General features: G+C 38.6%; 1 protein-coding gene across 1 annotated transcript; it reads left to right on the top strand.

The window, feature by feature from the left end:
- The first annotated feature begins 84,766 nt into the window (after positions 1-84,766).
- On the top strand, positions 84,767-257,670 carry MAN1A1 (mannosidase alpha class 1A member 1). The gene is made up of 13 exons (XM_059083869.2): positions 84,767-84,863; positions 85,073-85,921; positions 128,689-128,785; positions 131,320-131,435; positions 142,357-142,437; positions 175,752-175,846; positions 223,498-223,621; positions 226,285-226,378; positions 235,483-235,598; positions 244,973-245,192; positions 245,955-246,127; positions 256,567-256,682; positions 257,083-257,670. The coding sequence occupies exons 2-13, from the start codon at positions 85,313-85,315 to the stop codon at positions 257,207-257,209; spliced, it is 1,968 nt and encodes a 655-aa protein (XP_058939852.1). The 5' UTR covers positions 84,767-84,863; positions 85,073-85,312; the 3' UTR covers positions 257,210-257,670.
- The last annotated feature ends 30,688 nt before the right edge of the window (positions 257,671-288,358 follow it).

Genomic DNA, 288,358 nt, shown 5'->3' with positions numbered 1-288,358 from the left:
GTTAGCCCTGAGTATCTAATCATCTCCAACCAGCTCCTGACTTCTTAAATCTAGGGAGAAAAGTTAGGAGAGATCCCAACTTTCTTGAGTGTAAGATCATAGGCTGCCATCCGTATATGGGGTATCTGGTAAATAAGAACATGAATTGCAGTGGCCTGGAGAGGGTTGAAGATCATCCATTGCTAAGTTTTAATTATACAATCTTGGGCAAGTCAGGTAGACTCTCTCAACATCTGATACTTCTATAAAGTGGTCAAAGTAATAGTACCTCCCTCTCTTGTTTGTTGTGAAGGTTAAATGAGATAAAGCAAGTAAAATACTTAATATAGTGCCTGGCACATTAAGTATACTCAGTACATCCTAGAAATTTTTATTTTAATCCTAGCCCACAACACTCCAGTAGTAACCCTTACAGGAGCACTGAAATACCTAGAGGGACACTAAATCGGCAAATAAAGGGGTAACCAGTAAACTTTACCTCCCTGACACTTTTGCCCTGACAGTGGTTAAAAGATTGCAAGGTTAATTTGTGAAATTTTCCTGATTCTGTCCCCTATCCACCTAGGATCTAAAAGTCAGATGGTGGATAGAAGAGAATATATCGGCTGCTTTAGGGTAAAGAAACATTGTCTTGGGATTCCCTGGTGGCGCAGTGGTTGGGAGTCCACCTGCCAATGCAGGGGACACGGGTTTGTGCCCCGGTCCGGGAAGATCCCACATGCCGCAGAGCAGCTGGGCCCGTGAGCCATGGCCGCCGAGCCTGCACGTCCGGAGCCTGTCCTCCGCAATGGGAGAGGCCCGCATACCACCAAAAAAAAAAAAAAAAAGAAAGAAACATTGTCTTTGTAAATATATGATGTGTAAGCCATCTTCTGGGGGGATGGGTCTCTGTAGGTACTTCCCTCTATGTTTGTTACTGTCTATATTCATTTACAAACATTCATTAAGTACCTCCTATATTCCAGTCACTGGGCAAAGCAGCAGGTAAACCAATGAAAAGCCTATGCCAAATGCCAGTGTCTGTTTCCTCTATACATTTATCTCATTTAGTCTTCACCTAGGTCTCTAAAGTACATACTATTGTTATCATAATTTTACAGATTAGGAAACTGAGACACAAAGAGGTTGAGTAATGTTTTGAAGTCTCACAGTTAAATATTAATGACTTAGTCCTTGTTGTCATGGTGCACACAGTCTACAAAATAGAAGGTTTTTTAGTAGAACATTTTTTTTTAAACACCTTTATTGGAGTATAACTGTTTTACAATAGTGTGTTAGTTTTTCCTTTACAACAAAGTGAATCAGTTATACATATACATATGTTCCCATATCTCTTCCCTTTTGCATCACCCTCCCTCCCACCCTCCCTATCCCACCCCTCTAGGTGGTCACAAAGCACAGAGGTGATCTCCCTGTGCTATGCGGCAGCTTCCCACTAGCTATCTAATTTACATTTGATAGTGTATATATGTCCCTGCCACTCTCTAACTTCGTCACAGCTTACCCTTCCCCCTCCCCATATCCTCAAGTCCATGCTCTAGTAAGTCTCTGTTTTATTCCCGTCCTACCACTAATCTCTTCATGACATTTTTTTTTTCTGTAGAGTCCATATATGTGTGTTAGCATACGGTGTTTGTTTTTCTCCTTCTGACTTACTTCACTCTGTATGACAGACTCCAGGTCCATCCACCTCATTATAAATAACTGAGTTTCATTTCTTTTTATAGCTGATTAATATTCCATTGTATATATGTGCCACATCTTCTTTATCCATTCATCTGTTGATGGACACTTAGGTTGCTTCCATGTCCTGGCTATTGTAAATAGAGCTGCAATGAACATTTTGGTACATGACTCTTTTTGAATTATGGTTTTCTCAGGGTATATGCCCAGTAGTGGGATTGCTGGGTCGTATGGTTGTTCTATTTGTAGTTTTTTAAGGAACCTCCATACTGTTCTCCATAGTGGCTGTATCAATTGACATTCCCACCAGCAGTGCAAGAGTGTTCCCTTTTCTTCACACCCTGTCCAGCATTTATTGTTTCTAGAGTTTTCGATGATGGCCAATCTGACCGGTGTGAGATGATATCTCATTGTAGTTTTGATTTGCATTTCTCTAATGATTAATGATGTTGAGCATTCTTTCATGTGTTTGTTGGCAACCTGTATATCTTCTTTGGAGAAAAGTCTATTTAGTTCTTCTGCCCATTTTTGGATTGGGTTGTTTGTTTTTTTGGTATTGAGCTGCATGAGTTGCTTATAAATTTTGGAGATTAATCCTTTGTCAGTTGCTTCATTTGCAACTATTTTCTCCCATTCTGAGGGTTGTCTTTTGGTCTTCTTTATGGTATCCTTTGCTGTGCAAAAGCTTTTAAGTTTCATTAGGTCCCATTTGTTTATTTTTGTTTTTATTTCCATTTCTCTAGGAGATGGGTCAAAAAGGATCTTGCTGTGATTTACGTCATAGAGTGTTCTGCCTATGTTTTCCTCTAAGAGTTTGATAGTGTCTGGCCTTACATTTAGATCTTTAACCCATTTTGAGTTTATTTTTGTGTGTGGTGTTAGGGAATGTTCTAATTTCATACTTTTACAGATAGCTGTCCAGTTTTCCCAGCACCACTTATTGAAGAAGCTGTCTTTTCTCCACTGTATATCCTTCCCTCCTTTATCAAAGATAAGGTGACCATATGTGTGTGGGTTTATCTCTGGGCTTTCTATCCTGTTCCATTGATCTATATTTCTGTTTTTGTGCCAGTACCATACTGTCTTGATTACTGTAGCCTTGTAGTAGAGTCTGAAGTCAGGGAGCCTGATTCCTCCAGCTCCGTTTTTTGTTCTCAAGATTGCTTTGGCTATTCAGGGTCTTTTGTGTTTCCATACAAATTGTGAAACTTTTTGTTCTAGTTCTGTAAAAAATGCCAGTGGTAATTTCATAGGGATTGCATTGAATCTGTAGATTGCTTTGGGTAGTAGAGTCATTTTCACAATGTTGATTCTTCCAATCCAAGAACATGGTATATTTCTCCACCTATTTGTATCATCTTTAATTTCTTTCATCAGTGTCTTATATTTTTCTGCATACAAGTCTTTCATCTCCTTAGGTAGGTTTATTCCTAGATATTTTATTCTTTTTGTTGCAGTGGTAAATGGGAGTGTTTTCTTAATTTCACTCTCAGATTTTTCATCATTAGTGTATAAGAATGCCAGATTTCTGTGCATTAATTTTGTATCCTGCTACTTTACCAAATTCATTGATTAGCTCTAGTAGTTTTCTGGTAGCATCCTTAGGATTCCCTATGTATAGTATCATGTCATCTGCAAACAGTGACAGCTTTACTTCTTCTTTTCCGATTTGGATTCCTTTTATTTCTTTTTCTTCTCTGATTGCTGTGGCTAGAACTTCCAAACTATGTTGAATAAGAGTGGTGAGAGTGGGCAACCTCGTCTTGTTCCTGATCTTAGTGGAAATGGTTTCAGTTTTTCACCATTGAGAACGATGCTAGCTGTGGGTTTGTCGTATATGGCCTTTATTATGTTGAGGAAAGTTCCCTGTATGCCTACTTTCTGTAGGGTTTTTATCATAAATGAGTGTTGAATTTTGTCAAAAGCTTTCTCTGCATCTATTGAGATGATCATATGGTTCTTCTCCTTCAGTTTGTTGATATGGTGTATCACGTTGATTGATTTGCGTATATTGAAGAATCCTTGCATTCCTGGAATAAACCCCACTTGATCATGGTGTATGATCCTATTAATGTGCTGTTGGATTCTGTTTGCTAATATTTTGTTGAGGATTTTTGCATCTATGTTCATCAGTGATATTGGCCTGTAGTTTTCTTTCTTTGTGACGTCTTTGTCTGGTTTTGGTATCAGGGTGATGGTGGCCTCATAGAATGAGTTTGGGAGTGTTCCTCCCTGTGCTATCTTTTGGAAGAGTTTGAGAAGGATAGGTGTTAGCTCTTCTCTAAATGTTTGATAGAATTCGCCTGTGAAGCCATTTGGTCCTGGGCTTTTGTTTGTTGGAAGATTTTTAATCACAGTTTCAATTTCAGTGCTTGTGATTGTTCTGTTCATATTTTCTATTTCTTCCTGGTTCAGTCTCAGAATGTTGTGCACCTCTAAGAATTTGTCCATTTCTTCCAGGTTGTCCATTTTATTGGCATAGAGTTTCTTGTAGTAATCTCTAATAATCTTTTGTATTTCTGCAGTGTCAGTTGTTACTTCTTCTTTTTCATTTCTAATTCTATTGATTTGAGTCTTCTCCCTTTTACTCTTGATGAGTCTGGCTAATGGTTTATCAATTTTATTTATCTTCTCAAAGAACCAGCTTTTAGTTTTATTGATCTTTGCTATTGTTTCCTTCATTTCTTTTTCATTTATTTCTGATCTGATCTTTATGATTTTTTTCCTTCTGCTAAATTTGGGGTTTTTTTGTTGTTCTTTCTCTAATTGCTTTAAGTGCAAAGTTAGGTTGTTTATTCGAGATGTTTCCTGTTTCTTAAGGTATGAGTGTATTGCTATAAACTTCCCTCTTAGAACTGCTTTTGCTGTATCCCATAGGTTTTGGCTCGTCGTGTCTCCATTCTCATTTGTTTCTAAGTATTTTTTGATTTCCTCTTTGATTTCTTCAGTGATCACTTCGTTATTAAGTAGTGTATTGTTTAGCCTCCATGTGTTTGTATTTTTTACAGATCTTTTCCTGTAATTAATATCTAGTCTCATAGCGTAGTGGTCAGAAAAGATACTTGATACGATTTCAGTTTTCTTAAATTTGCCAAGGCTAGATTTGTGACCCAATATATGATCGATCCTGGAGAATGTTCCATGAGCACTTGAGAAAAATGTGTATTCTGTTGTTTTTGGATGGAATGTCCTATAAATATCAATTAAGTCCATCTTGAGTAGTGTATCATTTAAAGCTTGTGTTTCCTTATTTATTTTCATTTTGGATGATCTGTCCATTGGTGAAAGTGGGGTGTTAAAGTCCCCTACTATAATTGTGTTATTGTCGATTTCCCCTTTTAAGGCTGTTAGTATTTGCCTTATGTATTGAGGTGCTCCTATGTTGGGTGCATAAATATTTACAATTGTTATATCATCTTCATGGATCGATCCCTTGATCATTATGTAGTGTCCTTCTTTGTCTCTTGTAATAGTTTTTATTTTAAAGTCTGTTTTGTCTGATATGAGAATTGCTACTCCAGCTTTCTTCTGATTTCCATTTGTGTGGAATATCTTTTTCTATCCCTTTACTTTCAGTCTGTATGTGTCCCTAGGTTTGAAGTGGGTCTCTTGTAGACAGCATATATATGGGTCTTGTTTTTGTATCCATTCAGCCAGTCTGTGTCTTTTGGTGGGAGCATTTAATCTATTTACATTTAAGGTAATTATCAATATGTATGTTCCTATTACCATTTACTTAATTGTTTCAGGTTGTTCTTGTAGGTCTTTTCCTTCTCTTATGTTTCTTGCCTAGAGAAGTTCCTTTAGCATTTGTTGTAGAGCTGGTTTGGTGGTGCTGAACTCTCTCAGCTTTTGCTTGTCTGTAAAGGTTTTAATTTCTCCATCAAATCTGAATGAGATCCTTGCTGGGTAGAGTAATCTTGGTTGTAGGTTTTTTCCTTCATCACTTTAAATATGTTCTGCCACTCCCTTCTGGCTTGTAGAGTTTCTGCTGAAAGATCAGATGTTAACCTTATGGGGATTCCCTTGTGTGTTATTTGTTGTTTTTCCCTTGCTGCTTTTAATATGTTTTCTTTGTATTTAATTTTTGACAGTTTGATTATTATGTGTCTTGGCATGTTTCTCCTTGGGTTTACCCTGTATGGGACTCTCTGTGCTTCCTGGACTTGATTGACTATTTCCTTTCCTATATTAGGGAAGTTTTCAACTATAATCTCTTCAAATATTTTCTCAGTCCCTTTCTTTTTCTCTTCTTCTTCTGGGACCCCTATAATTCGAATGTTGGTGCGTTTAATGTTGTCCCAGAGGTCTCTGAGACTGTCCTCAGTTCTTTTCATTCTTTCTTCTTTCTTCTGCTCTGCAGTAGTTATTTCCACTGTTTTACCTTCCAGGTCACTTATCCACCCTTCTGCCTCAGTTATTCTGCTATTGATCCCATCTAGAGTATTTTTCATTTCATTTATTGTGTTGCTCATCGCTGCTTGCTTCCTCTTTATTTCTTCTAGGTCCTTGTTAACTGTTTCTTGCAATTTGTCTATTCTATTTCCAAGATTTTGAATCATCTTTACTATCATTATTCTGAATTCTTTTTCAGGTAGACTGCCTATTTCCTCTTCATTTGTTAGGTCTGCTGTGTTTTTATCTTCCTCCTTCATCTGCTGTGTGTTTTTCTGTCTTCTCATTTTGCTTATCTTACTGTGTTTGGGGTCTCCTTTTTGTAGGCTGCAGGTTCGTAGTTCCCGTTATTTTTGGTGGCTGTCCCCAGTGGCTAAGGTTGGTTCAGTGGGTTGAATAGGTTTCCTGGTTGGGGGGACTAGTGCCTCTGTTCTGGTGGATGAGGCTGGATCTTGTCTTTCTGGTGGGCAGGTCCACGTCTGGTGGTGTGTTTGGGGATGTTGGTAGCCTTATTATGATTTTAGTCAGCCTCTCTGCTAATGGATGGGGCTGTAGACCTGTCTTGCTCTTTGTTGGGGATAGGGTGTCCAGCACTGTTCGTTGCTGGTCCTTGAGTGAAGCTGGGTCTTGGTGTTGAGATGGAGATCTCTGGGAGATTTTCGCCGTTTCATATTGCGTGGAGCTAGGAGGTCTCTTGTAGACTACTGTCTTGAGGTTGGTTCTCCCACCTCAGAGACACAGCCCTGGTGCCTGGCTGGGGTGTCAAGAGCCTTTAATCCACATGGCTCAAAATAAAAGGGAGAAGAAAATAGAATGGAAAGAAAAGGAAGGAAGGAAAGAAGGAAGAAGGAGGGAGGGAAGGAAGGAAGAAAGGAAGGAAGAAATGAAGGAAGGAAGAAAGCAAGAAAGGAAGGAAGGAAGGTGGAGAGGAAGAAAGGGAGGAAGGAAGAGAGGAAGGGAGGAAGGAAGAAAGAAAGGGAGAAGACAAAATAAAGTAGGATAAAGTATAGTTATTAAAATAAATAATTATTAAGAAGAAAAATTTCTATTAAAAAAACCCAGAAAAACGGGTAGGTCTAACCCTAGGACAAATGGTGAAAGCAAAGCTATACAGACAAAATCTCACACAGCAGCACACACATACACACTCACAAAAAGAAAAAAAAGGGAAAATAATTGTATATCTTGCTCCCAAAGTCCACCTCCTCAACTTGGGATGATTCGTTGTCTATTCAGGTTTTCCACAGATGCAGGGCACTTCAAGTTGATTGTGGAGCTTTAATCCACTGCTTCTGAGGCTGCTGGGAGTGACCTCCCCCTCTCCTCTTTGTTCGCACAGCTCCTGGGGTTCAGCTTTGGACTTGGCCCCGCCTCTGCGTGTAGGTCGTCCGAGGGCATCTGCCCTTCGCTCAGACAGGACGAGGTTAAAGGAGCAGTTGATTCGGGGGCTCCGGCTCACTCAGGCTGGGGGGAAGGAGTGGCACGAGTCCGCGGCGGCAGAGGCCGACGGGACGCTGCACAGGCCCAAGGTGCGCCGCGCGTTCTCCCGGGGAAGTTGTCCCTGAATCCCGGGACCCCGGCAGTGGCAGGCTGCATGGGCTCCCGGGAGGGCCGGTGTGGAGAGTGACCTGTGCTCACACACAGGCCTCTTGGTGGCGGCAGCAGCAACCTTAGCCTCCCACACCCGTCTCTACTGTCCGTGCTGACAGCCGCGGCTCGCACCCGTTTCTGGAGCTCCTTTAACGCGGTGCTCTTAATCCCCTCTCCTCGCGCCCGAGTAAGCAAAGAGGCAAGAAAAAGTCTCTTGTCTCTTCGGCAGCTTCGCGCCCGTTTCTGGGGCTCCTTTAAGCGGTGCGCTTAATCCCCTCTCCTCGCGCCCAGGAAGCAAAGAGGGAGGAAAAGGTCTCTTGCCTCTTCGGCACCTCCGGACTTCAACCGGACTCCCTCCCGGCCAGCCGTGGCGCACTAACCCCTTCAGGCTGTTTTCACTCTGCCAATTCCAGACCTTTCCCTGGGATCCGACTGAAGCCCGAGCCTCAGCTCCCGGCCCCGCCCGCTCCGGCCTGTGAGCGGACAAGCCTCTCGGGCTGGTGAGTGCTGGTCGGCACCGATCCTCTGAGGGAATCTCTCTGCTTTGCCCTCCGCACCCTGTGGCTGAGCTGTCCTCCGCGGCTCCGAAGCTTCCTCCTCCGCCACCCGCAGTCTCCGCCCGCGAAGGGGCTTCTAGTGTGTGGGAACCTTTCCTCCTTCACGGCTCCCTCCCACTGGTGTAGGTCCCGTCCCTATTCTTTGTCTCTGTTTATTCTTTTTTCTTTTGCCCTACCCAGGTATGTGGGGGAGTTTCTTGCCTTTGGGGAGGTCTGAGGTCTTCTGCCAGCGTTCGGTGGGTGTTCTATAGGAGAAGTTCCACGTGTAGATGTATTTCTGATGTCTCTGTGAGGAGGAAGGAGGTCTCCGCGTCTTACTCTTCCGCCATCTTTAAGCCGTCTCCTAGTAGAACATTTTTAATTTTTAAGCTCTCCCCATCTCCAGATCCTTAACCATCACTTCTGCAAAGACCCCTTTGCCAGGAAAGTTAACATCCACGTGTTCCAGGGATTAGGATGTGGACATATATTTGGGGGGTGGGGGGCCACCGTTCAGCCCACTGCAAGCACAGAACTAGGAAACTGTATAACCACGTTCACTTTCCATGTGGCAGGTCCAAATTCTCAGGCCCTAAAGACTGATGCAAAGAAATGTACCTTTCTTTGTTTTTCTGTAACTTTACCCTCTCTGTTCTGAATTCCCCATTTCTCTGAACAGTGGACTCCATATGTCATTCAGAGCAGGGCCTCTGTCCTTGGGATGTTGTCCGTCCATGTGAGCATTAGCTGAGATGTCCTCAGTCTCCTGTGGTCTTTGGTCAGCAGTCTGCACAGGCTACTATCATACAGTTCCCAACAATTTTGTCCTTTTCCCTTCTCTTCAGGCCTGTGACTCGCCTTGCTGCTTCAATATCCTGCAGAGTACGTAGGACTCCATTTCTCTGTCTCAGACCCCTTCTGCCTAGCCTGGCATGGAGTTACAGAAATGACCAGGTAAATTTTCTCAGTAAATGTAATTAAAATGAGATTTTTCTACATGGGTATCAATGGAACGTATTGCCTCACAGTCATTGGGATGAGCCTGGACAATCATCTCAGAATACTGCAGAGACTCTGGTGGAAAAGAACAAAGTAATTTACCACAACTCATAGGACTTTTCTGTTTAACAGGATTTTAGAAGTAGTTATCACATCTTTTAATTATATAAATGAAAAAAAAAACTGAGTCCACAAAGATTTTTAAACTACTTTCCCCGATAGTGCTACAAAATAATGGCATATTTATGGCTTCCCACTTCTGGGCTCAGGACTTTCCTCCCTCTGCCTCATCCTGCCTCACCCACTGTGCCCCCAGGAATAAGGGTGAATCTTCAGTAAAGGCTTGTGCAGTTCCTCCTGCTTGGCAGGTTGTGGACCCTCTCTCTGACCCATGGCTAGATCAAGCTGGTCCTAATCTCATCAGTTCTAAAGCAAAAGTCCTGAAATTAAGCATCAACTGGACATCTCTTAATTCCCCTAAAGAAAGTTCATCAAATGTCAATCATATCCACATGGCAAAGTACACACAGCAGTCTTGACACCCCACCCAGCACTTTGTCTTCTGACTGCTGTGCCCTGAGTTCTTCTCTTAGAGCAGGAGGCCCCTATCTGGGGCACTAGGCCAGGTACTGGGGTGACTTTCCCAAGAAGTGGATGGGACAAGATAGTGAAGGAGGAAGAACCAAGAAGAGGTGATGGCGTCTCAGGGCCTGTGGACAGGGAAAGCAAAGGGCTGAAAGGATTCTACACACGTCTAGAAGTCTGTTCTAAACAGCAGGCTCATTGCAGGGAAACCACACTTTGAGGCTGGACTGCAGAAAATGGAATAGGCAGAAGAAAATGCTGGTCTTCCCCTTTCCCTTTGTTTCTCCTCACAGCCCACCCACTCCTCTTTTCCTAACCTACCTCCCTCTTTCCATATATTGTCCCAGCTGGAAAACCATCTCCTCTTCTCCCTCTGTCTCTCCTTTTTTCTCTCATTTGTTTCTCTCTCATTCCTTTCACTCTTCCTCAAAAGGCCATAATACACATTTTTAATTAAATTTTTGTTTGTTAAATTAAATAGTGCATTTTATTTTCTTTTTTTAAGGAGGAATGAAGCAATTTAAAATTTTTATTTTTTTCTTCCCTTAAAGAAGAAGGGCCCAAAATTTGTTTTAAATTGTTCTTTACACACCATTGCCCAAGGTAATTTTTACCCTATAGGTCAAAGAGTTTCAAAGATAAATAGATTCCACATGAGACCTTTAGAAGTCTTGCTTTCAAAAGTTCTGTCCCCAAGAAGAGTTGGGTTCTTTCTCCTTTGAATTCAGAGAAAAATTAATACAGTTTGAGTCTGTGGGGAAAAGTTAATATCAGTATGATTTGGGGATGCTAGAAGCTCTCAAAGAGATGCATACTACCCCGCCCTTACACATCATACTAGCCAAAGAAGGTGTATGCTGCACATGAAATGATGTCTTCAGGAAGTAAAGGATTTGCCCAGATTGAGGCAACTGCCTATTTCTTTGGTGTCCTCAGTGCCTGAGAGGAAGGACACAGGACTTCTCAAGGGAGGCCTGCACATTGGGTTTGAGAGCAATAACCTTATATGCGTATTTCCTGTGTTATTTTGCACATGTATTTCTCGAAGAAAAGACAAGATTAGGGTGCTCAGGATCTGGGTTCTCAGACAAATACTATAACCTCATCCAAAACTAACATGTCTTTAATAGCTCCCTTTCTTAAGCCCACACTATGTAGTAATTATTGTACACACTTACATAATCCACTTCACTCATTAATGCTCTTCACTACCATATATGTAGGTACGTACCATTTTTTCTACTCTAGATATTAAAAAATGAGGCTTGTGGAGGGCAAACAATGGAACCAAATTAACAAATTGATAAATGTTACAGATGAGATTTTAACTCCCAATCTCATGTTCTTTCTACACACTATATTTCTCATTTAAAATAATTGATCAAGGGGCTTCCCTGGTCGCGCAGTGGTTGAGAGTCCGCCTGCCGATGCAGGGAACATGGGTTTGTGCCCCAGTCCAGGAAGATCTCACGTGCCGCGGAGCGGCTGGGCCCAAGTGCCATGGCTGCTGAGCCTGTGCGTCCAGAGCCTATGCTCCGCAACTGGAGACGCCACAACAGTGAGAGGCCCGCGTACCGCAAAAAAAAAAAAAGAAAAAAAAAAAAAATTGATCAGGGACTGCCCTGGTGATGCAGTGGTTGAGAATCCGCCTGCCAATGCAGGGGACACTGGTTTGATCCCTGGTCTGGGAAGATCCTACATGCCGTGGAGCAACTGAGCCCGTGCACCTAAGCTACTGAGCCTGTGCTCTAGAGCCCGTGAGCCACAACTACTGAAGCCTGCGCACCTAGAGTCTGTGCTCCGCCACAAGAGAAGCCACCACAATAAGAAGCCTGTGCACCACAACAAAGAGTAGCCCTCACTCACCACAACTAGAGAGGGCCTGTGTGCAGCAACGAAGACACAATGCAGCCAAAAATTAATTAATTAATTAATTAATTAAATAAAATAATTGACCTTTCATGTCCCTTCCAGATCTAAAATTAAAGGACTCTGTGATGTCTATAAAAATCACCATTTTCATAAATTTCAAACAGTATTCTATCATTTGTCATATTTCTTTATTAAAGTTGGTTTCAATCTCCCTATCTGTGCCCTTCCCAAGGAAATGTTCGTGCTTGCAGACCCCGCTTTCCACTATGGTTACTTGTTTACATAGCCAGTGGTTTCCTCAGCTAAATCAGTCACCATAATATTATTCACTCAAGTATGCAGGGCTGAGCACGGGGCACCACCCAACCTAGAGACCAGAAATTTGTGTAGTGAATTTGATCTGGGGAGTTCAGGGAGCATAAGGAGTAACCAGCATGGATACAATAAAGGGAGGAGACTGGTCTCTACTGAGGAATAGGTTTGCCAGGTAGGATGTGATCAGATTAGGAAGGGCTCTGAAAGCCATGCAAGCAGTAGTTTCAGGCCAGTGGAAGGCAATAAAAGCCTTTGATTCAAAGTATGGCAATAATAAAAGCAATGCCTTAGAAAGATTCACCTCCCAGTGTGAGGCTGGAAGAACTACAGCTAGAAAGAGAATGGAATCAGATGCACCAGCCAATGACTGATATAAAAATCCAAGCACAAACTAATGAGAGCTCCGACAGGAACGACAGAAACAGGAATGATGTCTCAACGCTGGACTAAGCTACATTTCTTATGTTTCCTTAACACAATTATCTGTTTAAGTTGTTTAGAGAGCTTAAGTGGTGATGTAGTTGCTGGCACGTTTGATAATGAAAACAAACAAATGATGATAGATTACACTTAATATGCCTTTTTCAAGGCCTTGCAGCCCTTTCTCTTTTGTGCACTGAAGCCATTATGTACTTGACACTCTCCCAATATATATCTTTAGGAAAAGCTAACACTTGGGAGAAAACTTGAGTTTTCATTACAAGGTGATGAACAGGTGCAGCTGTGAGGGGGTAGCTGGCATCAAAAGGCCTGGGTTTTGATCCCAGTCCTACCAATTGGAAAGCTGTGTGGCTTTAGGCAAGTTATTTCACCATCCTGAACTTCAGTTTCCTCAGCTGTAAAATGAAGATTACAATACCTATCTACAGGATTGTTGTCGAATTTAAATGAGAAAAAAAAGTACATGAAAGCCCTTCATACATTTTACAGTGCAATGTGAGAGCAGAACTTAATTTTGGTGAGCAATTATACATAAATTGAAACTAAAGCTCTCATCCCTTCAAAATGAAACTTCATTAAAAATCTCTGCAGTTACTTATTTCCTGTATGTATTGGGATGCACCCAGCAGCAGAAAATGAAAGGAAGTGGCCTCAGGCAAGCAGGTGATGTCAGAAATACTTCCATTTGGGAATAGAACTCCAGGCAGCTCTGAGAAACAACATTCATGATGCATCATAGACTGGAAATACATGAAGACTTGGAGGGGTGGGCTGGGTATCAGGACGGTCAGGCATCAGGGGATACAATCCTAGACAGATACGGCACTGGAGTTCAGGCTAGGGAGGACCAGCAAGGGCAAAGCCAGACCCCAATTTCAGAGAAAGAGACAGAAAAAATAAGGCAAGATCATGAGCACAGAGACAAAACAGGAGAGAGGCATGTGATATAATACATATATACTTGGTCTTCATCCTCATTAGAGTTTCCTGAGCAATAAGAATTTCCTGAGCATCTTTTGTCATAATACTTGTTCTCTTGTCCCCAGCTCCTGTAACTGCTTCAGAGCCATAAAGGTGAAATGGGTCTCCTGTTGCTCATAACAAAGCCCCTTTCCATCATGATTGGGTTTATGTTGATGAGGTGACTTTTGGAAAGCACCTGAGGATGGGGCCTTGTTGTTAATGAAACCAACCATGTGACCAGAGGGTTGGAACTTTCAGTCTCCCACCACTGAGGAGGTGAGAGAGGCTGGAGATTGAGCTCAATCACCAATGGCCCACGATTTAATCTATTATGCCTATGTAATGAAGCTTCCATAAAAACTCAAAAAGGACAGGGTTGAGAATGCTTCCTGGTTGGTGAACACATGGAGATTTGAGGAGAGTGATGTTCTCTGAGAGGGTATGAAAGCTTCGTGTCCTTTCCCCATACCTTGCCCTGTGCATCTCTTCCATTTGGCTGTTCCTGAGTTGTCTCCTTTTATGATAAACAGGTAATCCAGTAAGTAAAATGTTTCTCTGGGTTCTATGAGCTGCTCTAACAAATTAATTGAACTGAGGGAGGATATTGTTGGGACCTCCAGTTTACAGCCAGTTGGTCGGAAGCACAGGGGACAGCATGGGCTTACAACTGGCATCTCAAGCTGGGGGGAAGTGAGGGTGGTGGCAGTCAGATTTTATAGGACTGAGCCCTTAACCTATGGAATCTGATGCTGTCTTCTTCAGGTAGATAGTGTCAGAACTGGGTTAAATTTCAGGACACGCAGCTCTTGTTGGAACAATGCTTGGTGGGTTTTGGGGGGAACCTCCCCACCCCACATTGGAAACTGGTCTCATGCCCTTTCAGACATGTTACCAGAGGTAGGTTACAAGAAAAGAATTTGGGGTAAGGAATAAGGCAACAATTTTGTTATGGAACCGGGATTTAAGAGGTGAGCCAGGCGGTCATAAAGCTAATACAATGCTGAGCTGCCTGAGATACTAGACTCAGGTTCTATAAATTTACCCTCTACCGGAGAGGGTGATGTGTGTTTAAACTTCAGTGCAGGAGGTTATATTTATACCTATTAAATTTCATCTTATTTCTTTTGGCCCATTAGTCCAGCTTGTCAGTATCTTTTTGAATCTTGACTCTGTCATCCAAGTAATTAGCTGTTCCTCCCAGCTTCATGTCATCTTCAGATTCAGTGAGTGTATCTTCTATGCTTTGCAGCTGGTTTATTAAAAGTTCAGTGGAACTCTGTGGCATATCCCTAAAAACTTTCTCTAGGAGATAGCCCTCTTCAAAGCCACTTATGGCACTCTCAATGAGCCCTCATTTCTTCACCTTCCTACAAGAGCATCAAAAGAGGTATGATCAGATGTCTTGCTAAAAGCCCAAAACACTGAAAGTCATGCCCTCACTTTTCCACTCTCCATTCTGCTCTCACACGCTTAGCTACCTCTGCACACAGGCTCACCTCTTCCTCCCACCATGTCCCGTCTCCAAGTTACGGTCGCTCCTTCTGCCAAAGTCCATTCCCGTGCCATGAATCCCAGCACCACCAATTCTCCTCTAGGTCTTTAATTCATCATTTTCTTCTCTTTTTTTTCCCCATCTCCTCCTTTCCACCAGCTTCTTCCTTAGCCTAGCATGGTGGTTCCCAAATTTTAGCATGCATCAGAATCTCCTGGAAGGCTTATTAGATCGCAGATTGCTGGGGCCCAAGAATTTGCATTTCTGACAAGTTTCAGTGGTTCTAATATGTGGTCCTTAGACCAGCAGCACCAGCACCACCTGGGAGCTGGTTAGACATGTGCATTCTGAGGCTCCACCCCGGACCAGCTGAATCAGAAATTTTGGGGCTAGGGCCCAGCCACCTGTGTCTTAAACAGCCCTCCAAGTGATTCTCATAAACACTAAAGATTAAGAGCCACTGATCAGCATATTGAGGAAAAACAGGACTTTACAGACAAGGATTTGAGTTTGGATCCCTGCTGTGTCCCTTCCTGTGTACTGAGGTCACATGACTTAGCATCCCTAAACCTCAATATTTTAATCTATAAACTGAGAATGATAATACCTACCTCTATGGATGTAAATGAAGATTAAATGAGATAGTGTAGGTAAACCACTCAGTACAATGCCTAAATATTCAATAAATGGAAGCTATTTTTGCTTAATCTACCAGAAAATGCCTAAATCTCCATCATCATTTTTAAAAAACTCCCTCCCTTTACCCCATGTCCCACTTTACCCTTTATAACCAAGCTCATAAAAACCTGTATTCCTTGTCTCCACTTTCTCATACCTCATCACCCTTTAGAATGTTGTAATCAGCCTCTGGCCCCACCACTCCACTCCACTAGCCTTGCTAAGATCGTCAATGATCAAATTCCAAAAGTAGTGGGCTCTGCAGGTCTCATTTTTCTAGCCTGTGTATTCTTTCCTCATCACATTCTCACCTCCCTTGGTCTCCAGATAGCCCCCCTTTCATGAAGCACCTCCTACCTTCCTGCTGGTTCTGTCTCAGCCTCTTTGACTGGTCCCCTCCCCTCCCACCTGACTTTCTTCTCTCCCCATACCACAGCTTTATCTACCACCTATATGCGTTCTCAGACAAGAGCTCTCTGGAGATTCAGACGTCTCCAAATGATAATTAGATATCCCAACTTGGAAGAACCTCAAAATCACCACACCCAAAGACAAAATTCATCGTGCTCCCACAGATCTGTTCTTCCTTCTTGATTCCTTATGTTACCAAATAGACTGGGAGCTCTCGAGGTCAGAGTCAGAGTCTGATTATCTTAGATCTGACCTGACCACAGAGGCAGGTAAGCACTTAATAATGTATGTATATATTGAATGCATTAATCAACAAAGTGAACTGTGTCATATTGCCTAGTAACTTTTATAAAAAGAAATTAAATGCTCACATAAGAAAAAGAAAATTACTTTCTCAGTCCACACTGTTAATAGGAGACATCACTTCCCCTGCTAGATCTTGACTTCAAATTCACCAGTCTTTAGGGTCTGAAACCCACTTTCTCCCCTCATGAATAATTGGGATAATTACCCATCCTGGACTTTGCATACCTCTCTTCATAAACCCTCCAAAATTACCAAGGGTAGTTTCATAATCACACCAGTAAATAATTTTTTGCTAGAATGCAGTTTACCCAGGGACTTGAATACCTTTAGGGTGGCTAAGTGCTTTCTCACTATCACTTCCCTTATCTGGGGTTTCTGTTCTTTTTTCTATATTTGGTCTGCCCTTTTTCGTTTGAAGATGATTCTTCTTGATAAAAAAGACAGAGGCGAAATCAAAGCTCAGTAGTTCTGTTCTCTCATTTAGCCTTACACCACCCATCCCTACTCCATCTAGCCTTTATCTCTGCCTGATTCTTTAGTTCAAAATACAGATTTAAATGTTCTTTTCTATTATCTGTAGCATTTTATCATGATGAAGTTAGCCTTGCTGATTACATTCTTACATTGTTAACCACTTAGGAATAGTCATCCTTGGTAATGAGTCCCTCTTTCAGTCTTTTGTATCTTGGTCCAGGGAGAGGGGGTGAAGAGTTGGAAGAGCGAGGCTGAAATGGAGCAGGTGTCCCCTGCCCTGGGGAGGTCCTGGAAGTACAAGCAGCACAGGTCATCAGAAGGACACAAAGGTTGAACATCAGATCTTAGTAACCAGAAAAGGCAAGACCTGGACTGGCCAGATGTCTCCTGTCGAACAAGACAGTCACATATTTTAGCTTCTTATCTGATAACATGGACATTTCAAATTTGCTATTTTAATTTTAGATTTGACTTATCTTATTTCCAGTTTGCTATTTAATCAGCATGGTTTGGAACATTTCAACTTTCAGTCTCTCACCAAGTTAAGTATGTAATGATCTGTAAACAAACACTTGAGAAGATACTACTTAAAGGGACTCTGATCCCTCTGTACTTTGCTAAGTGAATGAATTCACTGTCGAATTCACCTTCCAATTTTTGCATAATCAGTCTGCTACGAATGTCAAAAAAATGGGGCTGGGGATGGTGGGGTTTGAAGAGAAGGAAGCATCACTATAGAAAGCTTTGAGGTTTTTAGCCCCAGCATCAACTGGAGGTACACTGTTTATGTGGAGGTTCTCTGCACATCATAACTAGGAGGGAGAGTTAGGAAAGGGGAAAGAAATCAGGAGGTAAAAATGGAGGACCAAGAGAACAACCGACCATGAGTGAGAAGGAAAAGCTATGTAAGTGTGGGCTGAAATAGGTTGAAATCCAAGAGAAACACCAAGAAGAAAATACAAGAATGAACGAGAGACAAAGAGATTAATTTAAACACAAAGATGAGTTTGTTAGGAGATCCAACGCCAGGGGAGATATTAAAAAGCAAACAAGGAAAACAGAACAAGAGTGAATAGGAACGGCTTGGGTGTGATATAGCTACTCATTAGCTATATCACAGCTATAGCACACTCACTTCAGATTCCAGGAATGGGATTGATGTTCTGCAGGTTCTGGTGCACATCCAGAACCAAAAGGCTTGGAGCAAGTCCCTTTGAAACATGCACTTACCTGAGAGCTTCCTGTTTCTTTAGAAAACAAAAAATTTATCCCTCATAAGAACCAGTTCTCACAGGACTGTCAGATTCTTTTCTAAATAACCACTCATGCTTCTTGGCTCCTTTCTAGAAGCCCAGGTTTTAAGATTATGCTTTTTGATAAATCTCCCTCTCCCTAGACGGTAGGGTTCTTTCCTCTGGCTATTGCATATATCATAGCAGTCCCTTCCACTTCAGCAATTAATCTTCCCTTATTCATCAGAACTAGGTGCAGAGTGCCAGTTCCCCTTTTTACTTCCAAGAAATGAAACTGTCAGGAGGACAAGTCAAGTATTCTCAGATGTTTTTCTTCCATTTCATTGTCTCATCATATTTGAAGATGTCATGATGCGGTTTTAGCTACAAACCCCAAAAATGTTTGCACCTAATTCCTCACCTGAGATCAAAGAAGTAGAAACAGATCCAAATTACTTGTAAGCAGACTCTGCAGTCACAGAAATCATCACCATGCAGGCAACACCACAGGATTTCTTGGGTCTCTAAGACTGCCAGGGCATGGGGAGGTGGAAATGGGCAGGTTTCTTAGTGCCAGGGTCACTGGCAGTAAGTCCTGGCCTGAAGCAATGGGGACACTGAAGTCAAAGGGAAGAACAGACTGGAGGTGGTGAGAAACAAGTGTTAAAGAGGGTGTGGAGAAAAGGAAGCCCTCAGGCACTGTTGGTGGGAATGTAAATGGGTGCAGCCACTAGGGAAAGCAGTATGAAGTTTCCTTTAAAATTTAAGAATAGAGCTACCGTACATTCCAGCAGTTCTACTCCTGGGTATTTATCCAAAGAAAATGGAAAACACTAATTCGAAAAGATATATTTATCCTGATGTTCACTGCAGCATTATTTACAATAGCCAAGATATGGAAGCAGTCTAAGTGTCCATCAACAGATGAATGGATAAAGATGTGGTATATATACAATGGATGCTACTCAGCCATAAAGGGAATGAAATCTTGCCATTTTTGGCAACATGGATGGACCGGGGGGGGGGGGTATTACACTAAGTGAAATAAATCAGACAGAGAAAGACAAATATTATATGATCTCACTTACATGTGGAATATTCAAAAAAACCAAAAACAGAAACAGACTCAGATACAGAAAACAAATGGGTGCTTACCAGAAGAGAAGGGGGTGAGAGGATGGACAAAGTAGGTGAAATGGACTAAGAGGTACAAACTTCCAGCTGAAAGATAAATAAGTCATGGGAATGTAATGTACAGCATAGGGACCATAGTCAATAATATTAATATTATAATAACTTTGTATTGTAGGTAATCTATAAAAATGTGAAATCGCTGTGTTGTATACCTGAAATGAATATATAGTAAGTCAATTATATTTTTTTTAAAAAAGTAGGGTGGTAAGATGTACAAAGATCCCAAATGCCTGGAGGGAAGTATGCAAAAGCATCTAACATGATGTGCTTCCCAAATGTGGGAGCCAGCGTTTAGATGCAGAGCCAAGAGTTCATTAAAAAAAAAAAAGGTAGAAAAATACCTGGAGCAAACCAGTATGATTTATTTTGATTTTGGCTTTGCTTCGTCTAATTGTGTTGTTTTTCACATTCATGGGAGCAGAATCTCATCTGTTTGTTCACTACTCTATCCCTGGGACCTCTCACAGCCCCTTGCATATGGTAAGTGGCCAAGAAATTAGTAGTGAATCAATCAAACATCAGTGTTTTCAACTCATTTTTTGTTTTGGGGATTTTTTGGGTTTTTTTTTTTTCAATAGATCAGCATGGGTGTGGTACTCAGTGATTAGGACTGATTCAGAGCCAAGGCCAAAGCAGAGATTATGCTACAATGCTGAGTCAGCCCATTTGGCCAGGGTCTACCCTCTGTCAGAGTTACATCAATTTATAATTTTTCAACAGTTTCAGTACCACTAAGCAATCCCTACTATAGAAATGAGAGAGAGCCCGCATTATGCATGAGTATACGTCTCACACTAAAAACCTAGCATCGCTAAGTCTTCATGGGAATACTAATGTCTTCCATGCCATGGGTTAGGTTAAAAAAAAAAAAAGATGACAACCCCTTTGAAATTATAATAAAATACATTTTGAATAAACTAGACACTTCAAACAATTACTCTTTTGAAAGGTCTTTCCTAAGTAAAATTAATCTGAAACCTTAGATGGCACTGTTAAATGTATTTTCACCTTGGTTAAAATCGTTACTAGTGAGAATCTTTAGGAAGGCATTAATGGGCTTTTTTTGGTTTTGTGCTGCAAAAATGAGTGGATTCAATACTCATCTGAACTGTATAATACATAACTTAACAATTCTCCAATTTCAAGCTAAAATTTCTATCAGGAAAATGATCCTGCTATCATCATTCATGTTGAAGTCTGACCAGTTTGTTCAAAAGATTTCTGCTTCTTATAATATTGCAGAACATGACGTTTTCATCTGAAAATCTCTGGGGCAATAGAATCCTAATATCTGACTCTTTGTAACTTTAAAATGTTGTGAATCTTTGGTCCCGGTTTTGTAAGAACACTGAGGGTTTTCCATGCTGGTTTTCTTGATCTTGACCTCCACCCTTGTCACCCCCTCAGGGGAGCCTAGCAGGCACTGTGTAAAACACCAGAAGATGTGGCAGAGGGTGAGCCTTCAAGAACACATTTTCCACGGAAGGGCTTTTCTGAGTTTCTCTCCTGATTATGGCTTGCTTTAGGGGTGATAATCTGGTGGCTGTGTCCTTGCTGTTGAGAAAGCTGAGCGGGAAGGAAGCCCAAGGAAGGTAGATGGAAAGCAGCATCTTCCTTGGTTCAATCTTTCTCAAGTTGTCCCTGAGACATGGAAGCCACAAAGGCTACAAAAAAATTAATGCATAGATATTGTTGTGAGGTGTTCTACTTCACAGAGTAAATGGAAAGAGGACTTAAAATGGGGCCTAGGTAAGTGAGTGAGAAAGCTCCTCTCTCTGAATCTCTTTTCCTCCAGGTACGCACAAAATGCTAGGATGCTACACTTAGCTCACACGTACTCATGGCCAAGATTGGAACAAAAGAGAAAAGAGAAAAAGCATTTACATTTCTCTACTGACTCTCTTTCCCTTAGCTCTGACCCTGGCCAAAGTCCCTTGGGGCTGTGGCTGGATATGGAATGGGCAGTTAGCTGGCTTCTGGATATGGAACAAGCAGAGGTGAAGTCTGATGCCAAGGTTACCAAGGTGAAGGCTACCCATGGAGGCAAGACATATGCTCAAAGGGGAGCAATCATCCAAATATGGTACAATGCCAACACTAAAACCCACGTATGGGGGCTTTTCCCACAGCACCAGCTGGGTGTCCTACAATTCAACTCAATTCTGACCCTATCTATCTGGAGATAGCATCAGATCCCACAGGTTAAGGGCTCAATCCCACAAGATGCCCGCCCCCCTTCAAAGGGCAGTCTCAAACCCAGATAATCACCTGTGCTTCTGATGGGCCAGCTATAGATCTGAGGTTCCAACGACTCCCTCCTGGGTTTAATCAGTTTGCTAGAAGAGCTCACAGAACTCAGAGTAATATCTTACTTACTAGATTACCAGTGTATTATAAAAGAATATAACTTAGGAGCAGTCGGATGAAAGAAATGCGCAAGGCAAGGTATGTAGGAAGGAGCGTCGAGCTTCCATGCCTTCTGTCTGCATCTCCACGGGGTCACCGACCCCGAAGCTTTCTGAACCTCATCCATTTGTGTTTTTCTGAAGGCCTCATTACATAGGCATGATTAAATCATGGGCCATTGGTGACTGGATTCAATTTCCAGCCCCTCTTCCCTCCCTGGAGGGGGAAGGGTGGGGTTGGAAGGACTGAAAGTTTCTTGGCTCATTCCATAGGCTACCAGCCTCCACCCTTAGGTTACCTAGGGACTTTCCAAAAGTCACATTATTAACACAACAAAAACACCTTGATCATCCTCAGCAGTTAGGAAGTTACAAGGGTTTTAGGAGCTCTGTGTCAGGAACAGGGACAAAGATCAAATATATACTTCTTATTATGAATCACAGTATCGCATACGGACATGCTGGAAAGCAAGAGAAACGCTAAAGCATCAAGGCCACGGCTAGATAGAAAAATGGAATCTGAAGCTAGAAATCTAGAAGAATTCAAACAGGCAAGACCAAGAGAGTGACTTCAGGAGACTGAGCCCCAAAATGGTCCCTGACACAACACTAAAGGGTAAGGCTGTGAAAATCCATGTTTTCTTAGGCAGGAACTTAGGTAGGAGCAGTTAAGATGCTTGTCAAGACATTTTTAAGATCATACCCCCAGTTCTTTTTAAGCTTATATTAAGCATATAGTTAGTGTGTGTGTGTGTGTGTGTGTGTGTGTGTGTGTGTGTGTGTGTGTGTGTGTGTGTGTGTGTGTCTACCTGGCCCCTGAAAAATTCACAAAGGCAACTAACAGTCTCCCCAAGTAGGAAAATCATTCATTCTATCACTTGAGCACAAGGTAAGGCCCAGCACTGGGCTGGAATGCTGTTCTTTACATCTGTAATCCATGCTAGAGACTGTATTTTGTTCAGCAAAGGGAAAAAAAAATGAGCTAAATAAAGGCTTTTTTTTCCTAAAGAGTTATGACATTTGAAGAACTCTGTGGGTTATTGTTAATGCCATGTAAGCAGCTGGGTGGGGGGCAGGGGTGGACAAGAAAAATGCTCTGAGGAGATGGGAATTACACGTGTGGGATACGTCCATATCTGCTTACCTGATCTCAGTCACAGGGAAAGGATAATGGTGGAAATAAAACAGGAAACAGGAAACAAGACCATTTATAATACATGAAAATGGGCAAGAAAGTTGGCATGCATGAGGTGCAGAAAAAGAGTGCATTTGTGCCTAATGCTTCTGATGAATCAGTCAAGAACATTCATCTCTGGAGAAGGATTTCCTCTAATTCTGTCAAGGTTGTGGTCTGCTTGGTTATGTGCCAAGTAATTGTCCAGTCGCAACTTAACAGTGTCAAGAGGCTATTTTAAAGATGAATGTGAACATAAAACATATTTTGTCTTATTCTCCACTTTGAATATGTCTTGGAACAAAACTTATACTTGAAATGAAATGGAGAAATGCGATTTCTGTAATGAGTTACAGGGTTTGTTTTTTTTCTTCGCATCACTGAGAGTAGAACAAAAACATTTAGTGGAGGACAACCCAATGTCATGTAAGTGTTTGTATATATTTGTTCTTACTGTGATACACAAGAGACATATCGAGCCTTCTCCCTGACTAAAAACAGGGCATTATTTAAGCTTTGCCATCACACTCCAGTGCTTTTCAATAGCTAAAAAACTTTTGCATTTCTTACCATAGGAGCTGTTAACTCAGAAAGATTCTCCTACAACACATTCTATCAATAAATTGTATCCATTTTACTTTCTAAAATAGTAACTTTAAAAAAAATATATGCTAAGAAAGAGTGAAAGGGGGAAAAGAGGACTTCCATTTATGAATTGTGCTCTTTTTATTCATACTATTTCCAAGACCAGGCAAATTATTATAATCTTCCTAACAAAGATACACAATTACACCTAAGAATTCCAGTTTCCTTAACCAGTGAAAAGTAGTTTCCATTAGATGCCGAGATGAATCATCTGTATGCACTCATATGTGCACTCTGGCAATTCCTTTTGAATTTCAAGGTTATAAATAATTCCCAAACTCAAGTATTTTAATATGGATTATTTGTACTCCTCTGCTGGTGTCATTCCTTTTGATTTAATCATTTTCCCTTACAGGCTGGCACTAGTACATTCAGTTTGCTGACAGGATCAAACCATCATCCCACCTAAGAATATCAATTATGTTTTAAAAACATACAATTTGATTCATGCAGAAACCACTGGATATGCATCATGGTGTTTTCATAAGAGTCCCTTATTTACTCTAAACAGTGTTATGCCTTTCACTGTGTGGTCATGTAGTAACTGTTTAACCGTCTTGTCTTTTCAAGAAATTTTAAAGAAAAAAGGGAAAGCTTGGCCTCAAGAATACAATTTCTGTTCTTATAAAAATGAGCTTCTCCATGAATAGCTTAAATGAGGCAAAGCTTCAGAGCTGCAGCTGAAAGTGCAGAAAGTACTGTACTGTAGAGACGGCTTTCAACCCTGTATGAATCAGCAAGGGAAAGGACCTTTCTGCTAGCTGGATGTGTGTTTCCCAACTTTTTCTCCTCATGCATATCTAAAAAGGATACTGGACTAAATCCCTAATAGGTTTCCTATTTAAGGCCTGTTAACAAGGGATTCCCACAATAGAATCTGGAAACACACACACACACACTCACAGACACATGCATGAACATCCTGCCCCACTCCTTTGCTCACTCAGGACTATCAGGACTCAGCTCTCTGAGCTGCCTGATTTCTGGAAGCACAAAGAAGCTCAAATGAGCCCATCACCTGCCCCCACCATCAGAAACAAACAAACCAAAAAAAAGCCTGCCTTTTTCTATCCCTATTAAATGGAATCATGGCAGACAGTGTCCACCCATGTGGCTCAAGCCCTTTGATCCTATAGACCAAACCATTTGCATCCTCTTCATACCATGAGTGCACCCACCAGCACAAACACACACAGACACACATGCATGTGCACAAACATGCAGTGACATCAGGGATGGCCACCCTTCCCTCTGTGTGTCCACATACCATATGACAGAGACCGCAACAGGGAAAAAAACATTACTTCACCTCCCCAAACCAATTCCAAAGCCCTCTGTTCAATGGAAATGGCACCGATTTCTGCATGGGGGCTTCCGTGTAGGAGCCGGAAACCCTGTTCTTCTGCAGATATATGCTCCTCTAGAAATAATGTACAACTGTACAGTGCAGAATACAGACAAACAATCAGTACAGTTGAAAACTGCTTTGTGCAGGCTGATTATCCACAAAGTACCATACTCCACCAGGGTCAGCATGGCAGAGGGGGGCTTTCTCCCCCATGCCATTCTTTTAGGATCAGCTGTGTCAACTCTTGTATAAAACTTCTCACTAAAAATAGTCAAAACCAAAATATGATATTGCACATGAGAGAAAACAGAGGAAATGTTTGTTCATGTTCCCATCCTTGGTGGTCTACAGCACCGTCTGCCAATACCTGCTTACCATACTCTGTAGGATGCATTTTGAAACATGGTCAAAGGGTTTTGACCATTTCCCCTCATTTTAACTCTTCAAAATAAACAAATAAAAATCTCTCTGAATACTTCTCCAATATTTTTATAGGTATATCTATGCATTTTTAAAAATTAAGATTATACTACATATGCTGCTCTTAAATTTTTTCACTTAAACATTTTGTTGTGCCATTAAATATTCTTTGATAAGAGTTTTTGTAATTAAATATTCTTGACACAACTTTTTCTGACATTTATTAATTTAACTAAACATTAAACATTTAGGTGTAAATGGGGACTAATTCATCTTTGTTGTGGATCTGATAAAGCCTGCAGAATTCCAGATGCCACCTAGCACCCGGAGACTTATTGTTTTCTGTTTTATAATCCATTTAAGAAATGGATTTGTTTGTTCTCACTGATGGCTTCTAATTCTTGAGAACATATGTATTTGTCTTTATTAAGTCTGGGCAAGATACTAGCTGGCTGGGTGTGAAATATTATTTACCTCATTTGTAAAAAATAAACAATGTTTTACAACTCAATCACATTTGTTGTCAGACATTCCATATAACCCTTATGACTATTAAATTCTAATTTTTAGTCCAAAAGAACATGAGTAGAGCTGAAGAGCTTTAGCATCCCCTCTCTCACTGTAGAGCCTGTTAAACTCTAATCATCTTCTGGAGACATTTGTCAAGACAAAAGTATGATATGGCATTGGTCACACAAGCAGTCATTTTGGTATGAATAAAATATTGTTGACTGACCTGGGCCTTTAACTCTTAGACCAGGAACAATTTTAGTTTAAGCTGTATGTTCCCAAGCTGATAATTCTTACACAAAACCTCCTCTTTAGCACCACCATGAGACTTGGGATCTGTAGAAAGCTTCCTAAAAGATCATATTATAATTTAAACTCCTCTTACATTTATACTTTAATGAAATAAAACTTCTTTAGGATGAGTTGAAAGCACATTCTCCAGCTACAGAGAGAAAGAAAAATATCCCTCCCATACACTATTGACACAATTTTATTGTCGTGAACTAACAGCGGCAATAGACAATTAATTGATTCAGCTGTCTAATGATTATTAGAAAGAATAGGTTAAGACCAATCATTCTGAAGGTAAAAAATCATTATTTTTGGCAGATATTCTCTGGTTCAATTAGTTTATATTCAGTAATTCCATCTAACAAATCATTCATGTGGTTACTTAGGACCTTGGCAGTTTCACTGGGAAGCTCTGTGGCTCAGTTTTGCCAAACCAGATGTTTCTTGAGCAAACTACTAGGAACCCTCTATGATTGTGACAGGCAATTGGCAAGTCCTCCTTTGAAAATATTCCAGGATATAATATACCCACTGTGTTTCATAGTATAGAGCTTTGGGACATGATAATTCATTTGTTTTTGTTAATGGTGCGATGTAGAGGGGCTTTCTATAGAAAATTTTACTCTTCACCCAAAGATCTTCTTTTGAGTCATCCCAGTGGAGAACTGAAATGACTGTCCATTTAGGCATGAGTTTTAGTTAGATTCCAACAACAGCATCACACATGAGACTGGCTGATAATGGAAGAAGATGGGCTCAGGAGAGACTTCTAGAGAGTGTAACCCCTGATATGATCATGAGGACGTGTGGGCTGGAGTTTGGTAGGGCAAAGGGAGGAATGGTATTCCAGGTAGAAGGAGCAGTGTGTGGAAACAGCACTGTAGCGTAGAGCAGCACAATGTAGCGAGGAACTTGCGTGTTGTTAAGAATGGTAGGAATGAGGGTACCAGAGGTCAGGAGGGTGGCGGGAAATGAGGCTAAAGCATGGTCAGGAGACAAGCCATGAAGGGCAGTCTGTGTTAACCCAAAACATCTGATCTTTATTCTGAAGTATACGAGAGCTCATTCAAGGATTTTAAAAGCAGGGACGTGACACGGTCTGATTTGTCTTTTATTTATTTATTATTTATTTTTTTATTTTTTTGTGGTATGCGGGCCTCTCACTGCTGTGGCCTCTCCCGTTGCAGAGCACAGGCTCCGGACGCGCAGGCTCAGCGGCCATGGCTCACGGGCCCAGCCGCTCTGCGGCATGTGGGATCTTCCCGGACCGGGGCACGAACCCGTGTCCCCTGCATCGGCAGGTGGACTCTCAACCACTGCGCCACCAGGGAAGCCCTGATTTGTCTTTTAGAAATGTTACTCTGGCAACTGTGTGGAGAGTAGGAATGGGTAGGACTGGAGGCGGAGAGGAGAGCATTGAAGCAACACCAACAAGAAAGGGCTGTAAGGCAGTGACAATGAGACCCAAGAGTGAGAGAGGGATGTAAAAGGTATTTAGGAAGTAGGATTACCAGAACAAACTGGTGGCAGAGAAAGAAAAAGAGAACAGAATTAAGAATAGTACTCAGGTTTCTGGCTTGGGAAATTAAGTGAATAGCAGTGTCAGTCTCTCAAATAGTGACTGCTGGAGTAAAATTAGCATCTTACACCAAAATAATGAATTTGATTTGAGGTATGTTGAATTTGCAGGTAGGATATTCAGGTAGAGCCATCTTACAGGCAACTGGGTTGCATGAGTATGGAGGTTGGGAGAGAGATCTGGGCTGTGGGTATAGATTTGAGAATCATCAATGCATAAGTGGTAGATAAGGGCCATTGGTTTGAAGGAGGTCACCCAGTATAAGTGAATGGTGATAAAGCAGAGGGCCAGGAATGAAGATCATTGCCCAGTAGAAAAGCATCAGTAACCTTAATAGCAGCAGTTACACCAGAGCACTGGGGGACAGGAGGTTTACAGCAGTGAGTTAAGAAGTGAATGGCAGGTACAGAGGTGGCCAAACCTTTGGACTTTGGTAGAAACAACCAACACAGAAGCGTGGGGAGAAATGTGTTCTTTATAAGGATTTTAGTCATCATTAAGAAAACTGGGAACCTAGAATGAAGACAGTAAAATAACTAATGTGATCATATACTGGATTAAAGAAGTGCTGAATCTGGAACAAAGACAAAAGTTGCCACACATGAAGTATTATACGCATTTGGGGCACTGTACCTTAAATTCCAGCTTAATGTGCTTTCAGGTCAAAGAGTCACTTCTCCTTTCCATCACTATTGCAAAGGATAAAGAAAAGATCTGAAGTATTAAGTCAAAAGAGAGACCAAAGAATTACACTTATTAATTGTTATGACAAGTGCTGGGTTCCCTAGAAAAATGGGAAGAAGTGGTGGGTCCTCCTCCCTCCCACCCTCTCTAAATGACCTGACCTGCTCACCCAGGAAGCAGGGAAATTGGAAATTAAAACAAAATCGTGGAACTTTCTGGCTGCCTCCAGAGGACAGGCTCCATCTTGCTGCCAGTGTGCTCACTGCCTGGAAGCAGGAAGGAGGAAGGAGTAAAGTCGAGTCTGTTGCGTGATCCCTGGGGCTGAGGCTGGCAGTGAAACAGACAGGACAGAGCCTGTTCATCACCTGTTTTTTCAGGCTAACTTTTTATTTTGCTCTTGATCACATTCTTTCTTGTCTATGCATAGTTATACGTAAATCTTAAAAATATTTCAAGCAAAATTGGAATTATACAGGTAATGCATAGTTTTGTATTCTGCATTTTTTTATTGGAGTATATTACAATGCTGTGTTAGCTTCAATCGCACAGCAAAGTGATTCAGTTATACATAGACACTTATTCACTCTTTTTCAGATTCTTTACACATATAGGTCATTACAGAACATGGAGTAGATTTCCCTGTGCTATACAATAGGTCCTTGTTGATTATCTATTTTATATATAGTAGTGTGTGTATGTTATTCCCAAACTCCTAATTTATCCCTCCCCACCACGTTTCCCTTTTGGTAACCATAAGTTTGTTTACGAAATCTGTGAGTCTGTTTCTGTTTTGTAAGTAAGTTCATTTGTATCATTTTTTAAAATTAGATTTCACATATGAGTGATGTATGATATTTGTCTTTCTCTGTCTGACTTACTTCACTTAATGATAATCTCTAGGTCCATCCATGTTGCTGCAAATAGCATTATTTCATTCTTTTTTATGGCTAAGATCCCACTGTATATATGTACCACATCTTCTTTATCCATTCCTCTATCAATAGACATTTAGGTTGCTTCCATGTCTTACTTAGCTCAAGACATGTAAATAGTACTGCAGTGAACACTGGGGTGAGTGTATCTTTTTGAATTATGGTTTTCTCCAGATATATGCCTGGGAGTGGGATTGCTGGATCATATGGTAGTTCTATTTTTAGTTTTTTAAGGAATCTCCATACTGTTCTCCATAGTGGCTGTACCAATTTACGTTCCCACCAACAGTGCAAGAGGGTTCCCTTTTCTCCACATCCTCTCCAGCATTTACTGTTTGTAGACTTTGATGATGGCCATTCTGATCAGTGTGAGGTGATACTTCACTGTAGTTTTGATTTGCATTTCTCTGATAATTAGTGATGTTGAGCAACTGTTTTTACCTTTGAGCTAAAGTAATCCTGGCCATTGTGAGAACCTTGGCCCAAAGGATGTGTTTTCAGCAATAAGATTAGCTGCAGCTCTTCCTCTCAGTGGGATAAGAAAAAAAAGTAGGTAGTGTAAAACAAAAGTGTCCACACCCACCCTCTCCCCAAGGAAGAGGGAAGTAAAATTCCCCTCCTCTGTGGAAACATGTGGAAAGGAAAGGAAAGCTTCTCCACCAACAAAGGACAGCACATTCCGAGCAGAGCAGATTGAGTGTGAAATAAAGAATCTAAAGCTATGTATGTCAGCTGAGAATGTTTGGAACAAGAGAAATGTGCCTTAAGTGTGTCAAAATGGATTTATTTAGAAGAAATAATAGCACTTCTTTGCATAGCCCAAGATGGACAATAGGGCCAACAGATGAGCATTAAAGACAGAATGACCATCTGTCCTTGTGTGCCCAGGGCGGAGGGGTACCCCAGGATGCAGAACTTGCAGTTAAAACCAGAGCATTGCTGGGCAAACAAGAACATTGCTCATCCAGGATGACAGATTTCTGTTCAGTTAAAGAAGGCACCTTTCAGCAGTCAGAACCTTCCAGTGGGAGGTAACAAGTTTGCTGTCTCTGGAGACGCTCAGACTCAGCTCAGCATGAAGCCGCCAATGAAGAGGAGGTAGGAGTCAACGACTTTCAAACGTGAGCCCACCTATGGAATCAAAGACTTCATGCACATACAAGGTGGATATGAAATGAGGAGGAAAATTCCTTGAGCCGCCAAGGCAAAGAGTTTCTTTACTTCCAAACATGCCTCATATTCTCAGTATTCATCGCTTTTTTTCTCACAGTTGACTGCTCACAGCTTAAAGTGAGTACAGAGAACAGTGCTGGTGCCCTTCCCCAGGGCCAGCCTCAGGGCCTCAATTAAAGGAAAATAACCAGTATCAGCTCACAGAAGCCACCCTGAAGGAGGAAGAGCATTTTGGTGTCTTGGCATTTTAAAAATTTTACTGGAATGTAAGCATTATCAAATTATTGGCTTGTTTCTGGCATGTGTAATAATAACCTTTCTCTAAGAAACTTTTTTGTTCATGTGCTTCACACACACACACACACACACACACATTCAGGGGAGAAGAGGCAAATCTAGCTCTAACAAACCTCAGTTCTTTTCCATTCTGTTTTGCCACCCACCCCACTATCCCTAACACACACACACACACACACACACATTTTTCTTCTGCTAGAAATGGCAAGTGCATTGCAAGTCAGATGCTCTCTAAAAATGATTTGATTTTACTTGCCATTGAAGAGTCATGTCAAATTAAATGGTGGTTGGGCTGGGGGAAGGGAAGTTAGTTCACATAAGCCTCTCTCTCAAAGAGAGAAAAATTCTCTTTCTCTCTGCTTTTTCTCTCCAAGAGAGAAATTTCCTTCTTTTCTCAAAGACATTTATTTTAAGACCTGCTTTATTTTGTGAGAGGTGGGCTGGAAAACACCAAAAAGGATATGGTCTGTTATCACAAACTTGTGAGAATACAAAAACATACTTGTAAAGAGTAAGTCCCTAGTTCACGATTAACAGTGCCTTCTGTACATCTTTAAGCCTGTGGACCGAGGGCAGCAATGAGTCACAGCTGCAGGGCCCAGAGCCTCTGTTCCACTTGCAGGAGATTGGACTGGTTCGTGTAATCATAGGAACTTATGGTTGGAATGACTATATGTTCCCATTTTCTTAAGACAGACCTTGTATAATCATGTTTTTCCTGCCTAATTTTTAATAGTATCCCAGTTTAGATGGTAAATTAAACAATCACCTGGTTATGGCACGTTTACTGGGTGTGGTCAGAATAGGAGCTGAAATTGAATAACCAGTGGCACTTGATTGTAAAGTGTTAGGTTTCTAGCATAGGAGATGTTTATGTCTATATGTGTGTATATGACAATATTTTCATTATCAGTAAATCATGAATTAAAGAGATTGAAGACCACTCAAAACATAATAAACTAGAATCCAAAATATTTCTCAATACTAATGCCCTTGTGGGCTTTGTTTTGTTTTCATGTTTGTTTAACAATAGGAGAATGGAGAATAACATTGTCTGGCTAGCAGTTGGTAATTTTTTTTTTAATTGGATATTCTTTTTGGCACTGTTGCTGCTTTGCCCTGTCGACTAGAAAAAGATGTAGATTGGACTTCTCACAGGGACACTCCGAGTTTTCACTATCAGTATGCTTCACTGGGTGACCACAATATTTTAATGGCTAGCTGACAAAAGTCAAGCCTGCAAATAACTTTGACCCAGGTACTTAAGATTTCAGAAGACCAGAGACAAGATCTAGAACATAGCCAGCTGGCCCCAACCAGGGATGTTTTACAGATTTAAAGAGCAAGTGTAGGACTGTGACATTCGCAAACTGGCTCAGAGTTGCCCACCAATCACCACCAACACAGCAACCTGTGATTAGTATTTAGGAAGAAGGAGGTTTTAAAACAAGGATCATATTGTAAAAAAGAAAAGACTAGAAATGTGTCTCCAGAATGGTATGGATGGGTGGGGAGAAAAAGAGAAGGAGAGAGATGGGAAGCACAGCACTAAAATGACGCTGGTCCTTTAGGGGACTAAAACCTGTCCACAAATGAGGGTGGCCCACCAGGAAGTCTCAGTGATAGAGGCGCTAGAAAGCTCTACTAATATTAGAGAGTCAGGCAGACAAACCTCATCCAGTTAACAAAAGCTTAGTTATCGCAGGGGAGGGAAGATTCTAAATAAAGCATTGTGCTGTCACTCAACAAATCCTTATTGAGCATCTGTGATGTGCCAGGCACTGTTCTAGGCGGAGGCATGAGACACCCAGTCAGCAAATGAACAAATAGATTATCAAGATAAATTCAGATAATAAGTACCATGAAGAAAATAAAGCAGAGTGATGTAATGGTACCATTATGGGGGAAGGGAGGCACTATTTCAGCTCGAGTTGTCAGAGAAAGTCTCGCTAAGGAGATGTGACCTGAATGAAAAATGGGAGCCATCCTGTGAGTGAAACAACTAAAGACAAGAAAGCAGCCATTGGGTTTGCCAGCATGGAACTCATTGGTGACCTCAGAAAAAGCAGTTTCAGTGGAGAAGTGGCATCTGCCAAATGGGAGTGGGCTGAGAGGTGGGGGCACAATGAATGTGGATGAGGAAGCAGAGACAGAGGTCCAAGAAAGTGGCCTCCTTCAAATCTAAGCTTCCTAAACATTCAAAGGGTGTGTACACCTGCAGGAGGATTTTTAGGACAAACCAGCCTGGAACATTGCTGAGAGGGAGAGTTGGACATGCAGAAGAGAGAAGGAGGAAATCCTTGCAAAAACAGGAGAGAATCAGATCCAGAACAAATGCAGAGGCTGGTCTTTGACAAAAGAGAGTACTTCCTCTGTATTAAGGAAAAGAGAAGAAAAGAAGGGACTCATGCAGGAGTGGTTTTATATGGGTCTACAAATGGGAAGTTGAAGAAGTTTCCATCTCATTACTTCTATTTTCTTAATGAAGTAAGAAATGAAATCATCAGTGAGAATGAGTGTAAAGAGAAGATGTGAGACGTGCAGTGAGGGGAGAAAATATAAAATAATTATCTTGAAAGTGGTTGAGTTTACTAGGGAAACACTGTAATGTCATGCAGTGCCAAGTGCCTCTTTAAGGGACTTAAATACGATGATGGATTTGTTTAATGTAAAAAAGAGTCAGCCTGGTTACTGATTTTTTTCTCCAGCCATACACAGTTGTTCAGATGTAGGTGCAAAGAGAGTAGATAGTTGGACTCAACCAATGCTAAAGTCAGGTGAGTGTTTGAGGCAGAGGGATAGATAAGGGAGTTGAGAGTCTCTCTCTACAAGGACAGGATTATGATTTGAACCATAAAAATCTAAGCTGGGCAAAAAGAGAAGTGAAGAATAGCTGATGGATAATGAAATTGTGATGGAGCGGGCGTGTCAGGGAGGATGTACTAAAAGGCACTATGTTGTGAGGTAGAGATTTCAGAGGTAGTGAAGGATGCAGGGTATGTTGTGGCAGTGAGGTGATGTGAAAAAGGTAGAAGAAGGAGTTGCGGCAGAGGAGACAAAGGAAAAAGAGCAAGGGTTGGGAATGAGCCACATCACGCACCATGAAAAAGCCTCGGAGAGCTGAAGCAGAACTGGCTTCAAAGGCTGTGAGCCAAGGATCTCGTTACTGAATGAGGCGAGGTCAGTAGAATCTCACCTGGCCGTGCATAATGATTAAGGACACGTGTTCTAGAGTCAGACTGCCAGGGTTTGAATGCCAGCTCCCCCAGTTTCTCAGAGTCTCCTTCAGCGGCAAAATAACAGCAAACGCTTACATGGTATTTACTGAGCCCTTTACATACGTTATACCTCACAGTAAACCCAATGCATTAGGCATCCTTTATCCTTGGTATTCAGTTGAGAACAAGTTTCTTGGCCTCTATAAACCTCACGATGATATGATAATGATAGTTTCTACCTTACGGAGTTACTGTAAGTTTTCAATGAAATACTCTGTGCAAAGTGATTAGCGTACTACCTGGCTCAATAGAAGTGTTCAATAAGTGTTAATGAATCTTGTTAGATGAGAGAAAAAGGGTTAGCCTCAAAGAGCAGGGTTCAAATGAGAAAGAATAATGGTCTGGAAGCAACACTTGGAAGCAAGGAGGACAATGACCCCACTTCTGGCCTTGCAGAAGATGGAACATGAAGCAAACAAATAAAACACTACATCAATTTAAAAAAAAAAACCCTGGTTAAGAGTGTCCAACTGGGGACGTTCCTGGTGGCTCAGTCGTTAAGAATCCTCCTGCCAATGCAGGGGACACGAGTCAGAGCCCTGGTCTGAGAAGATCCCACATGCCACGGAGCAACTAAGCCCATGCGCCACAACTACTGAGCCTGCGCTCTACAGCCCGCGAGGCACAACTACTGAGCCTGCATGCCTAGAGCCCGTGCTCTGCAACAAGAGAAGCCACCACAATGAGAAGCCAGCGCACCGCAACAAAGAGTAGCCCCCGCTCGCCGCAACTAGAGAAAGCCCGTGCACAGCAACAAAGACCCAATGCAGCCAAAAAAAATTTTTTTAATAAAATAAAATAAAAGAGTGTCCAACTGGGTCTCAGGCAAGGAAAGGAACTGGAGAAAAGAAAGAAAAGCCTACAAATAATTGAAGAGTTTGTTACTCAAGAAAGGATTTTTAGAGCATGGAGAAAGTGAGGATAATGGAGAGTGTTGAGTTGGAAAAGAATTGTACAGAGGAGTGTGGCTGAGGCTGTATGTCCAGTGGGGACACATCAGACACACAGGCTGACATAGATCTTAACCTTTGATAAAGCTCTGACTCCACTTAGAGATCATGAGACCAATGCCCATGAAATGACAGCTGTTCAAAAAGGAAAAGCAACTTGGAAAAACAGGAAACAGGTGGCTCATTTTCAAAGAACAGTGTATATGTTGATCTGACCAGGCAAGATTTATCCTCAAACCCAGCAAACATTTTTTTTTCTTTTTTTTGAGCATTAACTACATGCCAAAGCCTGAGCTAGATACATTCACAAATATTATCTCATTTAATTATCACCACCACAAATCAAACTCTATGTATATTGAGACTGCAAAGGTTTAATATATAAACAGAGTGGATTGGTCAGCAGATAAGCTAGAACACTTCAGAATCCTCCACCCTCTTTACCACCAGGAATGTAATGACTGCTTTGAAGGAAACAGGTCAAACACAACTACCTATATTCTTTCCCTCGTTCCTTCCTGTAGTCTACCTCAGTGGATCTCAAAGAATTTCTGTACAAAACTGTACAAAACCACATACACTGTCCTGTGTGGATAATTTGAAGGCTTTTCAAGAGTGATTCTGATTTTGCCTTAAGCACCACCTGTATAACCTAATCCCTAAGGAAGATGTGAGTCCTCTGTTCAAGAATTTATTGAAACGTGGAGAAGCTTGCATTTTTGGATGATAGCCCATGTAAAAGGGAAGGTGGGGAAGATGGAATTGTTTCTAACCCCATTTCCAGTGGTTTAAGAGCTGGTTGCCCTAAAATCTCATTATACACTGGGACGTAAGGCAGTGGTACTTTGGCAACTTTCTAACAGAGTATTACATCAAAATAAAGTGAGGATGTCTCCCCAAACTGGCTTAGAGAAGACAAATCTTAGAAGTACAGCTGAGGAAGGAGGAAAAACAGGAGGCAGTAGGCATGGGAGAGTGAGGAAAATGTCACTCAGTAATTCATGAGGGGTGTGTGTGTGTGTGTGTGTGTGTGTGTGAGGACTTCCAGGAATTCTTGGATAGAGGGAATTTATAAGAGGCTACAGTCCTGCATAAGCAGGTAGAACAAGGTTAGAGGTGGAAATTTTCAAAAGCAAGAGAAATATTGGGGTGGTAGATTTTAGAAGGATTTGTGGGTTTTGTGGTTGTTATTTAAATATATTTTTGTTACTTGTTTATTTCTGACTTTTTAGATTAAAGCATCATTAGGCATAACAAGTTATTCAACTAGTTTTCAAATTTACTTTGAATTATAAAAAATGTTTTTACCATTCCACAGAGGTCATGGAATAATGTTAAAAGAACAAGTATGAATGCATACAACTGCAGCACCAAATAGTGTGTTTTTAGCCCCTAATAACTGCAAGATACCAAAATTACTGGCTGATTTATTCATGATTCCAGGTAATAGAGGAAAACCAAACCCATTGTCTTAGGTTAAGTAAACAAAACATTTGGGTGACTAAATCGGTTTACTTTTCGACCATTACATTTGACAGGGTAGAGCCAACATTAAAATGGTAATGGAAACTTGTTGTTTGTGGTTGATAAACTTAGTAAAGTATTTCAGAAAACAGAAAATAAAATGAGAGTACTTTCTTCCGTCAGATGTTGAAACTATATAGTTGCAAATATTCTTACTTTGCTCTTTGTTAATTGAGAATGTATGCAATAATAATATTTGAAAGACATTAAAGGTTACAATTAAGCCAGGGAAATGCTTATTTCTCTAGAATAATATTTTAGGAAGGGGTGCATTACAATGGATCAACTTTTATATACACTACACCACTGAAAATACTTTAATAAGCAAGATTGTTTTGAGTAGTTACCAGAGAATCTTACATCTTGTCTTTTAATAATATTTATATATTTATATATTTACTTGATGTTATAATATATAAAATATATTATGGCTGTGTCTATGTGGCTAATAGACATAGCTTTAATTTCTAAAGTATATTCTAGTCCTAAAATTCTATACTTACGAAATTCTATTGTCAAAAGCTTTCAGAAGAAAAACTAGAAATCATCATCACAATTGATTCTATCTTCTAGATAATGAAATTGAGTTGCTCTCTCAAATCTCAGTATAACTAGAACTAGAACAGGATCTCAGAGTTTTTTATTTGGCTCTAGCAAAACACCTAATTTTCTTTCCACCTTCATTCATTCTTTTTCCATTTATTGAACACCAACTCTATCAGTTACTGTGTTTTCAGCCACTGAGAAATCAGAGATAAAGGTCCCTGACCTCCAGGAGTTTGAAGAGGAAAATAATTTCAATATAAATGAAAAAGTGCTATGATCTAAGCACAGGTTTTAAAATGAGCTCACAAGACAGACAACAAAACCAGTGGGAAGTTTCTCAGAGGAGCTGATGTCCAGGCTAAGTTTTGAAGGATACGTGGTATGAAAAGGGACAGGAATAATGTGCCAAACAACAATAATAGGATTTGCAAAGACACAGAGGCAGAACATTTGGCCTTTTCACAACCTGAGAGAAGTTTAATATGATTTGAGTGAAGGCTACAAGAAAGAAATAGCAGTTGTCTTAGGAGATGAGTTTGGAGAGTCAGAGAGGAGCCAAATAAAGGATCTTCTTCACTACGCTAATGAGTGGGATTTTTTTTATAAAGGCTTTAAAGAGCTATTAAAGATGTTAAATAGGACTATAACATAATATGTCTTGAATGTTAGAAAATTTTCTGGTTTTTAAGATGAAGAATGGACTTTATGAGCTCGGGCTGAATGTGGAAAGAGTAGTAAGGTGATTGTTTCTATCAGTAGATGATAATGCTCAAAATTCAATGAGTGACATGAGAAGGAGATGAATTTGGAAGATATTACAGAGGTAAAATTGACAAGACTCTGACACTAATTAGATATGGTGTGAAGGGAGAAGTTGAAAAATAGACTATGTCTCAGTTTATCTTGGGTGACTGGATATCTGTTGGTCCATTGAACAGGACACCACACAGAAGAGAACCAGATTCAGTAGAGACTCCAATTTTCTGACCAAATTCGGTTTGAGGTGCTTGTGGCACAGTCAAGGGCAAAAGTCCAGGAGAGAAATCTGGGATGTAATATGGATCTGAGATTCACCATCATGCAGGTCATAGTTGAAGCCAGCAAAATAGAGAAGGTCCTTCATAGAAAGTGTGTAGATTAAGAAGAAAAGAGGTCTGACCATGTAGGCTACTAGTGAGTACCAATGTTTAAAGGAAATATAAAGGAAGAAGGATGCCAAAAAGATAACCCGAAAACCATGAAAGATTAGTGTAAAGTGAAAACAAGATGAAAAGTTTTCATAGACAGAATGAACAAGAATGCAGAACTTTGAGGAGAGATGTAGTAAGCAAAAGACTGAAAAGTGTCAAATTTAGCAATGAGAACCCTGATGATTTGGACAGAGAAATGTTAGTTAATTGTTGGGAGTAGACTGTAGTGAATTCAAGTGTGAAAAAAAGAGATGAGAGGTAAAGATACTGTTGGCTTCTTGGGAGAATTTCAGCTATAAATGAATTAGAAAAATAAGGTAGTAGATAGAGAGTGCTGTAGGGTTGGTAGGGGTGTGGACTTGTGAATGCCTTTGTTTCCTTGGTTTGATATGGAGACTTCAGTGTGTTTGTATCCTAAGGAGGAGGAAATCCTAAGAGTACAAAAATACAAGAAAGACCCATGGTACAAAGAAGAATGCAAAAACGAGTGGAGTCAGTGGAACAATGGAGATTAAATTTCTGACAGTAGGAAAAATAATTCCTCTAAAATGGAGGGAGTAAGCTATGTCCTGGTCTAGACAGAGCTATCTTAGTAGTAGGGGGTGGAGAAAGAAATATGAAAATGAGGAGGCTGTCTCCTGATAGAATCTCTGTGATTAAGGAGATAAGAAAATCATCTGCTAAGAGAGATGGGAAAGTCAGGCCTAGGGAAGAATATTTAAGATATGAAATATCTTAATAAATTATGGATGTGCTTGTCTGCTTACTGGTAAAGAGCTTATTGAGATAAAAATAATAATTTCACAAATAAAAGCATTTGTCAAAAGGAAAGAGTTAAAAACTATATTTGTGAATGTTTACTCCCTGACTTTTGTTTCTTAATTTCATTTGTGTCCTTGTACCCTGCCAATAAGTGGCACCAGTTCTAGAAAGATAGTCTACATGATCAGCAATATGCTTTCTATTAGGCGAATTGCAACAGTATTGTAATAAACATAAAAAATTATTTTCCCAACATATTTACTTCATGGTTACATTTATCATAAATTCCATTATTTTCCAAGATGGTGGAATTCCTTTCTAATACTAGTCGTGGGAGATAGGCCCAAGACTATTTCAATAGGAAAACTTTGTAAATTTACTTTTACATAAAGGGAATACAATGTAACCACAGTGTATAAATCTTTAGCAAAGAGCTATATTATAAAATGTTTTCACTTGTAATTTTTTTCTCTTATCCTGTCATTTTATTTTAATTCTACTTTAGTTGCACTTTGATTTTCTGAAAGGGAAGAGTGAAATTAAATAAATGATACAATGATTTAGACACAGCAGCAGTTTAGCTCAGATTACACATTGATGATATATAACTGCGTTAAATGAAATATGCTACAAGAGTGATATTTTAAGGAAAAAAAATCCGTATTTCATATGTAGTTAATAGTTTAATTCCTATGGAGTCACATTCCTAGACCAAAAGTAATTATCTGAATTCTTCCAGCAAAAACTTTCCGTGGAAGTCTCCCAATAATTCATTGAGAATGTAAATGCAATGAACTGTAAATTAATATCTCCTACAAAGACTGAGCTGGATATTTCTCAAAGTAATAAATTTGCTCAATACACTTTTTAAAATTTGTTTCATTCCTAAAAAGGACACAGGGCTACTGAGAATGACAAAAGATCAGTCGATTATAGTAATACTGGTACAAAATAATACAAAGTTTGCTGTTAGATATATTATCTTGAATTTGGTACTATTCCTCCAAAGGAGGAACTGTACTATGTCAAACTTGAGTTCAAACCACTTTCATTTACAAAGTCAGCCATTAGTCATTGGCAAAAATTGTTAAACATTTAACCCAATGTTTCCTTCTAGTGTTTACAAGAATTGTACTAGATTGGTGAACAGAAAGACTACACTTATAATCTCTTTACTTATAGTGCAGTGCCTGATAATAGAAAATGAATTTGTAATTGTAAATTGGGCAGCCTGTTGATGAACTTTACCTATTAAATTTGAATACACAGTCTAAGCAAAATGGTTAATTTCAACTAAAATTCCCTTTTAATTCCCCAGCTTTTAGTATCTATAAATGGAAAATTCTTTTTTAAATGTCAAAAAAGTAATTTTAAAAGCACAAATGAAAAGGGAGTGGGAATTTGTGTGTTTTCTGTTTTCCACCTTTAAACTTAGGAAGATTAAATAGCATGCTTTTGGAAGGTTATATAACACTGATTGTGAGGTACTTAGCAAATGTGCTATCCTTTATGTTTGTTTATAAAGCTGTCCTAAAGGCCTGCCATTTAAACTTGCAGTCCAGTAGCAATGCCATGAAACATTGGGCAAACATTCAGAAAATAGATGGTCAAACTAACTGATGTAGTATCAGAACATACAACAGAGGGAAAGCTAATGGGCTCAAAGAAAGACAATTACTGTTAAATTTTGGATTAAAATTAATTTTAAGGTTAGGGTTAAACTTTATTGCCTGCTCTAACTAACTGAGCTAATTAGTCATCATATAGTGTTTACCTTTCTTTTTAATTTTCATGTCTAATTGTAGTAAGAAAACAATTTACCATTTTAACCAGTTTGAAGCATACAGTTCAGTAATGTTAAGTGTATTCACATTGCTGTGCAACAGATCTCTAGAACTTTTTCATCTTGCAAAACTCAAACTCTGTACCCATTTAACAACAAGTCCCTATTTCCCCTACCCCGCCCCCAGCTCCTGGCAACCACCATTCTACTCTCTGTTTCTATGAATTTGACTAGATACCTTGTATAAGTGGAATCATACAGTATTTGTCTTTTTGTGACTGGTTTATTTCACTTAGCAAAATGTCCTTAAGGTTCATCCATGATGCAACATGTGACGTGACTTGCTTCTTTTTAAGACTGAATAATATTCGATTGTGTGCATATACCATATTTTCTTTATCCATTTATCGCTTGATGAACATTTGGGCTGCATTCACCTCTTGGCTTATAAATAATACAGAAGTGAACCTGAGTATGCGAATCTTTATAAACCACATAAAACTTGTTTACACAGAACATTGTAGTAATTCTTTAATAACCAGATCTTTTATAGAGAAAGAACCCAATCAAAATTATGAATAACTGCACACACAAACCATTTTCACGATTTAATTGGGCGATAACATCAAAAACAATAAATAAATCTCAGTTATTTGTGAGGTTTTCTTTGTTTATACCTGTTAAGGCCCTTGCCCAGTTGTTGGACTGACTTTAGCAGTCAAGGCAATTAGTCCAGTTCACTTTGTTTCTCTGGCCTTACATCCTGGCAGAGCAGATGGCTGAATGCCATTCTGGGAGAGGTTCAGATAAGGCTTGCATTAAGGGCTGATTATGAACAGCAGGACTGAGAGGCTCCCTGTCACCCCAAGCCTGGGGGCAGATGAAGCCACAGGGAAACACAAAAAGATGAGAAGAGGCTCTCAGGAAATCACTTATACTATTTGTCTTTGGGGTCTGACTTGGGGAGTATGACTTATGTTCTCATTCCTCTCTAAAGAATTTCCTTATCAAAAGACAGTGGATTGGGATTGAAATATATACACTAATATGTATAAAATGGATAACTAATAAGAACCTGCTGTATAAAAAATAAAATTCAGAAAAAAAATACAGATAGCTAGTGGGAAGCAGCTGCATAGCACAGGGAGATCAGCTTGGTGCTTTGTGACCACCTAGAGGGGTAGGATAGGGAAGGTGGGAGGGAGATGCAAGAGGGAGGGGATATGGGGATATATGTATACATATAGCTGATTCACTTTGTTATACAGCAGATACTAACACACCATTGTAAAGCAATTATACTCCAATAAAGATGTTAAACAAAAAAAAAAGACAGTGGAAAGTCCAGGTTAAAAGAGTTTATTTAAAGAAAGAATGAACACCACTCCAAAAGATTTTAATTTTAAAACATGAGATAAAATCAATAAAGGTAAAAGTTCTAAATTAATAGTATTGTTAATTAACTTCCAAAAATTCTTATTCATATGTTTGAATCAAAAGATGACAACGATATATTATAAATAGTTCTAACTATTAAGTACAATGGATTCAGTAAAATGAAATTTCAAAAGGAGTCAAAATATTTGTCCAACAATTTGTAGATTTTTTTCCCCAAATATTCTGCTAAGAAATTCTCTCATTTTCATAAGAAGGAAAAAACATAATAAACTATTATTTTTTAAATGCACAGAAAATCAGTCAAAACAGTATATTGACCTAGCTTTTAAGAATATGGATTAGAAAAATACTTCATGGTTACAGACTGAGGTTCATGTGGTTAGAAACAATGAAATTTCAAGCCTAGACATCAAACAGCACTGCAGTCAGATGAGTCAGGAGCTTTCTGGTGTCAGGTGGACCTTCCTATCACTAACAGGCTGGTTAAAACTGTGTTCTGTACACTGTAATGAAAAGCTGTTTCCTTCTAATGACTCTATGGTGATTTAGCCTAGATTAAATATTTAATGTTACAATCTTAGCACAACTAATACTGATTAATTTCACGTTAACAGTCCCAAAAAAGATCCCCAAAAAGACAGCCGTCCCCAGTCGTCCTACGTCCAGAACTTTGCCCTTCCAGAGCCAGGAAGTCCTGAATGAAGTCCTCTAGGAAGCTGATCTTGTTTCCTGTCTTGAAATTAGTTTGGAATAAAAATTAAATATATATGCCTGCAGGACTGTCAACTAGTACTACTCAAAAATCTACAAGTCATGTATGAAGACTCCTTCTTTTCTGATTTGTGAGTTGTTTAGGGGATTGGGGGAGATTTTTTGAGATTGTTTTCAGGGCAATATTATTCCCTTTTAGCAGATCTAATTAGTTAACAAATGGGGGATTGCATTGTCCTGACTTAATGGGAAAGGGATAGAAATAAACATAAATAAGTAAATAATGCTGGAATGAACAGAGAATGTGAGAATTTAGGCATATTTCCAAATATTTATCTTGGCGATAAGACAAAACCACCTAATATAATTTACATAAAACGTTTTTAATTATGGATGTGTCTTTCCCCCACCCCCACTTGAAATAAAAGCCAAGAATTCCGTCTTCATCTTTCAACAAGCAAAGCTGCCTGAGAATCTGATAGCTTGACTCTCTATCCCAGTGGTTCTCTGGCTTTGCCAACTTTGTGAAAGAATTAATTGGATGTTTATTAAAATGCTGATTCAGGGGTTTTAGCCCTAGAGGGTCTGATACAATAGGAATCTGATTTATCTACATACACCAGGTGATTCTGAGGTGAACGGTCTGAGAAGCAGGACAAGCTACAAAATTTGTGGAGCTCATTGAAAAATGAAAAAGTGGGCCCCTTGTTCAAAAACAATCAGGAATTTCAAGATGGCGACAGCAGAGTGTTAAACCAAAAGTGAGGCCCTTCTAAGTGTGGGCCCCTGTGTGACTACATAGGTTACATGCCCATAATGCCAGCCCTGCTGGGGAGTTTAGAAACGCTGCTCCAGGTGGAGTTGAAGCCAGACAGCTACATGTTTCCAGAGACCACAGAGACGGAAGTAGAACGTACCCCATTGCACCAGAAAACAGGCATTAGCACAGAAGGGACAGCCAAAAATGACTTCTTGCTCTCAGAAATCCTTGAGGAATGATGAGTTAGGACCTTCTTCTAGAATAGAATGATTCCTTTTAAAATCCATTTTTTGGAAAATTCAAGAAAGAGCCAAATGTTAGTAGCCCAGTTGGGGGCCAAACCTGTTTATTTTCATGTTTCTCTCTGATAACTCTTCTATAGTTCTGTCTCATTGATGAGACCACTATGAAGTATAAAGAGAGGCAGAGAAGTTAAAGAACAGCATGGTAGGAGGCTTTTCTCCAGCTGTACACAGGCCTGGCCATGAGCCCCAGCATGGTTGTAAACCCTCTCAGCCAGAAAATGACTGTGGACCAGGATGTCTATTGTCTTCAAGGACTATCTGTCCAGGGGCTTTCTGCCTGGGGGCATTTCCTCCCCACCCAAAACCCAGGCACAGGATAATGGCTCCTCCCTTCATGGTAAGAGGAAAGTCTAGTGAATCACAGGACACAAAGGTCACAGTAGAACATTCAGAAAAGTCTGAGCAAAAATGGTAGTGCCACCTGGCAACTGAACCAAGGAAGCCTCAGATTTGCTTACAGAGGTCAGGAACCCACAGAGAATGTGTGTACTTAGGTTACATAGCTCAACAAAAACCAGCATGAGAGAAACCAAGCCCAGCACAGGGACTGCAACACAGAGTCCAAGAGCTCTGAACAGAAAGTAAGCAGCACTGTCAGTAGAGAATTTATTGAGGCAAGGTGGCAAGTCATCATACGAAACCAATCATGAAGAATAAACCCTTAGAAAAAATGAAATGCTATGTCAATGGTGAAGAGCAGATGAGGATCAGAGGAAAACAAAGAGGGCCCTGACCAGGACTCAGAATTGTTCATCAGTCCTAGGATGAGGAAGATAGATAAATAGATAGATAGATAAAAATCTGCCTTATCTTGAGGAAATAGTAATTAAATAAGACCTTTTTAGTTATACATATTTCAATGAATTCTCAAATAATTTATTTTCTAATACCCTGAGTTTAAAAGAAAGAAAACTTCAAGAATTATAAATAAACATATTAAACCAAAATGGACCCCACAGGCTATAACATGCATGCTCTTAGCTCCTAATGAGAGAATTACGTTTTCCAGGTCACAAATTACATATAATCCCTGCTACACTGTTAGTTAAATCAGGTTGGTCTCGATTGAGCATTTCCAGTTTATTTCATTTTATGAATTGTGTCAAAATAAAACATCCCAACTTGGGTTTCTCAAGACAAGTCTTCAAAACACGGGTATCAAATAGTACATGGTTGAACTAGCCTGTATGTGATGCCAGTTAATGAGACAAAGAGAGAGGAAGTGGCAAATGGAAGGAAGTAGAGAATAAAATATTAGAGTTACATTGGAATGTGAACAGAAAAGGGAATTACAATAGAAAAAAAGTCTCATGTTATTCTACTTGAATATAGGCTTCAAAAACTCTACCTTACTACCATTCATTAGAAGAAAGTATTCCATTAGAAGCAAGTATTGGGGGTTTTCACAAAGCCATGGTCAAGTCAAGTAATTTTTCTGAACTTCTATCTCATCAATAAAATGGGAATCACCTTTTGGAATTGTTAACATTAAATTAAATAATATATGCAATCGGTTCTTTCAGTTTGTAAGGGGAAATAATGCATATTCTGGTTGCTTCAGTCTCAACAACTATAGCTTCAGGCCTCCTGGATAGAGAAGCAGCCAACCCCCTCAAAAGTGAGCACCCCTGCTCCCTTTGCTTGCAATTGTAGTTACCCTTCCAGCTTCTCTCTCTGTTTCTGCCTCTATAGCTGTTTTCTCTCTGATCTGCCACTTTGTCTCTTTTCCTATTAGCCTCCAGTGCCTCATGGCTTCTGCTTCCTCGTTTTTGGTGCACGTGTGTTCCAAACACTTCTACCTACCCTGGCATCCTACATTCACACTAGAGAGAGAGAGAATGAATGGATTAGCAGACACGTCCAGAAAGTGCATTCCTGCTGGACAGAGTTCTCTCACCAGGCCCACTCAAGGTCACTGACTTGCCCATGGATGGTGTCTTCAGATCAATCCTTTGTCCAACCAACTGTTGGACAAATCATGAGGAATCACCTGCAATAATGATCCTCGGAAGGAGCAATAGCTGGACAGGCACTTAGAGCATCCAGCCCTGTCCCTTAGAATGGGTAAGCTCTTAGCTCAGTGAGAACAAGTGTGGGTCCTTAGCTGAGACTGCGGAGCCCTTGCTCTAATGTTGGTCTCTGACCCAGGCATGCTCCGGGTCAGCTCTGCATGCTATGCTATGGGATTTGAAGGACAGTGTTGCTGTCATGCTTGCAACAGAGAGAGTAATCTTTTTTGGCTTGTAATAATGTATCAGGACATCCTGAAAGCCTTTTCATATAGCTTGTTTCACCTTTGCAAAAGGAAAGGAAAATTATACTTTATTTTTAAAGTTTATTTTATCATTATAAATATAACTTGCTCTGTTTTTTAAAAAGTTAGAATATACCCCCAAAAAAGTCAGAAAAAAATTGTCTGTATTGTTTACAAAAAATTGTAAAGCATGAGGAAATGTTTGTGATCAAATTTTGTTTAATTGACTAAAACAAAAAATAAAGTGGCTGATTCTGTTCTTGTTTCCTTTACTTCACATTCAAATCATCAGGAAGGAAATCGAACTGAAAGCCACCCTCCAAATACAGCTGCTACGATTTTGGTGTAACTATTTCTAGTCTTCTCTGCATGTGTTTTTAAAATCAAAGTTGCAATACACCATGCTAGCCATCTTGTACTCTTATAATTTTTTAGAAGTCCCTAGATGACCCTCTCTAATAATCACACCCCCAATTTTGTGTTCATCATTCCTTGCTAGTCTTTATAATTTGTCCCCATGGTAATGTATCAATAAATAAAACACTGCTCCATTGTGCCTCAGTTTTGAACTTTATATAAATGAGATCATATTTCATGTGTTCTTCTGTGTCTTGTGTTTTTCTCTCAACATTTGTTTTTGAGATTCACCCACATTGGTACATATTACTCTAGTTCATTCATTGTCACTGCTCTATACTATTCCATCATACAAATAATCCATGATCCATATTATTCTTTCTACTGTTGATGGGAATTGAGGTGGTCTTTAGTTCTTTGCTACTATGAATAATGCTGCTGTGGATATTCTTGTACACATCCTCTTTTTCACACAAGAAAGTGCTTATCTTAGTGTTAGCATAATCCAGGGTACAGTCTTTGGACTCTGCTACCCTACCTTCACTCCCTCTCCTAGTGATCTCAACCAGTCTCATAACTTCAAATTTCTTCTGTATGTTTCTGACTTCCAGATTTATATTTTGAGCCCAAAACTCTCCTCCAAACTACAAATCCATGTATCCAAGACCTCAACACCTCCTTTGGAAGTATAAAAAAAGTCTTAAAGTGAATATATCTAAAACTAGACCCTCAGTGTTCCCCCTCAAAACCTTTTCTCCTATGTTCTCTACATTTCAGTTAATAGCAGTGTCATCTTTCTAATTGGTTTGCCACAAAATTTGGAGTCATTTTTGATGCCCTTTTCTTTCACATACACCCCCATCCAATCCATCAGCAAATCCTTTGACTCCAACTTTAAGACACCCAGTATCTGACCATTTATCACCACCAATGTGGCTCTCCCCCTGTTTCCAGCCACCATTGTCTCTCATCTGTATTACTGTAATTGCTTCCTAACTTGTCATCCTGTTTCCATGTTGCTCTCCCATAGTCTATTTAGCAACTGAATTTTTACTTTTAAAATATAATTCAGATCATGTCACTCTTCCACTCCTCATTTCTTCCACAGTAGACGCCAAAGTGCTCACAATGACTTATAAAGCCCTAAACAATCTGGACCCCGTCACCTCTGACCACATCTCTTAATGCTTCACTCCACTCCAGCCATGCAGAAAACTTGGTTTGCCTCAAAGGTGCCAGAGATGGTCCAGCTTCAGGGACTGTTGTGGACGGAATTGTGTCCTCCCAAAATTCATATGTTGAAGCCTTAGCCCCTAGTATTTGGGGTAATATATTTGGATATAGAGCCTATAAAGAGGTAATTTAGGCTAGATGAAGTCATAAGTGTGGGGCCCTGTTCTGATAGAATTAATACCCTTATAAGAAAAGACCAGAAAGCTCACTCCCTTTCTCTCTCCAACATGTGAGTATACAGCAAGGTGGAAGCCACCTACAGGACAGGAAGAGACCTTCCGCCAGAAACTGAACTCTGCTAGAACTTTGACCTTGGACTTCCCAGCCTCCAGAACTGTAAGAAAATTAGTTTCTGTTGTTTAAGCCACCCAGTCTATGATATTTTGTTATAGCAATGCAAGGTGACCAAGACTGTGTCTTTGCACTGGCTGTTCCCTCTGTCTGGAATGCTCTTACCCTGAGTATCTGCATGGCTAACTCTTTTCAAACCTTTGCTTAAATATCCCTTCTGCATGAGGTCTGTACAATGCAGCCATCTAAAACTATACCCTATTCTGCACTCTCAATCCCCATTGCCCTGATCTATTTTTTTCCATAACACTTATCAAGTTATGTTTATATTTAATGCCTGTTTTCCTATACTATAATATAAATTCCACTATGACATAAATTTTGTTCTCTACTTTATTCACTGCTATACCCCCAGCACTGGAACAGTACCTGTCACATGTGGGCACTCAATAAAAATCTGTTGACTGAATAAATAGAAGTGTACATTTAGAAGGCAACTGTCCAAGTTGCTGAATATGAGCATGTTCAACCAACTTTACTAGTTAATGTCAAACTCTTTTCCACAGTGTTTTTACCATCAGGACAGGAAGAGAATTCTTATTCTACATCCTTGCCAATACTTGCTATTGTGAAACTTATATAAGTTTCTAATCTAGTGGGTTGGAAAGTATAAACCATTACTGTTTTTACTGACATATTGTTGATTACTAATGAGGTTGACAGATCTTCATATACTAACTAATTGGCTATTTGGATTTCCTCTTCTAGAAAGAGCTTGTTTACCTGACTCTTTTTCAATTAGATTATTTCTTTCCCTTATTGACGGGAAGGAGTTCATTATATATACTAATTACTAGTCCTTTGTCAGTTATATATGTTGTGAAGTCTTCTCATTTATTACTCATCTTTCACTATTTTTCTTTAATGAAAAAGAACTGCTTAATTTTAATGTAGTCACATTTATCAGTGTTTTCCATTCGTTTTGTGTTTTTGTGTTTGGTTTAGAAATTCTTCCCAACCCTGGTTCATAAAGACATTCTCAAATATACTCTTCCAAAAGCTGAAAATGTTGCCTTTCACATTTAAATCTATACTCCAACTGGAATTGAATTTTGTGCTATTTAAGAAATAAGATCTCAGTTTAATTTTTTTCCATAGTGACATCAATTGTTCCCCTACAATCTATTGGAAAAAATCATTTTTTCCCACCTCTCTTCAATAAAACCTCTGTCATATACCAAAAATCCTTATATGTGTGGTCTATTTCTAGGTCCCCTATCCTGTACCATTTGCATATTTGACACTGAACCACTGTATATCTCACTGTATTAATAACTATAGGTTTATACTAAAATCTGGATATTAAGTAGAGCAAATACCTTCGACAGTCTTCTTATTTAAATGTGTATTAACCATTCTCACTTTGGGCACTTCTACATAAAATTTAGGATCGGTTTGTTACATTTATAACAACCTCCCCCATCTCCAAACAGAAACCCTACTCAGAAATGTATTGGACTTTCATTAAAGCCACAGATCAATAGGAGAAGAACTGACATCTTTAAAATATGGTCTTCCAAACCATGAATATGGTATATCTCTTCTTTATTTAGGTCTTCTTTAATAGCTTCAATTTTTGTAATTTTCTCTGTGAAGGTGATGCCCATACAGGATTATATTTATTCCTTTATAGGGGATGTTTTGATGATTTTGCTGATAGAATCATTTTTAAAACTTCATTTTCTAAACATTTTTCTTATTGTAACAAACTTCAATTAATACTTGTATATTGATTTTTAGATCTAAAAATCTTGCTAAATGAGTATATTAACTAATAAGTCTTTAGTATATTATTTGGGATTTTCTTCACAGTTAAATTTTCTGAAAATGATGACAGCTTCTTTTCTACTTTGTAATATGCATGCCTTTTTTCCTTGACTTTTTGTACTGTTTAGGCTCTTCATAATTATGATGGATAGAAGTAAAAACAGGGGGCATCTTTATTCCCAATCTCAAAGGGAGAACTTTTAAGATTACAAGATTCTATTTTCTAATTCATTGATTTCTGGTCTGATCTTTATCACTTTCTTTCTCCCACTACACATGTGTTTCATTTACTCTTAGCTGAGGTCATTGATTTGAGACCTTACTTTTTATCTAGTATAAATGTTTTATACTAGAAATTTCCCTCCAAATACGACATTAGCTGCATCCCACAAATTTTTTATTTGATATTTTTATTTTATTCAGCTCAAGATACTTTCTATTTTCTTTTTTAATTTCTCCTTTGATCCACAGGTTATGTAGAAGGATGTTATTTACTTTCCAAATATTTAGAGATTTCCATGGATATCTTTCTGTTTTTATTTCTAATTTAATTCTATTGTGGTCATGAAACAAGCTTTGTATGACTCTAATTCTTTTAAATTTATTGAGAGTTGTTTTGTGGCTCAGAACATGGTCAGTCTTGGTAAGTATTCTGTATGCACTTGAAAAGAATGTGTGTTCTGTGGTTGATTGGAGTGTTATGTAAATCAGGTCAAATTGATTGACAGTGTTCTAGTCTTTTATATATTTTCTAATTCTCTATTTTGTTCTATCAATTATTGAAAGAGGAGTTAAAATATCTCTGTCTATAATTGTGGATTTGTCTATTTTTTTGTAGTACTATCAGTTTTTTTTTCTTTTTAATGTATTTTGAAGTTTTGTAATCTGGTGCACTAACATTCAAGTTTCTTGTATCCTCTTGGTGAACTGACACTTTACCACTGGGAAATGATCTTCTTTATCCTTCATAATATTTCTTGCTCTGAAATCTACTTTATCTGAAGTAATATAGCCAGTTCAGCTTTCTTTTGATTAATATTACCATGGATTATTTTTCCATCCTTTTCCTTTCAACCCATTTGTGTCTTTACATTTAAAATGGGTTTTTGCATAATTCAAAAAGACACATGCACCCCAATGTTCATTGCAGCACTATTTACAATAGCCAGGTCATGGAAGCAACCTAAATGCCCATCGACAGATGAATGGATAAAGAAGACATGGAAAAAAAAAAGAAAAAAAAAAGAAGACATGGTACATATATACAATGGAATATTACTCAGCCATAAAAAGGAACAAAATTGGGTCATTTGTGGAGACATGGATGGACCTAGAGACTGTCATACAGAGTGAAGTAAGTCAGAAAGAGAAAAACAAATATCATATATTAATGCATATATGTGGAACCTAGAAAAATGGTAGAGATGAACTGGTTTGCAGGGCAGAAATAGAGACACAGATGTAGAGAACAAACATATGGACACCAAGGCAGGAAAGTGGCGGGGGGGGGTGATGAATTGGGAGATTGGGGTTGACATAGATACACTAATATATATAAAATGGATAACTAATAAGAACCTGCTGTATAATAAAATAAAATAAAATGGGTTTCTGTGGGAATTCCCTGGTGGTCCAGTGATTAGGACTCGGCACTTTCACTGCCAGGGGCCTGGGTTCAATCCCTGGTCAGGGATCCCGCAAGCCACATGGCATGGCCAAATAAATAAAAATAAAATAAAATGGGTTTTTGTAAGCCACATATAATTGGGTCTTGCTTTATTATCTGACCATCTGCCTTTAATTGGATATTTAGACCATTTACATTTAATGATTATTAATGTGGTTGGGTTTAAATCTACCATATTGCTGTTTGTTTTCTATTTTTCACATCTGTTGTTTGTTCCTTTCTTCTGTCTTCTTTTGAATTAAGTATGTTTATGATTCCATTTTATCTCCTTTGTTGGCTTATTACCTACAATTTTTTTTTGTTATTTTAGTGGTTGTTTATGGTTTATACTATACATCTTTAATTATCAACTTAACTTCCACTAATATTTTAGCACTTCACATGTAGTATAATAATTTTGTAACAGTATACTTTTATTTTTCCTCTACCTATCTTTGTGCCATTGTTGACATACATTTTGCCTCTATATATGTTAAAAACTCCACAATATATTATTGTTGTTTTTTATTTAAACAATTATCTTTTCAAGATATTTAAATATAAGGAAAATAAAATATTTTGTATGTAGCCACATAGTTACCATTTCCAGTGCTCTTCGTTTTTCTGTATAGATTCAAATTTCCATCTGCTGTAATTTTTCTTTTGCCAGAAGGTCTTCTTTTATAAATGTAAATCTGATAATGTCACTCCTCCACAAAAACTCTCCAGTGGATTCCAATCACACTTAATATAAAATCCAAAATCCTAATCCATGATCTCTTACATTCTATATGATCTGGTCCTAGGCTACCTTTCTGATTTAATGTCTCCTCCCACTCATACCTTAATTCTTCCCCAGCCACACTAGCCTCCTGCCAAGGACATGCTTCCCTCTAAGCTTTTGTACTTGCTCTACCTTTTACCTAGAGAGCTCTTAGCCCAACTTATCACTTGCTCTGCCCTCTCATTTTATGGAAATCTTTCTTCCAATAACACCTCATCGGAAAGGACACACACACACACACTTCATTTCTTACGCTTTATCTTACTTTCTTTTCAGAGCTCTTAATGCTACTTGAAATCATATTACGTTTTTGTCAATTATCACTTGTCTCCATCATTAGAAGACAAGAACTTTGTTCACCAGTATAACTCCAGTGCCTAGAACAGTGGCACCTGGCACATAGAACTGGCTTAGAAAGAAAATTGCTTTTCAAAAACTACCTGAGTTAATTCTGATAACCATTATTATTCTGTATCAACAAATTCTGAAAAACAGAAAGGCTGGATTCTGGAAAGAATTCAAAAATAATACACAAGTTTGGCAATCTTGAATTGGGAGTTTCTTTTCTATTAATCTAAATAAACTAGCTTTTAATTTCAAAACTGTAATTAGGATTCTGCCTCAGGGCAATAGAGGATAAATAACAAAGGACAAGAGAGGCTTTTTTCTTCTTAATTATCCTTCATCCTCCCCAACCCCCCACATTTACTGAGTACACAAAGGCACTAGGAAGGAGGGAAGGGAGAGGAGGATGAAGCACTAAACTTCCTTGGGAGATGGAAACAGCTGCCTCCACACCCCTCCTCCCACCATCCTAACCCAATAGGTTCAAACAGATTTTAGAGTCCAAGACTTTGGAAGTGGCTAAAGACTGTGAAGCTGTTCCAGGGACCCAGCACCAAGGTCCTCTTTCTATGGCCTCTTCACTCATCTTTTCTGTATCCTGCTAGGACAAAAGGATCTTACTTGGAATTATATTATTAGTCCTTAATTTACACTTATTATTTTTGGCTTACACCATACCTAGTCCTCATTTCCTGTGACTTACGGAGGTGAATTTGTGCTATATAAATTCTGTCTAATGCAAACAACTGCATATTTTATGCCTTTTCCCCCACAAAAATATCCGTACTTATAATCAGAGGAGAAACCACTATAAACTGTTATGGTAGTAAATTTGGGGTGGGCCTCCATAAGTAAGAATTATCGCCCAAATTCCTTATACCACACTTTGTTTTCATAATGTATATATTTTAGAATTATTATGCAAAATAAATGCAGGAAATGAAGATACTGCTTCACCTTGGATCCATTCTTTTCTATGCTCCGGGAATCCATGATTACAGTAAGAGTTAGATACTCTGGCTATCCTGGTCTTTATATATAAATTGTCTAAAACCATTTCTATATATATTCTATAGTTTGCTCATAAGATTACTTTAAAAATTTTTTAAAATTTATGTAAAGCATTTTATATATAATAAGCATTAATAAATATTAGTATTGATTAATAAGTGATGGTATTACATTTACATAGACTTATCCAAAATATTGTAAAATGATTCTCAAGACACTCCTTCCAGTTTTCACAAACCTGAATTACAAGGAATTGCTAGTCAAAACTACATACACTGGAGGGCATAGGGTGAAGTAACTTTTTTAGAAACAACAATAATTTTATTATTTTCTCAGTCTATTCTACAGTGAGAGAATGATAGAAATAGCTTTTATTCATCCAACAAATATGATTTGAGCATCTATTATGGGCCAGATGCTGGAAGACAGCAGCAAATGACACAGGTAGGCTCCCTGCTCCCATTGAGCTTGCAAACTATCATGAAAGAGAGGTATTAAGTGCATGACTTACAAATGTGAAGAGTATTAAGAATGCAATCAGGTAACAGACCCTTAAACTAAAGTTGGTCTGGGTCAAGAAAGGCTTTTTTGAGGAAATGAAATGACTTTGCATTTTATCTAGATATATAGGGTTTCATTCTTTAGAGATTCTGAAATACTGGGAACTGAAATTTCAAACTTACATATGTGGTTATAATAATTGTAGTAAAGTCAGGCTTCCCTGGTGGCACAGTGGTTAAGAATCCGCCTGCCAATGCAGGGGACACAAGTTCGAGCCCTGGTCCATGAAGATCCCACATGCAGCAGAGCAACTAAGGCTGTGTGCCACAACTACTGAGCCTGCAGTCTAAAGCCCACAAGCCACAACTACTGAGCCCACGTGCCACAACTACTGAAGCCCGTGTGCCTAGAGCCCCTGGTCTGCAACAAGAGAAGCCACCACAATGAGAACCCTGCGCACCGCAACAAAGAGTAACCCCCGCCTGCTGCAACTATAGAAAGCCCACACGCAGCAACGAAGACCCAACATAGCCAAAAATAAATAAATAAATAAATTTATTTATTTTTAAAAAATAATAGTAATTGTAGTAAAGTCATCTTAAGCAGGTGTTAGATTCTGCAGTTGCCAGCTGATTATTGTGTATAGTTAAAATTACCTTTGGAAATTCCTTAAATTAACCCCAAAATTCAGTATATGTAGTAATATTTATATGCTATTGATAGTGTTGAATTTTAACTGCACCCTGTGCTCTTGGAAAATAGCAAAGGTTAAGAAATACCCCCTCGACCACCACCTTTTTGTGTTCCTGGAAATGAATCACTGTAAAAAAATGACCCTTAGATAAGGATTATAGGCACCGCTGTCAACCTAAATAAAGAAGTAAACTGAGACAAGCTCAAATTACCAGAAATTGAGTTTATTCAGGAATGGCAAAGGAATTGCAATTCGGAAGACACATGCTGTAGCAAGTTATAAGCAAGTCTGTTGAAGGTTTGGGGTGTATTCATGGGCAAGGAGTACAAAGAGGGGGAAGTACAGCTAGAGTCCAAGCAGTAAGTTCATTGGTTTGAGGATGGGAAGAGATTCTATGAGAACGTCATTGGTCAGGAGACAAGTCTCCATCTTCTGTAAATCAGGCATTTAGGGAAAATCAGTCTCTCAGTTCTTAAGTTCCATTCTTCTGAGGACACATGCATGAGATTCTGCATTTCATATTCTCCAGTTCCATTTTACATTTATTTGTTTGTTCATTTATTTATTTACTTTTGGCCATGCTGTGTGGCTTGCAGGATCTTAGTTCCCCAACCAGGGATTGAACCCGGGCCACAGCAGTGAAAGCACCGAGTCCTAACCACTGGACTGCCAGGGAATTCCCTCTCCAGTTCCTTTTCAGATTGAAATCATTTCACACCCGCTAGTTACCTATGATGAGGCCAAACACAGACCCTCCAAGTTCCCATTCTTTGCTTCATAAATGATTGGCTGAACTGCTCATCCCCACTTATCAATGTGAACAAAGTGCTTCTTAACCAAACTTTGATAAGTTTGGTTAAGAAGTTCTCTTCTTCCCCTCCAGGTTCCTGAACTTTGGCTCACCCTCAGCCTGAATCAGCACAAAACCCACCTAAACAGGCTGGTCTCAGAGTAAACATCCTCTGAACTACTATCAGATCATGCTGCTGTCTCATTTCACTTCTCCCCACCTGGTTCCTTCTAGTCTTGTTTACTCCTCTCCATACAATAAAATTTATTTTTTTTCCCTCACTCTTGAGATGCTTGCCCTTCCCCCATCTTGCAATAATCCTTTCAAATTAAGTCTCTCCTTACTAAGTTCGGATTTGTTTTTTATTTGACACTGAACGCTGGATACCAACTCAATATCCTCTCAATAAGTACGATACATCTGGTTTTACTAGCATTTGAAGAGTTTAATATTTTCTCAGTTGTTCAACAAATAAAACATTTATTTGGTGATAGAGCACAAAAACTACGTGCCTTCAAACACTACAATCACAGGATGCAGGCATCATGAGAGCCCTAAGAGCAACCGAGACTGAAGTAACAGCAAACCTGTCTTCCACCCCAAGCTCAGGCCAAAATATGTGCTCACTGATGGAATGGCTGGTGAAAACTCCACCATGCTTTTTTCTTCCTTTTCTTTCCTGTTTTCCTTTTTTTGTTCTGGATATATACATCAGGAGTGAAATGCAAGTGTGATATGTCTTCTCCACACTATAAAGCACTACAAAGAAAATACAATATAATCTCATCTATCAGAAATCCTTAGAGGATGTGCCACTCTGAAATGTTAGAGACTTGCTCACTTAAATCTCTTTATAGAAAGCGTTCTGAATTGCACTGCATATTTTACTGCTTTCTTCAAAAGGTACTCTAAATATAACTTAACCTTTTCTTGGATGATGGACAATCATTGTTATTTTAAAATAAAATTCCACTGTAGTGTAATGCAGTGATGCCTGCATGACCTACTGTGGTGCATAAGACGGTGTATTGCTGAGCTTTCTGAGTTCTTTTCCTTCCTCTTCCTCATCTTCCTCCCCTTTCTCCCCCCCTGCTCCTCCTCCTTCTTCTTTTTCTTCTTCTCTTTCTCCTTCATTTTTCATGGTCACTGTCTCCTTTCTACCGTAAAAGATCCAATATTTTTTCCCCTCTGTTATTGTATCTGCCTTTGTCAGGAACTCTTCTCCTTCCAAATGCTTCTTATTATATGCTTTAGCTTTGGGTGGGGGCGAGGAAGAAGAACGACAGAAATTTCCATACTTCTAGGACCTGTTCCAGAGTATTCCAACTCTGGGGGAGTGCTCCAGGAGCTTTTCTACATAAGAGACCACTCACCTATGAGCAAATTGCATAAGCTTTAGCATTTTGATCTTCTTATTCCCACCTTGGCTATGCAGAGCTCTCTTTATTTCCTGACTTCCAGCCATGTTCCAAATGTTGAAAAAGTAAAATATACAGAAAAGAACATCTTAGAAGAGCATGATGATGATAGTTCGGATAAAAGCTATTTTCTGGAGAATTTGAAGGGACACACTGATAAATCATGGGAAACAATTTGATTGGAAAGACCAGTTCCATCAACTGATACAACTTCCAAATCAGTAGTTTTTTAATAGAAGGATCTGGAAGTGTGATTTAGCAAAAAAGAACACTAGACTTGGGGCAGAGTTCTTCGTTCAGACTAAAGACCTGCCATGCATTAGTTGTGTGCCCTTAAACAAGTGATTTATCTACACTAATTTTTAGTTTCTCAACTATAAATGGAAATAGAAATACTTGCTCCACCTATACAACAATATTGCTCTCAAGATAAAAAAAAAAAAAGTAATATACTTTCAAAGTGGCTTATAAACTGTAAAAGTATTAAAAGTGAGTGGACAGGGAATAAGGGGGAGGGAGCCTCAGGCTGCTACAGGAGGAAAGGTGAACAAGAACATGAGACATTTTCTCAATCAGCAGTTCCAGAAAGGGTCACCTGATCATGAGCTCCAGTAGACCATAAGGCATAACTTTTACCGCCATGCTGTGCCTTCTGTGTGGCTGACAGGGTCTTGGTGCTCCGGCTGGGTGTTAGGCCTGAGCCTACTAGGTGGGAGAGCTGAGTTGAGGACATTGAAACACCAGAGACCTCCCGGCCCCAGGTAATATCAATTGGCAAGACCTGTCCCAGAGATTTCCATCTCAACACTAAGACCCAGCTCCATTCAATGACCAGCAAGCTACAGTGCTGGACACCCTATGCCAAACAACTAGCAAGACAGGAACACAACCTCCCCACCCATTAGCAGAGGGGCAACCTAAAATCATAATAAAGTCACAGACACCCCAAAACACACCACCAGACATGGTCCTGCCCACCAGAAAAACAAGATCCAGCCACATCCAGCAGAACACAGGCACCAGTCCCCTCCACCAGGAAGCCTACACAACACACTGAACCAACCTTACCGACTGGGGGCAGAGGCCAAAAACAATGGGAACTGTGAACCCGCAGCCTGTGAAAAGGAGACCCCAAATGCAGTAAGTTAAACTAAATGAGAAGACAGAGTAATACACAACAGATGAAGGAGAAAGGTAAAAACCCACCAGACCAAACAAATGAAGAGGAGATAGGCAGTCTACCTGAGAAAGAATTCAGACTAATGGTAGTAAAGATGATCCAAAATCTTGAAAATAGAACGGAGAAAATACAAGAAATGTTTAACAAGGACCTAGAAGAACTAAAGAGCAAACAAACAATGATGAACAACACAATAAATGAAATTAAAGATTCTCTAGAAGGAATCAATAGCAGAATAACTGAGGCAGAAGAACAGATAAGTGACCTAGAGATAAAATAGTGGAAATAATTGACACAGAGCAGAATAAAGAAAAAAGAATGAAAAGAATTGAGGACAGTCTAAGAGACGTCTGGGACAACATTAAACACACCAGCATTCGAATTATAGGGGTCCCAAAGAAGAAGGGAAAAAGAAAGGGACGGAGAAAATGTTTGAAGAGATTATAGTTGAAAACTTCCCTAATATAGGAAAGGAAATAGTCAATCAAGTCCAGGAAGCACAGAGAGTCCCATACAGAATAAATCCAAGGAGAAACATGCCAAGACACATTAATCAAACTATCAAAAATTAAATACAAAGAAAAAATATGAAAAGCAGCAGGGAAAAGGAACAAAGAACATGCATACATAAGGGAATAACATAAGGGAATCCCCATAAGGTTAACAGCTGATTTCTCAGCAGAAACTCTGCAAGCCAGAAGGGAGTGGCAGGACATATTTAAAGTGATGAAAGGGAAAAACCTACAACCAAGATTACTCTACCCAGCAAGGATCTCATTCAGATTTGATGGAGAAATTAAAACCTTTACTGACAAGGAAAAGCTAACAGAATTCAGCAGCACCAAACCAGCATTACAACAAGTGCTAAAGGAACTTCTCAAGGCAGGAAACACAGAGAAAGAAAAGACCTACAATAACAAACCCAAAACAATTAAGAAAATGGTAATAGGAACATACATTTAGATTATTACCTTAAATGGATTAAATGCTGCAACCACAATACATAGACTGGCTGATTGGATACAAAAACAAGACCCATATATATGCTGTCTACAAGAGACCCACTTCAGACCTAGGGACACATACAGACTGAAAGTGAGGGGATGGAAAAAGCTGTTCCATGAAAATGGAAATCAGAAGAAAGCTGGAGTAGCAATTCTCATATCAGACAAAATAGCCTTTAAAATAAAGACTATTATAAGAGACAAAGAAGGACAATACATAATGATCAAGGGATTGATCCATGAAGAAGATATAACAATTGTAAATATTTATGCACCCAACATAGAAGCACCTCAATACATAAGGCAAATCCTAACAGCCATAAAAGGGGAAATCGACAGTAACACAATCATAGTAGGGAGATTTAACACCGCACTTTCACCAATGGACAGATCATCCAAAATGAAAATAAATAAGGAAACACAAGTTTTAAATGATACATTAAATAAGATGCACTTAATTGATATTTATAGGACATTCCATCCAAAAACAACAGAATACACTTTTTCTCAAGTGCTCCTGGAACATTCTCCAGGATAGATCATATCTTGGGTCACAAATCAAGCCTTGGTAAATTTAAGAAAATTGAGATCATATCAAGTACCTTTCCGACCACAACGCTGTGAGATTAGATATCATTTACAGGAAAAAATCTGTAAAATATACAAACACATGGAGGCTAAACAATACACTACTTAGTAACCAAGAAATCACTGAAGAAATCAAAAATACCTAGAAACAAATGACAATGAAAACATGACGACCCAAAACCTATGCAATGCAGGAAAAGCAGTTCTAAGAGGGAAGTTTATAGCGTTACAATCCTACCTCAAGAAAAAGAAACATCTCAAATAAACAACCTAACCTCACACCTAAAGCAATTAGAGAAAGAAGAAAAAAAAAAAAACCAAAGTTAGCGAAGGAAAGAAATCATAAAGATCAGATCAGAAATAAATGAAAAAGAAATGAAGGAAACAATAGCAAAGATCAATCAAACTGAAAGCTGGTTCTTTGAGAAGATAAACCAAATTGATAAAGCATTAGCCAGATTCATCAAGGAAAAAAAAAGGGAGAAGACTCAAATCAATAGAATTAGAAATGAAAAAGAAGAAGAAACAACTGACACTGCAGAAATACAAAAGATCATGAGAGATTATTACAAGCAACTCTATGCCAATAATAGGAAAACCTTGTTAAAAAAGAAGAAAAAAAGAGAAAAAGGAGGAAAAATAAAAATTTTTAAAAAGGAAAACCTGGAAGAAATGGACAAATTCTTAGAAAAGCACAACCTTCCGAGACTGAACCAGGAAGAAATAGAAAATATAAACAGACCAATCACAAGCATTGAAATTGAGACTGTGATTAAAAAATCTTCCAACAGACAAAAGCCCAGGACGAGATGGCTTCACTGGCAAATTCTATCAAACATTTAGAGAAGAGCTAACACCTATTCTTCTCAAACTCTTCCAAAATATAGCAGAGGGAGGAACACTCCCAAACTCATTCTACGAGGCCACCATCACCCTGAAAACAAAACCAGACAAATATGTCACAAAGAAAGAAAACTATAGGCCAATATCACCGATGAACATAGATACAAAAATCCTCAACAAAATACTAGCAAACAGAATCCAACTGCACGTTAAAAGACGCATACACCACAATTAAGTGGTGCTTATCCCAGGAATGCAAGGATTCTTCAATATATACAAATCAATCAATGTGATACACCATATTAACAAATTGAAGGAGAAAAACCATATGATCATCTCAATAGATGCAGAAAAAGCTTTTGACAGAATTCAACACGCATTTATGATAAAAACCCTCCAGAAAGTAGGCATAGAGGGAACTTACCTCAACATGATAAAGGGCATATTTGACAAACCCACAGCTGGCATCGATCTCAATGGTGAAAAACTGAAACCATTTCCTCTAAGATCAGGAACAAGAAAAGGTTGCCCACTCTCACCACTATTATTCACCATAGGTTTTGAAGTTTTAGCCACGGCAATCAGAGAAGAAAAAGAAATAAAAGGAATACAAACTGGAAAAGAAGTAAAACTGTCACTGCAGATAACATGATACTATACATAGAGAATCCTAAAGATGCCACCAGAAAAATACTAGAGCTAATCAATGAATTTGGTAAAATAGCAGGATACAAAATTAATGCACAGAAATCTCTTGTCTTCCTATGCACTAATGATGAAAAATCTGAAAGAGAAATTAAGGAAACACTCCCATTTACCATGGCAACAAAAAGAATAAAATACCTAGGAATAAACCTACCTAAGGAAACAAAAGACCTGTATGTAGAAAACTCTAAGACAATGATGAAAAAAATTAAAGATGATAGAAACAGATGGAGAGATATACCATGTTCTTGGATTCGAAGAATCAACATTGTGAAAATGACTATACTACCCCAAACTATCTACAGGTTAGGTTCAATGCAATCCCTATCATACTACCAATGGCATTTTTCACAGAACTAGAACAAAAAGTTTCACAATTTGTATGGAAACACAAAAGACCCCGAATAGCCAAAGCAATCTTGAGAAAGAAAAATAGAGCTGGAGGAATCAGGCTCCCAGACTTCAGACTATACTACAAGGCTACAGTAATCAAGACAGTATCATACTGGCACAAAAACAGAAACAGAGATCAATGGAACAGGATAGAAAGCCCAGAGATAAACCCACGCACATATGGTCACCTTATGTTTGATAAAGGAGGCAAGAGTATAGTATACAAAGGAGGAAATACAACCTCTGCAGTAAGTGGTGCTGGGAAAACTGGACAGCTACATTAAAAGAATGAAATTAGAAAACTCTCTAACACCATACACAAAAGTAAACTCAAAATGGATTAAAGACCTAAGTGTAAGACCAGACACTATAAAGCCCTTGATGGAAAACATAGGCAGAACACTCTATGACATAAATCACAGCAAGATCCTTTTGGACCCACGTCCTAGCAAAATGGAAATTAAAAAAAAAATAAACAAATGGGACCTAATGAAATTTAAAAGCTTTTGCACAGCTAGGGAAACCATAAATAAGATGAAAAGACAACCCTCAGAATGGGAGAAAATATTTGCAAACAAAGTAACCAACAAAGGATTAATCTCCAAAATATACCAGCAGCTCGTGTAGCTCAATATCAAAAAACAAACAACCCAATTAAAAAATGCGTAGAAGACCTAAATAGACATTTCTCCAAAGAAGATATACAGATCACCAATAAACACATGAAAGGATGCTCAACATCACTAATCATTAGAGAAATGCAAATCAAAACTACAATGAGATATCACTTCACACTGGTCAGAATGGCCATCATCAAAAAATCTACAAACAATAAATGCTGGAGAGGGTGTGGAGAAAAGGGAACACTCTTGCACTGTTGGTGGGAATGTAAATTGATACAGCCACTATGGAGAACAGTATGGAGGTTCCTTAAAAACTAACAATATAACTACCATATAACCCAGCAATCCCACTACTGGGCATATACCATGAGAAAACCATAATTCAAAGAGTCATGTACCACAATGTTCATTGCAGCTCTATTTACGATAGCCAGGACATGGAAACAAACTGTGTCCATCGACAGATGAATGGATAAAGAAGATGTGGCACATATATACAATGGAATATTACTCAGCCATAAAAAGAAACAAAATTGAGTTATTTGTAGTGAGGTGGTTGGACCTAGAGACTGTCATACAGAGTGAAGTAAGTCAGAAAGAGAAAAACAAATACAATATGCTAACACATATATATGGAATTTTTTAAAAAATGGTTCTGAAGAACCCAGGTGTAGGACAAGAATAAAGATGTAGATGTAGAGAATGGACTTGAGGACAAGGGGAGGGGGAAGGGTAAGCTGGGACGAAGTGAGAGAGTGGCATGGACATATATACACTACCAAATGTAAAATAGATAGCTAGTGCGAAGCAGCCGCATAGCACAGGGAGGTCAGTTCAGTGCTTTTTGACCACCTAGAGGGGTGGGATAGGGAGATTGGGAGGGAGAAGCTAGAGGGAGGCGATATGGGCATATATGTACACATATAGCTGATTCACTTTATTATACAGCAGAAACTAACACACCATTGTAAAGCATTATACTCCAATAAAGATGTGAAAAAAATTAAAAAATTAAAAATTTTTTAAAAGTGAGTGGACTGTCTAGCTAAACTCCATCTGTCATGAAAGCATCTGTCCACAAGTTTTTTGTGACTCAAGCCTATCATAGCCTGCATGGCTGTTTCCCTAAATTTCCTGATGATACACAGCACCTAGAACAGTGCTTTTCAATTATTGATTGACATGAATCATGTTAAGATGCATTGTTAAATGCACAATCAGATTTGGAAGGCTGCGGTTCAGATGGAGATTTTGCAGTTCTAACAAGCTTTCAGATGATGCAGGTGCAACTGACCTGGGGCCAGTTTGCTAATCTCCTATTTGTTTGTATGAACTGCAACATCCCCAGGTTCCACCGGACCCACAGAATCAGAACCCACATTTAACAAAATGACCAGAAATTAGAATGCATTTTAAAGTCTGAGAGGCACTTTTATAGCTTATAATGATCCTCAAAGTTAGAAATGCAAATTCTCAAACACTACTCCACCCAGACTGCTGAGGTCTCAGACAAAAATGAGGAAGAGATTTTTGGAAAATGAAAGAAAGGTGGTCCTTTTTATAAAGTGGCAGAGAACTTGGCTGAATTATGTTTTAGTGTTTTGTAGAAAGGAGAGCTTTTGAGCAATGAATTTAAATATTAGCAGAGGAGATTTCCAAGCAAAGTATTAAAAAGGTGCAGCTTGGGTCCTCCTTACTGCTTTAGTAAAATGTGAGAGGAGAAAGATGAATCAAATAAATAATTGGTAAGCATAAAGCAACCAGAACTTGAAGATTAGGAACATGCTAAGTCTATCCATATTGCTAAAAATTAAGGGGGAGGGGGGAGGCTTGTTCTAAAGATAGCATAGAGGTATGAACAACTGAACAACTTTTGGTAAAGAGACCATGGGTGTGACTCATGGATTATAATCAACCATCTCAGCAGAAGCTTGGAATAGAGATGCAAGTATATCAGCAGTGATACTGCCAGTTTGGACCAAAGGAAAAAGCGGAACAGAATGAAGGAAGGCTGTCAGACTTCTTGGATTCTACAGGATGCAACCATAGAGTTATTTGGCTGTGAACATGCTTTACCCTTTACAAAAAAGGGAAGAATGACCCCAAAGGTGATTCAGAGATCATCAGGGCCACCAACTCAGTTTGAACAGGCAGGATAGCCTCTGCCTGACATGAGGTTGTGACCCTTGCCTAGGGTCCACCTAGGCAGGGCCACCACCCCAGTGGGTCCAGAAGGCAGGACATCAAACCAAAGAAGATTATTCTCAAGATTTAAGATCTAATGGAATTTGCCTTGTTAGGTTTTGGACTTGCTTGGGATCCATCATCCCTTCTTTCTTTCCTATTTCTCTCTTTTGGACGAATAATGTCTATCTTATGCCTGTCCCATCATTGTATTTTGGAAACACATAACTTGTCTGGTTTCGTAGGTTCACAGCTGGAGAGGAATTTTGCCTTAGGATGAATCATACCTCTAGTCTCACTCATATCTGATTTAAATGCTATTTAGATGAGACTTCAGACTTTAGAGTTGATGCTGGAATGAATTAAGACTTTGGCGGCTGTTGGGATGGAATAAATGTGTGCTGCATGCAATAAGGATGTTAGTTTTGGGATGGCAGGGGCAGAATGCTATGGACTGAATTGTGTCACCCCAAATTCATCTGTCGATGTCAGTGTGACTGTGTTTGAAGATAAGGTAAAGAGGTAATTAAGATTAAATGAGGTTGTAAGAGTGGAGCCCTAATCTGATAGGACTGATGGTTTTATAAGATGAGGAAGAGATGCCCCCCACCTCACACACCTCGAGGCCTATGCACTCAGGAAAAGCCATGTAAGAACACAAAAAAGTCAGCTGTCTAAAAGCCAGGAAGCAGGCTCTCACCAGAAATGGCGTGTAATATGACCACATTTTACATTTAGAAAAAAATGGATTCGAGGAGGAAAAACAAATTCAAGTAGACCAAAGAGGTTGTTATAGCCTGAGTGAGATATGATGGTGGCTTAGACTAGCGTGTTGATATTGATGGTGGTAAAGCTGTAGAGAAGTTGATAGATTCAAGAGATATTTAGGAGGAAAGATCGATAAAATTTAGTGATGGATTAAATGTGGAGTTGGGAGACAGGGATTGTCAAGGATGTACCCCTGGCTATTGGCTTGTTCAACTGGATAAATGACGGTGCCATTCACTGAGATAGGAAATATTAGAAGAGGACCAGGATTATAGAAGAAAGAAATTCCCATTTAAATTCTGTGACTATTAGGATACATATAACATATGCAAGTAATACAAATGAACTCTGACTATCTAAGCACAAGAAAGTGGAGAAGAAATGTTATCAAGAGCTCACTAAACCTACAGTTGCTGGATTACAAGCCCTGGAAACCAGGCAGGAATCAAAGCAGGTCCAGAAGTCCAAGAATCAGGGGCCATAACAAGTACCTTTTGACAAGAATCATCTGACCAGAACACTCCGACACTGCAAGAATTATGCCATTATACTACCAAAGAGGAATCCTCATCCTATCTTTATTTATGTCCTCCATATTCAAGCTTACAATCCAAAGTATCAGTGTCTAATTGGCTAGGTCATATGCCCAAGCCTGTCTTCCAAGGGCAGACAAAGAGAGGAGCTAGGATCTTCAGTATTAGTAGTGGGAGGTAAAGCACTTATCCTTTCCAAGACTGTATTCACTGGGGAATGCCCCAAATAGAAATATGGTTAAATATGAGACAGAAATAAAATGAAAAATGTATGGTCCACACCTTTGGCAGACAAACATTCATTAATATCCTTCTTCCCCAAATTACACTTCCCCCACAATTGTTCTTCCTATTATAATGCATTACTTGTACCACAAAAACACATTCCTTTTCCAAATGAAGACAGTCCCAAATCTCATGAGTTACTCTATGCAGTCACAAGTCTACAAACTCTGGGTAATGTCCCTTCCTCCTCTAGTTTTATTGTGATATGTATTCTGTAGTCTAAAAGATAAATTGTAGAGTTAACCACCACTAATAAGCCATATGTATTACACCCTAGTGTAGAGTGTAGAGAAATAACTCCACCAGACCTGCAGTTTGGGGCTAGAGAAGTAAAAAGTGACCTTAACTGGTTATTCTTCTGTTTCAGCCCCAAGGATTCCATGACCAGTTAATCACTGGCAAAGATCCCTATAATCAGCCCATTTTAGTCCCTGATGCCTTTACAGAAACCAGACAGACCCACCATTCCTCCAGTGGTGAGTGCCTATCTGTTTTCTGCCACCTTAGGGACTCAATGTTCCTACTGAACTCTGGAAACCCATTTCTATTTCAGCTTCTGCCACAGCCTCCAGAGAACAACCACTATACACCACTTTTGTAATATACCAGAGCTTCAATCACAATGGATGTCTCAAAATCCTAGTGAATAGAATGTCTTCAGGGCCTGCTGAAGGAACATATTTATTGGATGAGTGGACAAGACACCTATAATAAATCAAATCCAGTATTCCAAACTCCCAATTCTTTGTATTATTTTCTTTATATTATTCTAAGACATTTCTGACATCTCAGGTTCATTTGTAAGTCTAGGATAGTGTTAACCAGCCCAGCATTTTACCCTCACATGCCATTAGGAATCTCTGGCAAGTGAACTCATCATCAATAAATTCAGTGTAATCTAAAATATATTTCTCCATCTTTGGTTATATACCTTAAATTTCTATCCTTATATATGTTTTCCAAATTACTGCTAATATAAATTGGTGAAGTCCCACAATCTTGTGTGTGTGTGTGTGTGTGTGCCTCACACTGTTTGTTTGTTTGTTTTAAATTAATTTTTATTGGAGTATAGTTGATCTACAATGTTGTGTTAGTTTCTGCTGTACAGCAAAGTGAATCAGTTATACATATATATATATCCACTCTTTTTTAGGTTCTTTCCCCATATAGGTCACTACAGAGTATTGAATTGAGTTCCCTGTGCTATACAGTAGGTCCTTATTAGTTATCTATTTTATATATAGTAGTGTGTATATGTCAGTACCAATCTCCCAATTTATCCCTCCCCCTTCCTTCCCCCTTGGTAACTATAATTTTGCTTTCTACATCTGTGACTCTATTTCTGTTTTGTAAATAAGTTCATTTGTACCATTTTTTTAGATTCCACATATAAACGATATCATATGACCCACAATCTTTTGATGTCTAAGCCTTCTCCTCCCAGATTTCACTTTTATAACTGGTTCCCTGGGGCTTTCTGGGTTTTAACTCTGGATACAAGTCTGCAAATAATTCTAGTTACCACTAGCAGCATAACCTCCTCATTTAAGGGACGAGTAGTCACACATTGATTCCATGAATCCTCTGTATCCTTCTAATAAATCCCTCCACTCTCGCTGAAGGAAGCCAGTATTGCTTTCTGTTACTTGCAATCAAAAGCATCTTAACTAATAAAAGAATTTTGAACCAGGAAGTAGGGTGTTACAGAAAACGATGAAAGCCTTTTTAATACTATAGGAAGATAATCCAGAAGTTCATGGTATACAATGACCAAAAAGTAATAAATTATCATCTTTGGTCACCTGCAGCAAGTACCCAATAGGGGTAAAGATCTGGGGGACGATGTTGCCACCACCAGTGAAGGATTCAACAAATTCAGTGACCATGGGTGGAAGTTAGTGCTTTTGACAGCATTAGAACTCTTAAAGGAAGAGATGACTAAATTCAAATACTTAAGTTTTGGCTCACAGTATGAATTAAAACCTAGGAAATTCCAGTGACTATTCTGGAAGTGACGATTCTAGTTCTGACTAACAAAACCTCTCATCTCTGGCAAAACCTAAGCCAAAATCAGACTTTCACCACTTCCAGCATGAATTCTTTTGGGGTTTGCTACATTTCAATGTCAATCTATCCCACTCCAGTGTCAATCTATCTAGGTTTCACATGAAAATAAGAGTTGATTGTTCACAAGTGGTACCAAAAGAATTTGGATTACAACGTAGAAAAGGACCTCCCCCCAACGCACCTTTGTCCTCAGAAGTAATCCCCACTTTTCTGACTGATCAGGCTTAGAAAATAGATAAGAACTGAGGTCACTCCAGAGGTCCTAGAACCACAAAGGACTGTAAACAGGATGAACTATCTGGCCAGAACATCAAAACCACTGCAGCAGAATACCATTATTGCCATCTAAGCTAGGGTCTATAAGCCTATTGTTTGAGCAGGGCTCACAGACTTGTGAGTTCATGGTTCTCACCAAACTAGTATTTGTTTATGTATTTATTTATTATTATTATTGCTATTATTATATATATATATATTATTTTTGCCACAGCACACGGCATGCAGTATCTTAGTTCCCAGACCAGGGATCAAACCCATGCCCCCTGCAGTGGAAGCACAGAGTCTTAACCACTGGACCTCCAGGGAAGTCCCCAAACTAGTGTCTATTTAGACAAACTTTGCTGTGGGTCCCCCACAGAAAAACCCAAATGAGGCTTTCCTTTCATCTTGTTCTAAGTGCTGAGAGTGTGGCTCTGTGACCAGTGAGAATATTCTCTCTGGTCTCCACCATTCGGAAGGTCGTGTACCAATTTGCATCTGGTGGCCGGTTGAATAGACTGGGATTCTGAGACACAAGGTCACAAGCAGCCTTCTCTTTGTCTGGTTATGCTAGCTCTCAGGGGAGTTTGTCATAAGGGGTCCCAGTCCATAGGGGGCATTTGCCGTCTCAACATTTGTTGCCTTGTTAGTACTGGAAAAGTCTCATCCCACTAGGATCTGCCTGGTATCAAAGATTAGCCGATGTGTAACTGGAGGTGTTTCCCATTCCCATGAGAGACCAGAGTCACCGTTTTCACTTCACAATTCCTACTGCTTCTGACAACAAAGGTCTTTGCTTTCTTAGGCTAACTGAGAGTAAACTTTCTGGATGTTGTAAGGGCTGCATTTTTTGCACCCTCTTTGGGGGCACCTCTTGCATCCTTGGTTAAACTATAAAGAGGCTTATTAGTTTGAGTTGCTATTGAGATTAACATAAGATCCTATTGTCAACGGCTAAACAATGGATCCTTTGATTATGTTTGAAAGAGAAAAAGAAATTTTTTAGGGAGCTCTCATCCTAAACAATTGTCTTGATGATACCTGAAGAAAGACCAAATTGAAAAATGAATATAAAGGACTATAACACTAGCCTAAGAGACTCCCTTAACAAGATGAAATAATAGAAATTAAAATTTAAAAAGTCCACGTCCAATGTAAATCCCCCATTTCCTCTACTAGTTCCCTTAACTCCCCAAATCCTGCACCTTCCTCAGAAAATTTCTTAAGCATCCAACTACTTATTTTAACTTTCCTTCTCCTTGAGACTAGAGCATTCTAGTCTCAAGGCCCAGTGTATATGTTACTCAGGTAAATGCTGGAAGCCAGTTAAGTGAATTTAGCAGAAGCACCCAAGACAGACAATAAAACTTGCTTTGCTGTCTCTTAAAAGCTCCTCCTACTTTCCAGGGCTGTATAATCAGGCTCTGCCAGCTTCAGGCCTTCCTAAGCAATGTCCTTCACAGATATGACCTAGGTGCGGCCCCACAAAGAGTACATGTTGCCTAGACAACAGCAAGTCTTTTGAATTATAAAGCCCTTTTACCTCCACTTTCAGAAGATCCTACCAAATTTAAAGAGGAATTTAAAAGATTAATAGCCATTTACACCCCCATGCACAGGGACCTTGTTTGGCTACTAAGGGGTATTATTCCCACTCATGATTATACTGTAGTTATCAGACAAGCCAGATGGCCCCCTGGAAAAAACCCTCCTCACAGAGGAAACAGATGGCCAAAAATTCTCCCAGGCCCTCCTGCAAATGATCAGGAAATGGCTTAAGTGGAAGCTGATATTCAGGGACAAATAGAAACATTGGTAGAGGTTTACTGCTCTAAGGTGAATTGGTTTAAGGTTAAACTGTGCGCTCAAAAAAAAAGAAGAGCATCCAAACGCCTTTGTTGAACTGTCTGTACAAACTTTTCAAAGGCATACTGCACTAAACCCTAAAGCTCCAGAACATAGAAATCCTCTAATTTCCACCTTGGTAGGAAATTTTCTCCCTGATATAAGATGACAAATTCAAAATAGTGTGGCTAGGTGGGCTAATCAACCTCTAAGTATTATAATAAAAGCAGCTACCCAATTCTTTGAAGGTAGATTGCAAGAGTACAACAGAAAAAAAGGGAGTTAAAGTCAATAATTCTTGATTTGCCACTTGAATCTTTAGAGAAACAAAAGCATAACTCTGAGAGCAACTCCAACTCCACTCATGCTCCTTCCTACTTGCCTTCAGACATTTGCAGATGTAAAAAATTGGGACATTGAAAGTACAATTGTCCCACACAGAAGAGAAAAAAAGAAAAAATATAAATAGTAATTGCCCTAGACTTTTTTTTTTCATGTGGGATCCTCCCGGACCGGGGCACGAACCCGTGTCCCCTGCATCGGCAGGAGGATTCTCAACCACTGCGCCACCAGGGAAGCACCAGCCCTAGACTTCTGATATAGATAAATAGACTCCAAAACTCCTAGGAAAACACATTCTTTCCCTATCCCATGAAGTTACAAATCTTACGAAGTCTTTGAAATAGTAACACCTCAGGAAATAAGTAAAGCACAGGCCCCAGTTTCCAGAGACTGAAAACAAAGAGGGGAGGCCTTTGAAAATACAAACTGCTATAGAAGCTCCCTTGCCCAAAATTGAGTCCACAGCCTCCATAAGATTACTTGTCAAGGGCAAATATAAATCTTAAAAGCCTTCTTCCATAAATGTTAATGAAAAGCTTTAGCCATAGCTGATTCACTTCATTGTACAGCAGAAACTAACACAAAATTGTAAAGCAATTTTACTCCAATAAAAAGAAGAGGTATAATTTGAATTCAATGGTTATTTACAAACTAGTGAGTTTTATATTGTTATACTTGATTCACAGCTAAAATTTTAGAATAACATTTTTAGATCTCTGTGTCTGTATGTTTATGCAGGCCTATGTATGTACATTATAGGTGTGGTGTTTTTTCTACCTCCAGATGATATTGCCAATTAATTTGTAAAACAGCTCTATTTAACTGGCTTAAAATTAAGTGTTTATGAACGAAGTACTTCTAAAACTGAGAAATATAGAAACTAACGCAAATGTGTGTGTGTGTGTGTGTGTGTGTGTGTGTGTGTGTGTTTTAAGTTTCTGTGACCTGGGACAACCTTTAGTAAATAGAAGCTAATTTAAATTTGTTGGTTTAATTAAAATAGACGTGTCTTCATAGTAATCAACATTAAATATAATGCAGACATACAATTTTTATTCTACCCGAGTTTACTAGTCAAATAAGTTCATGTTATTTTTTACAAAATTTATCAGGAAGGAAAATAGCTTAGGATGATGGCTGACTTTGTCCAATGTCTCAAGAAGTTTTTAAATGTAGTCTAAACATCATTGTTGGGAACAATCATTTAGATATATAGAAGTGAGATAAAAGTTTATAGGTGAACTTTTCAGCAATAATTATGTTTCCTAAATATTTTTGGTAACTTAAAGCTTTACTGAGTTAAATGATGGATATTTATTAAATATCTAGATCATTTCCAGATAAGATAAAATACTGAAACATTCATTACTGAATGTTTAACCACTTTTGGCTTCTTATTAAAGAGAAACTAAGATATTTGGATTTGTAAGTAATCATGTTTTGTGCCACATTTAAAAAATATGTACCATGAGAAAGTATATGCTTCTAGGAATTATGAAATGTATTCGTAAATTTGCCAGTTTTAAGAATGCTGATATAACAGTTCGCAATTTCTTACTTCTTAATTTTCACTAGATATTAAGTGTTTTAAGGGTTAAGAATTCTAATGTAATTAAAGCTATTAAAAAATAGTAAGAGAAACAACTGTATGCAAAGCAAGTTAGTTGTGTTTTTTTGGCTAAGAACAGGTATGGGGGGTATGGAGATGCTTTTTTTTTTTTTTTTAATTTTTGGTCCTACCTGACGGCACGTGGGATCTTAGTTCCCTGACCAGAGATCGAACCCATGCCCCCTGCACTGGAAGGCAGAGTCTTAACCACTGGACTGCCGGGGAATTTCCTGGAGATGCATTTTTTTGTTAAGGGAAAAATTAAGTAATTTTGTCCTAAAGTAAAGCTGGTTATTTCAGAATGGGAGAGAGGAGAATAAAGGACAAACTATGGACATAGAAAGTTAGGAAGAGAGAGAGAAAAAAAGAGAGACAGAAAAGAATCTTGTGTGGTCAAGTTGGCTAAAAATTAAACTGTTACTACAAGAGTTTTTAAAATAAGCTTTAATACCAGTAATGTACTTATGCAAAACTAAAAGTTAATTTTTTATATGCTAAAAGGATGTAGTATTATTGAACTATTGGCTTACTCTTGATAAGATATTGTGAAAGTTTTTTTAAACCTTTTTAAGTAGCCTTTCTATAAAGCAAAGATTTTGCATTTTATCAAAGTAATTCACTGCGCATCGTTATCTTTTATATCAAGTCTTTGATTACTTAGGTAAACCAAGTTTTCTTGATATTAAAAGACCTAAGTTTGCTCAGGACTATGTAACCTTCTGTATTTGACTTTGAAATCTTTTATTTTCATTTGGTTAAATGGATAATTATGTATAGTTTCATAGTGATTGGTCATCCTTTTTAGTCAAATGTCCAAAACTTTTGATATATTTTTTTAACATCATTGATGGAGTATAATTGCTTTACAATGGGGTGTTAGTTTTTGCTTTATAACAAAGTGCATCAGCTATACATATACATATACATATATCCCTATATCACCTCCCTCTTGGGTCTCCCTCTCCCCTCCCTATCCCACCTTTTTAAGTGGTCACAAAGCACTGAGCTGATCTCCCTGTGCTATGTGGCTACTTCCCACTAGCTATCTATTTTACATTTGGTAGTGTATATATGTCCATGCCACTCTCTCACTTCGTCCCAGCTTACCCTTCCCCCTCCCTGTGTCCTCAAGTCCATTCTCTATGTCTGTGTCTTTATTCCTGACCCTAGGTTCTTCAGAACCATTTTTTTTTTTTTTTTTAGATTCCATATATATGTGTTAGCATACGGTATTTATTTTTCTCTTTCTGACTTACTTCACTCTGTATGACAGACTCTAGGTCCAACCACCTCACTACAAATAACTCAATATTGTTTCTTTTTATGGCTGAGTAATATTCCATCGTATATATGTGCCTCATCTTTATCCATTCATCTGTCAATGGACAATTAGGTTGCTTCCATGTCCTGGCTATTGTAAATAGAGCTGCAATGAACATTGTGGCACATGACTCTTTTTGAATTATGGTTTTCTCGGGGTATATGCCCACTAGTGGGATTGCTGGGTCATATGGTACAAAACTTTGGATATTTTTGACAAACTTTCCAAAATCAAATTCTAAGTGAGTTTTGTGGGTTTTTTGGTTTGGTTTTTTTTAACCTGGAAGTACCTTGGGATTTTCCAGAGGGATACTGGAACATCTCAAAAGATTTGTTCTCTCTCCTTATGAAAGAGAAATTTAATTTGATTAGTCTTATTTGATATGTTAAATTACATGCGAAACATTGTCAAATAAGAAGATAATACTAAGCCTTCTTTATGTTTTATTTGTATAGGTATATGTCATAAGTGCTCCAGAAATTGTACAAAATACTTCAAAATCCAATATGTCCCAGCATGATGTTATCACTTATAACTCTAATTACTATCTTAAAATATATGTCACAGAAATAACTAAAATTTCCTTGTCAAGAACCTTGTGATGAGATCTCATCAGATCTTTAATCATGGGCATTTTAAAGTCTTCTGCATTTATTATTTTACTCTGATGCTTTTGCAAAAGTGTTTCATCTTCAGAGATATTCATGGAAAGGACTCTGACAAGTACTGATAACTTTCGGATCATACCACTGAATTGGGTAAGAATTTACAAAACTCTAATGGAGAAACTAACAGCTTCATAAAGCTGCTAACAAAAGATCAAGATCAACAAGAAATAATTACATGGGACTGAATGAACTGATAAGGATGATTATAATTTTCATGTTTTTTTGTTTGAAAAGTTGTTGGTTCTTTTATGTTTTAATTTTTCAGATTTAAGAAAATATTTTTCTGTTTTCTCAAGCTACCCCTAACATAAAGCAGTTTGGTAAAGTATACCCTGTGAACAAAGATAAAGCAATTACTTTTTCTCCCTATGTGATCCCTCTAGAATTTGAAAACTCTCAGTGAGCATTCTTATTTTCATGGCAATACAGTTATTTGCATAAGTTCAATAAGAATCTGTTCTCCTTGTAACAGGACACAATTGAAAACATTAGTTATATTACCGAGGCTTTGACCGGAATGTCGTACTTAAGAGAGATGTGCAAAGACTCGAATTTGACCAGACAGCTTTAAGAAACTAAGATTGAGTTTATGGAGTCACTAAACCCACTAGGAAAAGCCACGTGGTGTCTTGCCTACAGGGTTCCTAGCAGCCTTACCAGGTGAGTAAGGAAGGTCACTTCCTGGCAGTTGCAGGAACCTCAGGATCTGGGGGGACTCGAGAAGAGAGGAATGTACCCAAATCTATAGGTATTGCAGGCAAAGTCTAATGGCAAGTTCTTGCCTTGCTTTCCTAGCCTTAAGAGGTTTTTTAGAGTTCAGTCTGAGTATTTTTATGAAAAGTTTCAGCAAAGCAGATTTGAAAGAGCCTGTATGATCATTCACCATTCTTGCTGCACGTATGTAAGCAAGCAGGTCAAGTTTATTAAACTAGACTTAATTTGCAAACAAATTAGTCTTATTGTGGTTATCTTTGATAGAAATGGGGGTGATTATAGGGACAAAAAATATGTTTCAGTAATATATCTTTGTGGATATCAAATTTCAGTGCTATTAATTGTCATTGTGGTTTTGTTTCCTACTTGCAAATGGGACTGAATCCTGAATTCTAGTTTTCTCCAATATCTGGCTACAAGTCTCCAAACTAATATTTCCAATTTTTCTCCCACCCTTCTGACTTGAAATCATTGAGAACTAAAACTGCATTTTTTCCTGATGTCATGCAAGCTAAAATAGGACAACTTGATATAAACTTCAGAAACATCAGCATAACAGCTCATATATGGACAATCTTTGCACCTGCTACTGTGTGGACCACTCAGATCATCAAATATATTCAATCCACAAACTAGGAAAATTTATCATATTACCACTGCTTGCCCTCATCTATCTGAAGATGCTTCAAGCTTGATATCTAGAAATTCTTCCTTATTGGCTGTCTGCAGAACTCAGAAACTAGATGTATGGTCTACTCCAATCATTAATTATTGTTTTTCTTTTGTTTCCATAGAAACGCCTCTTATCAAATACTTGAGAGCTAGCACAATATAGGCCTAATTTTGGGATCCCATTTGCATCACCAGTTCCTGAAATGAGTTTATCTGAACCTACCTATTGTCAGGAACAGGAGACTGGTTCAATGAGATGGAACAATCTACCAACTCAACTTCTGGAGAGTGAAACTTCTTAGGAAAGTTTCAAAGGCAGGACTGAGGGTGAGCAAAATAGGCTACCTCAGAATATGCCACTTTGGCATGTTGATTATTTTTCATTAAAGTTACTTAAGAAACAGCCAGTGCAAGAATAATACTGACACTCTTTGTGCCCTTGAATGCAGAAAATAAGTCTCCCATATGAAGGTATCCTCCCTATACCAGCATGTAGAAGGCATTCTTACCACCAGAGATAGGAAATTCAAGGTGGGAAAGGCCATATAAACAAACTTTATTACTTCTTTATTAATTTGCAACCCAAGCCCAAACCCCTTTATTTTGTCAAATCTTCACAAATAATAGTTTCTTTATCTAGAAGGTATAAAAGCTGCCTGAATTAGTTACTTCTTTGAGTCTCATATTTTTATGAACTCCCATAAATATGAAATTTAATTTGTTTTTCTCCTGTTAATCGTTCTCATGTCAATTTAGATATTCAACCAGCCAAAGAACCTAGAAGGGAAAAGTTTTCCTCTTCTACATAAGGTATGTACAAAGGCATTATTGTGGTAAAAATTCTAAGGTTTTTTCTTTTTGTTGCCCATACCTACTAAATTTTCTATAATATATACATATTATGTTTGTGATAAGCTTATAAAACTATAAAAATGCAAAAGGTAAAAAACAAGAAGAGAAAACATAAGGTTAATGGGTATATATGAATACTATATGAAAGCAGAAAAATATAAAATTTCTCAGGATGTCTGGTTTTTATTATTTATTGAAGGCATGTAAAATATTGTTTTCTATTTTGGTAGAATTAACTGAACATAGAAGAGTCAGATATAGATTCTACTATAAATTTTATAATGTAGTCTAGTAAATACTTCTGATTTCTTTAAAAAATAGAATAGTAGTCAATTGTTCAAAATATTTCAACTTTTTGAAATATTAAGTTAAATATCTTGGAGATAGAAGATAGAAAAAAGAAAAGATGAAAGAAAGAAAGAAATGATATAATAGATATAAAATTTTATCCCTTTAGTCTTATCAAAGATCATTGTGTTAGAATTCTGATGCTAGATTCTCCAAGTGCTTAATAATAATAATAATTATTATTATTATTAATTTATATTAATATATGTTATTGTGTTAATAATTAATATTATTATTAATAGTTGTTATAATACCTTATAGTTGTAGAGCATCCTCTGATATGTATATATATATATATATATATATGGTATCTAATTTGATCATCACAACAACCCTTTCAATTAGGAGTCTCCATTATTTTACAGAAAAAAAATGAAAGCTGAGTGTTTGAAAATCCACAGAAATCAGAGCTAGTTTTAAAAACAGGTCTTCTGATTCCTAACCCAACTCTCTTGCCCCTGCATCATTTTGCTTATATAAGGTGCTTACTCTAAGCAGTTAACTTCTCCTAGAAACATTTTGGTCACTACAGTTCTGTGAGGTACAGTTAATTTAATAGTAATTTTCCACACACAAAAAAATTATGAATAATATTACTTGTCCATGTTTTACTTAATAGGAAAGAGTGGAGAGTGTAGAAGTGATACATAATTTTAAAACATTCCTTTGGTTTGACTACTCAATAAAAATACATATTTCTCAAGTTGAGAATTTGTAGCATTTTCCTCTGTGTTCTTGAAAATCTTTTTTGACTTTATACTCTCTACTTACTACTTTTCAGACTTAAATATTTAATAATACCATTTTGTATGATGTCAACTTCATCTTGTTATTTTTACCATTTTTTACTTAAGATATTCCATTGTTCTTAAGAAAGATTCTTATAAATGAGTTCTGAAAGGAAAACATTCTTTTAGTAATAGCTTTACCCAAATATAGTTCACATACCATAAAAACCACCCATTTAGTGTGTACAATTGTAGTACATTCACAGTCATGCAACTATCATCACAATCAATATCATAACATTTTTATTACACCCCCAAAAGAGACCTTGTATCCTTCAGCAGTGACCCTTCTTTCCCCTAGGACCTCAGACCAAGGCAATCACTAATATACTTTCTGTCCCTATGTATTTACCCATTCTAGACATTTCTATATGTAGTCTTCTGTGACTGGCATCTTTAACTTAGCATAAAGTTTTTAAGGTTTATCCATGTCATAATATGTCAGCACTTCATTCCTTTTTATTGCTGAATCATATTCCATTGTATGGATATTCCACATTTTATCAGTTGATGGACATTTATGTTGTTTCCACCTTTGGCTACTGTGAATAATGCTGCTATGTATTATGAATATTGCTATTATGAAAAGTCATATACAGATTTTTATGTACACAGATATTTTCATTTCTCTTGCATATATACCTAGTACTGGAATTGCTGGGTTATACGGTAACTCTATATTTACCCTTTTAAAAATCTGCTGAAATGTATTCCAAAGCAGCTGCACTATTTTACATTCCCACCAACAGTGTATGTGACTTAAAACTTTTTTTTTAAGGAGAGGGAAATAATGAAACTATACACACAATAAAATGTACTTAATGGCACACTATGTATAGCTTATTAATTAATTGAAAAATATCACAAATCTACATTTCCTAACTTTCTTCTTATGGTAACTTATTCTATCCTATAAACAGCTGTGGAGTAAAAGAAAATAGCTCTACAGTTACTTAAGTAAACTAAATTCTTACTTTTTAGAAACACTAATTAATTTCTTGATAGAGATATATATGGACTTTAATATTAAGAATTTTTTTAATGAATGGCACTTTTAGGCACTTGATAGTTTCATTTCTTGCTGGGTACTGTTCAAGATATGATATATCATAATAGTCGAATGCATTATACCCATTTAATATTTGGGAGAAACCTAATGATCTCAGCAGATGCTCAAAAGCTGTTTATAATCTAAGAGCCAGAGTAAGTATCTCAAACTCAACACATTTTAAGCCTAGTAGTTTGTAGAAACCCTATATGAGACCCAGCTAGTTCCAGAACATTAAGTCTAACAGATATATGGGTCACTGGTTTGGAATTCTTCCCTTCTCATTTCCTATGTTAATTTCAATATGTCCCTCCCATTCCCACAGTCCAGACCAGTATTAATTATACCAGACAATTAGACTACCAGTCACACATTCAGTGGGTATAATTTGTTCAGGTACTATCAGCAACACAGATCTGCTTTTACCTTAGACCCTAAGTGAAACTATATATTGCAGGGGAATGCTTCAAGTGAACTTGATAATACGTTCTGTGGACAAAGAACCACAAGTGAATTCCTATTCATTTACAGAGACCCAGGGCTAAGAAAAAGTTGTGCCCTGAAGGACAGTATGAAAGACCAAACATGTAGTGCAAACAGCACATTTATTCTGCAACAAAATTGGGAAGCCAAGTGCGATCGTGTCATAGTTGTAGAGAGTTTCTCCAAAATAGGAACAAGCACATGTGGTTTCATTTCACTTTATTTCATGAAAAAATTTTCAATTGGGCAGAATAATGTATCATAATTTTTCTCTTTCTGAGTTCGTTTGGTTTTTCTGGAAAAGCATGTGATCTTTATGGGACAGAGAACAGAGAGAAAAAATACTTTTTTTAAAAAAAGGTTATTTTTTAAAAATGAATCTAATGAATTTAAAATTAAGAAAAATTTTGTCTCTTTCTCTGGTCATAGGGAAAAAACTTTTTCCTTTAGTTTCACTCAGTTGAGATAGTATATTCTCTTCAAGTCATAAAATTCAAACATTTTATATACAAGGGCTCGGAAAGGTCATTGCTGGCATTCTCTGCCCAGCCTTTCTGCCCTGAATCCTTCTTTTCCTGATTCTTCAAGTGCCGAGCAGTACTATCATTCTCCTCACATGGAGACTTTGCCATCACTTACCTTTTCTCAAGGCTTTAGGAAGTATAAAGTTGATTGTTTGGTAAACGTTTTGCTCCTATTTATATAAAGAGTGGGGAAACATTGTAGGACGCTCTCCCTACCAAACCTGGGGCTCTTTCCCCCACTTTTTCTCTAGTGGATATTATTTAAATAGAAAACAGAAGTTTAAAAGTGACAACCATGTGAAGAACCACATAATCCAAAATTTCTTTCCTGACACCCTTTTCTGGTTCTTGCTCATAAGAATCCTATAGACACTGTTCTTTCACCACTAGTGAAACTAATGACATTAGTTCCCTTTTTAGGGGAGGAGAGAAATTGAATTTCTTGAATGCTGTGGTGCCAGACACATTAGTTATATCATTTAATCTAAGAACCACAGCAATGTTATAGATGAAGAATGAGAGATACAGAAGATAGGTGACTTATCACCCATGGTCACACAGCCAAGGACATGCATGTCCTCTATAATAAATTACTCTCTCATTCAAACCCTTGCCTAATTACCTCAGGAAAACCTCTCCAGTAACTTATTTACCTGTTTCAGTTCCTTTGTTAATCAAATCAAAACAAAACAGAAACAAAACACCCTAAGGGTAGCACTAGTGATACACTTGAAACCAAAAGAAATGTATACGTGGTGACGGAAAACTATACCTAAGAACTTCCATAAACCTTACTGACCTTGCAAGTTTGTTTAGAATCTTCCTGAAACAATCATTATATCTCTTCTTCTTCCAAATAAATCTGTTTGTTCTCAGGCTCCATCAATCATGATAAATAAAACACCTACTAATTTAATGCTACTTTGATTACTAGCACTACAACACTATTTTTTCCAACATTTTATTCTTCCCTAGGGTCATATATATCTTTGCAGAGCAGACTAGCAACCAAAGCACCGTTTACAACTTTGTTTCTGTGGAGAGAAATGCTCTAAAATTTCTAAAGAGCTAATGCACGAATACTTTGTGGATCACAATGTTTTTGGAGACTGCTAGTATTTACGAAGTGAACGTTCAGAACAAAAACAGATCTTTCAACAGACGCATGCAGGTACAGAGAGGGCTCCTTGATTCAGCCTCTTACTCCCTGCCCACTGCCCCCAAGCACACACAAAGGTGATTGGAATTCTATAAAAATTATCTGCTACTCAAGCTGTTCCAAAGTAAATTGAGGAGGGGAAAAGAAAGAAGCAGAGATATACCTGTAACCCCTCAAATGACAAAGAATATTATTGATGGCTTATTTTACAACTTTGGTTAATTCTCATCTTAATACATTTCATGTAAAATTCAGCATTGCCCATTGAAGTATTGAAATTTCAAGATTAATGTTCACAATGAGCAATTTTTTGCATATTATATTTTGGTTTTTAAAAAATAAAAGCAGAAACCTACTCTGATCTGGAATTTAAAGACAATTAGAAAATCAGCTATAGGAAGATTTTTATCAGAAATCTAACTTGTTGGAGCATTTCAGTATTAATTATTACATATATATGTTAATTCTTTCATTAGATTACTTTTTATTTTTAAAGAATAAAGACTGGGCTTCCCTGGTGGCGCAGTGGTTGAGAGTCCGCCTGCCAACGCAGGGAACGCGGGTTCGTGTCCCGGTCTGGGAAGATCCCACATGCCACGGAGTGGCTGGGTCCGTGAGCCATGGCCGCTGAGCCTGCGCGTTCGGAGCCTGTGCTCCGCAACAGGAAGAGGCCACAACAGTGAGAGGCCCGCGTACCACACACACAAAAAAAACAACACAAAGATTATCAAAAGGATTCTTCCATAAACCTAGTACTTTCTAGAAACTTCCTACTAAGAAATGTTTTTTGCAATTTAATTTTTGAGAACTTATAACTTTATAAAAACACCTATTCACCACAGTTTTCATAAAAATATTGTCACTTTTCCTTCTGTAATCCTGTTTATAATTATCATTATATTTAATTTTAGGCACGTGTATGTAAAAGTTAAATCTACCGTTTGTTAAATGTTATTTTAAAAACAGAGAAATTCAAGCAGTCAAATAAATTGGGGATTTCCTTGTACTTTGGTGGAGGGTGGGGAGATATCTCCAACCAAAAACAGGTTTTAAAAAAATTACTGATTCTAAAGATTGTATCTTGAAACAAAAAATTTACAAATTGTCAAAGAAAGATACAGAGATATAAGCTTTGAAAAAGGAAAAGGTAAGAATTAAGTTTGCAAGCAAACTTGCAAGAAGTACAAGGGGGTTGCTTCAGGACTGGCTGGCCACAGAAGAAAACACAGCAAGTATTTAAACAGAAAAGCTGCACAGAATTACTAAGGTTGCTAAGTTTACATTAGACTATTCATAATGAGAAAACAGCAACTTTATCACAATCACGGTAATCCCAAAGTTCATGCTATGTCTTCAGATAGGCAAGGTAGAGAGTCTAGATTTACAGGACATACTCAAGGCTTTATTATTTGGAGAACAGAACCAGTCCCCTTTATTTTTGCTTTCTATGAGGGTACAAAGCATTGTGTTTCCAACTGTAGAATATGTGCTTATGGAATGGAAATCAGGGCAAAGTCTCCGATTTTGCTTCTACAAAATGCACATTTTTACTTATTGAACATTCTGTACTCCTTCCTTACCATGAATACACATGGTTAGTTTTAACAGTTTTACGTGGTTAAAACCGTTAGTTGGTTTAATTTAGTTGGTATGTCTCTTCAAATACCTTCTCTGTGAATTTTCTTTTACTTGTTTTAGTCCAAATATGAGCATTCCCACGTTTTTCATCCTACCTAACACAGACTGGCACCCTTTAATATGTACCCCATAATCAACCACCCATGCTAGCTTCTTGTTTAACAAGTCATTAAAGGCAGGCTTCACTCATAATAAATCTGTTTTATAAGAAAAACAGATAATAAGAAAGCAATCTTAAAATAAGCTACATAAAGGTAAACAGAAATAAACAGAACAGTCCCTTTAAAAGATTTAAACACAATAGAGATGAGTCAAATTTGAAGTTTTTAGAAAAAAAAATCATCTTTAAGTCCATATGCTAAATTTTGAATGTTTCCACTACAGGATAGAGGTTAAATGCTCAAACTGGTTTGATATCAAAATTAAAGAGTGCCAGAATAGCATTAGGTTTATAACCTTTCATCACCACTCTAACATGCATTTATAAGTAGATTTTATTGCTTTTCTGGAATACTTAGTAATATTAATTTCAACATTTCTAAATATTTTGTGGTTACAAGAAATAATTCCATTCTTAAAACACAGTATTTGAAATAATCATTCCAAAAGAGATGATCATAAAGCGATTGACCTTAATTCCCAGTGATTCAAACTCTTCAGCCTATCTACAAGTTGCAGTTTGAAACAAAAATTACCCTTCCATCATTAAAAACAAAAATCATTGTTTTCTTTTTCAGTCCTCCTAAACTTTGTTACCCTGCTTGCATATGCTGCACTCTTCTGGGCATAGAATTTCACAGCAGTTATAAAAAAAAAAAAAAACCAAGCCATACAGTTGGCTTTATCAAACAATTTCCCATTAACAGAAACTTTGGGTGTATGACTCATTTTACACAAACCAAATAATGATGGTTAAAATGAATACTTAAATGAAACCTGTAATAAGGATTTTTAATTTTATTTTTTATTTTCTTACACAGTCTAACACCTGAAAACAACTACATTATGGGCACCTTCCTGAAAGGTGTCAGCTGTTTTCCTTTTTTTTAAAGACAACAAGCAGAAACAGAGCTCAAATCACGTTTCCAGAGAAAGGTGAGGGATATAGGATAAGGCTGCTACAAACTAGCTTTCACAAGTGGGAAATGGGAAGTCAGTCAACTCTTTCCTCTCTGATAACCCTTTATTTGCAGACCAACAGGGGAATTACGAACACATTTTGTAAAATGATGCTGTCTTGAAGACAATCTCTGGTGGACCAAGTCCTTACTTCCCTGGAAGTGGTCAAATCCAAGACTTAATTTCAACAGTGTTGAAACTTATTACTTGAAGCTATGGCAGCACAAAACTGTCTTCTTCAAATGTAAAATATGACCAACTTGCATGAGATAAATTAATTTTGAAAGTGGGAGTGGGTGGGGGAGCTACACAACTTTTTTTTTTAAGGGGGTTGAGGATGAACACGAAGACTCGTAAGCAACCACAAAACCATTAAGTCTCCAGATGTAAAGGGATGTTCGACCGGACAGCCCAAAAGCTGAGTTCAAAAGCTCTCCAAATCACAGCTCCTCACCGAGGGACTTTTGGGTTAACGGCTACCGAGCACTGGGGGAATCCCTGCCTTGGGTAAAAGGAGGATTACTGGAGAAAAGAGGCGCGTCATAACAATCTGGCAATTCTCTGCAAGACCCTGTCCTTCTTGGCCCTCCTCCGGGCGGGCCCCGCACGGCCAGGCGCAGGTCCGAGGGGACGGCGGGGAGGTCCCGCATCAGCCCAGGCGCCACCCCCAGCAACTCGAGACCAACCGCCCCTGGGACCCGGGCCCGAGGCCGGAGCGGGATAAGCTCCCCAACCCCGGGCCCCTCCCGCCGCCTCCCGCCCTTGGCCTCCGCAGCGGGTCTGGCCACCCTCCCCGCCGCCACTCCCACCCGCCTCGCGCCTCGGGGCCCCGCTACCTCCCAGCCCCCGGCCGGGCCCCTGCGAGGCTGAGCTTCCCGTAAACTCCCCTCCCGGCGCTGCCCCCTCCCCGCCTCGGCCCCGCCCCCGCGGGACCCTGAGCCGCGCGTGATTGGCCCGGCCGCGCCATCACTCTCGGGCCGCGTCACCGCCCTCGTTTCCGACCGCCCCGAGACCGGCAGTGGTGTTAGTGCTCGCAGAGCCGCGGCGGAGGGCGTCGTTCTCCCCCGCTCGCTCCCGCTCGCCCGTAGGTCGGCGCGCTAGCCCAGCTGAGCGGCGACCAGCGCTGCGGGGCGGCCGGGCTGCACGCGCACCCGCCACCTGGGAAGCGGAGACACAGCTAGTCCGAGCTTCGGGATGAGGAGCAGGCGAAGTTGACGAGCCCCCCCACCCACGCTGCGCGTCTGCGGCGCAGAGGTGCGCTGCCCTCTCCAGGAGGTGCCCGCGCACGGCTCTGCTCCAGGTGTGCACGGGACAGCCCGCCCCCGAGACCCGCAAACTTCACCCCAAGTCCAAAGTGTGGGCTCCGAGGGCGGTGCCGGGAGCCGGACTCCGGACTCCGTGCAGGGGGAGCTGTCCTGGCGGCTCTCGCGGCCGTCGGAGGGCGGAGACCGGTGGAAACTTTATCACCATCATTGTAGTTACTCCGTTTTACTGTTGTTCTCCCCGCAGGGGCTGCAGCGAGCGCTCTGTCGCGCCTGTTTGTTTGCCAAAGGAGCCACCCCGGGGAGAAGACTCGGAGGGGAGTTGTCTCCCCAAGGGATACCTGCAGCCCAGGCAGGGGGTTTGGGCGGCCTGGATGCGCAGAACCCAGCCCCGCAGCCGCTGACGCCGGGCGGCGGCGAAGTTTGGCTGCTGAGCGGCGCGGCGCAAGGCCACTGGACAGCGGGCAGCCAGGCGGCAGCGGGAGCGATGCCGGTGGGGGGCCTGTTGCCGCTCTTCAGTAGTCCCGCGGGCAGCGGCCTGGGCGGCGGCCTGGGTGCGGGGCTCGGCGGCGGCAGGAAGGGGTCCGGCCCCGCCGCCTTCCGCCTGACGGAGAAGTTCGTGCTGCTGTTGGTGTTCAGCGCCTTCATCACGCTCTGCTTCGGGGCGATCTTCTTCCTGCCCGACTCTTCCAAGCTGCTCAGCGGGGTCCTGTTCCACTCCAGCCCCGCCCTGCAGCCGCCCGCAGACCGCAAGCCCGGGCCCGGGGCGCGCGCCGAGGACGCGGCAGATGGGCGAGCCCGGCGCGGCGAGGAGGGCGCGCCCGGGGACCCCGCGGCCGCCCTGGAGGACAACTTGGCCAGGATCCGTGAAAACCACGAGCGGGCTCTGAGGGAAGCCAAGGAGACCCTGCAGAAGCTGCCCGAGGAGATCCAAAGAGACATCCTGATGGAGAAGGAGAAGGTGGCCCAGGACCAGCTGAGTAACAGGGTGGGGTTCAAGATGCTGCCCCCAGTGGACTTAGCACCCCTCGTTGGGGCAATTGACCGGGAGCCGGCCGACGCCGCCATCCGCGAGAAAAGGGAGAAGATCAAAGAGGTGAGTGCACCCGGCTAGAAATCCCTGCGGACCCGGGTGTTTTTCTGGCAGAAACGACAAACCTTTGAAACTCTTTAAGACTGTAACATTACAGTATAGGGGGACATGACGGTAACATTACAGTGTGGGGAGACATGGTTTTCCACTTACACCCCGTGCAGTGTCAAAGGCTCTTTCGTTTCCATTTCAGTGTCAAAGTAGATGAGGGCAATTATGATCTGAGGTTGAGGTTGAATCCCGTTGTTCTAAACTTGCACGCTCCGGTGAGCATAAGCCACACGAGGTAGGTATTAAATACATGGGCAGGTGCTGTGCAAACCTCCTCTTTCACTGCCTGATCCATGGTTAATCGTCCCTGAGAGCAGTGACAGTGAAGGTTCCAAACAACCCTCTAATGAGGCTTGGACGTGGCTTTGAAGTGAAGCTTGCATGTAAACGCAAAGCATCAATCACGCATGACAGAAATGTTCTAACAGCAAGCCAGCACACCCCGCGTTGGGTTATGGGCCCCATTCTGCCAGGTGGCATCCTGTGTGTACTTACAGACTATAAAGGTGAAACTCGAGAACTTCCTATCATGGGGGCACACTGTTGTTTACTTTTCAAAAAATGAAAAATGTAAAAAGGCAGCCTACCGCCTCTTGCATTTCGGGTGTAGTCAGAAAGAGTATTCCATGTGATGCAACAGGTTTTCCTCCACAGCAGCACAATGATGACAAACTTAAGGTAGGACAAACATGGACTTTGATAAGTCTTTCATAATTTCTTTCCTGTGTTTTTCAGTTAGAACTTGTAACATGTGGTTAGTTCATGCCTAGGTTAAAGCTGAAGAGGACCTTACAAATCATTTCGGACTGTCATTTTAAAGATGAAAGTTGAAGGGCCCAGAGCCCCAGAACCAGTTAGTGATTGAGTCAGGACTTGAAGCCTGGACTTCCTCTTGTCACCAGGCTCTCTGTGGATATGCCTGCTTAACAGCTACTCTCCTCTGTGCAACTATGCCAGCCTGGGTTTTTACACAATCCAAGAGCTGCAGGAACCATATTAAAAGCATTTCATCTCCAATCTTGATTCCAATTTCTAAAATACATTATGAATGGAAGTAATATATTTGTCATTTTTTAAGGTTTACAGAGTCTCTGTGAAAATAAATTTTGTGTTTTGACATTGGGCAGGTAATCAGTAAAGGAAGCTTCCTGATCCCCCCAATTTTCAGAGAGTAAAAAGAATTTTGAGGTTATGAAGAGGAGGTACTTAGCTTAAGTGGCTCCAGAATGGAGGCAGCTTGCTTGTTGTAGGATTTCTGATTTTAGTGTAAAGACCAGATGAATTTGGTTAAGCTGTAATTGAGCAAGTTAAAGTGGATTTGGGTGCCTTTCAGTTTACCCTAGGCAGAATGCCTTGATTCATCCCTCCTGTGCAAGTAGCTTCCTTCCATAGCCCATCAGCCTTTCTGCTTTGAGACCCTTCCTCAAGCCTAGAACCCTCCTAGACTTGGGGGGGGGGGTTGGATTTTACTCCCTGTGACAACTTCTGTCTAGCAGTTTCCCTTCTCCATGAAATCCTGTCAGTGCTGCAAAACCAGGAAGGTGGAAAAAAGGCTCTGCTTTCACCAACCATCTCCCTCTCCTCTTCATCTCTCAGGCTCCTTGAAAATAGCCAGCCAAAACCCATAGATAATTTAGCCCCAAATTTGTATCTGCTTATGTTTCTCTTAAGTGTGAAGCAATGTAATTGCTTCACGTTTCATGCCTCTAAATTTCTATGCGCTGCCAGTTAGTGCAGATAACAGTTGTCCCAGGAAATTATTTTAAATACTAAAGAGGCATGGATGTGAAAAAGCTATCGGTACTGACCAGTAGTGATTAAAAGTACATTTAGAGCAGAAGCACTAAGACAGCAGCAGTCAATTCAGGACAGCATATTAACAGTATGCATATCTGTCCTTATTAGATCCATGTTATCTATGTCTCTAGATCAGGTCTTAATTAACCACGTAAAGGAAATTTATGTAGTCTTCTATGTCCATGTGGTGCTAACATCTTCGCACCTAGATGTTTTGAAACTGCCCAGTCTTGCATAAAGTGGTTGAACTAAATGGGTTCTTTAAAATTTCATGCTGCCGCCAGAACCCCGGGGGCGGGGAAGCCAGCATAATTAGCTTCAGTATTTAGTCAAAGGCTAACGGGAAGAAATGGATTATGGATTTTCATCAGATTAGTTCAGGCAGATGTGTTCCTTTGTAAACCAAAAAAAAAAAAAAAAGTTACTCATGCTATTCTAAAAGTACACTGTAAATGTTCAGTTTTAGAGAGGAAAGAGTGGTTGCCTGCCGTGAATACGGCTCTGGACTTTACACATTTAGATGCAGTTGGGGTACCACCATGTATGCCTTGTCGTGGACCAACGGATCTTTGCCTTGATCTTGATTTTTATTGTTCCTGTATTTTCTAGTTCTCTTCATATACTTAGATTCTCTATCACACCTGAAAGTACTAACAGTTTTATGGGTAAAATTTAGAAGGTATAAGCAAGTCTAACATGTTGGGAGCTTGGACTATAATATCTGAGCCAAACTTTCATTTTGTATATTTGGTTTAAAGACAGCCAATGCTATTTTTATATTGCCAACACAGCTGTGTTACTGGTACCGTGGTAAATTTTTAACAAATCTGTGCTAAGGGGAAACACTTTCTCATTTCAAATAGGATATTTATTGCCTAGCACCCTTCACAGAAAGGTGCCACGTGCTTCCCAGTACTGATCTCTGATTTGATGTAAAACTTAAAGCCGAAATGAAGACAGCCAGCCCCCCACCCCATGAAAACTTTGTAGATAAATTAACTCTGGGATTTCCCTGAAGTTTACAGTACACACATAGTGCATATTCTCACAAGATTGATCTTTTAAAAATTGTGCTCAAGTGGTCCTTAACTTTAAAAAGCACTGGTAGACAAATGAAGCACAGAAGTTCAAGAGCACCTTGGAAAGTTTAGAAAAGTAGTCCATTTCTCCTTCTACCCCAACTCTTAAAATCAGGAAGCTTTTGCGGGGAGTCACTACAAAGAGCCTGCACTGTCCTTGAGGATTAGAGCCCTAATTATTAGATTATCAAGTGGGATTCCTCCCTTCTCAGACTGGAACTCCTACCAGTCTAAATCGGGTGGGAATGGGGAGGCTGACAGCCAGCTTTGGGCCTATCAGGTAAGGCTTTCGGACCAGTTAGCTGTAGGGTCACAGTTGTCTTCTCTAGGTTTCTCCAAACAGGCTTTAGTTTTGTTTGTTTTGTTTTTTGTGGTACACGGGCCTCACACCGTTGCGGTCTGTCCCGTTGCGGAGCACAGGCTCCGGACGCGCAGGCTCAGCGACCGTGGCTCACGGGCCCAGCCGCTCCGCGGCATGTGGGATCTTCCCGGACCGGGGCACGAACCCGTGTCCCCTGCATCGGCAGGCGGACTCTCAACCACTGCGCCACCAGGGAAGCCCTCAGGCTTTAGTTTTTAATTCCAGAACTGTTTATGTGATAAAAGGTTGAAAGAAAAAATTTTCATATTGATGGCTAATGGTGAATATATATTTTTATGCCTTACACTAGCCTTAGGTTGTTCTTGAGTCTATAATTTATGTTAACTACTGACAATTAACCCTTTTATTAAAGGTCAGACATAAGAATAATCTACCTTGACCTATTAAAACAAAGCAGTTTTAATTTGAAACTTAACTTATTTGTGTGGGTAGTAGTGTGGAAAATAATATTTGCAAAATAATGAAGACCACAGTTTGAAGACCTGACTCTGAAGGAGCTTAGATGTCCTTGGGTTATCTTGCCTGTTCTGCTCACCCTGTTCTGAAACACACTGGACATTGAACATGGGCAAATGCAAGATTTCCCCACTCTTTGGACCTCTCCCAGAGCAGGTACCAGGTCATGGAGTGTTTGTAAAAAGGCTTCTCTCTTTAACAAGTAAATAAATAAATTAAGGTTTCAACAGTGTATGAATTAGAGTAGATGCTGACTGTTGAACATTAATATACAAAAGCAGGAGAAGATTGTTAATAGATAATCAGTTATGCTCAACTTAATTTTCTGTAAGCTATTTGTGTGTGTGTGTGTGTGTGTGTGTGTGTGTGTGTGTGTGTGTGTGTGTGTGGTACGCGGGCCTCTCACTGTTGTGGCCTCTCCCATTGCGGAGCACAGGCTCCGGACGCGCAGGCCCAGTGGCCATGGCTCACGGGCCCAGCCGCGGAGGGATCGTCCCAGAGCGGGGCACGAACTCATGTCCCCTGCATCGGCAGGCGGACTCTCAACCACTGCGCCATCAGGGAAGCCCTGTAAGCTATTGATAATTTGTCTGGGAGGAGTATTCTGTCTTCCTCGTGTTGGGTAACTTAACATTCTTCACATTCATATAAAGGAGCTCTATATAGGACCTAGAACCTAGTTTAGGCTATGGAAAAGAGGTTACAAAAATGCATTTTTGAGTAAATGCATCTGCATCTCTTAGGTGAGCTAATGATCTAAACCACTTTGAGAAATTTATGCTAATATTTCACATGTGTAAAAAGTGTCTTTGGATGAGATCTGAATTTGTTGGACTTCAGCAGCTTACTTATTAACTTATTTATATTAACTTATTTAATAATCTATGATAATACAGATTCTTTATTAGAGAGCGTTTAAAGCATGTGTCTCAAGGTCAGAGGGGAGGAAACCCAACAGATCAGTGTGAGGGCTAAATATACATGGGTAGATCAGCACTGCACTGGACCCTGCTTATACCTCATAACCCAGTAGAGAACCTGTGGCCTTTTAAGTTCTTTATAACCTACAAAACCACAAAAATGTATGTGTTTGTCAAAGGTAAGTTTTGGTTGGTCAAAATAGGAGCAGCCTCCCTGTGGGCCCCAGGGATACTATGACATGCCTTTTCCCTAAGTAGGCAGAAATGATACAGGAGAAGCCAGTGTTTGGTAGTTTCAGGAAGAGATTCTTTGGGGAAACTATGTCTTGACTTTTCCCTCAGTGTTCTTTGTCTAGTACCTTGTTTAGTGTTAAATAATTGAACAACCTCTAGTCCCCCATCCTTTACTACTAAATATGTTTCAAGGTCCTTTACACAAAGTCTGCAAAATTTTTTTTCTGTTACCAAAAATATGCCATAAAAATTATAACTCTGATTTTTAAAAGTAAACATAAGCTCTAAGCCATAAAATATTGTATCTGAATGACACTTTAGAGATAGCTACAATAGAGGCAACTGAGACACAAAGATTGTTCTGGAAATCACTTTGCTAGTTAGTGGTAGAGTTGAAAATAGAAGCCCAATCCTGGATGAATGTTGTTCATTATCCTGACATGGCTTGTCTCCTAAGTAAAATGCCAGAGAGGTGTATAAATTGACTGCCTATATTCATTATTTGCAGACACTAATGTCAAGTGAGTACAAAACATGTACAATCCTGCAGTATTATAACTTTGACCTCATATTAGTTAAGTTACATTAACTATAGTAATTAAAAAATAAAAAACTTACTGGGGTATAATCAGAAGGCCTCTTCTTTTTAAAGCCACCCAGGGAAAATTTGATGACATCTTTTTCTCCTTATAAAGATATCTGCAGGAAACAGAGGCATTAGTAATCATTCAGTTGGTCATTCTTTACAAAAAGAGATGGGGGAGAAATAGGGAGAAAAAAAGTAAAGGCGTGGGCCAACGTCGAGGAGTTCTTTTAAACTATAAATGTACATGCTCTTTGGACATTGCTCAATGCATAACAGAAGAATGGAAAGCTAATCTGAAGGAGTATGTGTTTTTAAAAGTAGACATTGTTTTTTTTTCTTTTTGGTGGTATGAGGGCCTCTCACTGTCATGGTCTCTCCCTTTGCGGAGCACAGGCTCCGGACACGCAGGCTCAGCGGCCATGGCTCACAGGCCCAGCCGCTCTGCGGCATGTGGGATCTTCCCGGACTGGGACACGAACCCGTGTCCCCTGCATCCGCAGGCGGATTCTCAACCACTGCGCCACCAGGGAAGCCCTAAAAGTAGACATTTAATGATATCACTTATCTGTGGAATCCATGAAATATGACAAACTAGCGAATATAACAAAAATGAAGCAGACTCGCAGATATAGAGAACAAACTAGTGGTTACCAGTGGGGAGAGGGAAAGCGGAGGGGGGAAATATAGGGATAAGGGAATAAGAGGTACAAACTATTAGGTATAAAATAAGCTGCAAGGAGATATTGTATAATGTGGGAATATAGCCAGTATTTTATAATAATAAATAGAGTATAACCTTTAATCACTGTACTATACATCTGTAACTTATATAATATTGTACAGCAACTACACTTAAATTAAAAAAAAAAAAAGCAGACATACATTTAAAAATCACACCCATCTGTGGTCTCTTCATTATAGGAGCACATAGTTCTCTTCACCCATGTAGGTCCTGGAGATTCTCTGGATACTTTTACCTGCCCCTGCTCCATTCATTTGTAACAACATGGTGTGGTGAGAAGGGCTAGTTTTGGTAGTCAGTTGACTTGGGTCTGAATCTGGCCTCTTCCATTTACTAGCTTTGTGACCTTAAGCAAATTGCTTAATCTGTCAGAGCTTCAGTTTTGTCATTTGTAAAGTGGAGGTAATAAAAGTACCCACTTTGTTGGATTAGAAAGTTTAAATGTGATCATCCACACAAAGCACTTAGAATGGTATCAGGTATGCAGGGAGTGTGTAATAAATGTTGCTGTTATTACTGTTATTAATCACTACCTAAAGCCATCAAGCCGAGATTACATTGTTTCAGATACTGTTTAATACATCAGGGAAGTGGGTAATAATGTTTCAAAAAGTTATCAAGAACAGTTTAAATTAGGTTTGCTTAAAGGGATACATTTCCAGTTCAGGATGATCATTCCAGACAGCTATGATTTTGCTGTGCTACTGTCAACTCTGATTTTCTCACATTCCTGCCAAATTCCAAAAAACTTTTGCTATCCTTAAAATTACATACTTTTCCAGCTTCTGTACTTCAAAATATGTGTTAAAGAATTAGTCTCTTTCTCACAGTCAGATGTGCTTGTTCCTGAAGTACCATCTTCTCAGAAAGATCACAGTTCTTGAGTTACCTCCTTAAGCGTTGAAATTGTTCTCCAAAATAGAGAAAAAGAGGGATTAAGTAAAACGCATTTTAACCTGTTTTGTCTTTGGAGGAATGTTTTTAAGAAGAGAGAAGAAAATTATTTTAGATTTGGCAAAAATTTATGTAATTGTGAACAATTCTATAATCAGAGCTCAGTCTGTCACCTGGTAGTCAAAATTCACATAAATCAGCTGTACTTCGTAACTCACAGATTTTGGCCTTTTGTGAGAGCGTTGAACTTAGATTTGTTAAGGTATCAGGCCCAGAAGGACCTCAGAGATGCTTAACCCCGGTACTCATTTTACATATGAGAAACGGGGCCCTGTGAGCTGTGACTTCCTGAGTTCCCCAGTGCACTAACTACAGAGCTGGAAACTGCCTCTTAGCTCTCAGGCCCCGGGTCTGCCAGTAACCTCTTGTCTCTAATGAGAACATACGCTTTGGAGGCTGGCTGGCCTGGCCCTCCCTCCTCCTCAGCCCTGAGTAGTAGGCCAGCAGCAAGAAGCCCACTGAGACCGTCCTAGGAGGAAAGCAGCCCTGGCTAGTTCCTTTGCTCTGCAGAATGCAGCAGCACTGCCCCCTGCCCCACACGCTGAGTCCTGATAAAGTCTTCTGTGATCATTAGGTACTTGAAAGAAAACCAAATGAGATTAAGACTTAAGAGCATTGAAAAGTCGCAGCCCTCATTCTGGTCATGAATACTCTGGCAGTTGCTTTAGGTACATTAGAGCCCAGCAGAGCTGCAGATAATCCAGAACAGAGATAATGAAATTTAAAAGCCCACGTAGCCTTTGTTATTTATTTAGTTGACTTTCGTAACTCAAATGCTGCCTCACTTCCTTTTTACTGCGAGTCCATTTGTCTCCCTCACTCTTAAGCTTATCAAAGGCCCAGTCCCTCATTTGCTCCTGTACTCTCTGGTCACTGTTGTTCTACATCCTTTCATACAGTGACACACAGATCATATTATATGAACTTTGATTTGTTAATATTATTAACATTTATATTAACTTTTTATTTTTATATTAAGTATTATATAAATACTTTTATTTTTTTTTTTGCGGTACGCGGGCCTCTCACTGCTGTGGCCTCTCCCGTCGCGGAGCACAGGCTCCAGACGTGCAGGCTCAGCGGCCATGGCTCACGGACCCAGCCGCTCCGCGGCACGTGGGATCTTCCCAGACCGGGGCACGAACCCATATCCCCGGCATCGGCAGGCGGATTCTCAACCACTGCGCCACCAGGGAAGCCCTATAAATACTTTTTAATGTATTTATATATGTGGGTCTCCCATTAGATTGTCCTGTCTCCAGTGCCTAGTGTGAGGGTGCTTAGTATGAGAGAAGGACTGGAAGTGAGGGGATAAAAACCTGGTGAAGGGTGCCGAGCTCTGCAGGGGTGGCTTAATAATACAGCGCACTATGCACTAAAACAATCTTTGTTGCAACACTTGCCTCGGCCAGGAGTTTATGAGAAAAGGTGCAGTAATAATGATGTTCATGGGCCTGTGAATGATTGTGGTTGAGACATGAACTTGGGCCATCCAAAGACCTTGAGCTATTGCTGGAATCTTCATATCTGCCAAATCCTTTTTCATGGAAAGATCTTTTTTGGGGGCCCAGCTGTATGGCTTGAGGGATCTTAGTTCCCCGACCAGGGATCAAACCCGCCCCCCTGCAGTGGAAGCTTGGAGTCTTAACCACTGGACCTCCAGGGAGGTCCTAGAAAGGTCTTTTCAAAGTCCTGTGAAGAGCACTTGATTCTTCTAAGGGACAAGAGGGTCCAGAGATAGGAGTCCAGGGGTGGCCTGGGGTGGCCACATCCAGCTTCCCTGAGCTGATGTTTGAGCCATGATTGACTCTAGTTCCTGTTTCACAAGAATACGTGCTGCAACTTCTAAAAGGTTGTGTTTCCTCGCTGTCTGTCTGTCTGTTGGGGCGCAGAACAAAAGGACAGACCTGTGGAATGATGAAGGCAGCACGGGGTGTGTACCTGGTCTCAAAATCTCATTCCCAGCTGCCTGAAATTTCACCATCAGTACCTCCCTTTTGTTGATGTATTGCTTCTTAAAGGCTGCTATTAAAACAATATCACTAAAGTTGCCCAGCAGAAATTATTATACTTTGAGATTTATCTTAATAAGGGAGAGAATGGGTTTGTAAAAGAAGCAAGTATCTTTCACTGTTATTTCATTATAAAGTAACACTTGCTTAGGAAAGAACATGTTGAAAGTACACAGGAGTAGAAAAAAGAAAAAAAAAAATCCTTCACAGTTCAGTCACTCAGTCACAAGCAGTGTCAACACCTCCTGCCCCAACATATGGGTTATATTTTCCCCCAGTTATAACCACACTATGTCTACATGTTTTTTTTTTCATTTTTTTAGTGTAATTTTATAATAGCATAGTATATGAAATAGAAGCATCATAGTTTATTTAACCATCCCCTTGGACCTGAACATTTAGATTTTTTCCAGATTTTTGTTTTTATTTTAAAATGCGGAGATAAACACCTTTGTCCATTAAGATTCCAGCTCATTTTTCATTGCCGCCCCCAACCCCATGAGTAGGATTTCCCCTTAAATTCCTAGTAGAGGAAATGAATAAGTCGAAGGATCATAGTACATTTTGAGGGATGACTTTCCAAAAACAATGTAGACTTCCACCTGTAATGTAATGAACCTAGTCTTGACTCTGTAAATTTCATGGGTGATGAAACAGTATCTTGTATATTTAATTTTCCTTTCTTTAAGCAGCATTTTCTCCTGAATTGGGTGACTAGTTGGATTTCCTCACTGTGAGTTGTATAGAACAAGGAGGCTTTTAAAGAAGCAGGATTGGGATGCAGGCAGAGCTTGGAGACTAAGAAGTAGGGTGTCAGAGAAGATGGATCTATCAGGCACATGGTTCCTGAATGGGGCAAAGTCCTGAAAGGCAGTAGACAGCGTTGTCTACTAAAAACAGCAGCAAAATTTGCCTCTTCCCTGGGCTGGACCCCTAGGATTATAAGTGCCCTTTATTGATAGGAGTACCTACCAAGCATATTGGAACAGCCTGCTTTCCCTCAGCCAAGACGCAGCCCACCAGCTTCCATCAGCTCATCTTCATTGTTATCGTTGGGTTTTTGTATCACATGTTTGAGGAAGATGTTGGCCTCTCTGAAGATCTGAGAAAGGAGGGATGGAATCTTCTTTTTTAAAATTCATCAGGATGGCTTCCTAATATTTTAAGATCATAGTTGAAGCTCAGAAATGGTCCAAATAGAATTTCAGAAGTGGTTTGGGTTTTGTTTTTTTTCCAGTGGTGCCAGAAAATGGCAATTCTGACAAAGCTGAATTCTTAAAGGAGAAAAATTAACCAAAAGGAAATTGTCAGTAAGATTTCAAAGCAATATACATGTTTAAGTTTGAAGGGGCAGGCTGATCTTTTGTATATTAGAGGCCTTTGGTGTCTTAAATAGGATAAATGTGCATTTTGTCTAAGGTATTCTATTTTAGAATAAAAGCAAAGCATGATTTATTTATGAAGTTTAGGCATTTTTTTTTTTTTTTTTTTGGCTAACTCCAAATAAATGTGTTTTTAGTCATGCTTTTTTAAGGTAGTGAGGAGCTGCACATTTCAAAATGTATTTATATTCTGACCTTGGTTAGTTCATAAAAGTCTGCCAAATGCCAGAACTGTTTAAATTTGGCTTTGAGACTGTGTTAACATGGTGAATAATGATTGACATAAATGTATATATATTTTTATAAATTGTGGTTTGAGATGGTAGTCATTTTAGAGTATTTAGGATGCTGTTCTCTGAGACATGTTATTTTTGTAGTCAACTAGCAGTGTTGATTGTCAAAATGTATCTAGTCAACTACAAGTTTTCATCTCATGATTAGAAGTGCCTCAACGTCCATGTTGTGATTTCAGGAGTTAGCCTGAGTCAGTTTTATAAGGCATTCTTGGTAAGTGTAAAAGGAACTTTATGTAGTTTAAAAACATGTTTTATGATTGGCATGTGTTTAATACATTGTATACGTTCACACATATTAAGCATTTTGATTAGTCTTCATTATTTAATCCTCCTAGGGCTTGCTTAACTTAGAATGTGTGATGAAGAACTTAGCTTAAAAAAAAAAGCAGGTGGGGTGGGCAGTTAATTGGAGGAGCATAAAAATGAAGATGATTTATTAACTACTGTTGAAAGCTGCTTTAGCAGTTACGGTGAATAAAAATTATGATTTATTAAGTGTTCTATCAGTAATAAGATAAAGCCACAGCAGAGGTTAGAAGTACTTCTGTTTTCGCTTACTCTGAGAGTACAGAATCTCTGTGATGTTGGTTCTTCACAGTCATGACTCTGTTACAAGACTGTCACGTTAAGAGCAGGAGAAAGAGCTTCCCCTAGTATTCGTCCATCGGAGGAGCCGTAGCCCTGGGCCTCACTCATAATAGCACCCAGGAAATATTAGTTGAATGAATACACCTTTTTAAACAAGTGTACCAGGAGGAATTACTTAGGTTAAGTGTGACACCCTCCCCCCTTTAAATAATCACATATTCCAAAAGTGGTGTCCACTCATCTTTGGAACCCCTGCTACCTGTCCTCATGGGCTACAGGCCATTGTCTTGGAGGGGAGACCTGATTTTTTTTTTTTTTTTTTTTTTGTGCTAGGCGGGCCTCTCACTGCTGTGGCCTCTCCCGTTGAGGAGCACAGGCTCCGGACGCGCAGGCTCAGCGGCCATGGCTCACGGGCCCAGCCGCTCCGCGGCATGTGGGATCTTCCCGGACTGGGGCACGAACCCGTGTCCCCTGCATCGGCAGGCGGACTCTCAACCACTGCGCCACCAGGGAAGCCCCTGATTTTTTTTTATAACAGTCAAAAGTCATTCAGAACAGGATCTAGTGAATATAAAGATATTCATCAATGTAGGAAACACCTTTTCTAGTTTTAAAGTCGTTTTTAGAATGATTTATAAAGTGAAAAGCTGTATTCATTTTCTTTCTTGTTTTTTTTTTTTTGTTGTTGTTGTTGTTTTGCGGTACACGGGCCTCCCACTGTTATGGCCTCTCCCGTTGCGGAGGGCAGGCTCTGGACGCGCAGGCTCAGCGGCCATGGCCCACGGGCCCAGCCGCTCCGCTGCATGTGGGAATCTTCCCAGACCGGGGCACGAACCCGTGTCCCCTGCATCGTCAGGCGGACTCTCAACCACTGTGCCACCAGGGAAACCCTGTATTCATTTTCTTACATGACTTATAAACTGGCTGTGAAGGTGGTTCATAAAAAAAATCTTTTGAGCAGATGTAACATCACTGAAATAAATGTGGGTACTTGTGAGATTCTTTTGAAGGTCGACACTTACTTGAATATAAAAAGTTCTGTTTTGCTTTAAAGTTAGTCTGCTTTATATTTACACTCAGCATTTTGTTTTTCAGTTCTGTGATTTTTAAATTAGGTAGAGTCCTTATTCATTTCTGTTCATTATTATCTAGAGCTGTGGACTACATTTAATAAGAGTTGTCATTTTTCTTACATTTCAGTTTTGTACATGGTACACCCTAATTAAAGTTAGTGTGGGTTGGTTGTTTGTTTATTTTTACTATCTGAGCAAACATTTTTGGGAGACCATGGTGTTTTTATAAATAGTGCTTACAATACCACATTGAAATGAAAAGTCATAGGTTAGGTGTTATTTCCACTAGAGAAATTAGAATTTAATAAATTTTCCCTGTAAGAAGGTGTAATTTTTTTTTTTTTTTTTTTTTTTTTTTTGCGGTATGCGGGCCTCTCACTGCTGTGGCCTCTCCCGTTGTGGAGCACAGGCTCCGGACGCGCAGGCCTAGCGGCCGTGGCTCACGGGCTCAGTCGCTCCGCGGCATGTGGGATCCTCCCGGACCAGGGCACGAACCCGTGTCCCCTGCATCGGCAGGCGGATTCTCAACCACTGCGCCACCAGGGAAGCGCTGAAGGTGTAATATTTTGAGAAAGAACCTTAGTCTTCTGTTTCCCAGTTTAATATTATATCTCCTGCAAAGTGTTGTCTCATAAATAATTGCATGGTAGAGGCTCTGAATTTCATGAATTTGCACATGGTACCTTTTCCAGTTCATTCTTCAGATCACTATTAGATTAATCTTTCAAAAATATCACTTCTCTCATGTTGCCCAACTCAGGTTTTAATGGGCCTCATTTCCTATGGAGCACTGATTCAAACTTTAGCCAGCTGAAGAGTCACCTGGAGAGCACATTAGCACACAGATTGCAAATTGCTGCTTCCAGAGTTTCTAATTCAGTAGGTCTGGGTGGGCCCCAGAATTTGCATTTTTAACATATTCCTGTGGGTGATGCTGATACCACTGGTACAGTGACTGAAGTTTAAGAAACATTGTTCTAGAATGAAGTCCCAACTGCTTAGGCTGGCATTCATTGTCTTCTACAAATCTGCCTCAGTTTGCTGGAGTCACATTCCTTAAATTAGGAAAGACTCTGTGCTTCAGCTAAACTTGCATAGGTACTATATCCAAAACACACCTTATTTTATTCTTCACAAATGGAGTGTCTTCTCATTTGCTCAAAAATCTATGCCTTCTTGAAGCCATCTCTCACATTCCCAACATTTACTGATCTCTCCTGTCTCCAAAGTCATGTGGCATTGATTGTTTCTGTCTTTGGCCTGTTTGTTGCTAAGTTCATGGGCATGGTTATCTTCCAACTAGGGTTTAGACCTCCTCAGTGTGGAGACACCTTTTTCTACTCCATAGGTTCATGGTCCAGAATTTAACAGTGGAGGGCAGTTTGTCTTAAATACAACCAAAATGAGAAACAATTTAAGTATGTCACCAAAATTCTTTACAACCTACTCAGACGGTGAGACAAGATGGCAGAGTAGAAACCCTTCTGAGTCTCCCTTTCCATCTGTGAAATGGGGCTAATACTTCCTTTTTGCAGAGTTCTTCTAAGAATTAAAGTAGAAAATGTATGTGAATCTCTCTGCATGATTGCTGGTACATAGCATTATTCAATAAATAGTATTTATTAGCAACTAGGGATTGATTGGAGTAATAGGCTATGAAAAGGGATTGTTGATAAGAACTAGTTTTGAGAAGTCACTTCCAGGAAAGAAATGAAAGTTTGGACTGTAGTACTGCTGTGTTAACCAATAGTTGTATTTTCTGCTGTTACCTCCCTGCTTAGTTGTTGTTGCCAAAATTGCTGCTTCCTGTGGCAGGAAAGAAAGCATTCTTTTGCCTCTTCAGTTGTTATCTCACAGAAGTGATGGTTGTCCTTAGGAAAACCAGGGAGAGGGTGTCCATTCATCAGTGGCCAGTTACCTCTGGCTTCCGGGCCTGGTATCACACAAACACTCAGATATGGGAGGAGGAAAAAAGTCAGAGGAGAAGAATGAAATCTAAAATACCTTAAGGGCATGGAAAGAAATGTTTTGTGAGCCGAAAAAGCTGAATATGTTTCATTCAGAGATAGCTACGGGTATAAATTTAGCTCAATAATTAGGCATATGGTGCTTTCATTTAGGAAGTATCTATACCCTTTGTGATAAGATCTGTTGATTATTAGAGCTGCTGCAGCTTTAACTACATTGGCAGCAGAGATTCCTAGTGCATTTAAAACAAGAATTGAAGAGTGAAATGGAAAACGGAATTAATAATTTGTTCTTGGTTGGTTTTAATCTGTTTTTTATTAACTTTGTAGTTTATGCCCGGAGGATTAGATTTGGAAACAGAACACCAACTAATGTTCTTAAAGTTTACTTTCTTTTATTGGAACATTATATTAAAGACTTTCTGAAGAATATTTTGGCTGAATTTAGTCTTAACATAAGAGGTGATATGTAAGTTCTTATGATTCAACCTAAAACAACAGAAAACTTTTGAGCTATGATTTTTTTTTTTTTTCTTTTTTGCGGTACGCGGGCCTCTCACTGCTGTGTCCTCTCCCATTGCGGAGCACAGGCTCCGGACGCGCAAGCCCAGCGGCCATGGCTCACGGGCCCAGCCACTCTGCAGCATGTGGGATCTTCCCGGACCGGGGCACAAACCCGTGTCCCCTGCATCGGCAGGCGGACTCTCAACCACTGCACCACCAGGGAAGCCCTATGATATTTTTAAGTTTTAAGTTTTTTCATCTTAGGTTTCAAAGTAGAATTTGTTTAATAAAAACCAATTAAGAGGTAAAGGTATTCTTGTTGGCCATGAGTATGTTTCATTTAGTCTCCTTTTTTTCTAGCTTTTTTTTTTTTTTTATGCCACAGCCCCCCAGCCCCATCTACTTTTTCCAATCTTAGAATTTAAATCTGTTTGCCATTGGTAGAAAGGAAAATAGGAAAAGTTAAAATCAAAGGGTATTTGTATTGCCGTTCCTTGTCAAACGTTTCTAAAATTGAAAACAGACAGGCAGTTGTAATTATATAAATAGGAAAGAGTCCTATTCCAAGATATAGCATGATGTGACAAGCTGAAATACAGAGGTTAAAAAACGGTTGCCCTTAGTGGAGTGGGGAAGAGAGACACTGTTCATCTGTTCCTTTCTTAATGCTTCGTTAATATAGTTTCATTAGAATATGCCTGTAAATCTGGGTTTCAGTGTATGTGTTTCTGTGGTTGTAGTTCTCCATCCACCTGTGATCTGGAGAATTACACTCTAGGTTTTCGTAAGGTAGAGGCACTAGAATTTGGGCATTTAGAAGGGACTTCTTTGGGGACTAGGAAGAAGTTTGATAAACTGTAATACCAAGACTGAGTTAACCAGTTGCAGATTTCTCATCAGGAAAACTACTCTCTGCATGTTTGTGTTCTTGATAAATGAAAGTTTTGACCTAAATACTCTACTTTGACTTTGATGTGGTAATAGAGGTTTAGGATTTTATGGCCAAATATACCACATGTAATCAGGTATTACAAGGGAACTCCCATAAGGTTAACAGCTGATTTCTCAGCAGAAACTCTACAAGCCAGAAGGGAGTGGCATGATATACTTAAAGTGATGAAAGGGAAGAACCTACAACCAAGATTACTCTACCCTGCAAGGATCTCATTCAGATTTGATGGAGAAATCAAAAGCTTTACAGACAAGCAAATGCTAAGAGAATTCAGCACCACCAAACCGGCTCTAAATCAAACGCTAAAGGAACTTCTCTAAGTGGGAAACACAAGAGAAGAAAAGGACCTACAAAAACAAACCCAAAACAATTAAGAAAATGGTCATAGGAACATACATATCGATAATTACCTTAAACCTGAATGGATTAAATGCTCCAACCAAAAGACACAGGCTTGCTGAATGGATACAAAAATAAGACCCATATATATGCTCTCTACAAAAGACCCACTTCAGACCTAGGGACACAAACAGACTGAAAGTGAGGGGATGGAAAAAGATATTCCATGCAAATGGAAATCAAAAGAAAACTGGAGTAGCAATACTCATATCATAAAATAGACTTTAAAATAAAGAATGTTACAAGAGACAAGGAAGGACATTACATAATGATCAAGGGATCAATCCAAGAAGAAGATATAACAATTATAAATACATATGCACCCAACACAGGAGCACCTGAATACATAAGGCAACTGCTGACAGCTATAAAAGTGGAAATCGACAGTAACACAATACTAGTGAGAGACTTTAACACCTCACGTACACCAATGGACAGACCATCCAAAATGATAATAAATAAACAGAAGCTTTAAATGACACAATAGACCAGATATATTTAATTGATATTTATAGGACATTCCATCCAAAAACAGCAGATTAAACTTTATTCTCAAGTGTGCATGGAACATTCTCCAGGATAGATCACATTTTGGGTCACAAATCAAGCCTCAGTACATTTAAGAAAATTGAAATCATATCAAGCATCTTTTCTGACCACAACACTATGAGATTAGAAATGAATTACAGGGGATAAAAAAGGAGAAAACACAAAACACATGGAGGCTAAACAATATGTTACTAAATAACCAAGAGATCACTGAAGAAATCAAAGAAGAAATCAGAAAATACCTAGAGACAAATGACAGTGAAAACACAATGATCCAAAACCTATGGGATGCAGCAAAAGCAGTTCTAAGAGGGAAGTTTATAGCTATACAAGCCTACCTCAAGAAACAAGAAAAATCTCAAACAATCTAACATTACACCTAAAGGACCTAGAGAAAGAAGAACAAACAAAACCCAAAGTTAGCAGAAGGAAAGAAATCATAAAGATCAGAGCAGAAATCAATGAAATAGAAACAAAACAATAGCAAAGATCAATAAAACTAAAAGTTGGTTCTTTGAGAAGATAAACAGAATTGATAAACCATTAGCCAGACTCATCAAGAAAAAGAGGGAGAGGACTCAAATCAATAAAATTAGAAATGAAGAAGAAGTTACAACAGGCACTGCAGAAATACAAAGCATCCTAAGAGACTACTACAAGCAACTCTATGCCAATAAAATGGACAACCTGGAAGAAATGGACAAATTCTTAGAAAGGTATAACCTTCCAAGACTGAACCAGGAAGAAATAGAAAATACGAACAGACCAATCACAAGTAATGAAATTGAAACTGTGATTAAAAATCTTCCAATAAACAAAAGGCCAGGACCAGATGGCTTCACAGGTGAATTCTATCAAATATTTAGAGAAGAGCTAACACCCATCCTTCTCAAACTCTTCCAAAACATTGCAGGGGAAGGAACACTCCCAAACTCATTCTATGAGGCCACCATCACCCTGATACCAAAATCAGACAAAGATACTACAGAAAAAGAAAAAGAAAGACCAATATCACTGATGAATATAGTTGTAAAAATCCTCAACAAAATACTAGCAAACAGAATCTAACAACACATTAAAAGGCTCATACACCATGATCAAGTGGGATTTATCCCAGGGATGCAAGGATTCTTCAATATATGCAAATAAATCAATGTGATACACCATATTAACAAATTGAAGAATTAAAAGCCATATAATCAATCGATGCAGAAAAAGCTTTTGACAAAATTTAACATCCATTTATGATAAAAACTCTCCAGAAGGTGGGCATAGAGGTAACCAACCTCAACATAATAAAGGCCATATATGACAAACCCACAGCAAACATCATTCTCTATGGTGAAAATGTGAAAGCATTTCCTTTAAGATCAGGAACAAGACAAGGATGTCCACTCTCGCCACTATTATTCAACATAGTTTTGCAAGTCCTAGCCACAGCAATCAGAGAAGACAAAGAAATAAAAGAATTACAAGTTGGAAAAGAAGAAGTAAAACTGTCACTGTTTGCAGATGACATGATACTATACATAGAGAATCCTAAAGATGCCCCCAGAAAAGTACGAGAGCTAATCAATGAATTTGGTGAAGTGGCAGGATACAAAATTAATGCACAGAAATCTCTTGTCTTCCTATGCACTAATGATGAAAAATCTGAAAGAGAAATTAAGGGAACACTCCCGTTTACCATTGCAACAAAAAGAATAAAATACCTAGGAATAAACCTACCTAGGGAGACAAAAGACCTGTATGCAGAAAACTATAAGACACGGATGAAAGAAATTAAAGATGATACCAACAGATGGAGAGATATACCATGTTCTTGGATTGGAAGAATCAATATTGTGAAAATGACTATACTACCCAAAGCATTCTATAGATTCAATGTAATCCCTATCAAATTACCAATGGCATTTTTTTATGGAACTAGAACAAAAAATCTTAAAATTTGTATGGAGACACAAAAGACCCCGAATACCCAAAGCAGTCTTGAGGGGAAAAAAACAGAGCTGGAGGAATCAGGCTCCCAGACTTCAGACTATACTACAAAGCTACAGTAATCAAGACAATATGGTACTGGCATAAAAACAGAAACACAGATCAATGGAACAAGATGGAAAGCCCAGATATAACCCCACGCACCTATGGTCAACTAATCTATAACAAAGGAGGCAAGCATATACAGTGAAAAAGAGACAGTCTCTTCAATAAGTGGTGCTGGGAAAACTGGACAGCTACATGTAAAAGAATGAGATTAGAACACTCCCTAACACCATACACAAAAATAAACTCAAAATGGATTAGAGACCTAAATGTAAGGTGAGACACTATAAAACTCTTAGAGGAAAACATAGGAAGAACACTCTTTGACATAAATCACAGCAAGATCTTTTTTGATCCACCTCCTAGAGTAATGGAAATAAAAACAAAAATAAACAAATGGGACCTAATGAAACTTAAAAGCTTTTGCACAGCAAAGGAAACCATAAACAAGATGAAAACTCAACCCTCAGAATGGGGGAAAATATTTGCAAATGAATCAATGGACAAAGGATTAATCTCCAAAATATATAAACAGTTCATGCAGCTCAATATTAAAAAAACAAACAACCCAATCAAAAAATGGGCAGAAGACCTAAATAGACATTTCTCCAAAGAAGATATACAGAGTGCCAACAAACACATGAAAGGATGCTCGACATCACTAATCATTAGAGAAATGCAAATCAAAACTACAATGAGGTATCACCTCACACCAGTCAGAATGCGCATCATCAAAAAATCTACAAAGAATAAATGCTGGAGAGGGTGTGGAGAAAAGGGACCTCTCTTGCACTGTTGGTGGGAATGCAAATTGATACAGCCACTATGGAGAACAGTATGGAGGTTCCTTAAAAAACTAAAAATAGAATTACCATATGACCCAGCTGTCCCACTTCTGGATATATACCCAGAGGAATCCATAATTCAAAAAGGCACATGTACGCCAATGTTCTTTGCAGTACTGTTTACAATAGCTGGGTCATAGAAGCTACCTAAATGCCCATCGACAGAGGAATGGATAAAGGAGATGTGGTACATATATACAATGGAATATTACTCAGCCATAAAAAGGAACAAAATTGATTCATTTGTAGAGACATGGATGGACCTAGAGACTGTCATACAGAATGAAGTAAATCAGAAAGAGAAAAACAAATATTGTATATTAAGGCATCTGTTTGGCATCTAGAAAAATGGTACAGATCAAGTGGTTTACAAGGCAGAAATAGAGACACTGATGCCGAGAACAAACGTATGGACACCAAGGAGGGAAAGTAGAGTGGGAGAGTGGATGGGATGAATTGGGAGATTGGGGTTGACATATATACACTAATATGTATAAAATAGATAATTAATAAGAACCTGCTGTATAAAAAAATGAATAAATTTTTTTTAAAAAGGTGTACAAAGAAAACGAGAGTGTGGCACCCTGGAGCATTTTTGGATATTTTCTGGTGAGTCTCAGCAGTGTCAAATGTCGCTGAGAGGCAAGAGAAGGACTAAGAATCGACCTTTGGGTTTGGTAATAAGCAGGTAGAAGGCGACCCCCACTGGAGCATCTTCAGTGGCGTATTTGCGGTGAGCGCCATGTTGTAGTGGAGGTAAGAAAGGACTGAGAGAAGTCTTTCAAGAAGGCTGCTGTGAATGGGACTAGAGAGATGGGGTAGTAGCTGAAATATGACAAGAGACAATAGGAAGATTGAACAGAGAAATAGTAGCCTGCTGGGCCCTGTTGAGCACACATTTGGGGCTGGTGGCCATGGATTTGTGATGGCCCCATCTGCTCACTTGTTTGATTTTTCTCTTTAGCAGCATTCAGCAACTCTGCCATATTTGGAGAAGGCAAAGACTCAACTCCGAATTCCCAGAACAGTGAATCTGACCCAGCAATAGTTAGGCGTCTAATCAGCTATGGCCAAGGGGTGGAGAATTGGTTGTTAGCACTGGTGCAGCCATGGCACAGAACCTCCTGACTGTCGGGGAGGAGAGGGTTTCCTGGCTATACAGAGGTCTCCCACCATCTCTGCTGCACCCAGCTGCATTTTTCTTACTGGAAGTTTCTCTGTTGTAGGACTACTTGTTAGAGGCAGATTTTCTGTGGTTCTGCTGTATGTTCAGTACAGAAAGTTCTCCTGTCATGAAATTGCAGTTCACCAGCATCAGCATTTTCATATTGTTGCAGTAACTATGATACAGGTTTGCCTGAAAAATACCAGTTCATGAACCAAACCTGCCCTGAGATGTTCACTCTTTAATACCTATCATATTGCTGCTTTGATTCCAAGTCTACTATAACAGCAGAAAGTCCTAGCAATCATCATCTTTTGAAATCCTACCTGTCCATCAAAATACAACTTAAATGTTACCAGTTCCACAAATTCTTACCTGTTCCTATCCCCCTTCAGCAGAAAATCGTTTGTCTTTCTGTGCTCTTATGGCTTGCTTTGTTTAATTCTCTATAATTATTACAGTTTTACTGTTAAAGGCAGCACATGCAAAGGCAGTGAGATGAAAGAACTCATGGTTTTGTCACTTACGAACAGCCTTACCCTGTGTAAGTACACATTCTTTGAGCCTTTCTCATGTGTAAAAAGGATGATAATGCCTACCTTTCACGGCTGTTGTTAGGAGCCAGTGAATGAGCGGACGCAAAACTATTTGCTTCCACTGTGATATAGATATCGATTATTTAAGGAAATAGTTTGGAGGTTGAAAGACCAGGTTTCTAAACCCCTCTCTACCACTTGGTAATTTGTGCCATGGCAGTGGGTGAATTACTGTTCTTTCTTGTCTCAGGCATATTGTGTGCTGTTAGTTTTTATAGCTGCTGCAACAAATTATCACAAACATAGCAGCTTAAAACAATACAAATTAATGTCTTACAGCTCTGTAGGTCAGAGTCTGAGTGGGCTTGTTTTTTGGTTTCTCTGCACTGGGTCTCATAAGGCCAAAATCAAGGTTCCAGGCTCTTACCTTCAGGCTCTGGAGGAGGATCCACTTAGAGTTTTTTTCAAATTGTTGCAAAATTCAGTTCCTTGTAACTGTAGGGCTGACATCCCCACTTCCTTGCTGGGTGTCAGCCAGCCAGGAGCCTCTCGCCTCCTAGAGGCTTCTGCAGTCTCTTTACATAGCGCCTCCATCTTCAAATTGGCAACATAACATTGAGTGTGATGAATCTCTGACTTTCCCCTCTGCTGTATCTCTTCTGCCTCCAGCTAAAGAGTGTTCTCTGCTTCTAAGGGCTCAGGTGACTAGATTAGGTGTGCCTAAATAATAGGGGCTTATCTCTGTATTTTAAGGTTGTCCTAATTATCCTCAAGTAACTTTCATTACATCTGCAAACTTTCTTTTTGCCATGTAAAATAACATATTCACAAGTCCAGGGAGTGGGCCTCTTTGGGGGGATTTCTGCTTACCACTTGTGGGTTCTATGTGTGATCCAGAATGTGGCAGTAAGTGCAGTACAGTCCCTTACATACAAGAGTTACTCAACAGCTATTGGTGAATTGTGTGGCCTGTTGCTGTGGTTTGTGATCAACCAAGCTGTTACCCAGGAGGTATTTTGTGCTTCAGATTACGAGTAGGGGAAACCACACCAAAAGAAGCAAGGTTTTTTTTGTTTTTGTTTTTGTTTTTTTCCGGTATGCGGGCCTCTCACTGTTGTGGCCTCTCCCGTTGCAGAGTGCAGGCTCCGGAAGCACAGGCTCAGTGGCCATGGCTCACAGGCCCAGCTGCTCCGTGGCATGTGGGATCTTCCCAGACCGGGGCACGAACCCGTGTCCCCTGCATTGGCAGGCGGATTCTCAACCACTGCGCCACCAGGGAAGCCCAAGAAGCAAGGTTTTATAGTCGTTCCTTTGTGACTAACTGACTCTAGTTGCTGTATGCAGGTAAACAGGAAAAAGAAACCAGAGATATATCCAGATGTAAAGAGTATTGCTAAATAAGAAAAATATTCTACTCTTTTTTCTTAGAGATTTTCTTGAGGCCTTTGATAAGTATCTTATTTTAATTTCATTATCATTTTTATTTTACAAATGAGTATTCTGAATTCAGGGGTATGTAAGGCCCCCGATGTTATAGACTATTAAAAATCTTGAATGAAAAATTATTCTGATTTGTGTCTATTCTCCATATATCATAGCAAGTATAGTATAGAAGTTAGGAACACAAACTCTAGAACCAGACTCCTTGGGTTTGACTTCCCTGTTTGCCACTTATGTGTCCAGTGACTTTGGGCAACTAACTTAACCTCTCTGTACCTCAGTTTCCTCATCTGTAAAATGGAGGTTAAAATAAGCCCTACTTCGTAAAGTTGTCATTGAGCATCAAATTGAATTGTGCCTAGTACATGTGCTGTATAAGTATTAGGATTATTATTCTAATCAAACAGTTTGTTTTAACCATGGCTTCTCAACCAGGGCTATTTTGCCCCCCCCCAGCCCCTCCCCCGAGGACATTTGGAAAAGTCTGGAGACATTGGCTGTCACATCTGGGGTTATATGGTATAAGCATCTAGTGGATAGAAGCCAGGGATCCTGTTAAACATCCTGCAATGCACAGAAAATCCCCCTACAGCAAAGAATTATCCACCCAAAATGGCAGTAGTACAGAAGTTGAGAAACCCTGTTTTAAACCAGTGGTTTATGGTTTTAGTAACAACTTCATTTGCAAATAAGATATTCATGTTTCATTAATGACTTTTAAACACTGAGGATGTTCATGCTTGACAGCCATGGGGCTCTGAGTTCTACAGTAAAATAATAATAGTAATAGTAATAATAATAATTGTTTTCCAGTTCCTTTTCTATCTACTTACCTATTTTTATATGTAACACAGATTTCATAAGAATGTGCTTAACCTCTAGAATACACAATTAGGTGTTAGAAATACTCTGTTCTTGTGAAGAGATGAGCAGAATTTCTAATGTTCCTAACAAATTTTCCAGTGAGCTTTCTTTGGGAGATCGTAGGAAAGGAATTACTTGAATTTGGGAATTTGCTGTTACTATGTATGTTGAAACAAAGTAACAGTCAAGATAACTACCCACTCTAGTTACCAATTTAGAATTTACCTACATTGTAGTACATGGTGTAGAAAGGCCTGAAACATGTGTGCCAGTGTCATTTTTATTTCTGAATATTATATAAGGCTTGTGTGTTTACTGTCTTCACTCCCTCCCCTCCCTCTTACATGTATCAAATGATTTAAAATATTCTTCAACCAGTCCTTCGTCTCCATTACCCCTCACCCCTGTTACCTCCACCTCAAGTTTAGCTACCTGAGTTGTCTTTCTCACTATCCAGGACTATATTTATCCATTCTCCCTTTTCACAGAATTTGTCCTTTTGATGATTGGGTCAGTTAGTCATCAATTCCTGCACTACCACTAGGGTGCAGAGAACTGGTTAGACTGTCACTCGGGAGGGAAAGCAAAGAATCTGGGTGCATTCCCTTACCTTCCTCTCTGTCATCTCCCTGAAGGAACTGAGAACCACAAGACACAAACACAACAACCTGTAGCTGTAAATTATTATGGATTAAGCAGAACACCCGGATATGCTGGGCACCAAGTAGGTGCTGAGAAATACTTGATAATGGATTACATGATACAGTTGCTAAGTATTGGTAAAATATGATTGTATATAATAGAAATAGATTTTTCTTGTTGTAGTTAACAAATTCTTGGCTCATACAAATATCAGCAAAAGGAGAGTGTTCACTGCAGTGAGGATGACATCCACTCTGTCCTTTTCAGGTCATTAGGTACCTATAGAGGTTCAAAGAGAAACCCCCAGGCACTTCATTTGAAAGGAACAGGCAAAATGTTTTTGATAACGCGCACCATATCTGCCTCACTTTGTCTTCAGGGCCAGAAACTGGGAAAAGCAGTTTACAGCAGAATTACATTTTTTAGTGTGGTCTTTTGTTAAGCTTCAAAACTTTGTCTTGTGACACTCTTTAGAAGTGGTAGAACAGTGATAACTACTTCTTCACAGACTTCGTGATTAAGAGGGATTCGTTTTAAGAGTAATTGGCATCTTTCAAGGGTTTGGACAAAGTCCAGCTCATGTCCTGTGATCTCAGGCTGTTACAGTGGAGAGTCTTGTCCATCACTGACCACCTCGATATGGTTTGGTGGCATCCTCGAGCATTAAAAGATCAAGCTACATAGCAGCTGAAAACGAGTTAAGGCCTTCCTTCAATTTTGAAATGACTGTTACCCAAATTTTATTTTGCCACTTTATAATTTAGAGCCTTGTGATGAGGACTTGGAAAAACTCTTTAACAGTTTTACCGGTGAAACGTAGGGAAATGCTTAAGTTTCTCCATCGAGAATTAGTTGATCTGGGAGAGAGGGACCTTGGATTACAATGAATCGGCAGTTACACGTGTTCTGCTATGGAAAGAACTTTGGTAAACAGGCTTAGCTCAGCAGCAATCACAGGACTATGCCTCTTGCCTGTGTAAACATGTAGAATGGCATTTTATTGTGATGGACTGGGGCAGTGACTTGAGGGGACTGGGCTGAAGGTAGAAGTCATGCCAGGAAGACAGTTCCTGTACAAGCTGGGTACCAGTAGTCCTGAGAATAGAGCTGAGGTGTGAGCCTGGGTTCCAAAGAATATCACTAGCAAGGCATATCACAGTAGTCCTGGGTCTAAGCTGAGCAGAGCCCAGGACCCAGAGGTCCAAGTCAGAGAGAGGACAGAACAGTGGAACCAGAATTACAGCACTTAGTAACACTGGTAAGACTTATCACACAGACATACAGCCGTGCACAGGTTGGCCCCTTGTGGACAGAAAGTGAATGTAGCACAGGCCTTGTAGGTATAGGCACGCACACGTTCGTGAAAGGAATGAACAGTTCAGCCTGGCACAAAGGAACAGGTGGGAATGAAGTTGGGAGTTGGAGTCCAGAATGAGGACAGCAGAGCAGTTGCACCCCACTGCCCCACTGAATCTGTTCTGGAATTTGCTCTCTGCCTGGCTGACAGGTTTCATCTGCTTCCTTCTGTGACAGCACATCCTCCAGGAGCCAGCCAGTGTGTTGGAGGCTGAGCCTACTGCATCACCCTCATTATTGCCCAGGGTACACATTTGCAGGTTATGTGTTTGATCTATTATTACATTTGAGGACCTCAGATCTTTGCCAGTAAAATTTTAAAATGAGTAGTTAGTTCCTGGGAGGGTATCCTTCTGAGACAGGGCTAAGGAAGCAGGCAGGAAGGACAGATCCCTCATAAATCCTGACAGAGCATCCTGGGAGAAGGCAGAATATTCTCCTCCTTCTGAGAAGCATTTTAAACAAGGATATTCTAAATCAAGTTAGAGAGTCTTAAGCCAAGGACAGTATTTTATATTAAGGGCTAGGAAGGTATTTTCTGTTGACGGTAGAAGGTCATACTATTTGGAACAACAGTCCTGTGTTCAGAAATGAAGGAGGTGGAATTTTAATATTCAAACAATGAGAAGAAAACATGTAGTACAAAACAGTTTATATGGAAATCAGTAGTTGAAGATAACAAATATACTGACCTATTTTAAACAAGATTTGGTATAGTTATAATAAAACAGCAAAAAGTTGTGTTCTTTCATACACACACACACACACACACACACACACTTTTTTTTAACATCTTTATTAAAGCATAATTGCTTTTACAATGTTGCATTAGTATCTGCTGTATAACAAAGTGAATCAACTATATGTATACATATATCCCCATATCCCCTCCCTGTTGCATCTCCCTCCCACCTTCCCTATCCCACCCCTCTAGGGGGTCACAAAGCACCGAGCTGATCTCCCTGTGCTATGCGGCTGCTTCCCACTAGCTATCTATTTTACATTTGGTAGTGTACATGTGTCCATGCCACTCTCTCACTTCATCCCAGCTTACCCTTCCCTCTCCCCTTGTCCTCAAATCCATTCTCTATGTCTGTGTCTTTATTCCTGTCCTGCCCCTAGGTTCTTCAGAACCCCTTATTTTTTTAGATTCCATATATATGTGTTAGCAGACGGTATTTGTTTTTCTCTTTCTGACTTACTTCACACTGTATGACAGACTCTAGGTCCATCCACCTCACTACAAATAACTCAATTTCATTTCTTTTTATGGCTGAGTAATATTCCATCGTATATATGTGCCTCATCTTTATCCATTCATCTGTCAATGGACACTTAGGTTGCTTCCATGTCCTGGCTATTGTAAATTGTGCTGCAGTGAACAATGTGGTACATGACTCTTTTTGAATTATGCTTTTCTCATGGTATATGCCGAGTAGTGGGATTGCTGAGTCATATGGTAGTTCTATGTTTAGTTTTTTAAGGAACCTCCATACTGTTCTCCATAGTAGCTGTATCAGTTTACATTCCCACCAACAGTGCAACAGGATTCCCTTTTCTCCACACCCTCTCCAGCATTTGTTGTTTGTAGATTTTTTGATGATGGCCATTCTGACTGGTGTGAGGTGATACCTCATTGTAGTTTTGATTTGCATTTCTCTAATGATTAGTGATGTCGAGCATCCTTTCATGTGTTTGTTGGCACTCTGTATATCTTCTTTGGAGAAATGTCTATTTAGGTCTCTTGCCCATTTTTTAACTGGGTTTCTTGTTTTTTGATATAGAGCTGCATGAGTTGCTTGTATATTTTGGAGATTAATCCGTTGTCAGTTGCTTCATTTGCAAATATTTTCTCCCATTCTGAGGGCTGTCTTTTCGTCTTGTTTATGGTTTCCTTTGCTGTGTAAAAGCTTTTAAGTTTCGTTAAGTCCCATTTGTTTATTTTTCTTTTTATTTCCATTTCTCTAGGAGGTGGGTCAAAAAGGATCTTGCTGTGACTTATGTCATAGAGTGTTCTGCCTATGTTTTCCTCTAAAAGTTTTATAGTGTCTGGCCTTACATTTAGGTCCTTAATCCATTTTGAGTTTATTTCTGTGTATGGTGTTAGGGAAGTGTTCTAATTTCATTCTTTTATATGTAGCTGTCCAGTTTTCCCAGCACCACTTACTGCAGAGGCTGTCTTTTCTCCATTGTATATTCTTGCCTCCTTTTTTTTTTTTTTTTTTGCGGTATACGGGCCTCTCACGTTGCAGAGCACAGGCTCCGGATGCGCAGGCTCAGCGGCCACAGCTCATGGGCCCAGCCGCTCCACAGCACATGGGATCTTCCCTGACCGGGACACAAACCCGTGTCCCCTGCATCGGCAGGCGGACTCTCAACCACTGCGCCACCAGGGAAGCCCTTGCCTCCTTTATCAAAGATAAGGTGACCATATGTGCATGGGTTTATCTCTGGGCTTTCTGTCCTGTTCCATTGATCTATATTTCTGTTTTTGTGCCAGTACCATACTGTCTTTATTGCTGTAGCTTTGTAGTATAGTCTGAAATCAGGGAGCCTGATTCCTCCAGGTCCGTTTTTCTTTCTCAAGATTGCTTTGGCTATTCAGGGTCTTTTGTGTTTCCATACAAATTGTGAAATTTTTTGTTCTAGTTCTGTGAAAAATGCCATTGGTAGTTTGATAGGGATTGCACTGAATCTGTAGATTGCTTTGAGTAGTATAGTCATTTTCACAATGTTGATTCTTCCAATCCAAGAACATGGTATATCTCTCCATCTGTTTGTATCATCTTTAATTTTTTTCATCATTGTCTTAGAGTTTTCTACATACAGGTCTTTTGTCTCCTTAGATAGGTTTATTCCTTGGTAATTTATTCTTTTTGTTGCAAGGGTAAATGGGACACATATATTTGAGGGAGATAAATTTTACATTTGAGAGAAAGAAATTATAGCTCAGCTATGATGCTCCATAAAAGTACATAAAAATTAAACATTTCAACTCATACTGTTAGTTTTACTCACCAGAAGCACAATATTTAGTAAGTACTATTTTATATATTTTTTAACCAGAGTCCTTTTCAGATAGCTTAACAAGAATGGGATGCAACTCTTAGGGTAATTCAGTTTTTACCAGCACTGTGGATAAGTTCTATTAGAGAAGATGCCTGAACTGATATTTGAGATTTTCATTCAAAAATACAACATAGTCTTCTTCTTTGATAACAGTATTTACTTGAATATTTTATCCCATTTTGAACAAATATTTTACTTTTTTCAAGCAAGGTGGAGGAAAACAACTCAGATTGTCCCATGAAGTTACTGTTTTCTGGGTGAATCCAGGAATCCTGACTACATACTTTTTCTTTTTTTATTCATTTATGCCCATCCCCCTAACCCACACCAGTCTTTTAAAGCTTGAACAAAGGACTCAACTACCATAATTTCTTTGATAAATCATACTATTTATTATTATACAACTGTTCTGATCAAACCTTTAGAGTAGTTTCAGCTACCAAACAGTATTATGAAAAGAAAAACTTCCTCTTTCCCCAGATTGGGGTATGGTATAAGTCCAGTTTTGATCTGGTCACTGTCTTTTTAAAAGACAACCAAAGGATAGCTACTAAAATGTTAAATTCATTAGTGATTGGTAATCAATGAGTTAAGTAATAAAATAACTGTAGTTTGAACTTAAAACATAACAGGGCAGGCTTTCACGGTCTCCTCCACCAGATTGATGCCTCTGTAGTTTTGGGTTTTCACTCATTTATGGTAGCAGAACTGCCACTGTGACAGCACATCTACCTGCATCACACCTCCGTTCAAGGAAGAGAGAAGAGGGACAACAGGGCTGTTGACAGACCTTGACAAACATGTCATTGGTGTGAGCTTTGTCACATAGCTACCTCTAGCTATAGAGAGATTAGGGAAGCACACATTCGGCTTTTACAGCTTCTCTTCCAAGGACAGGCAAGGCAGAAGGAAATTTGGGTGTGGAGTGAATCAGTCTGTGACAGGTAGAATGTATATTCATAATTTTCCCATTTTTATTATTGTTTTGTAGCTTTATGTAGTCTTTCTGAATAGTGTTCTAACAGAATGGTTAGAGTAATACATTTTCAGGCCTGGGAAATACTTGCCACCACTTACAAAACATCTCAGATTATCTTCAACTCATAGAAAATATGGCTTATAGGGCTTGCCTGGGGGCGCGGTGGTTGAGAATCCGCCTGCCAGTGCAGGGGACACGGGTTCGTGCCCTGGTCTGGGAAGATCCCACATGCCACGGAGCAGCTAGGCCCGTGAGCCACAACTACTGAGCCTGCGCGTCTGGAGCCTGTGCTCCGCGACAAGGGAGGCTGCGACAGTGAGAGGCCCACGCACCGTGATGAAGAGTGGCCCCCGTTTGCAGCAACTGGAGAAAGCCCTCGCACAGAAACTAAGACCCAACACAGCCAAAAATAAATAAATAAAATTTTAAAATCCTGAATGATAAAAATAACTTAAAAAAAGAAAATATGGTTTATAGGGTGGCAGTGATACAACCATACTAGGTATGATTGCTTGCCTTAACAGTGGTACCACATATAGTCCAAAATAATTGTTTGCCATCTTCAGTAATCACATTAGTAACATAGTAGAAGTCTAAATAAAACTATAGTAGAAAGAGCATTGAAAAATAATCAGTATTGCTATACTTTTTTGGTAGGTATTTAGAAAGAAATCTGATATTATTGCCATTGTAGGGGCAATTTATAGAATGCTGTTGACATTTAAACTCATATTGACTAAAATGTCTTTTTTCAGTTGCCAAAAAACAAAATTATTGGTGTATTGTCTTGGTGAAGAAGTGTCATATACTATGAAACCAAGAATAAAGATTATGATCTAACACTATAGGATGCTCAAATGGAGATGAACTTCACTGGAAGGAAATTTTAGATGTTAAAATGTATGTAAAACAAAATTCTTTTTCAATGTATGTAAGATATGTTTTTCCACAGGGCACCAGAAGCAAGAGATATTCTCATTTTCATTTTAATTCCTTAATCTACCAATATATTTAATGTTTCTCTCCTGTGTCAGAAAAATTTTCAAAAATGGAAAGATTGGAAGGTGGTTTTGCATGGCATGTTTCTGAAGTCTCACTACTGAAAGTTGAGTTTATCCAAAATAATTAAATCGGTAATAGAAAGCATGCAAATATGTATATCAACAACATGAGTTAACAGTTCGTTTGGAAGCTTATTTGGAAAGCAGGTCCCCCCGATTGCATGGGTCACACCTGTAGCTCAGTACAGCATACAAGCTCAGGGTCAGCCTAAATTCAGAGACAACCTCCACCCCTGCTAAAGGGCTGACCTTGGGAAAATTATTTAAACTCTTAATTTCTTCATCTGTGCAATGGGACTCTCAGTGGGGGGACTACTTTCCTTATAAGATTGTTGTGAGGGGCTGAGAGAATATGTAAATGCTTTACATATTTCCCGACATGTTAAGTGTTCAATAAATGCTGGCCCTTTCTATTAAGGATAAGAAAGTACCTTTTTGTGACACACCAATTTTGGATTTTAAGTCTTACAGAAGCACTAGTTGCTACTCCAAGTTTATACTTCTGAACTAGCATTTTTGATATTTAGTATACATAAGTATTACATTTCAAAGGTAATTTTCAAAATAGTACCTTTTATAAAACATTTTCATTATTGGTATGCTCTGATAATAATGTTTAAAACTGTGATCTGCAGTATACAAAAGGATTACTTTCATAATAGAAAATTATGGAATCTCGAATGACAAGGAGTGCCCCAACTATTTACTAATAGTGGACCATTTTATGGGTAATCATTTCAGAAGTTAAAAAAAAATTTCCCTGTAATATGTGACATTTTATAACCAATACATTTTGTATGAATTTCACCTTCAAGAAGTAATAACTTACAAAATTATAACTTGTAATCCTTTAGTTAAGAAAATAGTGATTTCTGGTTTTAATTTGAAAAGGGAACGCTCGTCCCTGCAACTCTCCTATTGATAACAGCTTTATTCATAATCACCAAAACTTGGAAGCAACCAAGATGTCCTTCAGAAGGTAGATGGATGATAAATAAACTATGAGACATGCAGACAATGGAATATTATTCAGTGCTAAAAAGAAATGAGCTACTAAGCCATGAAAATTCAGACATAGAGGAACCTTAAGTACATATTTACTAAGTGAAAGAAGCCAGTCTGAAAAGACTACATACTATATGATTTCAACTATATGACATTCTGGACAAGGCAAAACTATGGAGGCAGTAAAAAGATCAGTGGCTGTAGGGTGGGGTAGGGGAGAGGGAAGAAAAGGGGGAGCACAGAGGATTTTTAGGGCAGTGAAACTATTCTGTATGATAATATAATGATGGATACAAGTCATTATACCTTCGCCAAAACCCATGGAATGTACAATAACAATCTTAATGTAAACTGTGGACCTCTGGTGATGGTGATGTGTCAGTGTAGGCTCACCAAAGTAACAAGTGTATCATTCTGGAACATGATACTAGTAGTAGGGGAGGTGGTACAGTGTGCGGGTAGGGGATATTTGGAAAATCTCTGTACTTTCTGCTCAATTTTGCCGTGAACCTAAAACTGCTATAAAAAAAATAAAGTCTATTAAAAGAACATGTACACAAAAGAAAAAAAGAAAAGAAATGCTGTATCCTGCAGCTCTCCTCTTGATAACTGAAGCAGAACAGGTTTTGACTCTCTAGGGCTACTTTGCTTGCTTAAAAAAATAAGAAGAAAAGAACATAATTTCAAAAGGCAAAATATCTCTAACTTTTGCTCATTAGCAATTTTTTTAGAGAATTTTTGCTAATTCTTTTTTCATTTCTCATTAATTATGTTCTAACTTCATAGTATTTGTAATGTTTAAAAAAGGAATATTAAAAGAAAAATTTTAAGTTTATTAGTCTTTGTGAACTTGACAAATCTTATGAACAAATCCCTTAAAGGAGAGCATATTTTTTCTAAAACATTATTGTGTCACTACTGCAAAAAAGATAAATGTAGTGAAAATCTGAAGCTGTAGAAATGACATGCATGAGTTAAAAGAATGTTTGGACTTGCTTTATTATTACAAATATTAAAACTAAAAAAAGTCTTTTTAGATAAGATACTCACTGATGAGGATAGTATTTGTTTCCTATGTGGATACGTTTTTTAGACTTCCTTCTTAGAATAAAGGGAGTTTCATGATATTGCAGCAGGGGATATCATTTTCTCTTAACTGCCAGGAAAGATCTGTAGTTGCTGACGTTTCCCAGGTTTGGGAAAGCTCTGCTAAGTCTTTGCCTGGGCACCGGGCAGGGAAGATCAGCTGGCATCTGGCCTGCAAAGGCCCACTTGCTAGCCTGCTAGTTCTTACTTAGAAGGGGTAATCTAACAAAGGCAGTTTTAGATCAATTAAAAATCAACCAAACAGGGCTTCCCTGGTGGCGCAGTGGTTGAGAGCCCGCCTGTCAATGCAGGGGACACGGGTTCGTGCCCCGGTCCGGGAAGATCCCACATGCCGCAGAGCGCCTGGGCCCGTGAGCCATGGCCGCTGAGCCTGCGCGTCTGGAGCCTGGGATCTGCAACGGGAGAGGCCACGACAGTGAGAGGCCCGCGCACCGCAAAAAAAAAAAAAAAAAAAAAATCAACCAAACAAACAACAAAAACCCTTAGGTTGAGTGTTTAAACTCGAGTGACAAATTCTGTGGAAAGAGATCACGATCATTAACTATGAGACAGATATATTTGAGAAGTAAATAACAGCAAGTCATAGACCCTCGGCTGATCAAGAGCTTTTCTCTATGTAAAGAAAATATTCTCAACAACAGTACTTCTTTCCAAAAAAGAAATATACTAGATAGTCACATATGAACAAGTGTTTTTCTAATGGCTAACTTTTGAGATGTGAAATTACTATCTCTTTGAACATTTTAGAGTTATATACTTACATTTTAGTCAAGTTTGGGGGTTTTGAGGGGTGTCCTCTACCCTCTTCCATTTGGTAATAGCACAGAGTTTTATAAAATGTCAGAATTTGGTCACAAAGAAAGAGAACCATTAAATAGCATATAACCCAATTCTCTGAGCTAGACCTAGAAAAACTGGCTTTTTCTTAAGAGTGTGAGATGCTTCTTAGAAACAGGACAATCTGTCCTCTACAAGTGGCAATTAACTGGAATTCTCATTTTTTAAAACTGGTTTTATCAGGCATTCTGAGTCTTTTTCAAAAGAGATTCCTGTTCTAACTGCTCTTTCAATTCATTGGGAATTAATGTCTATTAGCCCATTAGGGTTCATACAATATTAGCATTAAATAATTACTCCTTTATCTATCTCCTGCTATCTTTAAAAAAAAAGTATACTAAATTGGCTGAGGGAGAATTCAGGACATCTGAATCTGAAGAAAATATGAACGCATATCTATCCCCTCCTTGGTTATGAGGCAGCCTGGGGTGCGTGTTAACAAATTGCACACAGAGAGACAAGAAAGAAGCAGTAGAGTAGTGGAGAAGAGGAAAGAAAAACTGGCCACCCTTAGCTCTGGTGGTGGTGTTAAAGCTCAGGAAATACCACAGCTGAAGAGAGCAGGTGTCAGCACAGTCAGCAGCTTGGTGTGAAGGAGAGGGATTCACGGTTCTCCATAAATCCAGGGTCGGAGCAGGGCAGAGCCATCTTGTCTGCCCAAGTAGCCTGCACAGCCAGAGGAGAAGAGTTGGGAGACAGAGCTGGAGAGAGAGCTGAATTGGAGGGAAGGAAGGCCCTGAGGGTTAAAGGATACAATGCAGGCAAGAAAAGCTGGTGCCGCCAGGTCCTGTCCTGGAGCCAGTTCACAAGCCCAACTTGGTGTGTGCCGTTTTGCTGCCAGGCCCAGCCGCGTCTCTTTGTACCCCAGGTAGGGCAGCAGCAGGAGAGCTCGGAGGCTGTGGCTGACTGTCTTAAGGTTTGCAAGCAGCAGAAAAGTCCAGGCATCCTAAGTGTGATGCAGGGGAAAGAGTCAGAATGAGAGAGTTTGATGCCTCACTCTTCCTTATGCTGTGCTGGGCCTCTGCTTCCTCATCTGTAAAATGGGGTACTAATACCCCAGAGGTATAAAGGAGGATTAAGTGTGTGGTAAATTGTTATCAGGTTCGCCTCCCAGCGCCTTGCAGGTGTTGGACAAAGTTAAGGCACTTTCTCCTTTACAGCTTCTGCAGTTTCACTTGTAGAACAGTGTAGGACTTAGAATTATAAATGCTTTCTGAAGTGTGAACCTACCACTCATTCAGCAGGAAGAGAATTGCTGAGAGGTGTGTGCATAATGCTTTGTACATCTCAGGTCTCAAGGACCTCACTAATTCTTGGTGGAGTCAGCATTGATGTCCTGGCAGGCCCCGGACAGTCAAGAGCAGGCATAGAAGGCCTGGGTCAAAAGTGGGCTGGGCACTGCTCCCTGAGCTAGGGGAGAGGGCCAGAGGGAAGCGACATGCCCACAGGCCTACTAAGCACAGAGCAGTCAGGTCTAGACATGTGCCCATAAACCAAGGCTTGCAGTGCAGACAGCTGGTCTGTGGGCCATCTGTGGCTCACGGATGTTTTTTCCCCTTAGCTAGCATACTGTTTTTTTCCTAGACCCCTGGAGAACCTGGCTCAAACCTTGAAAGCAAGCTTAGTATTTTTTTTTTTTTAAGAATATTTTTTTAAATGGCTTTAGCCAGGGCCTTCACACATGTTTGGCCTCATTCCCCATCATTTCCAGTTGCCCTAAACCTGGCCATTCTATTTCTGTCTGGCCCTTGAATTTTCAGTCCCTCTTTTGAGCCCAAGGCAGAGCAGGGCACAGTCCCGGGAGCTGGCCCTGGACATAGAACCAAGGATTGAATATGTCCTATCCCTCTATACTAGGGCTGCTGGATGAAATACAGGACTCTTAAATTTGCATGTCAGATTAACATAAATGCTTTTTTAGTGTAAGTGTGTCCCATGCAAGGTTTTTATTTCCTAAATCTGGCACACTTACTCTTACCGTCTTTATAATTCATGCCCTGCCACCAATAAGTACTCAATAAGTAGTAATTGTCATTGTGACTTTGGGAAAAAGAACCTTGGAAATAGAATACCTTAACAGCCTCGGGGAAGGGGAGAGAGAACTAATATATTTCAGCTTTCGAAAGAGATAAATTGAGCAAGGTGCTGAATGGGTGTTTTAATTTGATACGGGGTAAAATTGGAAGCTATCACGGCTGGGAGGGTTTTTCTCCATTCTGGGTGAGGACAGATAGAAGGTGGCTGGACTCTGGGCTTTCTCAGGACACTGTGTTAAAGGGAGGATCTTCCCAGTACTGTCTTAGGTGGCATCCTAATACTGTTTAGGGTAAGAGGATGCTAAACGCTGTAATTGTGGTAGACTCCAGGCTTGCATTTTCTGGAAATGCAGAGTTATACCATGCTCTATGTTCTGTCACCTCTCAGTGACATTGACCTCTTTCCTACCCTGTTAATTTCTCTCTCCCTGAATTGCCCTGTCCCCTGTGAGTGTAGCACAGTGTCTGCTTTCCTTTGCACTGCTCTCCCTTATCTCTGTTTAACTCCTGCACCTGGTGGGGGCAGTGAGGCGGAGATGTGTATGAAGGCCAGGAACACTCTTTGGATGTCTCCCTCCAGCCAGACATTATCAGATTTGCTCTCCAGACCATGATGTGATGAAGACAATGCTATTCTCTCTCTCTTTTTTTTTTTTTTTTTTTTTTTGGATACAGACTTTAATTTTTAGAGCAGTTTTAGGTTCACAGCAAAATTGAGTGGAAAGTATGGAGCGTTGCCATATATCCCTGCCCCAATGCACCCTATCCTCCCCCACGGTTAACATCCTGCACTTCAGTGGGACGTTGGTTTCCTTCAGTTGTTGTTTTTAAAGATGAGAAACTGAGAGTCTGAGAGATCAGACCCTTAGGAAGCAGGGCTCCGGCTCCCCCAGCTGAAGCCTACCTGCCTTACTCCCTGTGATGGCATCCTCAGCACAGGGTCTCTGCTGGTCCTCTCAGGCTTCATTCCCACAGGGAAATACAGGGAGCAGGACCACACCAGATAAGAGGAAGGGGCGGCAAGATTGTTGTCGCGTGTTCATATATCTAGACTTTTTTTTTTTTTTTTTTTTTTTAAACGGTACGCGGGCCTCTCACTGTTGTGGCCTCTCCCATTGCGGAGCACAGGCTCCGGACGCGCAGGCTCAGTGGCCATGGCTCACGGGCCCAGCCGCTCCACGGCATGTGGGATCCTCCCGGACTGGGGCACGAACCCGTGTCCCCTGCATCGGCAGGCGGACTCTCAACCACTGCACCACCAGGGAAGCCCTGTGTTGAGATTTTTATCTGGAAGTTTCAGACGTCACTTTCATGGGACAATCAAGTCATGTCAGACAAAGTTTGGTGGAAACTACTGACAGGCATTTAAAATCAGTGTTGTTCCAAGCATCCATTGTAAGTATAATTTTAAGAGCGAAGGCCACCTATTTCCACTTCAACAATCAGGCAGGTAGATTGACCCCTACCCTAAGTCCTCGGCTGAAGCAGATACGGCTCCCTCATGTCCTCTAGAAGAGCGGGAATGTGAGTGCCACTGGACTGGTAGTTTTATTTATTTACCTTTAATGGATGTGGAAAGTGGGCTCAGAGATTAATTATCTCACTTAGAGTCACACCAATGATGGCAGAGCTCAGATATGAACCCAGTTTGTTAGATGCCTGCTCCTGTGACCGCTCTTATACATTCCTCCTCAGTAAACAAGAGGATTTTCTATAAGGACACACAGGAAAGTAAGTAAACAGTCTCAGCAGGCAAAGAGCCATGCCTCATGGAAGAGAGGAAGATAATTCATCAACATTCAGCATTCAGCAGCATAGTTTGCTGTTTTACAGAGGCTCTACAAACCTAACATAATTCCCCTGGGGCACCATGTAACTAACTGAATACCCCATGCCTGCTTCCCAGTTTCTAATTTTTCTCTCCTTGCCTTCCGTCTCCCTCATGGTTTCAACTGCTTCATGACTCTTTCTTGTGGCTTTTTTTCTTTATGTGTTTGTACTTCTCTGCTTCTACATCACTCTCTGGCCTCCGGATTCTCTGTGACTATCTCCCAGGTATACTCCCCTAGGTAGAGTAGATGATTGGGTTGGTCCATCTGTTGGAGAGAGCGTCACACTGAGGGTGCCTCGCCTCGAAGGCTCATGGCCAGCCCTCAGTTGTCTCCCTGTGGGTCAGGCACAAGGCCTTGAGTCAGTCAGCTGGGGCCAGGGACCCAGATCACACTGTCAGACTATAGAGATTTTGTATAAGACCCCACAGAATGGCCCTGTAAGTGGGACTTGAACTTGTGTGCTTTTTAAAAGAGTCAGTGAAAGCCCAATCAGACCTGTCTGGAAAAAAAGAGTGAGATTTTCAGAAAGATTTTTAATGTGCCTTATGAGTAACTTAAGATCATGTGATTAAAGAATCGGTAAATAAAAACATTTGCTAACGGTAGTTCTTAGCAACAAAAAGTAGGTTATGAAATCTACACATACCTGGGGAAATTCAAGCATATTTTTCTTTATTCATGGCTTCCCATGCCCTTGATTAGGACATAAAATTGAAACAAACTGTTAGTTACAAAAATTTTTTTAAATTGAAGTATATTTGATTTACAGTGTTGTGCTTCAGATGTACAGCAAAGTGGTTCAGTTGTATCACTTTAACTGAATCTTTTCAGATTCTTTTCCATTATATGTTATTACAAGATGCTGAATATCATTCCCTGTGCTGTCCAGTAGGTCCTTGTTATCTGTTTTATATATGGTAGTTTATATCTGTTAAGCCCAGACTCCTAATGTATCCCTGCCCGACCCTTCCCCTTTGGGAGCCATAAGTTTGTTCTCAATGTCCATGACTCTGTTTCTGTTTTGTAAATGAGTTTATTTGTATCATTTTTTTAGATTCCACATATAATTGATATCATATGATACTTGTTTTTCTCTGACTTCAGTTAGTAGGATAATTTCTGGGTCCATCCATGTTGCTGCAAATGGCATTACTTCTTTCTTACGACTGAGTAATATTCCATTGTATATATATATAACACATCTGCTTTATCTGTTCATCTGTTGATAGACACTTAGGTTTTTCCACATCTTGGCTGTTGTGAACAGTGCCATTGTAAACATGGGGGTTCATATATCTTTTCGAATTAAGAGTTTTCATCTTCCAGATATATGCCCAGGAGTGGGATTGCTAGATCATATGGTAGCTCTATTTTTAGTTTTTTAAGGAACCTCCATACTGTTCTCCATAGTGGCTATATCAATTTACGTTCCCACCAACAGTGCAAGAGGGTTCCCTTTTCTCCACACCCTCTCCATCATTTGTTTGTAGATTTTTTGATGATGGCCATTCTGACCAGTGTGAGGTGATACCTCATTATAGTTTTGATTTGCATTTCTCTAATGATTAGTGATGTTGAGCGTCCTTTCACGGAGTTATGCACAACATTTAATTGCTTTTCTTATTGTTCTCATATTTATAAACATTTGTGAGCGTGTAAGAAGGGAAAACGTTAAGCTTCTATCTTATCTATTAGATTTTAAGCATGATAGACTCATGTACATTTCTCTGCTAGTCCTTTAGCATCTTATCACGCATAGTGTAGCAGACACACAATAAGTGGCACTAATTACTCAGCCCTGATGCCAATTGATAACAAAGTGCTAATCAAAGAATCTTCGATAAGCATAGAGTCAAGGAGAAGTCATGCTATTTTTTGGATATTTCATGCCTAATTCCAGCTTCTCTGGGTCAAAACAAAGGATTACTATTACAAAATCTCATTTATTTCCCTTCACACTGTATGTCAGCTGTATGACCAATGCAAATATGAATATTCAGGAAAAAATAAAATTCATACAAAAATCTTTGGATTGTTTTTAGTTTATCTTTTTTTTTATTAGGGTTTCAGTATGGAGTTTGAAATCCTAATCAACATGGAATTTAGGCCTGTTTTAATCTTTCTACCTCAGAAGTCAGGCTGTCTAACCCTAATTAAAGTGATGAAAGACTACAAAACAAAGTGGAGACTATGAAGATGAAGGATTAATCCTATCTATGGACATCTTTGTAGTTGAATTTTAAAAGTGACCTTCTTGTCCTGTCAGCCCATGAGCATACTGAGTATGGAAAGAGTAAATGCTTTCATTCTCATGGTCCCTTAGCTGGCTAGTGGCTTAATACTGTAAAATTCGAGGCTAATAGCATTTTGATGCTTTCAAATATTTGTATGTCGTAAATCTGAGTTACAAAGTTGATTTTATATATGACCTGTGAATTTAGTCTCGTTCTACACACACACAGACACAAACACACACATGAAGTCTTATTTGGCTTTAAAGTGGTAAATCATTTCCAGAGGTGACCAACCACTGGAATCCATGAACAATATGGGTGTTCCTCATTTCACAGATTCTTGGAGAAACCACTCTTAGAGCTCCATACAGGGCACTTTGACCACATTGTTTCCTTTTTCTTTTCTAACTTTGCACATAGACATCGCATGGGATGAGGAGCCCATTTTGAGAAACGGGTCACAGCAGCTTTTGAAATGCGGGCAGATAAGCAATTGGTGTCAAATTTTCTCTTTGGGAGAAGAAGAGATAAGGAAAGTTAATATATACTACAGAGGTAACTCAGTGAGGTTCTGTTCTAGTGGTACATTGTATAAATGATAATTTTTTGACAACAGTCTTCTATAGGAAAGCTTTATGCTGTCTTTGAGTTATTAATAGTACATGGCACTGGTTTTGATTCAGACTTGGAGCTGAAACAAATCATCATAAGATTTTTTTTTTTTCTGTTCTTGCATCAGGTGTATTCCAAAAGCTTTTGAATTTATCCTTGGAATAGGAATGAAGAGTTTACCAAATACAGTACATTTAATGGAAAAACCAAGTCAAATTGAGATGTAATCTCAAGGTGTTTTTATACCTAGTGTTCATGTACCTAGTCTTTTCCATTGGGCTCATTGGTTTCTGTTTCTGTGATGTGAATTTAATTGATCTCAATATAGGCTTAAAATTCAATAAGCGTGTGATTATTCGCCATGTGTGCCGGGAGCCATCACACAGGCCATGCTCATGTAATCCTTACATGCATCCTGTGAGGAATTACGATCCCAAGTTTTCAGATAAAGAAAGTCTCGCAAAACTGTGACTCATCCATGATTATGAGACTAATTGGTGGTACGATAGGGTTTATAAATCAGGTTATTCTACCTTCAAACCTTTTATACTTTCCAACAAAACTATAAGAGAAAATCTCAAAAACACTACGATACACACATTCTGTTGATTGTTAGAAGATCAGCAATCTGATTCATCAAAGGAAGATTCTGTTGCCGACTCATTAAAGGCAGTTGATGCAGTGTATGGTTAATGCCATTGGCTTTGGAGTCAGGCCAACACAGGGGTGAACCCTGACTCCACAGCTGTGGAGAAATGTCATGACTTTGAGTAAAGTTGTTCGTGTTTTCACTTCTTAAAGTCTCAGTTTCTTCATCTACCAAACAATGATAATACAACGCATTTCATAACGTTATAACAAGAATTGAATACAATACTGAATTTAAAGCATTTAACAGAGTACCCAGCAGATAGTACAGATTTTTTGGTAGCTATTATTAGTAGCAGTACTGGTGAGATAGGAAGAAAATATACAAATTGATTAAAGAAAGATGTGCATTATTGTTTTCAGGGACATATGAAGACTTTCTTATTAATAAAATTGTATTGATCTCACTGCAGATTTTTAGTGATGAACAGCCTTTACATAGTATTTATAACTTTATGTGATGCTTTTTAACATATTTTAAAATATGGAGCCAGATTAGAATATTTCCAGATTATGTCCATATTTTAATTACTGTTGCTAATGGATTGGGAATAGTGGCATGAATAAATTCTAGACAGGTGAGGAGTCCTCAACCCTTTTTAAAAAATGTATGCAAAAATAATTATCTGCAGTATATTCTTGGAGTCATTGAAAAAAAATTGTACAACTATTATACAATAGTTGTACAAATTTTTGTATAACTTTGATAGGCTCTTAGAGAACAATTTCTCCCCTTGAAAATTATTCACTTTCTGCTGGAGTTAATATCTAGCACAATAGGTCAGAACTTAGTCTATAAGTCAGGAGAAATTGATTGGTTTTCATATGTTAATTTTGTTAAAAAAAGGTATACAACTAATTTATGGTGGAGAGTTTGGGACTTTAAAAACATTCCTGGTACAAGGAGTCTAGGTTAGGAATATGTAGAATTAGTCTTCAGTTACATATGTGTACACAGATATGTATGAAATTAAAGATTAATTATATTAAGCTGAAGTTTTCCAAAATCTATGTATACCCGTAGAGTTTCTTTTTTTCATTTCCTATAGATATTTAAAAACACTTCTCCATATAGACTTGGTCAAGATACATAAAAGTGTTTAAAGTCATAACTTTTGGATATTTGTCTATATACTAAGTACGGAGAACCTTATGCAAAAATGTGAATTTTAAGTATGCAGTCTTTGCAGATTTAATACATCATGAGGATGAAATAGATAAATGTAAGAATGGTTCATCCTTTTATGATAAGCTGTTTCTGTTGCTGAGAACTGACTTTTGAAAATATGTATATGAAATAGGATTAAATGGATTAAAAAAAATCTGCATTGTAAACATAAAAGGATGGTGTGTATTTGTGTGCTGCTGTGTGTGTGTTCCAGCTTATTCATACCCTTTGTCATCCTTTTAATTATCATCCTTTAACTAAGCAGTGAGCTTTAATGTTTTAATCTTTAGGTCTTCAATATATGATCTATTTTGAAGCAAAAACATCTCAAATTCAAAATATAATCCCGTTTTCATTTCTTTTCTCAGATGATGAAACATGCTTGGAATAATTATAAACGTTATGCCTGGGGAAAAAATGAACTGAAGCCTGTATCAAAAGGAGGCCATTCAAGCAGTTTGTTTGGTGAGTAGAATGTGCTTTGGCTCCTTACTGACAGTGAGTCCTCTCCAACCGACTGAACCTGTGGGTGATGGAAAAAGTTTGTGTGATCCTCCAGACTGTGTTGCTAGGAAACTTGCATACCTGATGGAGTTGTCTGCAGGGAATGTTCATAGTGTGTCCTTCAGACAGAGCACTGGCTACACTTTAGAGCCACCTGCATCCCTTGAAAAAATACTGATGCCTGGGGCACACTTCCAGAGATCCTTATTTAATGGCTATGGGCACAGCATCATGATTTTCAGCTCCCATGTGGCGCCAAGCAGAGGAGCATTTGTTGGCTGCATTAACTGCTTCCTGTCAGGTAAAAGCTGTGTCTTTATCAATAAGCTGGCCAAGGCAGCCAGCCGTGGTGACCTTCACTGTATCTCAGTGACTCTCAACTTTGGCTCAAAATTTCTCCTGTTTGTGCAGTGGAAGAGAAAGTGAGGATGGAGTCGTCAGTTATTTAAACTTCCATTTATCCACTTGGGCGTCATTTTATTGCATCCCTCTGTGATTAGTACTCTAGGTATTAATAACATTCCCATTGTGGAGGTGCAGAAGCTAGGTAACAGAAGTGTTAGGTAGATTCCTTGGGTCACAGAGCTACCCAGTGTCCTTCTCACTGAACTCAATTCCTCTTCAGTTCCCACAATTTTGTCTATAAGTAACGGCATGAAGAGGAGGGAACCTTGGTCTGATGCTTCTGAATTCACCATAGAAAAGGTGACTTCCTATACTTTAACTAAAGGTGTTAAATAGTATCAAATCATATAACAACAGTATCAGCTGACACTATGTGCCACGTGCCATTTGTGCATCTTCTCATTTAACCTCATTATTATATTTATTTTATAGATGAGAAATATGAAGCTGAGAAAACAGCTTGCCCAGTGTTAGCCACCTACTAACTGGCTGAGCTGGGACTTGAACCCACATGTGGCTACGGTCAGAGTCTGCTCCTAATCACCCCATTGTGCTTTTCCATTTATTTAGGACCTTCCATGTGTTTGGCTCTCTTTCCAGCACTGGTGTTAATAAACACAATACAAGTCTTTGCAAAGTTCATGACCTAGTGCAGAAGACATATGTGTAGATAGTGAATTATCAAAGCACTAGGTGGTTCATAGATAGTCATAGGAAGTTCTGAAGAACCATAGGCTCTCTGGTAGGGAGTAAGGCATTGCAGGAACGGTTAGGGAGCGCTGGAAGAGTGGGGAAAAGGCTGGCTGGTCTATCACAGTGACACACTTTAAAGATGAAAAGAGCCACATCTGGAGTCGTGGCAGTACAAGTGGTTTCAGATGTTACTAGAGTGGTATTTTTGAGGACACGGTGACTAGTTAACATGGGTGATGGGAGGTAAGAATTGAAGAGAGAAACTCAGAAACTTCATGTAGACTCAAAGGTCTTAATTTTTTTATTGTTTACTATAACTTTAAAAAAATTTTAATTCTATTTTTGCTTTTATCTCTGTAAGTTGTTCATAGTTTTAAGAGGTCAGTTTTGTGTAAATTTGCCATAGTCTTTATCGAAGAGATTACTTGGCTCTCTGTTAATACAATGATGGTTTTTTTGGTTTTTTTTTGTTTGTTTTTTTTGTGGTACGCGGGCCTCTCACCGCTGTGGCCTCTCCCGTTGCGGAGCACAGGCTCCGGACGCGCAGGCTCAGCGGCCATGGCTCACGGGCCCAGCCGCTCCACGGCATGTGGGATCCTCCCGGACCGGGGCACGAACCCGCGTCCCCTGCATCGGCAGGCGGACTCTCAACCACTGCGCCACCAGGGAAGCCCCTATGATGGTTTTTTAATTTATCATTAAGCCTTAAAAACATACTGAGTCTCTTAGTATGGAATGTGGAGGTGAATAAGACATGACTTCTCTATTCTAAGGAAGTTTACAGACTAAAAGGAGATGCATATAAGTAGCTATAATGGAAGACAGAAAGTGGTGAGTGCAAGAGCAATGTAAAGTCTTCCTGCTAAGGGAGTTCAGAGGAAATAAATGAGAGTCAGGACTGGCTAGGAGGATGGGAGGAGAAGGTAGGATCAGTCAGGGCTGCAAAAAGAGGGGGTAGAATTCCATTTTTGAGTAATGGTTTCTTAGAGCTATCACTAAACAATTTTAGATCTAATTATATTTAAAGAGTTTTGCACAGGTGCACTTTGATGTAATTACATTAAAATTAATAAGTGTGTTGCTCCTTGGTTTCAGGTCTTTTTGTTTTTCTTGCTAGAGAATGCAATCCCAAATGAAATTTCTAAGAGATTTATTTTCTGCAACTCAGAAGAGACTTTAAAGATTAGTGTACCAGTCTATAGCCTGTGATAATTTTTAGTTTGGTTTTGATGCAACTTTTAAATTTTCTTTCACTGAAAGATGTTTAGACTGTGTTCAGTATTCTTGTTTACCAGTAAATTCAGTATTACCCACTTCCTTTCCAAGGTGTGGTCAATGTGCATGTATGGATCTGTCAAAGGTGTTTTACTGAGTAAATATTTTTCTGATATTTTCAGGTAATATCCAAGGAGCAACAATAGTAGATGCCCTAGATACACTTTTTATTATGAAAATGAAAGACGAATTTGAAGAGGCAAAATCATGGGTTGACGAAAATCTAAATTTTAATATGGTAAGTTAAAAAAAGCTGCCAATTCAGTTCTTAAATCTCAGTTAACATAAATAAATTCTCTTGTGGGGCAGATTATTGTACTGTACCCTAGCAGAAACAAATAATGCAGTTTTAAGTAGTATCATACTATATTCTTAACTTGCCCTCCCTTACTACACAAATCCATGCCTTTGTTTTTTGGCAAACTAAGAGTAAGGAAAAAGAAATTAATATTTATTAAGACCTACATGTGCCAAGTATTCTTGTTCAAGTCTCACAACAACCCTGTGAGATGGATTATTTTCACACCTTGACAGATTAGAAATTGGAGCCTCAGAGGCTTATCTAGACCACACAGCTAGTTGTGTGTCAGGGCTGTGAGCCTAACACAGGTCTGTGTGACTCCAGTGCTCATGCTTTTGCACTGCACCATGGTGCGTTATTGTGACTTTGTTAGATGAACATTTGTTAAATGGAGCCCAGGGTGTCATGGTGAGCTGCAGTTCAATGAAAGACCACCAAAGAAATTGAAATAGAGAAGTTTATTACTTAACAGGTCCTGAGAAGGTACATGACTCACCTGCAGGGGCCACACAGGGAGGTCAAGGCAGAGTACAGACAGACAGAAAGAGAGGACGTGGGGCACATGCCGTTATTAGGATGGGTGAACTGCTTTGGGGTTCCAAAGCTAAGGCCAGATTGGTCAATTCAAACCAATTGGTAAGCTCCACAGTGGTCTTTTCTAAGGGGCGCACAAGGGGAAGGCCCTGGGAGGTGGGGGAGACATGATCACAGAGGGGAGTCATATCAGGAAATGACGTTTGCTTGGGACTCTGGGGCTGTTAATCGAGGGCACACTTTTTTTTTTTTTTTTTTTTAAATTTATTTGGCTGTGTTGGGTCTTCATTTCTGTGCGAGGGCTTTCTCTAGTCGCGGTGAGCGCGGGCCTCTCTTGTTGCGGAGCACAGGCTCCAGACACGCAGGCTCAGTAGCTGTGGTTCATGGGCCCAGGTGCTCCGTGGCATGTGGGATCCTCCCAGACCAGGGCTCGAACCTGTGTCCCCTGCATTGGCAGGCAGATTCTCAACCACTGCGGAGGGCACACTCTTGCATGAGGGGCTAGTGTCCATTTAAAGCCCCAGCAAGCCACTTGGCAAAACAAAATGGCTGCCGAGTCAGTAATACCATGAAGTAACTCATCTCAACACTCCACATGCATCCAGGAGCAGCTGCATCCACTTCCCCATAAATAAGCCTTTAACCTTTGTTGATTGTAGACCCTTATCAGTTTAAACTTTTTTTTTCTTTTGGCCACATCATGTGCATGAGGGATCTTAGTTCCCTGACCAGGGATTGAACCCATGCCCCCTGCAGTGGAAGCTCAGAATCCTAACCACTGGACTGCCAGGAAATTCCCAGTATAACCTTTTGTCAATTTATATATTAAATATTTTTTTAAATTTCATATATGTACTATCATTTTTAACAAACCTCAATACCAACTGTATGCCAAGGAAAAGGTTCATAATTAAGGACAGTGGACTCTTCTAATACTACTTCTTGATAATTAAGGAGGGCTGCATCTTGTCAGAGCTAATCTAATTCCACAGTCATTGCTTTACCTTGTAATGAGGTTGACAGAGAGCTTGTTTTAAGAACAGGAAAAATTGACCCTGGTGTTTTTGAGTCATTCACTTATGTTTACATTATTGGTGTTTTTTTAAGTTCAGTTATACATACACATACACACACACACATATACGTGTGTGTGTGTGTGTGTATTCTTTTTCAGATTCTTTTCCATTATAGGTTATTAAAAAATACTAAATATAGCTCCCTGTGCTATGCAGTAGGTCCTTGTTGTTTATCTATTTTATATATAGTAGTATGTATCTGTTAATCCCAAATTCCCAGTTTATCCCTTCCCCTTTCCCCTTTGGTAACCATAAGTTTGTTTTCTATGTCTGTGAGTCTATTTCTGTTTCATAAATAAGTTCATTTGTATCTTTTTTTTAGATTCCACATATAAATGGTGTCATGTGATATTTGTCTTTCTCTGCCTCACTTACTTCACTATTGGTATTATTTTTAATCTGAGATTACTTTGCAAAAATTCTTGTAAGCCTCTTGTCTATCTGGTAAGCATTTGATAATATCTGTAAATCTCCATAACCAATCACAAGTTAACATGCTGTATGTTGAGAATGGACAAAGAAAGGGTGTTTCCCTGCTGACCCCTCTGCTTTGTGGAGCTCCTGTTCTCCCACAGACCAAGTGAGAATACCAACATAGTTCAGAGTATAAAGGTAGCATAAAGCTGAGCCTTTTTCCTACGTCTTTGGATTAAAAACATATATAAATTAAAAGTTTTAATATTTTGTTCCTACTCCTCTAATTAATTGCCATATGTGCTCCATTTTGGAGATCACTGACTTAAAGTACAAGCAGATGAGTCTATGTTTAATCTGCCTTATACTTGAATTTAGAATATAAAGGAGACAGTATTCCAGTATAAAGGGACCTTGGAGATTGATGTGTTCAGTCTTCTTATTTTAAATATGAGAAAACAGGCCCAAGGAGGGAGGGATTTTGTAAGGGTCTACAGCTCTTTGGTTGAATATGATGTCTGGTAGCTCGGATATTACTAATAGAACTGAGTGTGAAAAATTAAGGCAATGAACAAAAAATTAGATTTCCTTCTGAGGGTTTATTGTTTCTTAATAATACTTTTTTCCTGCCTTGTTATTTTTGAGCAAATTCAGCTACCTACCAGTAAATAATAATGAGCTTGTCTTCAGCTTATATATGGAGGAGAGAATGGAGAATGTGTTTCCTCCACCGTCCCTCGCCTCCAGAAAGGTAGGGGAATGAGAAGTAGATTCTTCCAGGGTCTAATGATGGAAGACGAAAGTAGACTTTAGTGACACGAGACCCAAATAGCGTCCAGGTCCCTTGTCTGGCACATATAGCGTTACTGCCCCAAACCTCCCCCCAATACGGCAGCAGTTCTTTGCTTTCATGCCCAGTGGTAGTCTGAGAAACTCTGGAATCATTTATTTAAAAGGACTAAGCAAAAAAGGCCTCTCAAGGTAATAGACAAGGTAACAGAAGTTAGTTGGCTGGCCTCAGACCATGACTGGGTGACATGAATGTATTACATGGACCGTGGGGACCTATTAGGAAGCAGAGGGAATCTAATAGAGGATATCACAGTATCTATTTTTTTTATTTTTGGCTGCATTGGGTCTTTGTTGCTGCACGCGGGCTTTCTCTAGTTGGGTCGAGCGGGGCTACTCTTCATTGCGGTGCACGGGCTTCTCATTGCAGTGGCTTCTCTTGTTGCAGAGCATGGGCTCTATGCACACAGGCTTCAGTAGTTGTGGCACTTGGGCTTAGTAGTGGTGGCTCGCGGGCTCTAGAGCACAGGCTCAGTAGTTGTGGCGCGTGGGCTTAGATGCTCTGCGGCATGTGGGATCTTCCCGGACCAGGGCTCAAACCTGTGTCCCCTGCATTGGCAGACAGATTCTTAACCACTGCACCACCAGAGAAGCCCAGAGTATTTAGAAGAGAAGAAGAGCAAATTCTTTGGCTTCCTTACTTGTAAAATAAAGGGATTAGACTATAGGTTGAGTGATGGCTAAGATACTGAGCTTTGTTTCTTTAAAAGTGTATTTTTGTATTTTTATAAGATTTTATTCAATGAGTTGAAAGATTTTTATGTAAAATATCATTTTAAGACTGTTATTGATAGTCTTGGGCTATACCCTTCAAAATATACTTTTGTGTGTGTGTGTGTGTGGTATGCGGGCCTCTCACTGTTGTGGCCTCTCCCGTTGCAGATCCCAGGCTCCAGACGCGCAGGCTCAGCGGCCATGGCTCACGGGCCCAGCCACTCTGCGGCATGTGGGATCTTCCCAGACCAGGGCACAAACCTGTGTCCCCTGCATTGGCAGGCGGACTCTCAACCACTGTGCCACCAGGGAAGCCCCAAAATATACTTTAAAAATATACTTTTAAAAGCCATAGTCACAGGTCTCAAATTTCTGTTTATTTTACTATTCCTAATTTGAAAGGTCTTGAAACGTATTTGTTGCAGTTCTTTCTTTGGGTATTGCCATATTTTCCTTTAAAAATATAAAAGTTTATCAATAATATCCAAATGTTAATACTTCCCATATCAAAATTAATAACAAATATAAATTCAGGACAGCTATCTTGATTTACTCTCCTAATCATTTTTTTGGGGGGGGCCACATTGGGTCTTTGTTGCTGCTCGCAGGCTTTCTCTAGTTGCGGCAAGCAGGCTCAGTAGTTGTGGCTCTTAGTTGTGGTGTGCATGCTTCTCATTGCAGTGGCTTCTCTTGTTTTGGAGCACAGGCTCTAGGTGCGCGGGCTTCAGCAGTTGTGACACACGGGCTCAGTAGTTGTAGCTCTCGGGCTCTAGAGCACAGGCTCAGTAGCTGTGGTGCGTGGGCTTAGTTGCTCCATGGCATGTGGGATCTTTCTGGACCAGGGATTGAACCCGTGTCCCCTGCATAGGCAGGCAGATTCTTAACCACTGTTCAACCGGGGAAGTCCCATCTCCTAATCATTTTAAAGTGCTTCAGCTTACAGTTTTCTAGTTGGTTTTATTATGTCCCATTAGAGAAACTGTCTTATATTCACTCGTTCTGCCCACAGATTCAAGTGATTATGTCAACAATCACACCGTTTTTTTTTATGAAAAATAACAGAGGTATTGGTGGCCACAGTGACTTTATTCTTTAGTTTAAAGATCCAGATTGTTCTCTTATCCAACTGGAATGCCATCCTATTTTTCAGGAAAATAAGCTGTAGGGTTCTCTATCCAAAGGTTGTAAATTGACCTCAAAAAGCAACTTTGGATCTTCTTGAATGCCTGAATGAGTTCTTGGCTTAGGTCCAGAGCTCCATGCCATGGAGCATGAAAGAAGTGACATTTGCCTTAGTATTGCTCTTGTAAAAGCTCTGTTTTAGAGCAGCATTACATCCTAATGGTGCAAATAACTGAGTTAATTATCCTGTCGAATGGAGTTATTTAATATTTTCTATCCAAATGCTAATCAGTGTCTGCCAAGGGTGATGATTTGGGTTTTGCCTATAAGAATGCTGATCTGTTCCCTCTGACCATAATTAGTGATATATAGATTGGACTGCTACTTGAGGGTCCTTCTGGACCTTCGTGGTAAAACCAATCTACTGACAGAGAGAAGATGTTGATTTTGCCTATCTTTGTGGCCCAAAGAATTTGCACTTTGTTCATCTAAAGAGATTTATCACGTTACTTAAATATGAAGTTAAAAGCTGCTCAGACATATGTTATACTAAGCTATAAAGTTTAATGTTGCAATTTAATCTGTTAAAAGGAGTTGTAATCCTCAGAATGTTAATACAACACATACTTTAAAGTACCATTTATAAATGAATGTGTATGCTAAGCCTAAACATAGGCAAAGCTTATAGGCAATAACCTGTCTTTAAGCAATGGGTTTGTAAAGTCTCATGTTTCCACTGGTTCTTAGTAAGGTAAAGCATAGTTACCATATGTTAGTAGCGGAGCAATTGTTATTAAACAGTTACTGCATTGGTTTGTAGTGGGACAGTTGTTATTAATGCTTGCTTGTTTCTCGCTTATATATAGTTCTTATATATAGTTCTTATAGTTCTTTGAGTAGAAAGCTGACAGGAAGTTTGGAGGAATAGCTGGCAAAGAAGTATTCTCTGATCTTAGGGCTCAGAGAAATAGTCTTTTAAAAAAAAGTAACTCTAATAATTGGGACCAAACACCGAGAAGAGGATTAAGATATTTCTGAAAATGAAAGTTCTTTTCCAAGAAGTCTTTTTCAATTTAATGCAATCAATCAGACCTGCCCTGCTGTATGGAATCATAAGTTAAGAATTAAGGAGAATTCCTTAAACTTGATGCAGGTTTGATTCTAAATAATTACCATAAGGCCCGAAGGTGCAAAGAAACAATATATCTATTCTTCAAGGAAAGTCTGCGCCTCTATAGTTCTGCAGTCATAAAAACAGTGGCTGAATCTGTTCTCCAACCTAAATTTGTTATTAAAATGGTCAAGCCCATTATTTCACTTACTCAAATCTATCATTTTATAGATAATTTTGGTAAATAAGTTGCTTATAAAAAATACAACCTAATTTCTCTGAGTTATTTAAAATACTATCTTGTAAGAGGTTGATCTTTTAGGCAGTCAGGTTGAAACAGGGATTTTGCAGTGTTCACTTTCCCTTTTGTCTGGATATGGTTAGATTCTTCATGCCTGTGAGCTCCTGATCTGTTTATTTGAAGGACACCTTTCCCAGTAGAGAGATGGAGGATAACGTGAAGGATGGGGGCAGGGAGCCATACAAAATGGTTTATTGAATTAAACTTTTTTTCCATTTTAGCAAGCTTTATCATTTTATCTCATAATTTTACATATACATATAGTAAGCTAGAGGACAGCAATACTAAGGAAAGGGATAAACTTAAGGTGGAAATTATCAGTCTAAGACATCTAAGGCAACATGAGAGATAAGTAGTGAAGCCTAGTTTTTCCATGATTTCATCACTTGATTTTAGATGTAAACTTAATTATACCATATATTTTATTAAATTTATGTATGATTCTGGTTAAGAGTGTTCTTTGATTCAAAGGCTGTTGGTAGAGGAGACTCAAAGTGAAAGAGCAGTTTCTCCAGTCCACGTGGTTTTGTGGGTAGGCCTTAAGCCAAAAATATCTACCTTCCCTTTGCTCATCAACTGTGAAATTAACTAGCAGGTGAGTGCAGTTTAAACAGAGACTGGATCTGCTTCTCAAACTGGTGCTCACTTACAGCTATGTACTAGAAGCCATGGACTGCATGGGGCATATTCCTGGAATGTGACCTTACTTAAAAATATAAGGGCTTTAATCTCATTTAAAACAGACACAGATTGAAGGAGACTACAAAATCTACATTGTTAAAATAAATCCAAGAGATTTTAGTGTTGCAGGCTGTTTGGGGCTTCCCTCCTTTACATACTGTTCTCTGCCTGCCCTAACCCCTCTCCTGTCATTAGGGTAAGTCACTGGAAAAGCTTTAGAACATCTTAAAAAATGCTGCATGAATATTAATAAGATGCATATCTTCATTTAGACTTAATAAGTTTATTTTAATGGAAATCAGGGTCAGAAGTTTATAAAACTGGCCTCAAACCCTCAGACTGTAGAAGTTCACTTTTGAAAACCCAGATATTGTATAAATTGTATCAAGCCCAAAAGGAAGCTTGGTCAGGATACTGTATTTCAAAAGAGGATTTGAAACATGACTCCCATGAGAGTCAGAGAAGGTATATCAGTTTGCATTCTAGTATTTAGAAGATTATGATTCTGGAGTTTCTGATTTTCCAAGAACCTCTGAGGAAGCTAGGCCTTATTGGTTTACTTAAGCTGAGCTTTTGTGCAGTGGTAATGGCACTGATTTTATTGAGTACTTTACCTGTGGCAGGCATTGTGCATGGTGCTTTACATTCATGGACTTGTAGCGCCTTGTAAGAAATGCACTGTCCCTTTTTACAAATGAGAAAACCAAGCCTCAGAGAGAATATGTGACTTGCCTGGGATCTTGCACTCAGTGGGCTCCTGAACCAACCTTCAGTCCCAGGTCTTTCTGATTCTAAGGTAGTGTTTTGATAGTCTGCTGCCCGCAGTCTAGCCAGCCAATTTATGTTTTTATCTTCTTAGTGTTTTTCATCAAAGGATCTGTAAAGAGTGACCTGAAGTGTATAAATTTCAGTCTTCTGACCTAAAACATAATATAACCCAAAATGTTAAGAGCTCTCAAATTAAGGTTTCTCAATAATTTAGATTTAACTTTGAAAAAAAAAGTAGAAAAAATTATATGCTGGGAATTCAAATGTAATTTTGGTTTTCAAAAGAAGGTAGATAATGATGACTATTGAATACAACTAATGGTGATGTGACTTCCTGAGCAAGATCTTTAAAGAAAAGAACACAAGTAACTGGGAACCTGTATGGATTCACTAACAAGCCAGATTTGCTTCTTGGATAGGCTCACCAAACTGTTAGATCCGAGAAATGCAAAAGACAGGGCACTGACCTTGAGCGTGGCACTTTGCAAAACCGTCTCTCAATATCTTACAGCGGAAGATAAATAGAATTTAGGTTCTAGAATACATTGCTGGATCAATAACTGGTTGTACCCAGTAGGTGACTGATGTCTTGCTCATGGTGTACTTATGATGGTGTTTAATATGGCTCAGTCTTCTACCGTGCAATAATTTTCATCAGATGTTTATATAAAAGTCCTGATTATCCAAAATTTTCATAGGAGGAAAAGAGAATGTATATCAAATGAAGCCAAAGCTAGAATAAGAATATAAAATCATCTTAACGGACTTCAGTAGGCAGAAATGTGGAGGACTATTCTTAGGTTTAAAAACTGAAAAACACAAGTACAAATTGAGAATGATAGGATGTGAGGGTTTTATTTTATTAGATTTTATTAGACATTGTTACCTTTAGAGATAAGAAGTACAGCTGTGTGAGCCAAAACAAATTAACGATTCGCTTCCTCTTTCCTTATCAGTAATTTTGTGGAATATTAAAGCTTTTACCAATATTTATGTAATTCTCATTCAGAGTATTACACATCACAGATAAATTGTTCCCATGTAAAGTACTTTAATCAAATTGTATTAGGTGCATATTACAAATTATGAAACACAATTGAACAAACTCACCAGAGTCTTATATTATGATGCTTTTGCCTAACTCTGGCCTTAGTATGTGTCTCTCCCAAGTAATATTCATGACCTTCCTTCTGCAAGAAATTTTTTGAAAAATTTTTTTAACTTAAGCAATTACTTAGCTTTAATTTGTTAGATGCTTATACCTTTTTAGAGAGAGCAGGTGGAAATTAAAGAAAATGTACCTCTTTTTTTTCTTCTGGAATTGTTTTCGCCCACTAAAATGTGGACTCCGTGAATTTGAGGACCTTATGAGTCTTCATTGCCGTGTCCCTAGAACCTAGCACAGTGCCTGACACATAGTAGTTGCTTAATAAATATTTGTTAAAGGAAATAATATCTCAGATGATTGTGACGAGGCTTATCTGCTGGATATGTGACTCCATATATTAGTTTGCTGTTAGCCCCTGTGATTTCTGCGAATTGTTTGATACCAGGCAAAAGTGAACAATTACTGGGTAGGCCTAACGAACATGAAAAGAAGCTAACAAAAGCTTGAAGCTGAAACCATACACAAGCCCCTGTGTCCCTATCCTCTGAAGCAAAAGGCTTTTTCTTTAGTCTTCTAGGCCTCCCCTGAGTCTCAAAAGGCTGGCTGAAGAGTTAATGATCAGGAAATATGAAGATGTAGAAACAAAGAATAGCTGTTGGGCCAGGAAACTGGTAACAAGTTAGACTATAAATCCTCCACATCGCAGAATCACCGAGCTCCCAGTCCCCTGGAAGATATACATAAAGGCCTGGCACACATTCCTATGTTGTTTTTACAGGAAGCAGGCCCACACCAGATGAAAACTGCTGACCACAAGCACATAGACCCTAGACCATTTGAAACCAGAAGGTTGATGACGCTTGAAATTTCACCTTGATGCCAACCAATCTGAGAATGGTGCACGAGCTGATCACGCACCCTGCAGCCCCTCCCTCCTACTGCCTTTGAAACCCCTCCCCTGAAAGCCATCGAGAGTTCCGGACTTTTGAGCACGCGCTGCTCATTCTTGTTGCTTAGTGCCTTGCAGTAAACGTCGCACCCTCCTTTACCACACACAACAGGGTGTCAGTAGATTGGCTTAAGTGTGTGTGGGCAAGCGGACCCAAGTTTGGTTCGGTAACAAAGTGTACCTACCACCTATTGTAGGTTAGCTGTACTAAATTATCTAGTAATAGAATGTAGGACAGATCCATGTAGTAGTCAAATATTGTAAAATAATAAAAGTATTGGCAATAATTACTACTTATATGCCCCAATTATATGACCATTAATAAAGATACTTGATGCATTATCATGTGAGGTGATATAGGAGTCAGGGTAACAGAGCCCTAGACCAGGAATCAGAGTAGTCAAGTTTAAATCCTGATTCAACTACTTATTAGTTGCCTGACCTTAAGAAAGTCATAGTAACCACTATAAATCTCAGTTTCTCCATTTGTAAAATGGATGTAAGAATAGTAATTATTTCACATGGTTGATATAGGACTAAATGACATAGTCCATGTAGAGATTAGCACAGGATATAGAGCTTTGTAAATAATAATAAAAGCAAGCTATTATTGATGTATATAAGAGCTGTTTTAACAAAGTACAACATATATTATTATAATCTCCTTTATGCAAAGATGAAATTTCTTGTCAGAGAAATGTGATCATCCCAGACCACAGACAGAAAATTTGGGAACCAGCACTAGAACCCAAGTCACTCCAACTTCAAATCCTATTTGCATTCTAGCTGTGCTGCTTTAAAATGATGTGGGAAGAATTCTAGAATAATGCTGAACTACCAGCAAAAATATAAAGAGTCTGAATGGTCTTTCAGGAAGAAAAACAGGCAAATGAATAAAAGAACACAGAATAGGAAAATAGAATGTCCTGGCCCTGTCGCATCTGCACAAAGAATATTGAGTATTGTATCTAGCGTTGAATAGAGGGAGGGAATAACTTCTTTTTATAAATATTTTTATAATTGTTATTTTAAGAGTCAAAATTTTTTATGTATTTACATGTGTTTTGACACCGTTAGAAGGCAGGGCTTTTCCCTTTTGTGTATAAATTTCTCTGGGCAAGCATATAGGATTGAACAAAATTTAAATATTTCGTGCACTTTATCATGGTGATATTTTTCTCAATTGTGTACTACCATTTATATATGAACCTCCTTTATTTTGTTTCCACAGAATGCTGAAGTTTCTGTTTTTGAAGTAAATATACGCTTTGTCGGTGGACTAATCTCAGCTTACTACCTGTCTGGAGAAGAGGTAAGGTGAAAAGTGGCATATAAATGGGAATTATGAAGTATCTTAAAATGATATTCTCCAAGTAAAGTATGCTTTTTGTGCTATCCATTAAATTTTCACGTTTTGATGGACCTCTAACATATACTGAATTTCTTATAATATGTACTAATTAAATGAGCAAACTGGGAAAGTCTGACAGAGCATGTTATCAGGAAATGTTAGACCATGCCTTTAAAAAAGCCTGGCTCCATTATGTTATGTATGGTGTGATTAAAACTACAAATTATATATGCCTATGGACAAAGTAAAGAGTTTAGTATAGTGGCAGGTTTGTGGATTTCTTTCTTTAAAAATTATTTTAATGTTAGTATAATATTAACTTAATAAACACTTTTTTGAAATAAAGCTTGGCAAGTGAGATATAAAAATTAGAGTATTTAAGAAATTGAGGGGGTGAGTGAGATACTCAGCTTCCCAGATAGAAGTCCTGTAGGCCAGTAGCCCTACATAAAGTGCTTTGCAGCTCCTCCTAGGTTGGGGCTTAATTAATTATAGCTGCTCAGAACAAAGAAGGAATTTTTAATTTAGCTGCCTTTTATCGATAGATTAAGAAAGGATTTTTGTATCATGCTCATGAAGAGCACAGGTGCTATTTTCCTGAAAGGTTTTGGACAGCTTTGTGAATAACAACCCAAGAGTCCACTAAGAGTCATTAGAATGGACCTCACCTTTAATTTCAACAGTGTTAAAAGCTGACATCAGAAAAACTGTCGCGTATTTCAACTGCATATCAATCAGATTTGTGTTAGCCTCAGCAATCTGGCTGGGAGTAAAGAGGGGATCTTACCTAGTGTACTAGTTCATGTATTTCTATGCTCCTTCAAACAAATTTAAGCAGAGCAATATGTGCTTAATGAGAAAGACTTATTTACTTTGTTTCTTATCTCTCAGATGCTTTCCTAGTCATAACAAAACAGCCTGTACAATCTTAGCATTCTCCTTCTTTTTAGATTTTATTCTACCATAGAGATTTTCAAAGTATATAGATGGCTTCTGTATTCCCCTATATCTGTCCTATTTGTGATAAACCCTGTTCTTCATTATCCCTCTTCTTCCCTTTTTCCAGTCGCAAATAACTTCATTTGTTCATTTTGGTGTAGGATGTTCTAGACGCTAAGCCTGGGAATCCATATTTTTAGAAACTCAAAATTAATTACTGCTTTTTTACTAAAGAAGTTTCTGCTTTTAGAATACATGTCTTTGAGTATCCAGTGTCTGTGTATTCTCATTGTTTTTGACATGACATACTTAGGATGACCTTGGTTTTAACTTCCTTCATCATTTCTGTGGGGTGAGACAGTTTGGAGGAAATAAGGATTTCTTCATTGTATCTGGGCTCAGATAGGGTAATGGAGCATGCAAAGAGAGACAATTATGTATTTCTTCTAAATATGCATCATGTAGATTAGGATACTTTTTTACTCATAACAGTGTCTTAAGTTTATATACCTGTGTTTGCTTCTATATGTGTGTATGCTTACTAGAGACATATGTTTATATACTGATATAAATATAATACAGATATAGCTTGCCTACAGATAAAATCATCTGCCTAAGACATTGTAAGGATATTTTTTAAATTCTATACTTAGCTAACTTTAGTAAACAAAGGACTACAAAGATCACCTCCATTGAAAATAATTATTCTTTTAGTATATATGCTTTGTCCTTATCCCTGTGCAAAACATTCATTGTGTTAATTATATCTATATTTTCTGTATTTTAATTTTATGATAAAAGTTACCTTAGGTATTTCCTTTCTTATATATCAATACTTTTCTTTGTTTCTATAGAATACATTTTTAATTTTAGTTCTTAAAGATTCATCTTCTCAGCATAGTTTTTGCTAACTATTCCCTAAATGTTAGACAGTTGGGTTGCTTCCAGTATTCCTATATTTTGAATAAAGTAGCTAGGATGACCTTTATAAATAAATAAATATATTTATCCTCTAAAGTGGGATTGCCAAGTGAGAAGCGATTAGTATAAGACTGTTTTACCATCATCTCCTGTTTCTTCCTCCCAGTTATTACCTCATCACTGACGGTTGCCTTTCATTTGACCAATGCACTTAGGAGAATTAGCTGTCAGGAATGTGATCAAGGAAAATTATTTTACCCTAAGTCTGAGCTTGATCTATTTGTCTCCATATCAAAATGAAAAATTGGGCATTCGTTTAATAGAAAGAACATCAGCATGGCCACATTATGGATTAGTTGGTTTTAGATTGTTGATAAAGTTCTATACTACACACTCTTTTATAGATCAAGGTATTACTAAGATAGTCTAGGAAAATTCATCTTCTTAAATTATCTCATAGAGGGACTACTAAATCACCATAATCTAACATTCTCATTTCATCGCTGAGGCTCAGGAGTATTCTGAGAACATCTTATAAATCACCATCAGAGGTATATAGGCCCACATTGATGTAAGTTCAAGATTCTTAAATTTATGTTACAAAAACAGAAGAGGAAATACCACTGACTTGTGTTACCTGCTTCAGGAAAATTACAATTAGAAACACTGAACAATAATCGAGAATGTCAATGGACCTCTAAACCTATGAAAAGAACAATAGGAACATGAAATACCTGTTGACATATACTTTGATTACAGGGACATATTCAAAAACTTGAAATGCCCTAGCTCAGTTAAAATATTTTGTAGTATTATTTTTTTAAAAAAAAGCTGAGCCACAGGATTTCCAGAGTCTATATAAGAAATGCAGATAACCACGAGAATTACAAATGGATGGGGTAAAAATAAGATGAATACCAAATACTAAATGATCAGTAATAAAAATAAATAAAAGAGATAGCATTGTTCTATTATAAGCTCAAAGGAAACTAAAGTCCTCATTGGAGATAGTAAATAGCAGCATCTAGAATATCATTACCCAAATTATGTTCTACAGACCACTAGTTTCTTTAGATATGGCAGGATAAATCTGTATCTGTATACATACTAAAAATAAATTTGGAAAAAGTTACATCCTATATTCTTTCTTAGAAATTCACAATTCACAGAAAAAGAAACTAATTTTATTTATCTCTGTATTTCCATACTTACTTAACTATAACCTCCCTCTTTTTTTTTTTTTTTTTTTTAATGTAACGTCTGCTAACACTGAGTTACAAACATTGTTTACCAGAACAAATTTTGGGAAATATTACTGTAGAATAAGAGTAACCAAAGCAAAAGTGATATTGAAAATTGGCAAATGTAAAACAAGACATTTCAAGAGAAGGAGATACACGCAGAAAATAGCATGTATGACGATACCACATATTATTATTTGTTTTACAACAAAAATCAGTGGCTGTATTGAGCAGAAAGTAAACTTAATGGGATATAGTGATGCCACAGACTCATAGAGAAGGCTGAAGAAGAAACTGGAACTAGCACTCTCAAGTTGCCACAGAGGATCTCTATGGCTCAACAATCTCTCTGGGTCACCCTAGAATTAATAAACATACACTAATTTTTTCCTACCCTTGTGAAGACACAAAGTTCCAGAAGAAAGAGGTCAATTGGCAGTTTTATTTAATGTGGTCCCTTAAGGATCTTAGGAAGTGAAAGAGAGGATATGATAAAAAGTCTTCCACAGGGTTTGAATTCAGTATCCCATTAGGACCAAGTATAGATAATTCCTGAATAGGAAATTGAAGGCCCTATTGGAAGGGTAGGAAGAAAAAATGTTTGGGAGTCAAAAAAAGACATAATTCCACTGTGATGAATAAGGGTGTCAGAGGAAATAGACAAGCTGTATGGAAACTGATAATTTAATAAAATACTTAGGAAAGCTTTTCCTGATTTGAAAAACTACTTTATTCTGTAAATTGAGAGAACATTTGGAACTGACAAGGTATTTAATCCTCAAAGGAAACATTCAAGTAATATGTTTTACGTATGTGAACTAGAAAAAGTCAACTCATCAAAGCTAAAAAGATTGAAGAATGAGCTTTCATTGAATAAAGGCAATAAGGGCATCTGATCCAAGACTGGGGAAACACATATAATAGATTTTTACATTAGATCAGTTTACTCTGCCAAGGTAGGCTTCATTCTGAAGGCAGCAAAAGAACGTTTTCCCAAATTAACCCACTGCTCCAGACACACCACCACAAAAGATTGCCGAAGGACTTACTGAAAAAGAAAAGTAGCTAATACCTCTAATTTTAAAAATATCAAGGGGGAAAACATAAAGGAAGTGGGTAGGATTGTGGATGGGGAGGAGAGAAATAAGATTGAGAATGTGAGTGTAGTGGTAGAAAGATCTATTTTTTTCTCATAATAGGATTCAGACATTTGGGGTGCTGGACATCAGTTTTGTAGAGTTTGTTTAGTGATGATCCATATATGTACTTTAGATATTAATTTACTGTTTCGCATTCATTGTTGAAACTATAAAATAAAGGAATATGATAAACTGAATAGGTAATATTTTCATTTTAAAAGGTTTAACTTAGCAAAATGATATTAGATTACAGTAATTTTGCTTAACTGTAATTGTTTCCGTGGTTAATGAGTTAAATTGTCTCATGTTGAATATTTTATTAAGATTAGAAGTTTATTTTGTACTTTAAAAGGGATCTAGGAGTACATGGAATCGATTCTAAAATATTGTACACTTTCGTCAAATGAAAATGCTACCTTTTTTTGGCCTACATGGAATTACAGAAATCACACCTACCCCCTAACTCAAGTTTTCTATGTGTCTCACTCTGTACAAAGCTCTATCCTGTATTTATAATTGTTTTTGGAAGCACAGAAGTTTTATTAGCCATAAGAACTTTATCTCAGTAATTCATGAAAGCAGTTCTACAGTTTGCCAAGAATTTCAGCTCCAAAACCTATTCATGGCTAAGGTATAAATGACAGAAGCTGGTATAGATTTGCATCTGATTGATAAATATGGTAGACCAAATGAGAGGGCTTGGCACCTAAAGGAGAGGGAAACTCAGAAAATTAACTTGTTTATTAATGAAATATGTGTATCCCTTTTAGTTTAGCACAGTGCTTTGCGCATAGTAAGTGGACTACAAATTCACATCAGTGAGAATAGACCTATTATGATGCAGTAACAACCTCAAAATCTCATTGGTTTAAGACAATACGCTCTACACACTCTTTATGCTTTGCCCATGCCACATGCTCTTCCCACAACTCTGTTTCTCATCACCCTCCCTCCAGAGCCCAGACCGGTGCAGCAGCTGCCATCTGAGTCATTTCCATTTGCCAAGGCTGGAGGCAGCGTGTTGAGGTGGCAAAAGAACACCTGGAAAATCACACACTGGCTTTTAACATGTCTATCGAAAAGACACCTGTTACTTCAGCTCTCATCTTATTGGCGAAAGCAAGTCACATGGTCACTGTAACTTAAAGGGTTGGAGGACAGGATGCAATGTTACCACCACATGCCTGGGAGTAAATAGCGTTAATGACTGCCACAGTAGCCACTGACTTGGGTTAAACTGTATAGTCCTCCCAGCTGCCAGGAGAAGCAGAAGATAGGAATTTGTGAAAAGAGGGGAATTTTTTCAAGGGTCCCCAAACTGGAATTAGTCTGCACCACAAGGAAAAGACTTCCATCCTGTGGCCCTAGGGTAGTAAGTAGAGAGTCATGCCTTGGGATAGGAAAACATATTCATTGACTTGTCAAGTAAAAGGCTACTCTTCTAGCACTTGTGTACAAAATTCTGTTTCTGCGAGAAACATCTATTCTAGACTTCTCCTCTAACCTTCCAAATTTCAAACAGTAAAGGTGACAAACCCAGGTAAACTGTGCTATAAAAAAGGAATGCCTGTCATCAGTACTGCAGTTGTCTAGTGGGGGAGCTAATCATTGCTCTTCGGCAGCACCCTGCTGTGTTGAGCAGACGTTGTGGACCTGGTGCCTTTCCTCCAACCACTTCCTCTTTGATTTAAGTGTTTGCTCAGGCCAGGAACTTGTTGTTTTTCAAAACCTAATGTAAAAGATGAGGTAATATATTTATATTTAGATTTATGGTGAATAATTTCGTAATTTACAATGTCTGTTAAAACCAATGCTTAAATCATTTTTATTGTCTGAATCATATTGACATAGATTTCTAATACTAAATTTGTGTGTGTATGTATGTGTGTGATTTAAACAAAAGCTGTACTTTTCTAGTAATATTTCTGTATATTTTTTTTTCTTTGAAATTATTGCAGTGTCCTTTAGAAAGGTATCATGAGGTACCTATAGCAAGGAACTTAAAATTTAATGGGACTAGTAGAAAATTCCTGAGAATTGTGATAATTTACCATCTGGTAAGTTCATTTATTTAGTGGATCAGTATATGCTTATTGAATACCTGCACTGAAGCACTGACTGCACTTGGTGCTGCAGAAACAATGAACAAGAGAAACAGTCTCCACTGACAAATATTGATTCGTTTAGATGTTATAACAACCCTGTAAAGTAGGAGTAGATACTGTTTTTATCCTCATTTTACATAGGGAAAAACAGAGCACTGAGTGTTATGTAACTTACCCAAGGGCATACAAAGCAGCAGAGCTGGCCTTCAAAGTTGGACAGTCTAGCTACAAGATAGCAAGAAGCAACCAGACATTAGGGATCTCAAGCATAGAAGATAGAAGTAGGCTGTAGGCTAGAACTTACGAGTCATCAACAGCTAAATGATAATAGAAGGGATAGAAGGGAATGGGGCTGCTGAGAATGCATATAGATTGAAAAAAGGGAGCCTTAACAATTTAGGCATTGGTGAGAGGAAGGAGCTAGAAAAGGAGACTAAGAAGTGGTAATCCCAGAAGTAGGAGGAAAACCAATAAATGTGATTATCACGGAAGCAAAGGGAAAATAGTATTTTGAAAATTGAGGAAGTATTCAGTTGTGTCAAAGGTTGCTGCTAGGGCAAGATGTTTAAGGACTGAAAATATCTTTGGACGTAGCAATATGGAGGTCACGGATGACTTTACTGAAATACTTTTAGTAGAATAATAGCATATAATCCAAATTGTTTTTGATTGAAGAGGAGAAGGTCTTTTAGAAGGTAGGGGAGGGTAGGATTCAGAGGACAGATAGCCTTAGGGAGTGGTCCCTCCTCCACTGCAGTATGAGAGAGTAGAGGAGAAAATGGGCACACGTCAGTGACTTGGTAGATTTGGTGGCAAAGATATGAGATGTTTACTATGCGATGGCCCCTGTTAACTGTATGAAGAAGCATCAGACAAGGACATCTGCTGAGGTTCACGGGGAGAGAATAGACATTTCAGATGAGTGTGTATAATTTGAAATTGCCATTCTAGAGTGGGTTGTGACTAGAGATACATGGTAGAATTTCTGGACAGTATCTACGTGGGTGGTGACCATGAATTCATGGTGGCATCAATCCTCAGGTGTATGATATTTCTTTCTCCAGTAGTGCTCAGCAGTTCAGATACAAGCATGGAGAAGGTAGTTGGTTTGTTTTCATTGAGTTTTGCTAGACAGATGAGACAGCGACACCAAAAAAGGCATGGATTTTATGGTATTGGCAAAAAGTTTCATTAAAATTATAGTGCATAAAGTCCAAGAATGAGTATAAGACAGTCTGAAAAAAAACAGGTGAGTGATGGTTAGAGAGAAAATGGACTGGTTAAATTGCCTGATGTTTAGTTGAAGCAGGATAGTAGAAGTAGCAGTAATTTAGCAGATGACTAGAAGCTCTGGAAGTTAAGGCTAATAGTGGAATGTATGAATAAGAGATTTTAAAAATAGGGAAGTCTTGAGTGATGTCATAATCCAGGATAACATCACAAGACTGAGTGATTAAGGAGGGATTTTGCCAGAAGCTATCTGCATAGCTTACTGTGCAATATATTTTAATTGAAAAAAAAATAGGTCTTAAAAAAAAAACAACTTTCAAGTATCAGTGAACTTATTTTTAAATTTGCTAAGATATAAACACTTTACATAATACTCATAAATCCATATGAAAATATGTACTGAACAAAGGTCGCTGCTTAAAAATGAGAAAAATATTCATGCAGTATGAAATTTAAATATATGATAGTTGGACAGACATTCATGACTCTAGAGCCATAAGAAGTCAGTACAGAGTTGGCAGTAGAAATGTAAACAAAATGCATATTAACTAATTAGACTAAATGCAACTATGTACCTATGCAGAGCTGTTTCTTTTAAACTATAGCTAGAGTAAATTTGATTGTAGTGATGTGAATTTGTTTTGAATTTCCTTTAGTCTGTTCAAGCTGCCGTATGCTATAGTAGAATACCATAGACTGGGTGGTTTATAAACAATGAACATTTATTTCTCATAGTTATGGAGGCTGGGAAATACAAGATTAAGGTGCCAGATTTGGTGTCTCATGAGGGCCAGCTTCTTATTTCATAGATGTCCATCTTCTCTATATGTCCTCACATGGAAGAAGGGGTGAGAGAGCTCGCTAGGGTATCTTTTATAAAGGCACACATTTCATTCATCGGGGATCCACCCTCATGACCTAAACACCTCAGAAAGCCTCCACCTCCAAGTTATCATCATATTGGGGATTAGCATTTCACATATGAATTTTGGGAGGACAGAAACCTTCAGTCTATAGTAGGTGCCTTCTAAAGTATGTCTTCTAAAGATTTCATTTACAAAGCTTTCTTGTGTTACCATTTTATGATGTAGATTTATGTTTATGTATGTATTTAAAGTTTTTTCCTTTAAAATGTTTTAGAAGATAGTTCATTGACACATCTTAGGATTAACTATTCTAGTAACTTAAGCCATTTCTCATACATTATGAAGTGTTTCTCCAAGAGAGATCTGCTGATATAGCTGGATATACAACCATTAATTTCGCATTTGGAAGTTCATCTTATAATTTAGCTGGAAATTCTTTTACATTGATAATAGAGTGGACCTAAGCCTTGAGGGTAATGTTTGTTTTTAACTTAATAATTGATCTTTATTTTAATCTGAGTTATCCCATTCCTCTGAAGCAGTACAAATAGTGACTAATTCCAGGGTCCTGCAAAATGAGGAAATCCAAGAGGCTTAATGATATGGGCATAGAACACAAGAATTTTTTCACAGCTCTTTATTATAAACACTTCTGTTTTTCATTCGTTCCATTAGATAGAAGGTTAGGGTTAGACCAGATAAGCAAAAGAGATTGTCACGTTTGTCTTATAAGTCCCATTTGGTTGATGCATTTATTTGTTTAATCTTATTTTAACAGATATTCTTAAGTTCTTCATATAATAATCACGACAATTGCTCTAATTTATAAATTGCTGCTAACTTCTGCGTTCCAATTCTTATAGCTAACTTGGTATTAAAATTATTAAATAGTGGCTTCTTACTTTGGTCTTCTGTCATGCACTTCCTCTAGTCAGGTAGAAAGTAGACTTATTATTCAATTTAGATTTAACTATTAATTCAAATAACAACCGTAGCATGTGTGTTGAGTGTTTTTTTTTAAAATATCTTTATTGGAGTATAATTGCTTTACAATGTTGTGTTAGTTTCAGCTGTACAACAAACAAAGTAAATCAGTTATACGTATACATATATCCCCATATCTTCTCCCTCTTGTGCCTCCCTCCCACCCTCTCTATCCCACCCCTCTATGCGGTCACAAAGCATCTAGCTGATCTCCCTGTGCTATGCAGCAGTTTCCCACTAGCCATCCATTTTACATTTTGTAGTGTATATATGTCAATGCTACTCTTTCATTTCGTCCCAGCTTCCCCTTCCCCCACTGTGTCCTCAAGTCCGGTCTCTATGTCTGCATCTATGATTCCTGCCCTGCCACTAGGTTCATCAGTACCATTCTTTTAGATTCCATGTATGTGTGTTAGTATACGGTATTTGTTTTCCTCTTTCTGACTTCACTCTGTATGACAGCGTGTTGAGTTTCTGCTGTCTAATCTTTATGACTATATAATGCTTTATGACTAGACTTAGAGTAATATTAACCCAGAGTTTAACTCTGAAGAATTAGGTATAGTGGACCTTAAAGCTCTATCATCTTGTTAGGCTTGCAGTTATTAACCTGTTTAGTTGCTTACGATTCACATCTTTATTCAGCAGATATTATGTGCCAGCTATGGTAATTTTGAGCATCTATTATGTGCCAGGCTGTGTTCTTGTCTCTGGAGGATTCAGTGATGAACAAACTAGACGAAGTCTCTGTTCTCATGAAATGTGCTTGCTAGTGAGATAAAATATTAAAGAAGTTCACAGTATAATTTCAGATAGCAGTAAGTGCTGTGAAGAAAATACAATACAATCATGTGATAAAGAGTGACAGAGAGAGGGGTAGGAAGAGGAGGACTACTTTAGGGTGAATTTAGGGAGCTCAGATTGGAATGACACCATTGAAGATTTGGAGAAAATAACATTCTAAACAGAGGAACCCAAGAGTTCTGAGTTTATGGTAGATTTCTTTCTTTTCTTTGGGACAAAGAAGAGGAGGAGGAATATGATGGTGATGATAATGGTGATAGTAAGACCATTTTTTGAGGGTTTATTGTGTGCCAGGTGTACAGTATTAATACTGGAGAGATTTCATAATCTCCATGTTGTAGTTACACTGAAGCTTGGACCGGCTGATTCCTGAGTCATGTAGGAATTGGTAGAACTGGAATTAGACCCTGCTCTGTCTGCGCCATAACCCTGTCCACATATTATTCCCAAAGCCAACAGGGTTAGTACCACAATCTTTCTTTCTTGTTTACTTGCTCATCAGTTCAACATCTAACCCTCATGTGATGAGCTAGCTGCAATCTTCTATAACCCATGAAATCTTCCACTTCCTAAGCAACAAAGAATAACTGATATTTGAAAACTAAACTATGATACGTTAACACTTATGAGTTTATAACAGATTTTTATTCCAATTGTACTTGAAATTATTTATTCATCACATTCAGCTGTACAACAATGTCTTTTTCCAAAACAAAGTTTTCCTTGAATTTTTCCAAATTGTTCTTTGAGTTGCAAGCATTCTCATTTCCTTCTCTGTGTTTTTATTCTTCATTCCCTCACCCTCTTCATCAGAATAAAATGCATATTGAGGACAGTAGTAATTGATAGCACTGAATGATGTAGATGTATGCAATTTAGAAAAAAGAATAGTATTTTCAAGTTTTGAATCATATTTTCTGATAAAGAAATATGAAGGAAAAAGGTACTACATTGTCATTTCAAATGAAATTTTAAAAGTTTGGTTTTATTAATAGACATAAATTGTGAAGGTTTACCAATACAATTGGAATGCTTTTATGTAATTAGAGAATTCCAAAAAGAACTTAGAAATAGCTCATAAATCTACCATATGTTGATAGCACTTTAATAAATTTCTCCTGACTGTGAATAAAAATTTGGAATCCAGTTGCCTACTTGCTTTTTAGATTTTATTCACTTAGACAAAGAGAAGGAAAGCTCATATTTATTGTCATATATCATAATAGTAACTGCAAAAAAATTATTAAAATATCTACTTCTCATAGTCATTAGGGATTTGCAGTCAATCATTTTCCAGTATGTTTTCCTTCCATTATGTTAACTGTTGTCAAAAGACAAGACTCAAAACCAGGGCCTTGGGTTAAACTAAGATTAGATCCAGTGACCTGCTATTCCTCCATAAGTTTTTCTATTGTGGAATTTCAAGATACTGCCTAAATAATGGGGTTTAGTTAGTACTCAGATAAATGGGTAGTTGCCACACTTTCAAGGATTACCAGTCTCATGTCACCACTGCCTGGCGTGCACTTCCCACTAGTTTTACTTATCCATTCAATGTATTCCCCCCATCCCCGTGTCCAGACAGATGCAGAATAATCACTGACTCTCCTTATAAACACTCAAAGTAAAATACCAACACTTTGACTTCTTTCTCTCCCTCTTCCCTACCAAATTAGCAAAGACTAAAAACCATGTTAATACCCAGTTTGGTGAGAGTAGGGCAAAAATTTGGGCAGACATTGCTGAAGGGAATGTAATTCGATACAGTTGCTTCGAAAAGCTATTAAGTACTATATATATAAGAAGATCCTTAATAAAGGTATTCATTTAGTTCTACTTATTCAACATTGGGGAATCTAGCCAAAGGAAATAATCCAAAATGTAATCATATTATGCCTAAAGCAATTAATGAATGTATTTTATATACTCAGTAAATAGGAAGAGACATCTGAAATATCCAACAGTAAAAGAATAGTGGAGCAGATCATGGAATGCCCACATAATGGCATGTTGTACAACCATTAAAATTTATGCTTATTTACTGACATGGGCAAATATTGATAAGTAAAGCAAGATATAAAATTTAATATGTATATGATTATTTTTGACTTCCTTCACCCATTTCTCCTACCCTTCAACCCTCCATTTCTGGCAACTACCATTCTGTTCTCTGTATCTATGAACTTAGTATTTTTGTTTGTTTCTTTGTTTTCAGCTACAGAAAACAGAATAACTACATAGGAAATTATTCTTAAATGTAAACAACATTTGCTTTTAATTGTTATATGATCTTTCCCCTGTCTAGTGAACCAGTGCTAATCTTATGATCAGAAAAATATTAAAGGAAAAATTGCAATAAACTTGAGAAAAACCCTTACCAAACTTTTGCCCCTAGGCTTCCTCAGGATTTAGTTGTTCTAGCCTTTTTTTGTGCGTGGTACGCGGGCCTCTCACTGTTGTGGCCTCTCCCACTGCGGAGCACAGGCTCCGGACGCGCAGGCTCAGCAGCCATGGCTCACGGGCCCAGCCGCTCCACAGCACGTGGGATCCTCCAGGACCGGGGCACGAACCCGTGTGCCCTGCATCGGCAGGCGGACTCTCAACCACTGCACCACCAGGGAAGCCCTGTTCTAGCCTTTTTTTTTTGGGGGGGGGGGTGTATAGCAGGCCTCTCACTGTTGTGGCCTCTCCCGTTGCGGAGCACAGGCTCCAGACGCACTGGCTCAGCGGCCATGGCTCACGGGCCCAGCCACTCCGCGGCATGTGGGATCTTCCCGGACCGGGGCACGAACCCGTGTCCTCTGCATCAGTAGGCGGATTCTCAACCACTGCACCACCAGGGAAGCCCTAGCCTTTTTTAAGGTTTGAACTTTTTAAACTTTTCTTACAAGAATCCAGCTTGTGAAGTCTTGAAAGTCAACTTTCTCCCTTTCTCTCCTTTATCTGTTTCATAAAGAAAATGGCTTTACTCAGTGATAATTGAACTTCCTTCTTTATAGTCAATTTATAGATTTCTGTTTCAGATGGTGGGTTTGTTTACAACAACATCTATTAGATGTTAATATCATCCTCAGTTCACATGGAAATGGAGGTGACACAAAGCTTAAGTAAACAGATTGGTCATAAATCCTTGCACAGTCTCAGATCTAACTACTTAGTCATTGTATCTTCAAGAGCAGTTTAAAAAGACAAAAGCTGGGCTTCCCTGGTGGCGCAGTGGTTGAGAATCCGCCTGCCGATGCAGGGGACACGGGTTCGTGCCCCGGTCTGGGAGGATCCCACATGCCGTCGAGCGGCTGGGCCCGTGAGCCATGGCCGCTGAGCCTGCTCCTCCGGAGCCTGTGCTCCGCAATGGGAGAGGCCACAACAGTGAGAGGCCCGCCTAGCACCAAAAAAAAAAAAAAAAAAAAGACAAAAGCTAATTATAGTAACAAGATTTTTTTTTTGTTACACACACACCTATCTAAAGTGATACAAAACAGTATGTAGAGTATTTCATACTCTTAAAAAAATATGTTCATTGGAAATCTCTTTGCATTTTCCATCCTCAACCATTTAAAAGCCTAAACAGTGGAATTATTTGTGATTATTATTATAGACTCAATAATAAACTTTATGTCCATTACTAACATAGAAGGAGATCTGCGACTACTGAGGCATTTGGCACAATCTGTGACTTTGTCTTTCTCTACAGGATCTAATTGAAAGAAGGTATTAGGGAAGACATAGCAGAGAGCCTTTTTCCTGTTGTTACAGCAGTAAATATTCCATAAGAAACTTAAAAAGCATGCATGCTTGTTTGAAGAAGAAGAGAGTAAGAGAAAAGCTGTTCAGTAATGAGCCAGGGAAAAAAGAAAACCTTGTCTGAGCTATAAAGGAGATAACTATAAAGAGGGGAACGTACAGTCTACCAGACACTCGTGAGAGTTCTCAAAGTCTAGATTTGCTTTATGATGGAAACCTAAGGTAATTAGAAACTATTTTTTAAAATTTGTAATATTTTCCATTATATGTTAAAATCTAAAGCAAATATGTCTATATGGCTACATGATATGAATTGCTAGAGCTTGCTTATGGGTACACAGATATTGGAAATTTCTATATTTTGAAATGCTTTATTTTTAAAAACTGTTGGGGGGAATCCATAGATGTGATGAAAAGCCAAGTGTCACTGCACTTTCTTCTCACCCTAAAACTCTGCCTCTCCTTCCATTTATGAGGATTAGCTACTTACCTGTGATCCTGTAATTGGAGTAGACGTCTGTGTAATGATCTGAGGCTCTCACTACTTAAAATTGTGTTTCTAAGGAAAGTTGCCATATTTTGGACCTATAGGTAAACCATCTGCAAACAGATGTCTACTTGAAATATTGGAGACATCTACCTAGTGAACTTAAGTAGCTCTTACGGAGTAGAGGGAACATTGCTCTTAGAATCTAGAATCCTGGCTTCTCAGACCCTGTTTAGTGGTTGACTCACTGCATTACCTTGAGCGAGCCATTTTATCACTTTTCGGATTTTTTTCATTAAACTAATGGAATATGAAATAAATGTCTTTTAAGCATCTGCTAAATTCAGTGTTCTAGAGCTATGATACACTGATTTTCAAGTTCACAGAATGTTATAAATTGGAAGAGCAGTGTGTAGGAGAATTTTCCTCCTCATAACTCAAAACTTCTTAACTTACTTTTGGGGGTAAACACAGTGACTCCTTCTGATGAAATGTAGATTGGTGCTTCATGCTATATGATGTTTAGGTAGTCCAGATACGTAAATACCTGGAGTGAAAAAGAAGTAAGAAAGTTGGGCATCTTTATGCTCTGGAAAAACCTTGTGTCCTATGGAAGAGAAATTGGCTGGTTGATAGTGGAAGGGAGATGCTAAAAATTAGAGAAGCACTGCAAAGAAAACAATAAACTGCTATAGACACAGAAACAATTAGAAACACGCACATGATTCTTTACTTATGAATACCTACAGTCTTAACTCCTTCCTTACCCAAAATGTGAACGCAGATTGCTTTCCATTATAATCAGATCTCCCATTTTTAATGACAAACTCAACAAGAATTTTGGCAGCGGTAGCAAGAATGAAAAGGATTTATATACAGCAAAGCTGGCTTTCAGGTGTAAAGGACACAGGCAAACAATTATCTGCATGCAAGAACTTGGGAAATACTGTTTCCAAGAGCTCTTCCTGATGAATATACCAAGCAACAAGCTTCAGACAACCAGAAGACCCCATATCGTTTGACTCCATTTTTATGAAATGTCCAAAATAGGCAAATCTATAGAGACAGAAAGTAGATTAAAGGTTGCCTAGGACTGAAGTGGTTGGAAGAAATGAGGAGTGACTGCTAATGAATATGGTGTTTCTTTTGGAGGGATGATTAAAATGTTCTAAAATTTATTGTGAGAATCAATTTAGTATGACTAGACTAAAACCAGCAAAATGTATACTTATGGGTAAATTGTATGATGAAAGTGTTGAAGAGAAAAACATTGTAGCTCTGAATTTTAATTGAAAATATTAGTAAAAACTTAGGAGATATTTTTTCTTAAAATATATAAATATGCATGTGTATCTGTGTGTGTGTGTGTCTCCCCTGAAAAGGCCTAGAAACAATGAAGCATCCCTAGCACCCAGATTGGGTCTTGAATTCCTATTTCCTACTAACCACGGTTTCCTAGAGAAACGGCTGAAATAGAAAATTACAAGATTATTCTGAAACATCTTATCAAACCAGGTAACAAAGATGCTGACAAAGACTACTAGAGTAATGTAAAAAGGACACAAGGGCCAACTTAAAAGAGGCTTCCTCCAGCAAAAGATGTGCATTTTGAGTTTCAGTAAAAATAAGAAATGTAACAGATTAACACCCATTAATTATGTTTAAGTTGATAACTTCTTAATGATATTGAAAAGCAAAAACAGTTGGTCACCTTCAAAGAATGACAGGGAAGCAATTTATTACCTTGAAAATTGAATCAAGCCTTTGACTATGTGAACGATATCACTGGAAACCAAGTAGTCGATAAGCCAAGTATATGTTAATAAAATTATTTCTGTTAATAAGTGAAAGTGAAATGATAAAAGTAGAAGCTCACCCATTTTTACAACCCCTGATGAGTTAATGGATCCAGGCCATGGTTATCAAAGCTGCTGACTTCTCGAAAGGAAAGCAAACTGCATGTGTGCCTCCTGATAAAAGAACATATCACCCGGAGTCTTGTCAAAGCGATCAAGTCTCTGGATCCAGCTTCCAATTTGTCAAAAATATGGTGAGAAGAATGTGTTGAACTGTACTACACATGTGCAGAGTGAGGCTCCTAAAGTTCAAATGACTTAAATTTGTCCAGATAAATTTTAAAGAAATGAAAGGGGAAAAGGGGGAGCCTGTGGTTTAAAAAAGGCTTAGAAGTAGTTTTTGTTGTTGTTACTTTTTAAAGTGGGCAAGACTATCTGTAGTGTCTAAGAATGTGCTGTTGGTTGATAAAGAAATATAAGAGAATAAATGCCAGGATGTGGTTACTTTTGGAGAGAGGGAAGGAGTAACGACTGGGACAAGGCACACAGAGGGCTTCTAGCGGGGCTGACGAAGTCCTGTTTTTTGACCTGGATGGTAATTACTATGATGTGTGTCTTCACACTAGGCTATGCATTCTGTAGGCATGTGTGTCGTGGGTGAGAGGATCTATATCTCTGTGTGCCTTTAGAATTTAAATATGTTTTTAAATAAATCAGTAATAAAAGAGATTACCCAGAACAACAGTCAAGCTTGGTGAAATGAATTTTGGATCTTGGGATGTATTTTGGATCTCTTTCTCTCTCTAAAAGAATATCTAATGCATTTGCATTAGTGGGATGTGTATAAATTAGAGATCATATTTCACATGTAAAACAAGCATAATTCAAATATAAAGTACATGTAAGTATTCTACATGCCTTAAAATTCTGGTTGAACAGGTATTTTAACTTACATCATTCATCTTTTTACTTTATGAAACAGATTACCCAAATAACTTGAAACAAGTTTTTATTTACCACTTTTAGTAAATTTTCAAGTCATAAACATACTATAGACTTAATAGGATGCACTATGATATGACATATATTGTATAGAGAACACTAAACAATTTTTTCATTAATTCATTCTCATTTTTACAACAAATGTTACTTTTGTTCAGAGTTGTTCCAAAAGTTGGTTTCAGCAGTGTGGAGTAGTGGTCAAGACCACGGACTCTGGCACCAGCCTGTGGCATTCAAATCCCAGCTCTGCTTCTTGCTGGCATTTTGTGAACATAATTGGGGGTGATAACCTTTCCAGCCAACCTCAGAAGCTTGTTAGAAGAATTAAGTGACTTAGTAAATGAAGACAGAAGAGTCACTGGAATATATTGAATGCTATATAAGCATCAGCTATTTATTACTTGGCCAAAGTCATTTATGCATTTCAGTCGTTGGTAAATTATATGGCTGAAAGCCTACTTAAACATTCTCATTCCTAGCATCCCTGAACTTGGGCGTTCTTAGTAAATGATTGTGTTTTCTCAGAGTTTCTCATCCTATTTAAGCAGCTTAGTATGGGACAGTAGTATAAACAAAGCACGTTGTTCATATTTTATAGTTTATGTCTGAATATTCACTTTCAAATACAGTTAGCATGTTACAGGTAAACTTGGAGTGAAATCTCTTATGTTCTTTTTATCTTGAAATGTTATCAGTTCACAGTATAAGTGTATATTATTGCAAGAGCTATAAAAGAGAAAGATGTTTAGGAAAGGAGGAAGGGAGGCACAAAAGAAAAGAAAGGAAGGGGGGAAGAAAGAAAAAAACTCATGGGGAAAAGGAGTGGTCTTGAAATATTTGATTTGCAATCCAGTTTAACGAGATGCATGTGGTCTGTGATTATTTTATTCAACTATATTTGTATTTCATAGTGAAAAATCTTTATCATGACATTTCAAATGTAAAATATTATTCAACCAGCACAAAACCAGTATGTTGATTCCCTCCACCTCAATTCTAGATTCTAACCAATCATTGATAAACAAAGCTTAGCCTGTGTGGAAAGAGTTTGGAAAGGCCTTAGGAAACTTAAAATTGTTTATGTATTTAATTTTTCCAAGTTTTCTGAGGAATCTAGACATCAAGAAATATTTACATATATTCACTAGTTTCCATTTCTTTCCTGTTGATTTCCGTATTAAGAATTTAATGAGGGCTTCCCTGGTGGCGCAGTGGTTGAGAATCCGCCTGCCGATGCAGGAGACACGGGTTCGTGCCCTGGTCCGGGAAGATCCCACATGCCGCGGAGCAACTAAGCCCGTGAGCCATGGCCGCTGAGCCTGCGCGTCCGGAGCCTGTGCTCCGCAACGGGAGAGGCCACAACAGTGAGAGGCCCGCATACCGCAAAAAAAAAAAAAAAAAAAAAAAAGAATTTAATGAAAAAAAGCCCAAAATATAGCCTAAGAAAGTTGTACATAAATCTTCTTCACAGTATTAATACAAACCATGCCTCATTTTACAGATATTTCTCAATTACATTATTTCAAATCTACAGTATTGGCCTAACTCTCACAGTTGAAAAATAATTGTTTTATTGTTTTTTAATGTGTTTAACCTTGTATGACCAGTCTTACACTAAAACAGGATCATTTTACCTGTGAACTACCAAAAATAGATACAAGAACTATTTACATATAAATGGCCCTTTAAAACAATACTGTTGTGTGCTGATTTGCCACAGAGTCTGTATGAAGAGAGAAAAAACTAATAAATGCCATGTTGTGAACCAGTAATTAGATTCTCAATGTGGTGTAAAGTACTCACAGGAGGTTCGTTCTTGGCCTCATAAATTTGACCGTATCTTTCCATTCTAATGCTATTAAGTGACTTAGAGACATGACTTAACAGCAAAATAAGCTCCTAAACCACAGTGGCAAGCACATAAGACTGAAATTATGCAGTGATGACTGCTACTCATTTAGGAATTGGCTGTTCCACTTGCTCTTAAATATCAGGCGAGCAGCAAATGGAGAGTTGGCGGTTAAACTGCAAATTCAGCATCACATGGCTTAATACGTCTTGTGCTATTTGTGAAACTTGAAGATTATTAAAGATATTTTGCTTAGTTCACTACAGAAACAGTATACATTATACCTGTGGCAATAAATATTTTTATTATTCTTTCCAGTCAATTTATTTCCCATTCGTATTGAATTACCTGAGTTCACCTAGTTCAGTGCTTCTCAAACTGTGATGTGTATCAGATTTCCCAGGAAGGCTTATTAAAACGCAGATTTATGGGCCCCACTATCAGAGTTTCTGATTCTGTAGATCTCAGTTGGGGCCTGATAATTTGTATTTCTTATTTCTTACAAGTTCCCAGGTGATCCTGATGCTGCTGGTTTGAGAACCACTGACCTAATACCATGAGTCCCTCCTCTTGCAATTAACAGGATTCTTTTTTTTAAAAAAAAATGAACTAAGAAAATAGACATCCAGATTTGACTTTCACCATTGTTTGCAAAACCATGTCATAATTTGCTAGATCAAAAATTGAGGGAAACATTTTCTCTATTGGGAATTATAATAAAGCTCTTTAACTAAAATCTGACAAATGTATCAAATTGAGCATAAGCTATTTGGGGTTTCATTTATATTAAGGACAACTCCAGTTAAATAGAGTTGCCCTGCAAATAGAAGAGTCCTGTCATAATCCCTGAGGAATGTGTGACACAAACTTCTATCATTACTCTAATATATAATGAAGATTTTTTTAAGAGCCTTTTGAAATCTTATTTTCCCAAAGTCCAAGATCCATGTTGGACTTGGCCAGGATTTTTGTTTGTTTTTCTTTTTCTATCCCTAAAAAAAAGAGATAGTTTCTCTTTTCTAACCCTTATAAAGAGATAGTTGCTTTTTCCCAGGGGCTTCAGTCGTCATCTTCAACAGTACTGTCTGTAGTGATAAAATTAGGGCCAAAGTAAGAATACCCCACTCTTATTCTATTTTGTTAACAGATGAAATTTTCATTGTTCATGTCAAGTTTTAATCCAGTGCATTGCTGTTTGTTTATTGTTAACTTGACTCCATTTCCTTTGTATCTTGATTCTGTGGGTCTGCTGCCTGGCCCTTCAGCTGGATTGTGGGCTGCAGTGCACCCTCCGTTACTTCTGATTACTCCCCTTGTATCCGTGATTGCCGTGTCTTCTACTAGTTTTCCAGTTTCTTTGAGATATAACTGACATATAACATTGTGTAAGTTTAAGATGTGCAAAGTGTTGATTTGATCACTTATGTATTGCAAAATGATTACCAGAGTAGGATTAGTTAACACCTCCATCACCTCACATAATTATCATTTCTTTTTTGTGGTAAGAATATTTAAGATCTACTCTCTTAGCAACTTTCAAGTATATAATATATTATTGTTAACTATAATCACCGTGCCATACATTAGATCTCTAGAACTTACTCATCTTCTATACCCTTTGATCAACATCTTCCCACTTTCCCCATTGTTCACACCTGCCCCCCTCCTCTGGCAACCATAATTCTACTCTGCTTCTATAAGTTCAGCTTTGTAAAATTCCACATATAAGTGATATCATACGGTATTTGTCTTTCTCTGTCCGTGAGTCTTCTTAAAAGACTATTCCAGTGCTTTCTGTTGGAGCTGGTTCTTTTTACAGATCTAATTAGTCAATTCTTAACTACTGTAGGTGATTCCCATCTGAATGATAACCTTCAAGATGTTGACTAGTCTCACACACACACACACAAATGTACATTTTATTTACATAGATCATATTAGAGTAAGCCTGCTTGGTCTAAAGCTGAATTTGAGATCTTCAAAAACACCTAAATGATAACTTTCTCTACAGTTTTGTACAATTGTTTTTCCACATCCCTGATACCTTTGCCAATTTTGCATGGTCAGACTAATGGCAAGGATTTGTCTGATTACCTTGTGAAGTACTACAACATTACTGTATTTGTCTTCATTTTCTTTTTGGAGAAGAAATGGAAGTTATTTCCTGAGCCTTCCCTGTATATCATAAAATACTACTCTGTGAATGTTTTTCTGTTGACACACTTCAAAAATAAGTGTTATTAGGAATCATTGACCACAACTCTCTCATTTACTTATGTATTCCAGGTGCCTTGTGCAACTTAGCATGTAGTTCATAGGCACTCAATAAATATCTGTTGAATAAATGAATTGACATCTTTAAAAGGTCAAAATTACAAAACAGGTTCCTTTTTGAAAGCTTATAATTTAGAAAGTTTAAACTATGTTAAGGTGTGTGTGTGTGTGTGTGTGTGTGTGTGTGTGTGTGTGTGTGTGTGTAATCGCTTTAAAATGCATTCAGATAGTACAAGAGTGGCCACAATTGACAAGATAAATTATGTTTCATATTAGGTATTATTTATGCTCATATTTTAAAGAGGAAATGCCTCCCAAATTATTTCAATTGATATATTCAAAATTCTTCTAATAGGAAAAGTATTGAGTTATGTGACATTTTGTATTCTGATGATGATCATTTTTAATAAAAGGCATTGTTTCATTGAATTACTTATGGTACTCTAAGAATATAACACTTACCTATTAAAAACATAGTAGTGCTATCGTGAAATAGAATATGTGAGTATATTTTAAAACCTCTTCATTTAAATGAAAAATACTTAAGATGCTTTCAGTCAAGTTAGTGTAATCCAGGGGTTCACAAACTACAGATGTGCTCATTCATTTACATTTTGTCTGTGGCTGCTTTGACCCTACAACTATAGTTAGTGAGTGAGTGAATGAGCGCATGCCCTCTGACCAGAAATTCCACTTTCAGACATTTAACCTGAGGAAATAGTCATGAATACAGATAAGTATGTACAGAGATATTTATTCACTGCTGTTTGCCACATCAACAAGGTGGAAACCTAAGTGTCAAATAATAGGGGACTGGTATCTAAGTTCTGACATATCCGTACACTGGTATACTATATAGCTGTTTTTAAAAAGGTGTTACAGAAATCTATCCATTGATGTAAAACAGGAGTCAACAACCAATAGCACAAATTCAGTCTGAGACCTGTTTTTGTACTACCAGAGTTAAGAATGATTTTACATTTTTAAAGATTATGAAAGAAATAAATTTAAAAACCATGAAATATAGAGAATGTGCCTGGCAAAGCCTGAGATAATTACTATCTGACCCTCTACAGAAAATGTTTGCTGACCTCTGATGTAGAATGATATATTTAATGTAGATTAACTGGGGATGAATTTAAAACATTACAAAATAGTATATATTGGAAGATGCCATTTTTCAAAAGAAATGCAATCAATACCATTTAGAAGATAGATAATTAAGATGTTAACTATAATTGTGTTTGGGCAGATAGGATTGATGGGGCTCTATATTTTTTGTCTATTTGTCTAATTTTATGATTTTTTAATAATGAGAATATATTCATAGTATAATAAGAAAATTAAAATTTTTAATTTTGGCATGGGAAAAAGAATAGGGAAAAGAGAAATTCTGTGAGTTCTAGAATGCAAAGGTATATTTCTCTATTCTGTAGATGAGGAAGTTGAGGCTAAGAGAGATTAATCAACTTGCTTTGGTGCACCCAAACATAAGACAGAAATAGCCCTGCTTCCAAATTTTATGTCCAGCAGCATCACCCTTTGATAACTTGAAATGTTCATCCATCAACTGACATATGAAATTATGAACTCTGTGCCCAGAGGCACTTTGGAGGTATCTATGTATAATAAATAAATAAAGGAGGGTGATGCAGAAATCAAAAAACACCAGTTAAATGGGAATAGATGCACAACCAGATAAGTTTACATTTGCTTAGATAGAGTGGCTAACATTTTGCATATTTTTTTAAAAAGCAAACAAAACCTATGTAGACATAGGTATTTAGTTTACTTTATAAACTTACAAACTATTACTCCTAAATAACATACTAATTAGTTGCTTTTTCATACCTATAGAGTTAGTAGTTCACATGTAGTCATCTGACAAAAAAGAGGGCACATTTCCTGAAGCTCACACCCTGCATTGTAAAACAGAAGAGACATTTGACTTATCCTCAGGCCCTGGTACGGACACCTGTTTACAAAATTAGGCCGCAACTTAGAAGGAGAGCAAATACACTACAACTGTGAGAAGTCTTCATTGTAATTAACGGATAGCTAATAACAGAAGGAAACAGTAGGATTATAGAAAGCAGACGTAAAAGCTCAGCAGTTTTTGGACCATTTAGTGTGTGGACAAAATTCTAATATGCTTAAATTATTCCTGAGGGAACCAGTATCTTACAGCGAAGAACAATGATGATGATAACTATTATGCTGTTTTGAAAGCATGTGTGCATTTAATCACAATTAATCATCTTGTGATTTGGAGGAATGATCCCTATTCACATATTTAGAAACTGAGGCAAAGAGGGTGTTAAGTGAGTTCTCAAGATTGTACAGTTCAGTCATCTGATGACCAGGAACTAGATCTTCTAGCCTCAACTCAGTGTTGGCATGTGATACTGATGCTGAGTCATCAAGACAGGATTCATGTAATTGCACTAAATCAAAAGAACAGATAAACATGTTTATAAAACCTATACAAATAAAAAGGTTAAACTATAAAATATTTTGATGCTGTTTAGAAGTGAGATTCAGTATCTGGAAAAATTCACTAGCAGAGAATGCCTCATAACTCAAATGCCAGAAAATCACAATATATTTGCATAGATGAGGCTGTTTTCTTTCATTTTCTTCCTCTTATCTTTCTTTTGAACAAAGGTTTCTAACCCCGGGTTTTGTATATTTCAAATGATTTGTGATGTTTACCTACAAATGTAATAATAAACAAAGCAGTCCCCATTTTAACACTATGATATCACATATTAACAACCTTTGTGTGGTAGTTTCCACAAATTCTGTTAGAAATAATAGCCAGATAGGGTACATGTTTTCATAATTCTCTGTCTCTTTAGCAGGCATTATGTTTTCTTAAAAAAAAAAAAAAAAAAGAAGAAAGAAAGAAAGATGTTTTCTTTTTGGTGTAAGATGTATGTTCAGGAACTATGTGACATACTTACCTAATATTAAATATTATTAACAATAGACTGCATATTTTCAAAACATCATATTGGCAACTTGTCCATTTTTTTTAACTTAAATTGAGTTGGAAAGATCAGCTCAAAAATCCATCTTTAAGCGCTGTGTGATGACTTGAACTATTATGCTGTTATTTACTGTTCTTGGGCCAATGCTTTAGGAGTTAGAACATCTAAGATAACACGGTGTGCAGTACGCCTAACGATAATTCTAAGAGTGAGAGCTATCTAGCCATTGGTTTTCCTCTCCTTTTCTGTGCATTTTAAACTTCCATATCGAATGTATGTTAGACGAAGGACATACAACTTTCTATTACCATACTATTTCCTTTTTCCCAGCCCCACCTCTGCCCCATTTATCTCTACAGCACATGTAGAGAAATTTTCTTCTTGAGGAAACATTATTTTAAAGGGCCCTAATTATTTCTCAAGGTCTTTCTTTCAGACAGCCATTGTAATGTTTCTTGGTGTTGTCATTTATGTATCTTTGCCCTTACAACTCAGAAAATTTCCATAACCAAAGAGAACCACTGCCTTTCTCCCTGTCCCATTTCTCAGAATCCTGATGACTAAGAAATCCTTCCATTTGTAAATGGGAGGCACCAAGATGTTAAGTGTTGGGACTTTCTTGACCCAACTGATGTGCTCTTTTAACCAACCCTTTAACTTGATCATTAAGGTCATTAGCTTGCCTTCTTTCCTCTGTTTCTTATCATTTTCTAGAATCTATTAATCTGCCTCTCTCCCCTACTCTCAGTCAGGCTCCTTCTCCCCTTCTGCTTTATCTCCTGTCCTCCACCACATTAACCCAGAGTGTACACAAACATGTACATACTCACCCCCAAATAAACACACATCTGCACCCACAGAAGTTTTGCTCTCCCCTATCACCTAACTCAATCTCTCTTTTTGTTTTATTTCCCTAGTTATAGCCTATATCACTCTGTTTATTCTCTATTTATTCTCTATATGTTGCTTCATATTGGTTTTTTTTGGTGTATATTTTATGTTTATGTAGTTTTATATGGCTAATTTGCCTTCCTGGTTGTAAGCTCCTTGAGATCAGGGACCTTATTTTTTCTGCTGTATCTCCCTTAGCACACTGGGAAACATGTAGTTAAGTGCTTCTTAAGTCTGAAAACCACTTCCTATGGAGCAGGAAAGTACCTTAGGAAGTGGCTTATCTAGTGCCCTCATTTTACAAGAGAGAAAATGAGAGAAGTGAAATGACTCATCTTTATTGTGGCAGAACAGGTGAGTAGTAGACCCTGAACTAGAACTCGGGCCCTGTTCTGTGTGTGTGTTACCAAGCCACCTTGACTCTGGTTTACGCTTAGGGAAAGCACTGGACCACTTCCAGGAGTAGGTGGCATTGGTTTCTGCCCACATGGATGCTAGTGATGTCTACCTTGAACAATAGCCTGAAATTCTTCCCAGTATTTCTCCCCATTTTTCATCTTGCCCTCTTAAATTTATGAAATCTTCCCCACTTAGGAGCTAGGGAATGAAATTGAACCCTCAGGAAAAAAATAGTATCAAGATGCAATTTTATTCATTTATCAACATTTATTCCTTTTGACTAGGGGATAGTATAAAAGCAAACTTTAAAAAAGTTTCACTAGCTGTTAATTTTTTCATGAGAATAAATATCTTTAAAAAGCTAGCCAAGTCTAAAATGCCTGTTCACTAAGAGCATTCTACATCTAGATTTTTTTAGTTATATTTATCAGAAGTTTTTTCTTTCACTTACATTTTGTGCTTTCATACATTAGAAACACAAGTCTAAAGTACAGTTATATTTATTCTTCTTGGTTATAACCTATGATTACTGGCAGGTTAGCATGCATATCCTTATTATTTTGAATAAACAAGTTGGAGAGATGTTAATGCTTTAATTTTTTCAGAAAAGTGAAGAATACTCTCTTCATCTAATGGCCTAGAGGGTAAAAATTGAATTGTACTGAATCACAGGGAAGAAAAACAAAACAGTTGCCAAAAGTTCTCATCTAATTAAATTTATACATTTTAAAAATGAAGTTCATAATGCAGTTTGACAAATACAACAAATCATTTAATTTAGAAAAACTTCAGTTTAGGGTTTTGATTAATTAAAGAGAGAATGCACAAGTTAGAAAGAGGCAGTGAAAGATGTGTACACACTTACATATAAGGGATTCACAGGGGAAATCCCTCCAGATCAAAAGAATTACATGTATCTGAGATGTTATGAATCTGGCATTCACTTGGCTATAGCTGTCATCAAACCATCCCACATCAGAGCATTTAATTAGGGAAATAGGGCCTCTCTGAACCTCAGTTTCCTCATCTGTAAACCAAGATTATTTAACTAGATGACCTTTGATGTCCCTTCCAGCTCTCAATTTCTCCTGGATTAACTAATTTTATATCTTTATTCAAATATTTAGAACTTTTAAGGTTCCACTCTAAATTGAAAAGCCAGAGTGGCTCAATAAGTACTTATTGGTTGAGTGATTAAATTTGGCCCATATTATGTGCATTAATCAACTCAGCTAATGATATGTGGGTTATTTCAGTTATTTTCAGCCAAAGATGTTTATCAGATCAACAGTATTTTGTGCTGAAAGCTTTATGTAGCAAAAATGAGTAATAGGTAAACTCTGCTTGTACTAATGGGGAATTAGTGTTTGATCTTTTAACAGTGAAGTTTTCAGCATGAGCATATGAAGAAAGGCTTTGATATTAATTGTACATTTCAAACTGAACCATGTCTGAACTGAAACGGGTTCTTTCCAGAACCATCTGTTCTTATTCATTTCTTCTTTCCTTACTCTTTGCTCTGTTGTGTAAATATTCTTGTACAGTTCTTCAGGGATCTGCGAACTAGAAAGGCAAAGAAAGCCATACATCTTGTTTACAGCCTTGTCTAATCCTATCTGTAAGAGTAAAGTAAAAAGATAGAAGTTTTTATTTGGTAGGTTCTAAAATCTGAAGTTTTTTAAAACTTTTGATCAAAAACAGCAATAAGACTGTGATGATGTTATTTAAGTATAATGAAAAGATACAGTTTAGGTATAGTCATTTTGAAACTCTTAACTTTAGACCATAAAAGTTTTAATTTAAACCTATTTGTTCATTACATGCTTGAAAGATTATTTTAGAAGCTATTTTATAACATTTTACCACCCTTCTTTCAGCAAATTTTATTAGTTTTTATTTTTTCTGTGAATATAATCAGAATTTCCATAATGCAGAATCTTTTTGAAGATTCCTCTTGGGTCATTAGATATCTGCCAATTTCAAACTGATTGGTGCAAGTTGCCCAAAAACCCTATTTAGTTTTAATGGTCATTTTTTTTAAAAAAAGAGTATGTCTTCTATTATCAGCACAGATTACATTTTATTACCTGTCACTTTTCATCTTGCCCTCTTAACTTTACAAAACCCACCTGCCAAATATAGGTACCAACAAACCCTGGAAACCAAGATTGATTAAGAATTGGGTGGCAAATTAACACTTTCTATCTAAAAAATTATGATAGTTTTGCTTTTTTGCCAGTCTCATATTAGTACTAGCTTTGTGACTTCTGATACTAGTTTTTTCAGGAATAAATCAAAACTAGAAATTATCAGCCCTGCTCTCCTATTTCACTGGGGAAGCTGAGAACCAGAAAAGTTAAGTGATGGGCCCAGGCCTCCCAGTGAACCGTAGTAGAACCAATCCTAGGATCCAAGAGCTGGCCTGGTCCGGCTCCCTCCAGCATGCCTGCCCCATTTGAAGGAGCAGTGAAGTACCATTTAGTGTGCTTTTTGTGGTCATTTACTTTTGAGTACATTATCTAAGATGTGCTAGTTAAAACTTAACTGCTCTTTTGAATGATGTGTGACATTTCTCCTTCATTCTTTTAACAATATTAACTTTGTTAGCTAGTTTGGAATTTTATTACTCACCATTTTGGGTAGAAAGATGTTCTCTTTGAGAATCTGGATTCCTCCTCCAAGTAACTAACCTCTTCGTGTCTCAAGAGGAGGTAACAAATCAAATATTAAGAATTGAAATTGATTGAGGCCAACATATGATTTCATTTAAAGCATCAATAGGTTAATTAATGTTTTCATCCAAAAACTATTTTGTAATTGTGCCCAAGGTTGAGACTGCAGAATACTTGATATATTTATTTGCAGACAATAGAAACTCGTGGAATAGAATAGAACACTTTGCAAATACTAGAATATTAGTGGTTTCTCATTACAGTGCTCCAGATATATTTATTAATATTTGATTGATTCATTCATTTATTAAATGAACATTTATTGAGTACCAGCTACTTTGCTGGATGCTAGAACAAGACAAAGTCCTGCCCTCATGAAGCTTACATCTAGTGGGGTTGTGAAACAAGCAAGCAAATAAGATAATTAGGATGTGATAAATAGTGGGATGGAAATATGCAAGGTGATATATGATAAACAATAAATGAGAATGGCCAACTTTAAGTGGGGTTGTTAAGAAAGACCTCTCTTAGGGCTTCCCTGGTGGCGCAGTGGTTGAGAATCCGCCTGCCGATGCAGGAGACACGGGTTCGTGCCCCGGTCCGGGAAGATCCCACATGCCGCAGAGCGGCTGGGCCCGTGAGCCATGGCCGCTGAGCCTGCACGTCCGGAGCCTGTGCTCTGCAACGGGAGAGGCCACAACAGTGAGAGGCCCGTGTACCACAGGAAAAAAAAAAAAAGACCTCTCTTAAAAAGGGGACTTTTAAGCAGATTCCTGAAGTTAAGAATGAACCAGGCAGGCAACGAGCTAGGGAAAGGGCATTGCAGCCAGAGGAAACAACAAAAGCAAAAACCTCAAGATGGAAAGGGTCGCTGTTTCCTTCCTGCCTGTTGACTGAGATTATAAAAACTTCCCACCTACCACTCATAGGAATAATGTGGTGATATCAATAAATTTAATACAAAATGACCAAATTTGGGTTGGATATGTATAATAGACAATGAAGGAGAAATGGAGATTTTTTTCTCTACTTTTAAAGAAAAGAAAATTATTTGAGGATACAAGAGAATAACACGAGAAAACATTGAGAGATCTGGATCTTGCCTTCTGTAATCAAATGCTGCATTTTGTGATGCCAGTTGTCAGTGTAGAAGTTCACAGAAGATAAAGATCTTGGCCTGGGGTTGGGACTTGACCTGGGCCTTGGAGAATGAGTGAATTTGGATTGGCCAACAGGAGGCAGAACAGCGTGTTTCAGGATGAGAGAACTATGTAAATAAGTATACTAAGATGGCGTGATACACGCACACAAAAGATAATTATGCAAGAAGATGGAAGTGTTAACTGACCTTGTTGTGGTAATCATTTCACAATATCTACATGTATCAAATCGTTAAACTTAACGATTAAACTTAACGTTAAACTTACCTTAAACTTACACAATGTTGTATGTCAATTATATCTCAATAGATCTGAGGGGAAAAACCTTTTTTAACAAAGATACTATGGTAGACTGAACTTGAATGAGTACTTGAAACCCTGAAGACTCAAGCTTCAGCCAGGATGGTCTTTGAAAAAATAGAAGATAATAGATGGTCTGATTCATAGAGGTCATTGAAAAGTCAGTAAATCATTTTTGACTTGACATTTCATACAACAGAGGGAATTATTATGGTTTCTTGAATAAGAAAGTTGTATGGTAAAAAGAGAAATCAGATAACATAGATACAGAATAATGGAGACAGGAGGGGAAATCCTGGAGAATGGGAAACCAAGGAAGAGGACCTTCTTTGCTCTCATGCCCTTCATTGTACCTGGTGATGAAAATTTGAATGGACTATGCTCGTATCACAGAAAGGGAATGGGCTGTATATGCGATGTTGCCAAGAACTTTAATGTTGATGCTTAATAACTGAAGAGAGAAATCAGAAGTCAAAATGCATGCTCTCTTGAGCCCCAGGGGCTGGCTGACCAGTAGTGTCAGTGATGGAACTAGGGACATTTGCCTTGGACATTAAATGATTGATTTCACCTTGGATATCTTAAGTTCCAAAAGACAACAGGGTGCCCAGATTGTGATGTGAGCACAGAAGTAGAAGTGTAGCGCTAGAGTCAAGATGGAAAGTTGAATTTGGGAATGCAGTGATGAAAACTAAAGGCTTAGCTCTTGAGAATGAATGCTTTTGATGAAGAGTGTGTGTTTGGGGGTGGGGGAGGTATACATGTGCGCGCACGCGCACACACACACGCACGCGCACACACACACGCACACGTATTGGGTTGGCCAAAAAGGTCGTTCGGATTTTTCCATAAGATGTTAATGGAAAAATCCGAACGACCTTTTTGGCCAACTCAGTATATTTGTCTATAAAAATATATATTCACGCACACAGAGAACCCAAGTAGAATGTACCAAAACAGCAGTTGGATTAAAGACAAGAAAGAATTTCAGGCAGTAAATAGGGAAAGTTCTTGGGGAAATACCCTTATCATTTTACCATAAAAACTACCACTAACCTTTTAGAGTGATGACTGTGTGTCCTCAGGTCTTTAAATATGATAGTTCATTCAGTTTCTTTCCACAACCTTTAAACTAGCAAATGCTATTGTTATCCCCATTTTATAGTTGAGGAAGTTTAAGCACAGGTAGATTAAGCAGTTTGCCCAAGATTATACCCAATTTGAAGAAGTAGAGCTGAGATTCCAATATAGGCATTGTGTTTTCAAAGCCTGAGCCCTTAACTCCCATGCCATATGGCTATAATATTCATGATGGTGTTTTCATTACAAGTCTGACTTCTGTCTTATGTAAGTTTCTTGAAAAGGAGTTAGTTAATTAACAGTTTTAAAAGTTGGGTGGAAACTAGAAAGTCAGCAGATGGCTGGGCAGTGATTGGATAATCCCTTATGGCAGAAGAGACCTTGGAATTCTCTAGGGTATGACAGAGACAGGAAAGGAAGAATATACCTTTTGGCTTATTTTCTTTCTCCTCTTCTTCCATTCACCGTTTGCTGTTGAAACAGGAAATTGTCCACTTCAAAAAGAGTTATAATAATAATTTGCGGGGAAAAAAATGGTATCTTTATTTTTTAGTGCCTTATATACTACCAAAGTCTGTGTCCTCATTTGTATTCCAGGAATGCTGGTTTATCTAAATTGACCGCCAGCCAAATTCTTACATTAAAACTCATTATTTCCTCAACTTTCATTACAAAGTAAGAGTTAGATTCCAAAAAGAGTAGGGTTTCAGAAACAGCGTCAATATGGGTATTACTGAATTCTCCTCAGCCCGGAAGCCCAGTGCCTGGATTTCTCTATGGGGAGGCTTGGGTCTTAAAGCACGAGTTAAGGACTGAAACCCCTTCCTCTGGAAAAGCCACACAAGGCTTCTTTGACAGTGGCTTTAATGAATGCTTTCCCTTGCTGGGAGAGGACTTTGCTTTCATTCTCCATGCTTCTCAGGGTTTCCCCAACCTTTCTCTTCCCTTGTTTGAGGAAGAAGCAGAGGAAATAGTAAGTTCCCAGCCCACCACGCTGAGTCGTACAGTATGGCAAGGAGAAGGGACAAGGCACCTGCTTGCTGCCACAGCTATCACGGGGAAAGCTGTAGCAGTCCTTCCTTCAATGAGTAAATTAACTTAGTGCTTTTCTTTGGAACTAAAACTGTGAATGGATGTCATCTAATTAATCTTCCTAAAGCACAGTTCTGCTCAAGTGAACTGGCTACTCAGAAACTTTCAATATTTTTCCATTTTAACAGGATAAAATTCTTAGCCTTACATTTACGAGCCTTCATGATTTTGGCCTATGCTATGTATACCTGACCTTATTTACCAGTATTCCGCCTTTTTGTGGACAGGGAAGCTGACTTATTCCATTTTCTTCTGCAGGCCCCCGCTTGCCTGTGTCTGTGCTTACATTGATACCTTCAGGGATGCCCCTCCACTCCCCACACCTCAGCCTGTCTCTAGCATCATTAACCCCCATTACATGCTGCATACAATCCTCATCTAAATGCCATCTCCACCATACAGCCTTACTGAACTCATCTGAACTCCTAGGTGATTGTACGTTATGCAGTCATTTTATCTGTGTTCCAGATATTTATGTGCATATATTCCCTTCTTTACTAAATTATTGGCAGAAATTTGTATCAAATGTAACTTTGTATCTTCCATATCACCTACACTTAACATAAGAGGAAGTTAAAACCTCACAGGGCTGAGAGGATGTATAGATTACTTGTAATAATGTCTTTTTTTTTTTCTTTTTTTTTTTGCGTTACGCGGGCCTCTCACTGTTGTGGCCTCTCCCGTTGCGGAGCACAGGCTCCGGACGCGCAGGCTCAGTGGCCATGGCTCACGGGCCCAGCCGCTCCGCGGCATGTGGGATCTTCCCAGACCAGGGCTCGAACCCGTATCCCCTGCATCGGCAGGCAGATTCTCAACCACTGTGCCACCAGGGAAGCCCAATAATATGTCTTTTTACAACTTATCCTTTCTCTGTGCCCTAGTAAATAAGTGAAGCCAAAACAGGACCAGAGCTCCTGATTTTCAATCCAAGACTTACTCACCAGCAACAGTGGTTCTCCCCCCTGGCTTGTACATTGGAATCACTTGACACCACCTGTGGTGCTTTAAAAAATTCTCACCTGGGAGCCCCAAACCATAGAAATTAGAATCGTAAGAGTGCTACCCAGACATCAGTATTATTCAAATCTCCCTACATGATTCTTTGTGCAACCAAGATTGGTAATAAATACTGCACAACACAATGGCCCCTGGACCAGTCTTACTTTCCTAGGTAATTCTATTAATTTGAGAAACTTTTATTTTTTCATATCAAAAAAATTTTAAGTAGAAACATGCTCAATGTGAGATAGTAGAATAGCACATTTTGTTTTTCTTTCAACAGTAGCTCACTTAATTGTTTAACTTTTCAGATATTTCGAAAGAAAGCAGTGGAACTTGGGGTAAAATTGCTACCTGCATTTCATACTCCCTCTGGAATACCTTGGGCATTGCTGAATATAAAAAGGTAAAACTCTTCATTTTCGACAACATGTTTTAAGTTGACATATTCAAGATTGTGGTCTAACAATTAAACACCGGTGGATAATTACTTGAATGATGTTGGTGACTTGACACCATTGGGAGTCTTGGTGTCTGTCTTTGTGTTGGAAGTTTTATTAGTGTTTTTCAGTGTTCCGTGGCTTTAGATGGGTTCCCATCATGGAATCGAATGACCCCAAGAGAGTCATGTACACAAGACATGATTCAGTGTTTTCACTGTTTCATGGTGATGTTACATACTGTCTCCATAAATTCTAAGAGCATCCCATTATCTTTAAAATTGTCATCAAAGCATTTCACTTTCAAAGAAGTCAGTTCCTAAGATCACTTCCCTTCAGTTAAGCTTCTGGTCAGAGATATTGCAGAGATACAACATTTAGAGTAATCAGGTCTCCCACACAACAAGTTGGTGTAACTGAGACTGGAATACCTGACGCTGCTCACCCACAGTTGTAAGGAGGGAAGGGGACTGCTCTATTGGCCCAGATCAACCCATCCTTCTCGTCCCATTTGGGTGGAGAACCCTGGCATGCCAAGTCCATGGAAATGTGGCCCCAAGAAACGCCGGGGCCGAATAGACTTTCTGGTATTCTCCCAGGAAGTTCTTTGAATTTTCATGATAGCTTGAGCATTTTGTTAATAAACAATTTTATCTTAAGCTTCCTTCTTAACTCCTTCTTCTCCAAAACTAATTAATTGCGTATATGTCTCTTTGTGATGATGATGAGGATGACAATGATGACAGCTCTTTTGTCGTCATAAAATATGAAGGTTTATTCTAGGTACTTTACCCATATTACCACATTTAATCCTCACAACAACCCAGTAAGGTCAGTACTGCTGTTATCTCTGTTTTACTAATCAGGAACTTGAGTCACAGAGAGACTAAGTCATTTGCCTAAAATCATGCCATATGTAAACGGTAGAGCTAGAATATGTACTTATATGTTTATACACACATTGATTCATAGGCAGAAGTTAAATGGCTTTCTCATTTTAGAAATGGCAAGAGGATGCGCAAGGTGACTTGGCAAGATTAATGCACATTTCTTCCTAATTATTTATTTTAGTGACATTCCTTCCTAAAATTAATCATGAAAAATCATGAAATTAATTGGCTAATAAATCAGTTAAATTCATGCTTTGTTTTCATTTGTATGTTATATATCTATACCTTGAAATCACGCTGTACCTGTCTATAATTTTGTGTGTGTGTGTGTGTGTGTTTGGGGCAGAGGCATGGGTGTTGAGGCAGTGAGCCAGGGAGAGTTCAAACCCCTGGGCCACGTTAAACTGAGGTAGTTCTCTATTGCATAATGTGATATCTCAGGATCCATTCTTCCCTTTGGACTCCTACAGCTTTCTCTGTCATCTTGGAGATCAATGGCATGTGCTCTGCTGTCTTAAGGTGAAAGTGGGCATATATGCTTGGCTTGGAGGCAGCATGGTGTTGGGAGATCCATGAGGGTTTTTTTTGGCTTATGTAGATCACCTATATTGCCTTCCATATCTTCAGACTTTGTACTTATAGGTAGTATTCTGACGTAGAAAGTTCTCTGTTACTTGAGATAAGATCCAATTGCAAAGACACTGTGCACATTTAACACATATTTTTCCTACTTACCCTCTGAGAAGAATGATATGGGCATAATAGTACACTGAGTTAATTGGTTATCAAGAGACCTGGTTCCAGGTATTTTATAGGTATTCTAGGTTTGTCTTTAGAGCAGCCATTTTAACTCTCCAGGCTTATTTGTAAACTGGAAGTTACTTAACTAGTTTTTTTTGTACCTTTTCATGTTTATAGCCCACTTTGAAATTCTGATGAAACACAGCCCTCTCCTCATAAAATGCATATTCCTGAGGACACATACTTTTACTCAATTTACAAAAGCTAACAGTACCATTGGAGTCCACCTAGGACCTAAGGGCCCCCCAGGTTTAAAATACTGCAGTGAATGATCACTCCAGCCTTCTACTCTAAGATGCTGTGGAGCTAGTTCTTACTCCTTCCTGGAAGGTAATGGAACTAGATAAAAGGCCTCCGAAAACGAATAGAGATGTGGGCCTACATCTTTGCAGAAGTTCAGTTAGTTATTGTAAGGTGCTGATATCATTTAATTAATTCTAGCCTCTTGAAATCATCATAAGAAATTAGATTGTTTTAAAGCATATTTAACCTAGTGTTTATTTTTTACAGCCAAGAGGATTTTTTCCTTAGTTATACCTATCCTTTGTGTACAGTGGAGACATTTTTCAGTACATAAAGGAATACTTCTAAAAACTATTCAGTATTGAATCTGCTGTTATCTTTTTTATCTGTATCTCCTGAAAGTTCATTAACTAGAGCTTTAACTTTTTCTTAAGACCTTATTTTAGATTTATAGTATTTTACAGTATTTTACATTAGAACTTTTAATTTCAAATATTACAGGAAAATTACTTTGGGTCAAAAATAATGTGCCATTTCATTTATGTATTCTCTGATGTTTTCATGTTAAACTAGAGGAAATTAGGTGACCATTTTACAACTGACAGGAACACTTTTAACTTCTTCCTGGCAACCTGTATGAATTTTTTATTATATATTTTATCCACTCTCAATTCCATTTACTAAATAGCGGTGGCTTACCCGAATTTATACAGTAAATCTTGGCAAAATTAATAGTAATATCAACCCACTAAAATTCATCCTATCCCTTTGCCCAATCAAATACTCTCATGGAATCCTTTCTTCTTCCAGCTGTGAAACTGATTTATCATCTTGAAGAATTTTCTCTAGGGTACAAAAGCAGTGTTTCATATTTAACTGCAATAATTAGATTTCAGGATGTGCTGTTGATGTCCATCTGTACATATATGCTGTTTTCTCTGAATCTCTGTATTTTCACAGTATGGGCCAGGGGACAAGGGACAGCTGGCATGGAGCTTATTTTCTAGTTTTCTGAAGCCTGTCACCAGTAGAAGTTTCAAAGGAGATGGGGAAAAATATGTCTGCCACAATTATATTTTAATTAACTTCTCAGAATAAGGGAGTATCTATAGAAGGATGCCCAGGAGAAAAAAGTGCTCAAGGATGCATTTTAGAATAGCTCCGTATTCACTGTTGACTGGCTTTGAAACTCTTGGCAATAATTGTGATGGGGGAGGCAGATATGCTGTCTGTAATATCATAATTCTGTTCTTCTGCCTCAATTTTGAAAATAGTTAACGGAGGCTACTTTTTGCCAACACCTATATGTTAACAAAAATGTGAACTTACTGGTAGTATCGGTTCACATTCCTCTAGTATTCAGGTTTTTGCCTAAAGATAATTGGTTTCTTTACCTTTTCTTTGTTTAAAAAAAAAAAACAACAACATTTATTTTAGTCCCTGCTGTGATGAAGTTTCTATGCTAGGTCCAGGTAAGATTTTCTGCTTCTTTTCACTTTATTTAAAAAGATAACAGACATGGTCTTTCTCTCAGGGTATTCATATTTACAGCCTGGTTAGTAAAGCAGAATATATATTTTGTATGTTATACACTCACTCATGTAATTGACAAATGTAAGGTAGTCTGTGCCAAGGAGAGATAATAAGTACTCACCAGGTTGATTTAAAGCAGGCAGTATTTTGAATTGGGGAGGTTTATGTATTTGGAGCCAAAACACCAATAAGCCAAATTAGATTTCAGTATTTGTGCAAACTGAGAATAGCAGAGAACCTAAATAATTTACTCATATCCTGCATTAGAAAGTCTGTCCCAAAATCTGTTCAGAAAAAAATGTTATAACTATCTTTTCTGCTCCATCTATAATAAATTCTCAGTTCAAGAGATGCTATATTAAGTTGTAAGTTAATTGAAATTATGAGTTGATAACAAGTGGTAATTTGACTGAACAAACACCTGGGTGTTATACACAGTACCTGATTAGAGCAACATGCTTGCTTCACCAATACAACAGTAGAATGAAGATGCGTAAGTTACGTAATACCTCTGCTAAAAGGAAAACTTTGCCTAGATTTAACAGATTAGATTTTGGTAGAACTCAGTTTCTCTTATGTGAAAATGTTAAAATTTGATGTCTGATCTTGTTACTACTATTAACAAGAGACCCTATGCATTTTTTTTCTCCAACCTAAAGAAGAAAAATCACTTCTGTGGTTTGTAAAATCAAACATTTCACCACTTCCATATTTCAAGGTATAATTTAAGCCTAAGTAGAATATATATACTAAGTAGGGGTTTTCTAAAGTATGTTCTTAATTTAAAATAATATGGTTAATATTCCCATTATTCATTTATATCACAGGGCATATAGTCTGGGCATGCCTAGTAATTATTCTCTCTTTACTATGAGTTAGTTTTAGCTTATAGTGCTTTATCACTTGTTTCTCTTTGTGTATTTCTCTGAACTGACACCTACCTGGTGGTTATATTAGGTTAGTGGATCTGTCTACAGCACGTGATTTTATTGCGCACATCAAGGAATGTGCTGGGAAGTGACTGATCTCTAGTCCAGCTCTCATTAGTAAGCAAGGAAATGAATGAACCACAACTCCCTTACCTGTTTTTATTTCCTGCTTTGTAAAGCTTTATTTATACTCTACTTAATTACAGGATTCTACTCTAATTATCCAATGCAAATGTATACTATGTCATTAGTTACATTGCAGTGTGTATTATTATAATTAAATTGCAAATTGCTTTACTTTATCTGAAATGGGGCCTTAATTAAGAATAGTACACAGCTTATTGTTTTCTAATAGTGAAAGATTATCCTGTATGAAGCATGTAGTATGTATATTGTAACAAACCCCCTTTTTGTGTTTCGTAATACTTTGGTGGTGTAAAATGCTTGAATATTAAATTATAGTTGGTGAGTTTTAATAGACACAAAGTATGAAAGACAGTCTAATTAGGTTAAAAAAAATTTTAGAGTATTTTCCATATATCTCCCTGCATATTTACTTGACAATTGAAACATAAACTTCTACATTTTAAAATTTGCTAACCGTCTTTTAAAGTACCTGGTTTCAGATTTGAAAGAGGTGTATTATGTTTTAAAATGAAGCAGAATACAGTTGTATACTTTTAACATCGTAAGAATAATATAAAATTTATCAAGAAACAAATCTTCTGGGCTTCCCTGGTGGCGCAGTGGTTGAGAGTCCGCCTGCCGATGCAGAGGACACGGGTTCGTGCCCTGGTCCAGGAAGATCCCACATGCCGCGGAGCAGCTGGGCCCGTGGGCCATGGCCGCTGAGCCTCTGCGTCCGCAGCCTGTGCTCCGCAACGGGAGAGGCCACAACGGTGAGAGGCCCGCGTACTGCAAAAAACAAACAAACAAACAAACAAACAAAAACGCACAAATCTTCTGATATGAGCAGATCAAACTTATTTAATGATTTGCTAATATTCTAAGAAGTAAAATAGTACTTAGTTACCCTAAAAATGTTCTGTAGCAGTTATATAGCCCAAATATAAAATCAGAGCTGCATCTTACAATTTATCTTTTATTTATATGTTTTATGATCTGTTAAGAATTCAAAGGTAAGTTCTACCAACTCTAGAAAAGTAAAAAAGAAGTTACAGTCTTTACAAGTATTTTAAGCAAAACTGCTTTATGTGTTTATTTTTTCTGATTGGATAATTTATTATATTGGGTTTCCCTCTTTTATCTATTTTAATTCATTTGGCCATTTATACTCTTCTGGAAATAAAAATAACCATACTTTGAGGTTTTAAAACTGACATGCACAAAATTACTAATATCAGACATCAAAATATTAATACTACAGTTAAAGCTGCTACTTATTAACATTGTCAATATAGCTCTTGGCCTTGGGTAATTCACTTAACTAAGTTTGTCTTCTCATAAGTAAAACTAAAATAACAACAATGATAGTGTCTATCCTGATGACCTCATGAGGCATTTTTGTGGAAATCTAATGAATTAATATGTAAAAGAAGATTAATCATTGCAAAGTGTATGAAATAAATGTAAATTGGAATGATTATTATTAATTTATGGTTTTGTGCTCAATTTTCATTATGAAATTGTGTATGTGTGTGTATAAAACAGTAAAATAGGACATAGCTAAAACTGACTTGGTTTTGATACCTTTTTATGGTAATCTTCAGTTTTTAAGCCACTCAGTGCTTCTAATCCATTCTCAAACTCAAGTCCCATTTTCCTGTCAGGAAGGAAGATGGTATTAGTAGAACCAGCTAGAAGTGTGGAGAGAATGTATCCCCATGGTCCATATAGGATCGTGGTGGCTTCATGCTCCAACATATATTATTTTCAAAATTATTTTGGAATAAGCCTATAGGATCAAAACTCAGATTCCTCTCTCGAATTATATTTATTGGTGACTTACCTGTTCTAGAAATAAGAACTGTTCAACCCATGAGGTTTAAGGAGAGTATGAGGCAATAAAATGTAATGTTATTTTCCCAAGTCCCACATGCCAGCTAGTGCTTAATTAATATGTCACAAACCTAGTCTATGAAAACGTATATATATATTCTTGCTAGAAGCATCCACGTAGCCCTGTTTTCTAGTTCTTAGGCTGTCCTACTTCTACTAAGAGTCTGACTGCTGTGGTTATTTTCTATCAGTGATTCTTAGCCTTCCCGGTGCTTTAGAATAACTGGTGCATTTTTTAAAATATCATCGCTGCCTCTCTACCCTACACTCTGTTTCATCTGGCTTGGAGTAAGGTCCTGGTATTTTTTTAAGCCTGTTCAGCCATTCCAGTATTCATCTAGGGTTGAGAATCACTGCTATGAATCTAGTATTTTTATCCTAAGGATAGCTGCATTTCTCTTCTCAGTTACCTTTGAAAACTTTTCCCTCCCCATTGATTGTCAGTTTAATTCTTGAAATATGGAAATATATTAGGCAATTGGTTTGAAAATACCCAGCTTTAATAGAACAGTGGTTCCCACCCTTTTAGAGTATGTAAGAATTGCCTAGAGCGCTTGTTAAAACACTTATTGCTGGGCCCCTCCCACGGAGTTTCTGATTGGGCAGATTTTTGGTCAGCCTTGATAATTTGCATTTCTTACCAGATCCCAGGTGATGCAGAGGCTGATTGATGCTTCTGGTTCAGGGGTCACACTTTGAGAACCATTGTAATAGAAGAAATCACTGAGACATCCGAGCTGTTTAGATTCTTAAATCTCGGAGCTGCTCAGAGAGGCAGCCAACTCCGAACATCCATGGGGTGGAGGGGGTTAGGGGGTCTGTTTCTGTGATAAATTTACTTTTGTTAATAATTAGCCAACATTTTCACTTATCCCTAAGCAGTTTGTTGCTTTTTGTAGAAAACAGCTAATTCCAGACTTTAATTACCCCAAAAGAGTTTACATCTCCTTTTTTCTCTTGCAATATATAGTTTTTAATCCAGTAAGACTAGAAAGCAAAGTTTGGGTCATTTTAGCATAGAAGGAGAAAAAAGGCATTTTTAATTAAGGACTTCGGAGTGACTGTTAAAAAGAAGAGCTGGGCTTCCCTGGTGGCGCAGTGGTTGAGAGTCCGCCTGCCGATGCAGGGGACACGGGTTCGTGCCCCGGTCTGGGAAGATCCCACATGCCGCGGAGCGGCTGGGCCCGTGAGCCATGGCCGCTGAGCCTGCGCGTCCGGAGCCCTGTGCTCCGCAACGAGAGAGGCCACAGCAGTGAGAGGCCCGCGTACCGCAAAAAAAAAAAAAAAAAAAGCTATTTCCATAAAGCCATTCTTGTTGCTTCAAGCAAAGCGACTTTATTAACAGCAGCTGGTGACCTGTTTTGTATCTGAGGACATTCCACGGTCCATGAAAAGAGGCTAAGGTTATCCTTCCACCAGAGGAAGAGAGAACCTAAGCTTCTTCAGAATCATTTAATCCTCTCACCAAGCTACCGATCACTGAGTCCATGCCAGGCGCTTAGTAGCTTGACCAAACTAAAGGCATTTATTTATTGCAAGTGGACAATAAGGATGGCAACAGTTAATTTAAATGTACTTTGTGTATAGCCTCCTTTATTAAGACTTAAGGGACAAGTAGTTCTGAGCAAAGGATGCTTTGCTGTTTCTTAGTCATGCATCGTGAGGCAGAAGGAATTTGAAGAGCCTCAGGGCAGATGAACTGTTCCCTTTCTTCCCACTCCTCTGGTCATAATTGAACTTAATACCCAGGTGAATGGGGTTTTCAGTGTCCTTTGTCCCCTGAAGGAAGAAGCAGATCTAATCTGTTTCTGAACACAGGCTCTAAGAGTCCTCATAACTTCTCCACACCACCCACTCTCTTTCTCCATGAATCTCCATCTGCCACAGACCACTTCTGCTGTGCTTCTGGTAGGGCAGTGGCAGAAAAGTGAAGTGTGAATAGAGTAAACTGGTTATTTTACTCAACCGTGGATTAGATATTGAAAAATATTTTTTGTATATTTTCGTAAGGTCCTGCCTTTATGGCTCAATTACAGCAAATGAGTAATTAAAGTGCAGTAATGTATCAAAGGTGATGTGTAGGCAATTGAGAGACAAACTATCCCAAGAGGATTGCTTAAAGCCATTAAAAAACGACTTGTGGTGTGTGGGTAGTCTCTTAAGAGGCCTTCCTCACTCTTCAATTTTTGGCAGATGGATTCTTGGTACAAAATCCATGGGATTGGATTGTTAAATATGACCCTGACTTTCCCCATAGCATCCCCACTGTTTAAGTGGTTAACTCACCAGGAAAATTTTGTTTAAGGACACATAGCTATTTGAATGCAACAAACTCAAAGTGCCTTTCATCCCAAGATTTTCAAATGCACAGGACTAATGTTTTACAGATTCAGCTTTGTTCACTGTGTTCACACAGTTGGACGCAAATCAGCCTTGGCAATTTGAAATGTATTCTGTGTAAAGAACTTAGATTAGGAACAAGTCAAAACACATAATTCATACAGTGCCTTTACAGGTCAGCAGTGGAATAATCTTCTCAAGGAGTTACAATCCCAGGTTTTTAATGAAGCAGCAATCAGTTTTCCTGTGATGAATCTCAAGACCAGGCTCACCGTTGTTAGTGTGGGGCAGACCTTTCAAATATCTAATAAAGTTTAATCTAAAAGTTATGAAATTGTTTGAATAGGTGTTCGAAAATCAGCCTAGGTCTCAAGGCACTTTCTCAGCCTTTATAATTGTTAATCATTGTAAATATTCAACTAACTACATTGAATCTTTGAGTCGGAATTGGAAGGTCAATATAAAATATTTATGCTACAGCCAATAATTTTTAAAGACCTCACAGTCTCATTGGGTATGTGAACCACTCATGTTACCTGCTTATGTAGTAATAGCTGTAGCTGAACTGTTCTGAAAACTGGGATGAACAATTATTGATTGCAGTCTCTTTTATTAACTGGAAAAAGCAAAGTGATGGAGCAGTAGTAAGAATTAATTGTAATTTACTAATCTGGAAATTAATGTGCAGCTGGGCATGAGTAGAGGCAGTGCAATCTGGTGATTTAGCAATCATGACAAATTATCTTCATCTGTAAGGTGTAAAGTTGCTAGCTTTCCATTATTTGATTTTTAGTAACACCCAGTTTTAGGAAGATTTTATATGAATGCCCATGTTGCCCTTTTATCCTGGAAATGTCACTTGGAGTCTGGCATTATTAATTAACTCTCACTCTCCCTCTTTGGCATGTCATGCTATAGTTTCTATGGAACATTTGTACAAAACAGTGATTACTGGTAATTGACCTGCATATGTTGAATAATCTTAAAATGCTACTGAGAGTTTAATGTACCTTGTAAATTAAGAGGCTTCCAATTAAGTCGAGTTCTTAAGATAATCACTTTCAAAACTAATCAAGTAATAGGACATTAGTAAAGCTGTTATTGACTTAATTGTGATAAATTAATAAACAGACCCAGTGCAATTACTATAATGGCTTTATCAGTGAGCAGTTTTCCAAAATTTAAGCATAAGTCTATTCTACTCCCTGGAAGTACAATAAAAGTTGCATACGCTGTTTTAAGGTGCATATCATTCCTAATGGCTATGTGTGTGTACATTATACAAAGAGCTTGGATTTTTTATGTTTCTTTCTTTTAAAATATGATTGTTTATTTCAAAGGTCAGTAAATCTACCTGCCAAACCCTTAAAGCATATGATTTTATAAATGATCGTCTGTATGGGTTGGACAAAACTATAACACATTCTTGTGTTCTCTTACCTCTGCTTTTCTATGCCTGTGCCCTTGGGTTGGTGCCCTCTCTCCTCAGGGAGCTATGGAAAGTCCTGTCCCACTCTCTCTGTTCCAAACTGCTGTCAGCATAGTGATTTTTTATACCTGGTTGGCATTCTGCAAATGGACTTTGGAAAATAAATGAGTTCTGAATTACATATTTGCCATAATTTTTTAAATATCTCACAGTGCCAATTCCTATAACTCTGCTGATTGTAAGTATATAAGAAAATGGCAGCAGAAAGAACAGGAATATAAGTCCTGCTTCCACTACCTTAAGAATAGTGTGACAAATGCATATATATTTCTCAAAATACATCAAACCATGTGTTTAAGATGCTGCATTTTACTGAATATAACAATATTAAAAAATAAGGTGATCACATCTCTTCTTTCTCTCAGACTTGGTTTCCTCATTTATTAAAGTGAGATTAATAAGTAGTATCATTTTTACAAGGATAAAGTTTATGACAGGCCTTTAGAAATTCGAGAAGGTGGAGGTCCTTTAGATGCAAAAGAGCAGATCACTATGGAATTTCAGGAACCCAACAGACATCATTGTGGCAGCCATCCATATCACCTCTGTTTAAGTTAGGAGGGAAGAATGGATTTTCAAGGCAAGAACTGTGTATGTGTTTATGTGTGTGTGTATAATATGTATACACACATCTGTAATTCTGACAAGCCTCCTGTGTGTTCAGTTTATAACTCATAGTTTTCCTCAAACAAGGGAAACATTATAGAGGCTTCATAGTAATTGTCATCATCTGGAACAACAAAGGGAAGTACACAGTGTAACTGCCCAGCTGAAGAAGGGTTATTTTTAACTTACTGGATACCATAAAATAAGGACTAAAATTGTGGCAATTTCATTCATTATGAGGTATAAAAATTATGCTTCCTGAACTTAACAGGAAGAATTAATGTTAACACTGTATAAATACACCACTTTTAGCCGTTTATTTACATGCAATTACCATAGCTAGTTGCATGATAGAATTTGTACTGCACAATTATATCAGTACAAATCCATGGTTTTTAAGCGTTTTTGCTGTCTTATCAGTAAAATATTTTTGAGCACTTACCCACGAACATGTATTTTTATTTATAAATTATATATATATGTACCACTGTATTAATATGTCATCATCATTTTAAAACACTCAAAAAATTGAAAAAGGGTAAGATATAGATGAGGAAATAAAATTTTTTAACATCTTTATTGGAGTATAACTGTTTTACAATAGTGTGTTAGTTTCTCCTTTACAACAAAGTGAATCAGTTATACATATACATATGTTCCCATATCTCTTCCCTCTTGAGTCTCCCTCCCTCCTACCCTCCCTATCCCACCCCTCTAGGTGGTCACAAAGCACCGAGGTGAACTCCCTGTGCTATGCAGCTGCTTCCCACTAGCTATCTATTTTACATTTGGTAGTGTATATATATCCATGCCACTCTCTCACTTCGTCACATCTTACCCTTCCGCCTCCCCATATCCTCAAGTCCATTCTCTAGTAGGTCTGTGTTTTATTCCCATCCTATCACTAATCTCTTCATCACATTTTTTTTTCTTAGATTCCATATATATGTGTTAGCATATGGTATTTGTTTTTCTCCTGACTTACTTCACTCTGTATGACAGACTCCAGGTCTATCCACCTCATTACAAATAACTCAGTTTCATTTCTTTTTATGGCTGAGTAATATTCCATTGTATATATGTGCCGCATCTTCTTTATCCATTCATCTGTTGATTGACACTTAGGTTGCTTCCGTGTCCTGGCTATTGTAAATAGAGCTGCAATGAACATTTTGGTACATGACTCTTTTTGAATTATGGTTTTCTCAGGGTATATGCCCAGTAGTGGGATTGCTGGGTCGTATGGTAGTTCTATTTGTAGTTTTTTAAGGAACCTCCATACTGTTCTCCATAATGGCTGTATCAATTGACATTCCCACCAGCAGTGCAAGAGGGTTCCCTTTTCTCCACACCCTCTCCAGCATTTATTGTTTCTAGAGTTTTTGATGATGGCCATTCTGACCGGTGTGAGATGATACCTCATTGTAGTTTTGATTTGCATTTCTCTAATGATTAATGAGGTTGAGCATTCTTTCATGTGTTTGTTGGCAATCTGTATATCTTCTTTGGAGAAATGTCCATTTAGTTCTTCTGCCCATTTTTGGATTGGGTTGTTTGTTGTTTTGTTATTGAGCTGCATGAGTTGCTTATAAATTTTGGATATTAATCCTTCGTCAGTTGCTTCATTTGCAAATATGTTCTCCCATTCTGAGGGTTGTCTTTTGGTCTTGTTTATGGTATCCTTTGCTGTGCAAAAGCTTTTAAGTTTCATTAGGTCCCATTTGTTTATTTTTGTTTTTACTTCCATTTCTCTAGGAGATTGGTCAAAAAGGATCTTGCTGTGATTTATATCGTAGAGTGTTCTGCCTATGTTTTCCTCTAAGAGTTTGATAGTGTCTGGCCTTACATTTAGGTCTTTAACCCATTTTCAGTTTATTTTTGTGTGTGGTGTTAGGGAATGTTCTAATTTCATACTTCTACATGTAGCTGTCCAGTCTTCCAGGCACCACTTATTGAAGAGGCTGTCTTTTCTCCACTGTATATCCTTCCCTCCTTTATCAAAGATAAGGTGACCATATGTGTGTGGGTTTATCTCTGGGCTTTCTATCCTGTTCCATTGATCTATATTTCTGTTTTTGTGCCAGTACCATACTGTCTTGATTACTGTAGGCTTGTAGTATAGTCTGAAGTCAGGGAGCCTGATTCCTCCATCTCCATTTTTCGTTCTCAAGATTGCTTTGGCTATTCGGGGTCTTTTGTGTTTCCATACAAATTGTGAAATTTTTTGTTCTAGTTCTGTAAAAAATGCCAGTGGTAATTTGATAGGGATTGTATTGAATCTGTAGATTGCTTTGGGTAGTAGAGTCATTTTCACAATGTTGATTTTTCCAATCCAATGACATGGTATATTTCTCCACCTATTTGTATCATCTTTAATTTCTTTCATCAGTGTCTTATATTTTTCTGCATACAAGTCTTTCATCTCCTTAGGTAGGTTTATTCCTAGATATTTTATTCTTTTTGTTGCAGTGGTAAATGGGAGTGTTTTCTTAATTTCACTCTCAGATTTGTCATCATTAGTGTATAAGAATGCCAGAGATTTCTGTGCATTAATTTTGTATCCTGCTACTTTACCAAATTCATTGATTAGCTCTAGTAGTTTTCTGGTAGCATCCTTAGGATTCCCTATGTATAGTATCATGTCATCTGCAAACAGTGACAGCTTTACTTCTTCTTTTCCGATTTGGATTCCTTTTATTTCTTTTTCTTCTCTGATTGCTGTGGCTAGAACTTCCAAAACTATGTTGAATCAGAGTGGTGAGAGTGGGCAACCTTGTCTTGTTCCTGATCTTAGTGGAAATGGTTTCAGTTTTTCACCATTGAGAACGATGCTGGCTGTGGGTTTGTCATATATGGCCTTTATTATGTTGAGGAAAGTTCCCTCTATGCCTACTTTCTGCAGGGTTTTTATCATAAATGGGTGTTGAATTTTGTCGAAAGCTTTTTTGGCATCTATTGAGATGATCAAAGGGTTTTTCTCCTTCAGTTTGTTGATATGGTGTATCACATTGATTGATTTGCATATATTGAAGAGTCCTTGCATTCCTGGGATAAGCCCCACTTGATCATGGTGTATGATCTTTTTAATGTGCTGTTGGATTCTGTTTGCTAGTATTTTGTTGAGGATTTTTGCATCTATGTTCACCAGTGATATTGGCCTGTAGTTTTCTTTCTTTGTGACGTCTTTGACTGGTTTTGGTATCAGGGTGATGGTGGCCTCATAGAATGAGTTTGGGAGTGTTCCTCCATCTGCTATCTTTTGGAAGAGTTTGAGATGGATAGGTGTTAGCTCTTCTCTAAATGTTTGATAGAATTCGCCTGTGAAGCCATCTGGTCCTGGGCTTTTGTTTGTTGGAAGATTTTTTTTTTTTTTTTTTTTTGTGGTACGCGGGCCTCTCACTGTTGTGGCCTCTCCCGTTGCGGAGCACAGGCTCAGCGGCCATGGCTCACGGGCCCAGCCACTCTGCGGCATGTGGGATCTTCCCAGACCGGGGCAGAACCCGTGTCCCCTGCATCGGCAGGCGGATTCTCAACCACTGTGCCACCAGGGAAGCCCCTGTTGGAAGATTTTTAATCACAGTTTCAATTTCAGTGCTTGTGATTGGTCGGTTCATATTTTCTATTTCTTCCTCGTTCAGTCTCGGCAGGTTGTGCATTTCTAAGAATTTGTCCATTTCTTCCAGGTTGTCCATTTTATTGGCATACAGTTGCTTGTAGTAATCTCTAATAATCTTTTGTTTTTCTGCCGTGTCAGTTGTTACATCTCCTTTTTCATTTCTAATTCTATTGATTTGAGTCTTCTCCCTTTTTTTCATGATGAGTCTGGCTAATGGTTTATCAATTATGTTTATCTTCTCAAAGAACTAGCTTTTAGTTTTATTGATCTTTGCTATTGTTTCCTTCATTTCTTTTTCATTTATTTCTGATCTGATCTTTATGATTTCTTTCCTTCTGCTAACTTTGGGGGTTTTTTGTTCTTCTTTCTCTAATTGATTTAGGTGCAAAGTTAGGTTGTTTATTCGAGATGTTTCCTGTTTCTTAAGGTAGGATTGTATTGCTATAAACTTCCCTCTTAGAACTGCTTTTGCTGTATCCCATAGGTTTTGGGTCGTCGTGTCTCCATTCTCATTTGTTTCTAAGTATTTTTTTATTTCCTCTTTGATTTCTTCAGTGATCATTTCGTTATTAAGTAGTGTATTGTTTAGCCTCCATGTGTTTGTATTTTTTACAGATCTTTTCCTGTAATTGATATCTAGTCTCATAGCGTTGTGGTCGGAAAAGATACTTGATACGATTTCAATTTTCTTAAATTTGCCAAGGCTAGATTTGTGACCCAATATATGATCGATCCTGGAGAATGTTCAATGAGCACTTGAGAATAATGTGTATTCTGTTGTTTTTGGATGGAATGTCCTATAAATATCAATTAAGTCTATCTTGTATAATGTATCATTTAAAGCTTGTGTTTCCTTATTTATTTTCATTTTGGATGATCTGTCCATTGGTGAAAGTGGGGTGTGAAATCTCCCTACTATGATTGTGTTACTGTCAATTTCCCCTTTATGACTGTTAATATTTGCCTTATGTATTGAAGTGCTCCTGTGTTGGGTGCATAAATATTTACAATTGTTATATCTTCTTCATGGATCGATCCCTTGATCATTATGTAGTGTCCTTCTTTGTCTCTTGTAATGGTTTTTATTTTAAAGTCTGTTTTGTCTGATATGAGAATTGCTACTCCAGCTTTCTTCTGATTTCCATTTGCATGGAATATCTTTTTCCATCCCCTCACTTTCAGTCTGTGTGTGTCCCTAGGTCTGAAGTGGGTTTCTTGTAGACAGCATATATATGGGTCTCGTTTTTTTATCCATTCAGCCAGTCTGTGTCTTTTGGTGGGAGCATTTAATCCATTTACCTTTAAGGTAATTATCGATATGTATGTTCGTATTACCATTTACTTAATTGTTTCAGGTTTGTTCTTGTAGGTCTTTTCCTTCTCTTGTGTTTCTTGCCTAGAGAAGTTCCTTTAGCATTTGTTGTAGAGCTGGTTTGATGGTGCTGAACTCTCTCAGCTTTTGCTTGTCTGTAAAAGTTTTAATTTCTCCATCAAATCTGAATGAGATCCTTGCTGGGTAGAGTAATCTTGGTTGTAGGTTTTTTTCCTTCATCACTTTAAGTATGTCCTGCCACTCCCTTCTGGCTTGTAGGGTTTCTGCTGAAAGATAAGATGTTAACCTTATGGGGATTCCCTTGTGTGTTATTTGTTGTTTTTCCCTTGCTGCTTTTAATAAGTTTTCTTTGTATTTAATTTTTGACAGTTTGATTATTATGTGTCTTGGCGTGTTTATCCTTGGGTTTATCCTGTATGGGACTTTCTGTGCTTCCTGGACTTGATTGACTATTTCCTTTCCTATATTAGGGAAGTTTTCAACTATAATCTCTTCAAATATTTTCTCAGTCCCTTTCTTTTTCTCTTCTTCTTCTGGAACCCCTATAATTCGAATGTTGGTGCATTTAATGTTGTCCCAGAGGTCTCTGAGACTGTCCTCGGTTCTTTTCATTCTTTTTTTCTTTATTCTGTTCTTCAGTAGTTATTTCCACTATTTTATGTTCCAGGTCACTTGATCCCATCTAGAGTGTTTTTCATTTCATTTATTGTGTTGCTCATCATTGCTTGCTTCCTCTTTATTTCTTCTAGGTCCTTGTTAACTGTTTCTTGCAATTTGTCTATTCTATTTCCAAGATTTTGAATCATCTTTACTATCATTATTCTGAATTCTTTTTCAGGTATACTGCCTATTTCCTCTTCATTTGTTAGGTCTGGTGTGTTTTTATCTTCCTCCTTCATCTGCTGTGTGTTTTTCTGTCTTCTCATTTTGCTTATCTTACTGTGTTTGGGGTCTCCTTTTTGCAGGCTGCAGGTTCATAGTTCCTGTTGTTTTTGGTGGCTGTCCCCAGTGGCTGAGGTTGGTTCAGTGGGTTGAGTAGGTTTCCTGGTTGGGGGGACTAGTGCCTCTGTTCTGGTGGATGAGGCTGGATCTTGTCTTTCTGGTGGGCAGGTCCACGTCTGGTGGTGTGTTTGGGGATGTTGGTAGCCTTATTATGATTTTAGGCAGCGTCTCTGCTAATGGATGGGGCTGTAGACCTGTCTTGCTCTTTGTTGGGCATAGGGTGTCCGGCACTGTTCGTTGCTGGTCCTTGAGTGAAGCTGGGTCTTGGTGTTGAGATGGAGAACTCTGGGAGATTTTTGCCATTTGATATTGCGTGGAGCTGGGAGGTCTCTTGTGGACCAGTGTCCTGAGGTTGGTTCTCCCACCTCAGAGACACAGCCCTGACGCCTGGTTGGAGCGCCAAGAGCCTTTAATCCACAAGGCTCAAAACAAAAGGGAGAAAAAATAGAAAGGAAAGAAAGGAAGGAAGGAAGGAAGAAAGGAAGGAAGAAATGACGGAAGGAAGAAAGCAAGAAAGGAAGGAAGGAAGGAGAAGAAGAAGAAAGGGAGAAAAGAAGAGAGGAAGGAAGGGAGGAAGGAAGGAAGGGAGGATGGAAGGAAGAAAGGAAGGAAGGAGGGAAGAAAAGAAGGAAGAAAGAAAGGGAGAAGACAAAATAAAGTGGGATAAAATATAGTTATTAAAATAAAAAATAATTATTAAGAAGAAAAATTTCTATTAAAAAAAACAAAGGGTCGGTCTCACCGTAGGACAAATGGTACAAGCAAAGCTATACAGACAAAATGTCACACAGCAGCACACACATACACACTCACAAAAAGAAAAAAGGGGAAAATAATAGTATATCTTGCTCCCAAAGTCCACTTCCTCAACTTGGGATATTTTGCTGTCTACTCAAAAAATTGTAAAAGGATAAGATATAGATGAGGAAATAAAATTTTATTAAGAGTAAATGAATGATATTTTTAGTGTGAGCTGTATTTTTTTTTTTTTTTTTTGTGGCACGCACGCCTCTCACTGTTGTGGCCTCTCCCGTTGCGGAGCGCAGGCTCCGGACGCACAGGCTCAGCAGCCATGGCTCACGGGCCTAGCCGCTCCACGGCATGTGGGATCTTCCCAGACTAGGGCACGAACCCATGTCCCCTGCATTGGCAGGCAGACTCTCAACCACTGCGCCACCAGGGAAGCTCAAGCTGTATTTTTTTTAAATTTCATTTTAATGCTTGTGTTACAGTAAGTGATTCCAAGGTCTTGTTCTGTGTTTATTTCAAAACTTGGTTTGAATTTTGTCCAGGTAGAAAAGATAAAAAGTTGTGTTGATGAGAGAAGTGTGGTATTGGCTGATCTTCTTGAAACATAATGCTTGCTTTAAATCGTATTCTTTAATTATGCAAAGAATAGTCTTGTAACTCTGCTAGAAAATTTCAGTCTTTCCTGATATCATCATTTCTTCTTACAAACTAATAGAAAATAAGAAAAGCCTCTGGAACTCTTCCTTTGGAAGATTTTAAAACAGGATAGAAAATTCCATTCTCAAGTTTGATACAAATATGAATTTTAAAGCTGAACCACATTCATGCATATTTTCATAAATATCTAATTTCAAAATGATCTTTTCTTAGAGTTTCTTTCGAACTTAGATTTCTTTTTTAAATTCTTTTTAAATTGTTACCATTATCTTCAAGTGATGGGTTAAGCATGCTTTCTTTCTATTTCTTTTCTTCTATTTTTCTTTCTTTTTTTAAATTATCTGGTAGGTAGCATCCTACAAACATCCACTTGTACCAGAATACAACAGCAAATAGGGACACATTTCTTTTGTGAAATGTCAACTCTTAATTAAATACTTTGCCTCAGGACAATCAGAAAAATCTCTGTTCAGTGCAGAATATTTGTGTAGTCACTCTTCATCCCTTTACAAAGTGTTATAATATTGTAATTTTTCTACTGTGTAGAGGTCTTGGATTTTTAAGTTAACTACATCAGTGACATTCTGTACTCATAAACCCCAATACATCCGAAGTTACTGAAAGCTATAGAACAAGTGAGGGTTCCACTGCCGACCTCTCCGCACTGTGTAGTCTCTACAGGAACCTCTGGGTGTCTTATATGAAACCTTTTACACAAGCACCAAGGGAGGGGAGCAGTATATATCTGAATATTTAATTTAATAAAGCTTTTCCCTTTTAGATAAAAAATTTAGAAATAGCAGCTCTGATAGTTTCTTCCTGCACTGTAATTAAGAGTCTTGCATTCTGTCTCAAAGGCTACTGCCATAAACAATAAATATCTAAATGTCATTTGCCTTTTTCAAGCCTGGACCAATGTCTTATCATTTGGCAGGTTATAATGGGCATATTGTCTTATTATATTTAATGGACTTTGATCCTGTTTAGATTACTCTTGAGAATATTTTTTAAATTGGTTTCAAGGGAAGTTCTAAATTACTTTTAACTAGATATAAATATTATAAGACTACATAATCTTGTGATATTAATTTTCTCCACTTTAAAATGGGCCAACCATGGAAGTTTGCCTGAAAAAGTTTTTAATTTAGATCAAGAGCTTTTCTTAGGTGAGTTATTGGTTTTAAGATGAAATAGGTCAGAAAGTCCTTAAAGACATTAATCTTTAATATTGATTGAGTATGCAGTAAAATGGCTCAGGGTGTTAGTCTACACTGGAAGAGTGGTATTTTAAAATGAACACCGTATTTAGTGCTAGTATCCTAAATTTTTGCTAGATTCAAAGGACTTCAAATTACAAAATTCGCTAATCTATGTTTCTGAGGCTTATGACCAAGAGATGGTGATTTCTTACTTACTTACTTATTTATTTATTTGCGGTACGCGGGCCTCTCGCTGTTGTGGCCTCTCGCGTTGTGGAGCACAGGCTCTGGACGCGCAGGCTCAGCGGCCATGGCTCACGGGCCCAGCCGCTCCACGGCATGTGGGATCTTCCCAGACTAGGGCACGAACCCATGTCCCCTGCATTGGCAGGCGGACTCTCAACCACTGCGCCACCAGGGAAGCCCCATATTTATATTTTTAAAGAAGTTTCAAAAACTGGAATTTATAGATCTATAAGAATAATAAACTTGCTTTCAAGTTTTTCTAAAGACCGTAAAGCCTAGGGTCTCTTTTCCAACTGAAGATGTTACAAAATACATTTATTATTTTGTTGATCCTAAAGGAAAAGATGTAAAGGGGAGGAGATGGGAAGCAAGAGGAATTATGAGTGCACAAGCTACAAGCAGCCAGACAAGCTAATGCTTCTGTAATTCTCTGTAGTCCACAAAGGAGTTCCAAATATATGTGTATTTCAGATTTTTCATTAATTTGATTTAATCTAATCTGGCACAGACATAAATATCCAATTCTGTAATTCAGATTTCCTTTTGAAATAGTTTGGAACAGTTGCAATGAAAAGAAATAATTTTATGCTTTAAAATTTTTCTGATCCCTGGCAGAAAAACAGGGAAGAGAAAACTGTCCTAATATTTTATTGCCATTATAGGCTATCACCATGTTTGTCTCTTTGTACTATATCAATCATTCAGCACTTCCAGGTTATTAAAAGTGTTTTCAATGAGTATGGTTGAATTCCACATACCTCCCAGAATGTAATTTCACCAGTACCCTTCGGTTAGAACTATACCTTTTGTTAAACCCACTTTCACTGTTTAAAGATAAAAATAAATGTAAACAATAGACTCTCCTTTCTAAAGAGTTAAAAATGGAAAATTATATGCATAGCATCTTTCTTACCTGGGTGAAAGAGCTAGGATTATGTAAATCTTCCCTCTATTCTCTCTTTTAGAATAAAGAACCTGAATTCCTTTTTCTTCTTTTTTTGGGGAAAAAAAAAAAGGATTTATTTTGTAAGTAGGATCAAATGAAAAACAGATACTTTGATTAAAATTACAGTTTATATTTTTAAGCCTTTCATGTAGAACCTGAATTCTTTTAAACCTTTTTTGTTAGAAACAATTTTTCTTCTTTCCTACCATCTTAGTTACTCTTTTACTTCTGTATTTTCTCCTCATCTTTGTGATAATGTCAAAGTGATCAAAATTTGAAACTATATTCATTAAGAGTCTTAGTGGTATAGGAAAGAGTGAAAGTGTTTTTCTGTGGTTCTGTCTCCCCCTGCTTCCTTTAGTATCGTGGCCAGGCCCTCAGTGCAGTGAGAGGCCTTTGTATCCTCTCTTGTGTTGTCTTGACTCTTCAAGGCATCAGTCCTTCTCTCTTCATCTTGCACACAACCTACTTATCCACACCTCATCCTCCCCACTCTGCAGAGATGTTAAGATATTCTCCTATGAGCCTTCTCTAATAGAAGCATCTGGGTATTCTACTGTTAAGTCCTACATTTGTGGCAGTAACTAACTACCCTTTAATCCAAATCTCTAACCCAGTCCTCACTACAGAATGTACTCCCTATATCCTGCTGAGTGCCAGATAGCTCCAAAACTGAACTTGTCAGAAGTCATCTGCATGATTTTAATCCCCAAACCAGTGTCCCTTCGAGACCTTTTGTTACACCAGTAACCTCAGTTCACCCCGAGGACATTTTGAAATACTTTTCCTGATAGCTAGCCTGTCATCAGATCCTATGTACTTCATTCCCATAATATTTCTGACTCCTCTCACAGCCAGGCTTCTTTCCCGTTCTCATTTCATCCCCAGGTTCTAGCCCCTGTCAGTTCCGTTCTGGTCTGGAGCCGTAGCTTTGGAAATAGTCTCCCAGCCGCCAATTTCTCTACCCTCCAATTTGACTGCATGCATGTATCTATTATAGCTAGAATAATGTTCTCAAAACATTATCCTTCTCCTCTCCACACTTTCTCTCCTTAGTCAAGGATCTTTAACAGCTTCCCAAGAGCTATAGGGCTTTTCTTCAAATAGGCATTGTGCTCTCAGACCCCCGTGTTCATGCATATTCATCCAGCTCCTTTGCTTGGAAAGGCCCTCTTACCCCCAACAAAACTCTGCCATTTAAAAAAAAAACTTTATTGAAGTATAGTTGCTTAACAACGTTGTGTTAATTTCTGCTGTACAGTGAAGTGACTCAGTTATACACACATATATATATATATATATTCTTTTTCATATTCTTTTCCATTATGGTTTATCAGAGGATATTGAATATAGTTCCCTGTGCTATACAGTAGGACCTTGTTGTTTATCCATTCTATATATAATAGTTTGCATCTGCTAATCCCAAACTCCCAACCCTTCCCTCCCCCACCTCCCCTCCCCCTTGGCAGCAACACATCTGTTCTCTATGTTTCTGAGTCTGTTTCTATTTCATAGATGTGTTCATTTGTGTTGTATTTTAGATCCCACATATAAGTGCTATCATATGGTATTTGTCTTTCTCTTTCTGACTTACTTCACTTAGTATGATAATCTCTAGGTCCATCCACATTGCTGCAAATGGCATTATTTCATTCTTTTTTATGGCTGAGTAATATTCCATTGTATATATGTACTGCATCATCTTTATCGATTCATCTGTTGATGGACATTGAGGTTGTTTCCAAGTCTTGGCTATTGTAAATAGTGCTGCTATGAACATAGGTGTGCATGTATCTTTCTGAATTATAGTTTTGTCTAGGTATATGCCCAGGAGTGGGATTGCTGGATTATATGTCTGCAGTTTTTAAAGGTCCAGTTATGTCACCTATTCTGTGAAAGATTTTCTTCAATTCCTTTCTCTCTACTTTGTCCCTTTTCCACTCTAGACAAGTTTAATCACCTTCCTTTCTTTGTTCTCCTAACATTTTGTTTCCTTCTACAAATATAAGCTATACCACTGAGTTGTGGGATTTCTAAAAGTTCTGCGTAACTGTGTGCTGAATTCATGGAGCTGAAAGCTCCTGAGTGACTTAAGAAGTAATATGATCATTTATTTTTCCCCTCTAAAATAAAAAACGATGCATAGAGATATAATTAGCAAAACTGTCTTTCTGGTCAATCTCTATTGTGTAAATATGGCATTAATTTGTAGTGAAAAATAATGTAGGCAGCTTTTTACAAAATGGTGTTTCTTTTTTTGTGTGTGTGTGTGTGTTTCTTTTTTTTTAATTTTTATTGGAATATAGTTGATTTACAATGTTGTGTTAGTTTCAGGTGTACAGCAAAGTAAATCAGTTATACATATACATATATCCACTCTTTTTTAGATTGTTTTCCCGTATAGGTCATTACAGAGTATTGAATAGTGTTCCCTGTGCTATACAGTAGGTCCTTATTAGTTATCTGTTTTATATATATTAGAGTGTATATGTCAATCCCAATCTCCCAATTTATCCCTCCCTCCCCAATCCCCCCAGTAACCATAAATTTGTTTTCTACATCTGTGATTCTGTTTCTGTTCTGTAAATAAGTTCATTTGTATCCGTTTTTTAGATTCCACATAAAAGCAGTATCATATGGTATTTGTCTTTGACTTACTTCACTCAGTATGACAGTCTCTAGGTCCATCCATGTCACTGCATATGGCATTATTTCATTCTTTTTTATGGCTGAGTAATATTCCATTGTATATATGTAACAAAGTGGTGTTCCATCTTTTGCTCTTTTTCCTGTTTTATATAGCTAGAGAAGAGATTGAGGCTCCGCATCATCTAAACCTTAAAAACTGGTATACCAAGCCCAGTGATTTATCTAAACAACGTTTATATTCTCTTATTCTGGCATAAGAAAATAAGACTTCCAAACGTGTGAATCATAGGAAGGATTTAAATTATATCTGGATACTTTAAGAAGGATATAAGAAGAATGGGATGGAAGTTGTTTGGTTCAGGTAGGCTGATTTTAAAGGTAGAGAGACCACTTTGGGAAAACATCTTCATAATTTTCTAGTCTGAAAGCATTTTAATTAGAAGGTGAGTTCAATTAAGAATATGTAAATGGGGCTTCCCTGGTGGTGCAGTGGTTGAGAATCCGCCTGCCGATGCAGGGGACACGGGTTCGTGCCCTGGTCCGGGAAGATCCCACATGCCGCGGAGCGGCTGGGCCCGTGAGCCACGGCCACTGAGCCTGCGCGTCTGGAGTCTGTGCTCCACGACGGGAGAGGCCACAACAGTGAGAGGCCCGCGTACCACAAAAATAAAATAAAATAAAATAAAAAGAATATGTAAATGCATGAATCTTTGGTCTATTGTATCTGGAATGATAAAAGTGGAATATCACAGTGCAGTGTGGCGGATACTCCCCATTAATCACCAACCTACTGCCCAGACCGTGGCCCAACAGTACATTTCTCTTGCCTTTGCCATTTTTAAAAAAAATATTTATTTGGCTGCTTCAGGTCTTAGTTGTGGCACACAGGATCTTTCCTTGCAGCACGCAGGCTTCTCTAGTTGTGGCGCACTGGCTCTAGAGTGTACAGGCTCAGTAGTTGTGGCACGTGGGCTTAGTTGCCCCACAGCGTGTGGGATCTTAGTTCCCCAACCTGGGACTGAACCCACGTCCCCTGCATTGGAAGATGGATTCTTAACCACTGGAGCACCAGGCAAGTCCCAGCCTTTGCCTTTTAAACTCTGGGTAGATTGCTTTGTTGTGTGAAAAATTGTTTAAGGCTCAACACAGCTTTATTTCTTTACCCAGTAAGAGTCTACTTTTCATAAGCATTTTGATAAGCTGTTTCAAGGGTTAATGATAGGGTAAAACAAGTTTCAGTAATGCTTTGGCAAGTCAAGAAAGCAAGTAGGCTGGTGTAGAGCAAGCATAGAAGTGTAGAATCAGCAGAAGAAACATGTGGTCCAAGACATATTCTGTGCTTGTTATCTGAGGTCCAGTTATATATTTGTCGCAGTCGCTGCAGTTATATTAAATAGAGGAAGTGCTGGCACAGAGGAGCTGCTCCGGGAATGTGGTCTGGGAACGAGACCTGTGCTTCCATTGTGGTGAGTTAAAGGGACTTGCTCACTTATTCATCAGTTATCAGGTGACCACCCTCCTCATTCTAGATCCTGGGCTAGGTGCCAGGGATAAACTGGTAAACACAAACACTTTCTTGGTGACTCTTCTGGAATTTACAGTCTGTGGGAGAGACAGACATTAATTAATCACAAAAGCATCAAATCTCAGGGAGGTCGGAGACAGCTCTCCTGAAGAAGTGATTTTCAAGGTGAGATCAAGGGGATCTGTAGATGAGATCTAAGTGAAGACCAAAGAGTGGACTCTCCAGGCAGTGGGGCCCATGAAGGAGAATTTCTGTGCCAGAAAGGAGCAGGGTAAGGCTGAGATGCAGAACGAAGGCAGGGCTGCCGGGGGCCTGGAGCAGCATCTGGAGAGGAGCAAGAACAGACTCCTGTTAGGAGTTTCATAGCTCTCTGGACGTCAGGGGGAAGTCATTGAAGATTTTAAGCAGCATGAGCAACGTGATCGGGCTTCAGTTTAGCTGAGTTAGTTTTACGGCTCATCCCTGTCTGGAAAGCCAAAAAACATAAGACCAAAATCATGCCCACTCTCAGGAGCTGATGATTTTAAATCTCTGTATTTTACTTCTTTCATATATAACTTTTCCCCAGAACACAAGCCTATGAAGTCCTGCATGTGGAAGTTCACAGTCAATTAGGTCCTCAAAATTCTGGGTCCAGTTTTAAATTTGGTCTTCTGTCACTGGTTTAGCCATCAAGCAGCAATGTCTAAGATTTCCATTCAGTTGAAATGATCTTTGAAATCAGATTGTTTGACAAGGGACTGCTACCCAAAAAAGACCTAACTTAGAGAAAAAGCCTGTGATTTATACCAGTAGCAAGTTTGTATTTTTCAGTTCTGTTTACTTGTTTTGGTTAGTCAAAAATGAAGGCTGAAAAAAGAAACCTGATCATTTAATTTGGAGAAGAGAACACTATGTAAAATGAATTCAGGTTCAAAATTGCTACAGCTTGAGATGAGTCCCACCACGAAAATCCCGAGCTCAGAAAGTACAGGTATACAGCATATCTTTATCAGTTTATTTTATATATGTTTAAAATAGATAGAGAAGAGGGCATTACATTAGTTGAGAATGTGACAGAGGAAGTAGCACTGCAGAAAAACAAGAGAAAGGTTCATGAAAGATGTAGCATTCTACTCTTGTATTGGTAAAGCACTTATCCTCATAGGATGTAAGTGTGTGCTGTTAATTATCAATCAGAAATGCTTGCAACTCAACTGTATTTGTGAAATATATATTTTTTAAACCAGCATAGCAGAATTTATAGATAAGTTATATTTCCCAAGTTGTGTTTCATAGAATATTATGTCCATGAGATATTAGTAGGTGATCTAGGGAAAGAAAATAGCCCTGTAGGTAAATGTGAACACTGAGTTACAAAGGTTTCCTCACTGTCGGCTTCTTAGACCAATTAACTGGCCAATTCCAAAGTGCAGAGTGCATTGCCAATCTCTGGAATAAAGCTTTTTCACAACATTGTTTTCCAGACTTCTTTCACGTGGAACCTCTTTTAGCCAGAACAGCTATTGCCATTTCTGATCTACATTTCTTGTCTCCAGAATAATACACTTTCATAAATTACTGGTTCAGATGAATGTTATTACATGTCCTCCAAAGAAGTCATCTTAGTAAATATATCATTATTCTAATGATAAACTTATTGCGAGGAATATATTTGAAAATGAATTGAGATGTCACATATTATTCATTTATGTTAGTTACTAATGAGAATACCATGTGTTTAGCAATATGAAATCTTAATCTCAAAAAGTACCCACTGTAGAAAATTAGCATTATTGCTTATTTTTATGATTCTTTTTAAATGAAAAAGAGCAGACTTACATGTTTGCCCTCAGTGAGAGGTTTGAAATCTGAAGGTTAAGTAGCAGGAGTAGTGGTAGAGTTATACATAGTTACTATGTGATGCTTTGTTATGGGCCAGTATGAGGACCCACACTTTTTATTTCTATATTTTGTAATTTTTAAAATCTATAAGATTGACACAGCTATAACTATTCATTTTCATCTATGGACAGGCAAAGAATCTGTATTTCTATTTAGAAAAAATTTAGTATTGCCTCCATGTTTGTTTTTTAAAGTTTTTTCAATTCATTCTCAATTTCCAATAATCCTGTTACTAAGACATTAGCTTAGCAATTAGTTTCCTAAGAGTCTGAGCTTCCAAAAAAAGCCTGACTTATTTTATTTTCTAAGAAAAAGTTAAGGTGTATAGTTACAGAACTCTTATTTTTCTGAATTACAGGTACTTTCATGTGCTAACAATTTATTCCATGATGCATTTTTGAATGGCCAGTCAAGATGGTTGAGTTTCTCAGCAAGAAAAAAAAATTGTTAAAAGAATCATTAAAAAATATTTGGGAATTATCAATATATATTAAAGAAAATCCTAAGTCAATATGATAATATCATGATATTTGCAAAGTATGATCATTTTTATTGACCAAAGCTTTGGATTCATCATAAACACATTAAATACCAGTAGGGTTAGAATGAAGTTAATCAGATTCTTTTCTTCTGGACTAACAGTAAAACTTTCTTCAATTAAGTTATCAAGGAATAAATATGCTGGTGAACAATCAATAAGTAATTACCACAAAGCTATATTACAAGGGTCTCTCTGAACCACGTCACTTACTCAAGTCTAGTAAGTTTAGTATTCCAACATTGTTTAGCATTCAGTTGAATATGTTAACCTAAGAGCTAGAAAATCAAGCAGTTTTTTCTTGTCTCCTTTTTCACTCCAGTAGGTATTTTGCATATTTAGAAAATGTTTGGTTTTCTAAGCATCATTGTAGAGCAATGAAATACTATGGGTGTATTTCTCTCTAGATAACAAATTTTTAAATAATTTTAATGAGTAAAATAGTCTTTGGTAAGCTATTGTTTTTAATAAAATTTGTAGTTTCTTTTTCTCTTATTATAAAAGAAACTACATTAATTGGAGAAAATATGAAAATGTAGAAAACAAAAAGAAGAAAATAATCACTCACAATTTCAATCCCGTGTAAACACTCTATATATCATTCCGTGCTCATTTTCAAGGAGTCAACAATAAAATCATACACTTTTTTCCCATGCTTTTTTTTTCCTTTTTGTCTACTTTATTGAGATATAATTTACAGGCAAAAATGCACCCATTTTAAGTGTAAATTTCAATGAATTTTGACAAATATATTAATATATACTTTGTAACCACCACAATCAGGTATACAGCATTTCATCACTCACCAAACTTTGCTTGTGACCTTTGCAATCATCACTCCCCTTCAGCTGACTCCCAGCAACCACTGATATGTTGCTGTCACCATAGATGACTTTTGCCCTTTCTAGAATTTTATACAAAGGGAATCGTACAGTAAATGCTCTTTTCTGTCTGGTTTCTTTCATACAGCATAGTGTTTGAGGTTCATTAATATTTTTCTGTGTATAATAGTTAATTCCTTCTGATTGCTGAGTAATACTTTATTTTACGGATATACCATGGTTTATCCATTCTTTTGTTTATGGACATTTGTGTTATTTCCAAAATTGGGTCATCATGGATAAAGCTGTTTATGAAAAGTTCAAGTTTTTATGTGGACATGTTATGTATTCGGATCTTTTAGGGTAAATGCCTAGGAGTGAAATTGTTGAATCATACCAGTTTTTGTTCCTGTCTCTTTTCAAGGATGTTTTAAACAGCCTCCGAAGATAAAATATCTAACATGGCTTCTAGGGCAGTGGGCAGTTGTGTTTTGTATTGTTTTGTTGTGGTTTTTTGCTGTCCAAGATAATAAAGATAATGTCCGTCCTGGAGCAAAAGTTGGGCAAGCTTGTTAGCAGCTCCTTTAAAAGATTAAGGTTCCTCGACTGTAATACAAAGCAACCACATGTGTAGTGTCCACCCAGGTCGCTGTGCCTCACCCCTGTGTGAGGTGAAGGCAGAGGAAATGATGTACCTATGAAGCTCATGCTGCCTGCTGTCCCTCTCTTTCTCCTTTCCTGTATTATTAAATAAGAACATATATTTTAACATATTGGTATATAATCTATATATCTAGACATAATGTATAGTTGTCCTAAGGATTACAATCAACTTTGAGTTAATATTCTATTTCAGGTAAAATACAGGAACTTACAACTGTAAACAGTCAGCCCTTGGTGTCTGAGAGGGATATGTTTCATGACCCCCTCAGATACCAAAATCCAAGGATGCTCAGGTCCCCTATATAAAATAAAATGGCATCGTATAGTTGGCCCTTTGTATTTACTGAGTACTAGTATTAGGTTTTTTGTTTGTTTGCTACTGGTAACAAATAATCTCAGTCTCTTGCTTATCTGAAAATACCTTTTTCCCTTTTCCCTTTGGAGGAAGGCTTCATCAGATACAGAATTTTTAGCTTTCAGATCTCTTATCAGCATTCTGAATATGTCATTCCTTCAGCTTGTAGCCTCCATTGATTCTGATAAGTCAGCCGTTACCTTGTCATTATTTCCCTGTATGTGATTTGCTGTTTATTTTCTGGCTGTTTTCAAATTTTTCTCATTATCTTTGGCTGTCAGAAGTTTGACTCTAATATACCTAGCTAGGTGTGGGTGTCTTTGTATTTATCCTGCTTGTGTTTACTGCATTTTTTAGATTAGCAAATTCATGCTTTTCAGAAAAGTTGGGAAGTTTTCAACCATTATTTCTTCAGATATTTTTTCCACCTCTTTCTCCTTCTCTCCTGGAATTTCAGTTACACTTCTGTTGGACCTCTAAATGTTCTCCTCAGGACTCTGAAGCTCTATTCATTATGTTTAAACTGTCTTCTTTCTGTTCTTCAGATGTGATCATTTTTATTAATAGCTTCAAGTTTACTGTTTATTCTGCCCACTTCTTTGGCAAGTTCCACTTTAATTCTTTGAATGTATTTAAGTAGTTGCTTTGGAGTCATTGCTAAATCCAGCCTCTAGATCCATTCAGAGTCAGTTTCTGTTTAACTGTCCTTCTTCCTGAGTATGAGTCACATTTTCCTGTTTCTTTGCATATCTAGTCATTTTTGGTTAAAAACTAGATATTGTGGATATGTTTGGCAACCTTTGATGTTCTGTGTTCTTCAGATGATTTTGTTGTTTAGTAAGCAGTTCACTCCTTTGGATTCAGGCCATAAGCTCTGCCTCCCCTGCAGTGTGCAAAAGCTCAATTCTTTTAGCTTCCAGCTATTGTTTTTAATCTGGCCTCCTGGGGAACTTTCTTAATACCTGTTCCGGTTAGCATTCTGTCAAGGTTTGGGGCAAAGTTTGTGGTAGCATTAGCAAGCTCTGTCCTCTTACACTTGAAATCAGTAAGGCTTTAGCTTTCTGCCTTCTTACTTACTTGCTTACTTACTTACTTATTTATTTATTTATTTATTTATTTATTTATTTTTGGCTGCATCGGGTCTTTGTTGCTGTGCATGGGCTTTCTCTAGTTGCAGCAAGCGGGGAGTACTCTTCATAGCACTGCACGGGCTTCTCATTGTGGTGGTTTCTCTTGTTGCGGAGCACAGGCTCTAGGCATGTGGGCTTCAGTAGTTGCGGCACATGGGCTCAGTAGTTGTGGCTCGCAGGCTCAGTAGTTGTGGTGCACGGGCTTAGTTGCTCCGTGGCATGTGGGATCTTCCTGGACCAGGGTTCAAGCCCATGTTCCTTGCATTGGCGGGCGGATTCTTAACCACTACACCACCAGGGAAGCCCCTAGCTTTCTGCCTTCTTAGTTAGGGCTGGATTCAGGAGTAACCTGAGTCAGACAAAGCTGCAAACTGACAAATCTCATACGGTGCAGTTCTGCCTTTCAGAGGTAAGTGTTCCTCTGGTTTCTGTCAGCTGTCTTCCTGGTGACCCAATGGTATCTTATTTAGTGGTCCTCCAGGGATTTGGGCAGAGAGTATACTCAGATTTTTAGCCCCACTCCTTCTGTGACTTCTATGGACTACCCCTCCCCCGCACCACACACACACACACACACACACACACACACACACACACACACACACACACACACATATATATACATTTTCAGCTACTCTGCCAACCTTTAACTCTGTCTAAAGTAGGATTGAAATTTTGTGAGATCAGGGGAAAAGTCACTAACTCGAACTCTTAATTCATTGCAGTGGCTGTCTTTCAGTGGTCTGTGCTTTTTTTTTAGATTAAGCCTGATTTTGGTCACTTTCTAGTGCTTTTAAAAGATAGATAGATACCTGATTTTATAACTGTTACTTATTGGAGGATTTGCCAACCAATTCCCTTCACCATTACTGGAAGCCAGAAGTCCCTTCATTTAAAAAAAAAATATTAGAAAGATTCCTCCATGTTGTTAAACATTTTCTTACAACATGGCTGCATACTATAAGATCTTCTAAATGGGCCAGAATTTTTAAACTTTCTCTTATTGTTAGATAGCCAAGCTCTTTTCAGTCTTACATTATAATACCCTAATGTACAAGTCATTTATTTATACTTGGAAATATAAGTTTTTATACTTGGTAATAGAATTAAATTATTTCTTTAGGATAAATTTCTAGAAAATGGAATTATTAAATTAGTAAGTCTGAATATTATTAATATTTTTGATATATTTTGGCAAACACCCATGCAGAATGGTTGTACCAGTTGTCAGTATTACCTATGAAAATGAGGTTACTTATTTCCCTTCAAGTCACATAACTTTAAATTTATTATGAGGTGTATTTTTTTACTTAAAAGATTATTTGGTTTTTATAAAGCAAAAAATTATTCCTGACTATACTTTTTAGTAAACTGTCTCCACATACTATACTTATATTTGCAGGAGTCACAGTTGTAATATGGTTACATAATCAAAATAGTAGAATAAATAGGAACTTTAGTTCATTTAGTTTAATTATTAGGCTTTTTTTTTCAGTGCTAAGAATACATAGAAAATTTTTAAATTTCACTTTAGGGAACTAATTCTAAGATATTTTAGAATGAGTTTTATATGTATTACCTCTCTTCTCTTTTTTTAAAACTGCATTATTGAGATATAATTCACATACCATACAATTCACCCATTTAAAGTGTACAGTTCAAAGGTTTTTAGTATATTCAAAAGCTGTGCAGCCATCACCACCACTGATATCCCTTCGTTTTAAATAATAAATTGAGAATACTAGATAGAGTCCTGGCAAGGTCAGTGAGTAGAGAGTTTGTGGAACAGAGAGAAGAAGGATTCTCCCACAAGGGGAGCCAGACTCTCCTCTCCATTTCCTAACTCTGCTCAGGATGTTAACTATAATTATATAAATAACACTTTTTGTGCATGTCCAACTGTGGAAAGCTAAACATGGTGAGGAAAGTTTCCTATGCCAATGTCAAAGTAAAGTTTAGACAGTATTTTTTTGATAGAGATGAAAAGTGCTAATAAAAATAACGTGACAACAACAAAAATGAAAAATAAACACTGTAAACTTCTGGTATTAGATGAAGCCTGTACTATTTCTCTTATGCCAGCAGTACTACAGCCAAAAAGAGCTCTGTAAAAAATAATGGTTCTTTACATTTTGAGGTCATTTGGTTGATGAGATTGGATAATGACTAGGTATTACATGATTTGAAGAAATTATTAATGTTCTTTGGTGCCATATGATATTGTGGTTATATAGGAAAATGTCCCTATTCTTTGGAGATGAATACTGAAATATTTCATGACTAGCTATCTATAATTTCATTAAAATAATTCCTCAATGGATAAAGATGATGTGGCACATATATACAATGGAATATTACTCAGCCATAAAAAGAAATGAAATTGAGTTACTTGTAGTGAGGTGGATGGAGCTAGAGACTGTCATACAGAGTGAAGTAAGTCAGAAAGAGAAAAACAAATACCATATGCTAACACATATATATGGAATCTAAAAAAAAAAATGGTTCTAAAGAACCTAGGGGCAGGACAGGAATAAAGATGCAGAGGTAAAGAATGGACTTGAGGACATGGGGAAGGAGAAGGGTAAGCTGGGACGAAGTGAGAGAGTGGCATTGACATATGTACACTGCCAAGTGTAAAATAGATAGTTAGTGGGAAGCAGCCGCATAGCACAGGGAGATCAGCTCCGTGCTTTGTGTCCACCTAGAGGGGTGGGATAGGGAGGGTGGGAGGGAGAAGCAAGAGGGAGGAGATATGGGAACATATGTATATGTATAGCTGATTCACTTTGTTATACAGTAGCAACTAACACAGCATTGTTAAAGCAATTATATTCCAATAAAGATGTTAAAAAATAATGATAATTCCTCAAAAGAATACGAATATGCTTACATATAGGTATGTAGATGAAGCAAATATGGCAATATAAATATTACTAGTTATTAAATCTAAGTGGTGGGTATATAGGTAAATCTAGGTATTTACTGAACTTTTGCTTTACTTTGTCTATGTATTTGAAATTTTTATTAAAAATAAAGTTTATAAAAGTGTATCTGAATATTCTAAATATGAAACAAGAATATGGTCTTAACAGTGTTTAGTCTGCTTTTTATGTAAAAGGGATGGATATTTATTCGTATTTGTTAGCATAGGCAAAAAATTTATCTTTGAAAAGTGATTCAAGAGACAATAATGATTCTCTGTGGCGAGAGGGAATAGGAAAAGAGAAGATGAGGTAGAAATTGGAAGTAAAACTTTACTTTTTTAATGCTTTTTAATATTTTGAAACATATCTAACAAAAACATACATTATTGGAGAATATGGCCCTAAATTATCATTAAGAACTGGATCCTAAAAAAACAGAAAAATAATTTTTCATGCCCAAAAGACTTTTCAGATTTTGGTAAAGCATTAGGCTTGTGTGGATCTAGAACTATTGTTGACCTGGACATTTAGAGTTCATTTGGGGGACATTAAAAAACTGAACTTGCTTTATTTTGTTGCAAGATTTCAGCATCATTTTTCTTGTTATCTCTATAGCATGTTTGCACTGGGGAGTTTTATTTTTTTTTTAAGTATATTATGAGTCAGTCTTATATATATATTATTTTCTTCTTTCTTAAAACACCATCTTGTTTCAAATAATGAATACTGATTGGTCATATCTCAGTTTTCACTGCTAATAAATTCCTTTTGCTCTCCTAGACTCAGGTAGTTGGCTTATTTTCATGGCCCTACCATATTTAGCAGCATAAAAAGTGGCATGATGTAGTATGTGAAAAGAGTTAGAGCTCACATTCTAGAAATAGACCTAGCATGGAACCCCATCCCATTCCTGCCATTTAACTGAAGACCTTAGGGAAGTCACCTAACCTTGCTAAATCCCAGTTTCCTTTGTTAAATAGTAAGGTAATATTACCTATGCAGTTGTTGAGAAGATTAATTGAATTACATAAACAACCTCCTACTTGTCATGCTCTCGTTTAAAAGGGACACCCATTGCCTATTTTTAATGTGTGAATTACCAATAAGTGTGAAGGACTATTATTTTTGACATTGGTTATTACATTGCTTCATTATTTATACGTAATTCTAATAAGAATGAAATATAAACTATTTCCCTTGCAAACAAGACCTTATATGAAAGTAAGTTTAGGACTTCCCTGGTGGTCCAGTGGTTAAGAATCCACCTGCCAATGCAGGTGGACAGAGGTTCAAGCCCTGGTCTGGGAAGATCCCACATGTCGGGGGTAACTAAGCCCATGCACCACAACTACTGAAGCCCATGCGCTCTAGGGCCCACATGCCGCAACTACTGAGCCCATGCTCCACAACAAGAGAAACCACCACAATGAGAAGCCCGCACACCCCTATGAAGAGTAGCCCCCACTTGCAGCAACCAGAGAAAGCCCACGCGCAACAACGAAGACACAGCGAAGGCAAAAAAAAAAAAAGCTTAATTAAATTTAAAATTTAGGTTAATTTCAAGAAATTATTTACACCAATGTCTACTCAAACTTGCCAAGTAGAATACATTTTTGAGTTACCAACTCCTTACCCTTTAGAATTAAGCTTTAAACTTCCTCTTGGGTTTAACCCATTGGTTCACAGTTGATTGGATCAGCAGCTTTGGAAATCATAATGTCCTTTACAGACATTACATATTTACTATAGTAAAGTAGTTGGCATAATGATCAAGTTTGAGCCTAAGAAAGATTTCTGTGATAGTCTTTTGGAAATCATTCTAAAATGGATGTTGTTGTGTAAGTCCTCTTTCAGCAGGGGATAATTTACAAGAATAATCTTTAATAATTTGCTATGCATATTTATAAGTGTGTAAAATTTTTAAATGATGATTCATTAAAGACTCATAGTTGATTATTTAGCCACCTTGAAGAAGGGATATACTGTACCTGTCCAGAACAAATTAAGATTTCTTACCTTTGGCTAGGATGGAGAGAGGGGGAGGGGAATCCCTGGGCAGGATTTTCATACTCTTCCTGATTAATGTGTCATCAGTCTGTGCAGCTGTCTCTTACTACTAGGATTTTTTTAAATTAATTTATTTATTTTTGGCTGCCTTGGGTCTTCGTTGCTGCACACGGGCTTTCTCTAGTTGCGTCGAGTGTGGGCTACTCTTCATTGAGGTGCGCGGGCCTCCCATTGCGGTGGCTTCTCTTGTTGTGGAGCACGGGCTCTAGGAGTGTGGGCTTCAGTAGTTGTGGCATGCAGGCTCCGTAGTTGTGGCACACAGGCTTAGTTGCTCCGCGGCATGTGGGATCTTCCCAGACCGGGGATTGAACCAAATCCATGTGCCCTGTATTGGCAGGCAGATTCTTAACCACTGCGCCACTAGGGAAGTCCCTAAGAATATTTTTTGAATTACCTTTTTCTAGAGGACTTTCAAGACATATAAGAGCTTTCTTAAAGTGCTGCATATTTGGTAGCTTTACAGCAATTAAATTGCTTTAAGGAAGTTGGCTGTTAATGGTAGCAATTTGTTATACTTTTAAAACTTGGGAATGCCTTACTTTGTTTCCTTATTATTGCATTATAATTTCTACCTCCAAGTGAACATTTGGTTAATTTATTTTTATTGAGCAGATATCTAAAATTGAACAGAAAAAAACCAAAACCAGATTTCTTTTGGTTAGCTAAATGTCTGTTGCTTAATTCAAAAGATAAAAATACTTTTCTGGATGAAACTCTTTATATTTTCAAAGCACTTTCATGTGTATTATCCCATTTGATCCTGCTAAAATAGTAGGAGGTGGGTTGCATAGGTGTTACTTTGTTTTAAAGATCAGGAGATGGATGCCTTAGAGAGTTTAAAGGACTTGCTCAAGGTCACACCTAAATGTTCTCTAAATGCATAAATAATCTTTGAAGATTATGCAGTCCATTCTCTGATTTACCTGTAGCCTCTCTGTTGTCTTTTTGGATAAAATATTCTCCATTATTGTTTAAATGCAACTTTTTTTCTCCTCCATTAATGGGGAAATATTGATGAAACTATTAAATCTCTACAGGGAAGAAATAAGTAAATTTGCAGTAGGATCAAAAAGAAATACTGAGAGAAATTAACTTTAGAATACTTAAATATTCAATAGCTATAATTAGCTAAGCTATTGAACAGGTGCACCTAATACAGTTTTTTAAAAAGTGTTACATGACTTGAGAAACAATATACTTATAGTTAAAAATGTAAATTTTATGCTTACTTATATACAATAATACTTTGATTTTCAGTGTTGAATCTAACTTTTAAAAGAAGAAGTTATTGCCCAGATTTTCAGGATTTTTAAAGCATAATCTTGGGTGAAGGGAGAAGATTTTGTAAATAGGACACAGAACCCCGAACATATATAGGGAAAAAATTGGAAATTTTTACCAAATAAAAATTAATATAGCTGCAAAAAATGGCTAAAATCAAACGACAAACAGCAACTTGGGAAAAAATTGGCAAAACACATGATGGATAAAAGGCAAGTTTTCTTAATGTATAAAAAGCTCTTTCTAAAAGCATTAGTATGAATATGGATCATTAATATGGCATAACTATAGTATTTAAAAATTAGAAGACATCTACCTGTTTATCAGTAGAGGATTGGCTTAATGACATGTGATTATCCATTTTATGGAATATTATTATGCAGCTGTTAAAAATGATTATCCTAGAAAGTGTCTGTGATGAGCTGCTAATTGAGACAGGTACCTTACAGAAGTAATGTATATAATGTAATATCTTTTATTGGAAAGAACAAATCCTTGAGTTATATATCTGTATAGATATATATCTGTATGTTTGTATGCATATGGGTGGAAAACATTGGTTAACTAGGATTTACAGGTGAGAGACATTACAAGGGGGTAGGGATTCAATATTTAGCTGTTTCTCAGTTCATCTTTACTTTGTTTCATTTATAACAATGTGTATACATTACTTATATAATTTTTTTAATTTATAAAAAGTAATAGAAGTGGGAGAGGCAGTAACACCAATACATAAATGAGACAGTTTCATAAACATGTACTTCTCAGAAAAAGATGCACATTGGCCATTGAACGTCAGAAGCTCATAAATAAATACAAATTAAAATAGCATTAGGATGTTATTTTTAACCTAGAAAACTCACCAAGTTTTAAAAATTTGATAAATACCCAGAGTTAGTAGCTAGAATGTTCTCATGCACACTCAGTTTGTGTTTTCACACAAACTCGTTAGAAGGTAATTGGGTGGTGTTTATTAAATTTTAAATACATACTTTATGACCTGGAAATTCCACTTGTAGGATTTTATCCTAGAGACCTACTCATGAATGTGCAACATTGTTTATAATAGCAAAACTTGAGAACAGAGACAAATGATTGAATAAGTCACGGTACACCCACACACTGAAATGCTATGCAGCTATAATGCAGTAGAGAACCAAGGTACTTAACTCTTTCATGAAACACAGTATATGGTAATATGTATAGCATACTTCCATTTGTATTTTTTAAAGTTCTGTCTAATGACCATGTACTAGGAGATTTCAGTAAATTATTGATGGTGTTTACTCTGAAAAATATTAGGATCTAGAGTATGAGAAGAAAAAGATTTCTTCAAACTGAAAATTTCCTCAAATTGAATAAATTGATGTTTATAAAAAAAACTAAAAAAGGAAAATTAAAATGATCAAATTTGACTTTGTCCTTGTAATTATAAATGATGGTTATTATAGCAAAATCTGAAAGAGAGAACTCGTGCTTTTCTTTATCATGCCTGCTCCTGTGTCAGTCTTTTGCATCTTCTTAAGTAGCATCAATACCCACCCAGCTGCTAAAGCCAAAAAAACTAGAAATCATCCTTGATTCCGGTCTTCCCTCATCCCCAAATCCGGTTCTTCCTCCAGACATAGCCTGAATCCCTCCATGTCTGTCCATCGCCACAATTAGCACTAATCCAAGCCACCATCTGCCTCTTGCCTAGATACCTGCCTGCTTGCTTACTTCCAGGTCTTGCTTTCACATAGTGCATTCTTACCACAGTGTCCAGAGTGAACTTTAATAAAGCAAATCAGATTTTATCACCTCCTGTTTAAACCCTAGAGTGAGTCCCCATTGCACTTAGAATTAATCAAATGCTTGCACTGGCCTACCAGTCCTGGGTGATCTGCCCCTTTATCAGCTCTCCAGGTCCCTGTCACTACAGCCACACAGCCAGCCTCTGTTTTCACATTTTTCAGAGTCATGACCCCTTAGCGCACTTGCAGGAACCATTCCCAGGTCCTCACCGACAGTTTCATTTTTATCTTGCTTGTCTCAGCTTGAAACTCTCCTCTTTAACATGATCTTCCCAACAAACCCATCTAAAGAAAGCTCCCCATCAGACTCTGTCACATCAGCCTGTTTTATTCTCTTCTTAGTGCTTAACATTACATGATAATTGTGCCATTTTTCACTTTTACATCCTACTATTAACTGAAGTAGGTTATCTTAAATTCCAAGAAAGTACATTTTCCTCAAGGACCCAAGAGAGCATTTTCATTTTGAATGGGGGACAGGGGGTGGGGGGAATAGCCCATAAACATTGTTACTGTTCTTAAATTGGCATTCATGGAACAAGAAGACACTCATCAGAGCTGTAAGATTTATTTTGTACCAAGACTATCCCCAATCCATAAAACCCTGGAATCCTCCTACTAGTTCATTGCTTTATTTCACAACAGCTCATTTCAGACCAGATCTTTCTGGAAAGTCTGGTCTTACCTTAGTCTAGTATAGTTTGTTCTAAGCCTAGCCTCTCCCCTTTCATTTCAGATTCCTCTGGAGATTCTTCTCATAATATCACCAAACACTATCTTAAGTGGGTTAAGAACAGCAGTGTTCGGGGCCTAATAATTACATAAAATTCTCTGAGCCAGCAAGTTTGCACTGAACCTTAAATGAAATATAAAGCCCAACCTCCATTAGCAGAGGGTAAAGAAGGAAGGGTTTTTTTCTCTCTTCCTTTTCCTTACAGGTAAAATGAGAGTGGTTATTATTTTCTAATTTCAAAATACTATTTTGATGTTTGCATTTTAGCATTTTATAATGTTTTCTACCGAAGTTACCAAAAGCTACATTTTTATGTCAGCACTCATTTATCTGATTATTTCCTTAAAGCTAAGATAAGTATGATTGTATGGTCTCAAAGTACTGTACTCACGTATTCACTTTGGCATTTTACAGAGCTAACACACATTAAATAAAGATTTTTAAAAGTTAGTTTGTCAGTGCTCATAGTTCGAATATTCTACTAGGAAATAGGTAGTTTTACTATCAAAGTTCCACCAACCATTTTGCTTAGTATTTTGAAACATTTTTCGAATGTTCACATCAGCATTATGAGGCTACCCAAAGTCAGACCATGTAAACTACCCATTTTGATTATTCTCACTTTGTGAAAGTTTGTTAGGGGGTTAGTTACATTTTTTAAGTATTTTTTCCTATAGTATAATGAATCTTAATTACTGAAAATATATAAACATGTAAGTTAAAGGTAAACAATTGAAAGTGTCTATACATGTAAAATATTTTAACTGTAAGTAGTAAACCTTAGACTACTTTCTGAATTTTATAGAAAAAAAATATGAGTTACAGTAATATTAGAAATGGATTGGCTGCTGAAATATATACATGCATCAGTCATCAACTTATGGCATTTACTATGTGAATATCTATTTTAAGGGGCAGTGGTGGTAAAAGAAACAATTGTATCTCCACCTTTAGGTCGTATTCTCAGGTTAGAGAGATGAATTTCAGCATGTGGAAAGGTAAATAACAGAGAAGACATCACAAGGCAGCATATAGCTAGTTATACACAGATGATCCTTTAGCACTGACTATATTTTATATAAGGATGTCAGTGAGAGCCAAAACAGAACAGTCGTTGATTTCATCATAGTAGCTCAATGTTCTGTTGAGGACATCTTTTTTTTTTTTTTTTTTTTAACATCTTTATTGGAGTATAATTGCTTTACAATGGTGTGTTAGTTTCTGCTTTATAACAAAGTGAATCAGTTATACATATACATATGTTCCCATATCTCTTCCCTCTTGTGTCTCCCTCCCTCCCACCCTCCCTATCCCACCCCTCTAGGTGGTCACAAAGGACCGAGCTGATCTCCCTGTGCTATGCGGCTGCTTCCCACTAGCCATCGGTTTTACATTTGGTAGAGCACACCTGTCTTTACTGTTGAGTTTTCCTCAACAATTTATTCTTCCTCTTTATTCTTTATTCTCGATTGTCCTCTTTATGCATGTGTCATGATTTTTCCTAATCTTCATGTTTTTAAAACTTTAGTTGCCACACTGTTTCATAACACAGTTTTCCACGGTCTCGGAACCATACGTTGTAGGCAGAAGGCAGAAAAATGAGAATGCAATAGCTTGGTAGCTTTATTCTCCAGCATCTGTTCAGAGTAATCCCTGAACCTGTTTGTTCTTCCCACAAGCTATGCACACATTTTTGTTTGCATGATCCTTATGTAAAAGTTCAAAACTAATGCTACCATTTCAAATGATAAGGTGGTTTAACTAACCACCTAGTTTCTTTTGGCTGATTAGATTTCCATTAGATGATAAGAGAAATATCTAAATTTACATAACGCAGCTTAAAAGAATGCCCTAGTTCTTAGCTCTGATTACCTCTATATCATCTATTTTCTTGAACTTTCTTGCTGATTCATCATTGGGAATTTGAATAGCATTTAGCTACATTTTCCCACTACAGCTTCCTTAATTTAGCATTTATTTTACTGATCTTGCCTTAAAAACAATTTATTGCCCACCCTGAAGTATAATAACTCATTTATTAATCACTAGGGAATGTCTAATACCCTAGACTTTGGGATTACAGAGGTGCATAAAGCAGAATCTGGGTCCCTGAGGATCTTAGAATCTAGTAGAAAGGAGAAATCCTGGCCATTCTGGTTGTGGAAAGAGACTGTTGTATACCATTTGGAAAATTAAAAGCCTGGGATCTGTACTGATTTCATTTATCTTGATCTGTAGATGAGCCATAGACCCATAGAATGAAAGGCAGAAAAAGAGATGAATAAACATAGCCAAATCTGACTGTAGTCTTGGATCTTAAGTAATGTTTTGGAATGATGTTATGTGTTAACCTCTTACAATAGTGGAATAATTGTATCTAAAAGGAAGGGACGTTCTGGCAAACTATTATTAGTGAATTACCATTTGGAAGATGGACTATACTATGCTTCTGTTCCCTCCTGAGGTTTTTCAGAAAAGTGGATATAGATCCTTGTCTGTAACTTCCACCTCACCAGTTTTAAAGGACTTAATGTGATTTCAACAAATGAATTTGAGCTATCGCAGGAGTTCTAGAGGCTACCAAATGCGATGGGATACCATTGGCCCACTTTGTAAAGAGAAGTAACTGTAAATAGTGGCCATTTATGCCTCCCATACACATTCCGAAATCCATCCTCATTATCGGTTTAGACAATTCAATTAACATCTTCCAGCTGGAATCAATGTAGGCATTTTTATTAAGAAATAAGTTAGCTTTATAAAAGGTCTAGACATACCACTAAATTGTTTACAGTGGGGAAAAAAAACTTAAAAATAAAAAATAAATTAGCTTCCGTGTCCATCAGTAGGGGTATGTTTAAGTAAATTAGAATACATCCATTCAGTCAGATACTGTGCACTCAATACTCGACAACAACGATGCTGTACTTGATTGACATGGGAAATGTCTGTGAAAAATGTAATGTATATTTAAAACAACAGGTAGAATATGGTTTTTTTTAAGTGTGATAAAGTAAATGTATGTGCATGCCCACACATCCTAAGGGCACTGAAATGCTTTCTCATCAGTACTGCCTTTTGGTGGTGTTCTCTGACCTAATGATAGGACATCCCAGTTTGCCCAATAACTGGGCAGAAACTACATTCAACTTATTTTCAGTCTGTTGAAAGTGGTTTGGTTAGCAAGGGGGTCTTACCCGAAGGGCAGCTGGAAAACAGAATTTTAGCATCTTTGAACCTTAGGAGCAGGTTAATTATGGAATTAGGACTTCTCATCATCTCAGTCTTTGTAGCCCCCAGCCTATCCTCCAATCCAAGATAGTCAAATACAAGGACAGCAGTATTGACTGTGAGAATAAACTAAAATAATAAATATTCAGTTTCAATTCTGTCTAAAATAAATACCTACAAAGTGGGACAAGATGTGGATAATTTTAAAAAATTATTTGGGCCCTTGCTTAAAAAAACTTACGTATGAAAATTCTTTGGCGATATAAACCACATGCTGCTGTTCGGAAGCAGTAAGTATTGGATTATGAATGAATTCAGTCAAGTGGCCACCCTTTATTAGCCAGCTTTCCCTGATAGGATAGCCCTCAGGACACTAGTGCTCCCCAGTCAGAATTTCTGTGCATGAGCTACAGTAGAATCTTGACTAGTCTTAGAATGGCAGTCCCTGGAATTGTTAGTCCAAGTCTTAATGAGGTCTCAGACTACAAACTTGAAAGATTGGCACTGTGCAAGCCTTTGCAGGAAGGAAGCATTTGTAATAAGTGAAGCTGAAATTGCTTCATCTCAAAATCAGTTAGCTTTTGGAATACATTTAAACGAAACAATCATCATGAACTTTCCAATTATTGTTTTCCTAAGCTATGCTAAAATCCAAAAGGAATATTATTGGATTATCTGCTGTTTTGAATTAAATATCCTTGTGTGCCCCGTCATTTGCAAACATAAGTAAAGCTTTACCATGCTATATAGAATGTGGGAAATTTTTTTCTTCCAAAACTTGTTAACTCCATAGCCACAAGGAATAAGCTGTATTTTGGACTATGAACTTGAAAGGAGTTTGTTTACTGATCAGCTAATCGGAAATTATTCAGACAAGAATCCTCAAGAAAATTTCTTTATTGTCCCATTTAGCAGAGAAGAGCAAGCAGCAAGGAAGAGTAAATTGAAAGTCTATAGCTAATCAAGACTTTAGAACTATTTAATGTTTTGCTTACATATTCATCTGGCAATTTTTTAGAATTGTTTCAGTTCTGTGAATTCTTTATTTGTTGCATTTGATTATATTAAGTAAATAAATGTATTTGTTAATATTCCAAATTGTATCTGGGGAGTAACTATAGCATATAACTTCAGGTACCTAGATTTAAGATTATTTTGAAGGCGTATACCATCAATCCAGAGCAATCCTCCAGCTACTTGATTCATTACAAGCTCTGGCAAAAGAGCAGCTCTCCCACGGGATTCAAACGTGCGTAGAATAACATCATTAGTACTGTACTTCCTTCCTCTGGAGCTATTAACCATTCCCGAGAGAGAGAAGGGAAAACGCATAACACCCATTGCTTATCAGAGTTATGAGTTCAGTAAATAATTATACCTTCTTGCTTTTGAGTGCAGTAGAATGAGGAAGTATATTACAGCTGCTACTAAACCACATTCAAATTATAGTCTCTAGAGCAACAACACAGTAATCCACATTTTCAAAAGAATCATAGCAACTCAGTTTTTTAAAAGACATGTTTCTAATTGCAATTGCCATAACCAGTTATTTTCTGATGTGATGTTTTACTTTCAAAGATTTATTACCTTTGTAGAATAGTGAAATTTTAAATTAAATTAAAAGTTGAGACACATGTACTAAATAATACTCCAATTTAAAATGGAAGAACTGGAGACAGGAGGAAACTGAAATAAATGAAATTAGAATGATAGCAAAGTTTGAAGTTCTATTCCAGGATTCTCTGAACCAAACACTTGACAGCTCCCCAGTCATGTTAATTGCCTTTTTGTGTCTGTATATATTTACATATGCTGAGTCATCATTTTGGCTTAAAATGCAGTCATTATAACAATATTGGCAATATTCAAATGTTCTTCCCTTTCATGCCTGCCTTATGGAACATACAGTTTCTGAACACAAACTGTTATTTTATCTTTAAAATACTTTTCTAAAATATTATTAGTGCTTGTAAAATAAAGATAGATAGAGAACATGATTGCCTTTAAAATACTATGATAGCAGAACTAAAGTTAAAGACATTTAAAATCCCCTATTCTCTCAAATTAAATTCATTTTGAGCCAGAGGTCTAGAAAGCTTAGCCTTTGGTATCGTGGGGATGCCCAGGGCACCCTGACTCCCAGACCAAGGGAGCAGAATCTTTCCTGACTCATTTCCCTTTATCACAAACTCACCATATTCATGTCAAATGCCCACTGTCCATATATATTATTTTAGAAATTATAGCCATATAAGGGTGGGGGAGGGATAGTTAGGGAGTTTAGGATTGATGTGTACACACTGCTGTATTTAAAATGGATAACCAACAAGAACCTACTGTATAGCACGGGGAACTGTGCTCAATATTATGTAACAATCTAAATGGGAAAAGAATTTGAAAAACAATAGATGCATGTATATGTATAACTGAATCACTTTGCTGTATACCTGAAACTAACACATTGTTATTAATCAACTATCCTGCAATATAAAATAAAAAGTTTAAAAAAATTTAAAAATAAAAATACCAAAAAAAAGAAATTAGAGCCATATAAATAGATAGATTTTTTTCAGTAGACTCATAGAATTTAGAGACAAAAATGTCTTAGAAACTGTTCTGTGAGTGACCAAAACTTGGTTCTGACTCGCTATACATTAGCTGTGCAAGGAGGCAGCCACTTCCCCGACACACAGGTATTTCAGCTGTGATTGATGGCCCATGGCATGTGCCTCATGCTTTCCAGGCCAATCTCCATGTCTTTGCAGCTTTGCCTAAGAAAAGGCAAATGACCTTATTTAATATCTAGATATAATGATGCCCTATCTGATTTCTTGAAACCCTTCCCTGATTTACATTTAAGAGCCAGTGTAACCATTGATCTTATAATTTTACTGAAACACATTAATTTTGTAGATCGAAAGAATGGCAACCAAAGCTATACTTTCATATAAACATATATGTATTCGAAACCCCCCTTCCTTTCTGTTCACATGACATATCCTTTGCTAGTGCTTTTAATGTTTTGCTCCCTATATAATTAGTGATACAGTGCTGTTTTCCTTCTGATATGAATGTGGGCAAAGACAAAGAGATTTTATATATATATATATATATATATATATATATATATATATATATATATATATATAAACCTTTTAAAATCTTTTTTTTAACATATTGAAATTTTTTCAGTATGTCTCTGATTTTCTCTTGATTAACCACATTAATAGCAGAGAACAAATGCCTGCATACAAAAATAACTTGAATTTTATTTAGTACATATACTGCTTAAATTTCACATCTGAGTGTGCTGCTACAGCCTCTAACACCCTTAATTTGAAAAGAACCAGTCCCTGAAGATCTGGAAACTGGGCTGGGCTCCTCAGCACGCCATCCTCTTCCTTCTCCAGGGTGAAGTCATCATTCCTTCTTGCCCTGATATTGTGGCTTTTATAGTTTCTCTGGAACATAGAAATTTGGAGTTTTGCTAAATAGCTTTATTGACTTTGGTCAGTGATAGAACAGTTGGAATAAAAAAAATAACATGTCATGACAGCAAATTAGTGATGAATTACTGTGTGCTTTTGCCATATGTTAATAAAATTTGAAAGTAGCTGTTCATCCTATTTGGATGATTGGATATTCCTTTTATCTAAGCCAACGATGAAAATAAAAACTGACTCTCAGTCCCAGAAGGTAATAAATGTAAGGCATTTTCCAAAATAAATGAATATGTGGTTTTCAGATCTCTGTTTTTTACTTCTGTTTATTTTTTATTAGGTTTACTATAAATCCGTGTTTGGGAGCAAAATCTAGCTTTTACTCCAAAAAGAAACAGGTAATAAGAGGGTGGCAGCCTACAGTGTCAGATATCAGATTGTCATCATTGGTTTCCTTTTCATCAGCATCCTCAGCATGCCTGTGGCAGAAGCAGTGACAGAACTGGAAGGGTTTACCCAGGGTTGTGAATGTGTAAAATGAAAAACAAAGGGGATAGGAAACCTAGGGGACACCAAGATCCGTATGTCAATGGGGCCAACTTAGAAAGAGGAAAGTGAGAAATCCACAAGCCTGCAAGGTTTGGCTTCAACTTAACCTTGCAGCCTTCTCTCCTGCCACCTTCCCTTCCCTTCATTCACCAGTCTCAGGAGCTACCTCAGGTTCCTGGCTAGCCCTTCTGCTGTGTGTCTCTCTGTGTCCAGGTTCTCCTTCTGTCCATTCTTCCCTCACTACTTGTTATTTTCACCCTTCAAGAATCTACTCAGGACTCGCCTCGAAGAAGCCTTCTGTGATCCCTTCCATGTTGGATTGTTGCATGTCCTGGCCCTCGGTGCTCAGAACACTTCACACATTTAACTTGACACTTACTGTATGTGACTGGAATTATTTACGCTTAGGTCTTTCTTTCCCATTACGCTATAAGGTCCTTAAGAGTGATTTATTCATTATAAGGATCCTTGTAACCCAGTGCCCTGTGCAGTCCCTGGCAAAGTGTAGGCATGCAGTAAATGTGAGTCTGAATGAAAACCAAAATGTGGGTTTTCAGCTTTCTGGAATTTATTAGTCGGGAGAATCATCGACTTTATTCTTTATTTGAATTATCACCTGTGTTTGACATTTTAAGTAGCTCTCCAGAAATAAACTGTACCCAAGGGTATGACCATGTCTCAAGAGCCACTTTATGTGTATTTGTGTCAGTGTATGTTTAGGACTAACTCTTTTTAAAAAGCATTTCACTCAGATGAGCCACAAGGCAGTAATTTTTTAAGCTTATTCCTTTGACCTCTTTCAGATTTGAATTGCATAATTTTGTTGAAGTTCTTGAGCTAAGATGAAATAGGTCATGGAATACATGAGTGCCTTAGAAAATAGATAAAACTGTGTGAAGGGAAACATAAAGGAAGTCTAGTAAATGGGGAGGAAGTTTAAAGCAGGGTGGAATGAGTATATAACTAACGAATCTTTGAAATATATCTTGTATCCAAGAAAAATGTTGTATATAATGTGAATGTCTATAAAAGTCCCTGGACTCTCAGTCTGAAGCTAATTAAAATGTTGAAAGGCTTAATATGGGATATGGAGCATGATAGGGGTGTTTTGGTCTGATTTTGTTTTATATTCTACTTGGAATGGGTGTATATCTCTTTACGGCACCTGTACCTTCTAAAATATTTGTTCATCAACAGCAAGCACATAACAACTTCTTTCTGACTTAAGTCAAAAGTAATTTTCAATTTGAAGATAGGCATCAAAGCCTGAAACCAGTAGCCAAAGAAAACAACGCTGGATATTTTAAAATATACGGAGCAAACTATTAACTGAGGTGCCATTATTCAAAAGCTGTCTCTTTCACTTCTACTACTTAGAGCTGCAAAAAATGGAATCATTCTGACCCGTAACTCTTCACTTTCTTCTCTTCTTTAGTGGGATTGGAAGGAATTGGCCCTGGGCCTCAGGAGGCAGCAGTATTTTGGCAGAATTTGGAACTCTGCATTTGGAGTTTATACACTTGAGCTACTTATCAGGAAACCCCATCTTTGCTGATAAGGTGAGATTCTCCAATATACCTTGCACTGCAAAAAAGTACTTGTTGGAAACAATATCCCTCTCTGGGGAGATTTAGTAATACGGAATGTGGAAAAGAACCACCAATTTTAATGTAGCGCTTTATGAAGTTTTGTTACATGCAGTATTTCATTTAACCAAACAGTAAACCATTCTTTTTATGGCACCATTCTAACTCAGTGCAAGAGAGCCTCGCTTACATGTCTGATTATCTACACCTCAAGCAAGTAACTTTACGTCTCTGAATTTTTTCCCTTATCTAAAACTATAGTGTTTTGTGGACTGTGTGAACCATATACATGAAAGACTTTTTAAACTCAAAGTGTTTTACAAATGCAAAGTAGCAATTGAATCAGTTTCTAATTTTCAAGAAACACACCCATCACCCCACCACTCTGCCCTTAGCTTTCACCCCACTTGTCAGCTCCCCTTTACAGCAGAATTCTTTGAAGTGTTGTCTGTGTTGAATTGAATCAGTTTCTAATTTTCAAGAAACACACCCATCACCCCACCACTCTGCCCTTAGCTTTCACCCCACTTGTCAGCTCCCCTTTACAGCAGAATTCTTTGAAGTGTTGTCTGTGTTTGTTATCTTCTCTTCTTGACTCCCACTCCCTTGAATGCTCTCCCACCGGGCTTATCTCCCAGCAACACCAGTGAGGGCTGTGTTGCCAGATCCAGTGGTCATTCTCACCACTCCCCTCCCCCTCCCCCTCTCCCTCCCTGTTCCTCCCCATCTCCCTCTCCCTCTCCCTCCCTCTTCCTCCCCATCTCCCTCTCCCTCTCCCTCCCCCTCCCTCTTCCTCTCCCTCTCCCTCCCCCTCCTTCCTCCCCATCTCCCTCTCCCTCCCCCTCCCTCTCACTCCCCATCTCCCTCTCCCTCCCCCTCCCTCTTCCTCTCCCTCTCCCTCCCCCCTCCTTCCTCCCCATCTCCCTCTCCCTCCCCCTCCCTCTCCCTCCCTCTTCCTCCCCATCTCCCTCTCCCTCTCCCTCCCCCCTCCTTCTTCCTCCCCATCTCCCTCTCCCTCCCCCTCCCTCTCCCTCCCTCTTCCTCCCCATCTCCCTCTCCCTCCCTCTTCCTCCCCATCTCCCTCTCCCTCCCCATCTCCCTCTCCCTCCCTCTCCCTCTCCCTTCCTCTTCCTCCCCATCTCCCTCCTTCTCCCTCTCTCTCCCCCCTCCCTCTCCCTCCCCATCTCCCTCTCCCTTTCTCTTCTTCTCCCTCTCCCTTCCCCCTGTCCCCCTCACCTCCCCCACTCTCTCTCCTCCCCCCTCTCTCCCTCTCCCTCCCCATCTCCCTCTCCCTCTCTCTCCCTCCCCCTCCCCCTCTCCCTCTCAGCATCAGCACACTTGATCACTTCCTTCTCCATGGGCATTCTCTATCCCTGGCTTGCCTCTGTCTTTGCCAGGTGCTCCTTCTCAGTCTCCTATTTTGGATCTTCTTCATCACCCCAACCTCTAAACATTGGAAAACCCCAGGACTCAAACCGGGGCCTCTTCTTTTTACATTCACTCTCTCCATTATTTCATCCAATCTCATGACTTTACATACTATCTGTAGGCTGTTAACTCCACATTTGTAATTTCAATTCCAACCTGTCCCCTGAACTCCAGACTCTATAGCTAAGTACATATTCAACATTTCCACTGAAAGGTCTATCAGACAACTCCCACTTATAATGTCTCAGACTCAGCCCCTACAGTGGCTTTTACTCTAGTCTTCGTTATCTGGGTAAAGACGCCTTCGTTTACCCAATGGCTCAGACCAGAAATCTTGAGGTCATCCTGGTTCCTCTCTTTTTGGTAAACCTCAGATCCAATCCATCAAGAAATCCTTTGTATCCTGTTACCTGTGCTGCTGCCCTAGGCCAGGGATCCATCATCTCTTACCTGGACTGTACAGTAGCCATCTGACTACCACTTCCTCCCTTGCCCCCTCAGTCACACTGATCCTGTAAAAACACAAGTTTTCAATGGCTTTGCGTCACACTCAGAATAAGATGAGCCCACATTATGGTCTGTGAGGCCTGCAGGATGTGGGCCCTGGCCACCTCTAGGCTCTCCGACTTTCTCCCCTTTGCTTCCTCACCTCCGTCCTTGGTGGTCTTGCCAAACCCACTCTTTTCTCAGGGCTTTTTTGCACTTGCCCTTCCTTCTGCCCACGTGCTCTTCCTCCATTGCTCTGCATGACTTACTCCTTCATTCCTTTAAATTTCTGCTGAAACCCTCTCCCAGTAGCCTCTCCAGACCACCCTGACTAACAGAGTGCAGCCTCACCACCTCACATCACTCTGTCCCATTTACTCTTTTGTATTTTTTTCACAGCATTTATTACCACCTGATATATTTGTTTGTTTGTTAGCTGTCTCACTCCACTGGATGCAAATTCCAAAATGGTAATGACTTTGTTTATCCACTGATACATCCTAGTTCCTTCTATGGTGTCTGGCATGTGGTAGATCAGTGTGACTGAATTCACTTACAGTTATTATTTTTGTAAGCTGGTGGCAACTCTCTTTGCTCTAATTCTGCATCGTTTAAATCAATTTTTTTTTTCTAACATGGAAGAATGTAATCAAGAAAGAGAGAAGAATGGCACCAAACTTGTTTTTCATATTTTCATAGTAACATTCCATTTTCTATTGTAGGTAATGAATATTCGAACAGTACTTAACAACCTGGAAAAACCACAAGGCCTTTATCCTAACTATCTGAATCCCAATAGTGGACAATGGGCTCAATGTAAGTCAAAAGTTAAGCATTGTTGTTACAGATGAACTTATTTGCAAAGCAGAAGTAGAGACACAGACGTAGAGGATGGAAGTATGGATACCAGGGGTGGGGGGTGGATGGTGGTGTGATGAACTGGGAGATCGGGATTGACATATATACACTACTATGTATAAAATAGATAACTAATGAGAACCTACTGGATAGCACAGGGAACTCTACTCAGTGCTCTGTGATGACCTAAATGAGAAGGAAATCCAAAAGAGAGGGGATATACGGACTTCCCTGGTGGTTCAGTGGTAAAGAATCCGCCTTCCAACGCAGGGGACCCAGCTTCGATCTCTGGTAGGGGAACTAAGATCCCGCATGGCGTGGGGCAACTAAGCCCATGCGCCACAACTACTGAGCTCTTGCACCTCAACTAGAGAGCCCAAGTACTGCAAACTACAGAGCCCACGCACTCTGGAGCCCCTGTGCCACAACTAGAGAGAGAAACCCCGCATGCCACAACTAGAGAGAAGCCTGCATACCACAACTGGAGAGAAGCCTGCATGCCACGAGGAAAAATACTGATGCCTCCGTGAAGAATCCCATGTGCCGCAACTAAGACGCGACTCGGCCAAAAAAATATAAATAATTAATTAAATTAAATTAAAATTAAATGAAAAAGAGAGGGGATACATATATATGTATAGCTGATTCACCTTGCTGCACAACAGAAACTAACAACATTGTAAAGCAAATATACTTCAATAATTAATAATTTTAAAAAGTTAAGCATTGTTTTAACTCTTTATGATACCCAGCACTGTTCTAGCAACAGAGAGAAGGAGCACCAAGAAAAGCACAAATCTTGTTGGAGCGTCTTTAGAAAAGGGGAAAGGGAGCATGGTTCCTTTAATAAATAGGCTTCTGTCATAAGACAGACTGTAAATGTTACCAGGGGAACTAGATTGTTTATTTTTCATGCATAACTGTGAGCATGATGATCTGTAAGCACATTTAAAGCTGTTAGTCAGCAAGGGAATATCTGGTCAGGGTACTGTGGGGCTGCTAGCCTATAATAAACTGGTTATATAGATAAGAAAATTGTTCCTTTGTGCTAATGACTAGCAGGGTTTACCCAGACTAGCAAGAGTATTCTATTTCATAACATTTTTCTTGTTCTGTTTGGCTACAGGATGGGAGAGGAGCCTGAGTCTTTAAGGGTTGAGAAATTGTAAGAGCAAACAGGGTACTTTAGTCAATTTAAGCCAGCAGATAAAGGCTTCCTGCCAGGAGAGCCAACTTTACCGTAGAAGAAAGTATTGTGCTAGAAGCCCTCACTTCAGATCCTTAGGGACTTTGACCAGGCATATAAAGATTCAGAGTAGCTGAAAGAAATGTTCTCAAGCTGATTTGGAAAAACAGTGGTAGATTAAGCAGCACCTGAGAGCAAATGAAAACTCCTAAGTGAGATGTCTAGCTGTGCCACGGATGTTAGTGACGTCTTGAAATTTTACTCTAATTTGAGTTTTTTTCTTTATATTTAAATATGATATTCCTAGATGATTATGCCTCACTGTTACTTTAGAAGTATTCTTCTTAAAGAATAATATAGTAGAAAAAAATGTGCTAAAATCTATGTCTGTGTTAGTAATGTCTATGGAAGGCCCTAGCATTGAGACCACAACACCATAGTCAAGGTTGCCACTTAACCTGTGTGGTCTGCAGATCACTAGATGTCCCTGAAATCTCTCAGGGGATCTACACAATCAAAGCTTATTATATTTTTATAATAACACTAAGACTTTCTGCCTTTTTTTTACTATGCTGACAGTTGCAGTTACATTGCAAAAGCAATGGTGGGCAAAACTGCTGAAGCCATAGTGATAGCCATGGCAGAGACACCAGATAGTACTAACACCAGGCATACCTCAGAAACATTGTGGGTTCAGCTCCAGGCCACTGCAATAAATTAAATATCACAATAAAGCTAGTCACACATTCTTTTTTATTTCCCAGTGCATATAAAAGTTATGTTTACACTATACTGTAGTCCATTAAGTATGTAGTAGTAGTATGTAGTAGTACGTCTAAAAAACACTATATACTATAATGTAAAAATACTTTATTGCTAAAAAATGCTAGCCATCTTCTGAGCCTTCAGTAAGTCATAGTCATATCAAAGATCACTGATCGGGCTTCCCTGGTGGCGCAGTGGTTGAGAATCCGCCTGCCGATGCAGGAGACACGGGTTCGTGCCCTGGTCCGGGAAGATCCCACATGCCGCGGAGCGGCTGGGCCCGTGAGCCATGGCCGCTGAGCCTGTGCGTCCGGAGCCTGTGCTCCGCAACGGGAGACGCCACAACAGTGAGAGGCCCGCGTACCGCAAAAAAAAAAAAAAAAAAAAAAAAAAAAAAAAGATCACTGATCACATAGACCATAAAAATATAATAGTAATGAAAAAGAAATATGGTGAAAATTTTCAAACTGTGACACAGAGACACAAAGTGAGCAAATGGTGTCGGGAAAATGATGCTGATAGATTTGCTCAATGCAGGGCTGTCACAACTTTCAATTTTTATAAAATGAAGTGTCTGCAAAGGGCAATAAAGCAAAGGGCAATAAAATGAGATATACCAGTGGTCACATCCTTAACTGCAGATAACACATAAAAAGATGCCAGTTTCACTCATGAATGCTCTTAATGAAGCAAAAAATTTACTGATTCTAGTAAATCTCAGTCACTGAGTACACATATTGTAATACTCCGTATGATTAAATGGAAAGGATGCTTAAGGTGTTTCTGCTGCATGATGAAAAATAGTGGTTGCCTCATAGAAAAGCACTCGTGTGATTGAGTTGCAAGCTGAACTAGCCGCATGTTGTTTCACAAGACACCATTTTTACTTGAAAGAACTACTGAAGACAGACTGGTTATTCAGACTTGGGTAATTGATAGACGTGTTCGCAAAAATGAGCACGTTTGCTTCAAGGAAAACTAACAGTACCTGTGCCAAAGGTAAAACTTGAGCTTCTAAATGAAAATTAGAATTTTGAAAAACGTGCACATTGACACCATAAGCTTAATGTCTTTCACCAACACTAAGACTCTTCTGCTGAGACTGGTGATGATATTAACAAATATGGTTTTTCAATGTTGTATAATCAGATGTATCAACATCTGGAAGATGTGCATGATTCAGTGAACCAGTATTTTCCAAATGACCAATGCATGCTGCTGTAAAATCATGTGTGAGAAAAAGTGCATTCAAAGTGCAAGATGGCCCAATGGATTTTAATGTAATAGTACAAAAATTAATTGATGTGGTTTCTAACTCCACCTTGCAACTGTTAAAAAACTTTGACCACTTGTCAAGTTTTGTGGTAGTACCAAAGAAAAATTACCCACAATTATCTGAAAAGACTATCAAAGTACTCTTTGCTTTCCAACTGTATAAATGTGTGAGGCTGAACTTTCTTCATATATTTCAGCCAGATCAACATATAGCAGCAGATTGAATGTAGAGCAGATATGAGAATCCAATTGTCTTCTAGTAGAGCAAACATTAAAGAGATTTGCAAAAATGTAAAATGGTATCAGTCTTCCCACTAATTATTTTTGTTTTGTAAAATGTAACATATTCTTATGAAAAATCTATATATTAATATAATGGGTATATTATTACTTTAAATAAATTAATAAAATATTTTAAATTCTGTTTTAATTTCCAATATGGCAAATATTGATAGATATTACATAAGCAAGTTCTTTATGGTGCTTATTCGTTTTTCAGAGTATAAAAGGATGCTGAGGCTAAAAAGTGTGAGGGCCACTATAGTATTTGGGATAAAATAGAACCTGAGTAGCTTTCTGAGTTCAAGATAACTAGATATGATACTTTGAAAGCACAAGCGTTTTTAAAGTTCTCCTTCTCACGAAAGATTTCAAAAGTTGAAGAAAAGTCTCTATGATTTACTTTTTTCTTCCTGTGATATAGGATTTAGACGTCACTTATGAAGAGGGACAAAAAATGTCAGTTGTTCTGGAACATCCCAGCTTCACCTTCTGGGTCACCGTTACACTACGTATTTGGCCATGCTTCCTGGTACAAAGAGTCCTTTGTAATTGGATTGTTTATGGGCCAATTCCTGATGGAAAAACAAATAGGGTTCATGAGTCCCCTGTCTCTGTTCCCCCACCGCCATCCTGTGTATCAGCCACAAGGAAGACACACTTTTTAAAATTCTTTAATCAAGGTCTGCTTGGCCTCGTGCTGTTTCCTCAGCCCTTTTACAGCACTTCTGGCTCTACCAAGAACCAGCTCAATCTCCATTTCTTCTAGGCAGCTTTCTTCAAGACATTGCTTGGAAATTGTTAGCGCCCACTCCTCCTCTGCCCACCCCCTCCTTCCTCCTCTGTCCCAACACTTTGGGTAGTTTCCTATCACAGTCTTTTCCTAATGTTTCATATACATACCCATCTTCCTGTGGATCCAGAACTTTTGAGGACAGTGACTTCGTCATATTTGTTAACTCAGCACATAGTATCTTACAGCTAGTAGGAGCTTACTTGAATTTTGTGAATACTCATGCAGTCCGTATCCAATCTGACTTTTTCTGCCTCTGCTTTTTAACACTGGTTCTCTTTTTCCTCTCTGAACAATTTGTCTCCTCCTCAATTGTGGCTGAGAGGCAGCATCTGGTCCTGGTCAATGATAATATCTCTTGACTGTTGAGGCCAAATATGGGGCTCCATGTCTTACAAACAGAACAATTATCACCCTTCTTCAGTTAACATAACAACATTATGTGTGTGTGTGTGTGTGTGTGTGTCTATAAAATATGGTGTTACCAGTATCATGGGGGATTGCTTTGAGGAGAGAAGTTCAGATTCAGATGAAGTCTATAAAATTAAGAAGTGAAGATACTGAGTATTTAATCCTTTTTGTCTTGATTCTTTTGATTTTTTTTCTCTTTTTAAGTATTAGGAATCCTTTTATGTGACGACCTAATCCTATTGAAAAGAAAAGAATGCATTACCCCTTTTATAGAAAAGAATACATTACCCGTTTTATAAAAGGATGTAATATTTGAGTAGCTATTATACACATTATGTTTAGAACATTTGGGAATAAGAATACCATATATGTTCTTTCTAGAAGTAGACAGTCCTTTCTTGCTGATAAAATCAGGCATGTTCTCACAGCCACTAAGATATTTACAAAGGACTTTGCTGCCAACACAAATAGTCATCCAGACATGGGGGAAGCTTAGTGAGTGATATGCTAAATTATCAAAAAGACCTTTTCTTGTTTCTCCTATATGTTCCTTTATGTTCCTTTATTTTGATTCTTTCCAAATATAAAAATTTTATAGGTTAGAAAATTAACTAGCACTTAGCAACATTAATTAAAACAAATATGTAGGGGCTTCCCTGGTGGCGCAGTGGTTGAGAGTCCACCTGCCGATGCAGGGGACACGGGTTCGTGCCCCAGTTCAGGAGGATCCCACATGCCACGGAGTGGCTGGGCCCGTGAGCCATGGCCGCTGAGCCTGCGCGTCGGGAGCCTGTGCTCCGCAATGGGAGAGGCCACAACAGTGAGAGGCCCTTGTACCGCAAAAAAAAAAAAAAAAAAAAAAAAAAAATATATATATATATATATATATATATATATATATGTAAACGCTTTTCCTTTTTTAAAAAATCACCAAATGCCCAAGCTTGCTTCTTCCTTCATTATAGAATCATAACCCAAGGGAGAAGAAAATGAAGCTGCTTCTGGCTGTTAGTTTTCAACTCTCATTGCTTTAACTCTAAAGGACATGTCTGGATCATGGCCATCATTTCCTATTACTTCATTTAGTCCCCGTTATTTTGACAGTAACTGGACACTGATTTGCTTTACCACACATCACTTTCATTTGTCTCCTGCAATCATGTTTATAACAACAGGGCTTATTATCGATGAGATAGTACTTAGTCTATTTAGTTTGTAAATGTCGGAGGTTTCTGTGGTGATTTATTTAGGAAATTGTAAAGGTCACTTCAAACTGCTATTTTAAGGATCAGCCTTACAATTATAAAAATACTAATTTTACATTAAAATTAAAACTGTAATTCTGGGCTTTCTGCAAAAGAAAATCACATAGAGCTTCCCTGGTGGCGCAGTGGTTGAGAGTACACCTGCTGATGCAGGGGACACAGGTTCGTGCCCCAGTTTGGGAAGATCCCACATGCCGCGGAGCGGCTAGTCCCGTGAGCCATGGCCGCTGAGCCTGTGTGTCCGGAGCCTGTGCTCCGCAACGGGAGAGGCCACAACAGTGAGAGGCCCATGTACCGCAAAAAAAAAAAAAAAAGAAAGAAAGAAAAAAAGAAAATCACATATTTACTTAAAAATATAGCTCTTCTGGGCTTAATAGGTGTAGTCCTTAATTAGACTGACTTAAAAGAATTTTGCTTTGTTCATCAATTTTTTACTGAGTACCTACTATGTGCAAGATGCTTTTTAGGAGCTGATGTGGACTGGGAAACATAATAGGTCTGGTCCCTGCCCTCCTAGATCATAATCTTATGAAGGAGACAAAAAAAATTTCACCATCTTATGAAAGTACAGGTGTGGTACACGTGTGCTATCAGAAAGTGTATAATGAGAGAACTTAGTGGACATCAGATATGAAATATGAGTAAGGATTACTAAATGAAGGCAAAAGGAATCAGGGAGTGCACTTCAGACAGAGAGAACAATGCCTTTAGAATCCCTGAGGTGGGAAGGAGCCTGACGGTTTTGAGAAACCAAAGAGGGACCATATAGCAAGAGGGCAGAGAGCAGGTAGGACAGGACTGATAATATAGAGAAGATTGAGGTCTTACAGGACCTCCCAGGTCTCCAGAGACCCAGGATTTGAGTCTTCATCATTGAAGTCTTCAAGTAAGGGCTGATCTGATTCACATGTTAAAAGGATTACTCTGGGGCTTCCCTGGTGGCGCAGTGGTTGAGAGTCCGCCTGCCGATGCGGGGGACACGGGTTCGTGCCCCGGTCCGGGAAGATCCCACATGCCGCGGAGCGGCTGGGCCCGTGAGCCATGGCCGCTGAGCCTGTGCGTCCGGAGCCTGTGCTCCGCAACGGGAGAGGCCACGGCAGTGAGAGGCCCGCGTACCACAAAAAAACCAAAAAAAAAAAAAAAAAAGGATTACTCTGGCATTCATTAATGTGGGAAATAGATTGGAGTGGCACTGCCATCAGAACTTTGTGTGATGATGGAAATGTTCTGTATCTTCCCTCTTCAGTGCAGTAGCCACAGGCCACATGTATGAGCACTAATATGGCTGAGGAACTGATATTTTTTTTTAATAAGTTTAAATAGCAAGATGCTGTCACAGTGCAGGAGACCAGATAATTTGCCATTGCAGACTCAGGCAGGGCATAGTGGGAGCTTGGGCCAGAATCATATTAGTGAGGACAGGAAGAAGTAGATGGACTTAAGAGATACATTGGAGGTAAAATTAGTAGAGTTCGGTAACTCATTGAATATGGGAGTGAAGGAGAGAAGAGGTAAAGAATGACTATTTGATGTCTGACTTGTGCAGACTTGGCAGGATGATGGCACCACTTAGTGAGATAGGGACCAAGGCTAAGATAAGGTTGAGGAGGAAAAGGTAATACACTCACTTTTAACCTGTGTTCGATTTTAGGTCCGCATGTCCAAGTGGAGTTGTTGGGTTGGACTCAGGAGAAAATTGTCTTGATAGTAGTATAAAAACCAGTTTACTTTTGTGTAACTAAATCAACTAATAAAGGTTTTATTTTTTTAATAGATACATAAAGTTAGTTTCGAGTTATGAAACTTCAAATGCAAATTTCCCAAATAAGACTGTCTTATTAATGCACAAATTCTCTGAATTCTAGGAATGATATTTCAAAGAAAGTATGTCCCTGTTTTTGTAGGTAAATATGCTTGAAAAGTAACAGTATTAATTCAAGCAGTAGGCAAAAGAATATGTACATTTAGTGTTATATGTTAGAGAGCAAGTGATTCCAAGTTTGAGACCCTGTGTGGGCCGAAGAGTTAGCTGGCACCTACCAATGTTATAATCTCGTTTAGCCCCTCTAAGCCTCAGTTTTCTCACTTTTAATGAGGATTACCTACCTATAAGTCAAAGGCTGTTTGTATAGCAATAATATAAATATGTAGTGGATCTGGCATAATAAATGACAGTGGAGGGGGACTGTAGGAATGGAGTACATTGATTCCTCCCTATCTGCAGGGGATTGGTTCCAGGACCCCAGGGATACCAAAATTCATGGATGCTCAAGTCCCTTATGTAAAATGGCACAGTATTTGCATATAACCTATGCATATCCTCCAGATACTTTAAATCATCTCTAGATTATTTATAATACCTAATACAATGTAAATGCTATGTAAATACAATGTAAATGCCATGTAAATAGTATTTGGCTGTGCATAGCAAGTTGAAGTTTTGCTTTTTGGAACTTCCTCGAATTTTTTTATCATATTTTCAATACACAGTTGATTGAATCTACTGATGGGGAACAGATATGGAGGGGTGACTGTATTAAAAAGAAAAACTTCTCCTGCCCTGTCTTCTTTCTTACCTCTCTCAAAGGATTTTGACCCTTCAGATTGATAACACTACAAAACCTATCAAATAATAAAAATTATAATACAAGAAGCTGAGGAGCTTCTGGTTATAGTGCAAGCCAGTTTTGTTTTTGTTTTTTTTAGAATTTGATGATACTCATAGCTTTGACATAGTTTATTATTGAGAGATAAAGCAATTAAAAATATATTTGAATATATATGGTGAAACATTTTAATTTGGTATTTTTACTAAAGAAACAGAGTTTTAGATTTACGGTTGATTATATATTTTTTATCTGCAAGTTTACAAAACTATATTGGTAAATTAAAGTATATCACATTAGTTAACAGCACATCTGCTCATTTCAGAACATCTTTCTGAAAACAAGAGATTTGTTGGAATTTGAAAGTAACATTGAGTTGCAGTTGACTTAACGGTTTTGCATCCTAGTTACTAATATGATTTTACTGCATTATCTGAATTAAAGTCTGAATCAGTCTAAAATTCATTTCCCTTTCTTTGCAGATCATGTATCAGTTGGAGGACTTGGAGACAGCTTTTATGAATATTTGCTAAAGGCATGGTTAATGTCTGACAAGACAGATCTACAAGCTAAGAAGATGTATTTCGATGCTATTAAGGTAAACCCAAATTTAAATCATCGTTGCCACTCAGCTAACTTATAACTTGCATATTAATCAAGCTTTAATGAAAAAATGGAATACTACCTGAGTGGGTTACAAAATGTTTCCGGTTAGGTAGAGTTCAATATGTGCTAATATAATTATAACAATAATAATCATACTTGATAATGTTTAGTTCTAATAGGGCAGTTAAAAGTATTTTTCATGATTCAAACCTCAGTTAAGATTCACACATCTGAAAAAGGGTATTCTTCTTCAACAAGTATGAGTTCTCTATTAGAGTCACAGTTAAAATTATGGAGAGGAAAAAATCCTGAATTATTATATATTCTAAAAATTGAGGGGCTTACCTGGTGGTGCAGTGGTTGAGAGTTTGCCTGCCGAGGCAGGGGACACGGGTTCATGCCCCGGTCCGGGATGATCCCACATGCCGTGGAGCAGCTGGGCCTGTGAGCCATGGCCGCTGAGCCTGCGCTTCCGGAGCCTGTGCTCTGCAACGGGAGGGGCCGCAGCGGTGAGAGGTCCACGTACCGCAAAAAAAAAAAAAAAAAATTGAGGAAGTTAAAATTGCCCGAGATTACAGACAGTCCTAATGGCTACCTCCCTTTGAAGTAAACTTACCTCCAGAGATAAATAGACAGTACTTTCAAATAAAAATTGAACTAACCAAACTAATATTTAATCGAAGATTATTAATAGTTTTCAAAGGTCCTTTGTGATGGAGGAGGAATGAGAGTGAACAAATATTTGAATTACCTTCTGTGTACTAAGTAGTGTGTTAGGTAGATACCTTATGTAGTGTTTGTTTCCTTAGTTTTTTTTAAATTTTTATTTTATATTGATTAACAATGCTGTATTAGTTTAAATAGTTTTTTTAAAGTGAAATGTACTTGATGTATGATATGTTAGTTTCAGGTGTACTATATAGTGATTTGACATTTGTATATGTTATGAAATTATCACCACAATGAGTCTAGTAACCATACAAAGTTAATACAATATTATTGACCATATTCCTTATGCTGTATATTGCATCCCTGTGGCTTATTTTATAATTGGAGGTTTGTACCTCTTAATCCTCTTCACTTATTTCTCCTGCTCCCTCCCCTCTGGCAACCACCCATTTGAACACTTAGGTTGCTTCCGTATCTTGGCTATGGGAAAAAATGCAGCAGTGAACATGCAGGTGCATATATCTTTCCATATTAGTGTTTTTGTTTTCTTCAGATAAATACTCTAAAGTGAAATCGCTGGATCGTATGGCAGTTTTATAGTGGCTGCACCAATTTACAGTCCCAAAATAGTGCACAAGGATTCCCTTTTCTTCATATCCTCACCAACACATGTTATTTGTTGTCTATGATGAAAGCCATTCTGACAGGTGTGAGATGGTATCTCATTGTGATTTTCATTTGCATTTCCCTGATGATTAGTGATCTTGAGCATCTTTTCCTGTGTCTGTTGGCTGTCTCTCTGACTTCCATCTTCTTTGGAAAAATGCCTATTCGGATCTTCTGTCCATTTTAATCTGGTTATTTGTTGAGTTGTATGAGTTCTTTGTGTATTTTGGATATTAATCCCTTATCAGATATATTTTCAAATATCTTCTCCCATTTAGTAGATGGACTTTTTGCTTCTTTTTTTTTGTTAGTTTCCTTCACTGTGCAAAAGCTTTTTAGTTTGTTGTAGTCTCACTTGTTTATTTTTTATTTTATTTTCTGTCCCTGAGGAGACAGATCAAAAAATATATAGATAGATAGATATAGATAGATAGATACACACATATATGTATCTGTATATAGATATATATATATATTGCTAAGACCAAAGTCAAAAGAGTGCACTGCCAGTGTTTTCTTCTAGGAGTTTTATAGTTTCAGGTCTACACTTAAATCTTTAATCAATTTTGAATTTATTTTTATATATGGTGTGAAAAAGTAGTCCAGTTTGATTCTCTTGCATGTAGCTGTCCAGTTTTCCCATCATTGAAGAGGCTATCTTTTTCTCACTGTATATTCTTTCCTCCTTTATCATAGATTAATTGACCATATAAGCATGGGTTTATTTCTGGGCTCTCTATTCTGTTCCATTGATCTATGTGTCTGTTTTTGTGACTGTACTGTACTGTTTTTATTACTGTAGTTTTGTAGTATAGTTTTAAAGCAGAGTCTAATACCTCCAGCTTTGTTCTTCTTTCTCAAGATTGGTTTGATTATTTGGGATCTTTTGGTGGTTCCATACAGATTTTAGAATTATTTGTTCTGGTTCTATAAAAAATGTCTTTGGTTATTTTGATAGGGATTGCATTGAATCTGTTGATTGCCTTGCGTAGTATGGTCATTTTAACAATATTTATTGTTCCAATCCATGACCATGGTATATCTTCTCATTTGTTTGTGTTGTCTTCAGTTTCGTTCATTGATGTCTTATACTTTTCAGAGTACAAGTCTTTTACCTCTTTGGTTAGATATATTCCTAGGTATTTTACACTTTTTATGCAGTCGTAAATGAGATTGTTTTATTAATTTATCTTTCCTATAGTATGTTATTAGTGTATAGAAATGCAACAGGTACCTGTATATTAATTTTGTATCCTGCAATTTTACTGAATTTATTTATTAGTCCTACTTCTTTGGTGGCGTCTTTAGGATTTTTCTATATATAGTATGTCATCTGCAAAAAGTGACAGTTTTACTTTTTCCTTTCCAACTTGGACTTCTTTTATTCTTTTTCTTGTCTATTTGCTGTGTCTAGGCCTTCCAAAACTATGTTGAATAAAAGTGACAAGAATGGGCATCCTTGCCTTGTTCCTGATCTTGTTGCTTTCAGCTTTTTATCATTTATTATGATGTTGGCTATAGATTTGTCATATATGGGCTTAATTATATTGAGGTATATCCCCTCTGTATCTACTTTGTTGAGAGTTTTTATCATAAATGGATGTTGAATTTTGTCAAAAACTTTTTCTACATCTATTGAGATGATCATATGAGTTTTATTCTCCAATTTGTTAATGTAGTATAGCACATTGATTGATTTGCAGATATTACACCATCCTCACATCCCTGGGATAAATCCCACTTGATCATGGTGTATGATCCGTTTCATTTATTGTTGAATTTGGTTTGCTAATATTTTGTTGAGGATTTTATCATCTATGTTTATCACTGATATTGGCCTGTATTTTTTTTTTTGGGGGGGGGGTTGGTATCAGGGTAAAACTGGCCATATAGAATTTCAGAAGCTTTCCTTCTTCTTCAGTTTTTTGGAATAGTTTGAGAAGAATAGGTGTTAACTCTTCTCTAAATGTTTGGTAGAATTCACCCATGAAGCCAACTGATTCCAAACTTTTGTTTGTTGGAACTTTTTTTTTTTATTACTGATTCAATTTTTTTACTGGTAATTAGTCTATTAATATTTTCTATTGTTATTTCCAATTCCATCTTACGAGATTATATATTTGTAGGAAATTTTTCATTTCTTCTAGGTTGTCCATTTTATTGGCATATAAATGTTCATAGTAATCTCTTATGATCCTTTTTATTTTCATGGCATCATTTTAACTTCTCCTCTTTCATTTCTGATTTATTTGGGCCCTCTCTTTTTTTCTTCATGAGTCTGGCTAAAGGTTTATCAATTTTGTTTATCTTTTCAAAGAACGAGATCTTAGTTTCTCTGATCTTTTCTATTGTTATTGTGGTTTTTTGGTCTCTATTTTATTTATTTCTGCTCTACTAACTTTGGGTTTTGTTTGTTCTTTTTCTGTTTCCTTTGGGTGGAAGTTTAGGTTGTTTATTTGAGATTTTTCTTGTCTCATGATGTAGGCTTGTATTGCTATAAACTTCCCTCTTAGAACTGCTTTTTCTGTGTCCCATAGATTTTAGATCAATGTGATTACATTTTCACTTGTCTCCAGGTATTTTTTTATTTCTTCTTTGATTTCTTCAGTGATCCACTGGTTGTTACTAGTGTATTGTTTAGCCTCCACATGTTTATGTTTTTTGCATTTTTTCTTGTAGTTTATTTATAGTCTCATAGCATTGTGGTGAGGAAAGTTGCTTGATACGATCTCAGTTTTCTTAAATTATCTATTTATTAAGTCCTTTTGGTCTAATGTGTCATTTAAGGTCAGTGTTTCCTTATTTTCTTTCTGGATGACCTGCCTATGATGTGAGTGGGGTGTTTAAGTCCCTTACTATTATTGTATTACTGTCAATTTCTCCCTTTATGTCTGTTAATATTTGCTTATGTATTTAAGTGGTCTTATGTTGGGATCATATATATTTACAATTATTATATCTTCATCTTGGATTGATCCCTTGATCATTATGTAATGACCTTTTTTGTTTCTTTTTACAGTCTTTGTTTCAATTCCATTTTGTCTGATATGGTATTGCTTCCAGATTTCTTTCCATTTCCATTTGCATGGAATAACCTTTTTTATCTATCAGTCTGTGTGCTTTTAGTTCTGAAATGAGTCTCTTGTAGGCAGCATATATATGGGTATTGATTTTTCATCCATTCAGCCACTCTATGTCTTTTGATAAGAGCATTTAGTCCATTTACACTTGAAACAATTATTATATGTATGTACTTTTTGCCATTTTGTTCATTGTTTTTGTAGTTCTTTTTTGTTTCTTTCTTATTCTTTTGCTCTCTTCCCTTGTGATTTGATTACAATCTTTAGCTTTATGTTGTGTTCCTTCCTCTTTTTTAAGTGTGTGTATCTATTATAGGTTTTTAGTTTGTAATTACCAAGAGGTTCATATTAAACATCATTCATATGTATATATGATTATTTTAAGTTGATGATCTCTTAAGCTTGAATACGTTCTAACCACTCTACATTTTTATTTCCCCCACCACATGTAATGTTTTTGATGTCATATTTTACATCTTTTTGTTTTGTGTATCTGTACTACTTATTATGGATATATACGATTTTACTACTTTTTTAACCTTCTTACTAGCTTTATGTGGTTGATCAACTACCTTTACTATCTGCTTGTCTTTACCAGTGATGTCTTTCCTCTCATAATTTTCATATTTCTAGTTGTGGCCTTTTCTTTTCTGCTTAGAGGAACCCCTTTAACATTTCTTATAAAGCCAGTTTAGTGGTGCTAAACTCTTTCAACTTTTGCTTGTTTGTAGAACTCTTTATCTCTCTTTCAAATCTGAATGATAACTTTGCTAAGAAGAGTATTCCTTGTTTTAGGCTTTTCCCTTTCATCACTTTAGATATATTGTGCCACTAATTTCTGGCCTGCAGTGTTTCTGCTGAGGAGATATCTGATAGTTTCATGAGAGTTTTCTTGTAGGTAACTAGTTGCCCTTCTCTTGCTGCTTTTAAGAGTTTTTAATTTTTACCATTTTAATTATTATGTGCCTTGGTGTGTCTTGTTTGGGACTTTCTTTGCTTCCTGGGCCTGGATGTTTGTTTATTTTCCCAGGTTAGGTAAGTTTTTAGCTATTGTTTCTTCAGATAAGTTCCCTGTCCCTCACTGTCCCTCTTCTCCTCCTTGGACCCTGTAATGCAAATGTTAGTATGCTTGATGTTGTGCCAGAGATCTCTTAGATTAACCTCATTTTTAAAATTTCTTTCTTTATCTCCTTTCTGTTCAACTTTGTGTGATTTCTACTACTCTGTCTTCCAGATCACTAATTCATTCCTCTATATCATCTAATGTACTGTTTATTCCTTCCAGTATATTTTTTTATTTCCGTTATTGTATTCTTCAGCTCTGTTTCTTCCTTGTATTTTCTAACTCTTTGCTGTTGAAATTCTCACTGTATTTATCCATTCTTCTCTTGAGTTCAGTGAGCATCTTTATGATCATTACCTTGAACTCTTTATCAGGTATATTGCTTATCTCTACTTTGTTTGGTTCTTTTTCTGAGGCTATGTCTTGTTCCTTCATTTGGATCATATTTCTCTGTCTCCCCCATTTCCCAATTCTCTATGTTTATTTCTATGTGATAGGTAGGTAATTTACATATCCTAATCTTAGAGAAGTGGCCTTATGTGGGAGATGTCCTGTTGGGCTCAGCCTCTTACATAGTTTAGATATGAAATTAGAATTTTTAAAAAAAAATAATTCATAGGGGAAAAAATGGATATTTGTAATTCCAGTGATGTTGCCATTGTTCTAAAATCAGTGTCCCTAAAAGGAATTCTGGGTGTTTTACAATAGAGCAACTTATTTGTTTAAATATAAATACAACTTGCACTGCTCTAGTTGACTGGATTTAATATTACATTGGTTCCCTCCAAGATCAGTAGTGAACTTCACTAAGTAGAGCAGACACAACTCTTTACTATTTCACATATAGGAGCCAGACACCTTAGGTAGAACATTGGCCTTCATTTCGCACAGCCTTTAAAGGACATGGTAAACATTAAAAGCAAACTAGGATATGGTCCATATGGCCTCTTCAGGTTTATTTTTCTTCATTCCTATGAGGTTTCAGGTTTTAAACCAGGGAGTTCTCCATATAGTATGGTTTCCATTATGTCATTTTTAATTACAGTCCTGGCAGACATTTAAATTATTCTAATTTTAAAGTGGCCCCCTAAGATTTTGATGTTCCAGGAAAGGCAACTTTAAAATACTCTTTGAAATACTTTTCCTCCAGTTTTGAGAACTATACCCACACAGCTTTTAGCATATTGTATTTAGACAAACCATTGACAGGAAAATCCATTAAGAGCAAATGAAGTCAAAGTGTTTCCTTTTTCTCTTAATAGTAAAAACACTTTCAATCCATTGTATGTTTTCAACATAGAAAACAAAGCTAGAACAGTTACACTTCTGATTTTAAGAAGTAGTCGTGTCTTACATAGTAAAGTTTCTTTGTATTGCTTGTACTTTAAAATATCATTATTATGAAAGAGAGGATCCCTTACAATATTGTTCCGGGCAGTTGAGTTACTGGAGATGTAGTCCATCAGTTTTAGCTTCCAGTGCATTTTGGAAATCATTTAATCCCAGAGTGGCATGTTTTATTTTGTTGTGTTAATAACGAAATACTTTGAGTTTTCAACTGGCTGTTATGGCCTTATCTGGAGGCCATACTAAGAATCCATAGTGGTGGATGCTCATGCTGCAAGAAAGTCCATTGGAGTGAATGATAACTGGGTAGGTGATACATTCGGCACTTAGGATTCTATAGGCACATCCAACTAATTTTTTTCAAATATAGAAGGATGAAATCACAAAATATACAATACTCTTTTTTCCTAATCAATTCTCTGTAGGCTTGACACAACATTTTTTAGAGCCACTAAAGACTGTTTTTTCCTCCTTTATATTTATTTACATTTTCCCATTGCCACACAAACATTGTTTTAAAAGTCTTGGAACTTCGTTGTAATTTATTTTGAGAGATAGCAACTTGGTCAGAATCATGCCAAAAATAATATAGTACTTTATTCAGGATCTGTAACAGGGTAATAATGTTTCTCTAATGCATGCTCAAAAGCTATTACTCTTGCCATGTAGAAAGAATAATTTCTTGGGTGATGAACAAGTATCTGCTTGAAGGACTTTACTGCAATTTGTGCTATGAGAAGTATAAATAGCTAAAATGTTCAGTTGCATTAAATAAGAATGAAATATTAATGTAATAACTAGACCATCAATAAAATTAGCTTAACCACAGTTAATGAGCACAGTAGTGCATTCATTTATTTCTTACCATCGTGGTTTCATTTGTTTTTTTCCAATAAAGGAAGGAGAGATTTTATCTACCTATGCATTCATTTTCATTCATTCTTCTGTATCACACATTTTGTCTGTATCTACTACAGGCATGCCTCGGAGATATTGTGGGTTCAGTTCCAGATCACTGCAATAAAGTGAATAACACAGTAGAGCAAGTCACATGAAATTTTTTGTTGCCCCATGAATATAAACTTAGTATTTACACTATACTCTAGGCTGTTTAATGTACAATAGCAGTGTCTAAAAAAACAGTGTACTTACCTTAGTTAAAAATTGCTAACCATCATCTGAGTCTTCATTGAGTTGTAATAGTAATGTTAAAGATCACTGATACAGATCACCATAACGAAATAACGAAAAACTTTGAAGTATTGCAGATTATCAAAATGTGACACCGAGACATGAAAAGAGCAAATGCTGTTGGAAAAACAGTGCTGATAGACTTGTTTGACACAGGGTCACTGCAAAACTTCAATTTGTGAAAAATGCAATATCTGCAAAGCACAGTAAAGCAAGGCTCAATAAAATGAGCTATGCCTGTATTCCCAAATGTGATTCCTGAAATCCTCTCTTTTTTCATGAAAGTATAACAGTTATAGACACAATCATAGCCCTTCTCCTTCCAAGAAGTAATTGTTTGTGTAGGGGAGCATTTCCTGTTAAAGTAATTAAAAATAGTAATGCCAAGCACTTACACTACAGTTTTGTTTTTTTTTTAAAAAAAGGGCTTATTTTATTTTGTTTATTCAAAAGAATATCAACAGTCCTGGGGCAGAAATAAAAGGTGTTTAACAAGCCACTTTTGTAAACATCATTTCTCCCAGATTTACAGACCTTTATTCTTTTTTTCAAAAAAATACTTATTCATTGTATATTAGCGTCCTTTTTAAAAGAATTATTAGGGAGGAATTTAATTCAAGTGTTACCACAGTGGAGATGTGATGATGATAAATGACCTTTATCAAGTGCTAATCACAGTACTGACTGCTTTATAAACAAAATGTTGCAGTTTTCTCAGTGGATACTACTATGCCCATTTTATGCATAAGGACACTGAGATTTAAGGGTACAGTAAGCAAATTACCCACAAAGTTTACAGATAGTAAGTGTCAGAGCTGGAATTTGAAGCCACGCAATCTGATTGACTCAAGAACAGCTCCTTTTTCCCACTCTGTTTTGCTACCCCTCCAAGCCTAAGAGAGAGAAAGGAGGGGTAATACCACCAGCCTGGATTTTATACACTAATATGGTCTGTTCACCATTCATGGTAGAGCCTGTGCTTTGTGTTGTTTCTCCATTTGTGAAAATGGAAACGCACTAAAGCAGATCTTACCACTATACCAGTGGCCTATCTTTGAAAAGGAAACAGCTTTTTCAGTATGAGGACTACATGTGTTTGGTCATGGAACCAAGCAGAACCTACTGGGCTAGCCCAACAGTGTTAATTCTTACTAACGAAACTAATAAGGCATAGACTAGAGGGCATATACAGAGAGCAATAACATGAAATTTCAGGTCGAATTGGATTTGTAGTAACAAACGCAAATCGTGAGTGATGTTTTATCTTTTTTTATTTTTTTAATGTTGTGGTGTTTTTGGTATAAATCTGAGAAGAGATTACAAAATGTTGAAAATAAGTATTATTTTCAGGCAATTGAGACTCACTTGATCCGGAAGTCACGTAATGGACTGACTTACATCGCAGAGTGGAAAGGGGGCCTCCTGGAACACAAGATGGGCCACCTGACCTGCTTTGCGGGAGGCATGTTTGCCCTCGGGGCAGATGACGCTCCTGAAGGCCTGACCCAACACTACCTTCAACTCGGGGCTGAAATTGCCCGTACCTGTCATGAATCTTACAATCGCACATGTGAGTACCTGTTACTCTTCATACACAATCTATGTGCTTTTTATTTCATTCAGTAAGGAACTTTGTCCATTTTGTCCATTTGTTGCCATCAAAAGAACATCCACCATGCCTGATGAAACTTGATGATCATGATTAATATCTTAAAGGAATTTGTATTTTTACTTTAAGAGGCATTACTCTTCTGTATAAAAATATTCACCTTTAGTTTACCAAGAAACAAAAATCCAGGCCATAAAGGGTTAAGTCTGTCTAACTTATTGGCCCTGCTTTAGGTACATAACATTGGGTGAGAGTCTCTGTCCCAGTACAAAAGAAACTTGGTATGTTATAAACCATTATTAATCTTCCCAGAATCTCCATGAAATATATGATGAGTCTTCGGCCTTCTTATAAAAATAAGAGTTTGATGTACGAATACTAAATAACCTTCATGACATAATGACTTAGAATTCTCAACCACTGATTTTCTAGCTCACTAATAAGGTGGTGCTTTGCACCTACCCAGTGGGTGCTCAGTAAATGGTGGTTAAATGAAAGAAAATGAGGGATCATTACCATTTTCTAAAATGGACTCTTTTTGATGAATAAATTATAAAGGTATATTGAATATTGCTTATTATACAGTGTTTATAATTATTCCTTAAAATGATTGTTTTGGCACCTCCCTCAAATGTTGTAAGGAACTTTCTAGTTTCATTTAAGTTATAGACACTAAACATTGTCTAGAACAATAACCCTTGTCCTCCATTGCATCTCCTTTAGTTGTGAAACTGGGACCAGAAGCTTTCAGATTCGATGGCGGTGTTGAAGCCATTGCTACGAGGCAAAATGAAAAATACTACATCCTACGGCCAGAAGTTGTTGAGACTTACATGTACATGTGGCGACTGACTCATGATCCAAAATACAGGAAATGGGCCTGGGAAGCTGTAGAGGTGACGTTTTAGTTTGCTTATGTTTCTTATAGAAAAATGTCTGTGGAAAAAATGTTCAGTGATACCTATAAATCTAACATATCAACTTTTCTATGATTTTTAAAGCTTAAAGTTTTGACCAGCCATCTTTCCATTCAAGACTGAGTGTTTTCAGTTAAGTCATCCTATATCCCTGGCTTCAGCTTTACTTTATGTAACAGTGATATAAATATACCTACTCTGGTGTTGAAGGAGAAATCTAGAAAAGCATATTATAAAATTAAGTTCTCATGACTCTAAAAAAGGTGATCGATTAATTCCACAAAGGATTACAGGCAACTTGGGAATAGTTACCCCAACCTGCTCTGTGTTTCAAGAAACCACTATGTGATTGCTTCTTTTAGTCTTTGGGCATGAAAATGATAAAATATGCTTTTAGTTAGAGTAAATTAGCTACTTAGAGCTAAATTTTAGAAAGTACCTATAGAAGAACTACTTTGTACAAGAATATTCCAACACTAGTCTCAGGATTCTCCGAATATCTATAAGCTTCCTATCTGTCCAGTGTGTTATTTGAATTGTCTTTGTCACTTCTTGGGTCTCTTCCTGCTGAATATGGTGTATCATCTTCCTAAACTAATCTGTTGAACACTTTGTGTGCTGAATGCCAGCAGAGGCGCCCTTCAAGATATGCATCAAACAACATCTAATTTTAAGAGCTATTATTCCAAAAGGAGTGAGGGAATTCAGGGGATTAGAACAAGCAAATGCTTTGATTACATTCTCTTATTGTCTAGCACTCTTTGTTAGAAAGTTAGCTGTCTTTTAAAACCATTAGGAATAACTTCTCTCGGGAAATCTAAAATGAATATTGCCTTTGTGTAAAATTTAACTGATATCTTAGGAAGCAATTGATGAATGTTGCTTATTACCCTCTTCATTTAATGTGTGTCTTATAACCAGTTGTCAATCATTTTAAGTAATAGCAGTTTTTTAGGCCTCTTTTTTTTGCATAATTTTCTAATTATGGTTAGTCAGTTGTAATTTCAGTTTCTTTAAGTTTATGTTTTTTCCTCTGAGAAAAGTATATTAAAATTGAGGTTCATCTAAGCCTTGGTGATTGGGAATTATTTTCGTCTTCAATAGGCCAGCAAAGAATTAAGGTTAATACTCACCTTGCAAATATCAGTTTAAATTGAAAATAATCAGTAATAACATATTTCATCAAATATAAAACACCATAATTGATAAGAAACACCATTTTATATACCATTAAGAAAGCACAACGCTACCAATTAAATTATGATATTGCCAATTTTAGAGACGTTGAAGTGTGAAAAATATATAACAGAATTGATCAAAAGTGGAAGAAGTAAGTAAATACTGTCATGTGGGCAGGAAGATTCCATTTGCTTGGTTCTTTGGGGAGGGTGCATTGTTTGTTTGTAGGGTAATAAGGTTGGTTTGATGTGTTAGGGTTTTTATCTATTAACCCCTTTCAGTGTAGCATATGATGTCAAATTGTTAACTTGTCACAACACAGGAATGCCCCTTGTTTTTACCAGTAGTATCAATAACTTCTGTTAGAACTTGAGGTGTAGTGGGGAGGGAGGAGTGCTAGGGGCTCTTGGCCTTTTGTAAAGCACGAAGATCACAGACTTAGAAGGTATGGCAGCCCTTTTTTTCCTTTTTGTGTCCCATCTCCTCAGCCCACCCTATGTCTCAGCTACGGCTGCAGTGGGCGGCACCCTGGCCTGCAGGCAGCATGACTGCCAGCGCCCAGTCTTGTCAGCTGTGCTGACTCAGAGCCCCTTCACAGGCAGCTGGCTGTGGTCTGGGAAGCGTGGGAGAGTATGCAGCACCAGGGGCAGCCCTCATCCAGTGAGGTTTTAGAGTGGATGGGTAACTATCCAGTCTTGCTCCTCTGAAGAATAATTCTGAGATGCATTCTAGATGGTTCCTTAGAGGGTTTCCAGCGGGAGCAAGCCCCCCCCCATGCACACACCAGTGATCTGCTCAATGTGTATTTCACTGGCCCTTCTCCCTTCCTTGTTTTACTCTCCCCACTCACTCGGTCACTTCCTGATATCACCCCCCCCCACAAATCTCCCTGCATCCAATCCTTGTCTCATGCTCTGTTTTTAGAGGAACTCTTGCCCAGAGGCTGAGAGCCCCGAGAACAGATTGTGGTGAAATGATGTTCTGATCAGACTACGCGGCCTGGTTACATAGCCACTTCCACTGTGGAAAAACTGTAAAACCAGGGCCTGTTACGTGGAGCCCAGGAGAGCTGCTTGTCCCCAGCTTCACATCCCTAAAGTCTTAAAATTTAGACTTGACGTGAAGGTTTTTCATTTTTTGAAGGTTAAAAATGCCTCTTCAGCATCTTCCCCATTTTTTCTTTTTAACTTACCAAAAGCCTCAAAAAATAAAAATAGCTAGGCCTCTCTAAACATCTGAAAGGCCCCTATCACTGTGCTAAGTGTGTCTTCATCTTGAGTTTTATTCTTTTTTTAAAAATCATCTTTATTGGAGTATAATTGCTTTACAATGTTGTGTTAGTTTCTGCTGTATAGCAAAGTGAATCAGCTATATGTATATATATATCCCCATATCTCCACCTTCTTGCATCTCCTTCCCATCCTCCTTATCCCACCCCTCTAGGTGGTCACAAAGTACAAAGCTGATCCCCCCGTGCCATGGAGTTGCTTCCCAGTAGCTATCTATTTTACATTTGGTAGTTTATATATGTCAATGCTACTCTCTCACTTCATCCCGGCTTACCCTTCCCCCTCGCAGTGTCCTCAAGTCCATTCTCTACATCTGCATCTTTATTCCTGTCCTGTCCCTAGGTTCTTCAGAACCATTTTTTTTTTTAGATTCCATACATGTGTAGTAGTATACGGTATCTGTTTTTCTCTTTCTGACTTACTTCACTCTGTATGACACACTCTAGGTCCATCCACCTCACTGCAAATACTTCAATTTCATTTCTTTTTATGGCTGAATAATATTCCATTGTATGTATGTGCCACATCTTCTTTATCCATTCATCTGTCAGTGGACATTTAGGTTGCTTCCATGTCCTGGCTATTGTAAATAGTGCTGCAGTGAACATTGTGGTACATGACTCTTTTTGAATTATGGTTTTCTCAGGGTATATGCCCAATAGTGGGATTGCTGGGTCATATGGTAGTTCTATTTTTAGTTTTTCAAGGAACCTCCATACTGTTCTCCATAGTGGCTGTATCAATTTACATTCCCACCAACAGTGCAAGAGTTCCCTTTTCTCACACCCTCTCCAGCATTTATTGTTTGTAGATTTTTTTGATGATGGCCATTCTGACCAGTGTGAGGTGATACCTCATTGTAGTTTTGATTTGCATTTCTCTAATGATTAATGTCGTTGAGCATCCTTTCATGTGTTTGTTGGCAATCTGTATATCTTCTTTGGAAAAATGTCTTTTTAGGTCTTCTGCCCACTTTGGGATTGGGTTGTTTGTTTTCTTGAAATTGAGCTGCATGAGCTGCTTGTATATTTTGGAGATTAATCCTTTGTCAGTTGCTTCGTTTGCAAATATTTTCTCTCATTCTAAGGGTTGTCTTCCTGTCTTCCTTATGGTTTCCTTTGCTGTGCAAAAGCTTTTAAGTTTCATTAGGTCCCATTTGTTTATTTTTGTTTTTATTTCCATTTCTCTAGGAGGTGGGTTTAAGAGAATCTTGCTGTGATTTATGTCAGAGAGTGTTCTGTCTATGTTTTCCTCTAAGAGTTTTATACTGTCTGGCCTTACATTTAGGTCATTAATCCATTTTGATTTTATTTTTGTGAATGGTGTTAAGGAGTGTTCTAATTTCATTCTTTTACATGTGGCTTTCCAGTTTTCACAGCACCACTTATAGAACAGGCTGTCTTTTCTCCATTGTATATTCTTGCCTCCTTTATCAAAAGTAAGGTGACCATATGTGCGTGGGTTTATCTCTGGGCTTTCTTTCCTGTTCCATTGATCTATATTTCTGTTTTTGTGCCAGTACCATACTGTCTTGATTACTGTAGCCTTGTAGTATAGTCTGAAGTCAGGGAGCCTGATTCCTCCAGCTCCGTTTTTCTTTCCCAAGATTGCTTTGGCTATTCAGGGTCTTTTGTGTTTCCATACAAATTTTGCAATTTTTTGTTATAGTTCTGTGAAAAATGCCATTGGTAGTCTGATAGGGATTGCCTTGAATCTGTAGATTGCTTTGGGTAGTATAGTCATTTTCACAATATTGATTCTTCCAATCCATAAACATGGTATATACATCTCTCCATCTGTTTGTATCATCTTTAATTTCTTTCATCAGTGTCTTCTTGTTTTCTGCATACAGGTCTTTTGTCTCCTTAGGTAGGTTTATTCCTAGGTTTTTTGTTGCAATGGTAAATGGGAGTGTTTCCTTAATTTCTCTTTCAAATTTTTCATCATTAGTGCATAGGAAGACAAGAGATTTCTGTGCATTAATTTTGTATCCTGCTGCTTTACCAAATTCATTGATTAGCTCTAGTATTTTTCTGGTGGCATCTTTAGGATTCTCTATGTATAGTATCATGTCATCTGCAAACAGTGAGTTTTACTTCTTCTTTTCCAATTTGGATTCCTTTTTTTTCTTTTTCTTCTCTGATTGCTGTGGCTAAAACTTCCAAAACTATGTTGAATAATAATAATAATAATAGTAAGAGTGGAAAACCTTGTCTTGTTCCTGATCTTAGTGGAAATTGTTTCAGTTTTTCACCATTGAGAACGATTCTGGCTGTGGGTTTGTCATATAAGGCCTTTATTATGTTGAGGAAAGTTCCCTGTATGCCTACTTTCTGCAGGGTTTTTATCATAAATGGGTGTTGAATTTTGTGGAAAGCTTTTTCTGCATCTATTGAGATGATCATATGGTTTTTCTCCTTCAGTTTGTTGATATGGTGTATCACGTTGATTGATTTGCATATATTGAAGAATCCTTGCATTACCTGGATAAAAACCAATTGATCTTGGTGTATGATCCTTTTAATGTGCTGTTGGATTCTGTTTGCTAGTATTCTGTTGAGGATTTTTGCATCTATGTTCATCAGTGATATTGCCCTATAGTTTTCTTTTTTTGTGACATCTTTCTCTGGTTTTGGTATCAGGGTGATGGTGGCCTCATAGAATGAGTTTGGGGTGTTCCTCCATCTGCTATCTTTTGGAAGAGTTTGAGAAGGATAGGTGTTAGCTCTTCTCTAAATGTTTGATAGAATTCGCCTGTGAAGCCATCTGGTCCTGGGCTTTTGTTTGTTGGAAGATTTTTAATCACAGTTTCAATTTCAGTGCTTGTGACTGGTCTGTTTATATTTTCTGTTTCTTCCTGGTTCAGTCTCAGAAGGTTGTGCTTTTCTAAGAATTTGTCCATTTCTTCCAGGTTGTCCATTTTATTGCTGTATAGTTGCTTGTAGTAACCTCTCATGATCCTTTGTATTTCTGCAGTGTCAGTTGTTACTTCTCCTTTTTCATTTCTAATTCTATTGATTTGAGTCTTCTCCCTTTTTTTCTTGATGAGTCTGGCTAATGGCTTATCAATTTTATTTATCTTCTCAAAGAACCAGCTTTTAGTTTTATTGATCTTTGCTATTGTTTCCTTCATTTCTTTTTCATTTATTTCTGATCTTATCTTTATGGTTTCTTTCCTCCTGCTAACTTTGGGGTTTTTTTGTTCTTCTTTCTCTAATTTCTTTAGGTGTAAGTTTAGGTTGTTTATTTGAGATTTTTTCTTGTTTCTTGAGGTAGGATTGTATTGCTATATACTTCCCTCTTAGAATTGCTTTTGCAAAACCCATAGGTTTTGGGTCGTTGTGTTTTCATTGTCATTTATTTCTAGGTATTTTTTGATTTCCTCTTTGATTTCTTCAGTGATCACTTCGTTATTAAGTAGTGTATTGTTTAGCCTCCATGTGTTTATATTTTTCACAGATCTTTTCCTGTAATTGATACCTAGTCTCATAGTGTTATGGTCAGAAAAGATACTTGATAGGATTTCAGTTTTCTTAAATTTACCCAGGATATGATCTATCCTGGAGAATGTTCCATGAGCACTTGATAAGAAAGTGTATTTTTTTGTTTTTGGATGGAATGTCCTATAAATGTCAATTAAGTCCATCTTGTTTACTGTGTCATTTAATACTTGTGTTTCCTTATTTATTTTCATTTTGGATGATCTATCCATTGGTGGAAGTGGGGTGTTAAAGTCCCCTACTATTATTGTGTTACTATCAATTTCCTGTTTTATGGCTGTTAGCGTTTGCCTTATGTATTGAGGTACTCCTATGTTGGGTGCATAAATATTTACAATTGTTATATCTTCTTCTTGGATTGACCCTTTCATCATTATGTAGTGTCCTTCTTTGTCTCTTGCAATAGTCTTTATTTTAAAGTCAATTTTGTCTGATATGAAAATAGCTACTCCAGCTTTCTTTTGATTTCCATTTGCATAGAATATCTTTTTCCATGCCCTCACTTTCAGTCTGTATGTGTCCCTAGGTCTGAAGTGGGTCTCTTGTAGACAGCATATATACGGGTCTTGTTTTTGTATCCCTTCAGCCAGTCTGTATCTTTTGGTTGGAGCATTTAATCCATTTACATTTAAGGTAGTTATCAATATGTATGTTCCTATTACCATCTTCTTTATTGCTTGGGGTTTGTTTTTGTAGGTCTTTTCCTTCTCTTGTGTTTCTTGCATAGAGAAGTTCCTTTAGCATTTCTTGTAAAGCTGGTTTGGTGGTGCTGAATTCTCTTAACTTTTGATTGTCTGTAAAGGTTTTAATTTCTCCGTGGAATCTGAATGAGATCCTGGGTGGGTAGAGTACTCTTGGTCATCGGTTTTTCCCTTTCATCACTTTAAATATGTCCTGCCACACCCTTCTTGCTTGCAGAGTTTCTGCTGAAAAATCAGCTGTTAACCTTATGGGGATTCCCTTGTGTGTTTTTTGTTGCTTTTCCCTTGCTGCTTTTAATATTTTTTCATTGTATTTAATTTTTGATAGTTTGATTAATATGTGTCTTTGCATGTTTCTCCTTGGATTTATCCTTTATGGGACTCTCTGTGCTTCCTGGAGTTGATTGACTATTTCCTTTCCCATATTAGGGAAGTTTTCAACTATAATCTCGTCAAATATTTTCTCAGTCCCTTTCTTTTTCTCTTCTTCTGGGACCCCTATAATTCGAATGTTGTTGTGTTTAATGTTGTCCCAGAGGTCTCTGAGACTGTCCTCAATGCTTTTGTCTTTATTCTGCTCTGCAATAGTTATTTCCACAATTTTATCTTCCAGGTCACTTATCCATTCTTCTGCCTCAGTTATTGTGCTATTGATTCCTTCTAGAGAATTTTTAATTTCATTTTTGTGTTGTTCATCATTGTTTGTCGGCTCTTTATTTCTTCTAGGCCCTTGTTAAACATTTCTTGTATTTTCTCCATTCTGTTTCCAAGATTTTGGATCATCTTTACTATCATTACTCTGAATTCTTTTTCAGGTAGACTGTCCATGTCCTCTTCATTTGTTTGGTCTGGTGGGTTTTTACCTTGCTCCTTCATCTGCTGCATATTTCTCTTTCTTCCTGTTTTGCTTAACTTGCTGCATTTAGGGTCTCCTTTTCGCAGGCTGCATTTTCGTAGTTCCTGGTGTTTTTGGTGTCTGCCCCCAGTGGGTAAGGTTGGTTCAGTGGGTTGTGTAGGCTTCCTGGTAGAGGGGACTGGCACCTGTGTTCTGGTGGGTGGGGCTGGGTCTTGTCTTTCTGGTAGGCAGGGCTGCATCCGGTGGTGTGTTTTGGGGTGTCTGTGACCTTATTATGATTTTAGGCAGCCTCTCTGCTAATGGGTGGGTTTGTGTTCCTCTCTTGCTAGTTGTTTGGCATGGGGCATCCAGCACTGGATCTTGCTGGCCGTTGGGTAGAGCTGGGTCTTAGCATTGAGATGGAGATCTCTGGGAGAGCTCTCGCCAATTGAAAGTATGTGGGGCCTGGAGGTCTCTGGTGGTCCAGTGTCCTGAACTTGTCTCTCCCACCTCAGAGGCTCAGGCCTGACACCCAGCCAGAGCACCAAGACCCTGTTAGCCACATGGCTCAGAAGAAAAGGGAGGAAAAAAAGAAAGAAAAAAGTAATAATAATAAATTAAAGAAAATAACATAATTAAAATTTTAAAATTAAGTAAAAAAAAAAAAAAAGAGAGCGCAACCAAGCCAATAAACAAATCCACCAATGATAACAAGCACTAAAAACTATACTAAGGGGCTTCCCTGTTGGTGCAGTGGTTGAGAATCCGCCTGCCAATGCAGGGGATATGGGTTCATGCCCCGGTCTGGGAAGATCCCACATGCTGCGGAGCGGCTGGGCCCGTGAGCCATGGCCACTGAGCCTGTGCGTCCGGAGCCTGTGCTCCGCAAAGGGAGAGGCCACAGCAGTGACAGGCCTGCGTACCGTTAAAGAAAAAAAAAAAAAAAAGAAGGAACAGAAAAATATAATAGGAGCTGAAAGTTCCTTTTTTCAGGCTTTTCCCCCACTTAGCTCTTTGTCTGAAAGTAAGAATATAATCGAAGCTTTTTTTTAAGTTAATTATTCTTATATTCCCCGGGGCTTTTGAACAGTACCAAACCAGGAGATGGGTGTTTTTTATTCACATAGCTGCCAGTTAGATTTTCTTTCACCTGGTAATTAAATGCTTCTCCTCTGGGCCCCCTGCTCTCTCCCTTCTGCCCTCCAGCCCTAGGGTGCAGAATCAATATCCTCATTATCAGTGTCTGCAGATGGAAGCTGAGCACTCAGCACCACATTCCTGCTCCCTGCCTTTGCCTTCCTTCTCACGTTTTCTGGGCTCTGCATGCTTAGAGCCGTGCTTTCCTCCAAAGCCCTTTTCTAGCCAATGAAGATTTTTCTCAACTAACATAGCAAGATCTATGCCATATCTTCTTGGTAGTTGAGCTAAATGGGAGGAAAATATGATGTAATTATGCACATTAAAAAAGAGGAACAGGGGCTTCGCTGGTGGCGCAGTGGTTGGGAGTCCGCCTGCCAATACAGGGGACACGGGTTCGTATCCCGGTCCATGAGCCATGGCCGCTGGGCCTGCACGTCCGGAGCCTGTGCTCCACAATGGGAAAGACCACAGCAGTGAGAGGCCCGCGTACCACAAAAAAAAAAAAAAAAAAAAAAAAAAAAAAAAATAGAGGAACAGGGTTGTGATCTGTAAAAGAAAACTGAAAAATAAATGAATAATGACATGAGAACCTAAGAGTAACATTTTTTCATGTTTCCTATGTTTTCTTTATCTCATTAAAAATTTTAAGGGGCTTAGGCTTACACTTTATTATTTTTGTCCACATTCTATGAATTAGAACCAGATTTCCAATGACAGTTTGTATACAGTGGAAATCTTTATTTGACCATATAGTTATTAGAATTAATAGGATGTGGTGAATAGAAAATAACTTTCCTGGAGATGACTATGCCTGGTAACCAGCAAAGCAAACCGATGTAATTTCCAAATACAAAGAGCAGTCAGGTTAGCAGCAGCTGACAGAATGGAAGGCAAGTTATTTTAGGTGTTACCTAAATTTTTGTTCCCACACTGCCCAACCCATGTCTTTTCCCGTCTCTGACTGTAGTACTCATTGTAGTCAGGCAGCTATAGAAATGTAGGCTCATTTCTCTCTTGGTAGTTACAAGTGGTTTCATCCCATCTTTCTTCCACCTCAGACTAAAGAAAAGAAAAATGTATTTCAGAAATAGATACCAGCCATGTTTTTTTCACTGCTTTCCATTTTCTCTTTTATATCTGTCAGTCACCAGTATCACTCAATACTCCACAATCAATTATTTTTAAATAAGATATTCTGATGATAGTAGCAGCTGTTTTTGGTCCAGTACACTTTCTCAACCAGCGGTTTAGAATCCCAGTTGACATGAACAATCCCTCTAGACTAGGGGTCAGCAAACTTTTTCTGTAAGGGCCAGAGAGAATTAGGCTTGGGGGCCCTATGCATTTACTCAACTCTGCCATTGTCGTGAAAAAACGGCCACACACAATATGTAAACAAGTGAGTGTGGCTGTGGTTCGATAATACTTTACTTACAAAAACAAAAGGCAGGCTGGATATAGCTTGTGGTCTGTAGTTTGATGCATCCTGCTCTAGACCATAAAAAGAAATGGTAAAAATCACTGAAATTCCAGAACTAAATGTAGAAGTGTTTCCAATTAGATGACATATACCGTCCATATGCCCTTTAACTTTTCATACTTTATTTGCATTTACATGTTATGGTTTTAAAAATTTTCACCTGAAACTATTGCAATCATCTATCATTCCATTTGAATCCTTGTTTTATTTAAATGTGACAATCTAATGGTAAAAATTTGTGACAGTCAGTTTACTGGAATGTGACCATTTTTTTCCCTCCTCTTTGTGATTTAGGCCTTGGAGAAACACTGCAGAGTGAAAGGAGGCTATTCAGGCCTCAGGGATGTTTACTTCCATAAGGAGAGCTATGATGATGTGCAGCAGAGTTTCTTCCTGGCAGAAACACTAAAGTAAGTAAAAATTATTCTGGATGTTTGTGACTAAGATACCTGAAGAGACCTTCTTTCTAGATGTCTTTATCATGAACACATTTAAATAACATCAAGCATGACTGCTTCCGAATGCCAGTCTACATGCATGGCAGTAATTGCAGGTGTGTTTTCATCATCATGTAAGTTTGACGACTTGGGACTGCTTTGTATGGTTCTCGTACACGGGGACCAAAGCACAGAGCAGCGTCTTTCTTCGGCATTAATGAGTATACCCCTTAAGGTTTTGCTATACTTGACGGTTGTCCATGATTCTCCATAAGACGAATGGAGACGTTGATGTGTTTTTTTTCTGTCTCTTTGTGGTTTCACTGGCTGACAGGGTCTCTCAGGCCTCACATACCCATGTTTCTCTCTCCAGATATTTGTACTTAATATTTTCTGATGACGATCTACTTCCACTGGAACACTGGATCTTCAATACTGAGGCACATCTTCTCCCTGTACTCTCTAGGAATATAAAGAAAGTTGAAGTCCATGAGAAATAAAAAGACATTTTATATTTTACTCTCCTCCATTCCCTTCACTGCATACCTTAATCATTCTTTTTCTGGTGATCAGGCATATGATGAATTTTTATTAATAGGTCTGTGATTATTCTAAGTTTTAAAATTGTTTTGCAGTCTTTTATGTTTATTATCATAGGCATAGATGGACCTAAATTCCTTATTGTAGGCTTTATTATTCATTCAGTGAATCACATGGTTTTTTGTTTGTTTGTTTTAAGTAATCTTTTATCTCTGGAGTTCATGAAGGTATAGTATCATTTTTATTAAACTGAATAGAATGGTATACCTGCCAATGACCTCTTAACTACAATTTTGATTTGACTGCAAAACTTGTTCCTCCTCTATGAGGAGATGATGTCTGCTTTAAGCTGTAATGTTTTGCCATGTTGCAAAAAGCCATAATAATAAATTAAATAATAAAAAAGCTTTTTCCTTTTCAATTTCGTGTTAATCTGGTTTGTCTATCCACCAGAGACAGATCTTATAACTGTGACAAGCCTCCTTATGCAGGTCTATCATTATTTGATAGAATGTCTCCTAAAATACTTTACTCACATTTTAATTCAAATTAGAATGTCATCCCAAGAGGATCATCTCCTCTTGACCTCATTTCATTGGATCCATGGTATATTTTTGTGGGTTACTTATATTAGTGTTTCCTAATTTGGGAATTAGTTCTCAGGGTTTACTTTAAATGCCCTGTGTCATCTCTGGATCATGTACTGGTTAATTTCTTCCATTCTGTACCACACAGTGAAGTGAGCTTTCCAGTTTTTCAGAGCTCTGCTGTTACCGAATTATATTTTTTAAAGAGAAATTGTATAACTTTTAGTGTGTTAGCTTTTGCTTTTATCTGAATATATGAAGAAATTGGGGCTCTCTCTGAAGAGAGGGTGAGTATTTCATATGGTTTTTGTTTGCATTTCTTCTTTAATTTTTTTTTTCTCGAAAAAAAGAAACCGTTACATTTCGTTCAGGTTTTTCAGATTTGAAAAGAGCCCTTTCTCAAATGTAGTAAATTATTTCATTTCAGTTTATGAAAGCAGGATTTAACTCTGAAAGAATTTTTGCCAATGTATCTATTCATGGTCAATTGAGGAAAATCTAATAAACTTTTAGGCCAAATTAGGATATAGTGTATTTTGTCTGGTTAAATTCAACATAGTGATTTCTGCTTAGAAGTATTATATAGGAATGGACACTCCCAATCCCTTACAATCCTGTAGCAGATCAAAATAATTATGATTATATGACTCTTCAAAGCATTTTTTGAGATATGAATGGTTTTCCCAAAAATAGATCTGGTGACACCTTGTGTTTTCTTATCATATTTGTTCATGTTTTATATATATTCCCATGAAAGGGCTAATATGATGATGCATATACTGAGGTACAAAGATTTTGACCACCTGCATTTTCAACTACAGTGGTCAAATAGATCAGTGCAACCCCATGGATTAGGCTGAAGCATGTGAAATTGAGGCATTTCTAGTTTAAAGATCGTTCAGTATCAGCAATTTCATGTGATTCAACCTAATATTTTTTAAGACAATTATTTTCTTAGATCTCATTAGACTTAGTTGTTTTAGCTATTTAAGCTTTTGAAAGTGTTTCAAAAGATTTCCTTTGTCTGAAAGGACCACCTTGTGTGACCTGCCCTTTTTTTCAATATTATTCATTCAAACAATAAAATTAGTAAGTGAAAAAGATCCCTTAGTACGTCATGGTTGCTATTCCCAGGACTTAAAGGCAAAATATAGAAGATTCTTGTTAAAATTGGGCCATATGCGGGGCTTCCCTGGTGGCGCAGTGGTTGAGAATCCGCCTGCCGATGCAGGGGATACGGGTTCGTGCCCCGGTCCGGGAAGATCCCACATGCCGCGGAGCGGCTGGGCCCGTGAGCCATGGCCGCTGAGCCTGCGTGTCCGGAGCCTGTGCCCCGCAACGGGAGAGGCCACAACAGTGAGAGGCCCGCGTACCACGAAAAAAAAAAAAAAAAAAAAATTGGGCCATATGTATTTAGATTATAATTTTCACATGAATGTCCTTGGACTAGCAATTTAAACTAATTTATTTTCTTTGCTTTACAATCTGATTTGAAAGAGCACAAGCTGATAGGTATTTCTACAGCAGATAGTATATTAAAATCAGGTTGTATGTATACACTGCACTATGACGTACCTTTTGTATTCTGGAATAAATAGGCAAGAAGATTGTACTGCGTGTTGCTCAGCCAGTGGCAAGAACAAAGTTATTTCAATTCTAGAACTTGGATATTTTAACAAAACCCAAAACACCAAAAATGTAAACAAGATAAGAGATTAATATTATGGTGACGTAATTTAATTAAAGTTATATTTTGCATTAATTATTTTAAACAACTGAAGTCCTTACGTAAATGCTGTCTTTCATTCATTTTCAGCAAACACTGTGCAATTAAGTTTACATATGTTTTCACATCCCAAAAGATGAATAATTAAAATAGCACTTAATTTTGTGTTTCTGCATATGTTTTGGGATACGTCGTGCAATTAATATTACACATATAAGTTATATGGCAGTTTACAGAACTCAGTGATGTTTGTCATAACGCCTTCATATGTACTACTAGTTCTTTCCATTGATTGTTTTTGATTTGTACTTAAATCCATTCTGTCATTTCCAACTTTATATAAATCTCTAATGTTATGGGAAATGATAGATCGACACATAATTTTTAAAAACTATATTTGTAAAATTTCTCTATTGTAAATAAAGCCTTTTAATATATCTCTTCATTTGTTTTATATTTCCTTTTAAGGAAGCTTTTGAATATGTTGGGATGAGTGTGTACAATTGCAAATGGAAATATTAGATCCTAACAGTGATTCCGTACCACACCCGGAGTATTGTGACAAGGAAATATTTCCCATTAAAAACTTTAAATTGAAAATAATGTTGCATAACCACCTTTAGTTAATCAAACAGTTTTATTAAGAATCTAACATATGGTGAACACCAGGGCAGGTAGGGTAGAGGCAGGGAGTTGGCGTTAGAAATAACATAGAGTATGGTCCTTGCTCTTAAGTTTACAGTCCAATCGAGGAGATCAAACTCCCCCCACCACCACCACTGAAACAAAACAAAACAGCATTTCGTTGTGTTAAATGAGAAGTTAATTCTGCTGTAGATGGTCAGGTGGGCAGGAGGTCACTAGGATTTGAGCGGTCAAAGAGGCTTAGTAGAAAAGAGACAACTTAAGCTACAAGAGAGCCTACAATATTTTTTTTAAAGCATAGGTTTTTCAAATTCAGGTGGTACTTTTAAAAATGTTTCAGACATTTGGATTGCTGTTCTCTCTCCCTGGAACTCTCTTTCCTAGATGTTTTTCTGGCTCATTCCTCACCTTATTCAGGCCTCTGCTCAGTTGGCACCTTATCAGAGTGGCTTTCTTGACAAATCAATATAAAATTCCCCATCACCCTTTGCCCCTGACTCTATTTTACTTTCTATTTAACATTTGTTGTATAACATATACATTTCCTTAAGTGTCTGTTGTATGTCTAACCTCTTAGAATTTAAGCCCCATGCAAACAGAAAGTTACATTATTGGGGCTTTCTCTCCTTGCCATGTCCAGTGCCTAGAGTGGCATCTCACACTTGGTAGTACACAGTGAATGTTTGGTTAACAGATGAATGAATGAATGAGATTCTACCTTATATTCATAGGCTCTGCTACAGCTATTTGCAAATGTCTTAAAAGCAGTACATTTTAAAAAAATATTAAGTACCAGTATTACATAACATGCTGTTGTTTTAAGTAAATAATCATAAGAATGGGTAATTTTTTTATTGCTACCTATAGTAGTTTTAGGGAAATATAGAGTAAATTAGTATTTATGACTGGAATCAACCCTCAACCAACAGATTTTTTTTTTTACACCATTTATATCATTAAGGTACCATGTATGACCTTGTGTAAAATACACACCAAAAAAATTAAGTCATGCTTTCTTTAATACTGAGTTGTTTCAGTGTTTCTATTTGAATAGCCTACTATTGTTTTCTGTAACTTAATCTCACAGTCCCTATGTCATACAAAAAAAAAACTATTTCAGTAGCATGAAGCAAAGAAATTGGTTTTTCACTTAACTTTTAGTTAGTCAAATGGGAACCTTCTGAATTCAATTATTTGTAACACAAATGATGTTGATTGTGTTTACTCTGTCGGTGACAGGATTATTTTAAAAGATTCTAAGCATGATTTTTATTCATACTAATTGTCAACCATCCACACAGTGACGGCAGCTTGGCAATCAATACATCTAATTTCTGATAATTATATGTAGACAGTTGCTTAAATTTTTAGGAAAACAATATAGATCTTTTTTAACTTAAGCACAGAGTTCATTATCTAATTGTCCTTCTAGCTCCTTAGGTTGGGGCTGAGAGGAAATCATATTTCATCTTTTTAACTGATTTAATGACCCGAAGACTGATCTCTGTTTTTTCCTAGCTCATTCCGTCTACACTGGCCAAAACATGAGTCATAATCTTTACAAAATATTTGCCAGGCATCAGATATGCGTATAAACTGTTAGAACAACATAGGAGTCTAGACAGCATTTGGTCCAACTCTCTTATTTTAAATATGAGGAAACTGGGAAATTTTCCCAAGGTCAGGAACTCTTTTCTGTCCTGGCTCTGTGCTACCAGACACAGGGATTTGGTAAGACTTATTCTCGTAAGAAAGAACAATATATGAGAGCGTATGTTACATCCAACCAGCCACTCCAACATAAAGGTGTATACTCAGAGTTCACCCTTGGAAATTGGTCTAAGGCTGTATTTCTCAAGGTGTGGGCTACAGTTCACCTGTTTCAGAACCTCTTGTAGGTCTTGCTAAAATGCAGATTCCAGAGCATTACCCTAAATTAAGCAAATCAAAATTGGGGGGTGACCTGGAATATCCATGTTTAATGAGCTCTTTCTGTTGTTCCTATGCATACTAAAGTCAAGAGCCACAATTTTAAGTTATAGGTAGGTGGAAGTCCTGAGATGGCAGAAGAAATCGTGAATTAATTAGCAAGTCATGACAAGCATATGTACCTTTTTCTGAATTTTTATTTCTACTTTAAGGTTTAAGCACAACAACAACTTGAAACATAATTTGGATCATTTTGGAAAACACAGATTCATCCTTTCACAAAAGCATTTCTGAACAGTAAGCCATACACCTAAATCTTTAAGAAACAGATTTACATTGGATTTTTAAACAACTCTTTCTTACTGAGGTAATCTTAAAAGTATTAACTTCAATCACTCCTTTGTTTCATTTGCTTTCTTCTCCCAATAGCTGCTTTTAAAGTCAGTTCTTAAATTGTTTCTTCCTGTTGAATTTTAACATGACTGTCACTTGCACAGACTACACGGAATTCCTGGTTTGGCCACGTGCCACGTAACTATATAAGATGTTCTTGGAAATGACCTCTGAAAAGGACCTTCATTTCCACCCACACCCACCTACGCCCCCCCACCCCTGCCGCATTTTTACATTCATTGCAATGCTAATCACCAAAGATTTTTTGAGTTATGATCGCTTTGAATCTCCTTAAGACATGCCGTTACTTACTAATAAATTAACGTAATTTTGTGTTACAGATTCATTTGATTCCCCCAGCGAATGCAAATTACCATGAAAGCTTAGAGAACAGTCATAGATGCATAGCAGCTTTTCCGCATCCTGGGATATTTTGGCCTTAGGCTATGAACACATATTAATTCATAATTCTGCAAAAAGGGCCATAAAATGTACTGATTTTCAAATAGCATTTTCCAGAAAATGACTAACACCTGAGAGCTCTTGGTTTTGTTTGTTTTATTTTGTTCTGTTTTTTAACTCTTTTAGGAGAAATACGTGATGATTCTCATTCACAGAATCTTTAAGAACTTTGTTCCTTTCAATTTTTATAGTTGTTGGTGGAAAGTAGAAACACATAGCTTTGAATCACTGCTTAGAACCAGGATGGGAGGTCACCATATCAACTTCTTAAGGCAAGCACAGTGCTATTGGTCCCATTTCATGGACATGACAGCTTTGGCTTCTTGGGACCCAAGGCCTCTATTTAGTAAGTGACAGAAGGAGAAGCAGACCAAGTCTCTTCCTTCTTTGTGCAAAACCCCATCACCACCCTGCCAGTCAATACAATACTTTAACCTCACTAGTTAAATAAATCCTAAGTAAATTTCACTGCTATCTGCTATTTCCAGATTTATAACTTTGTGACTTAATGTAGTCTTAGCGAGGAGCTGCAATATTTTATATGTTTTAAATGCCACCATTAAAATAAAATCCCTCTAGTCTCTATATGATGCAGTAGAGAAGGGGTGGGAAGTAGGTATAGTTGGGCCAAAGGGAAGCAGACTTCACTGAGAAGACAGCTGAGTTCCAAACGTGGCTCTATTATTAACTTCCTGCGTGATTTGGAACAAGCACTTGAAGTCTTTACGTCTCAGTTTCCTCATCTGTAAAATGAGAGGAGTGATCAGCCCAGGTGGGTCAGCTAGGCTATGCCTTCAGTGTCATCTGTTGTGGATGCTGGAGCAGGAAACAGCAGTACACAAGCCAGGAATGTTCCATCCATGGACTAGAGGCCACCACGCCCAAATTACAAGAAATCAAAACCTTCATTTTCTCATCTGTAAAATGGGAATAATAACACCTACATCGTGAGGACTAAAATAACTAATATATGTACATGTTCTTAGCTCTATACCTGGCAGGATTATGCCTTCAATCCCTGAATCCCAGCCCCTATTTCTAGCTCTGTAAGAAAGAGCTAGAAAGAATCATCTCTCCTATACCTTGGGAAGCCTCCAGCTTGTTTTGTTATGAGAACACATTTGCTATTATTTTGCTTGCCATTTCCAAATACCCTAGGCTTTTTTGGATGCTGTCCTTCAGTCAGACTGCTTCAAACACATATTATTGCTCATCTTCCAATGTCAGAGTTTAGCTCTTATTTTCTGACATGAGAACAGAAATATCAGTTCTTTCTTCACACTAGTATGATGCAGTAATTGAAGACTTTTCCACATATTTTTTTTTATTGAAGAACAAGAGGTTTTCTTTTAACATTTGTAGAAGAAAAGAAATAGGGTTCAACCCACCTGATTGCTGCTCTGGTAAGAGCATTATAATCAATTGTGTCATTGATATATTCAAATAATCCCATGAAAATAAAACAGTGACTGCAAGTTAAGAACTGCTTTTAAAATTGAAGTATAGTTTTGTTTTCATCCCAGAGTAGCTTTGGAAACCAACAAATTCCATTTTATGAACTAGGAAAGATTGATGAAATAACTTCTGAGGGAGCCAGTATTGCTTCCAAAATCCGCTTACATGTTTGAAAAGCACTTATAGTGACTTAAAATAATCATATCCAAAGAAGAATGCGTAAAGTGGTTTTGATTGAGAGTCCCCTTACCTGTCCCCCTCCTCCAAAACAAACCAACCCTTAGTTTCCACAGCAGTGGAGACGCATTAGGTGAGAGTGACACTTGCCTTTTCTTCTGGTACTTCCCACCCCCGCCCCCGCCCCCGCCCCCAGTGACAGAAGACCGTTCACTCCTGAAGAGGGCCTTGCAGTTCTGCGCTAGATTCTGCCTGACAAAGTCACACAGTTCCCCTCCCTCCCGCAGCCACACCCTTGCTAACTTACACTTTTCTGTACTCTACCTGAAATGGCCCTCCCTGTCTGTCTTCTACTCTTCTTGAAAAATGTCTACTCTTCCTTTAAGTCTCAGTTTACATGTTTGTGACCTGTCTGCCTCTCTCTTCCCCCAGTTTGTTCTTGCTTCTTCTGACTCTCCGAAGGACTTTATGCAAACTCCTATCCACATGCATCACACTCCAGTGTCATTATTTGTTTACTCATTCATTCATTCCACGAATGTTTATTAAGCACCCAGAGTGTATCAGACACTCTCCTAGGTCCTAGGGATTCAGCAGAGAGCAAGTTACACTTGCTTCTTGTCTGCACAGAGCTAAAGACTAGAAAAAGGGCAAATATGCAAAAATACATAAAATTTTAAAAGGAAGGTGCCATGGCTTATTAATTAATATAAGACAATATGGCATCTGGCATATATTTGTTTTCAGTCTGGTCGCACCCATCCTGCATTAGGAGGCACTCAGAGAGCATTTGGTAAAGAGTGAGCAAAGTGTTAAGAATGAAGAAAAAGTCTCAAACTTTTCTTCAAAAATATATAAACAGAATTTTCATCTTAAGTTTGACTGCAACAGAATACAGCCTCTGCTAGGCCCTACTAACTCCTAGTGGTACTTCTATCTGCAAAACTGAATGTAGATTCTATTTTTAGTGGGTAATCTAGTGTTTACCTTAACTGTGAGATACCTAATTATAAGCTGTCATTAGAAAATTTTATTCACTGTACTTGCAAAAGCAAACTCACCAAAAATAGGACAATTTTCTTAACTTTTAGTATGTTCAAAATATATCAATTGTCTCAGGGAAAACCCACAGGAGTCCAAGCTGTATTCCTGCATTTTAATCGCTTCTGTACTACACACCGCTGGTAAGGTCAACAGACACACAAGAGACTCTCTCGCCATTAGGGTTAGGCTTGTTTGTTTATTTTGTTTTGGGGGGATGGGGGGTGGTTTGTTCATTTGAGCCATCATAGATAAAGGCTGCTCACACATCTGAGACTGGCTTCCTCTGGTCGATGAAACACGCAAGGGGCACTGTCAGTGATGTAAAGGAGAAAGGACTCCTCTGTAGTTACTGCAGCCTTTTTGTAATCCTCTCTAACAATAGGACCAAGGATTTTAGGACTCAAGCAAATCCATTAATAATTACATTGTTATTTTCTTCCTAATAAGTTCAGCTTCCTTTTCCCAAGCTGGCCTTTCTTCAACCATTCTAAGGGTGACAAAAATGACTGATTAGAATTTTCACTCTCATCCACCTTATCTTCTTCTCTGTAACTTCTAGTGGAAGTGCCAATATAAATGAGCAAATAACAGAGAGGGAGAAAAACAAGGGCTCTCAGAGAGATTAATCGGTCCCTGAAAATCTGAAAGTGACTTCTGTCATTATTACAAATCAATATATAGGATTTCTTTAAACACTAGATAAAAACCATATAATATGTCAAAACCATGATTAAAAGGTAAATAAAAATAATGAATTTTCACAAGATCTTGGACTTATTTTTCTGTTTTATAAAAGGTATACACTAGATGGTTTTCTTCTTTCCCTCTCCTCATATAATGATGACTGCATTAAGGAGAAGTTTCAACATTTCCACATTGTGTATCTGGGCTTTTAACCTCTCCCAAAGATCAGATAAAGACTGCCAAACCAAAAAGCATTCTTGGCTCATGTACACAGCTCATTCTTTAAATAGGAGATTCAGCATGTCCGAGCAAGAGCAAAGACTTCTCCAGGGTCTTTCTCTATTGATTAAAACTGTACAGGCTATTCTGCTTAAAATGAGTCTTGAATACTCTCTAAAATAAATGTTTTATTCTATTTTGGAGTAAAAGGTGTAAAGGGAAAAATGAGACATACCTACCCCCCGACCCAGCAAAAATATGCTATATTACATTTTTTGCCCATGATATTTCTATAAAAAGCTAGAAGCAAGAAAAAAAAAAATCTATTTGGCAACGAGATTGTAGTTTATCTCCTGAGAGGAAAATTCAAGACCAAGTGCCAATTACTACTCCACTGGACAGAGGTTACTTGGCAGCTCCCCAATACATATTAGGAACTGCCCTGAGACCTTTATTTAAACTACCAATATGCCCCACGTCTCAACAGAAGTTGGAGAAGCCGTTTTTCTGTGATTCTAATGGTTACGATACCAAGATTCCTAGATTCTCAGGAGCAGGCATCACATTGTGAACAGATTTGTCTAAATTGAGAATTCCTCCAGTTTCTTTTTTGGTCATTAGCTTTGTAATTATTATAAGTGGTATATCAGCCAGGGAAACAGAAACCACTCAGTCTCAGAAAGAAGAAATTTAACACAAAGAATTAGTTACATCGGTGATAGAAGAGCTGAGACGCCAAACAGTGGACGGTGAATTCTGCAGTATGCCAGCAGAAGCCGGAGAGACACAAGGTGGAGGTGATGTTACCAGAGAGCATGAGCTAGATCGACAGTGGAGGACTCACAGCAGAAACTGAGACCACAGACAGAAGGAATAGTCCAAGAGGAGCTAGAATCATGAAGGTGATACAGCAACTGCTAGAGACACCACTAGAAGCACAATGAATAAGAGAAATACACTGGCTTCTTCCTTTCCCCTACCTTACAGTCTTTTACCAATGCTTCCATTGGTCAAGACTACCAGGAAAACAGAGCAAAGAAGTCTGGGAAATGTAGTTCCCTGAGATGCAGAGCCAGGCTGAGGAAGTTCAGGGAATAGATATAAGAGGAAACAGGTAAACGTCATAAAAGTAGCTATAGCTAGACTCACCATTTGGAACCTCTGCTTAGCTTGAGAGTTCTTCATTGAAAAAACAAGCCTTAAGGCTACCAGCTGCTAGAAACTAGCAGATTGAGAACCTTGATTGCAAGGATCCATGAGTCCTCCCTGAGCTGCAGAGCAAAAATTTTGAACATATTTTTGAGCCTTCATATCTCAGTGATGAACTTGCTGGTGAGAAGCCACATTTGCCCATCCGTGAAAGATCCAAAAAGTTTAACAAGTGCTTTCAGTCAAAGAATAGACTTCAGAGAAGGAAATCTGTGAGTCCATGAAGCGCTTGTTCTCAGAGAATAGGACAGATAAGCCTAAAATAAAACCTGAAGAAGGTATGGCCTCAAAATGATCGTTTTAGATGTCAGTGATTAACCTTCAGTCACCCTGCTTTGGATCACAATTGATCTTAACTGCAAATTTTCACATGACTGGTAGTAGCACTTTTCTAAGTCTTTATCTGCCAACCCAAATACATCAGCCTAGTTTTATACCCCACTTAGTGGGACATAAAAATGATGGAAGCTAAATGGTCTTCCGAGAGAGAACTTAGATTTTTTTTTTTAAACACTGACTCTATTAGTTTAATAATACTCATCAGCATAGAATCCTGATTTTTTTTTTAATTACTTAAAGACATTTTGGAGTATTTTTCTCTGCATTGTTCACTGGGTTTAGATGGAAATGCCTACTCTTCTAAGCCCAGTTCAAATGTCACCCAAGAACCTCTCCCAGTCTTACTCCTTTTTGCTGTGTTAGCATCTTGGATAAGCCTAAATGGATGTACTTATTACATTATATTGCAATTATTTGTTGCCAGTGTCTCTCTCTCTCTCTCTACTAGTGATTTAGACCAAAACAACCTATCAAAAGCAATTTAACCTCATAAATTGGACAAATATAAGGCTGGTCTGCACTATAATTTGGTCAAAAATTAATATCCTCAGTCACTGCTGCCAAGTGTGATCACTTTGTTATAGAATAGTGTTGTTATGCAACAATTTGTGGGTCCAGAATTTAAGCATTTTTGTCATTTATTTCAAAATTGGGAGCAGAGCTTTTCTCATTTTGCTAAATTATTTTTTTCAGTTAGTTGTTGCTACTCTATGTTATTTGTAAAAGTTGAAACAACCAAAATATCCAGTTTGGGAGGTTGGTTGAAACAAATGTCTAGTACTAGGTGACAAATTGGAACAACTTTGAAGTCCAAAATTGACTGCTAGAAAACAATATTTAAGGTATATTTTCCTTTTTATTGAAAATATTATAATGATGCCTATTCATCTTTGACTCTAGCTCATAGTATATAATGAGCATCTAGTAAATGAGTATGTGCTATAGACTGAATGTTTGTGTCCTCCAAATTCATATGTTGAAACCTAATTCCCAATGTGGTGGTATTTGGAGGTAGAGCTTTGGGAGGTGATTAGGTCATAAAGGTGGAGCCCTCATGAATAGGGTCAGTGTCCTTATAAGAAGAGATCCCAGACCCCAGAGAGCTTCCTCATACCTTCCACCAAGGGAGGACACAGCAATAATACAGTCATCTGTGAACCAGGAAGAGGGCCCTCATAAGACATCGGATCTGCAGCATCTTGATCTTGGACTTCCCAGCCTCCAGAACTGTCAGAAACAAATGTTTGTTGTTTATAAGCCACTCAGTCTATGGTATTCTGTTATAGCAGCCCAAATGGACTAACAGTATAAATGTAATTTTGTTCTTTTTCCTTCTGAGTTCAATCCATATCGATAGATGGCCATTCATCTAATACCTCTTTCAGGCATTCAACAAATGTATATATTGAGAGATCTTTCTTTGTCAAAGATGTTGCGTGAGTCCATTAGTTCAAATTTGATTCTACTGAGCTGAGATGCTATTTTTCAAAATGGGAAATAAACATTGTTTCTCTCCCTTCTCTTCTCTCAGTGTATTTCTCCAATTCCCAGCTCGCCCCATTCCCTCCTCCTCCTCCCCAAATGTTAAGCAAAAGTCCATAAACCGTATGCTGGAACAAAGTTATCCCTCCCATAAGTTATTTTCCGCCCCACTGTAAGGATTTCATTTAGACAACACTCCTGAAGGCTCTCCGTATCAGAGCTGTATATTACCGCTGCAGGCAAGGAGAGAAAAAAAAAGAATTATCAAGCTCATAAATTGTTCCTGAGTGGTTGTCTACTTCCAAAATTACACATGAGAGTGTGATTGCAACAGGCATTCTCTTTAACTGATCATGTCAAAGTGTGGACTGGTGTCATTTCCGGTGTGTAATGCAGAAGATGTGAAATCTAATTTGGTATATTAATGAACATTAATGGTCTATAATCAGTTTATAACAAGAAATCAGTTAAACAAACAAGCAATTGACTTGCTTAAATGTAATTAATAAAATTACTAATTCAGGTCAGAATTAAATTGTTTTTGGCAGGACCTTTGTCGGAGTTACAGTAAGGTGCAAGCTCATCAGAGTACTACAGAGAAGTGGTTTTTTCACAGAATGAAAAGGACTTCACGTACAGTATACAGCGCAAAGTACATGTCCCACAGAGATTGGTGAGTGGGTGTGCTGTGATTTTTTTTTAAAGATTTATTAGAATGAAATAAGAATAAAGGGGCAGTTTGGATTATAAGAATGTAAAGGTCATATTTTAAAGCAATTTCCATAAAAGAAATTAATTATCTGCTGCAAGATCAACCAAAAGTTTTAGTGCTGAATTTTTAAATGGCCAATGCAAGTAATAATAATAGCAACAATAATATCAACATTCTCATATTTGGCTTTTTATGACATATCTTTTCGTACATTATTTCATTTATTCATTCTAATAGAGAAAATGTCACATGTATATGTGTATGTGTGTAGTGTGTGTACCTGTTTCAATATAAACAGCAAATTTGGGCACATTTCTAGAGAGCACACCAAAGAACATAAACACAAGAAACTTCTGGCGTGGCGTCAGAGGAGGGATTGTTGACCTAGAAGTCTATGAATGGGGCCTGTGTGTGTACAGGGTTCCTCACTGTCCGAAAAGCCTTCCATAAGCCGAAATGGAAGAAGCAATTACCTTAGGACACATCTTGCTAACGGATGCACAAAATAAATTGAGGTAGAGCCCAGATGCTCACAGACACATTTCAAAGCTATGGTGCCTGGATGCTGAGATGCTGAGCATAGTTCCCAGAGAAGGAGCTTGGTGGTGACATTGTCGCTGCTCAAGGTGTGAGCTGCCTCTATAACGGCTCACTGCAAGACACATGCTGAACACTATTTTCACTTTTTGCCTTTTTTGTAAAATCGAAAATCCTCCTTGGATTTCTTTTGTTTAGCGAAAACAAGTACTAATGTAGGTCTTTGGTAAAGTGGCATAAAGTGAACTTTCGAAAAGTGAACTTTTGAAAATCAGGGTATATCTCTATGTGCATTTTTCAGGAATGAGGATCTAAAACTTTAACCAGACTCCCAAAGTGGGAGGAAGAGAGTCTGTAACCTGAAGAAGATCGGAAACCACTGTTGTAGCTAGATGCTACAGTTAACAAGTTAAAAACTGTAGCTCAGTTAACCTAGTTCTCCAAATGTAGGTTCATTGCACCATTTAGATCTAGGGAATTCTGCTAAAATTGCTCATTTTTCTTCTGTGATCCCAGTTAACATATGGTGAAGAAGTTGAGCCTCTTTTTTATTCATTTGGGAGATTTTATTAGAATACAAAGGAAGAGATGCACATGTGAAAAAGATGTTGCTACTGTGCGTGGCACCCTGTTTATTTTCTGCTAAACCAGGCAATCTGGGGCAAGAGGCAAACTGCGTCCTGGTGAGGTATACACTTTGGAAAGCCAAGCAGATTCTCTCAACTCACCAGGATGCTGCTTTTATTTTTTTATTTTATTTTTAATTATTTTTATTATTATTTTTTTTTTTTCGGTACGCGGGCCTCTCACTGTTGTGGCCTCTTCCATTGTGGAGCACAGGCTCAGCGGCCATGGCTCACGGGCCCAGCCGCTCAGCGGCATGTGGGATCTTCCCGGACCGGGGCACGAACCCGTGTCCCCTGCATCGGCAGGCGGACTGTCAACCACTGCGCCACCAGGGAAGCCCAAAACTGTTTTATTTATTTGTTAGGTCAACAAAAAGTGACAATCTCAATCCTGAGACACACTTCTGTTACAAAGCAACTCATGAACAGAAAATGCATATCCATTGGGAGCAAAACTAAATCACCCAGAATCACCCAGAATTAACTGAAACATTGCCACACTCGTTCCAACTACTGAGATTAGCCGCAGATATCAGCTTCTTGCAATGGGAAATCATACAGTGGTGATTTATTTTCATTAAGTCCATTTTCTAAATGCTGTTCCTGAGAACATGTATCGGTTGCCTGTATGTCATCAGCCAGGACCTGATTTGTGCTTGTGTTCTGATTTTCCTCATCATAATATTTCCCCCAATACTCTGTTTTATAGTTGCATGTGCAATCGATCCCTATATAGGAATTTATGTTGAAATAGATACCACAAGCTAGGAATGCTAAATTAATTCCATTACTCTCTTTTGTGGGGAAGAAAATGCTTGTTGTTGACCAAATACCAACCTAACTGGCAGCTCTCTGACTGGGTTAATATGTTCCAGAATGCTGTTCCTAGCAGTTGGAGTGTTCATTAAAACATTAATTCTGGGTCTATCCTAGAAACACTAACATAGTGAGCCAGTTAAGTATGAGAGTAAGTACAAATGTTCTCTTTCACCAAGAATCCAAACCACGTGTAACTTTCTATTACCAAGTCATTGAGATTAGGAAGAAAATTGTCCTTAATGCCAACATAAACAAGGTCAGCTAATAACAGGAATAAAAACAAGAAAAACAAAACAGAAACCAGAACCACAAGCATAACAAGTAAAAGGACAGGGTAAATGGAGTTCAGGGGAGAATCTGTTCTGAGGAAACAGATTATGAAACGAGCAGTGAAATGTCTGCATCCTTGAAGCCAGTGGACCCCAATTGACCCAATTCTGCCGTCCTATTATAGATTTCTTCACAGTGTCTCCATCCCCAGACCCTAATTAAAAACAAAAATGACAAAACCACTGCAGCAACATAACCCTCCGGGGCTCAGCTGCCTTTCTGCCCGGGGAGCAGCCACTCAGGTAGTACCTGGCGCCCCTACTCCACTGGCTTCTCCTCGCATCCTCCCAGGCTGTGCTGCTCTGGTACCTCCAGCTCACGCCTTACAAGCCCCAGCTCTTTCCATCCATCATTTCCTAGAGAGCAAATCCTTTGAGCAAGGCTGGGAGCCAATTCTGGATTTGACAGGTGTCTGACTTGGAGAGATCTCAAGCTTGTGTCTTGAGCACTCAGCATGGGCCCAACAGCTTGTGTTGCTTTCAAGGAGGGCTCATTCAGGACCTTCCTAAGTACCACAGAGCTTGGTGCCCTGTGACCTGGAGCATGCCACCTCATCCGAATGCCAGCAAACCTGTCAACCAGGAAAAACAAGGCAAGGCCGTGTGTTCACGGACATTAACTCTGGTATCCCTGCTGTGAGGTAGCAGCAGTCTGATGGGGAAATCTAATTAACAGGCGTCTCCTGAGCAGCCAATGATGTGCCCTCCCGCCGTGGGCTCAGAGATGGGAGAGCAAGATGACCGGCTTTAGAGTTTGAATCCGGCTCCGTCTCTTGCTAGATCCAGGCTAGGGTGACCTTTCATTAAATTGATTCCTCAGCTATTGATTGAGTGCCTGCCACCTGCTGGTCATGATTCCAGGTGCTTCAGAGACAGCAGTGGACAAACAGGCCACTTATATTCTAGCAGAAGACAATAAATTTCATAAATAAGGAAATTATATCAATGTTAGAAGATGAGAAGTACAGGAAAATACAGAAGTGGGACAAGGTGAGACACTCACAAGAGCCGGGGATGGTACCTGCTGTACGTGTTTTTTTTTTTTTTTTTTTTTTTTTTTTTTTGCGGTACGCGGGCCTCTCACTGTTGTGGCCTCTCCCGTTGCGGAGCACAGGCTCCGGACGCGCAGGCTCAGCGGCCATGGCTCACGGGCTTAGTTGCTCCGCGGCATGTGGGATCTTCCCGGACCGGGGCACGAACCCGTGTCCCCTGCATCGGCAGGCGGACTCCCAAGCACTGCGCCACCAGGGAAGCCCTGCTGTACATGTTGCAGTATGAAGATCAGGTGGTCAGGGTGGACCACCGTGGAGAATGGGAGATTGGCAGCAAGGCATGAAGGATGGGAAGAATTAGGCAGGGAGTTATTTGGGTCGTCCAGGGGAAGAGTGTGCCAGGCAGAGAGCCTGGCTAGAGCAAAGGAATTAAGACACAATGGGGGGCTTCCCTGGTGGCGCGGCTGTTGAGAGTCCACCTGCCGGTGCAGGGAACACGGGTTCGTGCCCCGGTCCAGGAAGATCCCACGTGCCGCGGAGCGGCTGGGCCCGTGAGCCATGGCCGCTGAGCCTGCGCGTCCGGAGCCTGTGCTCCGCAATGGGAGAGGCCACAGCAGTGAGAGGCCCGCGTACCGAAAAAAAAAAAAAAAGACACAATGGGGCATGGAGGTCAAGGAACAGTGAGGAGACAGGGCAGGAGTGGAGTGGGTGAGGGCATGAGTGAGACGCGAGGAGTGCGGGAGGGGGGCTTGGGGACCACTGTCGGGAGCAAGCCCCCTGTCTCGGCTCTCGTCTCTTCCTGGGTACCATGGTTATAAAATGCCTTCTGCGAGGGGCTGCGAGAACATGATAATAGGCGTGAAAGGCTCTGCAGAGCACAAAGTAGAGCCTCCATAAAGATAAGAAAAACTTCCCTCCACCTGTTTAACCTGAGATAGCATAACTAGTGCAAATGAGCCCAAAATCAGGGCTGGGAAATGGAAGCTGTGTCCCACAACAGAGTAGCAGAGGGCAAACATTTTAAAACAAGGTGTCTTTTTTACAAAAATCTGAGCCTTTTCACCCCCCTCCATACCCACCCCCCAGCCAGCAGTCCAAGCTCTTGGCCACCAAAGCCCCCCCTGGAGACCCAGGGTCGAGGGAGAGAGTCAGAGATGCAGGAACGTTTTTGGTTTTGTTTTTGTTTTACATCTTTATTGGAGTATAATTGCTTTAAAATGTTGTGTTGTTTCTGCTGTACAACAAAGTGAATTAGCTATAGGTATACATATATCCCTCCATATCCCCTCCCTCTTGCATCTCCCTCCCTCACACCCTCCCTATCCCGCCCCTCTAGGTGGTCACAAAGCACCATGCTGATCTCCCTGTGCTATGCGGCTGCTTCCCACTAGCTATCTATTTTACGTTTGGTAGTGGATATATGTCAGTGCTACTCTCTCACTTTGTCCCAGCTTCCCCTTCCCCCACTGTGTCCTCAAGTCTGTTCTCTAGGTCAGATACAGGACCTTTTGTTCACAAGGGGGTCCCCTTCCCCAGCCTGATCTCCCCTCCCCCATCCCGCTTCCATGGCTTTGGGGTCCTATCCTGCAGTACAGTGTCATGTGGACCCCCTTGGGGTGTGCCACTGGGTACAACTAAGAGTTCCCCCATTTCACTGAAGAGCAAAACATGTGTGGACCAGCAGGTTCTTGGGAAGGAGGGGGGCAGACTGAAGAAGGGACAGCAAGCTGTTGGGGGCCATTCCAGGAGAGAAATGCTTGGTGTCAGGGAGTCTGGAGGGCTGCCCCTCTCTGGTGCCTCCTGGGGGTGGGAGAAGCTAGTCGCCACTTCTCTGGCTGGGGTTTCACCTCCCTCTCTAATTGCCAATAAGAGGTAGTAAAATGCTGACATGAAAAGAGAGCAATCCCCCCCCTTCCTACCTTGGAGGTGCAAGTGCTTGGATGGACGTCCACTACAGCCAGACTTCCCAAAGCCAGACCATTTCTTGCAGCAAATACCTCTTTCCTTCACGCAGACCTCCCTTCCCAGGGAGGAGGCCAACACAGTGAAATGCTGTGGATTCCTTGCCAGCAGGACCATAGGCTGTGGTGTCCTTTCCAGCCCTGACCTTACAGCCTGGAAGGAGGAGAGAAGATGACAAGTGACAAGAAGGGGCAGAAGCCCTCATGGCCACCCTAGGATCTGTTCCACTGGTGTGTGATTGAGTTCCAGGAATTGTTCACCCTAGTTGTCTGCCAGCAGCTACCTCATTCCTCTTCCTCTACGGAGAACGAGCTCTCCCTCCCTGTTCCACACAGGTCACAGCTAAAAGAGATCGGTCTTAGGTCAGAGAAACAATACCTGAACCCCAGCAAAAGCTCGCCCTTGTCTGTGTTTACTAAGATGGGGCTTCAAAAAGAAAACTTAGGCAGGGACTCTGGCCTCAGTGCTTTCTTAAATGAGTTGGGGAGAACAAAACTGACACAAAAGACCAGGGTGAGCTTTGGAAGAAAGCATACAATTAATGTGTGATAGGCAATGATCAAAAAGGAGGAGAGCCAGGAGATCTGGAAGATTCTATGGAAGATGAAGAATCTAAGAATAAGGCGAACAGGGCGACCAGACTGAGGATGGGAAGTTAAGGATGAGTACAAAACAAATTGCATAAGCTGGGTGAGGCCAGGCTAAGTAGGATGTTGAAAGCAAGGGGAAAAGTTTAAAATTCTCCATTGAGAAATTCTCCATTAAGAAATGCGGGGTCACTGAAGGCTTCGTGCGTGAGGCTTATGCTGCTGAGGAAAAGGCAGCCGCACATCCCACGTGAAGCCCCCTCCAGACAGCACGTCACATGCTCAGTTCATCACCAGGAACAAATGCTGCCCTGGCGCCGGTGAGTGGGCAGCCACAGACAATGTTCTTCTTGAGTGGATCAGATCTCTGGGGAAAGCTCCTCGACCCCGAGACTCTATTTCTGGCAGCCAAAGAAGGCTGCCAGGACATGGGAAGTTCTGCATATGAAAATAATGTCAGCTGCCTCTGGAGGGGAGGCTGGAAGCAAAATCACTCCGAAAACTCACAGATGGCAAACACAGACTGCACTGCTTTGGCATCCTCCATTTTTGTTCTTTTATTCTGTATTTCCAGGTTCCAACCACAGTGGCCCGGGAAATACTGCATCACAGACAGAGCGCTGGGTTGGGTAGAGGGAGGGGGGCAGTGAGGAGGGGCTCCAGGGTCCCTTACTGCTTGAAAGAATCCTCTCCTGAGGCTGTTGCCAAAGCCTCACCTACCAGCAACAGATGGTGGCCGGGACTCTCCCAGCTGACCCCTCACCCTCCACGTCATGTCCTCTGTCACTTCGAAATCCACCCACGAAGGAAGGAGCTGGAGGCTGGGTTGGGGGGGGATGGTTGCTGCTGCTTGTATGAAAAATACATCCTGTTTCTCTCTCGCGCGATGATATCCGTGGTTGAGAGCGCTGACGTCTTCTTTCAGTGAAGAGTTAGGGCACGCGTACTCCGCACCCCACGGCAAGTGCTAGATGCTTATGTTGATGGTCTGTGTGGTTGCTGAACCCCAATAACTCTCGGTGCCTTCACCCAGCTCCGGTCTGCCCATCTTCACCAGCGCTCTGGGAGACCACGTGCTACACAACAAGGCAAGAGCCAACTCTGCAGAGAACCTCTGAAAAAAGTCAGATGTAGAGAACCCATCTGCCCACTTAGCAGCCTCTCAGCTCTAATCTGGTTTTGTTACCAGTCAAATCGTTGCCAAACCACAGGCCTCTGTGTCTCCTGGTACTAAAGTACAGACTGAACCATGGCTTCCTCATTATGCAACTTGGCTAAGTGTCAGAGAATCAAGAGGAGCTCCGGTCAGGCAGGCAGGAGGTCAGCCCCACTGGGAGTGCGTTGGCAAGGGGGGCATCTATGAAGGCAGCAGCTGGCCTGGCCTGGCCACGGATGTGGTGAACATTTGGAGGATGCTGGGCCTGTTTGGAGGTCGATGATCTCAAGGAGACCTGCTCCGGGCTCCTACAAGTGGAGCTCCAGCCAGTGCTGAGATTGGCTCTTGGAAAAGATTGCTGGCACCCTACCGAGCAACACACGCTGAGGCAAAGGTTAGGCTGGGAGAAGTTCCCAGCTCTAGTTATGAGATACATTCTTGGGCTTTTAAAAGACAAACCCCAGGTCTCGGCTTCCCTGCCTCTGAATAAGATGTCTCACTCGGCCTAACTCTACGCCCACCTACCATTAAAGGTAGGGAGGTGAGATGCTCTGCACGAGGGGCTGGATCCCACCCATACATTCTGACCCCCACTGCACATTCCTGAGTTATAGGGATTGTTCCCCTGGTGCCTAGTCTTTCACAAATACATGGTGTTGTGCTCTGCACCATGATATTCCAGAGTAGTTGGGCTCAACATCACAGAGTGTTGACGGTATTAACCGCCTCGTAAAAATACATTGGCAAGGGTTGCTGGCCACACGATATTTTGTTTTAAACCACAGTGTTTTGGCTACAGTGAAGTGTGTATCACTTGTTTAAAATCCATGCTATTAATTAATAACTGTCTGCTTTAATCCTGCCGGTCATCTATTTCGAGACCAAGTGTTCCTTTTGTTCTAAAACCAGAAATCCCAAGAATGAAGTATATGGCCATGGACTTGGGCATGTTGACAGTTACCTGCAGCCTCCCTCCACCCCCTTTCCTACCCTGCCCTTGCCTCTGTGCTCATCTCATACCTGGGATATGCAGCTTTCCAACACATGACTCCAGTTCCTCTGACTTTCTAAGGATTTCCTTTCTTCTGGAACAGCCGATCTCTCAGGGAACAGTAACCCATAAAATGTCTAAAAGCAGAGGTGGGCACTTGGCATCCTAACCCTCTTGACCCTCTTCTGAGCCACACGACCGTCTTGAGGGCCATCCTGTGCCATTAGCTGTGGCTTTTTATGCAGTCCACTAAGCCTCTATCCCTGTGGCAGCTGGAGATCATAGGCCAGCAGCCGTAGGGTTCTACACAGGAACCTCCCCAGTGCAGAGCTGGGGACCAGAACCAGCTCTGTGTCTTTAGCCTCATGGCAATTTCTATTCAGCCCAGTTTAAAATCTACTGTATCCACTTAGGTCTTAGCCACGAAAAGGCTACCTCTGGACAGTCAAGGTAAGCTGTCTCTCCTGCTATGGAGACTGGCATTCTTTATGTAATGTGTTGGGCTAAAGTACACCCATCTCCTCTTCTAATGAGATCTGCTGCCACACACTGTGTTTACAGAATCAGCATGTCCTTGAGTTTGTGTTAGAGTCCAGAGTAATCTTCAGAGGGTTACAAGGGGCACGAACTCAGGAGGTTGGTTAGGTCAGTAGATGTTCAGGGTGACTGAAGGCTACCATAAAAATGCACTGACCTTTATCCTTTCCACCTGAAGAGCACACTCCTGAATGGACCCCATCAATCTCAGCTTTTTCAAAACCCTTCTTTGGGTGTCAGGGAAATGTCCAAGGCATTCAGACAGCCCAGGTGGGGTGGGTGAGGGGCAGGGGGCATTGTAAACCTGGCTGAGGTAATGATGCAATTCAGTAAGTAGTCACAAGGCTAGAGGAGTAGGGATTTGGGGGTCTCTATCTTTAGAAAGGGACCTTCAGCAAACTAACAGCTGGTAACAATGTTTGCTTTTACCCAAAGTCACTAATGAAAGGCAAAAAGTACCAGTGTTCACTTAAATATACTGCCCTGAACAACTTGGGAGAAAAAAGATTTTTAGAAATTGATTCTAAGCACACAATCAGAAATGCAAACAGAAATTTATATTTGATTTTCACTGCAGTGTTATTTATAATAGTGAAAAATCAAAACTGACCTACATTAGGATAAGAGAAATAGCTAAATAAAATGAAGGCACATCAATAAGAATGCTGTATAGCCATTAAAAAGGATGTTAACCAAAAAGATTTAACACTGTAGGAAAATATTTATGATTAAAAAAAAGCAGAATAAAAAATTATTTGTGTGTATACACTACCAAATGTAAAATAGATAGCTAGTGAGAAGCAGCCGAATAGCACAGGGAGATCAGCTCGGTGCTTTGTGACCCCCTAGCGTGGTGGGATAGGGAGGGTGGGAGGGAGACACAAGAGGGAGGGGATATGGGGGTATATGTATATGTAGAGCTGAGTCACTTTGTTATAAAGCAGAAACTAACACACCATTGTAAAGCAATTATACCCCAATAAGGATGTTAAGAAAAATTTATGTGTGTAGAATGAGTAAGGCTATATTAACTGTTCTTAATTTTATGTGCGAAGGTTCTGTGTCATTTTTATTGTCTGTGTTTTCTAGATTTTCGGTCAGGGACATGTATTACTTGTATAATCAGAGAAACCTAAAGACAGGACTAGAGATTTTAAACGGATAAGAGAGTCATTTTACATAGGATATATTAAATGTGTCTCAAAATAGTTAACTTCCTTACTGCAAGAAAATACGATTTAATTTCCACATACAATTCATTAATTGAATCAATATTTATTAATACTTATAATTTGATGAGTAATTTATTTATTCATGCAACAAATATTTATTGGAGACTGAGCAGGGGATACAGAAAATAGCAAAATGTATTCCCTGCCCTCTTGGAGCTAAGGATCTGCTTGGAATTACTAATACTGAGATACAAGACAAAACAAAAACAAAAACCTCCCCTCAGGCAACTCCAGAATGCAGAGAGAGACAGACAAGTTCATAGAAGATGATGATACCTAGCATAGGATTAATACTCTCCTGAGGGTACATGTGGTGCAGTGTAAGCAGATGTCCCAAGAAAGGAGGAAAGAAAGCATAATCGGCTACTGGTCAGAAGCCCAGTCCTCAGCCCAAATGCAGGTAAACTCCCCATGGTTTCTTTTCCTCTTTGGGGTTATATTAGCTCCCTAACTGTTTTGTTATCCCTCCTACTCAAGGCGTTTCAACTGTGTTCAAAAAGACAACTTTAAAAAGAGTCCATTTTCAATTGAAAACAATCAAAAAAAAAAGGTCGGAGCTCTCCATGTCCATACCCAACCCACTGCCATGCAGAGGAGTCTGCCGCTGCCACAGACTGAATGTTTTTGTTCCCCTCAAAATACATGTGTTGAAATCCTGTGGTGGTAAAAGGAGGTGGAGGCCTTTGAGAGGTGCATAAGTCATGAGGGTGGAGCATTCATGAATGAGATTAGTGCCCTTTATAAAAGAGACCCCAGAAAGCTCCCTCCTCCCTTCAACCATGTGAAGGCTCAGCAAAACAGCCGTCTATGAACCAGGAAGCAGGCCCTCACTGGACACCAGATCTGCTGGCCCCTAGATCTTGGACTTCACAGCCTTCAGAACTGGGAGAAGTAAATTCTGTTGTTTACAAGTCACCCAGTCTATGGTACTCTGTTATAGGAGCCCGAGTAAAACAAGGCAGTACCCAGTAGACAGACACCTATGTTTGTTCGGAACACTGAGGAAACCTTGGCTTAACAACAATGCCAGAAAGCCTAGAGCCAAGGCAAAGCTGGAGAAGGGGCCACTTTGGTCTTCAGCCTCCCTCTTTACACTTACTAAATGTCTCAGTGACCCACGGATGCAATCCTACATTTACATAGCACTTTACATAGGAGAGCCTCATAGGGGTAAAAATCCCAGAGAGTCTAAATGGGACACTAGTTTCGTATAATTTGCAGCAGGGGACCATTGACTGGCCCCTGCCCGGGTCTGTTGGCACAAAAGGATGTCTACAAGCAGTTGTTCTTGTTTTGTGGCTCGTTTGGTGTGCTGTTCCTGTTCCTGTTACTGGGAGGGTGACTAGAGGAAACATGGAGATGCAGGGAAGCAGAGGAGAGCAGTAAGTGAAAGATAAGGGGCTAAGATCGACAGGGGTGGGGCAGAAGTTATGGTAAAGTGAGATACTAATGAAAATGGGACCTCACTGCACCACATGCTGATGGGGCTAAGGACGTTCAAGTTCCACACACCATCTCGTAAAAGACCTACTCTTCTCTCTGATCATAAAAATCATGTAACTGATTCTTAACCCTTGAACTTTCAAGAATCTCAGTCATATTTAAAGCTTAATTACAGGGACTTCCCTGGCGGTCCAGTGGTTAGGACTCCAAGCTTCCACTGCAGGGGGCACGGGTTCGACCCTGGTCAGGGAACTAAGGTTCCCACATGCCATGCAGTCAAAAAAAATAAAATATATAATAAAATAAATAACTAAAGCTTCATTACAGAAACTGGGTAGCCCAGCCCAGCCCACCTCCCAAGATGTTTTTCCTAACTTAGTCTTGACTTTCTGCTATTGTATGTAATATCCTTGTTCCTGGTTCCTTGATTTTATTTTACCATTATTTTCTTGTATCATACCTGTGGTCAGCAGAGAAAAATCTTGCTTGGTGGAAAGCTGAGTATTTATCAACAAATACATGAAAATGTGATCTTCAGCAATAGTCCTGGGAAATAGTTATCCCCATGCTGGGTCTTGGTTTTCCAAAGGCGGAAATTAAGGTGAAGATGTGTCAAGTTGTGTACTGTTGTGTTACCTTGAGTATTTGCATGTTGAAAGAGGGTGGTGCTTTAAGAAAGACGTGAATTACGGAGTGGAATTTCTAACATGAGTAGGGGAGAGCTTTGCCTTTTTCATATACCAGCAAGCATAGTTCTGTCAAGTGATGTCATGCTCTTACGGAAATATAGCTAAATGATAAAAAAAAAAAAAAAAAAAGAAAGAAAGAAAAAAAGATAGAAAAAGAATTATCAAGTGATGTAGAAAGTAGTGTTTGGCCTCCAAGGGGACACAGACAGGAGGACCAGGTACATAATGAAAAGAGAAAGGGGTGAGGGAAAGCTAAGCATCTTTAAATGAAAAATTAAATTAACTTTAAAATCTAATTTAAAGCAAAATAGAGCAGCAGATGTGGAGGGAGTTAAAACTCCTCCTTGGATTGTATTCCCTAAACTTTCCTGTTCTTTCATTCAGCTTGAACATCATCCTACTTATACCAAATAGCAAAACTGGATTAATTAAGAAATAAAATACTCCAGACAGTTCATTTCTAGGGATTGTTTGTACACTGCATGTATAAGAGGAAGAGAATGCTTGTAATTTTAATTTCTCCTGAAAGAAAGACCACCGACACTTTCTACCTGAAACTTTTTTTTTTTTTTTTGCGGTACGCGGGCCTCTCACTGCTGTGGCCTCTCCCGTTGCGGAGCACAGGCTCCGGACGCGCAGGCCCAGCGGCCATGGCTCACGGGCCCAGCCGCTCCGCTGCATGTGGGATCTTCCCGGACCGGGGCACGAACCCGCGTCCCCTGCATCGGCAGGCGGACTCTCAACCCCTGCGCCACCAGGGAAGCCCATACGTATTGTTGAATAGCTTCTGTGGGTCAGAAGCTATGCGAGCTTCTGTGCTGTGTTTTAGAGACAATTTGAACGCCAAGAGACAAAATCAAGTCACAGGTCAGATGGGTCAAGACTTCCGAGTAGTTGTCATCAGCAAGACAGGTCACACCAAGAAAGGAGAGAATAAAACTGCCTCTATTGTGCTGTTACGGGACAAGTGTAAAATAAAGCAGCCTCTGAGGAGCCCCGCTAGGAATCTTGTGCTTTTCATAAGGTGAACTTCCACTCCCTAGAAATGTGTGACTAGCAAGTCAGGATGCCCCATCCTCCCCCTCAGAGCTGCTGATTTGTCTCCTGCTGGCCACGGGCCTGACACCTGCCAGAATACCTCACGATTTAATCAGGGATGTTTTCTGGTTCCACCCTCACCTTGTATAAAATCATTCTCTATACACTGGGCTTTCTATTTAGTGAAAGCTCTCTTGAAGGTGTTTAAATGCTTTAAAAATCCGAACAACAGCTTGATTGAAATCTGCTTTTGTATATTCCTTTCTGTACGTGTTTAAGCATCACAATAAAATGCATGTTCTAGTAACCAAGCTGGAGAGACCAGCTGGGAATATTTGTGTGCAAAGGAACTAGTGTTAGAAAACGTGAGAAATCTCATTAGCCGACAGCAACAGCAATAAAACTAACATTTATTGAATGCTTACTAGGTGCCAACCCCTGGGTTAGTGCATCCACGCAGTGTTAGTTTTGGGGGGCTGCTGTAACAAAGTACCACAAACTGGGTGGCTTAACAGAAATTTGTCATCTCACAGCTCTGGAGGCTAGAAGTTTGAGATCAAGGTCTCAGCAGTGTTGGTTCCTTCCCTGGGCTGTGAGGAAGAATCTTTTCATGCCTCTCTCCTAGCTCCTGGTGGTTTGTTGGCAATCTTTGGCATTCCTTGACTTGTAGGTGCATCACCCCGATCTCTTCCTTCATCTTCACATGCTGTTCTCCCATTGTGAGTGTCTTTCTGGGTCCAAATTTCCACTTTTTGTAAGAATACCAGTTGTTTTGGATTAAGGCCCACTCTAATGACCTCATCTTATTTTGACCATCTGCAAAGTCCCTATTACTAAATAAGGTCACCTTTGCAGGTACTGGAGATGAGAAATTCAGCACCTTTGGGGGGAACACAGTTCAACCCACAATATGTGGATTGTCTCGTTCAATGTTGTAATGGCTATGATTGTCACCATTATTACAAACGGGGACTCTGAGGCTTGGAAATGGAAGAACCAAGGTTTGAATCCAGACTATTTGACTCAAAAGATCATGCTCTTCATCACCACATGGGGTCTCCAGAGAGCGTGAGGCACTCTCCTGACCTTTCAGCCACTTGACTATAGGTTACGCTCTGTGATCATCCAGTCTAATCACAGGAATACTAGCTATGAGTGATTGAGCACCTTCTATGCATATTTGCCTTATCTCATTTAATCCCACCAAACAACTTTGGAAGTCAAATACTCTTTACCCCAGTTCACAGATAAGCAAATTAAAGGTCAAAGAAGCTGAGCATATTTGGCAAAGGTCGCAAAGTAAAGGTTGAGCCAGGATTCAGCCCATTCTCCTCCCCACCTAGATCCTGAAGGTGTATCTCTCCCCACTGTGTTTTGCTGTCTTTGACCCAGAGCTCAGAGAACATTAGGCTATCATTCGGTCACATTAAAAAATAAGAAGTCCAAGTAAATCTCACCAGTGCTGTTTTTAAAAGCACAAAACAAATCTCAATTCCTATGAATTTGAATCAGCCAGGGAAGATACAGCAAAATAGCCAATGTTTGTATGATTACTTGGGCAACCTTGCCTGTGTTTTATAAATATGTAATGACTAATCAGCCAGGGCAGTCTAGATGTGGGCAGTTTTCATTTGTGCAATGTTTGCCCAGCTATGTGTGTAGAAAGGGAAAAGACTTCTAACTATTTAGCATAATCATGAAACAAAACAAAAGGAGAAAGCATTTCACACACGCTCAGGTAAGAAATTTTAATCTTTCTTATATCTCTGTGTGTGTTATTTTTGGGTTCATAGCAACTGACAGACTATTTAGAACAGAAATGTGTTGAGTGCAAAGAGAAGAGAGCCTTGGGCAGTGGGCATGTGTACTGAAGGACAGTTGACGATTGGCAGGTGTCAAACACCAATAGCCGTTGATTAGGAAGAGTCCTTGGCAAAACAATATTAAGATTTTCTGGAGGTTGTTGACCATTACCCGTTTTCAGTTTTCTGACGTTCACAAAAACAGAAAAGCACAGATCCTGACTCCCTGGAGCTTTGCAGTTTGCCAACTCTGTGAGAGGGTTGGCAGCTTTATAGTGCCATCGTGTGGCCACTTCTCAGTCTGTTCCAAAATTCAGCTGGAGCCGAGCCTGGCAGGGAGACTGACTGATAGGCAAGCATTTTGGGCTTGTGAGAATAGGGTTGGCTAGTCCTCTATCTGATACAGGCAGCAGCAGTGTGTGTGCTGGGGGAGGGGAAAGTCAGGGCTGAGAAGATCCCTGGAGACAGAGCAGGGGCAGGACGAGAGACTCCAAGCAGCTGGACTTGGCCATGTAGGTAGGCAGCAGAGGAGAGGAAATCTACCCACCAGGAGTCGTAATATTTGCTGCCTCAATCAGGACTGGAACCTGGAAGAAACTTAAGCTTCTAGAGAAGGAGGAGGAAATAGCAGTGGTGATGGTAATGGCAGTGGTGGTCATAATGGTGGTGGTGGTAATGGTGGTGGTGGTGGTGGTGGTAATGGTGGTGGTGGTTATAATGGTGGTGGTGGTAATGGTGGTGGTGGTGGTGGTGGTAATGGTGGTGGTAGGGTGGCCCATTTTGTGGGCATCTGGGGGAAGCAAGAGACGTGAAACAGAGCCTGCCACTCTTCCACAGGGTGTCTTAGTTCCTCTAATTAGAGTTTGGGGACCTGGCCCTATCCTGGTGAAAAACTATATTTGATTTCCTAGAAATGCAATGGCCGTGATTTGGAAAGGGCAGGGCTGCTGCAAATGCAAGGCTGAGGTCTCAGATACCTGGGCTTGAAGTCTAACTGTAAAATCCTAAGCACATTTTTAGCCTCCCGAAGTTCAGTTTCTTCATTGTACATTACGGTGTTTGCTTCATGGAGCCGTTGTGGGGATTCAAGGGGACGATACAGAAAAGATTTAGCATAATGCCCAGCATATTATAAACAGTAAGCATTAGCTGTCACTCTTACTGTTATTAATATTATCCTTTTGGACTAGGGCACCAGTGTGTAGCTCCTCCTCATAGCTGGTCCTCGAAACATCCACACTTATCTGTGGACAGGAATCATGGCCATAATATACAGAAGGTGGATGTCTTTTTTATAAGACTTGCAGACTACTAAAAATAAAAAGCCACAGGATCTAGTCAATGCAGCTGTTGGGCCTTTCATGTTAAAAATTCCAATCAGGGCTTCCCTGGTGGCGCAGTGGTTGAGAGTCCGCCTACTGATGCGGGGGACGCGGGTTCGTGTCCGGGTCCGGGAGGATCCCACATGCCGCGGAGTGGCTGGGCCCGTGAGCCATGGCCGCTGCGCCTGCGCGTCCGGAGCCTGTGCTCCGCAATGGGAGAGGCCACAGCAGTGAGAGGCCCACGTACCGAAAAAAAAAAAAGACACAAGCACAAGTGAAGGCGCAGACAAAATAGAGGCATGTACCACCCATCTGGAGCGCCCACCGAGACAGCGCACCCTGCAGACCAGGGGCCACCGCACTGGAGCTTCCAGCAGCTGCTCAGCCCTCAGCTCCCATCCAGGAAACAGCATTGAGGCCATCTCTTAGCTGGTGGGCCACAGCTCTGTTATCAGGGGAGCGTGACTTTGGAGGTGAAGGGAATAGTCCGTGGAACGGACCCCCGTGCCTCCCTTCTTCACCACAAGCCAGCAAGATCAGGAAGCAGAGCAATGAAAATCGCTCTCCTACTAACAAATGGAGGATACGTTCCCCAAGTCTTCGGAGAGAAGAACGCAGCAAGGTAAGTCTCGGGGGCAGATGCCCAGCACCTGGGCCAGGCTGCCCGGAGCAGCAGTTTGGGGTAAGTGTGTGCTGGCCTGCAAGGCGAGGCCAGCACTGTCAGAGGGTGGGCTCCCTCCCCCTGGAAGAAGGCGGGTGACCCTCCTTCTTTGAAGGCTTCCATAGGGTGCAAGTCTCAAGCAGGTGGAAGCAATATTTTCTTGAGTGAGGAAACCAGCCCTTCCAATCTGGCTGTGCCTTCTCAGAGCAAAGCCAATCTAACACTCGTGTTAGCAGAACAAGCTCCCTCCATGCCTCCCTAACCCTAACCCTGACCCTCCATATCTCTCTCTCCTTTTTAAATTGTGGTAAAATACACGTAAAATTGATCATATAATTGTTGTTAAGTGTATAGTTCAGCAGTGTTGAGTGCATTTACGTTGTTGTAAAACCAGTCTCCAGAACTCTATCCATCTTGCAAAACTGAACTCTATACCCATGAAACAATTCCCTACTGCTTCCTCTCCTCAGCCCCTCTACTTTCTGTCTCTAGGGATCCGACTGCTCTAGATCCCCTCATATAAGTGGCATCAGACAGTAGTTGTCTTTCTGTGACTGGCTTATTTCTGTTAGCAAAATGTCCCCCAGGTTCACCCATGTCGTAGCATGAGTCAGAATTCCCTTCCATTCTAAGGCTGAATAATATTCCAATGTATATATATTCCACATTTTGTTTATCCGTTCACCCATCGATGGACATTATGGTTGCGTTCACTGTTTCGCCATCGTGAATAATGCTGCTATAAATACGGGTGTACAAATATCTCTTCGAGACCCTGCTTTCAATATTTTTTGAGTGTATACCCAGAAATGAAATTTCTGCACATCTCTTCTTTAGTCACCTCCATAGCAACTGTTTTCAGAGGTCATGGTGGGGGAAGAGCCTAGGATTTGAAGTCACAGCTCTGGGTTTTAAGTCTCCATACTAACCTCCTACTGGCTATAGAATGTTGGGTAAGTTTCTTAACACGTCTGAAACCTGGGTTTTTCTTTCATACAGTTGGAAATAGATCATCCACAGTATTAGATTTTTAGGGATGCCATAACAAAGTACTGCAAGCTAGATGCCTTAAAACCACAGAAATGTATCCTTTCACAATTTTGGAGGCTAAAAGTCCAAAATCAAGGTATCAGCAAGTTTGGTTCCTTCTTGGCAGCTCAGAGGGAGAATGTGTTCCATGCCTGTCCCCTAGCTCCTGGTGGTTGCTGGCAATGCTGGCATCCTTGGCTTTCAGCTGCAACCATTGTCACATGGCCCCATTGTCACCTGGCTGTCTTGCCTTGTGTATCTGTCTTCACACGGCATTCTCTCCTCTATGTGTGT

Source organism: Kogia breviceps, chromosome 13 (assembly GCF_026419965.1).
Source record: "Kogia breviceps isolate mKogBre1 chromosome 13, mKogBre1 haplotype 1, whole genome shotgun sequence".
Lineage (NCBI taxonomy): Eukaryota > Metazoa > Chordata > Mammalia > Artiodactyla > Physeteridae > Kogia > Kogia breviceps.
The sequence above is the reverse complement of the archived record's forward strand: the minus strand, read 5'-3'. Positions and strand labels throughout refer to the sequence as shown.

Coding starts and splice junctions, on each gene's coding strand:
- MAN1A1 (XM_059083869.2), top strand. CDS start 85,313: ATGCCGGTGGGGGGCCTGTTGCCGCTCTTCAGTAGTCCCGCGGGCAGC. Junction 175,847..223,497: donor GCATTGCTGAATATAAAAAG/GTAAAACTCTTC, acceptor TCTCTTCTTTAG/TGGGATTGGAAGGAATTGGC. Junction 245,193..245,954: donor TGAATCTTACAATCGCACAT/GTGAGTACCTGT, acceptor CATCTCCTTTAG/TTGTGAAACTGGGACCAGAA.